The sequence below is a fragment of the Equus przewalskii genome, chromosome 6 (genome assembly GCF_037783145.1).
Source record: "Equus przewalskii isolate Varuska chromosome 6, EquPr2, whole genome shotgun sequence".
In the NCBI taxonomy this organism is placed as follows: Eukaryota; Metazoa; Chordata; class Mammalia; order Perissodactyla; family Equidae; genus Equus; species Equus przewalskii.
Window position 1 is genome coordinate 17,693,950 of NC_091836.1, and position 221,688 is coordinate 17,915,637.

The 221,688-nt window shown below is 36.4% G+C and overlaps 3 protein-coding genes across 9 annotated transcripts; 2 read left to right on the top strand and 1 right to left on the bottom strand.

The window, feature by feature from the left end:
- Positions 1-11,956: 11,956 nt before the first annotated feature.
- ACAT1 (acetyl-CoA acetyltransferase 1) lies at positions 11,957-34,479 on the top strand. The gene is made up of 12 exons (XM_070624830.1): positions 11,957-12,350; positions 22,687-22,734; positions 23,237-23,354; positions 23,636-23,731; positions 23,966-24,066; positions 27,775-27,918; positions 28,357-28,507; positions 29,423-29,518; positions 30,879-30,992; positions 31,880-31,944; positions 33,566-33,723; positions 34,153-34,479. Exons 1-12 carry the CDS (start codon positions 12,279-12,281, stop codon positions 34,271-34,273), a joined length of 1,284 nt encoding a protein of 427 aa, XP_070480931.1. The 5' UTR covers positions 11,957-12,278; the 3' UTR covers positions 34,274-34,479.
- Positions 34,480-48,648: 14,169 nt separating this feature from the next.
- Positions 48,649-100,587, bottom strand: NPAT (nuclear protein, coactivator of histone transcription). The gene is made up of 18 exons (XM_008535503.2): positions 100,318-100,587; positions 77,335-77,453; positions 73,359-73,419; positions 71,775-71,847; positions 70,805-70,845; positions 70,100-70,324; positions 68,654-68,735; positions 67,582-67,669; positions 66,950-67,041; positions 66,782-66,869; positions 62,516-62,612; positions 61,284-61,412; positions 57,154-58,827; positions 55,590-55,705; positions 55,406-55,514; positions 52,726-52,786; positions 51,473-52,628; positions 48,649-50,283 (listed from the first exon to the last, which is right to left on the bottom strand). The coding sequence occupies exons 1-18, from the start codon at positions 100,352-100,354 to the stop codon at positions 50,206-50,208; spliced, it is 4,326 nt and encodes a 1,441-aa protein (XP_008533725.2). The 5' UTR covers positions 100,355-100,587; the 3' UTR covers positions 48,649-50,205.
- Positions 100,588-100,714: 127 nt separating this feature from the next.
- ATM (ATM serine/threonine kinase) lies at positions 100,715-216,527 on the top strand. Of its 7 annotated transcripts, none has more exons than XM_070624831.1 (64): positions 100,715-100,891; positions 101,290-101,469; positions 104,372-104,473; positions 104,554-104,666; positions 106,092-106,237; positions 109,652-109,816; positions 119,432-119,597; positions 120,266-120,504; positions 122,112-122,275; positions 123,634-123,803; positions 125,115-125,486; positions 125,988-126,182; positions 126,996-127,091; positions 128,218-128,443; positions 130,032-130,157; positions 130,993-131,118; positions 132,085-132,174; positions 133,235-133,406; positions 134,190-134,389; positions 136,622-136,704; positions 136,795-136,950; positions 137,760-137,835; positions 137,967-138,097; positions 139,627-139,747; positions 141,359-141,532; positions 142,626-142,795; positions 143,957-144,203; positions 147,030-147,145; positions 148,113-148,239; positions 148,715-148,914; positions 154,497-154,671; positions 155,234-155,398; positions 156,193-156,325; positions 158,124-158,219; positions 160,774-160,945; positions 163,740-163,881; positions 164,932-165,108; positions 166,815-166,992; positions 169,749-169,836; positions 171,843-171,998; positions 175,228-175,336; positions 177,312-177,400; positions 177,500-177,602; positions 178,186-178,334; positions 179,731-179,835; positions 181,092-181,211; positions 184,374-184,608; positions 185,023-185,190; positions 185,980-186,093; positions 186,801-187,018; positions 187,385-187,596; positions 189,084-189,193; positions 189,530-189,688; positions 190,120-190,258; positions 191,244-191,326; positions 192,709-192,849; positions 193,625-193,741; positions 199,978-200,127; positions 202,516-202,681; positions 204,067-204,153; positions 207,060-207,174; positions 208,392-208,455; positions 212,763-212,899; positions 213,009-216,527. In XM_070624831.1, the coding sequence occupies exons 3-64, from the start codon at positions 104,402-104,404 to the stop codon at positions 213,190-213,192; spliced, it is 9,195 nt and encodes a 3,064-aa protein (XP_070480932.1). In that variant the 5' UTR covers positions 100,715-100,891; positions 101,290-101,469; positions 104,372-104,401; the 3' UTR covers positions 213,193-216,527. The 7 variants fall into 7 exon arrangements, 6 of the variants coding, with proteins under 6 accessions (XP_070480932.1, XP_070480934.1, XP_008533723.2 ...); XM_070624833.1 differs by having other exon boundaries at positions 175,249-175,336; XM_008535501.2 differs by having other exon boundaries at positions 175,249-175,336; positions 187,385-187,592; positions 189,080-189,193.
- Positions 216,528-221,688: the final 5,161 nt, after the last annotated feature.

Below are 221,688 nucleotides of genomic sequence, written 5' to 3' on the forward strand. Positions count from 1 at the left end.
ATGTACATATATATTTATATATTTTAAAAATAAACATTTTTTAAATGTTCAGAAGGCAACACTTGTTCCTTTCAGTCAATCCAAAGTAGCAACTTATTAGTTGCTGGCAACTGAATACCCAGAGTAGTGGAGATTGTAGGACTTGAGGATGTGAACAACTTAAAAGAGAAAAACTTATTCCCCATTGGGAAAGAATGGCTCACATGGACTTTTATTCATTATGGTGCACGTTTCAAATTTTCTTGCAAATTATTTTATATCTATCTTGATATTAAGTAATATTTCAAACATATGATATTGAAGGTAGTAGGGAGTGGCGTGCTGGAGCGTTGAAAGGCGCACAGTGTTCCTGCCGAGTGCTTTCAGGAGCACTTCACGGAATCAGCCCCTGTCTCGAGAGGCTTTGTGAGCTGCCTGTGGAAAGCCAGTTTAGAACACTGGGCGTTGTGCTGTTTATGGTCAAATGCCTGTTCTGAAACTCATAGGAAATTGGAATTTTGTTTCTGATTTAAATTCTTACACTTGAGCTCTAAGGTAGCATATGTCAATTACTAGACGAAGCATATTGTGAAGAATTAAACTAAATTGGTGCTCACTGTCCAATTAGATGACTACGAACAATGGATAAATTCAAAATTAAAAAGATAATTTTGTAGTAATTGGGGCCCTTACGTTTAACAAATAGTTTGGTATGGGCATATTTGCTTATCCATACAGGAATGCCAAAGGAGGAGACAGTGGAAGGGAAAATTACAGGCCATTTTTTAAAGTTTAAGAGTTTTTTGTTGTTTTAAACCATAATTGTTCTCAGAAATTTTTTGGAATTTCTAATCTTTTTGGTCATTTAAGAATGAGAGCCATGATGTTTTCATTTATAAAGGCAAATTTAATGCAAAAGTGGGTAACTCTAAATCCATAGCAAAGTTTTCTATTAAATTTTATAAATTTTTTGATAGCTAATTCTGTCCTAATTATATTTTGGGGAATAGAACAGCAAATACTGTAGACTTACAGTTTTCGTCATTTTTTCCGTTATGTATACAAAAGTTTAACTGCTTTTTGGTGTTCATGAAAACCATTTAGTTGACAAGGTGCCTATACCATTGTTGAATTTTCTTTGAATATGTTTTGACAATAGATGTGCTAATTTTAAAAAAAGAATTTGAAAAAAAACTTACCAGCAGTTTGCTAAAGGTAGAGAATCACAGTATCCTTTATCAGGTCCCTTTCCTCTAATGTGCACTTAAAATTAGTGCTATCTGAGCGGAGATGAAACCTGACGTAGTTAAGGGGAAAAAAAACTTTTTTTTTTTCATGAGTAATAGGGCAATAGGATGCTTCAGAGGTTAATTTAAGCTTTGAATATCTCCTAATTTAACGATGGAGCCATCTGGAAAATGTTAACCTTTGTTGCTATGTCATTGCCAGAGTAAGTAAACATGAAACAGAATTTACTAAATAAAAATATAAACAATTTTAATGCTTATAATGAGATATATATTAGAACATTTACTGTTCCAATTATTTAATGAAAATCTTGAAATAAATTCTGAAGTCTTCCAATTTTTACATTTATTGGAGGGGTCCCTGCATTCTGTCAGCCTGTTTAAGTCTCTCTTATTTTGTGCATAAGTGTTAAAATTTCCAAAAATGAAATGTTAGGTTTCTTATTTTTACTTTTTATTAAATTTAATACAAAGTATGACCGGAGTAGTTAAAAAGTATTTTGCATTATTTGCGGTAGGATGTCGTTAGCCCTGCTCAAAGGGCAAATTTTAAAAATTCAATTTGGGTGAAAGATTTGCTAGTTTTCCAGAAAGATTTGCTATCTTAAACTCAAGCTGGTTTTTCTATTTTCATGTAAATGACTGGGATGCTATCTTATAAACTCTTCCAAGGTCATGTTTGTGAAATAAACATTACATGAGAGCTTTCCTGTCATCTACACTATATCTGTCGTCTGGAGTGTTGAACAAATTTGAGTTCCTCAGTTGTAATCTATCCTCGTATGATATATACGATTTTGAATGTGTGCCACTACATACTGAGATGATAATGCTGTACAGTTTTAAATGGTAGCAGTTTCTGTATGCAGTAGGCTGAAATATTTTGATGAACTGCTTAATTTTTGGATTTTATTTTTTAAGTTGTATAATTTATTTTCTTGCAAAATAAAAATGTAATATAAAAGCTTTCACCTATCCAGAAAATATTGATGTTCTACCGTAGTTTCTGAGAGTTTAATTAAAATTTTTACAGTAAGTATATTTATATATTTTATGGTGAAATAGTAAATCTGAGCCAGCCTTAGGGATCAGAAATATGAAAAGTAACCTACTTATTTCTTTTAGATTTCAAATTCTAGTTCAAAATGAAAGCCATCAGGAACGTTAACTTTTCCACTGACTGATAGCATGTAACTTTTATGCCTGGAAGAGGTCAAAAGTTTCCAGATCTGAAAGTGATTAATGCATTCATTCACGAGTTTACATAAGCTATGTCATAACCAAAATTTAAATTTTATATCAAAGTAAAAAATATAAAAAATTATTTCATGTTCTATGTATATTTGAAAATTTGTGAAATATTTCAATTTCAAAGCTAAAGATAGTTTAGTAATAAGGTTATGAAGGTGGAGTGTGTCTTAGTTCTGGATGCTATAACAAAATACTATAGACTGAGTGACTCATAAACAACAGAAATGTATTTCTCACAGTTCTGGAGGCTGGCAGTTCAAGATCAGGGTGTCAGCATGGTTGGTTCTGGTGAGGAACCCCTCCCACGTCACAGATGCTGACTTCTCATTGTATCCTCACATAGCCGGAAGATGGGAGAGCTCAGTGGGTCTCTTTTATAAGGGCACTAATCCCATTCATGAAGGCTCCACCCTCAGGACCTGATCACCTCCCAAAACAAAGGCCCCGCCTCCTGATATCACAAGGAGATTAGGTTTCAACATAGGACTTTTGGAGAGACACAGACATTCAGTCTACAGCACTTCATAATGATGCTATTCTCAGCCATGGACTTGAACTGGGATTGGGGCAGGGTCGGGGGCTGGAGGGGAGTTGGAAATGAAGGCAGAGAAGAGTATGGTCCCAATATAGGATTCACCGGAACCTAGGGACGTTTACCAGTAAGCTTGTTTCTGTGCCCCTTACTTGCACAGGCCCCTTCCAAGGCCCTGGGAGGGGCCCTAGGAATTTCGTATTTGTAATTTATATTGTTTTTCTCAAAGGGAATACCCAAATGTTGAAAGTTGGATCCAGTCCTGCTAAAACAATGCAAAAAGAAACCTGTCTGGCAAGTAGTAGGCACTCAGATGTGGATAGAATGAGAGCATGTGTGGTTGAGAACCGAGTAGAGTTCAGTATTTGAAGTTTGTTTTTTGTTTTTTGCTGAGGAAGGCTGGCCCTGGGCTAACATCCATGCCGATCTTCCTCTACTTTATATGAGGGATGCCTGCCACAGCATGGCTTGACAAGCAGTGTGTATGTCCACACCCGGGATCCGAACTGCCAAACTCTGGGCCGCCAAAGCAGAATGTGCAAACTCAACCGCTGCACCACTGGGCCAGCCCCAGTATTTGAAGTTTTAAGTGGGGAGGCTTTATTTTCTAATTGCTTATTCTAGGCTATAAAATCAAACTTCTGTTTTGACCAATGGACAATCTGGAGTAGGGAGCTTAGACTGTTGAGGAGACTTTTATGAGCATCTGATAAAGACAAATATATAAAGATATGAACAATTCTGTGTATAAATTTTAAGTGTTCAACACCCAAGATTAAAAATCTTTGATAGTGAGATCCTAGAGTGAGTGTAGAGAGTAGATAGCAGCTTGCTCTCTGAATTGGTAATGATCCAAACTTAGATCTACTCTAGGTTTTGGCTGTTTAAAGAATGACTGGAGGGGCCAGCCTTGTGGCCTAGTGGTTAAGTTCGGCCTACTCTGCTTCAGTGCCCCAGGTTCAGTTTCCGGGTGCGGACCTACCCTACTCGTCAGTGACTATGCTGTGGTGGTGGCCCCACATAGAAAATAGAGAAAGATTGGCACAGATCTCAGCTCAGGGCAAATCTTCCTCAGCCAAAAAAAAAAAAGGAAAAAGAAAAAGAAGGATTGGAGACTTCCCTGGATGTTACTGAGTTTTCCTATTTTCATTCAATGATAAATTCAGTATTACCTTTATTATATTGTGGTTACTAAGGCAGACTGCTACTACTTAGATGTTTCTTCAACAGTGGTTGATAGTTCAAGGTTAGTAGTGGGAACCAGGAAGGCAAAGAGGCCAGAGGAAAGAGCCAACTTTGCAATGAGCCAGCTTTGAAGATTAATACTCCTTGTTAAGAGACCATAATTTCGTGCCTCTAAGAAAGAGTGGGGCTTGGAAACACCTTTACAAGGTCCTTGTCCTGTGTCTGCTAAATGTGTCATTTCTTTTCCCCTCCTCTCCCTTACCCCCTCCATTCTCAGCAGATGATCTTGCTTTGAGAAAATAAGGCCTTCAGGTGTGAAGTTTCAACTTGCCTTCCCTCCACCTCTAAACTTTAACTGCACATCTTCATCTGCCTGCCTGTCTCGACGGAAGAGATCCCGCCCCTCTTACTCAAGGCCGACTGTTTCACCTGTACACTGAATCCCTTCTGCCTCTTTGGTTTTGCTCCAAAAATACCTACACTTCCTATAGCTTCCAAACATCCTTCTTTTGGTAATTTCCTCTTTACCCTACAACAGGGGTTCTCAAAGTTTAGTCCACAGACCAGCAGCGTTGTCATCACTTGAGAACTTGTTGGAAATGCAAGTTCTTGAGCTCCACCTCAGACCGACTGATTCAGAAACCTTTCAGGTAGGGCCCAGCAATCTGAATTTTAATAAGCTTTCCAGATGATGCAGACTCCACTAAAGTTTGAGAACCACTGGCTTGGAAACACATTCAAGTACCCACCATCCTTAAAAAACAATGCGTCCCCCTACCTTAGTCATGCTGTGACCTTATTCTTCCATTCTCTTGAAAGAATAGTCCGCAGTCTGACCGTCTCTATTCCTTCCACTGGTACTTGTTCGCTTATGTCCCCACCGGTTGTCTTGCCAAGGCCATCAGTGAGCTCCCTGTTGCTTAATCAGAAGTTCATTTTCAATCTTCCTCTTGATCTTACAGGATGTGCACCCTGAGCACTCCTAGTTACTGAACTTGTTTCATCACTTGGCTTCAAAGATCCCATTGTCTCCTGTCCTCCCACTGACCTCTCCCAGCTCTCTCAGTCTCATTCTCTGGCTCTTCCTCTGCCTGCATGCCCCAGACTTCATCTCCAATCTCCGCTCTTGCTGTGAGCTACATGCTCTCCCTGGGTGATTTCGCCCACTTCCCTGGCTGCCACCACTATCTGCGTGTTGATGCTCCAGACCGTCTCCAGCCTAGGCTTTCCATTCCAAGACTAACGTGTATTTCCAGCTATTTCTTGAGCATCTCATCATCTGTCACAAACTTGCTCCACTTAATAGCTACCTCAGTCTCCCAGGTTAGCAACCTTGATGTACTTCTCTATTGCTGGCCTCGCCACAGCACATCATTGATTCTTCTTCTGTATTATCTCTAGCATCTGACCTCTGTTTACCTTTACTTCTACTGTGTTCATTGGATGAATAAGAACACTTCATAGCCTGCTTACACCCTCTGAGGTAGGTAAGGACTAGCTGCCGAGTTGCCTCTTGGCCCAGAGTGCTCAGTTAGATGATGTTTGCTCTAAATCTGTGGCATTTGTGGACCACTGGCCTATCCCCAATATTTCCTCTTAGAAGTTATACCTCAATGCCAGAGGCCTAAGATACCAAAAGATGTGAATTGGATCATTCCCTTTAGCCTATGGCTGAGGGATCACTGCAAATCTAAAGCATAAAAGCAGAGGCAGGATTTTCATCACTTAAAAATTTCCGGGGCTGGCCCCGTGGCCAATTGGTTAAGTTCGTGCTCTTCTTTGGCGGCCCAGGGTTTCACCAGTTCTCATCCTGGGTGCGGACATGGCATTGCTCATCAGGCCGTGTTGAGGTGGCATCCTACGTGCCACAACTAGAAGGACCCACAACTAAAGATACACAACTATGTATCAGGAGCTCTGGGGAGAAAAAGGAAAAATAAAATCTTAAAAAAAAAATTTCTCACGTTTCTAGTGCAGTCCCTTGCTCTATTAGGGGCCCACTCTTGGTAAAATTGAATCGATAGTCTTGGGAACCACCGTTGACCAGACCACATCATCCTCTAAAGGTGGAGGAACCTGTGACAAGCCCAAAAGTCATTCTGGGGACGAGTCGGGCTTCTGTCTTACACTCATTAAGAACTTCCTAAAATATCTTCTTTTGTATCTTTTTGTTCTAGATCCCAAGATAAATCATATAAAAGTTATTTTTAGGAACTCTCTGCTAGTCTTATGCATCTTCCCATTGTCATCATTTTCTTACTGAGATACTTGGGGTCAAATGACGAAACTAAAACAATTTAGTAATGAGCTTAATGCCCTTCATTCAAAGGAAAACAATCCATGGATTGGTGAGTACAGCGCCTCACAAGCTGCAGAGCACCCTTCCTGAGCGAATCCGGGTGAGAGTGAGTTTTGTAGAGTGTTAGTAGCGACGCGGAAACAGGGCATGACTGCCTGGGAGGTGGGGGAGTTCCTTATGAGGCTTGCAGGTCAATCAGGGAATAAGGAAAGAGTATTTGGCTTAAGCTGATTGGCTGGGGTTATTCAGGACAGGGAAATTATTACAAATCCTTGGGAGGAGGGGATTGGCTGGCTTGATGCAGTGCGTTTCTGGTCCAGTGGAGCTCTTACGGGGACACCAAGGTTCTTTACGTTTCGGTTTGTCGACATGGCACTGTGGCCAGGAGCGGCTTCATCTTGGACCTACAAGTTTATTTCAACAACGGGGTACAAACATTTCCATATGTGTGCTAGAGAAGCTCTTGATGCCTCATACTTTGTACTTGCCAGGATTTCAAGGAAAGAGATATTTTATGGGGCATATAAATAGAAAACATAAGGAAATGGCGTATGTAATTTGACCCAGGATGAGTATATTAGTTTCCTACATCTGCCATAACAAAGCACCACAAAGTGAGTGGCTCAAAACAACAGAAATTTCTTATTTCACAGTTCTAGAGGCCAGACGTGTGAAATGCAGGTGTTGGCAGGGTTGGTTTCTTCTGTAGGTCGAAGGGAGAATCTGTTTCACGCTTCTCTCCTAGCGTCTGGTGGTCGCCGGGACTCCTTGATGTTGCTTCTCTTGAAGATGCATCACTCCAGTCTCTGCCTCCGTCTCCCCGTGGCCTTTTCCCTTGTGCCTTCTGTCTCTGTTTGTCCTTGTTTTTATAAGGACACCAGTCACTGAATTTAGGGCCCATCCCAATCCAGTGTGACCTCATCCTAACTTGATTCCAACTGCAAAATCCCTATTTCCAAATAAAGTCACATTCACAGGTACCAGGGGTCAGCACCTTTTGGGGACACTATTCAACCTAGTACAATGAGTCATTCCAATAGACTAACTATGAGAGAAATTACTCGCTATACAAGAACTTAATTAGAAATGAATAACAAACATCCTGTTGCATTAGGAATCTAATATCCACATTTTTTTCTAAATTTCTCTTAAATTTTTTTATCTTCCAATTTGTTCCCTGCTGTGAAAATATTGTTCTAATATTCCTAAGACTAACTTCTACTTCTAGAAAACCACTCTGCGGCTTATGACCGTAGTTAGGGACATCTACAGAGAGGAAGCGGCCAAAAAGTTTCTTTTATAAGACTGGAAGTGTCCTTTGCAAGACATAAGCCTCCACTTACACTTGTGCCACTAGATGGGGTTATTGGCTTGGTCTCTAACAAATGTCGGTAACTTAAAATCTAAGAGGAGCTACATTTCAAAAGATGTAGCTCTTTGCTAATAACTCTATGTCCAGATGCTATGTTACCTACTGTGGCAGGAATGATGACCCAAAGCTGCAAATTCAGATCTGCAAAAAAAAGAAAAAAAGTTTTTAATTCTGTCTTACTGGACTTTTTTTTTTTATTTTTTTGGTGTGGAAGATTGGCCCTGAGCTTACATCTGTTGCCAATCTTCCTCTTTTTTATTTCTCTCCCCAAAGCCCCGGTGCATGGTTGTATATCTTAGTTGTAAGTCATCCTAGCTCTTCCATGTGGGATGGTGCCACAGCATGGCCAGATGAGCAGTGCGTAGGTCCACACCCAAGATCTGAACTGGGAAAGCTGGGGCCATGGAAGCAGAGCAGGCAAACTTAGCCACTCAGCTGTGGGGCTGGCCCCTGGACTTAATTTTTTATTTTTATTTTTTGCTTTCTCTCCCCAAATGCCCGCAGTACATAGTTGTATATTTTAGATGTAGGTCCTTCTAGTTGTGGCATGTGGGGACACCACCTCAACATGGCGTGATGAGCGGTGCCATGTCTGTGCCCAGGATCCGAACCGGTGAAACCATGGGCCACTGAAGTGGAGCATGAGAACTTAACCACTCAGCTATGGGGTGGGTCCCTGGACTTAATTTTTTTACCCCAACACTCCATTTCTATCTCATGGAAGAAATTTTAATCTAGTCATTTTCACCTGAATTCAGTCAAATTCAGTCGTCTTTTCATAAATCTTAGGTTTAGGGCCATCACTTTCAGGCTTGTTCCCTTCGCCCTTTCTGTCCTGGGCATTCATGTGGTCCTGGTGTGCCTTATGCCCAGGCAGGCATGGCTGTGCCTGCACATTGACTTGTAGCTGAGGCCCCATTTCCTGCGAGAGGAGCCTCTTGAGGATCCCCAGCTCCTGCTCAGCTGACTTCTGTTCTCTTCCCCGCTGCAAGAGGAAGAGCACCCATTTAGCTGTTCGGATGGCTTTTTGGGTCATGGGGACTGTCTGTGAGGCTACTTTAGGCCCCTGATGTGCACGCTCCGTAAGCAGCCACCTCAAGCTTCCATTTGACCACTAGTGCTAATGTGAGCGACTTTTTGGACAAGCTGGCCTGTCAGGGAACTCAGGTCTACTCTCCTAACACTGAATTTATCCTGTGTGTGTGTAGGCGGATAGTTCTACTGTCACACTCCCCTGTGGCCAGGCCGAAGGAGGAGACAGGGATCAGGGCATTGTCTCCGGGACACTCATCAGTGCTAATCCCGCGGCGTCCTCTCCAGCTCTAGCCTTTCTCCCCCGAGTTCCACTCCAGTGTTGGGTGACGGGAGGAAAATGGGTTTCCAAATCTTTCCTGTCTTTCTCTTGAACTGTGACTTTAGAATAAAAAATTTAGCATCCTTTTGTTTGTTGTGGTTCTGCTTCCCCTCAGAGTGATTATGGCTTCACATGCTGGGTGTGAACGGAGGATCGGCACAGATTTAGAAAGAAGTGGGGGTGGAGGGTGCAGCATGTCACAGCATAATCTAGTTCTCACTCACCTTTCTTTTCTTTTTGTGAGGAAGATTGTCGCTGAGCTAACATCTGTGCCAATCTTCCTCTATTTTATGTGGGACCCCGCCACAGGGTGGCTTGATGAGCAGTGCTCGGTCCATGCCTGGGATCTGGGCCTGCAAACCCGGGGCTGCAGAAGTGGAGTGGGCAAAATTAACCACTACACCACCAGGCCAGCCCCTCTCCCACCTTTCTTTTTACAATTCTCGCTCCATCTACTTTGAAGTGTCCTCTTCCTCCACTTAATTGCAGGTCTTCCACAAGTATTTCTCTATAAAGTCTCTTTTTTCGTAATCTCCCCTCACTCAATACCTTCCACATTTCCCTCTCTGTTCTAATTCTCAATTCTGTGCTTGAATCCTGAACTGGTTCCCAATTAAATATTTTTGGACAAATGTGCATCAGGATCAGAATTAGTTTTTATTTACTTAGGCGTCTAAACTGCCCCAGTTTTAGACCCCTCAGTGCTCCAATTATTCTGGATACAGTGGATTTCCCTGTTTTCTATTAAAAAATCTTGAATTTTCAAATTCCTAGATTCTTAACTGAAATTATTACCATTTTTGCCTGCTGTTCATATTTGCAAGGAAGCTGCTCTTATTTATTTGAAGTTTAGTTTTGAAGAGTAGCTGTCTGCTGTCACTCATGACTGGATTTGATACCCTTCTCCTCAGCTGCCCCAAGGCCTCTTTGCACTGCTCTAGAAGCTGTCCTGTCCAACCCAGTGGCAATATTTCCTGGCAGTGCTGTTGCTGGCAGAACTTTCCAGTCAGAGATGACCCTTGTGCTTCTGATGCAAGACTCTCCTGAGCAAAACCAGTGTGGAGGTTGAGCCTGGACCTGGCAAGCAGACCGCCTGGGTTCAAAGTGTGGCTGTCGCTAACTACCAGCTCCGTGACCTTGGACAAATTACGTACCTTCTGAGTTTCCTCACCTATAAAACATGGATCAGAATACTCCCTAATTCATTAGGTTTTTGTGAGGATTAAATGAGTTAAACTGTGAAAGAACTGCTTTATACTAATAACTACGTAAGTGTCTATTATTATAACCAGTCATCTTTTACTGTTTGAGCCCCTCGTCTAGTCATCAGCTTTGACTTCTCACAGCTGGTAATCTCTAGTTATTAGGCCAGACCAGCTGTTTCATTTTTTTATTTCTTTAAAAATTCAACTTTTTCAGTTAAAGATGGAATATATCTTGTACATTTCACACACACACACACACACACACACACACACACACAGCTTAAGCACTGATACCCATGGTAATGATTTCCTTCCCACGGCTATTGAATAATAGTTATGAAAAGGTTTGTGCTTGGCCTAGGTTAGGGTCAGCAAGAGAGAAGGCATGAGTGGGATGTTCAAAGGAAGGAGGCAGGACTTGGTGACCCAGTGAATACAGAGGATCTGGTCGGTGAAGGAATCAACGCTACTTTTAAGGGACCAACCTGGGGTGACTGGGAAATTGAAGATAGGGGTGCTGTATTTATCTATTGCTACATAAAAAAAAATTACTCCAAAACATAGTGACTTAAAACAACAAGAGCCATTTATTTTCTCTCATTGTTTCTGTGGATCTCAGCTGGAAAGGTTGAAGGCTCCGGACTCGAAGCGTGTGAGTGCCTCATTTATATTTCTCCCTGGACCTAGCTCAGGCAGTCACATAGCCTCACTTCTGCCACCCTCCAATGGTGGGGGAGTCAGTATTCCCCACCCAGATTCAAGGAGAAGGAACTCAGACTCCACCTCCGGTGAGAGGAGGGAGCATCAGTCACATTGAAAGAAGAGTTTGTGGGGGGGGGGGGGGGTTAACTATAAGGCGTTACCATCTTTGACCAATACAATCTCCCACAGCTGCCAACAAAACATAATTAAGGGTGGGGATTTTACTTTAGAAAACACATGGGTTTGGCTTGGAAGAAGTTGACTTGACTGTTCACTTTGTACGTTGTCACTCCTATCTTCTATATGACAATCAATGTAAAAGAAAATCGTGTTACAAAGTCACAAAGATTTACTGTCTCCGGCTGAAGACCCAAAGTTAAGTTATGGGTTCCCCAAATGTGAGAATAATCATAGCTAACATTTACATCGTTCTCTGGGAAAAGGTACAGGAGAGCAACGCACTATCACGATATAAGTTCAGACCCCAGCCCTCCCACTTTCTGTGCAAACATAGACAAAAAGTTAACTTTGTCCTTGCTGTCTCATTACTTAACGCGTGGATAACAAGAGCACCTAATTCATGGAGTCTTTGTGAAGGTTAAGATAATCCTCATTTTGTTCAGTTAAAGTCTGCTTTAATCTGTATTTTTTTCCTCTTCTCGTCCTGCTACTGAAAAACGATTGCACAATTATCATAAATTAAAAGCTAATCGAATTGCTTAAAAATATCTGCATGAATTTCCTTTGTACTTTGCCGGTATCAGTGAGAAAGGCAGGCTCAGTGAACCGAACAGGCCCAGGTTACACAGACACCACTGGCCTCCGCGCTCAGAAGCGGCGGAAACGGGAACCAGCGGCGCATCACGCGCTCGATGACTCGAGCGCCAGCGTCCCGGGCCCCGCGCCTCTTCTGACAAATTCGCCGGGCCGGCGGCTCCCGGGTTCCAGCGCCAGGCCCCGCCCCTCCCCGGGCTGGCGGCCAATAGGCGCGGCCGTCGCCGTCCGTGGCGGCTATTGGAGGAGGCGGAGGCGGGGCCGGGGCGGTGCCGCTCCAGGCCGCGGGGCTAGCTGGCCGCTCCGAGCCGGGACTCGCTGCGCGCGCCCGCCCCGGCCGCCTCCGCCCTTGAAGTCCCCGGTCGGCGCCTGGCGACCATGGCCCTGCTGGCGGCCCTTCTGCGCGGCGGCGCCCGCGGCCGCAGCCCCCTGCTTCGGAGGCTGGCTCAGGTGAGAGGGGCTGGGACCCGGGACTCGGCGGCGCGTTCCTCCCCCGGAGCTTCCCGCCCCGGCCCGGTGGCCGGAGGCCTCGGGAAGCCCCCGCGGCTCCCGGCGCAGGAAGGCCACGCGCGCGGAGCTGGCGCGCAGACCCCCGCGGCTGCCCCGCACCAGCCCGACCCCGGGAGCTCTGCTGTCATCGCAGTGATGACTTAACTGGTGTGTTACACGGGACGCAGCTTCTGGCAGGCTGCAAGGCCCGGGATTGGTCCTTGCCGTCCCCGACGGGTGTGGAAGGCCCATAAAACTGCTTCTGAGCTTTCCTTTAGAGCTATGTGTGTGTCACTATGACGGTTTGTTTTCATGCGATGGGTAACCACTGGGCTTACGCTATGTGATAATAAAAAGATGCTCCTTCTCCGGAGCAACCTCAGACTTACCAGGGAAAGTAAATGGTTCCTCATAATACAAGAAATAAATTATACTTGATAGATGAGAAAATTTACATACTGAGGCATCCAGAGGCGTGTTTTTCCTCCGGCTGTTGTGTTTAGGGAACACAGGAGCGACAGCCTTGAAAGAAAGAATTTATTTTCCATCCATCGAAGGAAGGGAGCTTGCACCGCACGGTTAGGGTCTGGCAAACCCTAGGGAGTAGGTAGGGAACTTGGTTAGTGAAGTGTGAGTTTCCCAGTTTGGTGGGGGTCATAAACTTTGAAATCCAGTCATTTTTAAGAGTTTGGATTTGACTCAAGCCAGTGGAGACCGTTGATATTTTTCTTGTTGTCATAATCAGAGGTTAGGGAGGGTTGAAGTGGGGAGAAAACTATTGTCTGTCTGGTTGTGCAGTAATTTGAGCTGGTGTGCTGGCACGTGACAGGGAGCAGCATTACGCAGGAGCTTGTGAAAGAATCAGTGTAGAATTTGACAAATTTGGAGTGGGAGTGGGGAGTCAAGGGAGAAGAGTCTAAAATCCTGGGTGACTGAGATAATAGGAAGTCAGGAGGAGTAGGTTTCCAGGAAAGTTGAGTTCTTAATCAGCATGTTTGTTAGTTTCATGGAGTGACTTTGGAAATCACAAAAATGTAATTAAGTTAACCTGGGTTTCAACCAACGTTAACTAGGTGAATTAGGTGAACTAGGTATTCTAGTAAATTAAAAAAAATGCACCACCTTCTTAATTTATAGTTTAAGAGCTTCTAATCAAACACCAGTGTTGCTGCTGAGAAAAATGAAGCTGTGGGTCATATAGCACATGATTTGTGGTGGTCATTTTATTGAACTCTAGGAGTCAGTTGTATTGGTTGTTACTTGAATTAAGTGGTCATTTACTGAACTGTGGAAATCTGTTTAACAGGCTTTTCAGTATTCAGTGCCATTTTGTGGAGTAGAACTTGACCTCTCACCCTTTCCACTGGCTCTTTCCTCTTTGCCTTCAGATACACACAGGTCACCCTTATGGTCGGCAAACCTTTACGGACTTTACCAGAACTTGTTGCCTTTGCAACTCTAATCACTTTTTCTTTCTTTCTTTTTTTTTTTTTTGAGGAAGATTAGCCCTGAGCTAACTACTGCCAATCATTCTCTTTTTGCTGAGGAAGACTGGCCCTGAGCTAACATCCATGCCCATCTTCCTCTACTTTACACGTGGGACACCTACCACAGCATGGCTTTTGCCAAGCGGTGCCGCATCCGCACCCGGGATCCGAACCGGTGAATCCCGGGCCGCCGAGAAGCGGAACGTGCGAACTTAATTGCTGCGCCACCGGGCCAGCCCTAGTGATTTTTTTCTCTATTTTCTTCCTCTTGACCTTTGTACTGTGTTTGACACTACTGACCATTCCTTCCTTGAAACTCCTGTTTTGCTGTCTTGAACCAAAATTGTTTCTTGTAATACTGAAACTTTAAAAAAATTTGCTGCGTTGTGCCAGTCCTGAGACTCTTTGCTCCCAGATTCCTTTCTCTCCTCTCCCCTGCTCTGTCCGTGTTGCTGTGAGGCTGACCCTTGACCTTTGCCGGCAGTCTTTGGAGTTCCTTGGTTTGTGACACGTCACTCCAGTCCCCCATCCGCACGTGGCAGTCTCCCTGTGTCTTCACTTCATCCTTCCTCTGTGCGTGTCTTGTCTGTGTTCAAATTTTCCCTTTTTATAAGGACAGCAGTCATATGGGATCAGGGTCCCCCAATGACCTTATTTTAACTTGATAACGTCTGTAAAGACCACATTTACAGCTAAAGTTACATTCTGAGGCACTGGGGGTTTGGACTTCTTTTTTGGGGTGACATGATTCAACCCATAACAGAAGGAGTGCTCAACAATGTAAAAATTTAATATAACAAGGTGGTTATGTAAGATTTTAACAAAGGAATTATATAAATGAAATACATAAAAATGAAAGTGTTGATTGAAATTAACACAACTAATTCTTGGAGAGCTTTCTGAAGGCCTGAAGAAGTACGGATTTGGGATATCTCAGTTTTCTATAAGGGAATTTGGCTTTCCTTTTACAATAATATGCGTAAACACAAGGTATTTTGAGTGCTAATTGCTAAGCCCTCTCTGTACTAAGAAGTTGAAAAGTTTAAAAATGACTCAGTCGATTTTCCAAAAAAAATTTCCTCAATAATGGCTCAATTTCTAATTCATCTGATTGATTTTTACGGTTATTTTGGCATATAGATGTTTCCCACGTGTTTTTTTGTCTCCTAAGGTTTCACCTGTATCTACAATGCAGTAATGTAAAGTTGAAAAGCTGTTGAGACGTTTCACCAGTGAAGGATTTCATAAGTAAATCATTAATTCCTGAAAAATATACAGTCCTTTGGAAAGAGCAGTTACCTCAGCTTCCTAAATTTTATTACTATTTTTAATAAAATAATGTGTATAATAAAATATGTAATATGTAAAAGATACAGTATGTGTAACATGTATATATGTATAACATGTAAAATATATGTATGTATGATAGAATCAGACTGCTTGGATTTGAAATCCAAGCTTTGTCCCTTACTGGCTGTGTGACTCTGGGCAGGTTGCTTGACGTGCCTATGCTTTAGTTTCCTTACCTGTAAAATAAGAAAAATAGTCCGCACTGACTGGTTCTCTCTCTAACATATGTTCCAGATCCATCTGTACCCACGCTTCTTGTCACCACCTGCCACCAGCCACATGAGTCTTGCCTGGGCTCCTTCCTGTCTTCCCTTGCCCTATTACAGTCAGTTCTCTACCCTGTGGCGAGTGGTCTTTTTATAATGGAAAAGTCTTCAGTGGCTTCTCATTGCACGGCCCAGAATCCAGACTCCTTCTCATGGCCTCTTTGGTCCCTGCGTCTCTAGCCCCCACTCACATGGTGGTCTCCTGAGTTGTGGCTCCCGTCACGCTGCTCCACTTAGCGTGTGCCGAGTCTGTTCCTCATTCAAGGCCCGTGTGCTGGTTCCTCCCTGTGCCTCCAGTGCTCTTTCCCTAGGTCTTCGCAAGGCTGACTCTGATATTCATTTCTCAGCTCCACTGACATCTCCAGAGAGCCCTTTTTTTTTTTGACCATTCCATGTAAAATAGGGCTTCACTCTTTAGCTCATTATCTCATTTTTCTGGCTTCATAATGAGTTTACTGCACCTGAAATGTTTTTCAGAATTGCTAGTAAGCATCAGACTTTGTTCAAATATTTATTTAGTATCTCCTGCCATCACTGGGGTAGAAAATAAATAAAATCACTCTCTTCTTGGAATTCACAGTCTAGTGGGAAGACAATCAGGCCACTGAGGGTTAGGGTTACAAAATGATGTATTCTGAGAACAGTTAGAGTGTGAACAGGGTGCCGTGGCGGCTGAGATGGGAGTGCCTCCCTCTGCCTGGCATGGTCAGGTGAAGTTTCCAGAGGTGGCAGTGCAGCTGAGCTGTCCCTGAAAGATGATTGTGCTATGCAGATGAAACTTAACTGGGCTGTGTTCATTCAGCACATATTTACTACACACTCTATTTAGTATCCTGACCCTACTCTAATTTTCTCCTTTCTTCCCAAGATAATTTATGAGCCGTAGGCGCTGTGCCACGTGACAGGGCTGTGGCAGTGAATGGGAGACAGTCCTGCTCTCAGGGAGCAGCTTGCATTAGGTTGAGAGGGGTAATAGAGGTGTGAACCCCATATTTACACAGTGTGAGAGGTGCTTTGAAGGAAATAAACATGTTGAAATAAAAGAGAGGCCACCTTTAAATAGAGTAGTTAGGGAGAACCACTGTGGGGATGTGCCATTTGAGCTGAGACCTGAAGAATAAAAATGAACCAGCCGTGGAGAGCTGGGGAAAGACTGTTACTGCAGAGGCACACTGCAAAGATCTGGAGGCCGGAACGGGTTCGGAACAAAGAGGAAGCTGGTGTGGATGGCACAGAGCAAGCATGACATGAGTTTGGAAAGAAAATCGGGGGCCAGACCACGCAGGGCCTTGTGGGGTAAGGGGAGGAGTTTGGAGATCATTCTAAGAGCAGCGGGAAGCCATCAGAGGATTTTAGTCAGGGGAGTGACGTGACCTGACTTATGTTTCTAAAACTGGGCAGACTGTAGAAGGGAATTCACGGGAAGCAGGAAATGAGGTAGAAGCTGTTAGAGTAGCAGGAGATGGGGCCAGGACTAGGTGGACTGTGGAGATGAAGCAAAGTGGGAGAATTTAGGTCCATTTTGCACACAATATTGACAGTATCTGTGAAGGAGTATCTGGGTTTTGGGGAAGGGTGAAGGGTGAGTCCTAAGCTTTTGGCCTGAGCACCCAGGTACATTGCGATGTGATGTCCTGAGGTGGGCAATACTGGGAAGAAGGTAGTTTCCCAGGGTTGGGAATTGAGAGCCATGATCTGGACATTAAATTGAAGCTATGAAGTTGGCACTTGGACATGAGTCTGGAGCTCAATCGAGAGGTCAAAGCAGGAGATAGAAATTTGGAAATCATCAAGACATAAATGCTGCTGAAAGCCATGGGACTAGATAGGATTAAGGAGACAGTGAAGTTGGAGAATTAAAAGGGACCTGGGATAAAGCCCTGGGACATTCCCGCACTTAGAGGTTGGGAAGAGGAGGATGAGACAGCAACGGTGACCAAGAAAAGTGACCAGCAAGGCAGGAGTGGAACTGCACGATTGTGTTAAAGTGGGAGCCAAGAAAAGGGAGGGTTTGCATTGTGGTTTACACGTGCTACCTCCTTTCATTCTTACAACAGCTTGTGGAGGGTATTTGAGAAAAACAGGCAAAGAGAGTCTAAATAGCTTGTTCAAGAATATTCAGCTGGTTAAGTGAAATAAGATGGAGAAAGACAGTTATCATATGACTTCACTCACATGTGGAAGATAAACACGTAGATGCGGAGAACAGATTGGTGGTTACCAGAGGGGAAGGGGTAGGGGGGAGGGTGAAATGGGTAAAGGGGCGCATATATATAGTGACGGATGGAAATGAAACTTTTGTGGTGAACACGATGCAGTCTATACAGAAGTCGAAATATGTACACCAGAAATTTACATAGTTATAAACCAATGTGACCTCAAAAAAAAAAAATGTTCAGTTAGTGAGCCCACTATGCCTATTTCTCACAGAAGAAAAGTGAGTCCACGTTGTTGAGAGGTTGAGATGATTATAGTGAAGTGTTTATTGGGTTTTGCTACACAAACATTGTTGACCTTGCTCAGAGCCAGCAACAGTATAGATAAAAGCCAGATTGGAGGGAGTTGAACAGTAAACCGGAGGAGAGGACAAAGAAACAAAAATTGTAGGTAACTTGTTGGAGAATTTCTGTTATAAAAGGGAGCTAAGAAATGAGGTGAAAGCTCAGTGGGAATGTGGATTAAGAGAAATTTGTTGTTGTTTTTTTTTGCTGGCCCTGGGCGAACATCTGTACCCATCTTCCTCTATTTTTTATGTGGGATGCCTGCCACAGCATGGCTTCATAAGTGGTATGTCCACACCCGGGATCCGAACTGGCAAACCCCCAGCCGCCAAAGCTGAGTGCACACACTTAACTGCTACGCCACTGGGCCAGCCCTGCGAAATTTGTTTTTTAAAAATTTTTTTATTGTGGTCTAAATAGTTTATAACATTGTGAAATTTCACTTGTACATTAATATTTGTGAAACACCATATAAATGAGCCCCTGCGCCCCTTGTGCCCTCCCCCCCAATAACCAATAAGTTGTTCTCTCTGTAAGTTTGTTTATAGGGAAATTTGTTTCTGTTTTTCAGGTGGGAGGAACCAGAACCTGTTTGTATGCTTACATAGTGATCCAGGAGTAAAGGGGATGAATGATGTACAGGAGAGGGAAGGGATAACTAAGTTGTGGCATCTTTGAACAGGCAACTAAAGATGGGATCCAGGGCAAAGTGGAGAGACCAGGGGGCCTTCAATGAAACAGAACCAGAAACTCTAAAGAAGAGTAGAAGTGGCTTAACAGAGGCCCTTTGATTACAAGGAACAATATTCCCATTTCAAACTAGCTAAGTAGAGAGGGGCATTTTTGAAGATATACAGTAGACGAGCTCTTGGACATCCAAGGATAGGAAATAAAGTACAGCTGGCCTTGCGGGGACCCTAACTAGAAAATCACTAACCAAGGTGGTATGTGCCAGTCTCAGTCTCTCAATAACCAGTGTGGTGGTTAGACTGGCCCTTGTGGTTCTTATTATGATTGCAAGATGCTCTTCAACAGTAACCATCAGGAAACTTTGAGAAAATAAAGGTTTATTACAGGACCTGGAAATTACCCAGCACACCTAGGGCCACACAGCAAGGTCACCGGTAGAAAGAGAGTGCACACATGGGCCTGGGGTTCAGCTTTTATTGGGGTCGAGGATGGGGGCCTAGGATTTTATGGACTAACTCTTTGTGATTTTAAAACATAAGAATGGGAATTTAAAGCAAAGGAGGAAAAAAACAAGCGACCCCAAGGGTCAGTTATCAAAATCAACCAAGATCTCTAAAATAAAGGATCCTCCGTGGAGGGAGGGGGCCTGGCTCTTTATCTAGTCATGTGGCTGGCAGTGTTTATTTGAGGTGCCCTCTTGAAGTGGATGCCTCAGCAATTAAAGCTTAAGTCAGGTGATTGCATTACAAAAAAGAAAGAATAAAACATGTCAGGGTTTACACTACACAAGGAATCACTGTCTCTTACAGTGTGCCATGGTCTTTTTCCTCCTTTCTCTGAGTGTATATGTTCCGTTCCTTTGCTTCTCTGCTTACTCATGGCTTTTCTCTTTGCTGTCACCTCTGTTTTTACATGGTATTGGCTGGCCATTGTGCTCACTAGCTCCAGCCCCTTGTGACCTTTCAGTTCAAGTGCCCATCATCATCCAGTTGACCCAGTCTCCCAGGGTGCCATCTTGGGTCAGGTCCATTCCAGTCTTGGTCCCATCAGCCCTGCCAGTGGGAGGAGGATGGGAGTCTCCGTGTCGGTACTTAGGGCTGTCCATTCCAGACCCTTTTGAGAAAGGAGTGTAGTTGGAGAGGCAATGACTAGCATGTTTACTACAAGTAGGAACTTTTAATTCAAAGGTGGATCACAGGTAATATGCTAGGATCCTTCATGATAAGTAGGTTACAATAAGCAGCAGCCCAAATTATATGATGCGTTAAGGGTACACTTGTTCTTGCACAGCTGATACTGAGGAGCACATCCATTAAGCAGATGCACTTGGACCTTGCCTCCTGAGCATAGACGCGTGTGCTGGCCTGGGCCAGGAGCTTATGTTGTCACTTGAGTGGATGTGTGAAGCTCAGGAGAGTGAAAATACAAACCTTACTGATTTAGTGACACAGCTTTCAGAGGTACATGTATAGCTAGAGATGGCAGATAGATTTCATTTCAAGGTCTGCACAAACAGGCTAATGTGATAGCAACGGGTAACATGTTGGTGATCTCAGTTGGGTTTACAGTTGGTATATTCGATAGATGAATTCAAAGAGTTCGTGGGGCTCTTGCTTGAAGCATCTCAGTGGAACCCGATATTTGAAGACCATTGTGCATCACCAAGTAGTCTTTCTCCTCTGAACCCTGGGGATGGCTTGCCTATTACGCCTCTCTTGTAGTTCTTACCAAATTCTGTTTTAGGAACCAGTATAGGTAATTTTAACATCTCTCCCTTCTAAGATTATTATTGCTGTTTGAGTATAGGGACGATATTTTACAGATCTCAAATTCCCCATATTGCCTTCTATAATGTAAGTGATCTTAGCCTGTTTACTGAGCAAGTGAAGGATCAAATAGTCTTATGTATATTAGTCATCTCTCCCTCACAAAGACCACAAAGGCATCTCTTCTCAGAATCGGGGCTGCATTGAATATTGTCATGATGACATTTTTGAGTTAAATCAGGACTAAATTAGATTACCTTAGAGTTAAATTCTGTTCTTCCACTGCCTAGGAAAACATTCTCTCTTTAAGCTGCCATTGGCATGTATCTATTCTCATCCAAACACTTTATAAAAATTAATTTAGGGGGCATATCTGGTGGTTATTGTGGTTATCTCTGCTCATAACCAGTCTTTGTCAAATTTCTTGTTGTCTGTGCTGTATCGTAAGTAGAAAGCTTTAGTTGGTTATCTGCATGGAGTCAGGACAAAGCTTGTTTAATGGCATTTGTTCCTAAGAACAGTGTGGAAAGAATTGAGATGTAGGGGCATGATATTTACTCTTTCTTTTTTTATTTTAAAAGAATTTATCTGGTAAAACTGGACAGCCACATGCAAAAGATTGAAAATTGACCATTCTTTTTCACCACACACTAAAATAAACTCAAAATGGATCAAAGACCTAAAGATTAGGCCTGAAACAATAAGTCTTCTGGAAGAGAATATAGGCAGTACACTCTTTGACATCAGTTTCAAAAGAATCTTTTCGGACACTATAACTCCTCAGCTGAGGGAAACAATAGAAAGAATAAACAAATGGGACTTCATCAGACTAAAGAGCTTCTTCAAGGCAAGGGAAAACAGGATTGAAACAAAAAAACAGCTCACTAATTGGGAAAAAATATTTACAAGCCACTTATCCGACAAAGGGTTAATCTCCATAATATACAAAGAACTCACACAGCATAACAACAAAAAAACAACCCAATCAAAAAATGGGCAGAGGACATGAACAGACATTTCTCAAAAGAAGATATGAATATGGCCAATAGACACATGAAAAGATGTTCATCATCGCTAATCATCAGGGAAATGCAAATCAAAACTACACTAAGATATCACCTTACACCCGTTAGAATGGCAAAAACATCCAAAACCAAGAGCGACAAATGTTGGAGAGGTTGTGGAGAAAAAGGAACCCTCATACACTGTTGGTGGGAATGCAAACTGGTATAGCCACTATGGAAAACAGTATGGAGATTTCTCAAAGAGTTAAGAATAGAAATACCTTATGACTCAGCCATCCCATTACTGGGTATGTATCCTAAGAACCTGAAATCAGAAATCCCAAGAGTCCCTTGCACCCCTATGTTCATCGCAGCATTATTTACAATAGCCAAGACGTGGAACCAACCTACATGCCCAGAAACTGATGATTGGATGAAGAAGATATGGTATATATACACAATGGAATACTACTCAGCCATAAAAAAAGACAAAATTGGCCCATTCACAGCAACGTGGATGGACCTCGAGGGTATTATGTTAAGCGAAATAAGCCAGTCAGAGAAAGACGAACTCTATATGACTCCACTCATAGGTGGAAGTTAGTATATTGACAAGGAGATCTGATCGGTGGTTACCAGGGAAAAGGGGGGGTGGGGAGAGGGCACAAAGGGGGAAGTGGTGTACCCACAACATGACTAACAAAAATGTACAACTGAAATCTCACAAGGTTGTAATCTATCATAACATTAATAAAAAAAAAAAAAAGAAAAAAGAATTTATCTGGTAATGTAGACCATATTTGTATGAGGTGTGTTTGCCTCACATCAGAAACATTTGTTAGAAGTGAGTGGGTGGAGAAGTAGCAAGTTTTACTTAAATTTTTTTAAGCAATGAGGATATTTTCTTCTGGTACCTTAAAAATACTTAATTTAGAACTTCGATTTAACTTGAAACTACACTTTAGAAAGCTTATACTTTAAAAAGGCTTAGAAATTTTAAGATGATAAACTCAGAAGTTAAAACATATATTTCCGATGAACAGTTAATCAGAAAAGTATATTAGAAAGTAGTAATTTTTTTCTGATTATAACAGTGATATATGCTAACTGTGGACAATTTGGAAATCAAAGTATAAAGAAGTAGAGTGAAATCACCATAAATCCATCACTGAGAAGTATAAGATGATGTAGATTGATATTTTTTACATCATAACATAAATATTTATATTACAGGACATAAGATATGTGGAGCGAGGTTATGTATCAAAACCCACTTTGAATGTAAGTATAAATTTACATCATCCTTTGAAATTTCAAGAATTTAAAGGAAATGTAGTCAGTAAAAAATGCATATTCTTATAATTTGCATATATGTAAGGGTCAACTTGGGATGATGGAATAGTTAGGAATAGCTAATTATTGAAATATTAAGTTAAACTCCCAAGTTACCATAAAAAATGTTAATCTAGTGCTCTGCGTAATTTCTGCTTCTTCCCCATTGTCTACTGTGAAACCACCTTCTCTGTAAAAGTGGGAAGGATCTACGCCTGTTTTAGAGTTGGTTTGTCTTAGGTTTTCTGTTAGGTCCTAAATCATAAAGCACCAACATTGAACTGATTAGTTTCACTCCTGTTCAAATCTTGAAATTAATTTAATCTTTGATGAGTAATCATTCATAAAAATGTGTGTTTCTTAGATATCTATGAATTATGTTTATTTAATGAAAGATGATTTGGGTAAAATATTTAAATATAATAATCTTTACCATCTTCTGTCCTGCCAGGAAGTGGTCATAGTAGGTGCTATAAGAACACCTATTGGATCCTTTCTAGGCAGCCTTTCCTCCCTGCCAGCTACTAAACTGGGTTCCATTGCCATTCAGGGAGCCATCGAAAAGGCAGGTCAGTAGTTGCTTTGCTTTCTGTGTAGAGGGAACAGCCATTCAATGGAACAAATATTTATTTTGCACTTACTGTGTACATAACACCTAGAAAGGACTTAATGCCTACGTTTCTGAGTTCCCTCAGAAAGAAGTCCTTGTACTATAGAGTTAGGAATGAAAGTCAAAACTGACAAGAAAAAGAAACTATTCCTGCTGTATAAAGTCATGGACCCTATTAGGTAATCACTAATTATTAAATGGAATAAAATATGGAAACGTATTTTTGATGTTTTAAAAAAGGGATTCCAAAAGAAGAAGTGAAAGAAGCCTACATGGGTAACGTTCTCCAAGGAGGCGAAGGACAGGCCCCTACAAAGCAAGCGGTATTGGGTGCAGGTACTAGGATCACATTTTTGCTTTTATACTTAAAATGTTTGACGTGGCAAAATGGGGGTCATTTCAGCTTAAATAAAATGTTAAACGCATAACATAATTTACCATTCATAGACTTAGACTGGCAGGAGTGTTACAGACGGCAGATCAGCATGCCCTTTTACTTTTAATTCTATGGTTGTGTTTGAAGAGCATCTTTGTTTTTCAGAAGTATGACTTATTTATTATTGGTTTTAGGCTTGCCTGTTTCTACTCCATGCACCACTATAAACAAAGTTTGTGCCTCAGGAATGAAAGCCATCATGATGGCCTCTCAGAATCTTATGTGTGGACATCAGGTAAGAAGCACCTCCTTTTCCACTTTGTGACTAAAATAATATGCAGTGACAATAAAAACTGGAGCACATTCGTGCTGTAAGAGAGACTCTTACAAGTCTGGGTGCTGTGTTGTTTCAGACACGCAGGAGGGTCTGGATTTGCTAATTCCATTTGAAGTAGAGGTCAAGATGATAGGCCAAGTGTCGTATTACAAAGTAGTTTTCAGCCAAGATGTTTTAGTCTTCAATGACCCTCTACGTCTTTCTCTGAGATTCTGGGTGATATAAAACAGCAGAAATTCTGTATTTGCTTGAATAAGAAAGGTTTTCATCATAAATAAGAATAAGGTGCTGACCCTGGGAATCAACTCATTGCCTGAGCCTAGAATTGACTAGTTTGTGGTTCCTACATGCTCCAGTTCAGCTGGGAAGTTGTGCAGCTTTCCATTGGCCTTGCTGATTTAGATCTTGTCTTTACTTGAGATGAAGCAAGAGATAGGCTGCCCAGCAAATATGTGCTGTGGTGTTAGGAGACTAGACCTAGGCTAGACTCATAGAACTTAAGAGTTTATTAGAGCCAAGCCCTTTTTTTCAGTTGAGGAAAGTGAGGTTGAGATGACCACGAACACAAAGTTACAGGGTCTTTATTCTTATCTTGTGCTTTCCAGCCTAAAAGGGCATCACACACCAGGGTAAAAATCAGTTGTGAGGTGTTTGCAAATTATTTCTTTTTTCTTTCTTTTTATTTTATTGTTTTATTTCTTCTTTTTTTGCTGGGAAAGATTCGCCCTGAGCTAACATCTGTTGCCAGTCTTCCTCTCTTTTTTTTTCCTCCCCAAAGCCCCAGCACATAGTTCTATTTTGTAGTTGTAAGGCCTTCTAGTTCTTTTATGTGAGCTGCTGCCACAGCATGGCTACTGACAGATGAGTGGTGTAGTTTGCACCCAGAAACCAAACCCAGCCCACCAAAGTGGAGCATGCCAAACGTAACCACTAAGCCATCAGGACTAGCTCGCCAGTTATTTCTTACATATACAAAAACCACAATTATTTGTACCTTGCTGTTACTCTCTTGCTGTTTCCAATTATAAGGCAAGCCAAAGAGAAAAAAAGGACAGAGTGATATCTGAGCTAATATATCAGACACTTTATTATAAAAGTTATATATATACATGCTAAAAACTGGTATGGAAAAGTATAAAATGAAAAATAAGTCTGTCTTCTTGCATCCCTCTGAGTCTCTGACTTTTTCACCACTTTCTTGTGTGTTCTGCCACTTAAGAGCAGAGAAACTCTGGGAAAGTTACTTAAATTCTGTGCCCCACTCAATGTCTTGAGATATTTCTATATCAGCACATAAGACAGTATTTTACTGAACTGAACAACTATAATATATTTTATGGTCCTCATTGAATGGACTTTTATAGATTGTCTCTGTGGAGTTCTTTACTATTTTAAATAGTGCTGCACTGAGTACCCCTGTACATATACCTTTGGGTACTTATATAAACAGTGGAATCTAACAGAGGTTGGATTGGTGGTTACCAGAGGGGAAGGGGGAGGAAGGAGGGCAAAGGGGTGATTAGGCACATGTGTGTGGTGATGGATTTTAATTAGTCTTTGGGTGGTGAACATGATGTAATCTACACAGGAATCGAGATATAATGATGGACACCTGAAATTTATATAATACTAGAAACCAGTGTTACTGCAATAAAAAAAAAAGTTGAATCTACTGCACTGAAGCAGTACAGTGTAGTGGTTATGAACACAAAGTTTGGAGCGAGACTAATTTCAAATCCCAGCTCTTCCCCTCATTAGCTGAGCGCCTACTATGTGACATTTACTGGAGATTGGTGAACAAAACATTAAAAAATCTCATCATGTGTAAGTCTGTCTACTGGAAAAATTCATAAGAGGAGAATTTGTGAGTCAGAAGATTTTAAAATTTTGATATTTTCAAATGTTTTCCATAAAAGTTGCACCAGTTACATACTTTCCAAAGGTTTTAGGAGCTCGTTTGCCTTCATACAAGGTAACACCAACATTGGGTGTTACCAAACACTTGTCAAACCAGTGGGTGAAAAATGGTCATGAGATTGTTTAGATGTTTCAAAACTGTTTTAGTGACAAGGAAAGTTTTGTCTTAGTTGATTTTTTGTGGTTCTCTAGCAAATGCTATTTGCACTACAGTGAAATGCTTTCAGTTGGTATTATTTGATTCATTTGTGCATGTATACAATTATTTGACCTACAGGAATACTAAGATTGCCTTATTTTGAATGATTAATTATGATTTTGGAAAAGGGTCAATTTTATATTAATAGGATGATTGGAACGTTATTTTCTGTCACTTATTGCCATCATCCCTAGAAAATATTCAGTATTTCAGGATAACTGAAAGAAACTTACATTAGAACTAATTGAAAATCATATTACAAAATGGGTAAAATGTTTGTTTCTTTGGGGTAGGACGTGTTTGTCTTTATTCCTGATTAAAGGGTGTGAGAAAATAACGTTGGCTTTAATTTTGTTTACACTAATGTTTTATATTAAACCGTTTGTTTTAAATTACGCCTTATAATGCAAATGAATTTTTGTTGATTTATAATAACAGGTTAGTTGATTAATATTTATTAAACTTCTAAATATGTCAGGTACTGACATAAAAATACATAGGACAGGGTTTCTGGCCTCAGAGGAGCTTAGTTTAGTGAGGAGATTCAACATGTAAATATAGCTACAATACAGTATAATAGTACTATAAAAGCGTTACACGGTAATTGGGGAACACAGAAGAGACATTGTTCTAAGGAGGGATAGAACTAGGTGGTCAGGAAGGACTGGCTGAGTCTTGATTAGTTTGAAAGGAAATGGAGGCGTTTTACATGTTGGTGGCTGGGTCAAAAGTGCAGAGGTACGAATGAGATGGTGTTTTTGAAAACCGTTAAACAGTTCTGTATGAGCTAAGGTGTAGGTCCAGGCATGAGACTAGAAAGGTAGAGAAGGCAGATCGTAAATGGCCTTATGTACTATGCTGAGCAGTCCTTTAAGGAGTGGAATGATCAGATTTATATTCTAGCCAAAATGACTCAGGTGAGTGTAGATGATGCCTGGGTGGAAGAAAGGCTGCATGTGAGATGATCAAGTAGAAGAACATTACAGCTGTCTGGGAAGAGTTGATGAGGAGGATCTCAATCAAAGAAGCAGAAGGATTATTTCTGTGAACTGAGATTACTTTTAATCTTTTAAAAGACATTGTTAGCAGTGCGAGTGAAAAGCAAGGTTAGATCCTGCATTACTTCTATCCTATCCAGTCATATCTAATGTAGAAAATTAGTTTCCAGTGAAAGTAATATGTAGTGCTTTTATGATATTTGTGTGCAATATCCCCTCTTCCACTGAGGATATTTGATGTAAAAGAAAAAAAACTCAGTTCCACAATAAAATACAAAAGTGGCAAAAGTTAAAAAAAAATTTCAGAAGATGGTCTTACGTGAAAGATTCCTACCATTTTTATTAATGTCCAATTCTAATCTTAATTATCATTATAGATTTTAAACCATTTCCTCTCACCAGCGTCAAGACACTGCTTTATATATATTCACTGTGTAATAAATGTTCAGTAAAGTCCATGTAGAATACTTGTTTGTTGTAGCTGCGTAAAGGGTATAATGGGTTTGCAACTACTATTTGAACTGACACTGGGTTTTTTGTGTTGCTGAGCAGGATGTAATGGTGGCAGGTGGAATGGAGAGCATGTCCAACGTTCCCTACATAATGAACAGAGGAGCAACACCATATGGTGGGGTAAAGCTCGAAGATTTAATTGTAAAAGATGGGCTAACTGATGTCTACAATAAAATTCACATGGTAATTATTGCTTTTTAATGGAGAAATGCTGTATACTATACAATATTGCTTGATTTTTTAAAATATATTTTAGTAACTGAAGGATGGGCTTTATAAATGTTGATTTTAATCATTCATTTTAGGAAAATATTTTTTCTATGTTCATTGTATCAGCTTGGCTCAATTCTTGAATAAATTGCCCCACACTGGAATAGGGCATTTTCTAACTTCTAATGTTGGATTCCATAATCATTTAAATATTTGCCTTTGAAATAGCAACTTCTGTGCTAATTCAAGCATTTGAAGATGAGACGTGGGTGTAAAGTTACTTAGTACAGAAAGAAGTGTATTTTAAGAAACTAAATTTAACTGCTAACTACTATTTTATGTTATGCAAAGTTAATAGATATTTTATAAGTTATACAAAGTTAGTTTTTAAAAAATCCCAACTTTTATCAGGGCAACTGTGCCGAGAATACTGCCAAGAAACTGAATATTGCACGAGATGAACAGGATACTTTTGCTATTAACTCCTACACCAGAAGTAAAGCAGCGTGGGAAGCCGGAAAATTTGCAAATGAAGTTATTCCTGTCACAGTTGCAGTAAAAGGTAGAGGGATAATGTAGACTTTACCTGTTGCCGAATTTTTTAAGTTTTAAATTAGTACATGTTTATCTTTGTTCATTTCAACTGAGGACACCGACACTTCCGCTTACGGTTGATGAAGGGAAATCTTGCCAGTTGAGAGATAATATAATTCAATTCGATTTAATATCAGATTTCAACTCAGTTGCAAATTCCACTAAGCATATTATTTTTGAGAAATGTATTTATTAAAACTCTAATGTAAGTGACAGATGTCACATTAGCTTAAGTGAAAAAGGGGATTTATCAGAAGACTACTGGGGGTACTTCCCAGAACTGAAGGATGTATGGCAGCAACTAGTCAGCTCTGGGACCTTCCGGGATTGGAACTGGCTGTTCAGTTAGGACATGCTCTCTTGGCTTCTCTGTGCTGCATGCTTCTGTGCTGTATTCTTTCAGGTTCCTGAGTTGCTGCCTCCATCTCTAGAGTCACATCTACAGGGCTCTCAAAGAGGAGACTTCTCACCAACTCCAGCAGAATAATGCACAGGAAAGACTCATTAACTTGGTTTAGGTTATATTTCTGTTATAGAAAAGATTACTGTGCTTAGAATGATGGAATACTAGAGCTTATCCAGCCTAGGTCAGACATCTCCCCTTGGGGTGAGAAGAAGTCTGTAATCATAGGCGGCAGAGAGAGACGAGAATGGGATATGGCTGGATAGAAGATTTAAATTGTGTTAAGCTACTTAAACTCTTCAAGACACTAAAGGAGATTATAGATGGTAGATTCTAGAGCAGAATTTACTGAGGGTGGTTTAAGGTATGCAGGCATATAAAGAGAGGCACAGACTACCAGGCACCTTGTGCAACAGTTTATTACTGAATGACTAATTGTTGTCTTGACTGGTAACATTACTTAAAAGCTTTTTGTTTTAGGTAAACCAGATGTAGTGGTGAAAGAAGATGAAGAATATAAACGTGTTGATTTTAGCAAAGTTCCAAAGTTGAAGGCAGTATTCCAGAAAGAAAATGGTTAGTATTAAAAAATGAAGCATAAGAAAAAACGCAGTCAAAATATGTATCTAGTCTTGGAATTGTCTATTTTTAAAAAGTAATTCTAGAAAGCATCTACATGTTATTTGACATTTTCAGTACATCAGTCTCAAGTGAAATTAACAAAACAAATGATATTTATCCAAAGTATATTTAAAATTGCTTAACAGTTAATACCTTCAATATATGAATCCTAGGGAAGAGATTGTAGAATGACTACAGAATTCAGTTTTTCATATGCAGTTCATCTTGAAAGTTTATTGTGGTGTGAAAGCCAAGTTTACATATTCTGTTAAATATCTGTAAGCCTCTTGAGGACTCAGATGACAGCTGTGTTGTTCACTATTGTATCTAGTACCTGGCATGTGGTAGGTCCTTAATAAATAATCATTGAATGTTAGTATAAACAGGATCCCAGTGTTCTAAAGTAATGGTTTTGAAATCCTTTGAGAAATGCTCAGTTTTGCTTTTAAAATTAGCTGTATTCAGTTGTGATGATAATCTGAAACTATTTTTTTCCCCCGTTCCTGATTTTTTATTTTTGCGGTAACATTGGTTTATAACATATACATTTTAGGTGTACATCATTATATTTTGATTCCTGTGTAGATTACATCATGTTCACCACACAAAGACTAATTACAATCCATCACCACTCACATGTGCCTAATCACCCCTTTTTCTGCTCTTGCCTTCCCCCTTCCCTGATTGAATTTCTCACTACCAACTACAGAAATGGGTCTTTCTTTTTTTTAAAGCATCATATAAAAATTTATATTGCAAAAGTATATCTTTATAATTTTAGCAGCAGTCTATTATAGGGTCTTCATTGATATTTTTAAAACACAGCTTGATATATAATTTACATACCATAAAATTCTCCTGTTTAAAATGTACAGTTCAGTGATTTTTAGTATTCATTGACATTTAACTTCAAGTGATTGTAGAGAAGAAGTATCTGATTTTGACACTGATTTGAAAAATATATAATGAGTGTCTGCTCTAATGTGGATAAGCAAAGAGACTCTGGGGAGAAAAATAATGAATTGGTCCTTATGTTTGAAGAATTGTAAACCAGCATTTTCCCAGTGCCATCATGCAGGTGTTTCTGAGCTAGCTTTGAATAAACTGTTACCAAAAACTAACACAAGAAGGCATTCTTACATTAATTGTTATAGTTAGCTATGTATGTTTCCTGAGTAGGAATTATCTCCACCCATATTTGTAATTTTTCATGCATCTAGCCACCCAGGCAGTACTCTGTAGGAATCTGTCAAATTGACCCACGTGAATTCAATGTGAAAAAATGTTTTGACTTCATGCTCATTGATGCTTTTAGGCACAGTAACAGCTGCCAACGCCAGCACACTGAATGACGGAGCGGCTGCTGTGGTTCTGATGACCGCAGATGCGGCCAGGAGGCTCAACGTTAAACCACTGGCAAGAATAGCAGGTGGCAATGTTCTGAACTTGTTTATTCCTAAACCCCAATCAGCTCTTCCTGAAATTAAGTTTCCTTGTTGGTAATACATAATATTGAAGTTGGCTATTTCTAGCTATAGGTTGTACTTTGTGACAGAATTTATTCCATGTTTTAATTGAGATAGAAGCTCCTTTAATATTTTGGTCATAATTGTATGTAAGAGTAAGCTTTAAAAATCTTGTCCTCGGGCCGGCCTGGTGGCACAGCGGAGAATTCAAGGTCTGTGTTTTAAAAACCCTGGCACTGTGGGGAAGGTAGAATAAAAAGGACATTGGATTAGGAGTCTAGAAATGTAAAATATAGATGTTTTTGCATTTATTATTAAATATGTGGCCTTGACATACCCTCAGTCTCCTTAAATTTATATTTTTAGCTGTAAAATCTGCCTTCCCTTCTTCAAAAGGAGTTGAACAGATATTATTGTTACTTTATAAAAATCTTGTAACTTCATTTTTAGTTTAGATCATGGTTTAACCTTAGCACTATTGATATTTTGCAACAAATAATCTGGTTGTGGGGGCTGTTCTGTGCATTGTAGGATGTTTATCAGCATCCTTGGCCTCTACCCACTAGATACCACAATAAGTTGCATTCTACCTATTGTGACAACCAAAAATATCACTGGATAATGCTAATGTCCCTGGAGGCAAATTCCCTCTAACTTCCTACATGTGAAAAATCAATTCGATGATTGGTATCATTTTGTAACATGTAGAATCTTAAAAAAGAAACAAATACCATTACATATAGGGGTTAGGAAACTTGTATTTTTGGATGTTATATATAACAGTTGTTAGATATAGCTTTGGGTGCTTGTAAAAATTTTAACAACCTATTTATTATTATTTTTTATAAAGCATTTGCTGATGCTGCTGTAGAACCTATTGATTTTCCAATTGCACCTGCATATGCTGTACCTAAGGTGAGAACAATGTGAGGATTTGCCATTATGCCAACTTCTGGTTTGCTTAAACCAAGGTTGCAGGTTTAGTTGTTAAATGTTATTCATAAAGCACAGAGATAGCTTGGTTTCAAATCTTCTCACTTCTTTTGAAAACAATTAGAGCAACAAGGTTGACAAACCAAAAAAATAAACGAGCAGCTGATAAACCCACATCTTCAATGGAACAGATTAAAAACTACATAATTGAATTTCTTTCAAGTATGATGCTAAACTCAGACGCCTAGTATGGTAACCACAAAGTGGGAGGCTGGTGCTGCAGAGAAAAAAAGGGAATGCTGAGGGTCCTGGTTCTAGAATTCAAAGCAAATATTCACTACTAGAAGGGGAGGTTTCAATCCTGAAAGAGAACTGCTAGGAGCAGGTCTTAGAGTAAAACTACAAAGAGAACCTACATACTCCAAATTGTCAGTCTAAGTCTCTGTGGGAAGTTGCTAAGGGGTCACAGGAAAAGAGACAGTGTGAGGAGGTGTAGGGGTTGAGGAATCTCAGAAGGCGCCAGCAAATGTTCCTTTTCAGGAGAGGGCCTCACCCTGAGAGTGAACTTCTGAGAGCAGCATCCAGGTTAAAAAAGAGTAGAAATCAGTGGGGAATAAGGATAGAGAAGGATCAGAAACAATGGGGAGTGAGGATCTGTCCAGAGGTGGCAGATCTCAGCAAGCGACAGAATTATACAACTTCTGAAAGTGAATGCATCTCATTGGAAAGCAGGAGAGACAAACAGTTCTGGATTCTGAAGCCAGAAGCTAGATCCTGACCCCAGCTAGAAGCTGAGAGTTAGAGAAGTGGCTACACTCAGGTACCATGTTTTGTCTTGTGCTGTTGGAACAGAGGAAGCTGTGTGAGCTGTACAGCTTAGAAAGCTACCTGAGCCTGCTGGAGAAGGCGAGGAATAGTTTCATGTTAATTTTATCATTGCGCATGACAAAAATATTTCTAAAGAAAAAGGGCACTAGCAATATTGTATAAAGATAATAGCAAAGGGTAACTAGTCCCTTAACACCTTCCTGCATAGCTGAGGAACTACTAAAACAAGAGATCATACAATAAAAGACTTCAAGTAAATAATTTACAATGAAGATACAATAAGCTCTGAATATCTGTGCCCGAAATAACTCCACAGCAAGTTTCATAAAGCAGAAACTATAGAGGATGCAATGAAAAACAGAAACATACTAACAGTAGTAATATTCCTCTTTCATTTGCCAGATCAAGAATCTAAGCATCATAGAATCTGTAAAGTAGATCTTTAGAATATACATCAATTATGTACCTGCAAATCAAGAGTACATGTTCTTTTCAGGTATCTGTGGAATGTTCAAGAAAATCAAGTTCTCTCTCTCTCTCCAAAATAGAAATAAAATAATGCAAACAAGATTCTTTGATTATAGTGCAATAAGATGAGAAATTAAAAGCAGAAAATAAAAGAGCCCTTCCTCCTGGAAGCTAAGAAACTCCATATGAAAATATTTGTTGCATCAGAGGCAAATACAAACCAAAATTGCAGAATTTCAATAAAACAATGATAATAAGTTTTGAGTGTTAATTATCTAAACATAACCTATATTTAAAATTTTTTTAGGTTCTCAAAGATGCAGGATTGAAAAAAGAAGATATTACAATGTGGGAAGTAAATGAAGCCTTTAGTGTGGTCGTACTAGCAAACATTAAAATGCTAGAGCTTGATCCCCAAAAAGTGAATATTAATGGAGGAGCCGTTTCTCTGGGACATCCAATTGGGTAGGTAAAATCATAAAGAAAAACATCTATCTAGGTTAATGGCTGCCTTTGTATTTCTGTCTAAACTTAAACTGCTTCATGATAATTCCTATTAGTCTTGGTTTAACCGTTTTCCTTCCCACCTGTCCTTGGTAAGGCAAACCCCATTTCTGATAGAATCTAACACTGAATACAAAGATCTGTCACATTTGTTGCTTGAAAACTAGTTTTATGTTGAAGAAGATAAATTAAGATTAAAATCTATGCTTGGGCTTTTTATAAAGCTGTCACCATTCTTAAACAAGTCTCCCAAGTTAAAGAAAAGTAGTCAAATTCAGCTATAACTAATTGCTAATAAGCTTTTCAAGAAGTTAATTTGGAATAGAAACATTTTTAGTTAGTCATAATTCTATAATTCATTAAAGAACCAAAATGCTTTCTTAATCCTAGGATGTCTGGAGCCAGGCTTGTCGTTCATCTGACTCATGCCTTGAAGCAAGGAGAATACGGTCTTGCCAGTATTTGCAATGGAGGAGGAGGTGCTTCTGCCATCCTGATCCAGAAGCTGTAGACAACCTCTGTTGTCTTAAGGCAACAACCCTACGTGGCCAGAAAGACCCGTTGTAATGGGTGTGACTGACTACCCTGGCTCAGCTTGGACTCAAAATCTGTTTCATTTATTTTATTATTTTCTATTTTAACTTTTTTTTAATATGATAAAAAGATCAAATCCCAACACCTTTTGAAATTAAATGTAAATTTTTCTTCTGCTTTAAATTTTTTATAATCTCTAGAAGTTCAACACGTTTTCATGTTATAAAGCTATACTATTTGAAATACCAGTGTGCAATATTAGTGACATAAGTAGCTAGAAGTTTCCATTTTAGAGAACAAATCATAATCTATATTTGTGAGGACTGTTTGTTAAAGATCAAGTGAATGTCACCTATAGCTAACTCAGATTTAGTAGACTCTTCAAAGCGAGAGCAAGCTATTTTGGGCAAACTAGCAGTGCCTCATACCGTTAGTCAAGTAGCCACAATGTGTGAAGTGTTGCTAGAAACAGGAGAAACTCATGTGCTCAGGTCCAGAGTGGGTGCACTTTCTCATAACCTCAGCATTCAGGATTTGGTTGGGGTGAGGTCAAACAAAATCCTGGTGTTTAGGCTCTAGGTTCCTACAGCAGCATAGAGTGAGAAAGAAGGTGGAAACTGCTCAACTGAATGGATTTATAAAGGGAAGAGATGGTCACTTTCAATATGCCACAATGCTTGTTCTTAGCAGGATAAAATGCAGCACAAGTACCTCGAACTGCATTTCATCTGGGGGAAAAAACCACTGCAGGCAGGGGGACTTATGCGCACCAACCTCAGCTGCAGCTCCGAGAAGGGAAAGCTGCTACTCGAGTTGAGCTTGACAGTAGTGGGGGAGAGGGGGCAGAAAAGATCATTGTATACACGGACCTCTTGGCAAATAATTCATTGTGAATCCTTATCTTTGAAGGAACAAAAAGGCAGTTTGTGGCAAAAAAGAAATATTGTTTAAAAGAATACTTTCAGAAATACCTGTGTGGTAATCACAGCTAACTTTTGTGGCTCACTGTGTGCTTTCTGTCCTAGAGGCTTTATTTATATTAACTCCTTTAATCCTCACAAAAACCCAAGAGGGTAGGTAGGTACTATTATTATCCCTGCTCTACAGATAGGGAAATTGAGGCATGGAGTGGCTAAATAAATTCCAAGGTCAAATGCCTGGTGAGTAGCTGCAATGGGTTCTAATCCCAGCAGTCTCACCTTAGAGCCCAAGTTCTTAACTCGCTATGCTCGGCTTCTCGGGACTCTCAGTAAGCATCTGTCCTAACTATAACAGGAACTCAGCAAAATACACGAAAAAAAAGAAACCCAAAATATATTAGAATACTTTGTTGAAGAGAAGCAGAATTAACACTGCACCCAAAAGTCAGTGATCTGAAAAACATCTGAAAAGCTCTGACAATTCTGGGAAATAATGAAGAGAGGAAAACAAAAAAGGATACAGAACCAACAAGTAAATGGTATTTCTTAAAAAGAAATAAATTCAAATAGTTCTCTGAAGCAATAATTACAATATAATAGAAAAACTCAGGTTTTTAAATACTAAGTGGGCAGATTTTGAACCTTATTTCATTAGCAAAATTAACAGAATCATACTAAGATATTCTGGAGAAAACAGTAAAGAAGAAAATTCTTCAAACATTTAGAGAGAAAAATGGGTAGTTTAAGTCCTTACTTCTAATCAGAAGACAAGTGACCACCATCTACATATTTGTAATGGAATAAAGTGATAGATAACTAGAAGGAGTGTCTAGGCATGCAAGAGCTTAGAAAGTACAGCACTCTGATGTTTTCCCCCCAAAATGACAAAGGTTTATACCAGCACATGGAAAGAAGAATCAAAATCAGGAATTCAGGAACACGAAAGTTTAAAATTTTTTAAATGATTAAGAACTAGCTGGGGAGCAAGGGAAGGTACTGGTAAAATAGGGGTAAAAATATATATATGCTAAATAAAGGCAAATGCCAGTAGAATGTAAAAGTGAGTTCTACATCTTAAATTATTATAGAACATAAAAGCTGAAAACCCAATTATAGAAGTAAGAAGACAGGGTTGGCATATATCATAAAATGATTAGAAGTCAAGGCAGAAAGTGTTAAAAAAATAGGACAAGAACTATCCTGTACAGGCATACCTTGGAGATACTGCAGGTTTGATTCCAGACCACTGCAGTAAAGTAAGTCACACAAATTTTTGGGTTTCCCAGTGCATTTAAAAGTTATCTTTATACTGTAGTCTAGTAAGTGTGCAATAGCATATGTCTAAAAACGCAATGTATCTATCTTGATTAAAAAATACTTTATTGCCAAAAAATGCTAACCGTTTTCTGAGCCCTCAGTCAGTCATTAATCTTTTTGTTGGTGGAGGGTCTTGTAAAAAACACAGTATCTGCACAGCACAATAATAATGAGGCATCCCCACATAAAGAAAAGATTATTTAAAATGAAGTTATGGAAAACCCAAAAATAAGTAAAGGGGCACAGAAGAAGTGGTTTTTATGGAGGATGATGAGAGTTTAGCAGACATCTAGGAGCTGACTGTGATCCTCCCTGGAGACTGGGGAAGCCAGCAGAACTACCTCTGCCCCCTCACGTGAACCCACTACAAATCACAGCTATCTCCCTAGAAGGAGCTTGTACACATGCCTGGTGCCCCAGCTTTTGCAGCTGCGTCCCAAGCAAGAGGCCCCTAGATCACCTGGCTGTGACAGCCAACAAGGTTTGCACTCATGGGTCCCTTTAGCAAAGCAGTTATTAATGGGTGCAGGAGTCCTTCCTGCTCCTGCCTGTGGCTATACAGCTGCGCCCAGTGCAGAGGGAGCAGGCAAAAACGCCCATCTCCCGGTGTTTCCCTGGAAGAGCCCTAACTATATACTTTCCCAGCTGCTGTCTGATGCCACAACTTTGAATCAGCCTGCATCTAGGTGCTGACTGTGATCCTCCCCTTCAGGACAATGACAGGTCTTGGCATACCTTCTACTGGGAGCCACAAATAACAACGGCGGCAGCATGGACATCACAGAAGTCTAAGAGACAACAAAGAGCTCTGGCTAGGCTGAGTGATAAGTTCCATTTCCTATGCAAGATTACTCTGTCAAGACTGGGAGAGGTGGTTGTTTTACCTAATGTGCAGAAAGCAACAGAGAGAGTCAAGGAAAATGAAGAAACAGCGATATGTTTCTAACAAAAGAAGATAAATCTCCAGAAATAGACCTTAATGAAACAGAGATAAGTGATTTACCTGATAAAGACTTGAAAATAATGCTAATAAAGATGTTCACCGAAACTAGGACAATGTATAAACAAAGTGAGAATTTCAAAAATGAGAAAAAATATAAAAGTACCAATTGGAAATCATGGAGCTGAAGAATACAACTGAACTGAAAAAAATCAATCAAGGGGTTCAACAGCAGACTAGATCATGCGGAAGAAAGAATCAACAAGCTCAAAGACAGGGCAGTGAAGTTCATCAATCAGAGGAGCAAAAAGAAAAAAAGAATAAAAAAGAGTAAAGATGGCTTAAGGGACTTATGTGACACCATCAAGCAGACCAATATTTGCATTATAGAGGTCCCAGATGGAGAAGAGACAGACAAAGGAGAAGAAAGCTTATTCAAAGAAATAATGACTAAAAACTTAGCCAACTTGGGGAAAGAAAAAGACATCCAGATCCAGGAAGCCTAGAAAGTTTCAAAAAACATGAATCTAAAGAACCCCAAATCAAAACATATTATAATTAAATTGTCAGAAGTTAAAGACAAGGAGAGAATCTTAAAAGCAGCAAGAGGAAAACAATTGGGAGAAGATAAAAAACTCATACAACTCAACAAAAACCCCACAAACAACCCAATTAAAAAAATGGGCAAAAGATCCAAACAGACATTTTTCCAAAGATATACAGAGAGCCAAAGGCACATGAAAAGATGTTCAAAAGCACTAATTATTAGGGAAATGCAAATCAAAACTACAATGAAATATTACCTCACGCCTGTCAGATGGCTATTATTAACAAGACAAGAAATAAATGTTAGAGAGGATGTGGAAAAAAGAGACCGCTCATACATTGCTGGTTGGAATGGAAACTGGTGCAGCCACCATGGAAAACAGTATGGAGATTCCTCAAAAAATTAAGAAAAGAACTACCACCTGATCCAGCTATTCCACTGCTGGGTATTCATCGAAAGAACATGAAAACACGAATGTGTAAAGATACATGCACCCCTATGTTCACTGCAGCATTACTGACAATAGCCAAGACATGGAAACAACCTAAGTGCCCATTGGACGAATGGATAAAAAAAGATGTGGTAAATATACACAATGGAATACTACTCAGCCATAAAAAAGGATGAAATCTTGTCATTAGTGACACCATGGATGGACCTTGAGGGTATTATGCTAAGCAAAATAAGTCAGGGAGAAAGTCAAACACTGTACAATCTCACTCATAAATAGAGGATAGAAATAACAACAACAACAACAAACAGAGACACAGAGATTAGATTGGTGGTTACCAGAGGAGAAGTGGGGAGTGAGGAGGGCGAAAGGGGTGAGTGGGCACATGCACATGATGATGAATAGTAATTAGACTTTTGGTGGTGAACACGATGTAATCTACACAGAAATTGAATGTACACCTGAAATTCATGTAATGTTATAAACTAATGTTACCTCAACAAAAGAAACAAAAAACCCCCCAAAACCTTCCAAACTCTCAATAAAATGAGTATAGAAAGTACATAAATATAATAAAGGCCATATATGACAAACCCACAGCCAACATCACACTTAATGGTAAAAAACCGAAAACCATCCCTTTGAGAACAGGAACAAGACAGGGGTGCTCACTCTTGCCACTCCTATTCAACACAGTATTGCAGGTTTTGGCCAAAGCAATTAGGCAGGAGAAATAATAGGTATCCAAATGGGAAAGGAAGAAGTAAAACTCTTGCTGTTTACAGATGACATGATTCTATATATATTAAAACACTAAAGAATCTACCATAAAACTATTAGAAATAACAACTATAGCAAAGTTGCAGGCTACAAAATCAACTTACAAAAATCAGTTGCATTCCTAGGGGCCAGTCCCATGGCATAGTGGTTAAGTATAGTGCCCTCTGCTTTGGTGGCCCGGGTTCATGCGTTTGTATCCTGGATGTGGACCTACACAACTTGTCAGCCATGCTGTGGTGGCAACCCACATATACAGTGGAGGTAGATTGGCACAAATGTTAGCTCAGGGCTGATATTCCTCAGCAAAAAAATAAAAAATCAAGGGGCTGACCTGGTGGCATAGTGGCCCTGGGTTTGCGGGTTAGGATCCTGGCATGGACCTGTACACTGATTGTTGGGCTGTGCTGTGGCAGCGTCCCACATACAAAAACATGGAGAAAGACTGGCACAGATGTTGGCTTGGTGACAATCTTCCTCACCAAAAAAGAAAAAAAAATCAGTTGCATTTCTACACAATAATAACAACTAGGAGAAACAGAAGTCAAGAATATACTCCCATTTACAATTGCAACAAAAAGCATAAAAAATCTAGGAATAAATTTAACCAAAGAGGTGAAAGAGCTATATAATGAAAACTATAAGACATTGTTGAAAGAAACTGAAGAAGACATAAGGAAATGGAAAGTGAAATAAGTCAGAGAAAGAGAAATTCTGTATGATCTCACTTGTATGTGGAATCTAAAAAGACTGAACTCACAGAAACAGAGAGCCAACTGGTAGTTGCTGGGGGCTAGGGAGTAGAGGAATGGGCAATAGCAGTCAAAGGATACAAACTTCTAGTTATAAGATGAATAAGTTCTGAGGATCTAATGTACATACAGCATGGTGACTATAGTTAATAATAGTATCACAGTGTATACTTTTAAGTTGCTAATAGAGTAGATCTTAAATGTTCTCAATACACATACCACAGATAACTATGTGGAGTAATGGATGTGTTAACTAAGCTTATTGTGGCAATCATTTTGTAATATATACATATATGAAATCATCAAGTTGTACCCTTTAAACTGACACAATTTTGCATGTTAAATTCATTTTAATAAAGTTGGAGAAAAAAGATTCTATGGGATATTGATTCTAAAAAAAAGACAAATAAAAATGGAAATATAACATACTAATAAAACTTATTGGATGCAGCAAGAGCAGTTCTTACAGGGAAATTCATGGCGATAAATGCCTACATTAAGAATCAAGAAAGATCTCAAATAACATAACTCTACACCTCAAGTAACAAGAAAAAGAAAATAAGACCAAAGTTAGCAGAAGGAAGGAAATAACAAAGATCAGAGCAGAAATAAATGAAACAGAAACTAAAAACACAAAAGAAAAGATAAATAAAACTAAGAAGTGATTAAACACAAAAAAACAAAATAGTCAAACTTTTAGGCAGACTTACCAAGAAAAAAAGACAAGACTCAAATAAAATTATAAATGAAAGGAGACATTACAACTAATACCACAAAATACAAAGGATCATGAGACTATGCTAACCAAGTACACACCAACAAACTTGACAAGCTAGAAGAAATAGGTAAATTCCTAGAATCATACAACCTACCAAGACTGAATCATGAAAAAATAGAAAATCTGAATAGGCCAATTACTAGTAAGTAGATTGAATCAGTAATAAAAAATTTTCCAAAAAAGGAAAGTCCAGGATCAGACAGGTTCACTGGTGAATTATACCAAACATTTAAAGAATTCATCCCAATCCTGCTCAAACTCTTCCCAAAAAAAGAGAAGAGGAGGGAACACTTCCAAACTCATTTTATGTGGACAGCATTATCCTGATACCAAAACCAGAGAGGGACAGTAAAAGAAAAGAAAATTACATGGCAATATCTCTGATAAACATAGATGCAAAAATCCTGAACAACATATTAGGAAACAAAATTCTGAAGCACATCAAAAGGATCATATACCATGATCAAGTGGGATTTATTCCAGGGTTGCAAGGATGGTTCAATATCCACAAATCAATGTGATACACCAATTAAGAAAATGAAGGATAAAAACCATATGATCATCTCAATAGATGCAGAAAAAGTATTTGACAAAATTCAACATCCATTTATGATAAAAACTAGCAACATACCGGGTGTAGAAAGAATGTACCTCAACATAATAAAGGCTATATATGACAAATCCACAGCTTATGTCATCTTCAACAGTAAAAAGCTGAAAGGCTTTCCTTTACAATTAGGAACAAGACAAGAAGGCTGACTCTCGCCAATTTTATTCAACATAGTATGGAAGTTCTAGCCAGAGCAATTAGGCAAGGAAAAGAAATAGAAGGAATCCAAATTGAAAAAGAAGAGGTAGATGATATGCTATTATATACAGAACACCCTAAAGACTTTACCATAAAACTGGTAGAACTAATAAATGAATTTAGCAAAGTTGTGGGATACAAAATCAACATACAAAAATCAGTTGCATTTCTATACACCAAGAACAAACTATCAGAAAGAGAAATTAAGAAAATAATCCCATTTCAATTGCATCAAAAAGAAGAAAATGCCCAGGAATAAATTTAACCAGGGAGTAGAAAGATCCTTACACTGAAAATCGTAAGACATCAATGAAAGAAATTGAAGACAACATTGATAAATGGAAAGACTTTCCATGTTCATGAAATGGAAGAATTAATATTGTTAAATGATCTATACTACCCAAAGCCATCTACGGATTCAATGCAATCTCTATCAAAATTCCAATGGCATTTTTCACAGAAATAAAACAAGCAATCCTACTATTTGTATAGAACCACAAAAGACTCTAAATAGCCAAAGCAATCTTGAGAAAGAAGAACAAAGCTGCAGGAATCACAATTCCTGATTTCAAACTATATTACAATGCTATAGTAATCAAAACACTATGGTATTTGCATAAAAACAGACATATAGATCAATGCAACAGAGGGCCTAGAAATAAACCCATGCATGTATGGTCAATTAATTTATGATAAAGTATTTCAAGAATATACAATGGGGAAAGGACAGTCTCTTCAATAAATGGTGCTGGGAAAACTGGACAGCCATACGCAAAAGAAAGAAGCTGGACCCCTATCTTATACCATACAGAAAGTCAACGCAAAATGAATTAAAGACTGAAATTTAAGACCTGAAGCCATAAAACTCCTAGAAGAATACACAGGGTGTAACTTCTTTGACATGGACCTTGGCAATGAATGTTTGGATTTGACACCAAAAGCAAAAGCAACAAAAGCAAAAATAAACAAGTGGCAATACATCAAACTAAACAGCTTCTGTGTAGCCAAGGGAAAACATCAAGAAAATGAAAAGGCAACCTACGGAATGGGAGAAAATATTTGCAAACCATGTATCTGGATAAGGGGTTAATATCCAAAATATATAGAGAACTCACCCAACTCAACAGCAAAAAGCCACAAACAATCCAATTTAAAAATGGGCAGAGGACCTCAATAGACATTTTTTCCATGGAAGACATACAAATGACCAGCAGGTACATGAAAAGGTGCTCAACAGGAGTAGTCATCAGGGAAATGCAAACTGCAAATCAAAACCACAATGAGATATCATCTCACCACTGGTTAGAATGGCTGTCATCAAAAAAACAAAAGATAAGTGTTGTCAAGGATGTGGAAAAAAGAGAATCCTTGTGCACTGTTGGTGGAAATGTAAACTGGTGCAGCAACTGTGGAAAACAGTATGGAGATTCCTCAAAAAATTAAAAATAGAAACAAAAATAATCCAGGAATACCACTTTTAGATACATATCCAAAGGAAATGAAAACAAGATACTAAAAAGGTATCTACACTGCTACGTTCATTGCAGCACTATTCACAACAGCCAAGATACGGAAACATCTAAGTGGTGGTCAATGAACAAATGGATAAAGGAGATGTGGTAAATACGTACAATGGAACATTACTAAGCCATGACAAAGAAGGAAATCCCGTCATTTGTGACAACATGGATAGATTTTGAGGGAATTATGTTAAGTGAAACAACCAGACAAAGACAAATACTAGATGGTATCACTTATATATGGAATCTAAAAAAAAGTCAAACTCAGAAACAGAGTGGTAATGTGGTTGCTAAGGACGGGGGCATGGAGGAAATAGGGACAGGTTGGTAAAAGGGTACAAAATTTCAGCTATAAGATGAATAAAGTCTGAGGGTCTAATGTATAACATGGTGACTATAGTTGATAATATGTATTACATAATTGAAATTTGCTAAGAGCAGAATTCAAATCTTGTCACACACACACAAAAAAGATAAATATCTATAAAGATGATGGATTGTGTTAATTAACTAGGCAGAAAGAATCCTTTCACAATGGATACACAGATCAAATCATCACAATGTACACTTTAAATATCTTACACTTTTATTTGTCAATCATACCTCAATAAAGCTGAAAAAAAATAAAGTTATGACAGTTACAGACTATATACTGAGTAATAATACCAAAAACAACTGAAGCAAAACTATGGCCAAGATAATTAATGGGAAATTAAATGTTTATGACAAAAGTGCTAAAAAGCGAAGTTAGGATTTGATAGTGTAAGATGGAATAAATATCAAACTTTGTACTTTTATTAACAGAATACTTGTTAAGCACCTATGCAACAATTATAGAAATTTTAGCTTATCCTTTGATCACAATAAAAACAAATTCTTAAGTGAAAAAAGCATGCTATCTTATTCTAAGTAATTAAGATATAAAAATAACTAAACAAGAAAATGAAAATACTTACCCGATCTTCCAAATTTTAATGTCTAAAGATGAAAGCAGCACTAAATTCATAGCCTTAATTAAATGTTTTCATGATTTTAAAAGGAACAATCAGATAACTGTTCAATTTAAGTAGTTAAGCATGAAAAAAGAACTGTGAGAAAAATAGGAAACATAAAGAATCAGAAATTAGTGAATCAGAAAAGAATTGTTAAATATAAGAGGTGATTTTGTTAGAAAAAAATTAGTCACAGCTAATTTAAAGAGAACACAAGCAAAAATTACAGAGGCAAAATATGATATTTAATTCAGAAAAAAGCTCAAAAGCCTGACAAGACAAACCAGCCTAGAAGAAATTTGGGTGAAAAAAACTGAATTGCTTCTGCAAAAGCCTCCAGGCCTAAATGATTCCTTGGTGATTTAGTTTCAAGGAACAGTTATTTCTCATTCTAAATAAACTGTGCAGAAAATAAAAATAAAAAACAGGAGCTAGAATAGCAGCTTGCTGTTAAAAGTGCTTATTATGTTCCAGACATTGACTTAATGCTTTACATATATTGTCTTAGCTAAACGTCATATAAATCTTAAAACAGGTACCACTTATTATTCCAATATTCAGATAAACTAGGAGACGGAAAGTTTCAAATTCATTTAAAAAATTGGCATAAACTTGAAACCAATCTCATTAGAAGTAAACATCTAAATAAAATGTTCACAAATCAAATTTAGTTATATTTAAAGAATCACTAAGATTGCAAAGTATACAATATTAGGATTATTAATATAAAAACAAATTCATGGATTTAATAAAAATATTTTAGTTGATGTCAGACCAACATTTAATTAAGCTCAGCAGATACAGATGTAAATTCTTAAAACACTACAAACAAAAGCCAACATTATACTTAACATTCCCATTAAAATGAGAAATAAGACAAGGAAGCCTACTTTGATCATTATTAGTTGTACTGGAAGTGCTAACCAGTGTATTAAGAAGAAATAAAATTGGGAAAATAATTATTTAGAGATGATATATCCTTAGTGCTTAAAAAATAAGCAACAGGAAAGCCATCAGCTTTAATAGAGTTCACTCAGTAAGGGGCTCAAATATAAAATAAAACACAAAATAAATATATTTCCTATAGTAATTAAGATGGTGTGTTACTGGCACATCTTTAAAAAACAGACTAATGGGAATAGATGGAGTCTAGAAGCAAATCCTCACTGTACATGTTACAATGGTAACAGTGCAATGTATTTCGGAAAGGACATTCTTTCTCAATAAATGGTGCTGGGTTAACTGAATATCCATATGGAAAATCAATCCCAGATGGATGATCCATCAAAATACAAAAGGTTGAACAATAAAACTTTTAGAAGAAAAACATGGTAAAATATTTAGACATCTGATGTCCCTCTGAAAAAGGACCTGTATCTAGAATACAGAAAGAACACCTACATATCAGTATGAAAAAGGCAGACAATCCAATACAAAAATGGGCAAAAGACACGAACAGATACACCACAAAAGGAGATAATCCAAATGGCACTAAGCATTTGAAGTGGTGTTAAATTTTATCAGGAAAAGCCAAATTAAAACCACGTGATACCAATATACACCAGCAAAATGGCTAAAATGAAAATACTAAGCATTGACAATGATGTAGAACAACTGGGACTCTCCTTACACTGTTGACAGTAGTATGATTTGGTACAACCACTCTGGAAAAATCAAAAATCTGAATAAGGTTGGATATATGCAACCCCATGACCCAACAACCCCACTCCTAAGTATATCTCCAACTGAAAAGTGTAATACATTCACCAAAAAACATGTAGAAGAATATTCACAGTAGTTCTATTCATAACAGCCCTAAATTGGAAATAATCTAACTGTTCATCAACTATAAAATGGATTAATTATGGCATAATACAATATGGATAAACACAATGAAAACACACATAGCATTGAGGATGGCAAATGAATTATATACAACATGAGTGGATCTTGTAACGTTGAGTAGAAGAAGTTACAAAAGACTATATACTGCCTAAATCCATTTATACAAAGTTAAAAAAAAAAAAAAAGCTGCTGCAACTATGGTGCTAGAAGTCAGGATAATAATTACCCTTGGGGCTAGCAGTTACTAGAAGTATGAGGGGATTCTAGATTACTGGTAATGTGCCAGTCTTGATCTTGGTGATGAAGTAGATGTGTGTACTGTTAGAAAAGTCATTTAACTGCAAAAACTTAATAGTTTTACAGCTTTTCTGTTATGCTTCCATAAAAATTTTACATTAACTAAAAAAGCAATAACCAGTTAAAACAATGAAATGAAGAGTTCCCTAAAAATAGCAATAAACAACAAAATACCCAGTTTAGCAAGAAATTTATGAGGATAGGGATAACTACAAAACTACTGATACATACCATATTACCATTACCTTTTGCTTCTTTCAGTATCAGTTAACTTATAGCGTTAATGTACTTCAAATGAATATTCCAATAGAATTTTAACTTGAAATAATACAAGTGATTCTCAACTTAATCAAGAAGCATAAAAGGGGTGAATACTTGAAAAACTATGAACAGTTATAATGGACACAAAACTATAATGATTTAATCAGCAGCACAAAATAATCTACACACTATAGTATATAACATACATATATGTGTACAAATTTAACACAGGTCTAAAACCTTTGATCTTAACAGCTTTATGGTTATAGCTGGGTTTCAAAATTCAGAATATTCAGAATTTTTAAAAAGTAACACAATATATATATCTACTCCAGTTGAATCTGAAACAGCACACTTGATTAAGCACATTACTACTTTTCCAGCAAAATATGAGATAAAAAACTCATGTTGTAGCCTCATGTCAAATCAGGTCAAGTTTTGCCATGAAATGAGTTCTGATGCTAAACTTAGGGGAAAAAATTAGCTGTTAGAACTTTTTTGGATTTTAGAATTGTGAATAAAAGGTTGTGAATAAGTATAGAATAAGACATTACAAGTAAATGCATGGGGGGAGAGAAACCTTAACTTTAACCAATTATACTGAGGCATGTGGTTAAATATTTAGGGAAAAAAATGTACCTTGATCTTTACTTTACACCAGGTACCAAAACAAATTATATATGGATTAAGAGCTAACTCCAAATTTTAACAAATCAAGAAATAAAAGCCTGGAAGCCGCTGATGACATAGTTGAATATATCTCTAGTAAAAGATAAGCATATACTATGGAAGAAATGACAATTTGTTGGAAGGAATGTAAACTGAAGTAATTTTCTGGAAGAATTGGCAAAATGTATTGCGATCCTTAAAAAAATGTACACTAGGGGCTGGCCCTGTGGCTGAGTGGTTAAATTCACACTCTGCTTTGGCGGCCTAGGGTATTGCCAGTTTGGATCCTGGGCGCAGACATGGCACCGTTCATCAAGCCATGCTGAGGTGGCATCCCACACAGCACAACCAGAAGGACCTACAACTAGAATATACAACTATGTACTGGGGGGCTTTGGGGAGAAGAAGAAGAAAAAATGTACACTAACCTTTTGATTTGGCAATTCCGCTCTCTAGAATGTCTCCTAAGGAAATGATTGTTAACACAGACCAATATATATTCACAAATATTTTCACTGCTTTATATAATAGCTAAAAACAGAAAAACGCTTGATATTATTTAAAGTGAAAAAAGCATTAGGAAGTTATATTTAAAGTTCAACTATGTAGAAAAAATAATTTAGGAAAAAAGACTAGAAAAGTATGCTAAAATGTTAACCAGTATTTACATTAAAAAAAAGTCTACTAGAAGAGGAAGTATAATAATAAAGTCAAAACTTGACATATAATTTCAAGAAATTGGGCCTGAGGCTGAAAGACGGTAGCTTGGAAATGAGGAATGCAGAGTATAAATTAACACGCTTTTGAAATTACTCCTTATCAAAGCTTAAATCTCGGTCTCCCTAATGGTCACGACACCTAGCTAGCTTTTGGCTAAGTGCTGATGGGTGCTCTTGTTACGTACATTTTCAACACAGTAAAGGGTTCTAACAATATCCATGGCTAAAATAATCAAATATTTTCATTATAAGACTTCTCGGATTTGGCATACACTGACTACATTAACCACTAAGTAATGTACAAGATAAAGAGCAGATCCTTACATGTGGTTATGAAAGCAGCCCCGAGTTGTCTGTGGTATATTTTAACTCTGAGATGCAGTCACTGGGCATCTGACTGTTAAAATACGTTACCAGGTACAGTACTACAATTAGGTCCAGCACATTTAGACTTTTAAAGTAAAATGTGGATTATGGTTTTGCTTCTAAATACAAATGAAAGCTCTAATAACGAGTTGTCCTGGGACTATATCTAGGGGCTCCTGGCTAGTGAACTAAGAATCCTGGAGAGGGTGAACTTATTTTGTTTGTACATAAATTCTTAGTACTTAGCACTTATAAATACATATTAATTGAATGAGAAGACAATCTGTAATTTTCAGCATTATGTGAATTTCCGAAAAAGCAAGAATTGATTTGCAAAGGAATTTGATCAAAGCATCTAAACGAGAATGATTGCCAATATGAAGGAATTCAAACTTGTGAAGTTAATGAAAATATTTATTCAAACCTAACTGTAATACAGTATCAACTTTTGAGTTAAATAAACATTAACTGTACGATAATTAGTTCCTTAGGAATAGAGCACTGCCACATCATAAAAATTTCTTACAACACAAATTTCTGCAGTAACGTTCAACAATTAAGACGTGATTTCTACACTGAGAAATGTTGTGTAAGAGTAGGATGGATTTAGTTTTTTAAAGGCCCAGTAAAAAAAAAACAAAGAAAGGTCGAGGAAGATGACTCTTTAACAATATATACACCTGTAGGAAAAAACCTTAACATACTGATATTTAACCAAACAGAAAGCACTTAAGAGTACAAGTAAATACTTTAATATCTAGGCACAATTGGTCAGGTACTGATTATAATTTCTGTTCTCATTTAAAGGTTTAAACCAATTCTTCAACTTGACTGATGTAAGTGAGTCTAATACAAAGAAGGCACCTCTTTCATTCTCCTTAAGGACTTTTTGAGAGTAACTCTTCATAACACTTTAAGGGGCACAGAGACAATGCACTGTATCTAAGTATAGATATAGTTATTTAACACAGCCCATTTTAGGAGAAACTAAATTAAAATATAAAACTATGATTTCTCTTTTTACATCTTATGATGGACATGGCTTTCTAAAAGGACACCAGAAGATAATCCTCCACACAAGCCTGAACATAGAATACAAGATTTAAATTAAATGTGCACTGGTCACTACTGTGGAAGAGGTTCTAGGAATTAGTGCAATTCTTTAAATCCCCAGTATTTAGGGAAAAAGTATATACATACCAAGAAATCTCTACTACATAACCAAACTTTTTATGGCTCAATAGTCTAAACACTTAAAGTTCTGTAAAAGATGTTGAAAGTTATAAACAAAAGATCAGAACACTCAGATGATTTATAAAATTCTCTCTAAAACAAAGAGATCAGAATGACCAGAGGCAGTTAAAGTGTAAAACTTCAGGAATATAATCTTTACTGCAATTATAAGAAGGGATGGTAAAGTATTCACTCTAGAAAAAATCCAAATTGTCACTTTACTATCATTTCAGGTGGTTATCACTTAGTGGCTATGTCTTTGAATATCTTGTTGGATAGTTACTGGAGGCAGTTTACAAGGAAAAGTATCACTTTCTTCCCAAAAGCAAAAAACTATTCCAGATGAATAAGCCTCAGCATCAAGGATCATAAGAAGTCAAAAAACACAGTGTAAGAACATTAGGTTGATTTAACCTCTATTTCAACAAGATTTACACAATATTTACAATATGCAATTGTCAAAGCTATACAGTTTTGCAGATTGGCTTTACTTACATTTCTGCAAATTTTTTTTTCCAAAATAAAAATATACCAGGTAAATCTATTTACAAACTAGGAAGCTGCTTCAGAAACAGCATGATTTAGATATAAAGTGAAATTTCAGTACAGTAAAAGTGCAGGTCATGCTTTCAGATTTTGTCAACATCTCATTCCCTACACTCACAGTTTAAGGGATACGAGTTTTAAACAGCTGCTGTTCTTATATGTTCAGAATGTTTACTCATCATAATGCAATGATAACAAAAATTTATCCACATCCATTCCAGCTGGAAATGAACTGGGGAGCTTCTTTTTCTGTCAAAAACAAAAAAAGAAAGAAAAAGAAGAAAGAAAAAACAAACCTAAGTTAACATATTGAACTCAAACAAGGCCAAAAAACTTTAAGTCACTTAGAACCTTATATCGGGTTCTTCCATATACTACTAAAATTTTTGCCACAAGTTTTTAGTTCATTACAATTTTAGTTATAGAGAGAAGCAGAGACAAGTTTTATAAATCCAAGGTTAATAAAATATACTTCAATGGTATTTCAACATTAGTTTAGGGCAAAAGACATGATACAAATCCAGAGTGTATGAATGCTGAATGAGAAAAGATAGAATACGCTTTCTATACGGTGGTCTTTATTGCCAAAACCATGAACCTTACATAGCTTTACTAAGATTTTAAGAGTAACAGGTACTTTTCAAGTTCCAAACACTTAATCTAGACCAGGCACTATAAAAACACTACGTTTAGTCCTCACGGCCATTAGGTAAGATGTGTGGTAACCTCACATCAAACGATGCAGCTGAACCACTGAGTAGGAGATGCAGGATTCAAACCCAGGCTTGCATGGCAGCGAAGCCAAGATTCTTTCCCTGATGCCATACTCCCTTTATGACCTTTTAAACCCTTTCTTTCTACTCAATCCACGTACTAAATGGCTAAACAGATTCAGGAAAAATGGGTTTCATTTATCAATGCTATCCCTGCACTGCCTTTCTACAGATAATCATGGTTAAAGAAAGAACAGGTAAATTTATGTTTACACTGCTCCAACAGAGGAACATCTGTAAGAGCCTATGGAAGAAATGGCAGGACATGTGAAAAAACCCAAAGATACAGGGGTTTTAAAGTAGTTTTTTACTTGATAATTCCACACACAATAGTGGCTTCCCAGTCTTCTGTGCCTTATGTCATCGTCCCCCTCAAACAAACTTGGGTCCTACCATGACAGAAACAAAAACCTTTTCTCAGGAAAGATGTTTATAAATAAATGCCTTAGTAATTCTTTTGAAAATGCTGTGTTTCACCCAGACAATTTCTGAGTACCTCACTGGCAGAGAGATACTGCTACAGAACGTATTTTGTCAATCAAAACTCAAACCTGTTTGACCAGAATGTTGTTAGGTAGCTCTGGCAAAAAAATCCTGAGATCTCTAATCTGAGCACTGAAGGAAGGGAAAAGGTGTGGTTTTGAGACTAAGACTTTCAAACTTGCCTTAATTTTCTTCTTTTTCATTGGTATTGATGAATTTGCAAGACTTTTATTAGAAGTACGGGAGTTTCGCTCACGCTCATCTAATTCCTCAATTTTCCGTTTTTTTGTGGTGCTCCTTGAAGATGCTCTAAATTGCTGTGTATTGTCTTTTAGAGGAGTTGCTGTAGTAGTCCTAGAGATGGCAGCTCTGGAGAGAATCATTAATGTATGGGCAGCCATGTTTACACTGTTTTCACTTCCTGTTTCACTGGCAGGGCTGCAGGCAGGCAAGTCTGGAGTGACAGGAGGGACCATTACTTTGGGTGTGCTACCGTCTTCACCAAAACGTCTACTAGAGGGGACTTTGATACCATCTGTAGGCTCCTCTTTGTGTTTTTCTGCTGCCCCTGAGCCAGATATCCGGGGTACAGGTAAATCAGTACTTTCAGTGAGCCTATTTACTGGGCTGTGCAACTGACCATCCTGTAACATTTCTGTGGAATGTTTGGTTAGTGGGTTAACCAAAGAACTGGTAGATCTGGTTTGTTCTTGTTTTAGATCCTTCACAGCTGTACCTACTGAAATGACATTTTTACTGTTTGAGGATGTGCCTTGTTTTTTGGTTAGTTCTTGGAGCGAAGTTACAGTTTTCTCATTCCGTAAACTGCCATTTTGCTGCCCATTAGTTAGTTTTGAAGTTTCTAGACTTTTCTGCCTTTCCACATCGCTGCATAATTCATTTTCCTTATTAGCTGTTGCTTTATGGAAAGATTCAAGTACAATTTCTGTTGGTGAAATTTTCTTTTCTGACTGAGTTTCTTTTATGGTGGTATGTCGGCCAATGGCAGTTTCTGATTTAGCTAAAATCTTAGGCACAGGTTTCTCTCTTTCTCTTTTGAGAGCATTATTAGAAGGGGGTTTTAAGGTGGAGGACACAATGGGGGAGTCAAGATTAAGAAATGAAATATCATTCTTTTCCTTGTTTTGAGACACCATCTTATGGTTTGTCCCCTGTGTATTTGCCACAGGAGAAGCAGTGCTATCAAAACAGAGCACACGCCTGTGGCTTTCAAACGGTTTGCTAATTGGAACTAGACTCTCTACTGAGAAGGGAACTGTGATTTCCTCCAATTTTTTTCCAAGATCTGTGGCCATATTCTTGTCAGAAACTTCAGTTCTACAAAAAAAAAAAATTTTTTTTAGCAATATAAAGAAACTTTGGTTTTAATCCGAGCATTCAAATAATCTATGATAGAAACTACTTTTATGCTCACCTTTGTGCATGACATCCAACTAAATGACTTGATGAATCCACCAAATTATTTACCTGCTTTCCTAGAATTATAAATGAATTAATTAGAAAAGGAAAACATCCTAGAAAGAGTATATTCCTCTGAAAGAAAATGGAACAGACCACAGTGTCACACATCATGAGAAAAATTTTTAAATTATAGCTAATATACAAACAAAATACTTTCACATACTGAGTTTAAAAAGCAGCTTTGTAATATACACAAGACAGTCACTCATTCATTTTACAGAGGAAATACAGATATGAAACAAATGACTTGCTTCAACTTTAGTCAAATATTATGAATCCAGTCTTTGGATCTACAAATTACAATGATCAGTATGGCACTTAAAAGTACTACTTCGATCCAGAAAGTTACTTAAAGAAAGCAATATAATATGCCTGTTTTAAAATTTTGCCCATTTAACTGTCATAATTGCAAGCCTATGTCACTCATAATGCATGCTCTGGAGTTTTAATAGCCATACTTTAATTTCCATGAACTTCTGAGTTTATGTGGGAGATCAGCAAGATATGAAGATAGAAATCACAGCAAAGATGAGATCATGAAGGACCTTGTGTATTATGCAAAAGGTTTCATAGAGAATCCTTAAGAGTTTTAAATAGGAAAGAAGCATGGTAGATTTATGTTTTAGGAAGTGACTCTGGCAGTAGCGTAGATGATAGACTAGAGAAGAAAGAAAACTGGAAACAGGCATTCTAGTTAGTTGGCTATAAATATTCCAGGTAAGAGATGACGAAGATCTTAGAGACAGTAATGGGCATTTACACGGATATGAAGGGTAAAGGACGAATCAGTGGTGACATTAACCAAGGGGGAAAAAGAAGGCAGAGCAGGTCTTTGAGGAAGAAGAGGTGAGACTTACATATATAGAGTTGGAAGGTCCTGAGTTACATAAAGTTAGAAAGAGAGGTGCGTATTAGTTTAGTGGTGGTTCTAGAAGCCACCAATAGTATCAACAGTTAGAAGGAAGTAAAGTAAGGTAAGGATGGGAAACATCCAATGTATATGGCAATATTAGGAGGCCACTGGTGATGTCAGTTTAAACAGATTTAGTGGAAACATGAGAAAAGACAATAATAATGTGCATGAAGAAGGAATGGGAGATAAGAGGGGTTGGAGATAAAGGGTTGGCAGGTGACACAAACCTAAGGAACTTTACAGACAGAGAGGGAAGGAGCCATAAAGAAAAGTTGAAGACCTATAGAAGATAGAATCTAGAGCACAGGTAGACTGCATTAGCCTTAGAAAGCATGAGATGATTATTCCTCTAAGAAAGAAAGAAAAAGGTTAGAATGATTTTAGAAGTAGAACAGGTACATACTAAATGGGAATGATATGAAAAAATGGAGTGTCCTATTAATAAGCTGGGAGAGAAAAATCATTGGCCTAGAGTGAGAAGGATAGGGACTAGACAGATTTGAGAAGAGCTGTGAAAGTCTGGAATAGTTTGAAGGGGGGATGGGAGAGAAAGAAGATAGGTAGACATTTAAAATGATTGCTAAATGGTAGTGAGTGTGAGAAATTTTTAAGTAGTATCAAATGGCACCACTTCTAAAGCGATGCTAAGAAGCCCAGGTATAAAGGCAGAGATGGTTGGTTGGACAGATCCAGGGCTGGAAGGTAGCAAGTGGGTATGGTAGAAGAATGCAGATATGAAGTTGCTTAAGAGTACCTGGACAAGTGGCTGATGTGGTAGATTGTGGGGTCTAGCTTGGATAGGGAAGGAAGTGAATCCAGAAAGAAACTTAAAGTTCAGATGAAAAGATGAGGACTCAATTAATAGGAGTTCTTATTGGTTGAAGAGAGATTCAATGGATATATGGAAATGAGAGTATTTTGATAGAGGTTATTGGCCTTTAAAAATTTTATAGGTCTAATAAGAAGAGGTGAACAATTAAAGTTGAAGCTATAGAGAAGTTGGCTGAAAGTGAAGATTAAAGACTTAGAAGTGGAAGGGGTCAAAGAATTCTAAGGGTTAGGGTGTTAGGTAGGTTAACAACATGGGCATTCTGTTACTCAGGAAGATGGAAAAGTTAGAGGTAGAGAAGTCTGAGAACTAGGTGTAACATTCATTAAGGCCCTGAATGAAAATCTGGTGTTACTTTGTACATGTTTTTTGTTGAACAGAAATCTTTAATTTTGAGTAGTCAGCACTATTAAATTTTTCCATTTATAAATTATGCATTTTTCATTTTTTAAAAGTAATTCTTTTATCCCACTGTCACTAAGATATTATCTTACATTTTCTTTTATTGTTTAATTGTTTTGCTTTTCACCTTTAGGTCTCTAATCCTCCTGTAGTTCACCTTTGTATACGGTATGAGGAAGGGATCTAACTTTCTCCTATATAATATATATAATAGCCAATAAATTCCACTTATTAAATAATCCATCCTATCCCCTCTGACTTCTGATGCTACCGCTACCACATACAAGTTCCTATAAATACATGGTCACTTCCTAAACTCTATTTTGTTCCATTTGTCTTTTTGTTTTAAATACTGCAAAAAACTTTCAGCAAAGGTTAGACAATCACCTGTTAGGAATGGTATAGGTATTCAAAAAGAAAATACTGGTGTTGCTGCAAACAAATGAATACACAGACATAAAGGTGACATTTGCAAACTTTAAAATGTACCTGTACCAGGCTTGTTTCTTAGGCCCTGAGTCTTCTGAGATTTTGGAGGGATGGGGAATTGAGGGATACTTCTATTGCATACAGGTGCTGCCAAAGGCATATGAAGGACCTAGAAGAGAAGAAGCTATTAATTACACTATGTTTGAAAAGTGTCACCGCGCCATTTTGAGTTCACAAATCTTACCTGCCGAGGAGGAGCAGAAAAGGTATTTCCGTTCTGTCCAACCACAGATACAGGGATCATTCCCACCATTCCTTGCAGTACAGGTTGGACTGGAGAAGCTATTATGATGGCAGATCCTAAAAAAACCAATTCACAATAAAATAAGATTTTCACTCATAAACACAAGACACCAAAGTAATTATTAATTTGAAATAAATTCTATAAAAGTATAATCCCTTTTCCTTTTAAGTAACTCTCCTTTAAAAAAATTAATTTAGAAATAACAGCAAGGTTAGTAGTCTTATCACATTTACTCAAGGTAAATGTCATGAATGAGCGTAAGACTCTATAGCCAGGAGACCATACTGTAGTTATATCTTGATTCTTCTAGAAAGAATAGTGAAACTGATCAGAAAACTGGCGGTGAAAGTTTCGAGTCTGAATCTTACGGGTCCCAAATGAATGTTAACAGCCCAAGGTTTGCTCACAACCCCAACCTGTTAGCTTAATGGTATTGGTCAAAAAGGGTCCAGAAAAGTGAGCAGTTAGTCAAAACTACGAGGGAAAATTATAATGCTCTTATGGTCCTTGGAAGTCAACAATATAGTCTCTGGGTATCATAATTTAGCCTTGCCCTGGAAATGAATCTTTTCCTAATACACTCACTAACTGCGCCTGTCAAGTTGATCACCTCACTTCCACGAACACCTACTTTGGTCACTCAAATACCTCCCTAAACTTGTGCTGCTTAGACTTCCTTCCTTCTATTCCAAATACTACCTTATTTCTCTAAGTTTCAGCTCAAGTCCCACATTCTCTACCAATTCTGACTCTTTCTTTATCTTAAATAGCACTTGGAACAGATCCATCAGGCTTAATAATTAATATTTAATTGATGATATTTAATCAGATTTTATTGCATGCCTATAATGTAAAACAAGAGAGTAAAGGAGCTTGGGAACCAATATATAAGAAAATGTGGATAAATGTGCCATAAGTTCTATCTTCAAGGAAGATACAATCAAGAATGACTAATATGACAGGCATGTCAATCACTAACTACATACAAAATGGCATGCAATAAATGCCACAAGTGGCCCTATAACCAAAGAATTCTAAAGACACAGATCAATTCTGGAAGGTGGAAGACAGAAATTACAAAGGGTTTCAAGTTGTGTCTTAAAAGTCTCTCCAAATAGATAAAAAAATTCCTTGAAAACTAAGACTATAATAGCTATTTTTAAAAAAATTTCCCACAACATTGGGTTTTAGTAGGTATACAACTTTTTGATGAATTAGTCTTTCTTTTCTCTCTTTTTTGTATCTTAGCACATGGACTGGGAAGTAACTGTGGAAAGAAAAAAGTAAAAAATTAAACCACTGAATTCCAGAGCATACAAAAAGGTTTAAAAAAAGGTTTGACTGAATTAATTAGCTAGAGTAAAGAGGAGGCATCATCACAAATTTCAGAATCTTTTCTCATACTATCTATCCATGGTTTATTACCTCCTAGCCAACAGCTGCACACTTAAGAGAAATTAGATCCCATTCCAGAGAAATTAACTTCAACTGTTCGTGAAGTTACCTTGTGAAAAGTTGGGTGACACAGCCTGGTTGACAGCAAATACACTGTTTGACCTTGGTGGTGTCTGTAACTGAGGTGGTGGAGGTTGAGCAGTCATAGGTGCAGAATTTCCAGGCAACACCACAACATTAGACTGACTTACAGTTGTTCCTAAGGCTGCTGGATCAGTCATGCAGGTAGCTATCAGAATGTTATTTGAATTGCCAAAAGTTGTGCTTGTAGTTGGCATCAGCTGTATGTATCCTCCATCCTTGGAAACACATGGTGTAACACTGGCTGAAAAAGCAATGCTGTCTTCATTCTGAGTATTGTTTACTGCCGAGTCTTCAGGTTTGAGTGCTAAAAGGCTCTGTTCCATTGATGCTGAATCTCCTATTCCTTCAGCAGATGTGATAGTACCTGCAGTTTCTTCTGAAGACAGGCATTTAACTAACTCTGCATTTTTGGCAGGTGATTTAGCAGGAGAAGACAAAATTATAGTTGGCAAGTTTTCTCCACTGATACTAGAAACAGCACTGTTAAGTTCAGTATCTGAGGAAACAAATGGATCATCACTGATGATAATTTTCAGAGAGACGATATTTGATGCATCTATCTCTGCTGAGTTGTCACTAGCAGGTTTATCACTAGTATTTTGGGACTCAGCGTGAGAATCTCCCATTGAACACAGGGATTCCGAGGGAAGAGAATGCCTCCCTTCTATAGGATTACCTTCTGGAGGCATCAATGCTACTTCCCCACAGTTATCATTTTCACCTAAAGAGAGAAAAATACTATCTCCATGTTCTTTTATAGAAGATGAAGGCTCTTGTGAATCCAAAGCAATTTTCTCAGACTTGGAGGGCTGAGTTTCATGTTCCACATGATTTAACTCAACAGATGATGAATCATTAGATGGTTGTTTCATTGAAGATACTGAACCTCCAAGACGAATTTCTACTTGTTCAGATACATTTAAACCTGAACTTTCAACAGATACAGGTAATATTTTACTTTGAAGGGAAGAATTATCTTGGCAATCTGAAAGTTGTTGTGATGCAACTGCTAATACATTATTAATTTCAATTTTACTCTGGTGAATTTCTCTAGAATCTGGTGACTTGGAATCATGGAAACTAGTTTTAAGTCTTCCTATATTATTAGAACTTTCACAAAATTGACTTTTTTTAGATGGATTTCCAGTTAATGGAATATTTGGGGATAAAAGTTGAGAATTTTTACCAGAGAGAATTAAGTTTTCATTGTTAGTTTCACCACCAAGGGAAACAAATGACGTTATTGGTATATCAGACTGATCAGGCTGTAACTGAGATTCACTCGGCACACCGGGAGGCAAAGAATTCTTTTCAACTTCCATAGCCATTTGAGTTTCAGTGGACATCTGATTGGTGTATAATTCAGCACAATGCTGATTACATTCAGCATCAGAATTTACTCTTTGGTTAAAGTCATTCAAGTTAGGCACAGACTCAAAGGTAATATCGAGGTTACACTTCTGTTCAGGAGGTACACCAACTGTTTTAAAGGCCTTTTTCTGCATGCTAGAGCCTATATGGGAAAAAGGTTCCTGGGCTTCCTGTCTGAGCTCATCAGGGTTGCTACCATTCTTCAAAGGATTTGATGTGTCTTCACTTTGATAGGATGTGCAAAATGAGGGTTGGCCAGATTGATCACCTGCAAAATATAAGGATGGTAGGAAGATATGGTGAGTATGTACAGCTTCTGAAATAGTCATCTTTCTGTAAAACCTATTTTCCCAAGCAAGTAACTAATCTTTGACATATCAGTAAGTGGAAGTCTGATAAACTATATTTCCCATTTTCTAAGCATCAAAAACTTTATGGGCACTTTTATTACTGATGCCTTTTTAAACAAGTGCCAAATTGTTTTTCAGGCTTCTTGGAAAACAGATGACGGAAGGAAGGAAAAAATATATAGGTTTAAGAACACCTAATATTTACCAGTATATAAAAAACTGGCACCAAACATTCTGTTTCTTTTTTTCAGAACAGTTGACTTTTCTTAACTTTTACTGTTTCTATTCACTTTACTTCAACTGATATATTCTTAAAGGCGAAAGAGGGCCAAGTACATTTTGCATGATTAACATTTGATGTTACTGTGCCCTGTTTAACATTCAACACACATTTACAGAAGGTCAACCATATGATTGGTACCGGCATACAAAGATTTGGGCCAGCGCCATGGCATAAGTGGTTAAGTTTGGTATGCTCCGCTGCAGTCGCCTGGGTTTGTGGGTTTGGATCCTGGGCACTGACCTACACTACTCAGCCATGCTGTGGCAGCAACCCACATAAAGTGGAGGACGACTGGCACAGATGTTAGTTCCGTGGGATGAGGAAGGTTAGGGATAACCTTCCTCAGCAAGAACAACAACAACAACAAAATAAAGATGAATGACCCAGTCTCTGCCATTGGAGAGATCAGTCTAGTAAGGGAAGCAGACATAGAACAGAAAGTCATAATAAAACATGATAAAAATTGTAATAGTATAGGAACAAAAGGCATTTCTTTCTGCCTAGGGGATGTGAGAAAGTGTCATAAAAGAGGTATTATATGAGGAGATCTTAAAAAATGTCTAGGAGCTGGTATAAGAAGAAAAGGGAGTTTCAGAAAATGACACAGCACTGGTAGACTATATGTCATGTAGCATTCACAGTTTAGGACAGAAAACATTAACAATTAACAACATGAAAAATATAGGAAAAACTTAGAAAAATGTGTATCGACCAACACATAATTCTGTTAACGTGACACTGGTAAAATATTATTGGGTATAGAGCACATTCAAATCTTACTGTGGGGAGATAGTGGAAATTTCATCCAGGCCACACAAATTCAGGGTGTAGTCAGTTTCAATGAAACTGAAAGACTTTGAGAAAATAGGATTTCAAGTTTCATTTTGTGCAGGATGAAGCTTAACTGAAGTGCAATCTTCCACACATAATATATAGTAAGACACATCCCACTATAATTCAGCCTAAGAAATGGAGGGTTGAGCTTTGGTGTAGGCAGAGAACTCAAAGTAGGAACATAGTCTGAGATATTCCAAAACTATTCTTAGGAAGACATGATGTGAAACTTGGAAGCCATCAGGTTTTTGGGGGGGCCTTGTGGGGGTAATGGCATTTAAAAACAGATAAGCACAAAAGATTATTTGGGCATAGTTTGCTGTAGACAGAAATGGACAGAGGTTGTATTAAAGAGGCATAAAGTTCAGCAAGAAGTGTGAGACACCAGGATAATGGGAGAGAAGCCAGAATACTGGTTATCTCTGAGGAAGAGGGATGGAGGGAACAGTGACTTGGAAGGGATATGAACAGAGGTTTCTGTGTTGCTGGCGGTGTTCTATCTTTTGACTTGAGAGATAGTTGGTTATGTGGGTTTTTGCTTGACTGTAATTCAATGAGCTATACACATTTTTACTGTGCACTTTGTACGTGTGTCATATTTCACAAAAACATAATTTAAAAAAATGTGGCAAATACTTATAAGATCTAAGATGGACCTATTCACTGCCTTCCCTCATTCAATACGTAATTACTGTGGACCAATTACGTGCCATACTGGTACTCTATGAGAGGCAGAAATGTAAAGAACTGGCTTAGTAGACACATAGGAACATGACCTCAAACCTCATGAAATCCATAATTCCAGACTATCACTATTTAATTATTTAATTATCACTTATTTAATTTCCTCTAAATAAGTGAGCTGTGGATGCTGAGTAGTCAGCCAAACTCGACTGCTAAGCTGAATGATCAATACCACATACCAACCTTACATATTAGGGATTCAAATTTGTGCCTCAGAAAAATCATGTTAAATATTACAGACTTTTGTCAAATGGGTCAACACTATTAATACCAAATTGTGCATTTTAAGAATCTACTGCATCAAGGAAGAACGAGTATTAAAAACTCACCTTTTAAAGCAGTAAAGGCTTGGGAGTAATTTTTTTTTTTAATGAAGAGAGAAAACTGGAAATACAAAAATGACCTACGTGATAATTTGAACCGCTTCCAAATTAAACAATATTTTCTGCCTTAGAAACTTTGAGACTGATACTAGGATTTGGATTAATGATATCAACAAAATCAAATTCTTACCAGATTCTTCTGTTTCAAAAGAACCTTTAACTGCTAGATTAGTTTCATCTGCTAAGACTACATTGGGATTGGTATCCATATGCTGACTGGAAATGCCTTGTGACATATTTTTATTATTCTTTGTTTTACCTGTTAAAAAGGGAATAGGGAAACAATTAGTTAAATGACCAAAATAAAAATAAGCATCAATTAATACAGCTTGACAGTTGTCAAGCAAATGTTAAACTTTGGTGTTCTTTTTTTTCCTCCCCAAATCCCCCTAGTACATAGTTATATATTTAGTTGTGGGTCCTTCTAGTTGTGGCATGTGGGATGCCGCCTCAGCATGGCCTAATGAGCGGCGCCATGTCCATTACCAGGGTCCGAACGGGCGAAACCCTGGGCCGCCACAGCAGAGTGTGCGAACTTAACCACTCTGCCACGGGGCCAGTCTCCTAAACTTTGGTTTTAATTATGGTCTTTCGGATGTTTTTAACATGTTCCCTTACATATCATTGACAAACATGGTTTTTTCATCAGACTGGTAGTTCTTAAACTTTAGCCTATATCAGAATCACTTGGAGGGTCCAAGAATTTGCATTTTTAACATGTTCTCAGATAATGTTGGTACTGCTGGTTTGGAGACTATACTGTGAGAACTACTGCAGTAGGCCATAAGATTGAGGGCAATAGCCAATTTTTTGTATTCCTTTTGTATTATCCAGTTGTGTTTAGTATGTGTGTACAACTGTAGTGACTGGCCAAAATGCCCACAGAAACAAAACACAAAATTGTTCTCCATTTTTACAGCTAAAATTTCTTTAAGGAAAAAAAAAAACAGACAGACAAAAACAATAAAAAACCCTTTCATATCCATATAATGTTTGCTTTTTTTTACTTTAAAGATTTTATTTTTTCCTTTTTCTCCCCAAAGCACCCCAGCACATAGCTGTATACTCTTCACTGTGGGTCCCTCTAGTTGTGGCATGTGGGATGCCACCTCAGTGTGGCTTGATGAGCAGTGCCATGTCCGCGCCAAGGACTCGAACCAACGAAACACTGGGCCTCCTGCAGCGGAGCGCGCGAACTTAACCACTTGGCCATGGGGCCAGCCCCCCATATAATGTTTGCTTTAATGAAAACAGGAACTTTTATCAAGAGCTCTGTAGAATGTTGCTTCACCCTGGTTAAGTTGCCAGAGAAATTGTAGAAACTTTTCTCTTCTAATTACCTAGAAGAAATGGTCTACTTACCATAGTCAAAGAGATCAAAGAGTGCCTGAAATGCTGGATCTGATTCTGTCTGTTCCAATATATCCTGTATAGCTTCTTCAGACATGTGGATTTCACTCTGCAAAAAGAAAGAGTGATCCTAATTGAATTAATATGGTTCAAGACCACCAAAATAATTAGAGAACATCTTATATTTTTGACTTTTTATGCAGAAGTATTCCCCTCCAAGAAAACCTCTTCTAACACTATGCTCCTTTAAAGCAAATTAAAACAGACTAAGAAAATACAAAGTGCTCCCTAATTCTACTTCCTAGAGTTAATTACTTTGGTGAATACATTCCCAAACATTAAAATAAAATGAACATAGGAACTGTATGTATGTATATAAATACAAAATAAAACCATGCTGTTTTTTGTACTTGACATACAGCACTGTATAAGTTTTCCAGTATAATGACGTGACCTATATACATTGTGAAATGATTACCAGAGTAAGTGTAGTTAACATTATCTCATATAGACACAAAAAAAGGAAAAGAAAAAAATGTTTTCTTCCTCGTGAGAACTTAGAATCTACTCTTCACTTTCAAATATACCATACAGCAGTGTTAACTATGTTTGTTGTTTTCCACATTACATCCCCAGTATATATTTATCCTATAACTGGAAGTTTGTACCTTTTGACCCCCTTCATCCAATTCTCTCACTACCACCCACCTCTGGTAACCACAGATCTGATCTCTTTTTCTTTGAGTTTGGTTTCATAATGTTCCTTAATTGGCTTTCTTCACATTAGTTTATGGTACACTGCTTTCTAGATCCTCCAATAGAAATCTATCTCACCCCTTTTATCTGTCTACTTTGGTCTCTTCACATTAAATGCTTTCTTCAAATGTTGGACAACCCTTGCTTATCTGCTCATATTTAAAAGTAGCATGCCAAAAGCTACCTGCGAACTCTGCGCAAATGGAGAGAGCTTGTCAACTAAAACCTAAGCTGTAGAATAATCCTACAGAACCATCTGTAGTTTTAGTTTTTTTTCTTTTCAGTGAGTTAGATTTCCTGCTGGGAGAGTTTATGACTGACAACAGTGTTTCTGGAGGGCAGTGTGGAATGGGGAGAAGATACTGGAGTTTAACTACTTCCTAAATTTTGCACCTAATCATCCTGTTTGTAGCCCTATCTTTACACTTACTTTCAGAAGTACTGGTGCCCAGCCTCTTGGGATTTCTGTGTTGTAAAGTAGCTTTTACCTGAGCTTTACCTTTACTGGCAGTACTACTGCTAAGGCAGGTACTACTTGTCCATTTCAACTTCCCAATTTTTTTCTGTCCTGTCCTCTTCTCTTTTTTGACCTTGTGGGGTTATGCTTTTTGAAAATTCCCTATACTGTCTTTTTAGTAGTAGGGTACAAAACTAAATGTTTAATCCACTATCTTTCTAAAAGAAAGGAGCCTCTTTGTAACAGATATTTTTCTTTGCATAAATATGCCACAATTTAACCAATTCCCACCATTGGATGTCTGAATTTTTTCTAGTTTTCAGTTATAGTAAATAATAATACAATGAAAATCTTTATCCAGGCATCCAGGATTGTGTAACCACCACCCCAATCAAAATCAAACTGTAGGACATTTCCATCACCCAAGAAATTCATACACAAACACACACACACACACACCATTCTCCTTTCTAGAGAATTCCTCCTCCTGGGAAATCACTTCCCTTACCCTCATTCAGGCAACAACTTCTGATTTCTAGCAGCATAAATTAGTGTTGCCTGTTTTAGATCTTTATGTTAATAGAATTATACAATATGCATTCTTTTGTGCCTCACTTTTTTTTAAATTGAGTTCATAATAGTTTACATCAATGTGAGACTTCAGTTGTACATTATTTCTTAACTGTCACCACATAAGTGCTCCCCTTCAACCCCTGTGCCCACTCCCTACCCCCTTCCTCTGGTAACCACTGAACTGTTTTCTTTGTCCCTGGGTTTGTTTATATTTCACGAGTGAAATCATCTGGTGTTTGTCTTTCTCAGTCTGTGTGCCTCACTTCTCTGAGCAACATACTTGTATCTATGTTGCTATGTATATTAGTAGGTCATCCTTTTTTATTGTTCAGTAGTATTCTATTTTACGACTATGTCAAAATTTGTTTATTCCTTTTTGTTGATGGACATTTGGTTTGTTTTCAGTGCTCGTCTACTATGAATAAAGCTGCTATGAACATTCTTATGTAAGTGTTTTTGTACACATATGTGAACATATTTATTTCTTTTAGGTAAAAACCTAGTAACTGCTAGGTTATAAGGTAGGTGTATACATAACTTTGTAATAAACTGTCAGTTTTTGAAATTGGCCTTACTATTTCACATCCTCCAGTAGCAATTTTTCAGAGTTCTAGCTATTTCACATCCTCACCAACATTAACTGTTGTCAGATTTTTTTAATTTTAGCCATTCTATTGAATGTGAAATGGCATCTCGTATTCTTAACTTTCATTTCCCAAATAACAAATAATGTTGAGTATTGTTTCATGGGCTTATTGGCCATTCCTATATCTTCTTTTGACTGTTCCATTGATTTCACCCATTTTTTTAAATGGGTGATTTATCTTTTTATTACTGATTTGCAGGAGCTCTTTATATACTCTGGATACAAATTCTTTGCCAGATATATGTATTATGAATATTTTCTCCAAGTTGGTGTTTTGCCTTTTAGTTTTCTTTAATGATGATTTTAATAAGCAGACATTTTAAAATATAAGGAATCCTATTTCTTTTTAAAATTACAGTTAGTGATTTGTATATCCTAAGAAATCTTGCCTACCCCAAGGTTACAAAGATCTGCAAATATATTAAAAACTCCTACCTTACCTATGTGTATTACTGGCTAGTCACTCAGTGAAGCTGATGCAAATACTACTCAGTCAGGCATTATGTCTTGCTGTTCTTTTAAAAAGTTATTTAAATCAGAATTTTTAATGTTCCCCAATATTATGAACAACCAAGGGCAGAAGGTTGTGTCTTCACTTTCTTATAATCTTCACAGTATCTAACAGATTGTCTTGGTTAGGATAAGTACCTGATATGTTTGTGAAGAAAATACAAGCAAGCAGTTGGAGACTATAAAAATTTAGAACAGGGGATAGGTATTTGTTAAACATTAATATAGGAGAGGCATTTTAAAGAAGGACTAGTAGATAATTTAAAGGTTGCCTGAAAAACCTTGTCATATTTTGTTAAACTTACTGAATTTCACTATGGGAAAACATATCAAATATTTTTTTTAAAAAGTATTCTGAAGGCATACTTTTTAAAGGGGGAAAAATCAGTAGTTTTACCCAGAATTCATCATCTGAAAGAAAACCTGTTGTAATGAATTCATTATAATGTGGGCATGGCAACAAAAACGATTACATTGTTTGAGAACCCAGGTGAAAGAATGTGTGACAGTCACAATCTCAGCTGCTTTTCAAAAAGCATATTTGCACATGGACTAATCTTAAAACACACATTGTTAAATTTTTCCTTTACCAGCTCACCCTCTTTCATCTTCACTATCCCTGAATAGCAACAGTGACTATAAATCCTATCTTTCTTCTCTTAGCAGTAAATCTCACACACTTATTCATTCGGTTAGTAACTTCTTAAAAGTGTCCTGTTCATTTTCTTTTGTTGAATATCACTTGGATTCATTATATATCTTTAACATATTATTTCATTGTTTCTTTACGTTTTTATACAGTTTGTAGCAGTGTAGAAGAAATGTAATTTATTATATACACACTGTACAGTATTGTTGCTTACTGCACACAAATATACGCATGAATGAATCTTCAAGTATTAAATACTTAGAAATCCGTAACTGATTGTTGCAAGGACATAGGAAAGTGTTTTACTGACATCTGGAAGAGTTGGTTAGAGTTATTAGATGGGTTAGGAATGTCATTACTTTTACCATTTAACCAATGCAATTTTAATATATGTAAATCAAACCATCATGCTGTACGCTTTAAAGTATACAGTGATATATGTCAATCTCTTCTCAGTAAAACTGGAAAAAACTAAAGTAATTTTGACTGATTATTTGAAAATTCAGTATCTAACACATTTTCAGGAACAGATTACATTTGGATATTGAAAGAATTCTACATCTTAAATTATTATTTTAAATCTTTTATACATCTAATCTGTCGGCAGTAGTTTTGAAATAAAACCAAAATGCCATCAGTTTTAACTATGAGTACATGCACTACTCATATACCCACCCTTACCCATACCTGAAGTCCCAGGAGTTCATCAATTGAAGTCTCTGGTTCAGTAGGGTTGCTATCTGTTTGCTTAGGTACTTGAGCAATATTGTTGTCACTGTAACACAGAAAAAAATTTTTCTAGCACAGTTCTCATTAGGCAGAAACAATTAGGCATTTTAAACACACATAGCTTACCTAGTCAAAAATTTATTAATGTTTTCTGCAAGCTTTTCTTGAAGAGATTTGTTGCTTAAAATTTTTTCCCGTGCATTTTCAATAACCATTTGCTGGAAAAGAAAGTCAATATTAGTAAAAGGATAAGATAGAGTATTATTAAAAAAGAACCAATTAATGGAAGCTGGACAGTTTTAATAAATCTAGGTGGAAACTCAGAAGTTACGGTAGCTCCTTCTACATGAACACCTGAAAACTACACTTTACAATTTATAAGTGTTTTCAAAGACCCTTCACCAACTTTTTCTTCACTGATTACAGAATACAGTTCCAAACTCTTTGGCTTTTCATACAAGGTTTTTAATATGGACTCCAGTAAAGTGTCCTATTATATTGTATAATCCAACAAAAACAGTGTATTATTTAGTTTCCTAAATATACCTAAACATGGACATCTGCACATGTTATCTATTCTGAATGGACTGTCTCCTACTGTTAAACATTTTTGCTATTCTCTATATCCTAAGGCAATTCCATTGCACAGTCTTACAGAAATACTCACACATATATAATATAGACACACATTTGTGAATATATCAATGTTTTAGAACTCATGAATATCTCAACTTGCAAAGTTTGGGAAGGTCACTTACTTTTTCTACTGCAAATGCATTTGGATCCTGGAAATTCCGTATTGTTGAATGAGGCCCAGACAAAGTGATACTTTTCCTTTGAGATTCACTGAAACACATTTTAAAAGCTTGTCTTTTAACTAGTATGAATAACAGATTCAATGATAATTACATATACAGACATAAATCTTAAGATCATGGTAGAAAAGATATTTTCCCTATTTGTGGTAGGAACAAAGGGCAGCAGAGTAGGAAAGCATTATTAGATTTGAATTAAGAAGAAACAAATTTGAGGTTACCACTTTTGGCCTATGTGGTCTGTAGCGAAGTAAGCTTTGGTCCTGACTCATTTCATAATGGGATAAGACCAACTGCATTATTCAGTTTCTAAAAGAACTGAATGAAATAAAGTATATGTAAAGACATTACAAAAATGTCAAGTTTCCTATAAATGCTATAAATTGTTATAGTTGTTTTTCTATTTTATGTGGCTAAGTGAGAAAGCTTGCCATAAAGGAGGCTGAGGTCAGCCTTGAATGAGAAACAACCAACAGTAAAAATTCCAACAAAAATACTCATGGTGTGGCAGTTGTAAAATCAGGAAAAACATTTTAAACTGATCTCTCGCTTTTCTGAAATATCCTTTGAACAAAGACACATGGGATAAGTAAGGACAAAAAGAACTTTTCTCAGAGACTATCCCTGAAAAGATTTCTATCAATTGATTTAGGACTTTAAATATGTGTTTGTAGACCTTAACATATGCCAGTATTATTTATATTCATTTAAAAAACAGTTATTGCAAAAAATCTGAGATAACATCAACTTTAAGATATACCATTCTGCACCCAAACAGAAAAAACACATTTCCAATGAAATGGTGATTTGCCATTGATTACAAGATGCAACCTGATTTTAGAGAAGTTAGAATGTGGGAGAAAAAATGTGTTTTGGAATGGATATAATGTAACAGTAAATAGTCCCCAGACCTTAATCCAATCTTGCTATTTTATTCACAATGTAAATATCCTGGTGTAATTCTCTCTTTTTTCCTAAAAGTTACTATAAACTCGTTCCTTTAAAAAGCATTTACCTTTTGCGTCTACCAGGAGACATTAAACTGGCTTGAGTTTTCTTTTCCTGAGGACCAGGAATGATACTTAAAGCCTCTGCAGCTGTATTTCAAGAAAACAAACCAGTAAGTCAAGGAAATTGAATAGTTCTCTAAACTTAATGGAATAAGTCGCATTATGAAATGATTATTATTTTGTATTAAATTCAGTTAGCATACACTGGGTGCCTACTATGTGAAAGGCAGTATGGAAGACACTAAGATGAATAAAATACAGTCCCTGTGACTTAAAGTTTTACAATAAAATATAAAGTACAGTATAATCTCAACAAAAAGTAACATGGCAGAATGGAAGAATGGTAAGAAGTATAAACTAAGTGTACACTATAGTGTATATAAACTAAGTGTTTTTACCCAGAGGTGTAAAAGAAGTTGGAGAAAAGATAGAAACAAGTGAGAATGTAACAGAAGGCAATAAATTTCAGCTGCACAGAAGAGAAAGAAGACAGGCTAGGAACTGAGAGAGCTGGCGTCTCAATTCTAATCCCAACTCTGTTATTAACTAGCTTTCTGCCCCTTAATATCACGTGTTTCCATAGTTTCAAGTAACAAGCAAGATGTACCAGATGATCTCTAAGTTTATCCTAGCTCTAAGATTCAGCCAGGAACATGAAGGATTTTCAACATGCAGAAAAAGAAGTGAACTGTCATATGAGGAATTTAAAAATGTGGACTAAGAACAGTTTAGTGGATACCAGGGGAAAGGTGGGGTGGGGGATGGGCACAAAGGGTGAAGTGGTGCACCTACAACATGAATGACAAACATTAATGTACAAATGAAATTTCACAAGATTGTAACCTATCATTAACTCAAAAAAAAAAAAAAGTGAACTGGAAAATATTCCTTATTCCAAGAAGACTGACTAGCACGAACAAAGACAAAGAGGTGGTGAAATACAATGTGTATTTCTTTTAAAACCAAATACTGAGGCCAGCCTGGTGGCGTAATGGTTAAGTTTGCATGCTCTGCTTTGGCAGCCCGGAGTTCGTGGGTTTGGATCCTGGGCCAGATCTCCACAGGACTCATCAAGCCATGCTGTGGTAGCATCCAACATACCAAAAATAGAGGAATATTGGCACAGATGGTAGCTCAGGGCCAACCTTCCCCACCAAAAAGAAAAAAAAAAATCAAATACAACAAGGTCTTTCTACTAATGTAGAAAATTGAGAATTAGAAGTGTTCAAGGCTGGACTTCAGTTAGAATAGAAATGAGAAGAATCCTAGATTAAAATATCTCACAGATTTAATAATATGTTTATTTCATGGTAAATTTACCTAAAGTCTTTTCCATTTCTAGCCTCTCATTTTTTTCTTACTATAATTTTATGAGTATAAAGATATTAGTATATCACCTTGTGTATACAATTTGATTAAAAACAAAATTTAAGAGCAAAATTTAAACTTACTGGTCACAGAGTCTTGTGACTGTGAATGGTTGACCACTACAAAATTTGACCTCAAAGGAGTTGAAATTTGGCCAGTTGGCCGCGTAACTTGTGTAGCTGTCAAAGGAGAAGTAGTAAATTGTCCCGAAAGATACGGTAACGTCAGCAACTCTGAACTGACGGGAGCTGCTTGAGATGCAAGTCTTCTCTGCCGTTTGATTTCTGCAATTCCACTTCTTGTTCGGGCTGAAAAACATGAGCATTTAAAAACTTAACTCAATGTCAGAGTAGTTCAGGAATTTTAAGAAGTCTGCATGATACATGGCCTGCTATTTAACATGCTAGACCTACATACTGAAAAACAGCCCTTGAAAATATCAACTAAGTTTATGCAATAATTTCATAGGAAACAAGCTATAACGATTATGCTCAAATCTTCTAATTCATATTGTAACACCTCCACAAGTTAGGAAACAAACTTATGGAATGAGAACTAAAAGACGGGAACACATGAGAGCCAAAGAGATAAACAGGGAGTACTTAAAATGCATATTTTTACAACAAATAAAAATGTTGTTTCCTAAAATAACTGTACTTAGAAAAGCAGTAGTATAAACAAAATATATACTTAGACACATGTATTATTAATTAAAATGTTCATCTGACAGTTGGTTTGAGTTTGAGTTAACTCTGAACATTATTTATAGTTTAAAGTTGAACACCAACCTCTCTGATTGGCAGCAAACCCTGGGGAACTTTGCATGCTCCTAACAAATAAAACAAAGAAGTCAGACATTAAAAAACTTCTGTTGCTAAGATATACTCTGCTTTAGTTATAGTCAGTCCTGAAGTAAATTATGAGTTAAAAGGCATCACATCTCTCTCAGACAAAAAAGACAAGCACATTTTTTGGGGAGTAACCAAATCTTATTTGCTTTAGGAAAAAAAATACTGGCATGTAAGCACACACACACATAATTTTAATCAAGTTTCTATCCAATGCAATATGCATTACAGAGCCTTGATATCCCACTGAGAATACAATTTGACTTGACTCTAGGAACTTAATATATTTCAGAATGGTATATACAGTCATGTGTTGCTTAACCATGGGGACACACGTTGAGAAATACATCAGGCGATTTGCTCCTTGTACAAACACCATAGAGTGTACTGAAGAGGAACAAAATTTGCCACCCCAGAATGTGTCTCTTTAACATGAGGATTATTTTAGGCTGATTTTGTTTTGTTTTGCTTTGTTTTTTTGAGGAAGATTAGCATTCACTGTCAATCCTCCTCTTTTTTTTTGAGGAAGATTAGCCCTGAGCTAACTGCTGCCAATCCTCCCTCTTTTTGCTGAGGGAGACTGGTCCTCAGCTAACATCCATGCCCATCTTCCTCTACTTTATACGTGGGATGCCTACCACAGCATGGCTGCCAAGCGGTGCATAGGTCCGCACCCGGGATCCGGACCCGCGAACCCCAGGCCACCGAAGCGGAATGTGCAAACTTAACCGCTGCGCCACCAGGCTGGCCCCAGGCTGATTGCTTTTAAGAAACAAAAGACTTAAAATTTTTCTCGAGTGTTATATAATGCACTGTGTGGATCATAAGAAGATTTAAACCTGAAGTGATTCTTACATGTGTCTGCATTACAAAATTATGCATATTCTGATAAACTTATGTTTTTTATTACCTGATCTGAGAAAGCGTATGGTCTAACTTCTTCCACAGCGATGACATAATTGCTGGGACATCATTTGATGTTTCTAAATCATAAGAGGAAAAGTTTCTTAATAAACCCAGTTGGAGAAAATTCATTTAATTTGGATAGAAAATCAGTAAGGAAAAGAAACATTTCTCTCAGCTGTTGACATTATGTTGGGAACACAGAAATGTCTGTTTTGTAAAATGACCTACAAAGCTATGAGGTTGCTTCCTTTTCTCAAGTCACTGAGTTATCAGATGTAATATGAATGGAAATGGACATTTGTGAAATCTCTGAAGCTTTTTTAGATCACTTCTTTGAATTAAAAACAGACAGACTATTTTAAATATTTGTTCTATGTGACATCATGTGACATTTGGAAGTAAATTAAAATAATTTGATTTATAACAAATAATTATCGTAAAGATTATGCAAACTCCATTGAGGTTGGAAATTAGTTTTCTACATCCCATGTAGTCACACCCAAATCACTGTGACTGCTCAGGAACCTCTTAAAAAGGGTTCACCAGTTACTACACTTACAACTACAGGTAAAATTCCCAAGGACTAATTAGTCTCTTTAAGGATGTACTCTAAAGCCATAATGATGGGAAATTCATAAGATATTTAAAATCTTTACCAAATACTTATTAAAAACTCAAACCAGAGAAAGCTACTCAACATAAAAGTGGGATACAAACCTCTGTGCTGAAATTGTTGTATATTGTTTAATGTCATTTACACTCTAAGATACTTTGGGAAAGGAAAACTGGCAGAAAGATCAAGTAACCTTCTTGAAGAGTTAGAAATGAAATTCAGGCCCTGAACTTCCAGGAATTACTTTCTACAGTTTCTAGTTTTGTGCTCTTGGAAAAGTTATCTGGCTTCTCTAATCCTCAGTTTTCTGATACTTAAAAATGGATCTAAACAATCAACACCTCTCACTGGATTATTTTAAAGACTGAGATAAAACATGAAAGCACCTAGCATAATGCTGCATACAAAGAGTACTCAATAAATGATAAGTTTATTTCTATTTTTTAATGTTATCATTTTATGCTAATTGATTCTTTACTGCTAATCTTCTGTTAATGGTGAAATAATCAATATTAGGGAATAAAATAAACAATTCTAACTTTCCCCTAGAACGTTAATTTTAAAAAGTATTATTTAGTATTCTGATAAATATAAGCCAGAATTTTATGACTGGCTCCTGTGTCCAGATTTAGACTACAAAGAACTTAAAATTAAAATATTAGTTTGAAATTTTATTAACACATAGCAAGGCCTGTTAACCAGGGTAGATACCCAGAGTTAGGATTTGTATATCTTTAAAAAAAATTATTTTGTTATATATGCTAATATTCAGATTTTCAATTATTTATCTCAGAATATAAACACAAACTATTTAATTAGACATTTCCCAATAAAACTTATCTCATCAAAACTGAAACAAGTTTTCTTATGGTTTTTAAGAGGCATTAATATCCTTTAAAAATTATTTTTAATTAAAATAATTAGATAAATCCTGTATAAAACTAACAGAAAAAATTCCCAAACCTAAATTCTTACCTTTTGCTTTCATAGCTACATATTCATTCAAAATTGTTGTCAAGTTATTTCCAAATAAAGACTGAAAAGAAAAAGATCAAGGATTACCAACACTGTATTATACTACAATAATTTCCCAGCATGAAACATTTCACCACATAAAAAAGTTAACAGAAGATCTGGATTGCAGAGTAGCTGATGAAGAAAGGGTAAAGAGCAGGTCATCAAAAACCTAACAGTTACCCAAGTTAGGGGTGGCATCAAATCTTCTAAGGTAAAGAACCCTGTCTGTTTGAATAAGACATTGTGACTATGTTTCTTTAGTTAAGACAGTTCAAAGGCAGAAAAGCAGTTTTCAGCTGGGAGGTAGGATCCAGTCATACAACTATTTAAAAACAATAAGGACCCACTCCTAATCTGTCCTTTCTATCCTGAAAGCCGTGTGAACCTGTTAAGAATAAAGCAAAAAAACTTAGTGTTAAGACATACCCTTCCTAAGGGTCAGTACCTTTGTATTTTCACTTCTATCATCTCATAACCTCATGCCCCCTACCCTATTTCTACTACTACTCAAAGGCAGGCTTTTATTACATCAAATTTGAGTCATACAACATAAAAGGGAAGATCAAGGATTTTTATAGCAGATAGTTCTAGTGTCAAGTTCAACGTTAATACATGTGTAACAGAACACCTAAATTCCCTAAGGCTTACTTTCATACATAAAAAAAGGAACATATTAATTCTTAATTCATAGAATCTTTTGTTGTGAAGAGTGAGATTACGTGTAACCTGTCTGGGACAATGTCTAACAGATAGTAGGTGATTAGTTCCCTTTCTCCTCCTGAAGTTTCACAGTAGATTCCTAATTTGTTCTTCTGTCTTAATTGAAGCCTGAAAAATTAGGGAATTTGCTTAATACTAATGTGGTCATATTTCTAGTAGCTAAGCAAATAATTAATTGCTGAATGACTGCTACAGGAGGGACCTTTGACCTTGGTCTTCTCAGCCTCCAGAACTGTAAGAAGCAAAGATCTGGGTGCTAGGTGTGCTGTAGCTACTGGGGTATTACTGTAGCTAGGCCCTCAGAGCAGACAGAGCCATACAAACACAGACACGCTAATCTACATATACAAACATATCTATATTCTGTATATATTTGGACATATATTAAAATAAACAAGACTTACACTGGTATCTCTAATTCAACACCACAGTTTTCATTCTTATGCTTATTTGTATCATTTTTTCTCATAGAGAAACCTGGCTCCCAATATCTATAATGTATTTATTTACTCGTTTAGAACTGCTCATTTAGAATTCAGAAGACTTTATTTAAAACTTATTCATGTTATCTGAATCAATAGTGTGTTGCCTTTTATTGCTTAGCAGTACTCCATTGAATGAACATACCACAACTTGTTTATTCATTCACTTACTGAAAGACATCTTGATTGTTTACAGTTTTTGACCATCACTGATAAACATTAGTGTGCAGATTTTTGTGTGAACATAGGTTTTTCAGTTCACTTGGGTAACATACATCTGAGTGTACGAGTGCTGGGTTAGATGGGGAGTGTATGTTTAACTTTACCAACAACTGCCAATTTGTTTTTCAAAGCAGCTATAAAGTTCCTGCTGCTCTGCATCCTTGCCATCAAGGATCTGAGTTTTTAAATTGCTTTTTACTTTAGCCATTCTAATAGGTATATATTGGTATATTGTCAGGGTATTAATTTGCATTTTCCTAATGACTAACTGTGTGCAGCACTTTTTTTCACATGCTTATTGCTATCCGTATATTTTCTTTGGGGAAGGGTCTTCTGATCTCTTGTCCATTAAAAAAAAATTCAGTTTTTTTTTGAATTTTAAAAGTTTTCAAAAATATATTCTTGATACAAATCCTTTATTAGATATGTGAATTACAAACATTTTCTCCCAGCTTGACATTCTTCTAATTGTTGTCCTTGTAAAGCAAAAATTTTTAATTTTTATAAAGTTGAATTTATCAATTTTTCCTTGCCCCCCCCACCCCCCGGGAAAGATGCACCCTGAGCTAACATCTGTCGCAAATCTTTCTCTTTTTCTTTTTCCTCCCCAAACCCGAGTGCATAGTTATATATTCTACTTGTAAGTCCTTCTAGTTCTTCTATGTGAGCTGCCACCACAGCAGGGTGACTGACAGATGAGTGGCATGGCTCCATGACCAGGAATCAAACCCGGGTCACCAAAGCAGTGAGAGCAACAATCTGTAACCACTAGACCATTAGGGCTGCCCAGTTTTTCCTTTTATAGTCAGTGTTTTTGGTATCATATCTAAAAACTCATTGCCAAAACCAAGGTTACACAAGTTTTCTCCTTTGTTTTCTTCTAAAAGTCTTATAGTTCTACATTTTATATTTTAGTCTATTATCCATTTTGGTTAATTTTTGTATAAGGTATGCACAGAGGTTCTTCTACTGTATCTGAATATCTGTTCTATCACCATTTGTTGGTAAGATTATCCTTCCTCCACTGAATTACCTTTAGTACTTTTGTCAAAAATCAGTTTGTTGGTCTATATTTGGGCTCTCTTTTCTGTTTTACTGATCTGAGTGCCTAACTGTCCCCTAATGCCACTCAATCTTGATTACTATAGCTTGTCAGTAAGTCTTAAAAGCAAGTAATGTGAGTCCTCCAACTAATCCTTTTTAAGAATTGTTTGGGCTATTCTAGTTCCTTTGCTTTTCCATATAAAATTTAGAATTTAGCTTGTTGCTGTCTACAAAAATGCTTGTGGGGATTTAGATTGTAATGAATCTATAGATCAAAACGGGAAGACTTGACATCTTAATACTGAGTTTCTCAATGCATGAACACAGTATATCTCTTTTATTCAATTCTTTCACACAGATTTTAGCATACAGATTCTATACATACTTTGTTAGATTTATTACCTAAGTATTTTATGTTTGTTTGGTGCTATTGAAAATAGTATTTAAAAAAAATTTCAATTTCCAATGGTTCATTGTCAGTATAAAGAAATACAATAGACATTTGTATACTTTGTATCTTTTGATCTTTCTAAACTCTCAAAGTTTTATAAATTTTTTAAAGTTTCCTCCACAGATGATCTTGTTGTCTGTGATAGCTGAAATGACTCTAAGGAGCAATGTTAAAAGTAAAATGACAAAATACCATTTCAAATAATGTAGTTCCAGAATATACACCAAATAATGCTCTGTTGGTCTAGTGATATTTAAAAAAGAGGTGAGAACAAGATATTAAAACATCTGTTTTATATTTGTTTGAAGTAAGCAAATACAGGAAATATAGGAAAATAGATATAGGAAAGGTAGGGCTGCTATACAATACCACAGACCAGGTGGCTTAAATAGCAGACATTTATATCTCATTGTTCTGGAGGCTGGGAAGTCCAAGATGAAAGTGCTAGCCAATTTGGTTCCTCAAGAGGGCCAACTTTCTGGTTGGAAGACATCCCCCTTCTTGCTGTGTGCTGACATAATCTTTCCTTGTGTGTGCCCATGGAGAAAGATTTCTCTCTCTCTTCCACTTTTTATAAAGGCACTAATTCCATCAGGAAGGTCCCAACCTCGACCTAATCTAAACCTAATTATTTTCCAAAGGCCCCATCTCTAAATATTATCACACTGGGGATTAAGGTTTCAACATATGAATTTTGAGGGGACACAAATGTCCAGTCCATAACAGCCAGTAAACAACTAAGCCCCAACACGAGCAATAGTAAAACTAATTAGAAATGAGGGTGTCATTTTGAAACAGATTCTCAGAGGCAAAACTGTAATTCACTTACCAGCTCTGCATTAGTGTGTGAAAAGAAGAGCTGGCCTCCTTTGGGTTTTCCCAGTCATGCATGAATACAAACTACCAAATTTCTGCCAATTTTGACTTTGCTAATGAGCTGATTTTAAGATTGTATTTATAGTCTCTTATGTTGGTCAATGATGAATTATTTCCCTTATGGAACAAAATCACTCACCAATAAGCAGGCTGGGATAAAACCTTCATCTGTACAGTGTTCTGCATATTCTTTTAAATTTGAACTTTCCAAAATAAAAGTCTGGCAGGTAGAAGTGAGGTTTTCCTGTTGTAAGTAACCTAAGTGAAAAATTAAAGTTTAGGTAATTTCATATAACAAATGGAACCTCAGGTTGAACACGCTGGGATTTGTAGTCTTGCTCAGAAAGACTAGTTTGTGCTGCAGTACAAAGTAGAATTAATATAACAGATGGCTGTTTGATGGGAAAAACTCTAGCTAATATACTATAAAGTCACAGTAATCAAAACAGTATGACACCAGCAGAAAAACAAACAGATCAATGGAACAGAATCAAGGGCCCAGAAATAATCCCAAGCATATATGATCAACTAATATTCGACAAGGGAGCCAAGAAGGCTCAATTGAGAAAAGATAGTCTCTTCAATAAACGGTGTTAGGAAAAGTGGATATTCACATGTATAAGAATGAAACTAGACCCCTATCTTATACTACTCACAAAAATTAACTTGAAATTGACTAAAGATTTAATTAAACGTAAGAGCTGAAACCTTGAAACTCCTAGAAGAAAACATAAGAAAAAAGCTCCTTGTCATGGGTCTTGGCAATAATCTTTTGGATGTGACACCTAAAGCACAAGCAGCAAAGGCAAGAATAAATAAAGGGGACTACATCCAACTAAAAAGTTTCTGCACAGCAAAAGAAACAATTAACAAAGTGAAAACACAACCCACGGAGTAGGAAAAAATATTTGCAAACCATATATCTGATAAGGAGTTAGTATCCAAAATATATTAAAAAAACCTCAAACGACTCAAGAGCAAAAAACCAAATACTCCAATTTAAAAAATGGGCAAAAGACCTGCGTAGACATTTCTCCAAAGATCTATGAAAGGCTGAAAGGCATATGAAAAGATGTTCAACATCACTAGTCGTTAGGGAAATGCAAATCAAAACAACAATGAGATATCACCTCACACTGTTAGAATGGCCATAATCAAAAACACAAGAGATAATAAATACTGGTGAGGATGTGGAGAAAAGAGAGCCCTTGTGCACTGTTGGTGGGACTGTAAACTGGTACAGCCACAAATATGGAAACAGTATGGAGGATCCTCAAAAAATTAAAAACAGAACTACCACATGATCCAGCAAATCTGCTTCCGGGAATATATCTGAAGGATACAGAAACACTAACTTGAAAAGATATCTGCACTCCCATGTTCAATGCAGCATTATTTACAATAGCCAAGACTTGGAAACAACCTAAATACCCATCAATGAATGAGTAGATAAAGAAGTTGTATTCCACACACACAGATGCAATGGAGTATTATTCAGCCATAAAAGAAAAGAGGAAATTCTGCCATCTGCGACAACACGGATGGACTTCAAGGGCAGTATGCTAAAGTAAAGTAAGTTAGACAAAGACAACTACTGTATGATCACACTTCAATGTGAAATATTAAAAACAAAACAAAACCAAAAAACCCAACCAAACACTTAGAAAAACAGAGAACAGATTTGTAGTTACCTGGGGTAGGGGTGGAGGGATGGGGAATTGGAGAAAGGCGGTCAAAAGGTACAAACTTCAAGTTACAAGGTAAATTAAGTACTAGGGATGTAATGTACAGCATGATGACTAGAGTTAACTTGCTGTATGATATACATGAAAACTGAGAGTAAATCCTAAGCATTCTCATCACAAGGAAAAAAATTTTTCTCTTTTTTTGCTTTCTCTTTTTATTCTATCCATGTGAGACGACAAGTGCTAAACTTACTTCGCTAATCATTTTACAACATATCTAAGTCAAACTACTATGCTGTACACCTTAATCTTATACAGTGATGTATGTCAATTATATCTCAATAAAACTGAGGGGAAAACCCCCACAAAACTCTAGCTAAGGGGCCAGCCCCATGGCCGACTGGTTAAGTTCACATGCTCCATTTTGGCAGCCCAGGGTTTCACCGGTTCGAATCCTGGGCACAGACATGGCACCGCTCATGAGGCCATGCTGAGGAGGCATCCCACATGCCACAACTAGAAGGATCCACAACTAAAAATACACAACAATGTACTGGGGGACTTCGCAGAGAAAAAGCAAAAATAAAATCTTAAAAAAAAAAAAACCCAAAAAACTCTAGCTAAACTAGAAAAATAAGGTGTTTGATAAAGTGCAATTACTACACAATAAGGCTTACAAGAGAATCAATGAAGTCATAATAAATAACGGGGGAACCAATAAAAAAAAAATGATAGATGTTCTTCTACTCCATAACCTCTACATTAACCAGGTCAGTACATGGTATAAATTAATTACTGGTTTATCAAAAAACTACATTCTCCCAGCGTTGCTATTTATTTGTATACTTCACTCATTTGTTTAATGGCTTAAGAAAAAAATGAACAAAAGATCTACTTTGCAAGAAAGATAAGAAAGGCACTCTCAGTTTTAATTTACGCCCTTTGGGAATCAAAATATTAACTATTTCAACAAGAACTTTCTTTCTTTCTTTTTCTTTTAAAGATTTTATTTTTCCTTTTTCTCCCCAAAGCCCCCTGGTACATAGTTGTGGGTCCTTCTAGTTGTGGCACGTGGGACGCCGCCTCAGCATGGCCTGACGAGTGGTGCCATGTCCCTGCCTAGGATCTGAATCGGCGAAACCCTGGGCTGCCGAAGCACAGCACACGAACGTAACCACTCAGCCACAGGGCCGGCCCCTCAACAAGAACTTTGACATTCATACCTAACTGACATTTATGGAACAATATTACGTACCAGTGTTTGGCACTTACACACATGAATGCTTTATTTGTCCTGACTGGCAGCCAATCCCTGTCCTTTTATTTCTTAGGATTACTGAGGTTTAACTAAACCAACCACTAAAAACCATAGTATAGTACAAAAAGAACACTGGAAAGATATGAGGAGAGACCACGTTCTTATTCTATTCTGCTAAAATAAGCATTGTGACTTTGGGGGAAAAAAGCACTTAAATTCTTCAAGAGTAAGATGCTTCATCTATAAGGCATCACACTTGCCTTGACTTGTGGATCAAATCTGGTTAAATTATTTCCTTGTGTAAGGCCCTTCAATTGCTTCCCATAGCTCAGTTTAAACTTCTAAATTCTGAGCAGCTTCAGCAGGAATGGCAGAGTGAGGACCTCCAAAATCCTTTCTTCCATAAAAGCAGTGTGAACACTGGCACAAATTATTAAAATCAGCTTTTACAGAACTCTGAAAATAATCAAAATCTTATGAAAATCTAGGAGCATTTATTTATGAAAGGTGGCCGAATGTCAGTAAGAACAGTGAACATTGTAGTATTTTAACTTGTTCTATTCTCATGCTCATCTCCCTAGTGGAGTGGTACACTTGAAAATGAACAGCCTGTGATCACAGCGAAAACCAGCAGCCTGGCAGCTGGAATTTCTGCAAAGTCTCATTCCCAGAAGTTGTCATTATTTGACCTGTGTGACAATTCCCTGTAAAACCCCAGTTGCATGGCTTGTCTCTGAACTGAATCAGAGCTCACCCAGGGCAAACAACCTTCTCCTTGGTGTTTCACTAAACAATCAGCAAGAATTGCTTAGTGCTACAGCTGACTGTGACAGAGAGAACAGTCTGGATAAACAATAGGCTAAACAAAAACCATAAAAAGGAAAAAAGCTGAGGAATGAGAAGCTCATAGGGGGCTTTGAAAAGTTCCAACATATTCCTTGGATACCAGAAGGCTGCATGTAAGTGTAAGGCAGTGTGCATACTCAGGAAAGACCTAACAAATCCTAAGCTGTCACTTCCGGCAGACAGCAGGTTCTGAGCGAGCAGGAAGAGAAGGTTAAGGCAGAGTTGTCAACTGCTTAGCTGAATGCTTCAGCATGCCCAACCTATGCACAGCCCCTTGACAAACAATGGGAGATTTACTGACTCCAAGCATTTAACGAAATCAATCTCCAATTATAGGGTATAAAGTCAAAGAATACAGACTTTATATAATTAGTTTGAGGAACTAAGTAAATAAACAGCAATGCTAAAACAACAAAGAGCAATGAAAAACACAAAGCAGGAGAATCTGACTACAAGAGTTGTCACATTATTTAGAGTGTCCAATTTTCAACAAAAAATTGAGACATGCAGAGAAACAAGAAATATGGCTCATATATAGGGGTGGTGATAGGGGGGAGCAGTCAACAGCAACTGTCCTGAAGGAAGCCACGATACTAGACTTAAGACTTTAAATCACGTATTTTAAATAAGTCCAGAGAACTAAAGAAAACTATGGCTAAACATCTAAAGGAAATTATGAGAAGAATGTCTTATCAAAAAGAAATAGAGAGAAATTCTAAGAAAAAACCAAGCAGAAATTCTTCAGTTAAAAAGTATAACAACTGAAACAAAAAATGCAAAAATAAATAGCAGATTTGAGGAGGCAGATGAAAGAATCAGTGAACTTGAACATACATCAAATGAGATTATCCAGTATGAGGAAGAGAAAAAATAGAATGAATGAAATGTGAACAGAGTTTCAGTGACCTGTGGGACACCATTGATTGTGCCAATATAAGCATAAGGGGATTCCCAGAAGGAAAGGAGAGACAGAAAAGGGCAGAAACATATTTGAAGAAGTAACGTCCAAGAACATCCAAAATTGTAGGAAACACATTAATATGCTTATCTTGGAAGTCAACAAGCTCCAAGTAGGATAAACTCAAAGAGATCCATACCTAGACACATCATAATCAAACTGTGAAAAGACAAAGAGAGAATTTTGAAAGCAGAAAGAGAGCAATGGCTCATCATATACAAGAGATCCTCAATAAGATAACAGCTGATTTCTCATTAGAAACCATGGAGGCCAGAGACAGTGAGATGATATATTTCAAGTGCTGATAGAAGAAAAGGTCAATAACGAATTCTTTACCTAGAAAAACTCCTTCAAAATGAAGAAATTCAGATATTTTCAGATTTAAAAAAATAGACCATTTGTTGCTAGCAGACTTGCGCTATAAGAATCATTAAAGAGAGTCCTTCAGGCTGTAATTTAAGAATACTAGACAGTAAATCAAATCCACATTAAAAGAAAATGAACACTAGTAAAGGTAACTACATAGGTAAATGTGAAACAACATAAATGATTTTTTGCTTGTTACTCTTTTTTTCTCCTCTCTTCTTTAAAAGACGACTGCATACAGCAATAATTATAAATCTGTGTTGAGGGGCATACAACGTATAAAGATGTAATTTATGACCTTAACAGCAAAGAGGGAAAAGAGAATGATGTTATGTAAGACTGAAGTTTTTATATACTATTAAAATTAAGCTGGCATTAATTTAAACAAGATTTTTTTAAGTTAACTGGAATCTCTAAGGAATGATGGAGAAAATAACTCAAATATAACAAATATAAAGGAAACAGCAACTAAAATGCCAAACTGCAAATATTTAACACAAAAAAGGGCAATACTAGAGGAATAGCAGAACAAAGAAAACATAAGATATATAGACTGCAAATAACTAAATGGTAGAAAGAATCCATACCTTACCAGTAATTATGTTAAATGGTAATTAATTAAACACTCAACTAAAAGATAGAGACTCACAGAATGGATAAAAAATATGATCTAACTATATGCTCTCAACAACAGACATACTTAAGACTCCAAGACTAATAGGTTGAAAATAAAAGAATGCAAAAGATATACTATCTAGACACTAACATAATGAAAGCTGGAAAGGCTACATCAATATCAAAGCAGACATTAAGATAAATACTGTTACTAGAGACAAAGATAATGATAAAAGGTTTAATCACTCAGATAACTATCACAAGCATATATGCACGTAAAAACAGAGTCCCCTAAAACATGGAGCAGAAACTAACAGAAGTGGAGAGAAAAATAGACAGTTCAACAATAAAAGTTACAGACTTCAGGATCCCACTTCCAATAATAATAGACAACTAGAGAGAAGATGAACAAAGAAATAGAAGATTTGAAAACTATAAATCACTTAGACCTAACAGACATCTATAGTACACTCTACCCAATAGCAGAATAGGCTTTCTTCACAAGTGCACATGAACTTTCTCCAGGATAAACCAAATATTAGGACATAAAACAAGTCTCATTAAATTAAGAAACACAAATCCTACAAAGTATGCTCTCTGACCACAATGGAATGAAATTAGAAATCAACAACAACAGCAACTGAAGGAAATTCACAAATATGTGGAAACTAGACAACATTCTCCTAAATAATCCAAGAGCCAAAGAATAAATCAAAAGGAAAGTAGAAAATACTTGGAAACAAAAGAAAACAAAAACACAACATACCAAAACTTATACGATGCAGTGAAAGCAGTGCTTAGTGGTACAGTTATAGCTATACATACCTGTATTGAAAAGATGAAAGATCTCAAATCAATAACCTATCTTTCCACTTTAAGAAAGCAGAAAAAGAGCAAAATAAACCCAAAAGAAGCAGAAGGAAGGAAATCATATAGAATAGACAAAAAATGAAACAGAGAGTAAAAAAAAATAGAGAAAAATCAAGGGAACCAAACGTTGTTTCTCTGAAAAGATCAACAAAATTGACAAATCTTTAGCTAGACTGATCAAGAAAACAAAAGAGAGAAGATTCCAATTACTAAAATCAGACAATGAAAGAGGGGACATTGCTATCAACCTTATAGAAATAAATCAGATTGTAAAGGAATACTATGAATAGTTGTATGCCAACAACTTAGAAAGCCTAGGTGAAATGGATAATTCCTAGAAAGACACAAACTAAGTAAACTAACTCAAGGAGAAATAGAAAATCTGAATAGACCTGAAACAAGTAAAGAGACTGAATTGTAATCAAGAAACTTTTCATAAAGAGAAGTCTAGGATCAAATGGTCTCATTGGTGAGTGTACAAAACACTAAAAGAAGAATTAACACTAATCTTCCACAAACTCTATTTTACAAATAATGCAGACTTACCATTTCATTCTCTGAGGTCAGTAAAACCGGTTATTAAAACCAAAGACATCACAAGAAAACTACACACTAATATGCCTTATGAAAAAGTAGACACAACAATTCTCAACAAAATACTAGCAAATTAAATCTAGTAACATTTAAAGATGATTATACACCATGACCAAGTGAGACTGTGCCATAAATCCAAGGTTGGTTCAACTAAACAAAAATAAATGTAATACACTACATTAAGAGGATAAAGGACAAAAACTACATTATCATCTCAATAGACGCAGAAAAGCACTTGACAAAGTTCGTCTTTGCAAGATTAAAAAAAAAGGAATAGAAAGGAATCTCTTAATCCTGATAAAGTTATCCATGAAAATCCCACAGCTAACAACATACTCAATGGTGAAAGACTCAAAGCTTTCCCCATAAGATCAGAGATAAGAAAAAGATGCCTGCACTTGCTACTTCCATGCAACATTGTACTGAAAGTTCTAGCCTGGGAAAATAGAAAAGAAACTAAATAAAAAGCATCCAGTTTGGGAAAGAAGGAGTCAAATATCATTTTTTTTCTTTTGAGGAAGATTAGTCCTGAGGTAACATCTTCCAATCCTCCCCTTTTTTGCCGACGAAGACTGGCCCTGAGGTAACATCTATGCCCATCTTCCTCCACTTTAAATGTGGGATGCCTACCACAGCATGGCTTCACAAGCAGTGCCATGTCTGCACCCGGGATTCGAACCGGCGAACCCTGGGCTGTCGAAGCAGAACATGCGCACTTAAGTGCTGTGTCACTGGGCCTGCCCCAGGAGTCAAATATCTTTAATTGCAGATGACATCATGTCCCATATAGAAAATTTTAAGGAATCCATGCACACACAGAGAAAAACTATTAAAGACAATAAATAGTTTCAGGATACAAGATGAATATACAAAAATCAATTGTATTTCTATATACTTGCAGTGAACAATCCAAAAATGATATTAAGAAAATTCCATTTACAATAGCATCAACAAGTACGAAATACTCAGGAGTAAGTTTAACAAAGTCTAAGACTACTAAAAACTATAAAAGATCACTGAAAAATATTAAAGAAAAAATTAAAAAGGAAACATATCCCTGGTTTAGTGATCAGAAGAGTTAATAGTGTTAAGATGTCAATACTCTCAAAGTTGATCTACACATTCAACACAATCCCTACGAAAATTCCAGCTGCCTCGTTTGCATAAATTAACAAACTGATTCTAAAATTCATAAAGAAATACAAGGAACCCAAAACAACCAAAACAATTTTGAAAAGAAAGCTGGAGGACTCAGACTTATCAATTTCAAAACATACTACAAAGCTATAGTAGTCAAGGTTATGTGGTACTGGCATAAGAATAGACATACAGATCAACGAAACATAATTAACAGTCCAGACATTTACATTAACTGATTTTTGAAGACTGCCAAGTCATGTCAATGGAGGAGAACATACTTTTCAACAGCTAGTGCTGTGACAGACAACTGGATAACCACACATAGAAGAATGAAGTTGGCCCATTCCCTCACACCAAAATACAAACATTAACTGAAAATGAATCAAAGACCTAAATGTAAGATCTAAAACTACAGAACTCGTAGAAGACAAAATAGGTGTAAATCTTTGTTTTTAACCTTGGATCAAGCAATGGTTCCTTACATATAACATTTAAAGAACAATCAACCCAAAGAAAAAACAGATACATTGAACTACATCAAAATTGCAATTTCTGGACTTCCAAGGATACCAGCAGTAAAGTGAAAAGACAATTGACAAAATGGAAGAAAATATTTGCAAATCATATTATCTGATAAGAGACTAGAACCCAGAATATATACAGAACTCTTTAAGACAATAACAAGACAAATATACAATTAAAAAATGGACAAAAGGTTTGAATAGACTTCTGTGCAAAAGATATACAAATTGTTAATAAGCACATAAACAGAGGCTCAACTTCAATAGTCATTAGGAAAATGTAAAACCAAAACCACAATGAAACAGGAGTGATGTCAGCATCATGGCAGACTGAGCTCTACCCTTAGAATCTCCCTGCTAAGAGACAACAAAAAGGACATTCATTTACCAACAAAAGTCATTCACACAACCCACAAGATGTCTGAGAGACCCACGCAGCCATACATCTGAAGGTAGAGGTGCTGGACCCCCTGGAGGAAGTGGAAAGAGTTAAGGGGACCTCCTCTCCCTCCCCCAACAGCAGCAACCCTGGGCTCCAGACTGCATGGCTCTGAGAGGAGAGGGGGTAAGGACAGCCCTCCAAGGGGAACACCTTTGCTCTCCAACCTCCCTAACAGCCCATGGGAAAGTCCCACACAGAAGTGAGTAAGCTATTCCACAGGTGTCTTCATCAAGCTAGCACCCCAGGAGAGCAGATAGCAAAGGCAGAGCGAGAACACCCCCAGGATCACGCAAACAAAAGAAAGCACCCCTCCTCCTGCCTGGTGCTCCCACTCAGCCAGTCAGCCAGAGCCCTAGTACAGGTAGGAAAGCAGCAGCTGTGAGCTAGCAAGCTGCAGATCACAGTGGGCTCAGAATACACAGCTCCTGACTCTCACCCAGTGGTGGCAGGTGGAAGCTGTGACCAGATACTATCACTATGTAGAGGCAGAAATCTAAGCTGCAAAACACTATGAAAAAATGTATTAAATCTCCAGACCAGAAGGAAAATGACAAGCACCAGAAATCAATCCTGAAGGCACAGAAATTTATAATCTAAATGACAGAGAATTCAAAATAGCTATAATAAAAAAACTGAACGAGTTACAAGAAAATATAGATAGACAGTTCAATAAATCAGGAATGTCTTCACAAAAGAAAGTGAAACTATAAAGAAGAACCAATCAGAAATGCTGGAGAAGAAAAAGCACAATGGGTGAGATAATGAAAAATCTGGACTCCCCGAATAACAGAGCTGATATTATGGAGGAGAGAATCAGCAGTCTGGAGAACAGAAATATAGAAATGCTTCAGATGGATGGAGATAGAGAACTAAGATAAAAAGAAATGAAGAAATTCTCCAAGAAATAGCTGACTCAATTAGGAAATGCAACATAAGGATTATAGGTATTCCAGAGGGAGAAGAGAAGGAGAATGGAGCAGAAAGGTCAGGCAAAGAAATAATAGCTGAGAACTTCCCAAACCTGGGAAAGAGCTGGAAATACAAGTGAAAAAAGCCAATATGTCTCCTAACTATATCAATGTAAAAAGACCTTCTCCAAGGCATATAGTAGCAAAGCTGGCAAAAATAAAAGACAAAGAAAAAGTATTAAAGGCAGCAAGGCAGAAAAAAATAACTTACAAAGGAACCCCTATCCGGCTTTCAGCAGATTTCTCAGCAGAAACCTCACAGGCTAGGAGAGAGTGGAATGATATGTTCAAAATTCCGAAAGAGAAAAACTTTCAGCCAAGACTATCCCATCCAGTGAAAATATCTTTCAGATATGATGGAGAAATAAAAACTTTCCCAGATAAACAAAAGCTAAGGGCTTTTTATGGCCACAAGAACCACCCACAAGAAATCCTCAAGAAGGGCTTCACATCTACAAAAAGAAAAGGGGGAAACAAAGCCTTGAGCAAGGAGATAAACAGGTAGACAAAATCAGAATATTGCAGTTCTCTATCTGAACACATTCGCAAACAATTAAAACATTAAAGATAAAGGAAAGTATCAAATATAACTATAATCACTTCATTTTAACCACAAACTCACAACACAAAATGGAATGAGCTGTGATAACATTAACTTGGATGGGGAAGAGGATGGAACCTGCTTAGACCAAGGAGATAAAAGGCCATCAGAAAATGGACTATCTCATATACGAGATCTTTTATACAAACCTCATGGATACCACTAAAGAAAAATTAGAACAGAGACGCAAATGATAAAGAGAAAACCATTACAGAGAATCACCCAACTGAACTGGCAGTTGGAAATAGACAGTACGAGAAACAAGGGAAATACAGAATAATCAGAAAACAAGAGATAAAATGGCAGTAGTAAGCCCTCATATATCAAAAGTCACTCTAAATGTAAATGGATTTAATTCTCCAATCAAAAGACACGGAGTGGCAGGACAGATTAAAAAACAATACCCAATGATATGCTGCCTCCAGGAAACATATCTCAGCTCCAAAGATAAACACAGGCTCAGAGGGAAGGGATGGAAGACGATACTTTAAGCTAATGACAAACAAAAGAAATGAGGTTTTGCCATACTTAGAGCAGACGAGGTAGACTTCAAGATAAAACAGGTAATGAGAGACAAAGAGGGGCAGTATATAATGATAAAAGGGACACTCCACCAAGAAAACATAACATTTACAAAAATACATGCACCCAACACAGAAGCACCAAAATACAAAAAGCAACTATTAAACCTAAAAGGAGACAGTGACAACACCACAATAATAGTAGGGGACCTTAACACCCCACTTACATCAATGGATAGACTATCCAGACCGAAAATCAACAAGGAAATAGTGGACTGAAATGAAAAACTAGACCAGATGAACTTAATAGATATATATAGAATACTCCATCCCCAAACAGCAGAATACACATTCTTCTCAAGTGCACATGGAACATTCTCAAGGATAGACCATATGTTGGGAAACAAGGCAAGCTTCAATAAATTAACAACACTGAAATCCTATCAAGCACCTTTCCTGACCATAATGCTATGAAACTGGAAATCAACAACAAGAAAAAAGCTGGGAAAGGGACAAAGATGTGGAGACTAAATAATACACCATTGAACAACCAAGGAATCATTGAAGAAATTAAAGGAAAAATAAAAAAATATCTGGAGACAGGGGCCGGTCTGGTGGTGCACCAGTTAAGTTTGCAAACTCTGCTTCAGGGGCCTGGGGTTCACTGGTTTGGATCCTGGGTGTGGACCCATGCACTGCTGATCAAGCCATGCTGTGGCAGGCACCCACATATAAAGTAGAGGAAGATGGGCATGGATGTTAGCTCAGGGCCAATCTTCCTCAGCAAAAAAAGAGGAGGACTGGCAGCAGATGTTAGCTCCGGGCTGATCTTCCTCAAAAAAAAAAATCTGGAGACAAATGAAAATGAAAATACACTTTACCAAATAATATGGGATGCAGCAAAAGCAGTCCTAAGAGGGAAATTGATAGCAATACAGGCCCACCTTCATAAACAAGAAAAATCTGAACTTAAACTTAAAATCAGTCTTAAACTACATCTAACAGAATTAGAAAAAGAACAACAAAGCCCAAAGTCAGCAGATGGAGGGAAATAATAAAAATTAGAGCAGAAATAAATGAAATTGAAACAAACAAACAAAAAACAGTAGAAAATATCAATTAAACTAAGAGCTGGTTCTTTGAGAAGATGAACAAAATTGACAAACCCTTAGCCAGACTAAGAAAAAAAAGAGAGAAGGCTTAAATAAGTAAAATTAGAAATGAAAGAAGAGAAATTACAATGGATACCACAGAAATACAAAGGATTATAAGAGAATACCATGAAAAACTATATGCCAACAAATTGGACAATCTAGAAAAAATGGAAAATTCTTAGACTCATACAACCTCCCAAAACTGAATCAAGAACAAATAAAGAATCCGAATAGACCAATCACAAGTAAAGAGACTGAAACAGTAATCAAAAGCCTCCCCAAAAATAAAAGTCCAGGACCAGATGGCTTCTCTGGAGAATTCTATCAAACATTCAAAGAAGATTTAATACCCATCCATCTCAAACTATTCCAAAAAATTGAGGAAGATGGAACACTTCTTAACACATTCTACAAGGCCAACATCATCCTGATACCAAAGCCAGACAAGGACAACACAAAGAAAGGAAATTACAGGCCAACATAGCTGATGAACATAGAAGCAAAAATCCTCAACAAAATATCTGCAAACTGAATCCAGTAATACATTAAAAAGATCATACACCATGATCAAGTGGGATTTATACCAGGGATACACGGATGGTTCAACATGCACAAATCAATCAATGTGATACACCACATTAACAAAATGAGGAACAAAAACCACAGGATCATCTCAACAGATGCAGAGAAAGCATATGACAAGATCCAACAGCCATTTATGAAAAGAACTCTCAATAAAATGGGTATAGAAGGAAAGTACCTCAACATAATAAAGGCAGTATAAGATAAACCCATAGCCAACATCATAATCAATGGGGAAAAACTGAAAGCCATCTCTCTGAGAACAGGAACAAGACAAGGGTGCCCCCTCTCATCTCTCTTATTCAACATAGTACTAGAGATTTTGATCAGAGCAATTAGGCAAGAAAAAGAAAGAAAAGGTATCTAAATAGGCAATGAAGAATTGAAACTCTCACTGTTTGCAGATGACATGATTCTGTATACAGAAACACTAAAGAATCCGTTGGAAAACTATTAGAAATAATCAATGACTACAGCAAAGTTGTAGGGTGCAAAATCAACTTAGAACAATCAGTTGCATTACTATACTCTAATAATGAACTAACAGAAAGACAATTCAATAGTACAATCCTATTTACAATCGCAACAAAAAGAATAAAATATCCAGGAATAAATTTAACCAAGGAGGTGAAAGACCTATAAGATGAAAACTATAAGACATTATTGAAAGAAATCAATGATGACATAAAGAAATGGAAAGATATTCCATGCACATGAATTGGAAGAAAAAACAGTTAAAATGTCCATACTACCTCAAGCAATCTACAGATTCAGTGATCCAATCAGAATCTCAACAACATTCTTCACAGAAATAGAACAAAGAATCCTAAAATTCATATAGGGCAACCAAAGACCCAGAATAGCTAAAGCAATTCTCCGAAAAAAGAACAAAGCTGGAGGCTTCGAATCCCTAACTTCAAAATATACTACAAAGCTATGGTAATCAAAACAGCATGGTACTGGCACAAAAACAGGCCCACAGGTCAATGGAACAGAATTGAAAGCCCAGAAACAAAACCACAAATCTATGGACAGCTAGTCTTCAACAAAGGAGCTAAGAACATACAAAAGAGAAAGGAAAGTCTCTTTAATAAACGGTGCTGGAAAAACCGGACAGCCACATGTAAAAGAATGAAAGTAGACCATTATCTTTGGCAATACACAAAAGTTTTAACTCAAAATGGATGAAAGACTCAAATGTAAGACCTGAAACCATAAAACTCCTAGAAAAAAATGTAGGCAATATGCTCTTTGACATCTGTCTTAGAAGGATCTTTTTGAATACCATGTCTACTCAGACAAGGGAAACATAAAAAATAAACAAGTGGGACTTCATCAGACTAAAGAGCTGCTGCAAGGCAAAGGGAACCAGGATCAAAATGAAAAGACAACCCACCAACTGGGAGAAAATATTTGCAAATTATATATCCAACAAGGGGTTAACCTCCATAATATATAAAAAAACTCACACAAATGAACAACAAAAAAGCAAACCTGATCAAAAAATGGGCAGAGGATATGAACAGACATTTTCCCAAAGAAGATACACAGATGTCCAACAGGTACATGAAAAGATGTTCAACATCACTAATCATCAGAGAAATGCAAATCAAAACTACACTACGATAGCACCTTACACCTGTTAGAATGGCTGTAATCACCTAGTCAAAAAATAACACATGGATGAGAGGATGTGGAGAAAAGGGAACCCTCATACACTGCTGGTGGGAATGCAAACTGGTGCAGCCATCATGGAAAACAGTATAGAGATTTCTCAAAAAATTAAAAATAGAAATACCACATGACCCAGCTATCCTACTACTGGGTATTTATCCAAAGAACTTGAAATCAACAATTCAAAGAGATTTATGCACCCCATGTTCATTGAGCACTATTCACAAGAGCCAAGAAGTGGAAGCAACCCGAGTGTCCATTAACTGATGATTAGATAAAGAAGATGTGTTTGTATGGGGGGGTGGTGTGTGTGTGTGTGTGTGTATGGAATACTACTCAGCCATAAAAAAAGGACAAAATTGTCCCATTTGAAACAACATGGAGGGACCTTGAGGGTACTTTGTTAAGCAAAATAAGCCAGGCAGAGAAAGACAAACACTGTATGATTTCACTCATATGTGGAAAATAAACAAACACATGGACAAAGAGAGCAGTTTAGTAGTTACTAGGGGGAAGTGGGTTGGGGGGCACACAAGGAGTGAAGGGGTGCATTTATATGGTGACTGACAAATAGTAATGTACAACTGAAATTTCACAATGTTATAAACTATGACCTCAATAAAAAAAAAAAACCCACAATGACATATACTAATTCATACCCACCAGGATAGTTAGAATTAAAATACAGTAGTAAGTATTGGCATAGATATGGAGAAACTGGAAAAAGTCATATACAGGTGGTTGGAACACAAAATGGTGCAACCACTTTGGAAAACCACCTGTCCAGTTCTCAAAAATATTAAACAGAATTACCATAGGACCAAGCAATTCCACTTCTAGGTATATATCTAAGAGAACTGAAATCCTATGTCCAAACAAAACTTGTATATAAATGTTCACAGCAGCATTTTTTATAATAGCCAAAAAGAGGAAACACGCCAAAGTTCATCAATGAATAGACAAACAAAATGTGGTATATCCACACAATGGAACATTATTCTGCTATAAAAAGGAATTAACTACCTATATTTCTTACGACATGGATAAATCTTGAAAACATTATGTTAAATTCAAGAAGTCAGACACAAAAGACCACATACGGTCTAATCCCATTTACAGGAAATGACCAGAATAGGCAAATCCATATAGACAGAAAGTAGATTAGTGATTGCCAGAGGACGGAAAAAGGGAGAAATCTGAAGTGACTGTTAATAGCTATGGGGTTCTTTTTTAGGGTGATGGAAATGTTCTGGAACTAAGGTAGTGGTGATGGTTGCACAACATTGTGGATATACTAAAAACTACACTTTGTGGTATGTGAATTGTATCTCAATGAAAAAACAGAATCCTAAATTCTTAACACAGCATTTGAAGCTCCATTTGTTTTGCATCCTAATTTTCTCTTTAGCCTTATGTCTTGTCATTCTGTCTCTCTGAGCCAAACTGGACTTTCAATTCCATAAACATACGAATGCTCTTATTTCAAGGCCATTGTATACTCTAGTCCCTTTGCTTGGGCAGCTTATCTTTTCTTAGCCAAGCCAATTCCAACTCATTCTTCAGATCTAGTGTAACCATCACTTCCTCAGAGAATCTTTCTTTGAATCCTCTCACTATATACCTACTCCTATTACTAGACAGTAGATCCCCTTATACGTGCCTTTGCAGTATACTTATCTCAATGCTGGTATAATAGTCAATAAGCATTTTAACTAAGGTAATTATTTCTAAGGTCTCTTTGAATTCTAAAATTGTAAGGTTCTACACTTTTCACCTGAAACTGTATCTTTAAGCAATCAGGCCCTACAAGTCAAAAAAACTAATTAGAGGGCCTAAAAAGTCATTATATACGAAGGTTATAAGAAGGAAAGAGCAAGGAAATTGTCATCCCATTTTAGCGAATGCTCTAGCTGGTATATGAGAACCAACTCACTTCTTTCTACTTATAGCTGATGATTCAGTTTTCCAACCTCTTGCTAACTAATGCTAGAGGGAAAAACGAGCAAACAAATAAAAATACAAATAAAAAACCATTGTCCTTTGGGGTATGGTAAAGCATTCAGAAACTAGAAGAAACCTTTTATCTAAGATACTACTTCAACATCCTCACAATTAAAGATATGGAAAAACCTCAGATGTGAAATTAGATGCATCAAACACAGATTGCTTTTTCCTTCTTTTTAAATTTTTCACAAATAAACAACTGAATATAAACCCCTATATAACTATAGCCAGCTGAAAAGAAATCATTTTTTGACGATTGGCTTTCTGACAATTACATTATTTGGAATAAGTTGGATGCTACTGGGATTTCACGAATATAGAAATTTAAAACATGTATGAACCACTAGAGTCACCCTAGAATCAGGGCAGTTTGAGCTTTTTCTTTATATGCTTCAAGATTTAAACAGAAGACACCAAATAAACAGTTTCTTTTCATGGTGGAGAGTTTCAAAAGTACTAATTACACCACATGTACTCATAACCACTTGGAACTTCTAACAGGTGGTGGTAGGAAATCTAATTCCTTAAAGTAGCTTTGCTTTTCTGTAGATCAAGCATTCTCAAAAAGAACGACACAGCCCCAATGGGGTGAAAATCAGTACTGAGGAGTGAGGCAAATGAAGAAAATACTCTTTTTATGCGTAAATCATATAGATACAATAGGTCTATATGATTTAGATACAACATATAAACAGTATATTTGTGACATTAAAATTTCATGTAGGAGGGGCAATTAGGAAAAATAGTCTAGAAATACTCCTTAAGGGTGTGATAATGAAATAAAAGTTGAGAAACACTGCCCTAGAGAGAATATAGTGATATATAGTTAACCTTTCCCAGAAAAATATGGTCATCTGTGCTAGCGTATCCTGGGAAAGGAATCATTACAGATCAGATCATTTAGGGCTTCTCATAAGATCTTATATTTTTGCACAGCATATACTTCAGAAAAGGCTTTGTTAAAAACCTAGATTACTTCTATAACAAGTGTTTAAAAGTTGTACTAGATCTTAAAATAGCAATATCTGAGACATATATCTTCTGCTGTTAAAAAACATGCCCAACTTTGGGCAATCTAGAGCTCCAACTTTAAATTAGACGATGCATTCTGCTTTACTTTCATCCTAGAAGTTCCAAAATAATGTGGTAAAGTAATAGTTGATGACTTTCATATTCATTTATTATTATATATATAACTAACCAGTTATTTGCCTACAAAAAGCTCATTTATGTCAACAAGTACCTGATTATAACGAATTCTCATTCAGAATAGGGAAATTTTAGATACAAACTATTCTAAACCTAAAATGTTACAATGAAAATACAAACTAGGGACCAATTATCTCTTATCACAATAATAACAAATAATACTCTTCAATCAACATTAGTTATTTTCTTTTTTATTCCTACAAACAACTTTTGCTAATAATAACTATATATTTTTTGTAAACTTACTAACAAAGGTCAAATAGGTAAGAAAGTATGCCTGAGTTTCTTTTTTTCTTAATATAATACTGTCTTTTGCCTGCTTTTCAGTGGAGGTAGTAATGAGTAACAAATAGACTGAAGGAAAAACATAAAATGAAAAAGACAAGAAAGATAAAATCCTTTATCTAGAGTACTCAAATTTTGGAAATTGGGATGCCAAGAGTTTGCCCTCTCTTCTTCCTATTTATAGAGACGGAAAGATAAAGAGAATGGAGCCTGATGAAGAAAGCAAGAGACAGCAAATCCCCCTACCTAAAAATATCTCCCTCACATATTCTAATAATTCCCCAGAAATATCAGTGGTTTAATGACCTTAAAAAAATGTAAATAATTCTTGGGAAGACTTAACTTAAGGTGCCTTATACTACTAGCTCCAAAAATAACCAAGTCTCTGTCTATAAAGAAGTTATGATTTACTAGGACAGAGAAGATACATATGCAAATAACTATAATACAAAGCAAAGGTGGTAAGACAATACAACTTACTTCACAAGAGGATAGGGGCTGGAGAAAGTATTACCAGACTTGGGGAAAACTACGTATGTTTCAAGGAAGACCTGACTCTTAAGGGATGATTGGGGAATCCCAACAAAACTGATGGAAAGCATATATGGTGAGCATGTTTGGGGAACACGCCCAGTTTGGATGAGAAGAGTTGGAGATACAACTGAAAAGACAGAATGGGTAAGGACCATAAACAACAGTAAATGTCAGCAATAACATTATATTATTATGAATAAAAAGAGAATAAGAATAAACAGAATCTGAATAAATGAACAGCAGGGAACAAGAGAATCTGAACAAATGATATATTATTCAGTAGAGAAAGGGGAATGTCATGATCACAGTTGTACTTTCGTAACTATTTAATAAATATCCATAATATCTTAGTGATATAAAGGTGAATAGGACTAGGGGCTCTTGATATTTCAGGGGTGTGCCAGTCCTGGTTCTGTTTGTCTTCAAATCTATTCTTCCTCTTTCCCCTGCTCTGCACTATATGACAGGAAACCTGACCCCAAGCAAGCAACGTTTCACGTCAGCTGGCTTCTGGCTGGGTTCAAACAGTGGGAAGAACTGGTGGGAGTTTGGAGGGCAGGTGGAAGAACCCAGGTTTTTTCCTCCTGTTCCCTCTCTGCCTTGGTAGAATCTCTTCTATGACTACTGCTCCTTCACCAGAGAAGTCTACCTTCTATCTTCCACACAGTGAGCCCAGCCTCTGGGTTGCTTCATCTCTCACTGTCCTCCTGATTATCATAGTGGCTTCCCGCTATTGCTATCCTATGAGTTGGCTCACGTAAGCTGCTTGTCTTCTTAGCTTTTCTCTCACCAGTGTAACTAATTCGCTCATTAAACCCCTCCATGTTAAATACGCAGATTGGTTTCAACTTTCCTGAATGGACACTGACTCACACAGAAAGGAACAAACTTATTTAGGAATCTAAAGAAACTTCGGACCCTTCGCCAGCACATAATTGCCTCACCTGCACACAAACCTTTATAGATAGTTTTGGGAGGCCCCAGAACTCTTGAAGCCTGTCCATTAATCCCAGATTAAGAATATCGAATAGGGGCCGGCCCCGTGGCCGAGTTCACGTGCTCCACTTCGGGGGCCCGCAGTTCCGCCGGTGCGGACGTGGCACCACTCATCGGGCCATGCTGGGGCAGTGTCCCACATGCCACAACTGGAAGGACCCACAACTAAAAATATACAAGTATGTACTGGGGGGTTTTGGGAAGAAAAAGGAAAAAAATAAAATCTTTTAAAAAAAATTAAAATTAAAAAAAAGAATACTGAATAGGATACAAAGGTGAACAAGTTTCAGTTTGAGAAGAACAAGTTCTAGAGATGAATGATGGTGATGGTTACAGAATAATGTGAATGTACTTAATGCTAAAGAAGTCAATACTTAAAATTTAACCATTTTAGTCATTTTTATGTCTATTTCACCAAAAAAAAGTAAGTAAACACGCAGCTACAATAAAACATAGTAACAGTATAAGAGAAGTAACATACAATGCTATGGAAGCATTTAAGGAGAAAGTACTAACTATACCTGCTCGGACAGGTTTCAGAGATTACGTCTGAACCTTGAATACAATTGTACTAAGAAGACAGGGAGAAAAACATTGCAGGCAGAGAGAACAGAATACATAAGCATATTTGGAGAAACTGCAAGTAGTCTGGTATACCTGGAGCACAAAGCAGATGTTGAGAAGTTGAGATGGGGCAGGAGAGGCAGGGAGCATGAGTTCCACAGAGCGTCCTGTATGACATACTGATAAAACCCAAACTGGTGGCTCAGAGGCAATAAACAACACTTTGATATATTCTGGCCTGTACAATATCTAAAGAAATTCCAGCAAGGCAATGGCTGGATGTAGCTGAGCAGCAAAGGTTGTTTAAATGGAGTAGCGAGGTGCAAGTCAGTGCAGTATGTCGAAGAATGAAAGGTAGGCGAGGAAGTGGAGCAACTAAGTAGAATTCATTGTTTTTGAATAAATTTGACTTGTGAAAGGGTGACACAGAGCCTTAGACAGAATGTGAGGTGGGATCTAGGAGAGTATTTTGGCGTGTGCGTGTGTAAGTTAAAAAATATAATTACGTGAACTCTAACTTCTCTATTCTCAGCAACCAGCACAGTGTCTGGAACATATTAAGCACCTAAAGATTTGCTGAAAGAATGTTATGAGGAAATGGGGGCAACAACAAGAGAGGGGCTGAAGATGAGGAGGAGGTACTGATAAGAGAAGAATCATGAGCAAATAACAAAACTGTTAATATTTTAAGCCACTAAGTTTCTCTATGTGCTGAGTGAACTTCAAGATACATAACGCTCAACGAAAAACGTAAGAGGGTTGAGTATGGGAAATGTGTTTTTTGAATTATATATTCTTTTGCACAACTTGAAATTTTTGGTAAGTGCAGAATTGTTTCAACTTTTAGAATAGAAGGTGCAGTGTGAATGCTTTAGGCAGATTTTTGTTTAACAGTAAATAAGATAAACTGCAAGGCTATATGAGAGGCCATGATAAAAGTACAAAAGAGAAGTAATGGAAGGCATATTGCTAGGATTGGTGGCCATGACAAATGGAATGTAAAAATGAAAAAGAAGAATTTTAGGCTAAGAAACAATGGAGTTTTTACCAGTTACAAAAAGTAGGAAGTCAAGCAGAGCAGCTGGTTTGTGGAGAATAAATTCACAAGTTGGTGTGAATTATTCCAGTTAGGAAATCATACTGCTTTCTTAAGACCAGTGGTTCTTAACTGGGGGTGATTCTGCCCTCCAGGGAACATAGTGGCAATATCTGGAGACATTTTCACTGTTACAACTGAGCAGGGGTGCAGTAAGGAGTGGGGTCCTGCTGCTATCTATTCATAGAGGCCAGAGATGCTGCTAAACATCCCACAATGCACAAGACAGCTCCCCATATTAAATAATTATTTGGATTAAAATGTCAGTAGTGCTGAGGGTGAGAAACCTTGTTGAAGACTATGGTTATTGAAACTCAACTAGATTACCAAACTGCCAAAACCCAAAAATTCTTAAGCAAACAATATGCATGGAGCAAAAAATAAAGTATGTCAATGCTATGGTGAACACTGTGAAAGTCTTCTTTGGATTGGTTTCAATACAAGCCTAACAAATATAGAAATTACAAGATAGCCAGTTATTTCTCACAGATGCAGATGTAGGTTAACTGTTGATATTCAGTTCTGATAAAGTGGGTAAAAGATTAACCAAACAACATCATATTAGTTTAAACTTAAGTCATTAGTTTCTCCAAAAACGGATAGTGGAACCGTTACTCTAATGTATCCTGCAAAATGTGCTTATCAACAGCCCACGCACAACATGATTTTTTGGGGATGGGGCTGAGTACTTAAAAAAGAAAAGAGACAAATGGTTTTTTCTAACAATAAAAAAATGTTAGTAACGGCTGTACATACTACAGGAAGCTTCATCACAGATGTTTACCCATTTACTTTCTGGGACATCACATATGATGTCTGTAAATGTCCCTAAATCACCGGCTCAGGTTTTGAGTTTTACGTGGCTTTCGTTCCCAGCAGTACAATCCTCTCTATTCTTTCAGGGGACAAACAACAAAACCCGTTTCCCACACAGACAATACATCCTGACAACCGGCCCGTGAGACCAACCCGCCTCAAATGGAGGAAAAACTAGGACTAGAAAAATGTTCAACTGGAAGGCACTTCCCCTGTGAAATTTCTTGCTAGTCAAAACAGTAAGAATGGCTCCTGTTTTAAAATATGCAAATGGCATTTCAAACCTCTACACGGGACGACTTATTCCGGGGGGGCAGAAGGGGAGGGAGATGGAGAGGAAAGAGCACCTCCACTCGTCCCAAATTCGTGGTTCTAAGGGTGAGTTATGAGAAGGGCGTTGGGAAGGTCTTTCTACAAAGCTGGGTGGCTGCGGAAGTCCTTATTTTTCCTAATTTGGTCCCAGCTGTGACAAGGGAAAGTGCGCCCAAGGTGGAAGAACACGCAGTCGGTTCGTCACGTAGACTACCCTCCTCCAGGGGTCCCAATTAAGTGTGCAGGCCCGACTTTCCCTCCGAATCCGGGCCTCAGGTGTTCCCTCCCCTCGCCACGCAGCCTCGGAGGAGACAGTGTCCCCCCCCACAAACACACAAAGAAGCTTAAACTGCCCGAGCCCCCAGCTGAAGAATAATCACCGCCAACCTGAACTTGTGGGCGGGGAGGCAAAATCCCAAAGCTTCCCCCCCAGGGAAAACCTTTGGCCCCAAAGGTCCCTTCGTCCTGCTTAGCCTGGCCCAGTATCTCTCCCTCCCGCGTCCGCGCTTACCCAATACCAGCCGAGCTACGTCCGAAGGTAGTAACATGATCGAAGCCGCAGAAAGAACCGCAGGAAGAGACAAGACTCAGGTAAAAGCCAACACAGCGACAACCCCTGCGCCGCATCTCCCGGTTCCAGTGGCTGCACTGAACCCGCGGCAAAATGTCCCGCCTCTTTCGCTCCACGCCAACCAATCACTTCCGCGCGAGAAAGAAAGGCGCCGAAATGAAACCCGCCTCCATTCTCCTTGGAACTGTCGTCATTTCCGTCCTCACATTTGGAGGGGTGGGGCTGGAGGGGGCGGGGAGGTGGGGCGCATGCGCAGGAGCAGGAGCCAAAGGACGAGCCGCAAACGCAAGGTCGCACGCCATTGGTGGGTAAGGCGCAGGCGCGTTTCCCCAGAGGAGCGGAATGTTTTGGGGGCGTGTTTAGAGTGGAGGGCGTGCGCTGCTTGGCGCGCATGAGCAGACAGTGCCTTTCCTCTTCCTCCCGAGATGGACGCTGCGCCGTCACGCCAGGTTTGAACCGGAAGCCGCAATAGCGCATGGACGCCCGGCTGAGGCTGCTGTGGCCGCGGAGCAAGGCGAGTGGAGCGGGGATTTAGGCTTCTGCCACCGCTGCCTGCAGAGATTGCGCTCTGGCAGTCCGAGGCCAGCGGTAGGGGCGCGGAAGCAACGCAGTGGCGTCGGCGTGGGGGAATTCAGTCGTGTCCCAGCTCTTCTGTCCTAGCCCCCGGCCCCCCCTCCTCACGCGCTCCTCCAGAGCGGCCCTTGACTCCTTTCCAAACCTCATCTTTCCAGGCGCCCTGTCCTCATCGCCCTCTCCCGCCGTCTCTGCGAGCCCCTAGCGGACTTAGCCGTGAACTTCCTTCTTCATGTCCTGAATTGGATCCTCCTACGCGCCTACTTCCCTGTCACTTTAGGGTCCAGATTTAACTAGATAAATTGACTAATCATCCTTTTTTCTCTCTCTCATAATTAGTAGTTTTAATCAGCGAGCATTTGTTGAGGCTTAAACTCCAGACGCGTGGCATGGGCTCTGGAAACACACTGCGGGAGTTCGAATCCTGACTGTCGGCTGTGTGACCTCGCTGTACTGTCTTCCTTGTGATAGCCTTGCCTGTGGTCAACGCTCAAGAACGTTCGCTGCTGTTTTCACCAGGTACAGATAAGTAAAAAGACTATTACAATTCAGGGTGATAGTACGATAGAAGAGTGCTGTGATGGTAGAGAAGTGAATGAAGTTCTGTGGAAACTCAGCCTGGGAGAATCAATTCACCTTGTGGTGAGACCTCGCAGTGTTAAATTTCCCCGGAGGATGGTAGGAGGGAAAATGCATGTAAAGGCACAAAGTGTAGATGGTTCCTGAAGCCCAAGAGTGAGGTTTGGCATTGAATAAAATAGATTTGGATATTTTCAGCGTGTAAAAGTCATAGGAATGGAGGAGATCACACTGGGAGAACATAGGGTGAGAAGTAAAGCGACAAGGATTCTCTTTCAGGTGTGGGTGGAAGAAAAACCATCAAAAGAGACTTATGAAACAGGAAGGAAGAGAATAATGATAATTGCTAACGTTTATTGAGCATTTGCTGTGTTCCAGGCACTGTCAGACATGTACATGCATCCTTAGATAACTGTTTGACGTGGTTTCTGTTGTTGTTTTTCATTTTATCATTGAAAAAACTGGGATTTAGAAAGATTAGCTAACTTGCCCAAAGTTATACAGCTTGTAAGTCGCAGGACCAGGATTTGAAGGAGCACAGTCTGACTACAGAGTCCACACTAGAAAAGAATGGCATGCCAAGGGCAAAATTGTATCCAGGAAGGTGGGATGTAGGCATCCTGGTCAAATCCTACAAAGGGATTGACTTGGTTGAAGTCCAAAAAGGAACATTGAATTTGTCAATTGAGAGGCTGTTACTTAGGAAATAGGTATCAAATCAGTTGCATCTTGGGTGTGGAACCTTGTTAGTTCTGGATTAATATATTAATTAAATTCAGCTTTATCTGGTGACACGCTTACTCTAGCTGACTACTCTCTAGTTCTTTGGTCATCTTTCAGTTCCTCCAATAAACCATGCACTTTTCCATCTTAGGACCCTTTGGCTATGCTATTCTTCTTCCTTAAATTGTTAGTTCTCTAGCTCTGTCTGTGATTGGCACCAGTTCATTCAGATCTTGGCTTTATTGCAGCCTCCTCTGTGACGTGTTCTCTGAAAGTTTATCAAAAATGATCCTCTCCGTTGTTATTGTCTATTTGTTTCCTTTGAGTCATATCACAATTTGGAATTACGCATTGATTTATCAGAGTATTTGTTTATTGTCACTCTCCCTCACTAGTTATCACTCCACAAGGTTAGGATTTATGCCTATTTAGTATATTATTATCTATTTACTTTATGTGTTTAGCTATCCTTAACATAGTACCTCAAACACAGTAGTTGCCCAGTAAATATTGTTGCATGTATCAGTGAATGAACATCTCTTGTTTATGTAGATAATTCTGAACTGTTTTGTTTTCTTGAAAATAATCAATCTTTGAAGGAGACAAAAGGAAGTGCAGGAAAGCCACAGCTTAAAGAAAAAAAAAGTTTGCCTCTTCATGCAAGTATCAGATGTTCAGTAAACATGCATTTTTTTCACTTTACAAATAACGTCTTATAGTATATTTAGGAATAAAGGTGCCTACTTTGATGGTTCTTTGGATGTTGTTAAGATATTTTCATTGGTTAGAATCCCAATTTTATTTTCCTTATTGAGTCAATCAAGATGGCTTTAAATTAAAATTAAGCAAGAAAGGGGAAGAGTCCTAGATAAACCCATAAGGAGTGGAAAAATAACAATGATAGTCCTTGTCCTCAAGAAGGACTATCAAGTGAAAAAGACTATCAAATAAATAATAACCTGTAATCTACAGCAGAGTAAGTAAAGGAGGTTGTACAAGGGATAGAGGGATCAGAATAACCAATGAAGACAAATGGAGAAAAGAATTAGAGCTATCTGCCAATGAAATAGGTAGTCTTATTAGGTAGTTTGCTCTCACTGAGAGTTTAAAGAGAGGGCAATAATTTTGTAGGAGGGATTTCTTCCTTTGTACTGAGATTTGACATGGTCTCTCAATTCCTCCCAATTTTAAGATTCTGTAAGATTAAACAGGGGCAGAGAAACATACTTGATCTTGAAAGATTGAGTAGAATTTATATGAATGGATGTGAAAAGGACTTTTCCCCACCTTTTTTGCTCTTGAGATCTGTATACATGTAGATATAATCAACATACATATGTACATTTTTTCTTTGTTTATAAACTAATAAAAATAAAGCTGCTTTGTAAAAATGCTCAGAAATACTAAACCGAAATGTTTTTTTTGTAAGATTTTTTGTTTAAAGGAAGGTTTGATTATATAAGAAAACCTAAATGGAGGAGGCATACTGCAATGGCATTAAGATATAGTAAGATATAGTTGACATTTGACATTTGCAAGGGATATCGCTATAGCATGTAATTTCCCTTTAAAACAGGAATATTATTTTCCTCCTGTTTTTATGTATTAAATGAGAACCATAAAGCCAATTGAGATGTAAGTGCTAGGCAAGGCTTACTATCTCTGATAACCTCCTACATATCAATTCCAAAGCATAAGCAATTTAAGCTTTTGGCTCAGTAAACTGATGAGTCACTACATTTAAGAAAGGGTGCTTTTACGTGTAGTTCAGTGGGTCAGTGTTAAATCCTTAAGTGCTGTTTTCCTTATTCTTTGCCTGGCTGTCCCCTGTTCATCTTTTATGTTTCAATTTAAACGTCATGTTTCATAGAAGAGGTATCAGAGCAATGAAGTAAATTATGCGTTTCATATTTTTATCTTGGTACTGCCCATAAAACACACATTTTTGTTTTAAAGCTTTGTTTTGATGTATTCTAGGAAAATCTCATTTAAATAAGGAAATGTTAAGAAAAATCATTGTACCTTTGATCACAATATGCCTATAGTTATACAGTTAGATCTAACAATGTATTAATACCAGTCTGAAATAATTTTGTGTATATATATATTTTTTTTACAGACAGTGATATGTTTTCTAAAATTCTGAACCATGAGTCTAGCACTTAATGATCTGCTTATTTGCTGCCATCAACTAGGACATGATAGAGCTACAGAACGAAGGGTAATAAATTACTTAAATTTAATCGTTCTTTGAAACAAGTATATGATTGGTAACTGATTATTATGTTCTTTAATTTTCAGAAAGAAGTTGAGAAATTTAAGCGCCTGATTCGCGATCCTGAAACTGTTAAACAGTTAGATCAGCATTTAGATAACAAACAAGGAAAATATTTGAATTGGGATGCTGTTTTTAGGTATTCCATTCTAATTTTTTTTACTGTCTTTATTTTCCTCTTTCATTTGTGTTTCTGTTGTGATAGTATTTTTTTGTGTATGTAAGTCTTGTTTATCTTTGCTCCCTGTATACCATTGTGCCTTGCATTTGAAGTTGGTCCTTAATATTTACCTGAAGGATAATTTTTAAAGGATGTTCATATAGAAAAACTTAACATTTTTAAATCATTTCTTCAGTAAAATGTCTTAGGTATCTCACTCAAGGTTAGAGAGAATTCCTAGGGCTGGCCCCGTGGCACCACTCATCAGGTCATGTTGAGGCGGTGTCCCATATAGCACAACCAGAGGTACTCACAGCTAGAACATACAACTATATACTGGGAGGCTTTGGGGAGAAGAAGGAAAAAAAAAAGATTGGCAACAAATGTTAGTGCAGGTGCCAATCTTTAAAAAAAAAAAAAAAGAATTCTTTTCATATCAATTAGTTCATAAGACTTTATTTCAAATTGGAGAACAAAATTGTTATAGTAAGTGCTTTATTATTACTTTGACATCTTTAAATATTGCTCTAAGTAACTCCCATATGTTAAATTATAACAAAAAAGTAAAAGGAATTTTAGAATAATTCCATATTAATGCAGTTAAAAAAAACAAAACTTAGGCATTAGAAAGACACAATTGATTCCTGGACTGGAGTGGCAAACAGAGTTGATGCATTTTAGATGTAAAACAAGAAAGAGAATATTTTAAATTAATATTAATGTGGAATACTGAGAAACTTGGAGCAACATTTTGCAGTCAAGAGGAAGAATGTGTATTTACTTGTTCTTAAGTGTTTAGAACAGAAAATGTATTTTATTTTTTAGCTCTTATTTGGTACTATTGACTGTTACAGATTGCAATGTGGATAACATGAAAAATGCACGCTTCTTTTCCTATGGTTAGTTTATTTCAGATACCACAAATATAGTTATTAACTAAAGATGAATACTACTTTGCATAAGCTGATCAGGTAAACCAACTATGTAACTGGCATTTACAACTAATCATGGGTATCTTTGAGGCAGGCTTCATTTAAAGGTTAGAAACATTACCAACTACCTAGGAAAGAGGTGGGTCATGTATAGAATAACAGAAAGAGGTGAGAGAGATTTGAGAGCCCTTAATAGCATTGCAAGCTTTTAATAATAAAATGAAAGAGTAGATAGTAAAGTAATAGAAAATCATGGAGGTTACAGATTAAGAGCTTTGCAGACCAGAATTCTAATTGGTGTTGTGGGGCTAAGGCCATGAAAGAGAGATTTAATTGTTTCATTTAACTGGTGCATTAAAGCAATGTGGGCTTAAAAGATGCTTTTTTATGATGGCATGAAGAGTTTTTTGAAACTATTATAATAATTTAAGCATTTAATGAGTTTCTGAAATTCCATTTTGTTGTTTTGAAGATTTTTACAGAAATATATTCAGAAAGAAATAGAACATCTGAGAACAGCAAAACCAAATGTATCAGCCTCAACACAAGCCGGCAGGCAGAAAAAGATGCAAGAAATCAGTAGTTTGGTCAAATACTTCATCAAATGTGCAAATAAAAGTAAGTGCTGTTATTTATTGTAAATAATTGGCTTGATAGGTTATTGTTGCATGAGTTTGGTCTGAATATGGTGAGATAAGAGTTGAGTGCTAACTAATTTCTAGTACATATAAGTTTTCATACTATAGGTTTAAATATTTGGAGGAATGTATGTGAGCATGGAATGATAGAATCTCAGAGTTGAAAGGATTAAAAATTATTTCAACTGCCCATTCTTCTTGGATTCCCTCTATATGTCCCTAGTACTTAGGTATCCTTAATGATTGAACATACCTTTTGGGGCCAGCCTGGTGGCTCAGTAGTTAAGTTCGCATGTTCCACTTCGACGGCCTGGGGTTGCCAGTTTGGATCCCAGGTGCAGACTACACACTGCTTGTCAAGCCATGCTTTGACAGGCATCCTACATATAAAGTAGAGGAAGATGGGCACATGGATGTTACCTCAGGGCCAGTTCTTCAGCAAAAAGAGGAGGATTGGCAGCAAATGGTAGCTCAGGGCTAATCTTCCTCAAAAAAAAAAAAAGATTAAACATACCGTTTGAGGCTTTCTTTTCTATCTTTGGATAATTTAATAGCAGTGAAAACCTGTCTCCTTTTGTTACTGTCTCTGCCTTCTGAGGTAATACAGAAAAATCCTAATCCATTTTTTTAGTATGATATCCTTTGAGATATTTGAAGTTAACCATGATATTTCCTCTGAGTCCTCTCCTCTGAGCTAAACAGACCTACTTCCTTCAGCTCATATGACCTAGTTTTTGGGTCACTATCTTCTGAATATTCTTGGTTTTGATTATATCTCTCTTAAAATGTGGGACTCATACTTAAAATTCTGATCGGTAGAAAGTGGAGTAGGAGTTGAATATCTTTTATTCTTTACTTTTACTAATTCATTCTAAGATCCCATGAGCTTTCTTGGCAGTCAAAATTCACACTCTTAACTAACACTGTGCTTACTATTGGTTTAAAAAAAATACCAACTTCTTTTTTGCTCCTGATGAGCCACATGTCTCCCATTCTGAACTTGTACAGTTGATATTTTGACGAATTGATGTTTTTGAACCAAAACACAGGATGCTAGTAGGCTTGCGGAAGGATGTGGGCATCATACAGTGCTGAAAAACTAGAAACAGATATATTTGTTTAGGGACTTTTGAGCTCAGACTTTGTTTACTCTTCACAATTAAGGATGTGGCTTTGTAATATCAAATTTAAGAATCAGAAAAACCCAATGTTGGTAAACATTGTTAAGTTGAAGGCCATAGGTTGTTAGTGAATGATATATCAGAATGGTGGTATGAGATTTGAGTCTAAAAAACAGTAGTTTAGCGAAAACTTAGTTTTCCAGCTCCTCTGGATGCTAGTGTATGTGGGTAACTACAAGCTCTTGTCAGGGAGTCCAGCATAGACAAAGGAAAGCTACACGGAAATATTCTGCCCCTGCTTTTCCCCTGTGTGATAGCCCTGCATCCATTAAAATTTGTATTCTTGGCTACTAACATTGGATTCTGAATAGCTGTTAATATGTACTTACAGAGTTTGTGAGTGAGTGAGGGAAAGATACCAAGCCCGTTTGTAGCGCACCAGAAAAGTTTTCAGCTTGTATTCTTACTTTACAATGAAGAAACCTTCAATTCCAAAATTAACAATGGAGATTAACAATGGAGATTTGAAAATGTATGAAAGTGTCAATATGTAGATTTACATGAATGAGTGGGTGAAATTATCAACGTAACATCATTTAAATGGTTGAAAAGTGATGTTTTTTATTTGACTTTATTTTCTTTCAAGTTTGATTTAGTACCTTAAACATCTTTAATCTTAGAGCAAAACTAGGGTGCTACTATCCTGTCATCTCACTTCTTCAGTTGTTTTCCAAAGGTTGGAGGGTTGGTGGGAATTTAAACATGTGTCCAGACTTTGCCAGACTTGCTTAGCATTGCTATCCAAGGTATGATGAAAGAAACAGATTAGAAAAAACGAGGCAGCTGGGAAGGAACCAGTTAGTAAATATTGCTCATTCCCTTGTGTAGGCATTTGTCTGCTGCTGTGCAAAGCATAGGCAGAGCTTAGGGAATAAAAAACCCAGCTGTGAAAAATGTTAAGTTCCATGAGGTTCCTTAAAGTCTCTGCAGCCAACTTAGTTGTCCCTTTGAGGCAAATGTTTTAGAAAAGAATATCAGCATAATTCTTAAAACACTTCTCAAGTTTGGCAGAGGAAGGAAATATATTGAAATTAAGGACAGAGGGAAATATGATTTCATGCTGATATTAATTTTTGTGATTATTCAACAAATGTTTATTAAGCCTCAACTATTAGGACAGTTACTGGGCTATATGTTGGGATATAGAAACTAAATAATTCCTTTTTTTAAGGGTACAATAGTATAATAGATTTTATAGATAAGAAAATGTTATAAGGACTGGAAGAGATGCACAGGGGTTACCACAGAGTATTAGGGTTGTGGATTTCATCACTGGCCAGATACCTTGAACTATGATATAAGCCATAAGTAAAAATGATTTTCTAGTTATATTAGTGTATATTTATTTTCCATAGTCTGATATTTCTGAATATATGATAACTGGTCTCATAAGAAAATCCTAACCCAGAACACGTTCAGATAAGCATAATGACTTACGCCTTGCTTATAGCTTGTAATGAAAAATCTTATGTGCAATTTTGACTGTTTATACTGACATATGATAAAATTTCAGCTATGACGTTGAATGATTTGATGAAAATAAAAAATAATTTTTAAGTATACTTTTGTTACCTTCAAGAATATATCCATTAATACTAAATTTTCAGGACCTCTAGTAAATAAATAAAACCATAAAAATTACAGCCTTACATATTTATATATGCTATTATAGGTCTTGGAAGTAATTTTGCTTTTCAGAGTAAATATCCTTTTTATAATCTTATGTTATTTTAATAAATTTATTCTTTATAAAAAGTACCAAGAAACTTTGGACCATTTTAGGTCTAATGCTGGAAACTAAATTATTAAGGATAGAATGAATGAATGTTTCTGCTGTATATTCCTACAGGGATTGGCAAACTTTTCTTATAAGGGGACCAGACAGTAAATATTTTCGACTTTTCAGGCTGTATTCTTGTAGTCTCCCTTCTCAATAGCTCTGCTCTTTTAGCATGAAAGTAGCCATAGTGAATATGTAAATGAATGGACATGGCTGTGGTCCGATAAAACTTTATTTCCAAAAACAGACGGCTGGCTGAATTTTGCCCATGGGCCTTACTTGCTAATTCCTGCTCTATGAGAAGGAGGTTAGTTAATAGTGATTTCTCAAATGGAATTATTTATGTAGTTGACCTTCCAATAATCTTTAATTTATTTTTCTTAAGACTTATATGTTTTTTTTAAATTTATTTGTTTATTTCATTTTTAAATAGGAGCACCCAAGCTAAAATGTCAAGAACTCTTGAATTATATCATGGATACTATGAAAGATTCATCTAATGGTGCCATTTCTGGAGCTGACTGTAGCAACATACTGCTCAAGGACATTCTTTCAGTGAGAAAATATTGGTGTGAAATATCTCAGCAACAGTGGCTAGGTGTGTTTTGAAATTTGTTTTTTTGTGAATTTTCCTTGTGAAATGAAATTTCACCAAAAGAGCAGTCAGAGTCTATCTATATCCCCAGATGACCTCACAGTTTAACACTACGTTAGTAAAATTAAATACTTACAGAATCTGACCCTTAGTTTTCATTTATTATGTACTTCTTAAATTATTGTCAATAGTGATATATTAGGTGCCTGCTATCAGAACTGGATTTACAGAATTGAAAGATGCCATACCTGTCTTCAAAGACTTGACAGTCCAGTGGCAGACAAAACCAAGTAAAGCAAAAATTATAATGCAATATGATATAGATATGTTTGAGTGCATTGAGTTCACAGGTCAGTGATGCCTAAACTCAACCATGATTAAAGCAGAAAGAAGAAAGCAGAGAGAGGTCTCATAAATGCGAAAGCGAGAGTTTCAAGTTGGAAGGGTATGACATTTTAAGTGTTGTAGAAATAAGATACAAAAGTATTCATTGGCTTAGGCAACTAGCAGGTCACTGGTAAGGTAATGGAAACCAAAAGTGTTAGCATAGGATATATAGGACCCAGTGACTTAACAAGGTAAGTAGTGGGTGCCAGGGAGAAATCTAGTGTTGTTGACAGTTTGTATGTGAAAGGTACTGAGAGACCACAAAGGAAGGAAGTTATCGTCAGAGACTGAAACATTTGAATTTATTGATTTCAAGGTGGAGCATTTCTGGGTCTGAGTGAGTTTAATGGGAGAAAATGGGATTTGGCTTTAACGAGGTGATTTTAAGCCAGATGTAAAGGTCTTCTAATAGAACCACCTCTGAAAATTTACAAACTCAGTATTGTTCGTTGAAAAGTATTTCAAGATAAATTGTGCTAACTATATTGAAAGACATTTATCTATATTCTTTACTGTCAGTTTATCATTTCAAAATGAGATATATGTGGACCATAAAACTGTGACCTAATGAGAGCCCTGCATTACACTCTACTGTTCCTACATAAATAAAGGCCTTCTCAGTTGTTGCATTAATTTCTTAGGCGTCATCTGGGGCCCTTGCTGCTGCTCTGAACATCAGGGAGGCTGTGTTCCAAACATGGCACTCAACAAGCTGAGTGGCAGCTTTTGGAGGATAGACCAGTGATGTTTGGGATGCTTCAACACATCTCTCACCAAAATGGTCCATCCTAAATATTTAGAATATTTGCACATTTTACATTATTACTTGTAACCATGGGTCTCACTGAAAAAAAGGCAGTTCTTCCTCTAGTCTCTACCGTGATTCCATCATCTGGCATGATCTCTGAAATCCTCTTTCTATTTTTAAGCAAATTGCTATCACTTCTAATAATCAGCCTTTTTGTTGAATTTTCTAGTTAGCTCCATTCTCTGAAACTTGCTTCTCTAATGGGGACTTTGTTCAAGAAGTGGAGTTTATGTTCAAAATAGACATTTGGGGGACTGGTCCTGTAGCCGAGTGGTTAAAGTTCTGTGTGCTTGACTTCAGCAGCCTGGGGTTCATGGATTTGGATCCCAGGTGTGGACCTACTTCACCATCAGCCATGCTGTGGAGGCATCCCACATACAAAGTAGAGGAAGATTGGCACAGACGTTAGCTCAGGACAAATCTTCCTCACACACAAAAAAAGAAAAATATATATATATTTGGTAGAGGTGGTGATTGAAGCCATGGTTATGGATGAGATTGTCCACAGAGAGAATTTAGAGTGAGATGAGAAGATGGCCTAAGACTGAGCCTACATTTCCATATAAATTTTGGAGTCAGCTTGTTGATTTCTACAAAAAATCCTGCTGGGATTTTTTTTTTGAGGAAGATTAGCCCTGAGCTAACTACTGCCAGTCCTCCTCTTTTTGCTGAGGAAGACTGGCCTTGAGCTAACATCCATGCCCATCTTCCTCTACGTTATACGTGGGACGCCTACCACAGCATCACTTTTGCCAAGCGATGCCATGTCTGCACCCAAGATCCAAACCAGCAAACCCCATGCTGCCGAGAAGCGGAATGTGCAAACTTAATTGCTCTGCCACTGGGCAGGCCCCCCTGCTGGGATTTTGATAGCAATTGCATTGAATTTATTGAACAATTTAGGAAGAACAGACAGTTTAGCAATGTAGAGTCATAGAATCTGTGAACTTTTCTTCGTTTATTTAGATCTTTTTTGATTTAAAGAAATCACTGTTTTATAATTATCAGCATACAGGATTTGAATATTTTTTGTTAGATTTATACTGCAGTAGTTTGTAAATTGCACTGTTTTTTAAATTTTGATTTCCATACTGTTAAATGCTATTATTACAGAAGTACACTTGATTTTTGTATATTGGTCTTGTATCCTGGGACCTTGCTAGGAGCTTTTTTGTAGATTCTGTGGGAGTTTCTGTTTAGATAATCATGTCATCTGCAAGTAGTAGAGAGATTTTTTTCCTTCATTTCCGAGCCATGTGGCTTTTATTTCTTTTTTCTGCCTTATTATATTGGCTGGGACCTCCAGTATGATTTTTTTTAATAGTAAAATGTTCGTGATATAAAATTTACCATTTTAACCATTTTTAATTGTAGTTTAGTGGCGTCAAGTATATTCGTATTGTTGTAGACCCATCACCATCCATTTCCAGAACTTTTTTCATGGTGCCCAAACTGAAACTTTGTATCCATTAAACAAGAACTTTCCTTTCCTCCCTTCCCCAGCCCTCAACAATCATTCTACTTACTGTCTCTATGAATTTAACTACTCTAGCTACCTCCTATAAGTGAAATCATACAATATTTGTCTTTCAGTGCCTGGCTTATTTCACTTAGCATAATGTCTTCAAGGTTCATCTGTGTTGTATGATATGCCAGAATTTCCTTCCTTTTTAAGACTGAATAATGCTCTGTTGTATGGTATATACCACATTTTGTTTACCCACTAACCTGTCTTTGGACACTTGGGTTGCTTCCACCTTTTGGCTATTATGAGTAATGCTGCTATGAACATGGGTGTGCAAATAGCTGAGTCTTTGCTTTCAATTCTTTTGGATGTATATCCAGAAGTGGAATTGCTGCATCATATGGCAATTCTATGTTTAATTTATTGAGGAACTGCCATACTGTTTTCCACAAGGGCTGTACCATTTTACATATCCACCAGTAGTGCTCAAGTGTTTCAGTTTCTCCACACCCTCACTAACACTTGTTCTTCTTTTTCTTCCTTTTTTTGATAATAGTCATCCTAATGTGAATGTGTGTGAAGTGATATCTCATTGTAGTTTTGATTAGCATCTCTCTAATGACTAGTGATGTTGAACCTTTTGTGTGCTTATTGGCCATTTGTTTGTCATCTGTGGAGAAATATCTGTTCGTCTTTTACCTAGTTTTTAATCAGATTCTTTTTTTGTTGTTGAATTGTTGGAGTTCTTTATATATTCTGGATATTAATCCCTTATCAGATGTGTGGTTTGCAGATATTTTCTCCCCTTCCATGGGTTGCCCTTAACTCTGATGATGGTATTCTTTGATGCACTAAAGTTTTTAATTTCATGAGTACAGTTTATCTTTTTCTTTTGTTATCTGTGCTTTTGGAGTCATTTCCAAGAAATTGTTGCTAAATCCAATGTCATGAAACTTTCCCCTTATATTTTCTTCTAAGAGATTTGTAGTTTTTCCTCCAGTATGATTTTTGAATAGGAGTAGTGAGAGCAGACATCCTTCTCCTGTTCTTGGTTTTGGGGGAAGCATTCAGTATTTGGCCATTAAGCATGATATTAGCTATTAATACAGGTTGAGGATGTTCCCTCCTATTCCTAGTTGCTCATAGTTTTTATTATGAATGGATGTTGAATTTTGTTAAATTTTTTTCTGCATCTATTGAGATAATCATTTGTTTTTTTCTCTTTATTGATATGGTGAGTTACATTGATGGAATTTTCACAGGTCTAGATAACCTTATATTCCTGGGATGTACCCCACTAGGGCATAATGTATTATCCTTTTTATATATTATTGGATTGAATTTGGTCGTGGTGGATGTTATTGGAAGATTAACTATGAATTCAGTTTCTTTAATAGAATTTCTTTTTCAGTGACCTTTTGTGGTTTGTTTCTTTCAAGAATTTGTACATTTCATCTAAGTTATTGAATGTATGAGCATAAAGTTGTTCTTAAACATTATTGCCTTATTATCCTTTTAATATGTGTAGGCTCTGTAATGATATTGCCTCTTTCATTACTGATTTTTGGTCTTATCGTTATTAGTTCTTTCTGTTGTTTTGGGTTAATTTGTTTTCTAGTTTCTTAAGGTAGAAGCTTAGATGATTGATTTGAGAGCTTCTTTCCTAATATGTGCATTTACTGTAAGTTTTTCTCTACTGCTTTAGTTACATCTCAGAAATTTTGACAGTGTTGTATTTTCATTTTTCTTTGGTTCAAAATATATTCTAGGTTTTCTTGAGAGTGCCTCTTTGACCCCTAGGTTATTTGGAAGTTGTTTAATTTCCAGTTGTTTTGGGGATTTTCCTGTTTTGTTTTGTTTTCTTCCTTTTATGGTTTCTAGTCTTAAGTACATTATGGCCAGAGAAGACACTTTTTATAATCTAAATTATTTGTAATTGTATAATTGTTATGATTTCTTTTATGACACAAGTTAAGATCTAACTTGGTGAGAGTTCCATATGTTTTTGAAAAGAATGTGTATCTGCTGCTGTTGGGTGAATTATTCTATAAATGGCAGTTAGAGTCAGTTGGTTGATGGTGTTCAGTTCTATAACAGACTGGTGTGGAAGCATGAGTGACAAGTGAGGAAATCTATTAGCAAATACAGTGCTCCCTCAGTACCCAGAGGTGATTGGTTCCAGGACTTGATGCTCAAATCCCTTATATAAAATGGCATAGTATTTGCGCATAACTTATGCACATCCTCCTGTATACTTTAAGTCATCTCTAGATTACTTTTAATACCTAATACAATGTAAACGCTATGTAAATAGTTGTTACACTGTGTTGTTTAGGGAACAATGACAAGAGGAAAAAGTCTGTACATGTTCAGTATAGATGCAACCATCGTAGGCCTTTCGGATCCACAGTTGGTTGAATTCGTTTGTGGAACCCACAGATGTGGAGGGCCGACTGTGCAGACAACACTTTCAAAAGATTTGATTGCAAGGAGAAGGAAAAGAGGGGTCCTGTTAAAGATGAGAGTGACTGGAGTATATATAAATGTAATCAAAGGAATTCAGAGGAGAGAGAGTGGTTGAGTATGCAGGAAAATTGATATGTGTGTTTCCTGAGAAGAAATGAATCCAAAGCAAGAGCCCTAGGATTGTCCAAAGGAAGATAGTTTTTCTAATAAGATAGGAAGGAAGAAAAGTTAAAATCCTTTAGTGGCTTTCCTGTAGAACTAATATGAAGTATGAACTCCTCTTCCAGGCCTTGGAAGAACTGCATAGTTTTACTTCTTACCTTAACTAAATGCCCTCTCTCATCCTTCTAATTTCTGTGCTTTAGCCACAGTGGCCAATGTTCAGATTCTCTACCTAGTGGTTTCCAAACTTTTTTTTTAAATAGACTTTATTTTTTTAGACCAGTTCTAGATTCACAGCAAAATTCAGCAGAAAGTACAGAGTTCCCATATACTCTCGCACGTATACACCCCCCCCCCCGTTAGGAACATCCTGCACCAGAGTGGTACATTTGTTTCAGTGAGCCTACATTGACACCTCATATTAGTCAAAGTTTGTAGTTTACTTTAGGGTCTCTCTTGGTGGTTTACATTCTGTAGGTTTTGACAAATGTATCAGGACATGTATCCACCATTATGGTATCATCCAGAATAGTTTCGCTGCTCTGACAATCCTCTGTGCTCTGCCTGTTTATCCTTACCTCCCCTCTGATCCCTAGCAACCACTGATCTTTTTACTGTCTTGTTAATTTTGCCTTTTCCAGAATATATAGTTGGAATCATATAGTATGTGGTCTTTTCGGATTGGCGCCTTTCACTTAGTAATATGCATTTAAAGTTTCTCTATGTCTTTTCATGCCTTGATAGCTCATTTCTTTTTAGCACTGAGTAATGTTTCATTGTCTGTTTGTACCCCAGTTTAATTATTCATTCACTTACTGAAGGACATCTTGATTGCTTCCAAGTTTTGGCAATTAGAAATAAAGCTGCTATAAACATCCATGATAAGTTTTTAACTCATTTGAGTAAATACCAAGGAGCATGATTGCTAGATCATATGGTAAAAGTATGTTTAGTTTTGTGAGAAACTGCCAAACTGTCTTTCAAAGTGGTCCTTAGTAATTTCTATATTTTTATATGTATTTAATTTTAATTTAAAAAATAAGAGTTCTAATATTTCCTCTGACACTGCTGTGAATCATCTCATGCACTCCTATTTAGAGAGTGCAAGCTCTTTCATGCCCCATGGCATTTGTCCTCTTGTCAGAGACTACCCTTTGTGTGGCTGGTTTCTTCTCATCCTGCAGGTCTCAGCTTAAATGTCACTGCCATTTTCTGATTGCCCATTCTAACTTTGTTCTTCTCTTTTTGTTTTCTACCATAGTACTCTGTTTCCTTCATAGTACTTTTATGAAAATAAACAACACACTTCTAAATAAATCACGGGTCGAAGGAAAAGTCTCAAAGGAAATCAAAGCATACTTAGAACTAGATGAAAATGAAAATTATAACATATCAAAATTTGTAGAATTCAGCTAAAGTTATGTTGAGAGGGTAATTTATAGCAATAAATGCCTACATTAGAAGAGAGGAAAGATCTCAAATCAGTTATCTTAGCTTCCATCTCAAGAAACTAGAGAAAGAAAAACAAATCCAAAAACTTCAAAGTGAGCAGAAGAGCAGGAATCAGGGGCCGGCCCCGTGGCCAAGTGGTTAAGTTCATGTGGTCTGCTTTGGCGGCCCAGGGTTTCACCAGTTCAAGTCCTGGGCGTGGACATGGCACTGCTCATCAGGCCATGCTGGGATGGCATCCCACATACCACAACTGGAAGGACCCACAACTAAATATATACAACTATGTACTGGGGGGCTTTGGGGAGAAAAAGGAAAAATGAAAAAAAAAAAGAAGGAGAGCAGGAATCCGTGAAATTGAAAACAGAAAAATAATAGAGAAAAATTAATGAAACAAAAGACGGATTCTTTGAAAACATCAATAAAATCTAGAACCTCTAGCAAGAGTGACTAAGATAAAAAGAGAAAACACAAATTATTTATATTAGGAATGAAATGGGATATAATTGCAAATCTTGCAGCTATTAAAAGAATAATAAGGGAATACTGTGAACAACTCTATGCACATAAATTTGACTACTGAATTTAAGTGGACCAATTCCTTAAAAACCACACTATCAAAACTCACCCAAGGGACTGGCCCTGTGGCCAAGTGGTTAAGTTCGTGCGCTCCGCTTCGGCAGCCCAGGGTTTTGCCAGTTTGGATCCTGGATGTGGACATGGCACCACTCATCAGGCCATGCTGAGGCAGCGTCCCAAATAGCAGAACCAGAACGACCTACAACTAGAATATACAACTATGTACTGGGGGGCTTTGGGGAGAAGAAGAAGAAGGAAAAAAACGATAAAAACTCACCCAATATGAAATAGATAATCTGAATAGTTCAATGACTGTTAAATTGAATCCATAATTTAAAACACTTCAGAAAGAATTTGGGAACAAGGTGTCTCCTCTTACCACTCCTATTCAATTTTGTACTGGGGCTTCTAGCCAGGACTGTTGGACAAGAAAAGAAAATAAAAGGCAGACAGGTTATAAAGGAAGAAATAAAACTGTTGCTATTTGCAGATGGTGTGATTGTCTATGTATAAAGTCTCAAGGAATCTACATTCAATGATGTTATTTGAGGTTTTATTTCACTAGCTCCGTGATATTAAAAAGAAACTCCTTTTTAATAGCATGTTGTTTTACCATCTGCTCTATTCAGCTTTTGTTGTTGAATTCATGGAGGAAGTGAATTCATCTGCAGGCATGCACTGCAGCCTTTTTTGAAGAAGTTGGACTCTACTCTTTTGAGACTTTTGTTGAATGTCTCATATGAGCTTTTTTACTTCTCACTAGGGAAGCATATGTGTGATTCTGTGAGAATTGCGATCGTTTCCTCCAACTGACGTAAAAGCCCTGAAGCTTGAGCTTTGATCGTTGCATTGCCGGCTTTTCTTTTTCACCTCTCCTCCTACCAAGTAGTAAGAGGGAAATGACAAACATAAGCCTTCCTATTTTCTTTTTTTTTCCCCCTTCTTCTCCCCAAAACCCCCCAGTACATAGTTGTATATTCTAGTTGTACGTCCCTCTGGTTGTGCTGTGTGAGACTCTGCCTCAGTGTGGCCTGATGAGCGGTGCCCGGGATCCCACCCAGCCCCAGGCCCCCGAAGCAGAGCGCACGAACCCAACCTCTTGGCCACCAGGCAGGCCCTGGCTTCCTGTTTTCTTATCTCCAAATTTATGTGTATTAACTCACATTTCACCATTATTTAGGTGTTATATGTAGTGAATAAACTTTGGGAAGCACTAGTGTAGAGTTCTATAAAGTGTCAGATATGATAGGAATCATTTGAAAAGTGATTTTACTTATTGTTTATATTTATATTGTATTTATATTGTCCCTGTTCTTTTGTATTTAATATCTCTGATTTTAAACTGTTTCTGCAGAATCATGTGACCTATGCAGTTGGAAAGGAAGATGCCCATAGGTGTTATTCCTACTCACTTTACTAAGGACTTTCTAATTATCTCCCTGTGGAAAGAAAATCTTGCATATACAACTTTACTTTTCATTGTGTTGGGAGATGATTCTCAATGCATCTCACGTTTCTGTACGTCTTATGAGAGAGACACTGACTGCTTTTTTCCAGACTATTTTTTTAAGTATGTTTGTATAGTGAGCCTTGGAGGATAGAGATGATGATTTCCTCCAGGGCAGAGGACAGGTTGGCTTACAGCCCACTTATTATAAAAAGCTTAGGATTTCTCTCATGTCATATAGCTCAGTGTTTGCCCATGTGCCACCTGTCCCTCTTTATGTTGCCTTTGAGACTGAAGAATGTATGCAAAAGTGAAGATACTCTGGCTAGTGTCATTGCTGTGAGAAAAAAAACTGTCGTTTTTCTCTGATCAGGAATCTCACATTTTCTGCCAGCATTCATGAAACTGGTATTCTAATTTGTTAGGTTATGAGTAGAGTAAAATCTCAGACTCTTCCCAGTTCTTGACACATTCTACACACATTATTAATCAAACAGTGTTAAAGCAAAACAAAAACTGTGGAGTGTGCACTGTATCAAGTGCTTTGTTAGGCTTAGATGAGGGAATTGGTAGGATTAGAGAAGTTAAGTAGTTTATCTGAGATCTGGCTCTTAAACCGGTGTTTACATACTCTGCTGCCTGTAATTGTTCCTGTCTTGAAGGCAGTTTATGTAAAGTAAAAATAATATTGATGGAATACTTTTACTATATTAAATATAAATTACTATAATTTTTAATCTTTTTGTCTATGTGGGATTATTGAAATTTAAATTGAATTGTGACATTTAAATTAAATACTTTGATAGTTTTCTTTTTAAAAACATAACTAATATGTTTTTTGTTTGTTTTTTTAAGAATTGCTCTCTGTGTACTTCAGGCTGTATCTTAAACCTTCACAAGACATTAATAGGGTTTTAGTGGCTAGAATAATTCAAGCTGTGACTAAAGGATGCTGTTCGCAAACTGATGGATTAAATTCTAAATTTTTGGAATATTTTTCCAAGGCTATTCAGCATGCAAGGTAATCTAATCTCTTTTTGTTTTGTTTTGTATCAAAAAGCCATTTGGTCTTCTTGTAACACTATGTTTTAGATTCAGTAAACTAAAAATACTATCAATTTTTTAAAAAGTGTGGGCCCATTATAGTAAAAGTAGTGGATTCCTGAAGTGTTAGTCAGGTCCAGCTCTTCCTAAATATCCAATATGCAGGACATGAAATGATGTTCTTAAGCGGAAATCTGTCTTAACTTTTCTAATGAAAGGAAAAGCTAAATGGCCTCTAAGTCATTTCATTTTCCCCATTTTGAGGCTAGATATAATGTACTAAGAATAAACTAAAATAGGAATATATTTTAGAAATATCAATACCTTACATTTGTGTGGCCTTACCCAATTTATAATGTGAAACATTTCATAAGTGGTAGGTATTACAAATCAGTTTTGTAATAATTTTAGACCATGTTTCAGCAGCAGGGAGAGCTAACGGTAGTGATCTCTTAGCACCAAATAAGAACTGGTTTTTTTGTTGCTATGTATTACTGCTGTGATTTTTTTTTTTCCTGAAACTAAGGCTGTTATTATTTGAAAATTAGATTTTTTTTTCCTTTCAGCATGCAACTTCATAACTGTCTTCAGGTTGTGCATGTTCCCCTGTTATACCAAGTTAATTGTGTTTGTTTTCTGTCACAGACAAGAAAAGAGTTCTGCAGGTCTAAGTCATATCTTAGCAGCATTTATTCTCTTCCTCAAGACTTTGGCTGTTAACTTTCGAATTCAAGTGTGTGAATTAGGAGATGAAATTCTTCCTACCTTGCTTTATGTTTGGACTCAACATAGACTTAATGATTCCTTAAAAGAAGTAATGATTGAATTATTTCAACTGCAAATTTATATCCATCATCCAAAGGGAGCAAAAACCCAAGAAAAAGGTATAAAGAAAGTTTTTGCTGTTTTGAATTTGCTTCTTCATTGAAACATAGAGGCTTAAGTATGGAATCTGTATTTTGTAGGAAGTTATGACCTTTCTCTGGATTGCTGTGCTTGGTAATGGTATTAGTCATGAGGATATTTTTTACACATCTTTTTAGAATTTGAAGCTGTGGTTGCAAATCATAGCATACCTTATCATTGTTTAGTACAATGCTAGGTATTCTGAGGAGTATTAACAAATATGAGACACTGTTCCCTCCAGGATCTGATTATGCTACAATAATTAGGTGCTAAGAGGTGTGACACAGACCGTAAGAATAAAAGAATTCAGAGAAGGCAGGACCTTGTTTATCCACACATTGCTTTTATTAGAAAATAAAATAGATAAATGTGGACTGAAAACAGCCAGTCAGATTAGTCACTTTCCAATGAAGTTACATACATATTACCGTAAACCTCATAGTACTCCAGGCCCCTGTTTGCTGGGAAAGCCAGAAATGAATGACTTATCCTCCCTTGATGCCTTTACATTTGCCTTTCCGTGAGAGAGTATTGCTTGGATGGTGTAGCTCCATTCAGTAGATAGGAACTTTATTGGGTGGGACTGGAACTGAATGAGTTCCCTGATGGTCAGGCTGCATTTGCCTTTGGGCTTGTGCTAGCCCTTGGACCAATTCATTATGGCCGGTTTAATGATCTCATTAGGAAATCATGCTGCATTGAGTAATAGCAGGTAAAATGGAGGAAAACTGTTGTAGCCACTTTGAACAAAAGTTGTTGTGTGTGTTTCGTGGGCTCTTCTAGTGTGTATAATTAGATGTATTTGTAACCCATGAAACCACTGTAAGTCAAAGAGTGGTAGCTTTTCTTAGGTTTTCATCTTTCACATAGCTCTCTCCAGGATGAAAATCAGGCATATTAGGGGATGGAATGACATGTTTAGGGTTAAGTTACTGCGTATTCAGGATGAATTGAAAATTGGCGGGATGGTGAGGCTGCCAGAAACATGGTGTAGTTTTAGGCTACATTAATAGATTTTGTGGTTCTTTGTGGGGAGTAATAGCCCATTGTTTTCCATACTGGTCAGATTACAGTTGGTGTATTATGTTCACCAGATTTTGTAGAGTCAGCATTTAAAGAGGGACATAAATTGACTGGAATGTGTCTAGGGAAAGAAGACCAAGATGATGAGAAGTCTGGATAATATGTCATTTGTACACTTGTTGAAGGACCTGGTAATGTTTTTCTCTTAAACAAAGACATACAGAGAACTTGGTCCTTATATAAAAGAGGGAACATATTAATTGTATTTGTTTCAGAGGAGAAAAGTAATTGGGGGAAGTTTGATTGAGATTTTGAGTTGATTAGAGAAAGATCAGAATATGGAAGAATTTTAGAACAAATACAGTTATCTTTGTGTGAAATGGACACCGTTACGAAGCAGAGCTTGTTAATGATATTGTCAGGGGAGGCATTAGTACTGAATAGAAGGTTGGATCAAATGTCTTCTAATGTTGTTTCTGCCTTAAAGCTGAATAGTTTTGTGGGAGTTGGCAGTGAAAATGAAGTGTATATATAAATTATATTTTAATTTTTTGAATTACAGGTGCTTATGAATCAAGGAAATGGAAAAGTATCTTATACAACTTATATGATCTGCTAGTTAATGAGATAAGTCGTATAGGAAGCAGAGGGAAATATTCTTCAGGATCTCGTAATATTGCTGTCAAGGAAAACCTGATTGAATTGATGGCAGATATTTGTCACCAGGTATGGTAGGTCTTGTCACATTTTGAAATTTCCAGTTAATTTTCCTTTTACTGGGCTTTTTAAATGTGTTTTCTGATTAAAAGCCTGTAAACTTACTCTGTATCAGTAACTTTTCCTTTCAAAACACCATAAATATTTGGAATTGCCTTTCTGACTTAAAAGATAACTCTTTTGCACATATAAACTTAGTGAAAACTAACAATGAACTTTTCCATTCTTTTTTTTTTTTTTGAGGAAAATTAGGCCTGAGCTAACTACTGCCAGTCCTCCTCTTTTTTGCTGAGGAAGCCTGGCCCTGAGCTAACATCAGTGCTCATCTTACTCTGTTTTATGTGTGAGATGCCTTCCACAGCATGGTGTGCCAAGCGGTGCAATGCTTGCACCCAGGATCTGAACTGGCGAACCCCAGGCTGCCGAGAAGCGCAACGTGTGAACTTAACCGCTGTGCCACCGGGCTGTCCCCTGAACTTTTTCCATTCTTAAAAGATTGTCTGTAGGAATTAAGATTGCCCTAACCTTAATGCTGTTTTGTCTCCTGAGTCAGAAATAACATAGGATAAAAAGTCTCTGTTTTAAAGTGTACAATTCAGTGGTTTCAGTATTTTCACTATGTTGTGTTACCATCACCACTATCTAATTCCAGAACATTTTCATCACCCCAAAAACAAACTTCGTACGTATTAGCAGTCAGTCTCAATTCCCTGCTTCTTCTAGTACACAGTAGTCAACCACTAATCTACTTTCTGTCTCCCTAGATTTGCCTATTTTGGACATTTCATGTAAATGGAATCATACAATATGTGGTCTTTTGTGTCTGGCTTCTTTCACTTAGCATAATGTTTTCAAGGTTTGTCCATGTTGTACCATGAATCAGTATTTCATTCCTTTTTTTTTGCTGAATGATATTCAATTGTATGGATATATTAGATTTTGTTTATCCATTCATCAGTTGATGGCTTAATGTTTCTTAGGTAAAACTTTTTTCCAAGAGATTTGGTTAACGTCTTGGGTAATTTTATTTGCCAAATACTTTCTTAATGCTAAATTTATGATTTAATCCCTTTGAAAATAGAAGGTTTTGCTTTATTTTTATATTTATTGGTGCTTTTGGTAATGTTCTAAGGAAATACAACTGATGCCCTACTTGGTAATATCTACTTTCTAGAGAGCCATTATAGTCATACAAAATGTATGTTTATTACTATATTATCATATTTACATATATTTCTATAATTTATTACTCTTGCTTTATGACTTCCCTGTATCTTCATTTGAGGAAGAACATTTTTTACCTAACAAACTATTAGAAAACAATAGCAATGTAAAAAAAAAAAGATTTTCCTTTTTTAATTTTACAGGTTTTCAGTGAAGATACCAAATCTTTGGAGATTTCTCAGTCTTATGCCACCACACAAAGAGAATGTAATGATTCCAGTGTATCTTGCAAAAAGAGGAAAATAGAATTAGGCTGGGAAGTAATAAACGATCGTCTTCAGAAGTCACAGAATGATTTTGATCTTGTGCCTTGGTAAAATGTTACTTTTTTCTCTTTTAGTGGCATTTTAGTCTCATTTAGTTTTTCTCACAAGACCTTCAGTAGGATCCGTGATCTCATTGGCCTGGCCAGAACTAGGTCATTTGTCCACTCCCAAATCGGTGATTGCCAGGACATGTTGAGATCAACCGCCATGGCTCATCTGCTGGGGCTGGGGACAGGGCCACCTTTGCTAAGCATATTCCATAGCAAGAAAGAGGGGAGAATGGCTGCCTGGTAGGCAATCAGTATTGTGTGCCTAATGGAATTCACTGAGTTGTACATTTCGACAGAAAGAGATTTGAACATGCATAGCACTTTCTAAAAGAAATAGATTAGGAAGAAATTAAAGATAAAATGCGGAAATCACAATAATTTAGACCTTACGCCATAATAAAAGGGATTTTTTCTTATTTGCTATGTTCTTTAGTATCATACAGCATTCATGATTATTTAAATAAATAAATTGTGGAATTCTGTGGAATCACAAAATATTAGATCTGGTAGGAATCTTTAGAATTCACCCAGTTCAGCCTGTTTGCTTTAATAAAAAGAAAATTGAAACTGAGAAAGGTTAAGCAGCTTGCCTAAGGACAGTTAGAAATTTCTAGATTACAGTCAAACTTTTCTGATCAGTGCTCTTTTGAGTTTTAGCATGTCGTTGTAATGTTTAAATATAAGTGAGTTGGGGAGAAAATGTATTGATTTAGATACCTATTGCTTAAGCTCATGTTTATTTTATATAGTTGAGGGTGCCTATTTCAGATGCTCTGATTTGTCCTTATAGTCAAGAGTTATTTGCTATTGAACACCTGTTGTGTGCCAAGCATTAGGAATAAAGAGATGAATAAGATTAAGTTCCTTTTCTTGAGTAGCACACGTTCTAGGAACTCACACAAATATTTATTGAATTAATTGAATTAATGACAGGGAAAAACAGTTTTTGGGGCCTTTTTTTGGTTTGTTTTCCTGTTTTAAAGGAATGTTACTGGTGGCTGAAGAGCGGGAATGGATGCAGTAACTCAGAAGTAGAGTATTTGTAACTTAGTTATTCTTCAAAGTTTTGATAGCAGGTAAATATGATAGCTTACCCAGCTAGCCAAAAAGTTGTCAATCAGTCTGCCGCTTTAGGAGGTAAGGTCTAATAAATATTAATAGCAAGTTTATTTTGAGAGTAGTATGGAAAATGATGATGATGATACTTCAGTTAGAATATTCTGAGTACCATGTCTATGTATTTATTTCCTTTTAGTTTGTTGATAGAATTGAATAATTTTCAAATTAATTACACTTTTTTTCTTTTAGGTTACAGATTGCAACCCAGTTAATATCAAAATATCCTGCAAGTTTACCTAATTGTGAGCTGTCACCATTACTGATGATACTATGCCAGCTTCTGCCTCAACAGCGACGTGGGGAGCGCACACCATATGTGTTACGATGCCTTATGGAAGTTGCGTTATGTCAAGGCAAGAAATCAAACCTAGAAAGCTCACAAAAGTCAGATTTATTGAAACTCTGGAATAAAATTTGGTGTATTACCTTTCGTGGTATAAGTTCTGAACAAATACAAGCTGAAAACTTTGGTTTACTTGGAGCCATAATTCAAGGCAGTTTAATTGAGGTTGATAGAGAATTCTGGAAGTTATTTACTGGGTCAGCCTGCAAACCTTCATTGTAAGTTGATTATGCACTGTATTGGATTTTGCAATATGTGTATATATATTATTTTTCCTGATTTTTATAGTTTGTAACTTCAGTTGAAGATATATTAAATTCTATTTCAGATGCTTTTGTTGTTTGTCTAGGAAGTCTTAAATAAATAAATGTAAATTTAGTTTCAAACGTTGAGAGATTACTAAGCCCAATATTAAAGAATTAAGTGTAAATTTCTTTTATCTGTAATTGACAATTAATTAGTTTGCTCAATATTCATAAACCTTATTTTTTTTAGTAGTACCATGTACTCTTGTGATTAAGAGCTCTTAAGAATCTTCTCAAATGTAATCAGACTTTTTACGGTTTTTGTGTTCATTTCATCACCAGAAGTTTTCTGTACGTCTGCCATGTGCCACACACTGTGGTAAGCATTGGTGGCACAGCAGTAAATAAGATAGACAATATCTCTGTCCATCAAAGAGCTTGCTTTTAACAACATTGTCCTTTGTTTTGTTATAGTCCTGCAGTATGCTGTTTGACTTTGGCCCTGACCATTTGTGTAGTTCCAGAAACAGTAAAAACAGGAATGGAACAGAATATATGTGAAGTAAATAGAAGTTCTTCTTTAAAAGAATTGATAATGAAATGGCTCTTATTCTATCAGTTAGAGGATGACTTTGAAGACAGTACAGAGCTGCCTCCAATTCTTCACAGGTAATTTGAGTTCATTAGCATTCTACTGTTTTTGGTTTGGTTTTGTTTTGTAAGGTACCCTCCATTATTTGATACTAAATGGCTTTATTTTACACTGATAATGCAGGATTTTCCAGAACTAGCCCTAAATATTAAACGGTCCCTTTGTTTTTACAGTGTTCTGTGTCTTTGTGCCTGCACCTCAGTCTGGGTCTTTTTACTTCATTTTCACCTGTCTGTCTAGACAGTGAGAATAAGAGGGATATGCACAAGGAGTATGAGTATAATTCTTTGAGCATTTATGTGTTCCTTTGTGATATTTTATAAATAGGTCCATCTGAACATATATCTGACTCAAGAGTATTCTGGAATCATAATAAGAGTATCTTCTAGATGGAATATGTTAAATTAGTGGAGGGAAGAAAATGAGAGAAAGACAAAATGGGACTTAAGCACTAGGGTGGGGAGCAGCTTGCCCACTTAACCATTGCCTTTCCATAGTCGGTAGTTGGAAATGAGTGCCTGGAGGAGAGACTTCTGGATGCTAGTGCATTTGCTTTAATTTTGTAATCTTTTTTTGGTTTCAGAAATGATCTTTAAAAACTGAACATGATTCTGCTTCTAGGAAGTGTTGAAAACGATAGTAACATAAAATGTATGCTCCTTAAATACTCCTTTTAGATGTTAAGAAATTCAGTACAGATGAAAGCAATTTTAATTTTGGATCCAAATTTTAGAGGTCAAGATTTATAGCCAAACATGGATGTTTAAATTTAAAGAATGCTTTAAATGACTTTTGATCTTCCAAGTGAAGATTTTTATTTTCCTTTATAGTAATTTTCCTCATCTTGCACTGGAGAAGATTCTTGTGAGTCTCACTATGAAAAACTGTCAAGCTGCAATGAGTTTTTTCCAAAGTGTGCCAGAATGGTATGTTATCTAATAGAGTTATGTGTTATTTTAAGATATAGCTTTAATTACAAAGATAATTTTAGCAGAGTAGTAGCTACATCTTAAAACTTTTGAACTAAGTTGATCAACTTAAAAAAATCACAACTATTAGCCAGGGAAAAGTTTCTTTTAATTCAATGATTGTAATCTGTGTTCTATAATTTTAGATCTATTTTGCTGTTTTTTAATGCTGTTTAGTATAATGTGACATTTGCCAATGGAAGAAATAGAATGGTTATGATAGGAAATTAAGAACATAAAAATTGGGCTGGCTCGGTGGTGCAGCGGTTAAGTGCCCACGTTCTGCTTCAGTGGCCCAGGGTTCGCCGGTTCGGATCCTGGGAGCAGACATGGCACTGCTTGGCATGCCATGCTGTGGTAGGCGTTCCACATACAAAGTAGAGGAAGATGGGCATGGATGTTAGCTCAGGGCCAGTCTTCCTCAGGGAAAAGAAGAGGATTGGCAGCAATTAGCTCAGGGCTAATCTTCCTCAAAAAAAAAAAAGAACATAAAAATTGTGTAAAGTGAGTTCTTTAAAGATGTGACTTATTTTTGCATGTCAAGTAAAATCTATTTGTTTGCTTTAAAACAAACAAGGATAGGGAAAACAAAAATAAATGTAAAGACTTCATTTTTGTTGATTGACTCAAGAAGCTTATGTTTATCACTGACTGAAAATGACTGATTAGCGTGAAGATTCCTAATATCCCTCAAGAAGGCATAAGATGAAAAAAATTCTACATTTTGGAGAAATCAAAGATGAAAAAAGAGAAATGTTTTCAGATAATGTTATTCTTAGTGTTTATATCCAGTGTTATTCATATTTTCTCTTTGATAGTTTCTGAATTTGCCTTTGAGATTATAAGTTGTATTTCTTTTGTCCATCTGTTACTAAAATTTGCTGCTGAATAATGAAATTTGATACAAGTAGGTATCAAAGTCCAGAAAAAAGCAACATTTAAAAGAGTAATCCATTAATGCTATAAAGCAGTCTTTGAATAATATAGACACTAAATTAATGTTTTCGTTTGTAATGTATTGCTGCTATATGGAGCTAAAGTATTTGGTCATTTGGTTATAATTTAAGATCTTACTTTCTTGAAGTGAAAAACACCAAAAAGATCAAGATGAGCCTTCATTCTCAGAAGTTGAAGACCTATTTCTTCAGACAACTTTTGACAAGATGGATTTTTTAACCATTGGGAAAGAACATGCTACAGAAAAGCACCAACCCAGTATAGGCTTTTCTGTCCACCAAAACCTCAAGGAATCACTGAATCGCTGTCTTTTGGGATTATCAGAACAACTTCTAAATAACTACTCATCTGAGGTGAGATTTTAAAAAAGAACTGAAGCCTATATTTGATTCAACTTTGGTGGACTGTTAGGAAGGAGAAACAGAGGCAGGAAAGACACTTAGGATGGTGAGAGGTTTGATTTTAAAAGCAAAGTGACCGAACATGGCTACAAATAGGGAGAATGTAACATGAAAAAGGGAAACTAAAGAATATTTCGTGTGTTTCCTTTGTACCAGGAATTCTGGTAGACATTAAAGAAGTATAATTCTTTGGGTAGGTTAGTGGGAAATAGTAATGGTTTTGAGCATAGGGATTATATGATGAAAAAGAACCTCTCAATACAGAGGAGGGAGATGTTACAATAATAGAAAAGAACATAATTTAAACTGATCTAATAGATTTTGGGGACACTTGAAGAGGGAGGAGTGATTAATAAGTGTAATACATGAACTAGCAGTCACCCATATTTTAGAGATCATTTAGTAATTTCTCATAAGTCATTTCTTTTGTCCTCTTAAAAATCACAAATTCTCTTTGTGTGTGCTATTCTCTTGCGGAAACTCCCATTTCTTTCTATGTAAAATGTTTTTCTATCTATTTCTCTGTGTTTAAATCATCCCTATGTTAAAAACCTTGATAAAAGGTAATCTCAGCCATAAGAATTCAACTTTTAATTTTCATAGTATTTAGTATTTCTATTTTAAAATGACACTTAGCATCTTCTTTGTACCATAGATATTTGTATATATTTTTTATATACAAATGCTCCTTTATGCTGTAAGTTCCTTAAAGGGCACGTATATTTTTATTAATCTTTGTATCTTCCACGATGCCTTGCTATATGGTAAATGATAAAATATTTGTTGAATAAAATAAAACCTATAAGCTACTCAAAGGAGTGAATTCAGTAGCCAGGGATGATGACTTGAAGAGTCACAGAAGGGACAGTGTATCTGTTCATCTGTCTTTTCCTCAATTACTGATATTCTTCTAGATCACAATTGTGACCACTTTCATTACAAATTAACACGGTCTTCCATGTTTTCTCCTAAAGTACTATTTCCTGCAACATAGGAGCGAAAAACCTGAAAATCTTATTTTTCTTTGTAACCGTTAAAAATTCTTACGTAATTCTATAAAACTGGCTAAGTGGTATTTATTTGCTGCAAAAATACTTTGTGCTAGTCTGTGCAGTCTAAAAAGCTGAATAATTCAAGATTCTTGTTCTTCAGAAGCTCAAAATGTCATTTTAATGTCTCTTTATATGAATCTAATTTCTACTCATGTTCTAAGAGTTAGAGACATTTATTTGCCTATCTTTTCTTTCCTCTCTACCTCAAATATTTGAGGGCCTGTGTGAGCAGTACACTGTGCCATTTTAGGAGGAGATACCTTGCTTGGCCGTTAAGAGATACTTTTGCTATTTTTCCTGAGAATCCTAGTTATCACAACTCTGCAGGGCTCTCTTAGATGTTTTTAGAGATAATCAGAATTACGCCGCTATTAATTAACTAAACTTTTGTTTCTTAATCTGAACATCAAATTTGTACTTACAAAAGATAATCGTAGTCAAAATTATTTATGAAAAGATATGTATTTTTATTTGTGTTTTACTTTAAGACTACAAATTCAGAAACGCTTGTCCGGTGTTCAAGTCTTTTGGTGGGTGTTCTTGGCTGCTATCGTTATGTGGGTGTAATAGCTGAAGAGGAAGCATATAAATCAGAATTATTCCAGAAAGCCAAGGTAGGAGAATGTATACTAATAAAGGTTTGGGTAAATTTGAATGAAATTTATTCCTGGAAAAATTGGTATATTTGTTTGGAAAAACATAACTTTTATGTAGGTTAACTCTTTCTCTTGCTTTTTTATGCAGTTTGAGAGGAAATGATACTATCTGTCCTTCCTTAAGATTCAAAATTATTTTAAGCCAACTATAAATATAGTAATTGAAGTATATTACATTAAAATTTAGTCTCATTAACAAAAATACTGATTTTTATTTGTACTTTTAAGTTTTTTCTGTGATCAGTTATCCTAAAGAATCCTTGACTGAGTGTCAATCAAGTAGGCTCTAAGAGTGAAACTTATTTTCATTTCTGGGTGCTATTCTGTGAGTGGTGTGATTTTTAAGGAGAACAGGATATAAGATGTGTCATTTAAAATTGTTCATAATTTTTAATTATACTATATAACCAAGTAAAATTTCTAAAAACACTTAATTTTACTTCTTTTTTTAATTTAATTTAATTTTTTCTTTTAAGATTTTTAAAAAAATTTTTTCCTTTTTCTCCCCAAAGCCCCCCCGCCCCGATACATAGTTATGTATTTTTAGTTGTGGGTCCCTCTAGTTGTGGCATGTGGGATGCCGCCTCCACATGGCTTGATGAGGAGTGCCATGTCCGCGCCCAGGGTTCAAACTGGCAAAACCCTGGGCCGCCTGAAGTGGAGCACACGAACTTAACCACTCGGCCCCAGGACTTGCCCCCTAATTTTACCTCTTAAGTAAAACTTTAAAAAGCAATCATTGAACTATAATTTTAACTAGAATTTGGATTTTCCCTTCTTTTATTCTTAATAGTCTCTAATGCAGTGTGCAGGAGAAAGTATCACTCTGTTTAAAAATAAGACAAATGAAGAATCTAGAATTGTTTCACTGAGAAATATGATGCATCTATGTACAAGTTGCTTGTGTAACTGTACCAAGGTAAGATGTTCTTCTTACTTGGCAGTGTAGCTTATCCAGGAGGTTGATAACTGGTTGGTGTTGTTATTGTTTTTTTGGTCCATTTATAAGTTTATACACTGATTTAAAATTGCAAGTAAAGGTAGTATCTAGAGGAGTAAAGCAATAGGTAATCTTGAGTTGCTCATGAAACTAATTTCACCATTTCAGGAGGGTTTCTGAGATTATTTTACCACTTTTATGTACAACTACATAGGTGACTTTTATTGCCAGCTTATTTTCCTTCATTTAATAAAATTTTTTGACTCCTAGCCATGTGATATGCATATCACTATACCAGGACTAGTGAGCACTACAAAGATAAACAACTCCAGCACCTACATTATGCTCTCTTTTGCCCAGGTAGTCTTGTATATTATTTGGTAGAAAGAGTGCTACTGTGTGTAATCTTTGTTTTGATTTGGAGGCAGGCCTGAGGGGTAGTTGAGCCAGGCCAGATTGTTGATAGTAATTGGAAAAAACATTTTTGAAACCTAATATTAAGTACATGGCCATATATCAAGATTATCAGCGTATGTTTTTGGTTTTGAAGTGTGTGTTCTGCTGTAAGTGGGAAAGGAGAGAAGTGGAAAAATAAACTCTAACTTACAATTATTGCTTGCTTATGTTTAGGGTCAGTGGCTGGTATTTTACTTTAATGTTTATGCATAGTGAAAGATATGTGCTATAGTTATTATTAATCTAAGAGAATAGGTTAGTGTTTTTGAAGCAATTTATATCTTGGCCCTAATAGTAAACTTTCTATCTATGCTTCTTAGTAAACTTTTTAATGAATAATAATAATAATAAATAGTAAACTTTTTATCTATGCTTCTTATGACAGTGTAAAAGAAAATGTACACTTCATTCATGATAGAGAAAGTATCTACCAAGAATAATTGTTTTTATTTCTTTGTTTGCTTGGTTTTTTGTTTGTCTTAATAATAGCACAGTCCAAATAAGATTGCATCTGGCTTTTTCCTACGATTGTTAACATCAAAGCTAATGAATGATATTGCTGATATTTGTAGAAGTTTAGTAAGTATGCTGCTTATTTTACTACTGTATTTCATTGATTCTAAGATGATTTTTTTTTCACTGAAATCTTTTAAATACATCTCACAATACATGGCATCTTATATATTTTAAATGTGGAAATTAAAGTTATTTGGTTTTAGGGGAGAATATATTTGATTGCTTCTTAATATCAGTCCCTTGCATAGTGCTTGGCTTTTAGTTTTTCAATAAATAATAATAGACAGTGATAGGGAACTAATCATCCACGTGCATACCTCTTTCTGTGTAACACTGTACCAGAATTCAAAATAATTTTCTATCCTTAAAAATAAAAACAAAAACCTTGCCAGACAACATATTCTTATCGTGGTATTTTTTTTCCATGCAAGTGGGCTTATGCTACAAATACTCTTGTCTGGAACAGAGCCTAGCACATGTGGTAGACACTCAAATGTGTATTGAATGAGAAAATAATCTGTAACTTGATTATTTTCACTTAATAATAAATCTTGGTCATTTTTCCATGTTGCTTCTTACTGCTCTTCTTTACTTTTTTTGGCAGTAGCATAGTATCTCATTATATAGGAATAGTATATATATGTATTTTTAGCCCATCTGATCTTAATTAACATTTTAAGTGGTTTCTAGTTTTTTTCATTAGAAAGAGTTCTGTGGTAATGATTCTCATACTTGTGTCTACTTTTATTTGTGCCTATGAAGGATGTAGAATAAATTCTAGCAATGGAATTGCTTCTTCAGAAGGAATATGAATTTTATTTTTTGGTGAATATTGTCACTTTCCTCCAAAACAGTTGTGCCAATTTATACTTTTCCCTACACCCTCATCAATTTGGGGTGTTGTAAAGCTTCTTAATGTAAGAAATTATTTTGAAAATTTGCATATTATTCTGTTGCATAGGCATATTAAAGTTTATCCATTTTCCTATTGTTAGACATTTAATAGAAATAATACTGCAGTGTTCAGGCATACACATCTTGAATTGTTTGATTAGGTGAATTTTAATTACAACATGCTTCTGAAAGAAGCCAACTTGAACATCTTTCTCTCTCTTCTTTGAAGGCATCTTTTACCAAAAAGCCATTTGACTATGGAGAAGTAGAATCAATGCGAGATGATACTGATAAAAATCTGATGGAGACGGAGGATCAGTCCTCCATGAATCTATTTGATGATTGCCCTACTGTTAGTGTTGGTGATGCAAATGAATCTGGAGAGAACCAAAGTACTGTCGGTAAATACGTATTTACTGATTAGGATTTCTTTTATCTCTTCATGTTGACTTGGTATTACAAATGGCCTCATAGATACCAATTTTATGCCCATTTCATTTTCCCTCAGTGTAGTCTGTTAGGATTGTTCCCCTGTGTACACTATAGATTTCTCTGATTTTTAATTGAATTTATTAGTTTCCTGTTTTATTCTTCATGGGAGGAATTAAAATAATTACTAAAGAAGTAGAACCATATGTTAGATTATTTTGAAAATAGAAAGCAGGAGAGTGAAAAAGCACCCATAATCCCATCACTTTTAACCTTTTTCTGTTATTTCCCTATAGACCCTTTCAGAATTGTAATCAGCATCAACATTCAGATGACTTTTTATACCTTGTCTGTTTTAACATTATTTGTAAGTTTTTTTCATGTAGCTACTTGCATTAGAAATCCTACCTTTTAATGGCTTTGTAGTGTTCCAGTTAACATGTATACTATAATCTACTTGACTATTTTTTATTGTCATAAACTTAGATTTCTTTCTATTTCCCTATAATTAGTAGTACTACAGTGAATGTCTATATAGATTTTTCCATAGATTATTTTCTGATGACAGAATCCTAGTGTAACCTTTTATGAAGAATTTTGAATCTTTTAGTGTGTAATCAATTTCACCATAATTTTACTTTCTATATACTTTTATCTCTTTTTTTTTGGTAGAGGGGAGGATATTTGAGTTAATGTTCAATGTATCTGGTTGTTTTGCCCCTCTCTTAGTCTTAATAAGTCCTTTTTATTTGTAGGTGCCATAAATCCTTTAGCTGAAGAACATCTGTCAAAGCAAGATCTACTTTTTTTAGACATGCTCAAGTTCTTGTGTATGTGTGTAACTAGTGCTCAGACCAATACTGTGTCATTTAGAGCAGCTGATATTCGGAGGAAATTGTTGATGTTACTTGATTCTAGCATGCTAGACCCTGCTAAATCTCTCCACCTACACATGGTGAGTTAAGTGAAATGAAAAAGCTCTTCAATTCTGTCTCATGTTGCTGGCTAAATGTAATGGACTGACATAGAAGAATCGCATAGTACCTTTGTACCTTTGAAAACGTGAAATTGCTTCTTGAGAAATGAATCTGAGACTAGTTGTAAAATACACTTTTTCTTTTACTGTGCTATAAAAAAATTTAGGTGGATACTGAAACATTAAAACTTGGATAGACTTTGGATAGATTTGTTCTCTTTAGATTTAATTAATTATTATAAATTATTTTAAACTAGGCCACAAATTCTGAATGTAAAAATAATACTTACATAATATTATAGTTGAAGTCTGAATCTTGACTTGACCTTAGTTTGCATGCTTTTAAATTTTGTGGATGTAATTTCAAAGTGCCAGCAAAGTTACAGTACTACAAAGAACTTCCATATTCCCTTCACAAGCTTCTGCAGTTCACATTTTGCCATGTTTGCCTTATTCTCTCTCTCCACACGCACACACATAGACATCTTTTTTTCTGAACCATTTTGAGATTAAATTGCAGACATGAGACCCCTTATTCTTCAGTGTGTATTTCCTAAAAACAATGATATTCTCCTATATACCCACAGTATTATCATCAATGTTATCATCATTGCATTTAGTTATCAGGTCTCTTCAGTCTCTTTCAATCTGGAACAGTTCCTTCGTCTTATCTTTTATGACCTTCCTGTTTTTCATTAGTACAGCCACTTGCTCTATAGAATCCCTCACTTTGGGTTTATCGTGTTTCCTCATGATTAGATTTAGACTTAGACTTTGGTGAGAATATTATAGAAGTAATCCCCCTCTTGCCCTACCCCAATCTATCTATCCATCTTCTTATAGGTATCTCCAATTCCACTCCAACATCACAGGGTTTATTTGTTTTTTCTCTGTTTGTATTTGTGGCTCCATTTTCCAGCAGTAAGAAACCTGGCTTCTCATTTAGCCTCAATGCATTTACTTGTTTACTCAATATTTTTATATGTAACTAACCTCCCAACTATGTGGGCCATCTCCTTAGTCCCAGCACTGCCGAACACACAGGGAGAGCCCCTGGCCCAGCCAGTATGCTAGGTGAGTCCGTGGTCATGTCCCTAGTGCCAACAAACTGGCAAACAAGCCAGGTGATACCCTAATTAGAACCTGTTATAAACATGCAGATTGAGTCCCTGGTAAGATCCCTGGTCATATTCTAGCCGTGGTGAACATGCTGGTCGAGGCCCTAGCCCTGGCAAACATACTTGATTGAGCTCTGTTTGAGCCCTTGGTTTCAACCCTGACAAAAACTCTAGTCGAGGCTCCAGCACCCACCCATGAGGAGGACTGTATACTTTCTTGAGACTTTGATGTTTAAAGTTACTTCAAGACACTCGGTAACATCACACATGACTCTCATGGCAAATATTTAAAATGGTCCAATTTAATGTTCTTTTAAAATATTTGAGAAGGAGTGAGAAATATTTTTCTATATACAGAAGATAGGGAAAAAAGTCTTCTGATTTCCTACTACAGGTGGAAAATTATTGGGTAGCTCTCAGAAACTGGCTTCCTAGTTATAACCTCCATTATAACTGATAGTTACTGCACAGCCCTTTGTATCCATAGTACCATAGAGAGCCTTACGAGGTTGCCTCGTAGGAAGAGAGGTCAGGGTATTTGACTTCTTTCCTGCCCATGATTATCTCTGCTTTCCAAAATTCATTAATAGAATAGTTTTTGACCATTAAACTTTTATCCCCAAGCATAATTTTGAGAGAGTAGGAACATACTCCATATGTCCTGTATTAGTTTTATATTAATAAAACTGTATTAGTTTTAGATTCTTGCTCAGGCTTTTAACCCCAACAGTGTTAATTAACAATTATCATTTATTGAATTCCTACAATAAGTGCTGGACCTTTACATTTGTTCCCTCTAATCCTCACATGAATCCAACCAGATATGTGGTTTATAACCATTTTATAGGTGAGGGTACAAAGGCTCAGATGACAATGAAGGTTTTTTAATCATACAACTAATAGGTTGTAGTGCTGGGATTTGAATCCAGCTCTGTTTGACTTCAAACCTCTTTTTTGCTGTACTGCATCTTTTAGACATTCACTGTTGTGTGTGTGCCTGGGCATCTATATATGAATTTATGGTTACATATATGCTTATTTAAGTAAATGATCTAGGAAAAAACCCCTGATTTTGTTTTCCCTACTATCTTAGTATCTAGTGCTTTTAAAGGAGCTGCCCGGAGAAGAATATTCCTTGCCAATGGAAGATGTTGTTGAACTTCTGAAACCACTATCGTAAGAAATTAAAACCATATGTTATGTTCACTTTAAATTAGTATAATTGATACATTCTGTTATAATGAAGTTAAACTTTTTCCACTCCAGCAATGTGTGTTCTTTTTATCGCCGTGACCAAGATGTTTGTAAGACAGTTTTAAACCATGTTCTTCATGTAGTGATGAACCTACGTCAAGGCAATATGGATGCTGAGAACACAAAGGATGCTCAAGAACAGTTTCTAAGAGTGATTGAAGTATTTTGGTAGGAACAGACTATTTTTTGAACTTCTGATTTTTCTTTTGCTACCTCTGGATACAAATGCAAATGTTGCATTTCTTTGTTAGTGATTTCTTCTAATTCTCGAATGTAATTATTTATACATCTTTTAACAATAGTAGAATGTAATTAGTGTTTCCCTCCTTAATTACTTGAAGAACTACATTGTTTATTGCTTAAGGCTTGGCTTTCTAAAGTGTGTTGAGTGTATTTCTGTCTAAATTTTGAATCACATAAGAAGTTTGACTTATAGGTGAATAAGGCAAAGTGCAACGAGCCTAAAATTGAATTGTTCATGTTCCTAAAGTGAACAAATTGGTCTTAGCATCATCTGGTTATTTCATGCCCTATATTCACAGTCTGAGTAACACCATGGTACTTACAGAGGAGCATATATATGTAACTTAGAACCTTCATATCATTTGATTGTAAGGACTTCTGAATCAGTATAGAATGTGGTTTTAAAATCTTTGATAGAACAAGAAAAACTTAAGATTTTTTGTCCTTTTAAAGCAAGTTTACTCTAATGTGATTAGCTGAAGTATGATAGCCTCCACATGAGGCATAATCCTATAAAATAAATAATGTACATTAAAATGAGCTCCTTTTCAAACTAATTTCTTTTAGCTGCACTTTTTAGAAAGGTGAGATATTGATGTATGCCACATAATGAGAATTAAATTTAGCAAGGAAATAAATTTTAGAAGCAACCTAGAATAACCCTAATGTCTTGTGATTATTTTGACTGTGCTTTTATTGGAATAATTATTTGACATCGGAACACTTTATTTCAGGCGCTTAACAAAGGAGGGGAAATACGCATTCTCTGTAAGAATGGCACTGGTAAAATGCCTTAAAACCTTGCTTGAGGTGAGTTATTCCACATTAAGCATTAGTAAGGTCTCCACTGAAATTTTTTAAGCAGGCCTTGTTTCTGTTTGTTAATGGGTGATTTTTCTCTTAATATTTCATATTTAGCCTCAGTTACTTTTTTCCCATAGGCCGATCCTTATTCAAAATGGGCTATTCTTAAGGTAAAGGGAAACAACTTTCCTGTAAATGAAATATTTCCACAATTTCTTGCTGATGATCATCACCAAGTTCGCATGTTGGCTGCAGAGTCAATCAACAGGTAATGGGTCAAGTATTTGTGAAGTGTCTGGAACACTGCAGATAGCGGTGCCGTGTCTCGTGCAATCATAAGTCAGTAATGGTATTGAAAATAGCGAATGCTTACTGAGCATATGCTCTATGCCCGGCATTTATGTTTTCTCTTAATTCTGACAACTCTATCACTTAGATACTATTATTTTCTCCAATTTTTAAATGAAAACTTTGTGGCTTGGAGAGGTAAAATTACTTGTTCCGTGCCATATAGCTAGTAAGTGGTTGAGTTGAAGGACGTGTGTCTGTTTCAACTTATGGGAGATATAGAATGTTTGGGTATTACTGTGATTTTATATGAATATGTTAAACGAAAATTAGCACATTTTACATTGTGCTGATTACAATGATTTTTACTTAAGTGAACACACAATTAGGCATTGGACTGATTCTGTCATAGGAATCTGTCTTGTGTTTGAGTACCTGAAGAAGCAAATATTCATTTCTTAAGGACTGCATGTTTATGAGGTTATTAAATTGATTTTAAAACTCTAAATTGCAACCTACTTATGCCTTCGCCACCTCTCACTCCCTGTAAATAAAGGACCTCTCTGCTTTATTTCTCTATAGCATTTATCACTATTGAAATATTGTATTTTAATACATTTACCTAGGATATAAGCTAGGATATAAATTCTGTAAATCAGAATTTGTGTCTTAACTCCTTAGGTTTGAGCCTTTTTTCACTAAGACCATAGTGCATTGTAAGGATTGCTAATGAACGTGTGCTTTACTTCAGGTCCTTACAAGATAGCAGATATATACTGAAGTTAAAGATCTGGGGTTTTTGAGGACCCTAAGTTGAATGTAATAAAGCAGTGTAGTGGTGGCATTGAAAAATCTCTTAAGATTCAAAAATGTATAAATTCAAGAATGGCATGAACATTGTATTTGTTATTGTTTTTGGTTGTTTATTTGTTAGATATCTAATACTGGGCTATTTTAAGAGAGGTTAGAGAAACTGGAGGAATCAGAATAACACGGAAAAATGTTCAAGTTTTGATTACTAAAAAAGCACAAAGGAAAAAGTGATTAAATTGTTGTCTTTAAATATGATAGGATATAATGCAAAAGGCACTGATCAGCTCTTCGCCATCACATAAAAAAAATTAAATGGGACATCAACACATTAAGCTATCCACTTTCAGGGTGATTGATAATAGAACAGGTTGACATAGGAGTCTGTGGCTTCTTCTAATTGGTGTTTGACCAGAGGACAGTTTTTCTTTTCTGGCTAGTTTGAGTTCAGGGCTATTCAGGTTTGGGCAATAAGCTAAAAGATCTGTTGAGACCTTTTCAGTTTTAGGAGAAAAAAGGAGTATGTGTAAAGACCCTAATATTAAGCAGTTGATCTGAACCTCTTTAAATGGAAGACCTAGTATGTTAGTAGGTCTCATAGAGTGATTTATTTTTGTCCTGTGCTATGCTTTGGAAAGTAAAGTTTAAGGTAAAAAATTATTTCGCTGTTTGCTTTTATTTAATTTTTTTTTCTTAAAGATTATTCCAGGATATGGAACAAGGAAGTTCTTCCAGGTTATTGAAAGCACTTCCTTTGAAGCTTCAGCAAACAGCTTTTGAAAATGCATACTTGAAAGCTCAAGAAGGAATGAGACAAGTGGTAATTTTACTAATGCCTATTTGCTATTATTGCATGCTTTCTTTATTTATATACTTTACTAAGGTTGGCCTGAGACAGTTGTATCCTATCATTTACAATATAAAGCTAGACTAAAACATCTGTATGAATTGATTGAAATTGCCTTATTTATGGTCAGAATTGGTCAAATAATGGCAATTTCTTTTGGTTCAACTCACATGTAGAATTTTTGTGGGAAAAAAATTTACTGAGTTTTTATGGGACTATAAATGGCTTTTTTTAATTAAAAAACTTTTTTTTTAAAGATTTGACTAAAAGCTAATTCAGGGAATAGTGGTAATAGGAAGAAATGGATTAAGGAAAATGTTCTAACAGGGAAGATCAAATCATCTTGGTGTTCGTTACTGAACCTTGTGATTTGCATATTTCTCTAGAGAATTTTTTTCTTAAAATGGCAAAAATTGTCTTAGTATTTGAATTTATTTTTTCAATTATTTGTGCCTTGATTGTTTATAACAAGTACATGAGGTGGTTAATCAAATCACTTTGTAATCCGTGATAGCACAAAATTGAAAAGGACAGTTGCATGAAAGAATGTGAATTTAGAAAAGGATTTTAATAGATTGGAAAGGTGAGTGCAAATAATAAAAAATTTAGTAGAGATAATATACATTTTAAAATCAGTTCGTCGTGTGCAAAGGGAAAATACTGACCTGACAGCAGTTCACTTGGAAAAAGACCTAAGAAGTTTTACATTTTGAGAACACAGTATGAATCAGCATTGTAGTAGTTATCAAGAAACCAAATTCTGTCTTAGATGTCATTAATAGAAGAATACTGTCAGAACAAGTTGATAAAAAGAACTTGGGTCTTCTATACATTTTAGAGGAAGCTAGCATGTTGGGTTTGGTTCCAAGTAAAAGTAGATTTTTAACTAGGATGTTAGAGTCTGTAGATCTATTTCTTAAAAGGATTAAGTGAAGGAGTTGACTTAGTGGGAACCTCATAGCTATTTTCAATATGTCAATGATTACCATTTAGTAACAGAATTAGGTCCTGACATTTTCTTGTACAAAAAAATAGAACTAGGATCAGTGAGTAGCAGAGTTTTCTAAATGTGAAGAGAAATTTCTGTCAAGTATAGCTAGTCAAAAAATGTATGCATCTCTTGGGATATTATAATGATTGTTAAACTAAAAGCACTTATTCTAATTAGTTGCATGATTTTATTGGGCTTTTTGTATAATATATATGACAATATTTTTAAAAGTATAAAGAACTATCAGGGTATCATAATGATAAAATAAGCATCTCAGGAGGTATACATGGTAGTTGAAGAGAAGCTTTTAATCTCTCTCACCTTCTTAGTTTCTTTTTTTATTAAAGTGCTTTCTACTTCACTGAAATGTTTGGCAATTCTTTCCATAAGATCTTGTCAAAAGCGGTCTTTCCTACTCTAGAAACTTTGATATTTTCTGAAAGTCTCTACTGTCAGCTCCATCACTGTAGGATTTAAAACTGTTCACTGGCTGCTTAGGTGTTGTCACTGTGTACTTTGATTTTAGCCTGCTTGGTTTATTTGTAATGTTTAAATATTTACATTACATTATTGTTTTTAAAATTATTTTGAAGTCCCAGAGAGCTGAGAACCCTGAACTTTTGGATGATATTTATAATAGAAAAGCTGTTTTACTGATGATGATAGCTGTGGTTTTATGCTGTAGCCCTGTCTGTGAAAAACAGGCTTTGTTTGCCCTATGCAAGTCTGTGAAAGACGATGGATTAGAACCTCACCTTGTTAAAAAGGTACGTGTAGATGAATATTTTTTATTATAATCTTCCTTGGGTAACTTAAACATTTTAAAAAGTTTAAGCTAGATTTTTAAAGTGGCACTTATTAGGGATTTGGAGACAGTTTTATTTTTTAAGTTTAGAATATTGGAAAGCAGTAACTCTTTAAATAACTTGTACGCGGTGTCATTTTTTACATTCAGTTTAAGAGCATTTCACAAGGCATTTATTGAACTAACAAGGGTGAATGACCTGTTAGCTTACAGACCAGACTCTCTGGAATAGCATTTATTGAGGGAAACACATGGAGAAAAGAGCAGTAGCAAGCATTTTGCCTGGTGGCTTCTGGGACGGGACATTGGGATCTAGCAGGTCCAGAAGTCAAATTTCAGAGCTGTGATATTTTTAAGTTGCATGGTTAGGAAAGGAGGACTAGGGTCTAGCCTTGCAATTACATCAGCACAGTGCTGTAGAATGTTCGCTTCTGCTCTATTCCACCACCTCAGCATTCATCATTTGGAAATTTCCAAGCCTTTCCATTGTAGATTTTTACATGATGAACCAGTGATAGATCAGTGGTCTGATAAACCGTTTATCATTCTACCAGCATGGTTTCCATGGAGCTTTACAGTAGAAAGCTAACCTATGGGTAATCAGTCTTAGACAAGTTAACCTTTTACCTCTCAGTATTAAAATAAAAAGTTCCTTTTTTTTTAAGTAGATTATTACACTACCTAATTATTAGTGTAAGTTGAATATAGCATTTAGGTTTTTCTCATTTGAATTTAGGGCTGAGAATTTTATTTTACGTTAGACCTTCCTTTGAAATAAAATCAGATGTTGAAAATTATAACATATTTTTCTGGTTTTATTCATTTAAGGGTTTCCTCTGTTCCAGGCACTGTGATAATTGTAGTAAATACATTTTTTTCAATTAGTCTTGCTGAAGTAGGTACTTTCATTATCCCCATCTCATAGATTAGTAAATCAAGGTATAGAAAAGTTAAATGAATGAGTCCAAGTCATACTGTAAATATGTATTAAGGATTTAAATGATTTATTATTTTGTTGTTTTCTTAAAGCATTGATTTCTTTTTGACTTTTACAGGTTTTAGAGAAAGTTTCTGAAACTTTTGGATATAGAAATTTAGAAGACTTCATGGCTTCTCATTTGGATTATCTAATTTTGGAATGGCTAAATCTTCGAGATAATGAATACAGTTTATCTTCTTTTCCTTTTATCTTATTAAACTACGCAAATGTTGAGGATTTCTATAGGTAGGTTTACATATGGCACAGGTGAAATATATTTAATTTAAAATTAGGTAATAATGTTTGGCAGTCCCACCCCCCCCACCCCCCCCCCCACACACACACAGGTGGGAGGCTGTATAGTATGAGAGGCAGGAAGGCTTGTTTTGATGAAAGTATATTGAATCTGGTCCTACCTGTGCCAATAACTAGCCATGTGAATTTAGGTAAGCCATGTAAATACCCTCAGGGCTTGTTTTTTTTTTGTTTTTGTTTTTTGGTGAGGAAGATTGGCTCTGAGGTAATATCTGTTGACCATTTTCCTGTTTTTGCTTGAGGAAGATTGTCACTGAGCTAACAGCTATGCCAGCCTCCCTCTGTTTTGTGAGACACCACCACAGCATGGCTTGATGAGTGGTATGTAGGTCTGCGCATGGGATCCGAACCTGCAGACCCTGGGCCACTGAAGCAGAGCATGCGAACTTAACCATTACACCACTGGGCTGGCCCCTGGGTCTTGGTTTTTTAATCTGTAAAGTAAGGAAGTTACACAAGGAGATGTTAAGATCCCTTTCAGCTTTAATGTTTGACAAAGATAAAACTAGTGGGTGATTATTTTTGCTTTGTTTTTCTTTTCTGTTGCTTGACTATAGCCATTTAGTTACTATTTCTATTAGATTTAAAGTTTAATGTAAAAGTATTACTTTTGCTAACTCTAACTCTGGAGAAGAAAATTTTGAAAATAGGTTTAGAACAACTAAAGAATAATGTTTAGGAATCAGGATGATGGGAAGGTAGTTCATAATTGTTTAGTGGTCCTTATTCATTCATTTCAGCAGTAACAATATTTACATTTCTTTGAATTCATAAATTGCTTGACATTTTCATTTTATACTAATTTTGCATAAAGTGATTATGCAGAAGAAATAAATATAAATTCAATTCCCATGGTTTTCTGATCACAGAATTAGACTGGTATATTCTGTTATCTCTAATTTTTTAGTGTGACTATTTAGAATTTACTTAACTTCATTTCTCCATTTATAAAATTGTGTAAAGTGCTCAGTGATCTAGATGAAGTTATACTCTAATGCTTATTAAAGCATTTTATTATTTTAAGAACTATATTATAAAATTTTACTTTGAAAAATTATGTTTAATGTATTGTTTAAATTTTTATACTTTTAGATCTTGTTACAAAGTTTTGATTCCACATCTGGTGATTAGAAGTGATTTTGATGAGGTGAAGTCCATTGCTAATCAGATTCAAGAGGATTGGAAAAGTCTTCTAACAGACTGCTTTCCAAAGATTCTTGTAAATATTCTGCCTTACTTTGCCTATGAGGATACTGGAGACAGTGGGATGGCACAGCAAAGAGAGACTGCTACCAAAGTCTATGATATGCTTAAAGATGAAAATGTATTAGGAAAACAGGTATTGCTTCAGCTGTTACCTACTTTTTATTCCTTAATTGATCTGAGATGTAACTTTAAAATTTTAAAGCTATTCGTTATTTATGCAGTTAAATTTAGTATATGGTAATCACTATTTAGCATAGACAATCCATGAATTTTTTTTTGTTGTTATACAGTGTTCTCGCCTTTTGATTGACTTTTTTTTTTTTTAAAGATTTTATTTTTTCCTTTTTCTCCCCAAAGCCCCCCAGTACATAGTTGTATATTTCTCGTTGTGGGTTCTTCTAGTTGTGCTATGTGGGACGCTGCCTCAGCGTGGTCTGACGAGCAGTGCCATGTCCGCGCCCAGGATTCGAACCAACGAAACACTGGGCCGCCCGCAGCGGAGCGCGCGAACTTAACCACTCGGCCACGGGGCCAGCCCCAACCTTTTGATTCACTTTTAAATGAAATGTTTAAAATCAGAAATTTTAAAAAAACCCCTCAACTTTGGAATAATTTTATTGCTTTTTCCTTTTTAAAATTTATTTTAATTGGCAGTAAAACATGAATGCAAGCTGGTTGTTAAATTCAAACGATACTCAACAATGTATAGAAAATCTTCCTTACTTTCCTCTTCAATCTCATCAAGCCCTTCACTTTTCAAGGAAAAGTACAATCCCAAGTTCCCATACCCTGCTTTCTTTTTTCCATGACACTGATTACCTTCTAACATATGATATAATTGACTTATGAATTATGTTCATTGTCTTTTATCAGTCTTCTCCACTATAAGTACTGTGAGAGTAGGATTTTTTTCTCTTTTCTTTTTGCTGATGTATCCCAGCCACCTAGTATATATTGATTACTCATTATTTGATAAAAGATGGAGCCAAGTAAAAATGGATCTAACGCCTGTTTGTTTTATAGTAATTTATATATATTCAAAATTATTTGAAGCGACTTATATTAAAACACATATATATAAACTTTTTAAGGTCAGAGAGGGTTGGTCACTCCAATTTTTAAAAATTTTTTTAAATGTAAGTAGGGGATGACTAACCAAGCTTGGTTAACAGTAGAATTACAATTGGATAAACTTCAAGAGACTCTTTTTTTGTTGCCCAGTCATCTATATTGAACCAAGAAATGGAACAGCAAGTCTCTAGTTGCTTAGATAGACCATTGCCAGTCAGTGCTTGTTGTAGGTCTTCCGTCTGGAGGCAAATGGTGAACAGAGGAGCTCCTTTCCCAGAAGGCAGTTGGAATGGAATGTTGGCACTCTAAAGGCTGTGGAATTTATGAGAGAGACACTGCCTCTACCCTCCCACCCAAACTCCCAGCTTAGACTTCTGAGCAAGCCTTGTCTTACTGTTCTTTTTTTCTGTATTCAAACCAAAAGATAACAATTTTCAGAGTCAAAGTAAGTCTAGATGGGAAAAGTGATTACATTAAATCCTCATTAAAACACCAGTCTCCAGAATCGAAAGAGGCTAAAATTAAATAATGATTTCTTAGTTTGTTGGTTAAAGACATAAATTAATTTCTTATTAGTTTCTATTTCATTCAGCATTAAGTTGTCATTATAAGTTAATTTTTTTCCTCTAATATGTGCTTTCTCTGAATCAATCTTCTAAAGTTTTTTTTCTATTGATAAGTGTTAGTACAACTTTTATCAGTCTTTGAGTCTTCTAAAACTGTCAGTTGCTGAATGCCTAAAATATTTACAATTATAAGATTGTTTAGCTATACCTAGACATCTGAACAGTTTATATGTACCTTAGCTAAACTTTACAGATCTGGTTATTAGAGAATCATGTGAAACTAGCGAAGATAGTCATCATCTTATGTGCAAGGAAATTCATTAATTTTTCCTCTGATATTAATCAAGTTTGACTAATTTGTCCTTTATCTCAGATATACTTTGAAATGAGGCTGGATTTTTTAAAAGGCTGAAACCTTGGAGATAATGACTTGGATAACTGATGTGTAAGCCTGAGGGAAAGGCTAGGATCTTTCCATTACGTTTCTTTCTTGTCACATTCCAAAATACTTTCATTGTTAGAAAGTGTTTCCAAACCTCCCTCTGCATTAAGTAAATCAGCCATTTGCCTTTTAGTTTAGAGCCCTGTAATTTCTTATTTGGAGAGCTAATAAATCCACCTTTAAAACTTCATGGTTCTCATTCATGTGGTTGCGATATAATGTAGCAGATGCATTCCTTATATTTAGAGAATTTATGTCCTTTGTGAGGCTACCTGTAGCAGGAAGTGGATTGATGAGGAGTCTGCTCCTGTTGGGGAGGATGTTAGTTTACTGTAAATGACAGGAGATGTGGGCTTCAGCTAGCTTAGCTATTTGGGATATCAGCCAAGTAGAAATCTGGGGGGAAATCATTCAGGGAGCAAAGATGATTATTGCTAGTCAGTGGAAATTCTTACTAGTAAAGTTTTATAAGTCAAATAGAGTTGCCAAATAAGTCAAGAGTAAAATGCAGATTGAGGAGCAATATATATCAGTGGGGGACTGGGTTGGCAGGGAATTTATTAGTTTGAGGAATTTCATGCTAGACCTGAAGCCTTAGTCAATTAAAATTATTCTTTAAAATTAAACTAAAGAGTCGGATTAAGGGAGTCTTATTTAGTCTGATTTCCCGACCTCCCTCTCAGTCTGCAGGTTGTCTGCATAGCAGGAAAAAAGTGAAGTGAGCTGTATGTCTTGCAGGTCTTAGATCTTTGGTCATCTATTTCCTTCTATAGTCACTGAATAATTTTGGAAATGAGGCAGTAACATTAGCCCCTGGAGCTGTCTTAAAGATCACAAACATAAAAAGTTAAATATATATTGCAATTTTGTACCTTTGCAGATTGATCATTTATTCAGGAGTAATTTACCAGAGATTGTGGTGGAGTTATTGATGACCTTACATGAACCAGCAACTTCTGGTGCCAGCCAAAGCACTGACCTCTGTGACTTTTCAGGGTATGGGTATTTTATACTTACAGCATTAGCTACATTTCAGAAGTTCTTTGGCAGATTTATTGGTTGACCTTCAAATGTCTATTTCAGTTTTAGGCATGTACTCTGCTTTTAAATTGTTTCTTTAAAAATAGCTACCTTGGAATTGAAGAAATTATCTATCTGCTTCTACTGTAGCCTCTCCATAGTAATTACTCTTTCTAGCTGACCACCTTGTTTGCAAATCCAATGACCTTTCTCTTCTCAATCTTTCTGTAGTATTTGAGTATTGTGCTATTTGTTGTCTCTTGCAATTTTCTTCTTCTTGACACATTATTCCTTGTTCTCTTCTCTTTACCTGTGACTTGCGTTTCTAAATCACGTTTTCTTTATCATGCTCGTTAGCTATCAGAATCTTACTGTACTAGAATTTAATTTGGATATGAAACCCACTTAGTTGTATATGAATGTTAGTTGTTTTCCCAGTTTAATTGTAAACTACCTGAAAGCACTTTTTACTATTTTTATCTGCCCTACAATGCTAGGCATATAAAATAATAATAATAGCTACCAAAGTACTTTTACATTACCATTTCATTTGATGTGAATAGGTTTGATTGCTATGTCTTAAAATATTATTGCATTCACAGTACTAGCATAGAGCTGTAATTCTGACCTGAAGTGAAGTGATACTGAGGCTCATTTGTGGAATTGCCATTAACTTCATAAAAGATTTCTTAAGCACATCATTTAAAATTGATTAAGTCATAGAGGGTAAAGATATTTAAATATTCTGATTGATCCATATGGACTGATATGTCATTTGTGATTTTATTAGAAGTCTAGTTTTTTAGTAGAAAAATAATTTTAAAATTTGGGATTATTGTAATCTAAATTTTCCTTTTGGAAGTTCACTAGTCTATCAACAAAATCTTTTTTCTTGATAAATTTGTTCTGAAAATGATGACTGCATTTTTCCTATAACTCTTAGGGATTTGGATCCTGCTCCTAATCCACCTCATTTTCCGTCACATGTGATTAAAGCAACATTTGCCTATATCAGCAGTTGCCATAAAACCAAGCTTAAAAGCATTGTAGAAATTCTTTCCAAAAGCCCTGTAAGTACACATTATTGGTATAATAACTGGAGAATTCCTTCTTTTTCAGCTAGAAAATCTGTGTAAGTACATCTTAAAGAGAAAAAAGTAAACAAATGGAAAATTCATCTGAATAAATTAAGAAGAAGCACTCATTTATCAGTTGATATCTTGGTATTTTACTTGTCAGTGTTAATTGAAATATGTTACTATGAGGTCTGAATTTTGTGATACCGTAGTCAAATATTGGCTCAGGGAATATATATATATTTGAAGAATATGCTATTTAGTTATAGTTTACTCTCTGAAAACTAAATAAATTGATAATAGTTTTTTAAGTTTAAGATAGTAATTTTCTTAATGTAATATTTGCATTCGATATCAAACCCAAAACTAAATTCTGTATTTTAGTTATTTTGACTGTAAAATGTGTATGTATTATAACTGAGTATATGTGATTAGACAAGTTTTTACTAAATGTATATCTATTTTCTAGGATTCCTATCAGAAAATTCTTCTAGCCATATGTGTGCAAGCAGCTGAGACAAATAATATTTATAAAAAGCACAGAATTCTTAAAATATATCACCTGTTTGTTAGCTTATTACTGAAAGATATAAAAAGTGGCTTAGGAGGAGCTTGGGCCTTTGTTCTTCGAGATGTTATTTATACTTTGATTCACTATATCAACAAAAGGTAAATATTGTATTTAGAGCAATATATAAGTAGTTTTTCTACCCTATCTTAATTGGAAATGTATATGCTTCTAAGAGCTGGAAGCCAGAGTATTGTTTTCTGAATTTTGCTTTTTGATATATGTGATATCTACCTATTATTTTTTGAAAATTGCGTTACTACTTCTCCAGCTCTAGAAATTTTAAGTACTTCAGCATTTAATGTCTTCAACATTTTAAAATAAATATTCTAATTTTAGGTGGCCTGAAATATATAAATTACTATATTAGTTTTGTTCACCAATTCCAGTGTGGGGGAAGGGAACTGTTCCCCACATACATCCAGGAAATTCTCTAGACACTAGCTGGTGTCCTACAATTCAACTCAATTCTGACACAGTCTACCCAGAGGTGATGTAGATCCCACAGGTGAAAGACTCACTCTTAGAAGACTGCCCCCCAACTTCGAATACCAGTCACAAGCCCGGGTTATCACCTGTACTTCCGACAACTGGAGATTGATCCCCTTTCTTGGGTTTGAGTAATTTGCTAGAACGGCTCACAGAACTCGAGAAACCCATTTGTTCACTAGATTACTGCTTTATTATAAAAGGGTATAACTCAAGAACAGCTAGATGGGGGTTGGCCCTGTGGCCGAGTGGTTAAGTTCTTGCACTCCGCTTCGGCGGCCCAGGGTTTTGCCGATTTGGATTCTGGGTGTGGACATGGCACCGATCATCAGGCCATGCTGAGGCAGTGTCCCACATGCCACAACTAGAACGACCCACAAGTGAAATATACAACTATGTACTGGGGGGACTTGGGGAGAAAAGGCAGAAAAAAGAAAAGAATATTGGCAACAGTTGTTAGCTCAGGTGCCAATCTTTAAAAAAAAAGAAAAAAAGAACAGCTAGATGGAAGATTTGAACATAGCATATGGCAAGGTATGGGGAAGGGGCACAGAACTTCCATGCCCTCTCCAGGTGCTCCACTCTCCCCACATTTGCACATGTTCACCAACCCGGAAGCTCCAGGAATCCTGTCCTTTTGGTTTTCATAGAGGCCTCATTACATAGGCATGATTGGTGAAATCACTGGCCATTGGTGATTGATTCAACCTCCCAACCCTCTCCCTTTCCCAGAGGTCCAAGAGGTTGCAACTCTCTAATCACAGGGTTGGTTCTCCTGGCAACCAGACCCCATTTGTAGGTGCTTTCCCAGAGTCACTACATTAACATAACAAAAGACACCTTGATTTCTCTCATCTAAGGGAATTCCAAGAGTTTTAGGAGCTCTGTGCCAGAAATGGGAGATGAAGACTAAATATGTTTCTTGTTATAAATCACAGTATCACAGTTACTATAGATTTTGGGTTGTATATTCAATCTAGCATCTCTGTTCTTCTCCATTGATTCTAGTGATATTTCTATTATTTCTTTTCTTATTACTTGATAACATTATTATCAAATAAATATAAGTTCTTCAAAGAACATGAATATTTTCGTTTTGTCTTCTGATATTTTTCTTTTTGGCTTTAATATAATTTTTATTTTTATTTAAATTATGTATAGTCATTCAGTCTTTCATTCATTAATCTTTTTTTTATTATGGTAAAATATATAACGTGAAATTTATCATTTTAACCATTTTCAATGCCCAATTCAGTGACATTAATTACATTCACAGTGTTGTGCAGCCATAACCCCTGTCTACTTTTAAAACTTTTTCATTACCTCAAACAGTACCTTTGTATGTATTAAGTAATAACTTCACATTCCCCCTTCCCACCAGCCCCTGATAACCTCTAATCTACTTCTTGTCTCTATAACTTTGCCTATTCCACATATTTTATGTAAGTAGAATCATAAAATATTTGTCCTTTTCTATCTGGCTATTTCACTTAGAGTAATGTCTGCAAGTTTCATCCAGCACGTGTCAGAGCTTCCTTCCTTTTTATGGCTAATGTTCATTCCATTGTATATACATATACCACATTTCGTGTATCCATTCCTCTGTTGATGAACACTTGAGTTGTTTCCACCTTTTGGCTCTTGTGGATAATACTGCAATGCACGTTGCTGTACGGGTATCTGAGTGTCCATTTTCAGTTCTTTTGGGTATATACACTGAAGAGTGACATTGGTGGGTCATATAATAATTCTATATTTAGCTCTTTGAGGAACCTCCAGACCGTTTTCCACAGCAGCTGCACTATTTTACCTTCCACCTGCAATTCACAAGAGTCCCAATTTCTCCACATTCTTACCTACACTTCTTACTTTCCTTTTTTTTTTTTATAGCCATCGTAGTGGGTGTAAAGTGGTATCACACTGTGGTTTTGATTTTGCATTTCCCTAATGACTAATGATGTTGGACATCTTTTCATGTGCTTATTGACCATTTGTGTATCTTCTTTGGAGAAATGTCTGTTCAGGTCCTTTGCCAATTTTTTTTTTATTGGGTTCTTTTTGTTGTTGACCTGTAGGAGTTTTTTTTTATATTCTGGATATTGAATTCTTAATGTAAGAGTTGCAAATATATTCTGGATATCGAACTTTCAATTATAATTTGCAAATAATTTCTCCTATCCTGTAAATTTTCTTTTCACTTTGCTAGTAATGTCTTTTGATACACAAAAATTTTAATTTTGATGAAGTCTGATTTATCTGTTTGTTTCTTTTGTTCCTCATACTTTTGGTGTAATATTTAAGAATCCATTGACCAAATCCAAGGTCATGAAGATTTACCCCTATGTTTTATTCTAAGAGTTTTATGGCTTTACTCTTATATTTAGATCATTATCCATTTTAATTTTTATATGTGTTATGAGGTAGGGTTCAACTTCATTCTTTTGCATGTAGAAGTCTAGTTGTTCTAGCACCATTTGTTAAAGATATTATTCTTTCCTCTTTGAATGTACTTGGCACCCTTGTCGAAAATCAGTTAGCCATTGATGTATGGGTTTATTTCTGAATTCTCAATTCTATTCCATTGGTCTATCCTAATGCCAGTTACCATGCTGTGTAGATTACTGTAGTTTTATAGTAAGTTTTGAAATTAGGAAGTGTGAGTCCTCCAATTTTGTTGTTCTTTTTCAAGATCATTTTGACTATTTGGGGCCCCTTGCCATTCCGTATGAATTTGATGACCAACTTTTCCATTTATGCAAAAAGGCTATTGGAATTTTTGATTGAGATTGCATTGAATATGTGATAATTTAGATAGTAGTGACATCTCAGCAATTTGTTTTCCAGTCCATGAATACAGGCTGTCTTTCCATTCATTTGGACTTCTTTAATTTCTTTCATCCATGCTTTATAGTTTTCAGTGTACAAGTCTTTTATGTCCTTGGTTAAATTTATTCCTAGGTATTTAATTCGTTTAGATGCTATTGTAGATGAGATTACTTTCTTAATTTCTCTTTCAGATTGTCATTGCTGGAGTATAGAAACACAGTTGATTTTTGTGTGTTGATCTTATGACCTGCAGCTTTGCTAAATTTGTTTGTTACCACTAGCAGATTTCTTGTGGATTCTTTGGGAGTTTCTATATATATATAATTATGTCATCCATGAATGTAGTTTTACTTCTTCCTTTCTGATTTGGATGCCTTTTATTTCTTTTTCTTGTCTAATTGCTCTAACTAAAAGTTGAGTACAGTGTTGAATAGCAGAAGTAAAAGTGGATATCCTTGTCTTACTCCTGATCTTAGTAGGAAAGCTTTCAGTCTTTCAATATTGATTATGTTGTTAGCTGTGGATTTTTCATAAATTACCTTTATTATGTTTAGGAAGTTCCTGTCTATTCATAGTTTTCTGAGCATTTTTATCATGAAAAGTGTGGATTTTGTCAAATACCTTTTCTGTGCCTTTTGAGGTGATCCTGTAGTATTTTCCCTCATTCTATTAATGTGGTGTGTTACATGGATTGATTTTCTTATATTGACCTACTCTTGCATTCCTGGGATAAATCTTACTTGCTCATGGTGTATAACCTTTTAATATGCTGTTAGATTTGGTTTACTAGTATTTTGTTGAGGAGTTTTGTGTCTGTAGTCATAAGGGGTATTGGATATTATAATTTTTCTTTGGTGTCTTTATCTGGATTCGGTATCAGAAATGCTGGCCTCATCGAATGACTTAGGAAGTGTTCCCTCCTATTCTGTTTTTTGGAAGAGTTTGAGAAAAATTGGTGTTAATTATTCTTAAGTGTTTTGTAGTAGTCTTTTTTTTTTTTGAAGATTGGCCCTAAGCTATCCGTTGCCAATCTTCCTTTTTTTTTTTCTCTTCCCAAAGCCCCAATATGTAATTGTATATCATAGTTGTAAGTCCTTCTAGTTCTTCTATGTGAGATGCTGCCACAGCATGGCTTGATGAGCAATGTGTAGGTCTGCGCCCAGGATCTGAACTGGCGAACTCTAGGCTGCCAAACCCTGGGCTGCCAAAGCAGAGCACGTGAACTTAACCACTATGCCACCAGGCCAGCCCCTAATAGTCCATTTTTTTCATAAGTTTACTCAACTGTTTTTGCAGACAGTATATTCCTTACCATGTGTGGTCATTGAAGACTGTTCCTTAACTTGTGTTCAGGTAGCAATTTGACACAGATTTCCTTGAATGCAGGAGCCAGAGAGAGAGAGAGAGAGAGAGAGAGAGAGAGGGAATCTTTCCTAGTCTTTGCAGATCGGCTCTGTGAAGGACTCTCCAGTGCTTAGCCAGGCTTTCACTGAGCTTAGGGATCAGCCCAAAGTGAAAACTTACAGTTTTCTCAGGTATTTTTTGAGCAGGCATCCTACCCTGGGCATGAGCACAGCTTTCTAAAGTCCCCAAATACGTGGGTGATATTGAATGTTCTGATTTCCCCAGGAAACTCTCTTTCTCCCCAACGTTTCATTTTAGGCTTTAAGCAGTCTGTTGTGTGTCTCAACAATAATCTTGTGCCCCAGGCAGCTGTGGGTTGTTGATCAGTCATACAGTGTTTCCTGGCAATGCTCACAGCTTTTTCAGCCTGGGGGAGATCCAATTAGGCAAAACAAGCTGAGCACCTTATATCAGTCCTTCAGGTAGCTCCCAGACAGGTGTAGAACAAACATACACAGTAATTTGTGAATAAGGTGTGCTGTGCTCCCTCTGGATCCAGGGAGCAGGATCCCACATTGGGAATGGGGACTGCAGTTTTCATGACTACTGCCAAGCTGGGAATGGGGACTGCAGTTTTCATGACTACTGCCAAGCTGGGGATTGGGTGGGGCTAGTGCAAGTAAAATTACCACAAAGCTTTTCTACAATTTTTAAGTTGCCTTTTTCTTGATTCAGCATTTGTTTGATTGCTGTAAATCTTTGACTGTTTTACAGAGTTATAACAAAGTTCTGACAGTTCCGCTTGTTTTTCAACGTTTCTGTCAGGAGGGAAGCTTGGAGCTGCCTAGTCTGTCATTTGCTGATGTCACTTTTCTTTTTGTCTTTTAAACCACTAAGAAATTAGATATGAAAGCGACTTTTATGTCAAGCCATGTCAGAATTAGAGCTGCTGAATAAAAATGACTTTTGAATGAGCTTATATCAAAGGAGTTTCCTAAAACTTACTGTTTTTTTCCTCTGGTAGGCCTTCTCGTTTCAGGGATGTGTCATTACGCAGCTTCTCTCTTTGCTGTGACCTGTTAAGCCAGGTTTGCCACACAGCAGTAACTTACTGTAAGGATGCTTTAGAAAGTCACCTCCATGTTATTGTTGGTACACTCATACCCCTTGTGGACGATCAGATGGAGGTTCAGAAGCAGGTAATTTCCCAAATTATCTTCAAAATGGTATTTGAAATATATTGATAAAGTATTCTTGGAAGGAGCTGAGTGTTTTATGTTTACTTGGTGTAATTAGTAATTTTAGTGAAAATATTCATTGAAAACTGGTTGGAAAAACATTCTCAACAAATTAATCTTTGTAATCATTTAATAACAGAGCACCTAGTAATTTTGATCTAATAAATAACATAATAGTTTCTCTCTCTTACTTACGCTGAAGTGTAGAGGTAGTCAAAACGAGGGATGGCAGTTGACACCACCATGATGGGGTGTGAGATATTGCTTATATAAAATGTTTCAGTAATACTGGCACTTTTTATACCTCAGTGCCCATCCTGTAGCAGCACCTTACATATTTTTTGAATTATTTGAAAGCACAGAAACAGTAATAGCTAGGTACCTTAGAAGTAATTAGAACATTTTATCTGAACTAGGTTAGTAGAGTTTTTATCATTTATTACAGTGCATTTGGTTGTTTTACTTTAAAATATAATTAAACCATTTCTCCCCTTTTGATTTTTTCTTTTTAAATTGTGTTTAGGTATTGGACTTGTTGAAATACTTAGTGATAGATAACAAGGATAATGAAAACCTCTATATGACAATTAAACTTTTAGATCCTTTTCCTGACCATGTTGTCTTTAAGGATTTGCGTATTACTCAGCAGAAAATCAAATACAGTGGAGGACCTTTTTCACTCTTGGAGGTAATCATTATTCCACTATCTTACTATTTTGTATTAGGATAGACAGTAGTGCTTTTTGAAAAGGTCTAATGCTCTAAAAATAAAAATTTGGATCTTTTTTTAAAATTGTGATTTAAAAAAACATGAGATTTACTCTCTCAACAAATAAAAAAGTGAATGTTAATGTATCCTCTTGCATTGCAGCAAAAGTATGAGTATCAAAATTTCTTGGTAGGAAGCTAAATTTAAATATTGAAGAAATGTGATATAAAATTGCTTAGTTTTCATATGTAAAAGATCCAGTAATATCTCAGAATTACACTGTGATCCGTTGAGGGACAATTTAATGTTTGAATTAGAGATGATGTTTAACTTTTCAAAGAGTTTTTCAAGTTTTAATCCTTTCTAACCTTTATAAACTTTGAAATTATGTTCAGGTAATATTTTCCTTTATAAATCCTGTAATTTTAAAATCATAGTCTACATTTAACTGTATATCAACATGAAAATAAATATATTAAGATGTAAAACTAGAGTTACAGTACTAAATAAATAGTAATTTAAGCTTTTCCCTTTAATTGAACAAACTATAGCAATCTTAAAATCTGTGTTATGAGAGAATCTATTAGAATTTAAACAATTAAAACATAGGATTTGAAATGGAAGAATTTATTTCTGCCTTGTTTGGTAGTAATAGTGATATGAGTCAGTATCTGTAAAAGGCACTTTTTAATGTTTCTTTTAAGTTTTATCTCACAGACTTAACCAAAATATATCAAAAACAAGTTACATTTTTAACTAATTTTCTCTTTTAGGAAATTAACCATTTTCTCTCAGTAAGTAAGTATGATGCACTTCCGCTGACAAGGCTTGAAGGATTGAAGGATCTTCGGAGACAGCTGGAACAACATAAAGATCAGATGATGGATCTTATGAGAGCGTCCCAGGGTACTAATTTTAATGACGTGGGTTATTTGTACCTATTTCTTTTTGAAAGAATGTTTTATAAATTCTTGCTCTTGGTTTAATTGCCACAGACTTAGTTTAGACTCTTATTTCTCATCTAACCATAAAAGACTTCCTAAATGGTCTCTCCCTCACCTTGAACTTCTTTTTCATCCATGCTCTACACCTCTGCCAGAATGATTTCTCTAAACCCAAACATGATTGTGTTATTCTACTGCTTAAAAAATGTTAAAACTTCCTACTGCCTAAAAGAAAGATTTTAATTCCTTAAAGCCAGGCATACCAGATAATCTGTTTCTGCCTACTGCTCTAACTTATTTAAATAAAAGAAATGTGTCTCGTGTTAAGCCTCTTAGCCATGTATATGCATATGTATATGTGTATTGTGTATGTATATGTGTGTGTGTATGTGTTTGCTTTTAAAGATTGGCAACTGAGCTAACAACTATTGCCAATCTTCCTTTTTTTTCTGCTTTTTCTCCACAAATCCCCCCAGTATATAGTTGCATATTTTTTTTTAGTTATGGGTCCTTGTAGTTGTGGCATGTGGGACGCTGCCTCAACATGTCCTGATGAACAGTACCATGTCTGTGCCCAGGATCTGAACCGGTGAAACCCCAGGCTGCTGAAGCAGAGTGCGAAAACTTAACCACTTGGCCACAGGACTGGCCCCAGTGTGTGTGTTTTTTATATACAGATACATGTATATGCATATGTGTTTCTAGCTTTTTTTTTACTTAAGAAAATGTGCACTTTTTTGGCTTGAGGAAGATTAGCCCTAAGCTAACATCTGTGCCGATATTCCTCTATTTTGTGTGTGGGATGCCTCCACAGCATGACTGATGAGTGGAGTAGGTCCGCACCTGGGATCCGAACCTGTGATCCCGGGCCACTCAAGCAGAGCGCACGGAACTTTAACCCCTGGGCCACAGGGCCAGCCCCAAAACATCTATTTTTATGTTAATGTGATTTGAGTTTAGGTTACTATAGTATTGCATTTGGGGGAAACTTTTTCTCCTTATGTTTTGATTATCATCTTGTGCCCATTAGTTTCATATTTCTGTTGTTTTATTTTTATTTTCAGTGCTTTTTAAAACTAATTTTGGTTTTGACTGGCTGAGCTCAGAGATTCTACTGCATTTGTTCTGAGATGTGTGTTTGTATGTATAAAGTAGGAACTCCTCTATCTCTTGTTCTTATGTCTGTGTATTTTATTGGTCTAGATCTGCCTTGTCTGGTACAGCCACTAGCTGTATGTTGCTATGTAAATTTAAATGTGTTAAACTTTAAAATTCACTTTCTTTGTTATACTAGCACATGTCAAGTTCTCAGTAGTAACATGTGGCTAGTGACTTTCATTAGACAGCACAGATTATAGAACATTTGCGTCATTGCAGAAAGTTCTATTGGACAGTGCTGGTCTAAACTAAGTGCTAGAGGTTGAAAATCTAACCATGCTCCCAAGGTCCCTTCCAGCTTACTGTTGAATGAGTCTTGTGTTTCTGTTTGTGGTTTTGCTGAGGTATTGACTTCTGTGAACAACTTGTTAAAACATTTTTCTCTCTGTCTGCCAAAAGTTGCTGATCACTTCTTGGTGGTTCTCTTTCTTAAGGAAGTTCAAATACATTCACTTCATATTTTTTGAGCTACTCATGATTTAAAACCTTTTTAAAAAACTTTAGAAAAGTTTTCTAATCAGATAATTTAACATATAAGCATATCATAAAGAAAAGTGTTGTCTCCATGATGGTTTAGCTAACTTTTTCAAAATTGCTCCTAGATAACCCACAAGGTGGCATAATGGTGAAGTTGGTTGTCGGCTTGTTGCAGTTATCCAAGATGGCAATAAACCACACTGGCGAAAGGGAAGTTTTAGGTAAACTATTTGGCTGAATGAATGTGAGTTTTTATGTTTGAGTGGTCATCTTTGTAGTATTTTCAAAATCAGTAAAGGTTTGTCATTTGAGATAGTGAGTAAATGTGAGATGCTAGCTAAGTTGTATTTCTATTTAGTTCTAGTATCCCAAAGTAGCCCTCCTTTCATAGACATTCATTTAAGTGAAAAGTTAGTGATTTACACATATGCATAACTTAATTTGAAAATGCCTTGTAAATATTTAGGAAAGTCAGAAATACTTATTTGTAGCATTAAGTTGCAGATAAATTGACTTCTGGTACCTTTTATAAATATATTTTAAGCGATTCCTACTTAAGATCTTTATCATGTAACAAAAATAAGAATTGAGGACTTGGTGGGCTAGATTAAACTCAAATGTTAAAACCACATTGAGGGGCCAGCCCGGTGGTGCAGCGATTAAGTGCGCACGTTCCGCTTCGGCGGCCCAGGGTTCGCTGGTTTGGATCCCGGGTGCGGACATGGCACCGCTTGGCACACCATGCTGTGGTAGGCGTCCCACATATAAACTAGAGGAAGATGGGCATGGATGTTAGCTCAGGGCCAGTCTTCCTCAGAAAAAGAGGAGGATTGGCAGATGTTAGCTCAGGGCTAATCTTCCTCAAAAAAACAAAAAAAACCCACATTGAAGTCCTTTCCTATCACCATTTGGGGGATAACCTAACGTAAATAGATTTGTTAACCACAGGGTGGAAGAATCATATTGTTAAAGTCAGCTTGAAGTTGTCATGACAGCATTGCTTCAAATAAGAAAAACGGGAGGAATAAGAATAGCTTCACAGATTCTACTATCTTTCAGTGGACTGTTTGTTAACTTCTCACTGGGAGCCTAGTATCCAGGGTACTTCTTTTCTTGTAAATTCTTTATTGAAATATATCTTGCATACAGAAAAGTATACAGAGCATAAGAATATAACCTGAAGAATTTTCACAAACAGAGTACACCTGTGCATCTAGCACCCAGACCAAGAAGCAAAACCTTACCAGCACCCCAGAAGTTTCCCTTGACCAAGAAGTATACCCCTTTGTCCACTGCTTCTGGGGGCAAAACTGATATGTTGCAGGAGCCCTTAAGTGGCTTTCCTGTGTAGCATAAAATTTTAGTGGTGTGTACCCACTGCTAATACCATACTTAATGGTGAAAGAAAGCTTTCTTCCTCAGATCAGGAATGAGACAAGGTTGCCCACTATCACCACTGCTCTTTAACATTATACTGGAAGTTCTAGCCAGAGTAATAGAACAAGAAACATAAATATAAAGCATCCAGAATGGAAAGGAGGAAGCAAAACTATCTCTAGTCACAGATGACGCTACTCTATATAGAAAATTCTAGAGAATCTACAAGAAAGCTATTATAGAGCTAATAAATGCATTCAGCAGAGTTGCAGGATACAAGATCAACACATAAAATTCAGTTGTTTCTATACACCAGCAATGAACAATCTGAAAAGGAAATTCCATTCTAATCACAATAACATTTAAGAGAATTAAATACCTGGGGAGAAATTTAATCAAGGAGGTGAAGGACTTGTACAGTCAGCCCTCCATATCCATGGGTTCTGCATGTGCAGATTCAACCAACCACAGATCAAAAGGCCTGCGATGGTTGCGTCTATACTAAACATGTACAGACTTTTTTTTCTTGTCATTATTTCCTAAACAATATAGTATAACAACTATTTACATAGCATTTAGATTATATTAGGTATTATAAGTAATCTAGAGATGATTTAAAGTATACGAGAGGGTGTGTGCAGGTTATATGCAAATACTGTGCCATTGTATATACATGAGCATCCATGGATTTTGGTGTCCCCAGGGTTGGTGGGAGGAGTCCTGGAACCAATCCCCTGCGGATACCAAGGGATGAGTGTACACATTCTGTTTGTTAAAAGTGAGTCACTTAAAAAAAAAAAAAAGTCACTAAGTACAGCCCACACTCAAGGAGAAGGGAAATTAGAATTAGGCTCCACCTTTTGGAAGAAGGACTACCAAAGAATTTGTGAACGTATTTTAATAAATTACACCATGAATGGGAAAGAGGATGAGGGAGTCCTCTGGCATGCTGAAAACATTTAGTCTTCATCTGGGTGGTGATAACACAGGTGGAAAGAAAATGTCCATGTGTGTGTGATTTTTCACTGGTGTGTGTAAGATGTGTGGACTTTATGTAATTATATCTCAAAAATTATTAACAGTTTAGAAGTCTGTTGATACTCCTATACAGTGGCTATGTTTAGACTTTCATCCTTAATATCTACATTCTTAATATCTACATTCTGTTACTAGTTAATCTATCTCCTGAATATGATTTTATAGGGGAAAATGTCTGTTGCCTACATGGATGATATGTAAAGGAAATGATACAGTAATTTGCAGCTTCTTCAGTCTATTCAGAATCTTTGAGAACCTGAAGAATGACAAAACAGCATTATATTTTTGAAATTAGAAGTTTTCTGTTTTAGGTATGCTCTTTTAGCTGTAACTCTACTGAAATGGAATTTCTCTATGTAGAGGCTGTTGGAAGCTGCTTGGGAGAACTGGGTCCTATAGATTTCTCTACCATAGCTGTACAGCATAGTAAAGATACATCTTATACCAAGGCCCTCGAGTTATTTGAAGATAAAGAACTTCAGTGGACCTTCATAATGTTGACCTACCTGAATAATACACTGGTAGAAGATTGGTGAGTATTTAATGATACTTTCTATCAGATAGCACGCACTTAGTCTGACTTTCAAGGAGAATGATACTTCACATAAATTAACATTTACAGTAACTACAGCTTTCACCTTTAAGTTGCCATACTTTTCTTAAATCTCAAGTACTTTAATGAAAACTGTTGTATTTTTATTAATTCACATAATCACTGAAACCTGGCTGTGTTCCTGGCACTTGATTCAATGATGAAAATGCTAGACAAGGGCTGTGTTAAATTCTAGTGAGAGTAGACTAGGCTAAGAAAATGACCAGGTGGTTCTACACAGAACAGTAAGATAGGGGAATGTGAAGGGGGTGTTTTGGGCACTTGTCAGAATCAGAGGTGCCACTCTCCTCTCAGCTAGACCATTTTGGTCCTTTTAAAATAAGTCATAGAGGGGCCGGCCTGGTGGCGCAGTGGTTAAGTTCACCCATTAACTCGAGTTTGCCGGTTCAGATTCCGGGTGTGGACATGGCACTGCTTGGCACACCATGCTGTGGTAGGCGTCCCATGTATAAAGTAGGGGAAGATGGGCACAGATATTAGCTCAGGGCCAGGCTTCCTCAGTAAAAAGAGGAAGACTGGCAGTAGTTAGCTCAGGGCTAATCTTCCTTGAAAAAGAAAAAAAGAAAGTCAGTCATAGAGGAGAAATTTCATAACTCCAAAAGTCTTAAGCTAATCAGACAGGGATTTCTTTTGCCCACCTATTCTCTATGCAAAACAAAGTCATAACAGATATCATGATTTCGGGTTTCTGGTTATGAGATTACTTTTGCTTCCCCCCCCCCGCCCCCAATTTATCTATCTGTCCATTTATTTTTGGTATATTTGAGCACTCATCACCACCATTTTGGGAGAGTGGGTTCAAAGGATTTTTGCCCACAGCTAGGTATCTTTTAAGGTAAACAGGTGTTTTGTGTCTGTTTTCCTGCAAACCCCTCCTCTCTTCTCTTGGGGAATAAATGATTGGTAATAATGTCTACCTGCTATGTTTTCATTGTTGATTTAATGGACATGTATCTTTCTTTTGTTGTTATTGTTACAATGAAAAGGCTGTCATGGTTTATTTCCCAACAATTTATTATAAAAATTTTCAAACATAGAGTAAAGTTGGAAGAATTTTACAGTAAACACCCATATACTCACCACCTAGATTCTACCATTAATATTTTACTACTATCCTTGCTTTATCACATCTAGCCGTCCTTTCCATCTCATTTTTTTAATGTATTTCAAAGTATATCTGGCACAGTTTTTGAAGAGATTTTCCACAGAAAACTTGCAAACATTAAATGTTTCATTTGTTACACAGTAATTTTGCAATTGGTTTTTCTGAAAAAGGTACACAGAGATATTAGTGTGGCCTAAACTTAAGAACGATAGGAAACAGGTACAATTTTTTCCCCTATTGTTATTGCAAGAGGAAAAAAATCCTTGCATGTTTACGAGGCCTCAGGTCTACAAAGGGGCTGTTGACCAAGGAATTCCTGAAATAGGTGGTCATGGAAGGCTGAGGAAGTATCACATGGCTGATCTGAGTGATCAGGATCAGCTGTAAGATGGTTAAGGATAATGCATTCGAGACAGAGATTAGCTAGAATGGAAATAAGCTGGTGTTTTCGAGGAAAAGAAAGAAGCCTGGTTTGAAGGAAGATGGTATGAAATGAAATTAGGAAGGTAGGACTAATTCTGATTAAGAAATTTGGGTTTTATTTGAAATATATACGGAAGCCATGGAGCTTTAAGCAAAGTAGTGTCATGATGCAGCTTACATTTTTACTCTGGCTTTTATATGCCAAGTGGATTGTGATGGGCAAAAGTGGAAACAGGAAGCACAATTGTGAAACTGTTACAGTAATCCAGAGGAGAAATCATGGTGACTTGGATTGGTGTGGCAGTAATGGAAGTGAGATGAAACATAGGTGGAACCAGGGTATTGTTTTACCGTAGAACCAAGACTTGCTGATGAATTGGATATGGAGAAGTAAGGGAAAGAGAGAGGAATAAAGGATGAATCCAGGGTTGAAGTTTATGCCCCTGTGTCTTAAATCGAGAAACCTAAAAGGAATTAAGCATTTGCTTGATAGCTCATCACCATTTACAGTGTCAGGCATTGTGGTATTTTTGGTAAGCTGTCATATTTTCAGTACTCTTGTTTTGCAGCTTTCCTTTTCCTGATTTTTTGCCAAAGAAAAAGACCTTCAATATTTTATTAAAGATTTTAGATGCCTTCTTAACGATTCTCAACTAGGTTCTTGTCAGAATGAGTGCATACTTACTGTTTATTTAAAATTATTGTTCTAGACAATAATTTTATCATTTGGCAGGAAATGCTGTTCTGCCTTACCCCAAATTATTTGTCTCTCTCAGAGACGATACTATCAAAATATTATTTTCTCAGATGAATTTGTATTCTGTTATCTCATTACTGATTTTTGTTCGTCATTGTTACTTCCAAGTATTTCTTTTATGAATACTTTTAATTTATAGTAGTCATAATAAAAGCTTTATTTTTCCGAATGAAGGGAACTGCTCTTGCAGTGATTAGTAATTCCAGTTTACTGAAGGAATATTAAAAATCCTTTGAAAATTTTGGGTTTGATGTTATAGAATTTTATAGGTATAAAATTTCCTAGTAAATATAAACATTTTCTATTAAATAGATTTCTTTCCTAATATAAATTTTAGATTTTAATTTTTTCATTGGATGTTGCTTAACTTTCATCAGGATTAACAGTTGATAGATTTTATAGGCATTTGAATTATATGTGTTTTTCAGTGTCAAAGTGCGATCAGCTGCTGTTACCTGTTTGAAAAACATTTTAGCCACAAAGACTGGACATAGTTTCTGGGAGATTTATAAGAAGACAACTGACCCCATGCTGATCTATCTACACCCTTTTAGAACATCAAGAAAAAAGGTCTCTCAAATAATAAATGTTTATTGAATACCCACAATATCTAGAACAGTTCTCTTTGCTGTGGATTATATATATCAAATTGTTTAAATAGTATTATGCCAACATTTAACCTTTCTTAGAAATAATTCTAACTGTACTTCTTGAATCCAAAGAGTTTATATTTTTAATTATGGCAGTGTGGAAAAGCTGAGGTAGATAGCCTGAAGAAATGATGGTTGATTTGGCCGATAGGAGTTCTTAATGACAGGCCTTTTTTATTAGGTGTAGAAAAACCCTTACCTCAATCTCATGAAAGCCATTGACCCTGGGTGTGGTTTATAGGTATTGTGATCAAAAAGCAAGTGTTTATTTCCATAGCAAGTTAAAGTATCAACAACCCCCTAGTGAAATATAAGACTTCAATATGACCTATAGATTTATCCGTTTTTCCATGTTGATATCATAGCAAGGTTCCACTGAAAGTACTCTATGAAGGATATTTAGGAACTCTTGCTTCTCCTTTAGCATAAGCATTGCTGTTTAATGTTTTCTTTTCATAAAGCAACTGAGAAATACGCAGTTGAGTTTTCACCAATGTAATTTCAGGGCATATACCCATCATTGAAGTTGTGCTTTTAATGTATCATAAATATAATTTTGGTATTAGTGAAGTTACTGGTAATATAAACTTAATAAAACTAGTATTATAACCTGTAAAACGCTATAGTTTTCAAGTTTTAAAATTTTGTTTCATCTTGAAATCAATTCTGGGTGGTAGAATTGGACTGGGTTTGTAGATGAGGCAGAGAGTTTGTGATTCATGTAATATACCACTAGTGGGCTGAGAGGAGCGCTCAGGCTTCCTCCTGTCTAGACCAGTAATTTGTTACCATACCACTCTGGTATAGACATAAATGTATTTTAATTTTAAAAGGTAACCTTTGCCTCCCGATTTAGTTTTATCTAGTCTTATTTGGAAACAGATATGTTTACAGCTCGGTATATGTTTTGCATAGGAAAAGAAAAATGTATTTCTAATTACTTTATTTACATTCTTTGATCACTTTCTAGTTTTTAGAAGTACCCAGAATTGACAAAGAAAACCCTTTAGAAGGCCTGGATGATACAAGCCTGTGGATTCCTCAAAGTAAAAATCATGACATTTGGATAAAGACACTGACTTGTGCTGTTTTGGATAGTGGAGGCACAAAAAGTGAAATTCTTCAGTTATTGAAGCCAATGTGTGAAGTAAGAAGATTAATTAGTCTGACTTAATTCCTTTCTGCCTTTGCTTTTTTCATTTGATCTTTCTCTTAATAGTTTTATTTGCTTGTCCCATTCCGTTTGGCTTCTGTGTACATGTTTATGGCCTATATATCTAAAAAGGGTGCTGATACTGCACGTCTTTTTCATGCAACATCAGTTATACTCGGCTGTTGGGAATCCATCATACAGGTCATCTTTATTTAGCCATAACGGGATACAGTAGGTTTCAGATGTGGGGTAGCTACATACTGGATGAGTTCTAAGGGATGCCTTGAATAATTTGTTACTAATAATAGTTAGAATACTGATGATTGTAAATTATTTATGTTAACTGAATGCTTTAAAACTGTTTTTGTTTACTTCTTCTAATGAGGTCATTGTCATTTACTTTCCCTGATATGCTTTCTTGAGTGAGAAAGAGAGGGAGGGTAGCAGTTAGCATTGCTTTTTCATTTTTGAAGTTACAGTACTATTTATTTCAATAGAGAGTGAAGGTACCTACCAAATCAAACAAAAAGTTCATATGCTTTTATCAAATACGTCATCCAAAACAGCACAACGCATGATGCTCTAAGACTTTAAAAGCTAACGCAGTTTATAGTGCTGTCAAGCATGATTCAGTGGAAACGTGAAAACAAAATATCTCACTAGGTCAAACATCTACCAATATCAAATAACTGGTCAACAAGTGAGTATTTTGTAAAGTGTCCTCACTGAAAAATTAGAAAGCAGCCCTGTTTCTATGGAAAAAGTATTGATAGCGAATAAATCATCACACTGTCTGCAATACTACATTGTGCTTGTACCAGGTTAGCAGAGTGGTACCCTGGGCACACACATGGCTCATTTCTCATTAGTGAACAAACCTAAGATTTTTGTAAAGTTCTCACTTTGGGCCAGAAGGTAAAATATTCCAAATATGCGTATGTATACCTCCCAGTACCTAGTTCCTTAAATTCTCTATTTCCAAGAGCTTTTGGTTTGTCTTTAGTTTAAAAAGAGAAAAGGGTGCAATTGGTAATCTACAATCTATCTTATGTGTGTGTTATGTGATGAATATATGAAGACGGTATCTTGGCAAAAATAAGGTTGACTACTGTTTTAATGTACCACTGTTAAAGCACTTTTCTACACTTTGGAGTATACCACAAATAAGTACCCAAATTTTATACCCAGAAATTGGAGTTTATTAAAAAAATATTTTCACATAACTGTTATAGTGTTTAATGTGACAGTGAAGAGTATTGCTCTTCACTGAGTGTAGAAAGTGCAAAAATCAAATTTTCAGCTTTTCCTTTAAACTTTGATCCCAGTTTTCCCTTATATCAAACTAAAAAACTGTTAGTTATTATTAACACTTTTCAACTATGAAATTTTATTTAGAGTAGTGACATCATCATTTCATTTATAAACAGTATCCTATTTCATTATATGCAAATAGCCTAGACTGGAAATAAACAATAGTGTAATTAACACATATGTTTGATACAGATATTCTAGGTTAGTTTGATTTTTTTTTAACACTACGTGGCAGCCATGTTTTTTGTTTGTTTTTTTAGCAGTACATTGGGTTCATGACAGATTCATCCATCATTTATTTTAAAGTTTACTATATCAGTAACAGAATGAAAAACTTAAGTACAATATATTAATTCAAACTGTTGACTAGATCTGTTTGTATATTCTAGGTGAAAACTGACTTTTGTCAGACTGTGCTTCCATACTTGATTCATGATATTTTACTCCAAGATACAAATGAATCATGGAGAAATCTGCTTTCTACACACATTCAGGGATTTTTTACTAACTGTTTCAGACATTCTTCACAAACAAGTCGATCCACGACCCCTGCAAATTTGGATTCAGGTATTCCATTAACTTTCTAGCATGTATATTGTTAACTTCTGAGTTCTCGAGAAAGATAAATTTGTTTGAATCACTTCAAGGAGCTTTATAGGCTTAATTCCGTAACCTCTAAACACCTATTTACTCATCTATAGAATGGAGGTAAGTGTTGTAGCAAGTTTTCAATGAGATAATGTATGTAAAGCACCTAATGTATTATGCACAAGTTCTCCCTCAGTAAATTTTGACTATTAATAGTGAAGCAACTCATTGACTAATTGAGCATTCGGTATATGTCAACCACTATTCTTGGCACTGGCAAAATGGATGTGAACAAGATACACCTTACATTCTAGCAATGGAAAAAGCAGACAAATAAATACAGCCAAATATTATTATAAGGTACTGTGTTGGAGATAGGATGGAAGTTTCATAGTAGAGCTCTGACCCACTCTTTTTTGTTTTTTTTTTTTTGGTGAGGAAGATTGGCCCTGAGCTAACATCTTTGCCAGTCTTCCTCTATCTTATGTGGGATGCCACCACAGTGTGGCTTGATGAGCAGTGCTGGGTTTGCATCCAGGATCCGAACCTGCAAACCCCAGGCCACCGAAGCAGAGTGCGAAAACTTAACCTCTAGGCTACCAGGCTGGCCCCCTGGTTAACAGCAGCCTTTTTAATTACAAAATATATTTATTGTGGAAAATATAGAAGAATTAGCATAAATTTAAAAATTAAATTACCCATAACCCTATGATCTAGAATAACTGCAGTTAACATTTGGTGTATATCTTTCCAGTTTTTTAAAACAAAAACTGGGTTATACTTTATTTACTCTTATAACCCTCTTTTCTTCTGTGCTTTAAGAAGTATTTCCCCTGTCAAGAGCTTATAGCAGGAGAAATTCCACCAGGAATTGGGGGCACATAATATATATATGCATAGTTGAGGGCTCATTTGGATTAATTTTTCAAATCTAGATTTAAAAAAGAAAAACATGTACAGATCTGTAATTTTAACTTATTGTCTTTAATATATATTATTCATGTATTTTATGTGAAATCATGAAATTAAGTACAAATTGACTTACTGTACTTTGACTGTTAAATTTCTAAGAAAAGTATTGGTTTAATGTGATATTTTGCCACAACTATAAATTGCTCTTTTTAACTTTAACTGTGGTTCCAAGCATCTTGGCATAGGTCGTGATACTCGATTCTCCCAATTGTTTCTTTTACTTTTACTACTACAACCTTTATTTGACATGACTGTGATGTCATTTAGATTTCACTTTGCTCTGTTTTATGTGGTTCTTTTCTATTGGCTAACAACAATCACACATCTACTATTTGAAATAATATAATTGTAGACATGGATATGGATGGCCATCCTGTGGTCCTACTAGATTATAAGTTGGTCATGCAAATACTCCAGAATATACTTAAATGAATTTTCTTTAGAACATTGAAATGAAATTTCTAAAATAAAAATTCTCATAGAGACTTTGCAGACTATTTAGACTGTATTTCCTGTTCTTAATTTGGGAAATATAAGTATAAATGATTCACAGTTACCAGTAAGCATTTAAGCTTTAAATATTATGTAATTTAAAGTAGTTTAAAAACAATTTTATTACCTACCAAGTTTAATATAGTCACTGCGTATGATAAGCTGACAATTTGTGTTCACGAACATACGAAGACTTTTTTCACGTTTATCATTTGTATATACTTATTTATGCTACAACCATTCAAAGGTAAAAGCAGCCAGTTCTAAATTATGTCTGTGTAATGCCAATATTTTTATTGCCTTAAGTGAAAATGTAAACTTCACATGTAAAATTCTGTTATTGAAAGGAAAGTAAGTATAGATTTCTATCAAATTCGATGGTTTCTCTTTTCTGATGTCTGTAACTCTCACTGCCTTCACTTGAATGTCCCATGTGCATCTCAAACTCAGCTGTCCAAAGGTAAACTTATCTTCATCCCCTTCCCTTGGCCTGCTTCTCTTATGCGTGCCTCTTCACTGAATGGCATTCAATAGCCCAAGCCAGAAACTTCTTTCTCATGTCTCATCCAATTATCAAATCTTGCCAATTCTCTGTTATAAATAACAATCCGTCTATTTCTTTCTGTCCCTAGCATGCATCCTTACTGCTTTCCAGCTCTGTGGTTCGATACAATTGAAATTCTTTCAGTAAATTCTCCAAGTTCTTTCTTGTTCCAGCCATCTCAGATAGTGCTCCTATTGCCTAGAGCACTATCCTTTCCTTTTCTCCTGACAGTTACTCTGCTTTCAGATGGCACTTTTTCTGTGAAACTTTTCTCATTCAGATTAGGTTCCTTTCCATATGCCTCTACAGTTTTCTAAACTTTCACTGTCATAGCACTTAGCACGCTGTGTTAAGAGTCTGTCGGGCCGGTCAGTGAGTTCTGTGTGGTCAGAAAGAGTCTGTCTTATTCATGGTTGTATACTGAGCACCTAGCACATAAAAGATCCCAGATAAATATTTATTGAGGCAATGAATTAGTCCCATTCAGAAATAAAACATAAGTTACAATTAAATTCTCAGCTTTATTAAGCATAATTTCTTTTAAAGGAGAAGGAAAAGTCATTGATTTCCATTTATCAGTTCATATTTATTAAGAGTCAATTTTGTGCTAGATACTGCCAACCAGAACCTTATATTGTAGAGGGAGACAGACATACAAACAGAAGGAAGAAAGTGCTTAAGCAAGTCTACCTGAGACTGAGAGGAGATATCTTTGTTTGTTTGTCAGAGTCAGAGCACATTTTCCGAGGCTGTTTGGATAAAAAATCACAAAGAACAATGCTTGCTATTGTGGACTACATGAGGAGACAAAAGAGGTAATACAATGAATATTGCTTCTTGAGTTTGGGGATTTAGAAGTGTAACTTTTTACTGCTGGCTGAATTTTAACATGATTATTTTAGGTGAGGCTGCTGCAAGGTACTATATTTAATTTGTGTGATGCTTGTATCTCCTTGTAATAATCCATATTCAAGGTGGCGCTTTGGTTAAATCCGTATCAGGAACTCTGAATTCTAGTCCCAACTGTACTAGTTACAGAGTTATCTTTGCTAAATCATGCAACCTTTTGGGGCTTTAGTTTATTTCATCTACAAAGTGATTGGAAAGGAGTAAGTGATTTTCCAGGCTGCTTTTAGTTGCATTACCCCTCTTTTAACTTTTCTGTTTACTTTTAGCTCATAGAAGAAATTAGAGTTATGGAAAAGTCTCCTTTACGTTATAAGATATGTTTCTTTACTATGTACCATGGTTCTCAAAATCTGTGATTCTATTTAGTAATACTGCGCTGTGGCTGTGCTAGTTTTCTTGATCCTGGTCAATTGTTTTACAGTGTGGTGTCTTTGCTCCTATTATTTCTCATGAGATTTTTGATAGTGAGTGCAGGTATTGCTAGAGTGGGTGATCTGACTGATCTGTACTGCTCCAGAGTTGACCAGAACTTTGAAGAGATAATGTAGTAGGCCTATAACTTGAGTATATAGGAACTGATATCTCATGAGTGTGTATGGTGATGGTGGCAGTGCTTGGTAAAGAATGAGAGGGAAAGGTGGGAAAAAAGTGCAAAACTGTTTAACCCAAATACATTTACATCTTAAATATTAATTCTTCTGTAACCCCTCATACTATTCTGCCCACTCTTAGAAAAAAAAGTGTTAGGCCTTTCAGTGTCTTTGTTTCTGGTTAGAAAGTTACTGAGTCACCTCATCATTTTGTACCAGATCCTCTTCTGAGAAAGCCTGTAAGAAGCTTTACCTATAGCTGGAAGCACCTTTTTTCTTGGTATTTGGAAGCAGTTTCACCTTTGAATCATTCATTTCAGGCTTGTCATAGGGGTAGAATGTTGTTGAGATTGGCAGGCCTTAAGGAAGGTAAAAATTCTTAATATTCAGTTTTCATTCAGAACAAGACCTTAAAGAAGATTCCTTGAGAAAATATGAATAGAACATGGAACAAAGGGTAGGACCTGAGTTCAAGTCTAAGTCTGGTACTCAGAAGCTTTGTGATCTCTGAATCAAGGTTCTCTGAACTTCAGGTTCCTCAGAATAGCTACAATTAAATATTGGCTATGTGCTGGGCACTTTATTCATCAGCTTAATAAGCATTATTTAATCATTGCAACTACCGTCTAAGGAATATGTTGTATCCAGGTTTTATAGAGGAAGAAACTGAGGCTTAAGAAGTTAAGTTGCTGAAAATCATACAGCTTGTAGTAGGTGATCCAGCTGTATTTGAGCCTAGCTGTGTCCTACTCTAAAACTGGTGCTCTTAACCTTGTCACATCTCTTTGACATTAGTTTTGAGAAAGATAATATCTATGGTCCCTTCCAGTTCTGACCTTCTATTACCACAGTGGAAGACTTTTACCAAATAACCTAGGCAATAAACTAAGGAGAAAATGAACTGCAATAGGAAAGACATGTAAATAGTGTTTAGAGAAAACAAAGTTCTCATTAAATTGACTATTTAAAACGATTTTTGTATGTTATTAGCAATTCTGGCCAGCCTATTCTTAGCCTTTGGTCCATGGATCCCTTGGTGGAAAACAGGTATGAACCCCAAATTTGTATGGGATGATGGTCCATAGCTTTCGTCAGATTCTATAAGGGATGTGTGATCCAAAAAGAGTGACAAATAAGGCTGTTCAGTCATGTTATCTAAGAAATTTAATAGCTATATATTGAGGAAATATCGTTTTTGGTTATTTGACTTTAACTTTCTTTTTAAGTATCACTTGCTACCATTGTATTCTATCTCAACATACTTTCCTTTTGATATTGAAGTTAAAGGAATGGACATGACTTCATTTAAAATTTTTCTTTAGACCTTCCTCAGGAACAGTTTTTGATGATGCCTTCTGGCTGGAGTTGAATTATCTTGAAGTTGCCAAGGTAGCTCAGTCTTGTGCTGCTCACTTTACAGCATTGCTCTATGCCGAAATCTACGCAGACAAGAAAAGCATGGAGGATCAAGAGAAAAGGTAATGAATGGAGAAGTTGTGGGTTTTAAAATTGATGTTGACGTTGTTTCAATTAAGGTGTTTATTAAAGATTTGTTTTCTCCCATTCCCCCATTTAAAAGACATTTTAGATAGAAATTTTCTAGCTTTTAAATACAGTGAACTAATAGTGAATTTTTTTAAAAGAAATAATTCTGCTCTGAAGTAAATAGAGATGTTTATTACTTAAGAATGGTAAAAATTATACAGATAGCAAGCTCTTGGAAGACAGAGACCATACTTCTTTTCCTCTGTATTCTCCATAGCAGCTCGCATTGGGAACTTAATAAAGGGTTCAATAAATATTTTTCAAATGGTTGAGTGATTCCCTGATTTCAGTTAAATTAGATTTACCACGAACCCCTCAGCTTATTCAACATCCATTCTACTTGTTGACTATAGAGTAATATAACTGATTTCTCTCTGTGACTAAATCACTTTCATTACTTTGCTGTCTACTTGTGTTTCTACTACTTTAATTTACTTTTCCTTTGAGTTAGAACTCTCATAAGAATCTGATAAGGATAGTTGTAGATCATAGCAAAGAACAAAAACCAGCCAAGAAAGTTGAAGGGTGAAAAATACACACTTTATCACCCCAACTGCCCTCCTCAAATCTTTATTCATTTGAAATAGCCTGGTGTTTATTTTTATAGTTAGCCTCACTTTCTCACCACAAAATTACTCATATTACAAAATTGAAATGGTGAAGATGTATTATGTTGAGAGATTTCTCATTCTTGCAGCTTATAATTTCTACTTTGGATTGTTATTAAGTTGGAAACAGTGTGGTGTTTAGACTGTGGAAAACCAGGATCCAGAATTCAGATCATAGTCCAAAAATAATTAACTTGGTAGACTTGGACTGATTTCTTAACTCTCTGGGTTGGTATTTAATTTCTACTTTTCAGTTGAAAACAGTTAAAAATCTACAACATGTAAATCATGTGTATAATATGCCAGTGATACGTTCATGATCACTGTAGACTTGTATGAAGACAAGTATGTTGCCCTTTAAGTATGTAAATGAGTAAGAAATTGATTGTTGCCTATTCTTAGAGTCAAAAATTTGAGTCAGGGCTTGCGTACTTGGTAGTAGTAATTATAATCTGAAAGTGCTTCGTTATCTTCGTTCCATGGATTGGAACGAAGTGGTATTTTTTAATAATTAGGAGTGAATAACTGAGTTCTTCTATGACTGTAAATTAAAGCACCTTTAATTTGAGGATAGGTGATGATATGGAATGTGGAAAAGTTTTGCAGAATTGCTTATTTAACAAAAAGGAGTGTCTAGATTTTATTTTGGTTAACTGTAGGGAAAAGTCCTTGACAAATAGGGCTTGCTGTTTGCTCTACAGTCTGATTTTGATTTTTTTTCCCAAGTACCTTATGGGAAAGAGAGGGTAAACAGAGAGATAAGGTGTATAGAGGGTAGAGAATGCTAGTTTTCTTTGACTTTGTAAATCTAAAGTGATCAGGAAAAGTATAATTGAAAGCAAAATACAGATTAACAGTTTACAAACACTGTTAAGTCAGAAAAATTAATTGCTCTCTTCAGTTCTCTATCCGATTTATTTAATAGCAAAATTCCTCAAACTAGGTATTCAGGAATATATTTAAAGTTTTGTTTTATGTGTTAACTTGCTTGTGAGAAAGTATGAGATTTCAAAGTTAGTGTCCATATTTTTTTAGAAGGAAGTCAAAACTCCTTCAAACAGGATTAGACAACGGGTGGTAGTTCACAGTCTGTCATTTTAGTATTCCTGATACCTAAGGCATTGCCTGACAGAAGTCCTGGCAACTAGGTTTTTTGCCTGAATGAATTACAGCCTTAGACTTACAAAGAAATAACCTCTAATACTATCTTTACTACTTTCCAAATTTCTCCTCTAAAAACTAACCTTTTTTCTGTATGACTTGCCAATAAGGAAAATATATATAATATCTACATATGAAGATTATAAAGCAAAATAGAATGTTGTCAGTATCATTATGTCAATCAATGGTCTCATCTATCCCGTCTTTCTGTGCTCCCTCCAAGAGGTGAATGTTATGTTGTGTTTTGAGTTTATCATTCCTTTGCATGACATTTTTATCATATGGGTATGAACCCATAAATAAAGTTTAGTTTCTGTTATTTTTGAGCTTTATAAGAAATTATATGTGTACTTTTCTACAACTTGTTTCTTCACTCAATATTTTTGTAAGATTTACCTATGTTGTTTGTTGCTGCGGTATATTAATTTGTTATTGCCACATAATGTAGCAGTGGCAGACTATACCATGATTCATTTATTACCCTTTCCCCTGTTAATGATATATATCTTAGTGTCGAATTACTGAGTCGCAGGGTATGCAATTTTCAACCTTATACCATAGTGCCAAATTGTTTTTTAAAGTGGTTATACAATTTGCATACTTCTCAGAAATGTAGTTCATGAGGAAGTGGATCAGTAGGAAGCCTTATGTTTGAAGAAGGGAGCCAAAGCACAACTATTTCTAGTTGGAGTGAAAAAAGGAAAGAAGAAACTGGAAAAGTTTATAGGTAAACAGTAGAGGCACTATCACTTAGGATAGTTTTATTTTATACATTGGATTATTATTGCCATAGATACTGTAATAGCTGGCCTGATTTTAGTATTAAAATTATACTGAATTTCGTAATATCATATAGGACTGAATATCATAAGGCCTTGGCATAGACAAATCTCAGTTCTAATCTTGACTGTCACTTATTAGTTTTATAATCTTGGGTATAGGTGGCTGCTCCTGATCCTTTTCCTTCTCAACACTTAATATTATCAGACTTCTTAATTTTTGCCAATTTATCAGACATTAAGTAATGTCTCAGTGTTGTCTTAATTTGTGTGCCTATAATTATTAATGAGATTGAACTTCAGGTAAAACCACTGACAGAACTTTTACTAACTGAATAAGGGGACATCTGCTCTATTTTTAAACAGGCTTGTCTCTAAATCAGCATACTTTGGCATATAGCCTTCCCATATATAAAATATTGTCATTAAAATGTAATTCTCATTCAAATCATTAAAATTCACAAATTTCTTTTCCATTCTAGGCCTAAATGGTATTATGTTTTAAAGTATAAATAGTTTATTATGTTTTATTTGTGACCTTTGTTGGTTTTTTTCTGGCAAAGTCTATAGTATATACATTAACAAGCTTCAAAATAGTGTATTCTCATTAAAAGAAGTACTCTTGTGACAAACAGAAGTCTTACATTTGAAGAAGGGAGCCAAAGTACAACTATTTCTAGTTTGAGTGAAAAAAGTAAAGAAGAAACTGGAATAAGTTTACAGGTAAATATTATAGACTCGATTATTTGTGATAATATTTATTTTATACTTTGGATTATTATTTTGTTATAGAAACTATATATGTGTCATTTGGTTTTCAAACTGAAGTGACTTTTTGAACTGAGCATCATATATATACATTCATGGTTTGAAGCTTAGGCCTTAGGGTAAAGAAACATGAGTTCTGATCCTGACTCTTCTAAATTGTATAGTCTTCTGCAGGTTACTTAACCTTTCCAACTGTGAGTTCCTTTACCTGAAAGACAGAAGTAAAACCACCTATTTCATAGGGTGAATTTATACCATATATTTTCTGCCACAATTCCCTGTTCCCTTTCTTTATCACACCTATAATTTATAATTATGTATTTATTTGTTTACTTGTTTATTGTTATGTCACATCTCAGAGCAGATTGCTTCTTCTATAAATTTCTTGATATCTACTCTTAAATTGGCCCACAGTACTGTCTGGTATTCTTACTGAATTTGTTTGGTCAACTCATTCCTCTAAAATGACCATTTCAACTTCTCCTCCACACTTAAACCTCTGATCTTATCTGCTTTTGCTTTCAGCTTGCCTCCTACTTCCTGGAGAAAACAGGGGACAAATAGGAAGTCCTACCACAACCCACTATCAAACAGAAATCTCCCTGCATCTCCTCCCGTTGTAACCTTTCCTTTTGTTAAAGGAAACAAACAGTTTCTCCTCCTATCCAAGACCAATCCTTCTTCCTATGTTTTGTTTTTCATCAGCTTTTTCTCAGAAAATTTATTTTTTATTGTGCTGTGGTCCCTCTTAACATATCCAGACATTTTCAAACTTCTATTAAAAACATTCCCTTTCACACTAACACACAATCATTTCCTTCTTCCCTGTGTTCTCTTTTAAGTGTTGTCACCCTTTTTTTCTCTCTTCTTTTCACAGCGATACTTTATGAGAGAGTTGTCTATGTTTGCCATCTTCATTTCTGCTTCTTCCACTCTCTCCACTGAAGTAGCACTTGCTAATGTCATCCATAAACTTCCTGTTACTAAGTCTGGTGGTCACCTTTCATTCAACATCTTCCTTAACGTTTCATTAACACTTAACACCGTCAGGCATGCCTTGCTTAAAATGTGTTCTGTCTACATTATCCTGATTTTTCTCCTTCCTTTTTTTACTGCTTTATAGTCTCAAACTCTTTTACTGAGTTTTTGAAGTATTTTCTGTGTACCAGGCACTGTGCTGGGCTTAGTTACTGAATGTTCCAATACTGAGGGCTTGATTTTATGTTTATGAATAGAAACAGTTTAATTAGAATTATGCCAGTATCAGTGAATTTGTGTTTCGAAAATATTGTCCAGAGCAAGCACCATTAAGGCAGTTAAACTGCTTGATCACTTTTCTGTGCAATACGGTTTCTAACTTTTTCAGTTTTCTATTTTTGTTTTTATTTTACTGAGATGATTTTACACGTAATCTATTTTTAACTGTGTAAATTTTACAACAGATTTGAGTCATCAAACCACTTCTTTATCCATATCATGTTTTACCGATTATAACATAATGCAATTTTGAATTTTCTTTCAAAGAAAAACTCATGACCTTTATTTTTACCAAATTCAGTTTTCAAGTGTCAGACTTTGCAGAAAGTCATTTTCCCCTGTACAGTTTTAGCTGTTGACAGGATTATTTGTTTTTGTTTTTATGATTATTTTTGCATGTGTTAAAAGCCCGTAGGTAGGGATTTATTTCTCATGTAATTCATGAAATTGTGAGCAATTCTCAGGTCATCCACAATCATTCTGTTGACTGGGATTGGTTTGTTGTGTTGCTGATCGAAATCTTTAGTGTATACTTCAGTATCATTATATTTTATTTTTATAATGTAACATTTAGAATTGGGAGTTACATCTTGGTAATGATGTAACTTCTGATATGCTAAATTCATAAAGTGATACTTTTCCTCTACAATTTTTGTTGTTTCCATGTTTTTAGGATCTGCTGTTAGAGATCTACAGAAGTATAGGAGAGCCAGACAGTCTGTATGGCTGTGGGGGAGGAAAAATGTTACAACCCCTTACTAGGTAAACTGCATTTTTCTAGATAATGATATAATAATTCTGTTTGTGAAGGAGTTACATGCATGTAAAACTCAAAGGTATTTTGAAAACTTTTAATTATAGACTACGAACATACGAACATGAAGCAATGTGGGGAAAAGCCCTAGTAACATACGACCTTGAGACAGCAATCTCCTCATCAACCCGCCAGGCAGGGATAATTCAGGTATGTTGTTTTCCTACTTCAGTAAAGTGCTATTAGTGTAGTGCTGAGAATATTTCAGTATGTTTATGGAATATTTCTACAGCCACATAAACTCCTGAGATAAGACTGAAAGTTGTCTGTTTTTCAGGCATTGGGCTAAAAACTCAGAGGGATCCACAGGTAAATGAGACAGGACAGTGACCTAAAAGATAGTGTAGATTTGTTGATCGTGATCTTGTTAGCTAACAGTAGAAGACATTTCTTGACTGTGTACAGTGTGCCACATAGTGAATTAAGTTCTTCACATGGAAAAATCTCATGTAAACTATTTCTCATAGTTTGCATTAGAGCTGGTCACAAAAGCTGTCATATCTGTTACTGGCTAATATTCCTTAGCCATTCTTCCATCAAATATTAAAGTCCTTTGAGCTCTATCTTTGTGTTGTGGGGGGAACATGCTAAACAATATTTGGGATTTTAAGCAATTTATTGTGAACTACTAAAGTTTTTTAAAGTTACTGTTCATGTTTGGTTGCTATTTTTTGTTTCTCTAGTTTTCTATCTTTGATTACTTACTTAGTTTTTTTTTTAAACTCCTGTTCAGGCCTTGCAGAATTTGGGACTCTGCCACATTCTTTCTGTCTATTTAAAAGGATTAGATCATGAAAATAAAGAGTGGTGTGCTGAACTACAAGAACTTCATTACCAAGCAGCATGGAGGAATATGCAATGGGACCACTGCATTTGTGTCAAGTAAAAAGAACTCTGACATTTTTTATTGCCATTTCTCTAGTTATAAACAAACTGTTTTTATCTTGCTCTACGAATGTAACAGGAGTTGTGTTTTTTATGTTTTGTAAACTCTGCAGGCTGTAGATATGCCTAAATGCTTGAATAAGATAGCAAGAGCAGTTAGTGTACCTAGGCTCGAATTTCACTCTTTTCTTCGATTAGGGCAGTTCCACTGCCACCCCCAAGATGTATTTGAAAATATAAGTATAAAAAGTATTTTCTCATGAGAATCTTCTCACTTATTGTTTCTAGGTCCAAAGAAAAATGTAGGCATTTCCCTGCTGCAAACTTTTAGTCAGATAGCACTCTTATTGACTGGATGGTACATAAAAGACTACCTATCTTTATTTATGAGATACTTTTTTTGATTAAAAAAATACTGCTAAATTGGTAACACAGGAAGATAATGTTTATAACCTATATGTAAGGTTACCATATTTTCTGAATGAAAAGCCAAACACTTAATCTAATGAAAGATTTCGTGTTTACATAAAAAATCTTTTGATGATGTAAACACCTAAAAATTAAATCATATTAATTGTGTGTTTAATCACCTTCATAGAAAAAGAATTTTCATTAATTGGAGTGTCTTTCAAATTTCAAACTATTAGATTGCTATAAAATTAGAGATATGCTTTCATATTTTTAAAATCTTTTACTCTAAGAGCTTTGTTCCTGCTTGCCTCTACAAATCCTCATGTACGATTCTTCTCTTTGCCTACCATGTTTTAGCCACATAGGCTTTGTCCATGTTTTTCCATCAGGCCTGTTCCTACCCAAAGGCCTTAAATGCATCTTCTTTTTGCCCCTGTTACCATGTGTGTGGCTTCTTGTCATTCAGAGTCTAGTTTAATAATGTCACATCTCAGAGACTCCATTCCTGACCAGCCATTCTAAAGTAGCCACCCAGTCATTCTATTTTCTTACCCTATTTTAATTCTCTACATATCCCTTGTCACCATCTGACATTTTTCTTATTTATTGTCCCTCTTCTCCAAACCAGAACATAAACTGCATGAGAACAGGGGCCTGATCTGACTTGTCCACTAATGGATTCCCTGCATCTAGAACCTGGTGCCTGGCATGTAGTAGGCGTTCATTGAATAAATGAGACTATAGCAATTTTAGAACTGGGCAAAATATCTGAGAAATTTACTTTTTTCTACCTGAAGAATTTGACCCACAAAATTCTTTGTATTTTTTTACGGGAATATCTAGAAATGCATTTTTTTAAGTGTAGAAATCTTAAGTTTAGTTTTAAAATTTTGTCTTTTGATGAAATTATTTATACATGCATATTTTAGGATTATTTGTTTTAAATATATTTTTTCTTTCTTTTTTTTCAATTATCTCACAGCAAAGGAGCAGAAGGAGCCAGTTACCACAAGTCGTTGTACAATGCTCTGCAGTCTCTAAGAGACAGAGAATTCTCCACGTTTTATGAAAGTCTCAAATATGCCAGGTATTATAAAAAGAAAGAATTATCATATTTTAACATTTAATGTCATGGCTTCTTTTCTGAAAACTTGATGAATAATTTCAACGTGAGGATTTGCGCTGGTGCAGGGGTAAGGTCTTGGTGGCTGTGATCGGTTGTTTCCATGACATTCCACGTCACTCCTCTCAAAAAAAATTCCCTGTGTAAGCAAGAGTTCATACAATCAATGTTGAAACACAAACAGTGCAAAGGGGAGGCAATATCCAGTGATTAGCAATTTCATAGCTTTTGCACATCTGAGAAATGAGTACTCAGGTGAGTTTTATCTTCTGCAAGCATGTTTTTGTAAGAATTGTGAGTGTGCCTATCTTTAAAATTTTATTGTGTACCTTGAAAATGTATTCTTCATGATTTAAATGTTTAATATTAGAGAATTCTTTAATGTACATATGTCACATATATATATAGTACTAATGTTACCTTTTTATTTTTTGTTTTAGATGCAGGAGCATGCTCATGTTAGTTACTTATGTAAATTGTTACATTGTTTTTTCTTATGTAATACTTTTTTATTTATTTCTGTAGTTCAAATATATTCTTTCCTTTTAAAAAATTCCCTTTGGGAATTCTTTCCACCAAACCCTCAAGAAAGTCTTGTCAATTCCCACTCCTCTCTTCTCTTCCTGGACCAGCGTACTGAGAGTTTTAATCTTGTCTCCTCTAATAGGTGTATGACACTCACGTCTCATAGCATTAGTGCTCTTTTTATAAAGTGGTGACTACTTACAGGCTTGTTATGAGGCACAAATGAGAGAATGCACAAGAAAGTACTTAGCTATAACAGGCTAAACAAATGTAACATATTGTTTTTTGTTTAACAGCAGTTAGTGACCTAATTAAATTCTGTATTTTATTACTGAAATAATGTTTGCTGCCGTTTAAGTGCTTATTATGTACTAGCTACTTTGTTAGGCTCTTTCCACATGTATTCTCTAGTCTTCAAAATAATTTTGGAAGTGAAAAGACTTAGGTGCAGAGAAATCCAATAATGTGCCCAAAGTTATACAGCCATAGGTGGCAGTACTGGGATTTAGCTCTAGGTCTGTATGATTCCACGATTTACTTTGTTTTCACTGCATTATGCTGGCGCTTGTGAATATTAGTATTATTAGATCAACATCAAAGCCTATGATGAGAACTCTTTAACAACAAATTTGAACTTTTATCCTCCTGAAAACCTCTTCTTAGTTTTCAAAGTGTCTTGTCTTTTCTGCCACTAGAGTGAAAGAAGTGGAAGAATTGTGTAAAGGTAGCCTTGAGTCTGTGTATTCACTCTACCCCACACTTAGCAGATTGCAGACCATTGGAGAGCTCGAAAACATTGGGGAGCTTTTCTCAAGGTATGTTGTTCATGTGACTTTGTAATCCTCAAATGCAGCTTTTCTCTTACCAATAGTGACTTTAAAAAATAAAAATAGAGACCAGCAGTAGGTTTGTTTCTTTCCTGTTATCAAGGTATAAGTTGATTAGCCTAGTGAACTGTGCTCTTATTAAAATAAACATTTGCAAAAATATTCATTGTAGGGGCCAGGCTGGTGGCAAAGTGGTTAAGTTTGCACGTTCCACTTCGGCAGCCTGGCATTTGCTGGTTCTGATCCCAGGTGCAGACCTACGCACCACTTATCAAGCCATGCTCTATCAGGCATCCCACATATAAAATAGAGGAAGATGGGCAGGGATGTTAGCTCAGGGCCAATCTTCCTCAGCAAAAAGAGGAGGATTGGTGGCAGATCTTAGCTCAGGGCTAATCTTCCTTAAAAAAAAAATTTCATTGTAAAAATTCAGGTTTATAGAATTAGGTTTATTGTACTGTCCTCTTTATAGCTTTTTCCTTGTTCTACCCCAGATAAAATTGTTTCTTCATGTTTTTGCTGTAGCACACTATACTCCACTCTGTTTTCGCACTGCCTTGGCATTGGTGTCATTTTATGTATAGTCTGTCATGCTATACTGGAAGCTCCCTAAATGTGGGGCCCATCGTTTTGTTTATGATTGTGTCCCCAAGTGCTTTTTCCTGGTGACTGATTCTTAGTCAACATTCAGTGGTCTTTATTCAGTGACCGTCAGTGAATTTGGAGTAGCTGTTGAGGGAAGATTACCTCTTATAATGGTGAGAAGAAGGTGATCCAGAAATATTGGAAAATGACATAAAACAGTTATTCAGGATACCATGGATCTAAGTTCAGACTTTGTGACCCTGAGAAAGTCACTTGACTCTTTGGGCCTCACTTTCCTCATTTCTAAAATGGGGGATTTATATTTGATGGTCTCTGGGCCCTTTTTAGCCTCGTCATTTTGAGTCATTATCATCATTATAAGAGGATGGAAAGAGGGTATAAGTTACCAAGATCATGTACCTTTATGCTAAAATAAACTTGGAATATGTTTTGTAAGTAGAAAAGAGAAGGAAATTTTAGAGTCAGAAAATAATAGGGTTTTTTCAAAATTGCATAGCAGAAGGCCAAGTCATTGATGTGGCTCTTCTTAACTAGAGAATAAAGGAACAAAACTGTTTTCTGCTTTCATTGATAAGTATATTGGTGGTTCTTACTGCCAGAAATCTAGGAACTTTTCCTCTGAATGAAAGATGTCTCCAACTAAAGAAAGGATAGAATTCCTTAAGAAACTCCTTAAGAGTAATACTGGCTCTTCCTCTGGTAGGGAATTATAAGGAAGAGAGACAGAGGGAAAGTTTGATGAGCTGGTGAACTAATACTTAGGACAACAGTTTTAAGTGTGGTGTACAGATTCCTAGGGGTCCCCAAGATCCATTGAGGGGGTCCATGAAATCAAAACTATCTAACTTATAGCAAGATGTTATTTGCTTTTTTTGGTCTCATTCTCTCATAAGGTACAGTACAGTTTTCATGAGGTATCAGAGAAAAATATCCACAATTATCTGAAAAGACCATTAACATCATCTTCCCTTGCCACCTACATATCTGTATGAGGGCAGATTTTCTTTCTGTGCTTCAACCAGAACATCATATCACAACAAACCAAGTGCAGAGGCAAAGATGAGCATTCAACTTTCTCTATTAAGCCAGAAACTAAAGAGATTTGCAGAAATGCAACACAGTGCCAGTCTTCTCAATGTTTTGTTTGGAAAGTACAGTTATTTTTCATAAAAATGTTATTTACAATATAGTTGATTCATTGTTACTTTTTAAAATTTTTTTTTGCTGAGGAAGATTCACTCAGAGTTAACGTCTGTGGCAGTCTTCCTCTATTTTGTATGTAAGTTGCCACCACAGCATGGCTGCCAACAAGTGGTGTAGGTTGGCGCATGGGATCTGAACCTGGGCTGCGGAGATGGAGCATGGTGAACTTAACCACTAGGCCACAGGGCTGGCCCCATTATTATTGTTATTTTTAAATAAATTAATGCATAGTAGGTTTTTCTCAGTTTTGGTTTCTAATATGGTAAATATCAATAGTTATAACCCAATAACTGAAAGCTCTTTGGGGTCTCAATAATTTGTAATATTGTAAAGAGGTTCTTGAGATTAAAAAGCTACCCTAGGATCATTTTGAGAGGAATTAAAGTTTTGGTTCCTATGAATTTGTGTTAATGCTTCCTTGTTTATCAAGCAACTAAGCAAGCTTTCATTTCCTGTCATCGCCTTGTCATCTTCCTAGTCTCCCTGCTTCATCCTGATTTCTCTCAGTACAGTAGTCCTGAAGGATTGGACAGTATTGCTTAGTTTGAACATCTAAGAAGCATACTGTTGTTATAAACTAATTGTACAGTATGCATTTTCTCTTCCTTTAATAAATAGCATTGGTAAATGAAACCTTTGCCAAATGCCAGCATTTCCTTCACTGGATTGTGATTTCTTTAACAGCTGTAATCATGCAGAGTCATCTCCTGTGCCTGGCAGGCACAGTAAGTAATTAATGAGTTTACTTCATCTCCTTGCTGACATGTCCACTTTTACCAAAAGGAGCACTGAAGCAGGACTAGAAGTGTAGGCATTCTGTATGACAGGCCTGATGAATGTGTTCTCATGTCAGAAGAATATATATTTAGAAGTGCTGCTTTTTGTGAGATCGAAGAATATTTTTAAGAAAATCTTTCAAAATGTTTATTTTCTGTGGCCCCTCTGCTGACCCTCAGAGGTCTGACCATTTTGTAGTTTTCTAAACTTTGGTCATTATTTCAGATTATTTATAAGTTGTAATCTTGTTACTCCAAAAACTCCCTTGTACAGTCATGTGCCGTAACAATGTTTCAGTCAACAACGGACCGTGTGTGCAATGGTGGTCCCATAAGATTGGTACCATAGAGCCTAGGTGCGTAGTAGGCTATACCATCTAGGTGTGTGTAAGTGCACTCTCTGATGTTCGCACAGTGACAAAATCGCATAATAATGCATTTCTCAGAACATATCCCCATTGTTCAGTGACAGATAACTGTATTATATCTTAAGTTTAGAACCTGCAGAATACCAGTTTTTTAAAATTTCTCTTCCTTACATGAATTCTGTGATTTTTGCTTTTAGATCAGTCACAGATAGGCAACCCTCTGAAGTCTACATTAAGTGGCGAAAGCACTCCCAGCTTCTCAAAGACAGTGATTTTAGTTTTCAGGAGCCTATCATGGCTCTACGCACAGTCATTTTGGAGATCTTGATGGAAAAGGAAATGGAGAGCTCCCAAAGACAGTGTTTCAAGGACATTCTCACCAAGCATCTTGTAGAACTCTCCACACTAGCCCGAACTTTCAAGAACACTCAGGTAGTAGGATTTAAAACTATCTCACCTCCTGACCTTTCCTTTTATTTCCCAGAAAATAGAAAGCGTGAGTAAAAAAGAAATGTCATTGAGAGACAAAGATCGCTATTAAAATATTATATATCCTAATTGTTTAAGATTTCCATTTTGGAATTTGACCTGAGTTTAGCCTCAGACAAGGTACTTAGCTTCTCTAAGCCTCAACTTCCTGGTCATGAAATGAGAAGATAACTTACTATCTTGATAACAATTCAATGATTTTATACACTCTGTATGTATGAAAAACAGTCAGACGTGGGGGCTGGGGAAGGCAGTCCTGACAAATAATGAAGTCCTCAATGGATGGTAGTTACTGCTTTCAGTGGTAGTAGTAGTAATAGTACAAGTATTTATTCCCATATACCATTTTCATTTCAGCTCCCTGAAAGGGCAATATTTCAAATTAAACAGTATAATTCAGCTAGTTGTGGAGTCTCTGAGTGGCAGCTGGAGGAAGCGCAAGTATTCTGGGCAAAAGAGGAGCAGAGCCTTGCCCTGAGTATTCTCAAGCAAATGATCAAGAAGTTGGATGCCAGTTGTACAGAGGTTGACTTTTTTTTTTTAATTGGCTGAATTAGTATTTTACTGTTATAAATAATAAATCTACAATTTTATTAAACCCTTGAAATTACTGATGGATGAACAAGAAATTATAAAAAGCAGCCTGGAAAATTAATATTTGTAAAAGATGTTTGCAAAGTATTTATTTTTCCTATTTACAACAATTCAATCAGTCTGTCTTTTGGTTGATTTATTTAATTTGTCTGAATGTTTAAAGTTTTGGTCACAATGATGTCCTTCTCACATACACCTGCTTAGTGAATATCACCTTACTGTCATTTTGGTATTGGGCACTGGTATGACATCCTCCATTGTTAGAGATTTCATCGTTATACCAGAGCACCGGAAGTTGGTATGCTATGATGTTTAAATATTGCTTAACAATATGGGCCTTGGAGTAGGGCTGGCCAGAGTTACATATCTTCTTTGTATCTCAGTTTTAATTTTCTACTTTGCAAATTAAGGATAATAATGGTACTCATTTCATAGAGTTCTTGTGAGGATTAAATGAGTTCATATACATAAAGCCATTAGAAAGTGCCTGGCATATACAAGTACTCAATAATTGGGAGTTGGCTCCAATAATAGTAATAATAATAAACAGTAGAGGATAATTGTTTCATAAACTTACATACTTGGAATTATTAAAATAGTTGTATGGTGAAAGCAGATGAGGGAAAACATTTTTAACCTACTTTTGTCCCCCATATGGAAGATATTTTTGTGCAGTCATGGTAATAAATTACATTTTAAGGTTTTGCTTTTTGTATACAGAATGATCCCAACCTAAAACTTATGTACACAGAATGTCTGAGGATTTGTGGCAACTGGTTAGCAGAAACTTGCTTAGAAAATCCTGCAGTCATCATGCAGACCTATCTGGAAAAGGTAAGATTTTCTAGCAACCCTTGAGAGAGTTGTTTAGCGTGAATACATTTGATCTTTTTATCAAGGACAAATATATTTCAAAAGGAAATAAAAGTATGATTTCAATTTTCCGTATATGCTACTGTTGAAGCTCTGTGTAGTCTTTAGCACAGAATGAAACAGAATGTTAGAAAAGAAGGAGCATGTTTTGAAAGACAGCCCAAATATGTCTCTTTTCTACACCTCACCGCCAGCTCCTCTGTCAACAAGTCGTTTCTCCATTTATTTATCTACAAAAATAGCTGATTAAGGAAGTGCAAGTCAGCCTTTGCAATTCATTTGTAGCCCAACCACCCTATCTAAGTAGGGCTAAGATTCAGTCTTCAGCCCCTTTTCACCTTCCTGTTTCTCCCTCTTATTCCTGAAGTTTAACTAATTTTGGAAATAGTTACCTCACTAAATAAGTGTGACATGAAAAGCATAATATGATTGCCTTTAAATTTTGTAGAGTCCTTTGTTTTTGCACAGTTCTTTACAAATATTAGCTCTTTGGGTTATTTCTGTACTGTCAAAGTTGTTTTGAAAAGTCAAGAAAATACTGCATATAATTTAGCTTACACATGTGTATAAAGTTGAACTTTACTGTGGGTGTTTCTTTGATCTGAGTGATTATTTAGATGCATTTAGTATCTGTAAATACAATATAAATGGACTGTGTTTTTTTGAAGGCAGTAGAAGTTGCTGGAAATTGTGATGGAGAAAGCAATGATGAGCTCAGAAATGGAAAAATGAAGGCCTTTCTCTCTTTAGCACGGTTCTCAGATACTCAGTACCAAAGAATTGAAAACTACATGAAATCATCAGAATTTGAAAACAAGCAAGCTCTCCTGAAAAGGGCCAAAGAGGAAGTGGGCCTTCTTAGGGAACATAAAATTCAGACCAACAGGTAACTAGGTGTCTACAAGTGACAAGTGGCAAGATATACACAGTCACTGTGTATCTGTATATACAAAACCAGAGCGTGAACTCATTGTAGAGTATGTGAATGTTAGCTTTTTGTTTTGTTTTTTTTGTTTATTTGTTGGTATCATAGTTGAAAAGAGAGAGGTATTAATATTAAATACAGAATAGTTACCTATTTGATGTAATTAAACCCTTTATTCCAAGTTTTTTCCCTTTATAATCCTTGGAATTTTGCTTTTTCTCCTGGGATAGATACCTGATTTTTCATTGACGTTGTATATCATGTATGATTTTGCAGTTCTATAAAATTTGATGATTTTTGTGTTTTACTTTAATTATCCCATGCAAGATACACAATAAAGGTTCAGCGAGAGCTGGAGCTGGATGAATGTGCGCTCCGTGCACTGAAGGAGGATCGTAAACGTTTCTTATGTAAAGCAGTTGAAAACTACATCAGTTGCTTATTAAGTGGAGAAGGGCATGATATGTGGATATTCCGTCTTTGTTCCCTCTGGCTTGAAAATTCTGGAGTATCTGAAGTCAATGGCATGATGAAGGCAAGTCTTCTTTTTCAACCCACTATTCTAGCCTGTGCTTTAAAAGCTTAGACATGAGCCCCTCAGTGTCGTGGATGTTGTATACTTCTTTGTGTCCCTAGCGCTTGGTTCAGTTACACATAGGTACCTGATTAGCTCTAATGATGCAGGTTTATGTAGAGGTGAGAGAATTTAGATCAGTCTTTTCCTATATCCGTGCAGTTATCACAGGAAAGTACTCAGAATGCTAGATTGGGGGATTTGGAAAGCAATTAAAGAAATGTGATCACAGGTGAGTTTTTCCCCCCTGCTTTATGCTTTTCTGGGATTTTTATAGTGAATTGCTTTTGTAAATGGAAAAAAAAATTTTAAGAAAACATATGGCAGCAAGACAATACTCCCCCTTATCCACAGTGAATACGTTCCAAGCCCCCCATTGGATGCCTGAAACCACAATAGTGCCGAACCCTATAGATACTATGTTTTTTCCTATACATACATACCTATAATAAAGTTTAATTTGTAAATTAGGCATAGTAAGAGATTAACAACAATAACTTCTCTTTGGCATATCCAAATTGCCAGCATCACTACTCTTGCACTTTGGGGCCATTATTAAGTAAAATAAGGGTTATTTGAACACAAGCACAGAGATACCACCACAATAGTGAATCTGATAACCAAGATGGCTACAGAGTGACTAAGGGGCAGGTAGTGTGTACAGCGTGGATACCCTGGACAAAGAAATGATTCACGTCCCGGGCAGGGTGGAGTGTGATGGTGCAAGCTTTCATCACTCTGCTCAGAACAGCATGCAATTTAAAACTTAGGACTTGTTTATTTCTGGAATTTTCCATTTAGTATTTTCAGATCTCATTTGACTGCAGGTAAATGAAACCACAGAAAATGCAACGGACATAAGGGGGGACTACTGTATTTCATAAGTTTTAATTTAAAAATCTTAGATTTTACTGATGACTCCTAATCTTAATGTTATGTTTACAAGATATGTATTAGCTGTCAGTTTGAAGCTTAAAAGTAAAATGGTTCTTCTGAATGAAAAGGATTATAAGGCTCATAATAGATATAACCAGTCTCTGCTACTAGTGCACATTAAATCCTGTTACTTTTAGCATATAGGGAAAAATAGTTATTCCATTTTATTACACACTGACTTCTCAGGAGTCAAGATCACGATAGTCCTCAGATCCATGTTTGTCGTCCTTGGGTTCACTGGAATATAAGCAGGTGTTCCAAGTATTCCAGTTTTGAATACAATTTAATTTAGAATCAAATAGTATGACTTACTGATGAAGCAATCTAGAATACTCATCAGAAAGACTTTCAGGTAAGATAGATTATAAGGAAAAAAATGTAGTTAAGGAAGTTTTAACAACCACTAGATGGTTGTGCTAGTAGAAGAACATTATCTTAGAATAATTTATTTGCTTAGATATGAGACTATTTGAAATGCATTGTTTCTTAATTTTGTTTCTTTTTAATAATAGAGAGATGGAATAAAGATTCCATCGTATAAATTTTTGCCTCTTATGTACCAATTGGCTGCTAGAATGGGGACCAAGATGATGGGAGGCCTAGGATTTCATGAAGTCCTCAATAACGTAAGTAAACCTGAAAAACAAACACTGCTACTGCTTTTTGTTTATATTATGTACTACATAAAGTATAAACTACTGTTCCACTCCAAAAATGGAAATACAAAAAGATTTTAGTTATATTTATTGGGCCATATAAGGGCAGGAATAAAGATTTCCTTTGTTCTCCTCTCACTCTCTCATTCTCCATGTCCCTCTGTCTCTCACACACATCCACACACTCTACCCACTGCAGTATCTAGTACGGTAACGCATATCTTAATGTTAAGCAAAATGAAAGATTGTGGATTTTCTATGTTTTGTTTGTTTGCATAAAGCTAATAGGTCTTCATTTTCTGACAGCTCATCTCTAGAATTTCAATGGATCACCCCCATCATACTTTGTTTATTATACTTGCATTAGCAAATGCAAACAAAGATGAATTTTTGACCAAACCAGAGGCAGCAAGAAGGAGTAGAATAACTAAAAGTGCACCTAAACAAAGCTCTCAGCTTGATGAGGTATTTGGATTAAACATACATACCTTTTTAAATTGTGGTATTTATTTTTCCCAGAATATTCTTTTCTTAAGTCTCAGGGATTCTAAGTAAGTTTGTAAATTTGTAAATCCTTTGTTATGGTGCCACCTAAAATTGGCTCAGAATTCCTGAATTTCTTAAAGCATTGGCGATACCAATAATATTTCACTTTTTTTCCTCACAGCAGTGAGCAAAGAAAAAATAGATTTTGAAAGGCACCCGAGTCATTTCTCTTGAGATTATTATACCTTTGATGTATTTCATTCATAAGGTGACTGTTGTGTTTGTATCTGAGAGATTATAGTCCTTCCATTGTCTAGATATGTGTATAAATTCTTTTTCCTTTGTTTTTATAACTGAAAAGTTTCTGTTGGGTATTTCCTTATGTGATATTGTTTGTTTTTTAATAACAGGATCGAACTGAGGCTGCAAACAAAATAATACATACTATCAGGAGTAGAAGACCTCAGATGATCAGAAGTGTTGAGGCGCTTTGTGATGCTTATATTATATTAGCAAACTTAGATGCCACTCATTGGAGGACTCAGAGACGTATGTGTTTGAAAGAATGAGTGTTGCTTTCTTGCTATGTTCTTCTCTGTAGGGGTCTATTAATTATAGAGCCTAATATGTAAATGTGTTTAAAATCACAAATACGGTAATTGCAAATATGAAGGTCCTGATGGTTACAGTTAATACATGATTCAAAACTTAATTTTTATCTCATAGCTTTACCACACTCCTGTCATTTTTTTCACTTAATATCTTTTAGCGGAATTGATTAATAGGTGACTGCACTGAATTAATTATTTGATTGCTCTGAGTAATCTGGTACAAATTTGTTGCAGAGAATTGCATAGAGGCCAAGTTCATTAAAATAACTGAATAACTGAGAATTTTCAAAGTTGACGTTTTTTAAAATGATATTGGTTATTCACTGTACCCTAGGACTTAGAAATGAAAAGGCCTTATCATTTCCTCCGTAAGTGTTAGAATGCCTCGCATGTAATCCATCGTTCTTCTTATGTCTCTTCAAATAATTATAAGCTGCTGTAATACTTGGTTATGTGCGTACACTTATGAGTATCTCTCTCCTCATTCTTTAGTAATCAGAATTGTCTTCACATTTAAATTGTTACTTTTATATAAGAATGAGACTTCTTCTAGTGTTCCTTTAAGCAAAAAAAAATATATTGTGAGGTCCTTTAGTTACATTTAATAGTAATATCTATGTGCTGTGCAAACTGTTACATAGTTATCTTAAGATGCTCAGCCTGGCCCCTCACGTGGAATCCGGTCTAATTACCAATGCCAAGTAACCTGCAAATTTGTTTGTAAGCCATGTTATCCATTGCTATGCTCTGAGCCCGAGTTACATTGTGTCCCAAGCTCTTGGATCTTCATTTCTAAATCAGGGCCTAAACCACAGATTCACCACAGGTTGGAGTCTATGGCATCTGCTGAATTCTCCTGCTTTACCTTGAGTGTTGTTCCCCAGTTTGCAGTGGTCACTAAAGCCTCTTTATTTTATATACAGAAGGCATAAATATTCCAGCAGACCAGCCAATTACTAAACTTCAGAACTTAGAAGATGTTGTTGTCCCTACTATGGAAATTAAGGTAATTTGCCATTAACTGTTTTGATTTTTTATTAAACTAAATTCCTCTTTATTAGGTTAAACCATTTGAAATAACCTTTTTTTAATAGGTCAAAATTTGGTTAAATATTGGCAGTTTCATTTGTTTCATCCTGTAGTTTTCTTCTTTGATTCTCTGCCCAAGCCTTAAAATCCTTAAAGCCCTCTCCTGTTTTCTTTTCTTTTGCCTTCAGTTTTACACCCCGCATCTGTCTTATGAAGCAAGTCTGGAGAACAGACTGGTGGTTACCAGAGAGGGGAGAGGTTGTGGGGGAGCAGGCAAAATGAGTGAAGGGAATTAAGGGATACAAACTTCCAGTTATAAAATTAGTGTCCTGGGGGTGTAATGTACAGCATAGGGAATATGGACAATAATAATATAACTTTACATGGTGACAGATGGTAACTAGACTGATTGTGGTGATCATTTCATAATGTATATAAATGTCGAATGACTATGATGTACACCTGAAACTAATAGGATATTGTATGTCAGTTATACTTCAACTGAAAAAAAAAGGTCTATAGTCTGTTATCTTCATTGGCCAGAAGAAGGAGAGAGCCCATGTGCTTATGCCAAGATTAATTTTTAACTTGGCAGGAAAGTTCCTAATTGCTTTATATTAGTTTTAAAAATTCTGTATGCATTAGAATGTATTGACTGATTTTACAGTATTAAATTGACTGTAATATAAGCATGATACTTTTAGCTATGTCATAAAGATCTTTTATTGCCAAAAGTACCATTTGGGCAAGGATATATGTAATAATAATAAAGTTTATAGTTTAGAAATGATCATTTTAACTACATTGTAAATCTCTCCTTTGAGTTTACAGTTTAGTGCTTAGAATCCCTAGTTATTTGATCTGAAATGTAGTTGCATCATGTGGATTAACTCATATCTTTCCAGCCATACCAGCAAAGTTCTTTAGCTATTTCCTAGAAATGCCAGATTTAGCAGTTACAAAACAGAAAACTCTCCACCTTTTCTAAAATTTACCTAATCATGTTCTTGTGAGGAGTTTATTTCTCAGATGACTTAACATATACAATTCCATGGTAAGACCTGAATCCTGGTTTTTCAATAGTTTTTCAGTGGTATTATTTCAGTGGTATTGGTACTTTGCATGCCCTGCTTTAATTAAGAGATATTTAGGAAGGTGAATTGTGTTTATGTCACTTTTTTAAACCTTCCCAATGTCAAATCTTCTTTCGTTTAAACAGAAAGTAAAGTTATAGCTCCACTTCTTAACCAACAGTACATTGTCATTCATTCCTCTGTTTAATATTAAAATTGTTATTTACACTTTATTTAAATGCAAATAGTGTATCTGACCTATTATCATATTGATACTTTTTCTTAGGTGGACCCCACAGGAGAATATGAAAATCTGGTGACTATACAATCATTTAAAGCAGAATTTCGTTTAGCAGGAGGTCTCAATTTACCAAAAATAATAGATTGTTTGGGCTCTGATGGCAAAGAAAGGAGACAGCTTGTCAAGGTGAGACTTCCCTTCTCTGGTGTGGTTCTTAGTGGGTCAATGAAAGCAAGTCAAAGAAAAACTATAGTTGATATTTTCTTCCTGCTTTATTTGGGTCTTTGTTTTTATTCTGAATAATTACAAGTGAGGAAAACTTATAGAGTAGAAATAATTATTTTCTAGAAGCAGAATGCTTTTCCTCATTTTTCTGTATCTTTGAAAAACCATCATTACAAAAATTGAAAGAAGTAAAAGAATAATTTTAACGTACAGACATGATGAGGCTAGTAATCAGCTTGCTTGTCATAGAAAAAACTATTTTGTTAGTTGTTGCATATTTTCTCAAATAGTTCAAGTTGGAGGCCCTTGCTCCAGTATCCTGAGTTTGGCACTCTGCTAAGTGCTGTTAAATGGACCAGAAAGGGATCAGCATTCCCGTTGTAGTCTGCTCAAAAGCTCTTTGGGCCTCGCTGGGTTTGGTGGAGAGAGAGTAGTGCTGCACCACCCAGGGATTTTGCAGTGGCCCTCAGGTAGAGGAGTTCCAGTTAACCTAATTACAAAATCAGCTAGGAGAGACTTCTTGTTTCTAAATTGTTCTGCCTACATGGTGTTATAGCTTATTCTAAATGAAAGAATAGCATTGGGTCTTGATTACTTTAAGCGACTGTTAGGAGGAGCACAGATGCTCGGATTGATTTCTGAGTGCCCTTTCCCTGTTTTCAGATGATTCTTCGTGTGATTGTATAATAAAGAAAATGACCTGTGCTTAGTTATTTGTGTTTTGATTATTCTGAAGGGCCGTGATGACCTGAGACAAGATGCTGTCATGCAGCAGGTTTTCCAGATGTGCAATACATTACTGCAGAGAAACACTGAAACCAGGAAGAGGAAATTGACCATCTGCACATATAAGGTGACTAGTTTTTACTTCTGCTGCTTCACCAGGAACATAGAAAAGATGCTGTTCTTCAGACCAGGGGTCTGCAAATGTTTTCTGTCAAGGACCAGGTAGTAAACATCTGAGACTTTGTGGGCCACATAAGGTTTCTGTCACATATTCTTTATTTTTTCTTTACAGCTCTTTAAACTGAAAAACCATTCTTAGCTCACAGGCTGTATATAAACTGTTTGGGGCTGGGTTTGGTCCAAACACCATAGATTGCCAGTCTCTCCTTTAGCCAAATTGTTTTTTATTTTCTTTTTTTAAAAGTACCCATTAGGGGCTGGCCCCGTGGCCGAGTGGTTAAGTTAGCACGCTCTGCTGCAGGCGGCCCAGTGTTTCATTGGTTCGAATCCTGGGCACGGACATGGCACTGCTCATCAAACCACGCTGAGGCAGCGTCCCACATGCCACAACTAGAAGGACACACAACGAAGAATATACAACTATGTACTAGGGGGCTTTGGGGAGAAAAAGGAAAAAAATAAAATCTTGAAAAAAAAAGTTAAAAAGTGCTCATTAATGTTAACTGCAGTTAGGTGTTTCTTGTAATCAAAAAAGTATTTTTTCTTATCTTTGAGCATGTGCCCTATTTCTGGTATAAAAGTACTTTTAAGAAGAAAAGTAGTGTTAAGAAGGAAGTTTTGATTCAGTGAAGAATTTAGCACATAAAATAGGCTTTTAAAAATGTTAATTTGTTGGTTTTTGACTACAGAATGCATTTGCATGTTTCAAAAATCCAACAATAGGAAAAGGTATAAAAAGAGAAGCCTTCTCTCACCTTGTCCCTCTCAGCCTCATCCCCCCACCCCTATGAGTGCCGTTTTCATTTGTTTCGAGTGTTACGCAAATGGAATATATTTTCCTATTTCTCCCCTTTCTTAGAGAAAAGAAAACATATGTATCTTTTTTTAACTCAACAATATTTTATAGAGATCTTTCATTTTTTAATAGGGGCTTTGTATGTTTGTACATAGTTATACAAATTCTTACTGTGTAAAATGGGCATTTGGGTTTATAGTCTTTTGCTATTGCCAACAATGTGTTGCAATGGACGACCTTGGACATACATGTGCAGGTGAATTTGTGGGATAGATTTCCAGAAGTTGGATTGATGTGTCAGAGGATATATGTACCTATAATTAGGTCGATATTGTCAGATTAGTCTTAATGGAGGGATGTACCAGTTTGCATTTCCTCCAGCAGTTTGCCTGAGAAGACAATTCTGAAGTTACATTATTCTGTTAATCATCTTTGGCTGTTAAATTGAATGCTCATTTGGCATGTTTACGTTTTTAAAAATAACAATAGGAGCCGGCTCCATGGCCGAGTGGTTGAGGTTGCGCGCTCCGCTGCGGCGGCCCAGGGTTCAGATCCTGGGCGCGGACGTGGCACCGCTCGTCAGGCCCACGTTGAGGTGGCATCCCATATCCCACAACTAGAAGGACCTGCAACTAAGATATGTACCGGGGTGTGGGGGGGTTGGGAAATAAAGCAGGAAAAATAAAAAAAGGAAGATTGGCAACAGTTGTTAGCCCAGGTGCCAATCTTTAAAAAATAAATAAATAAATAAAATACAATAAACCTTCATTTTGAAGGGCCTGCTTCCTGTAGGAGTGTTCTTTTTGGTTTCATTCCTGTATCTCACGTTTGCCCTTTATTCTTCTATCACTGTTGTAACAAGGCTTATTTGTTTATTCATTGTTCCTTTTTCTATGAAGATGTAAATAAGAAAGTGTATGGATAATTTATTGTGTAGTAGAGAAGCAATCCTTCAGTCTCTTAGGGTAGTCCAAATCTGTTTCTTATACCCACAAAATGGTACCTACCCACAAGTGTTTCTTTTCTCTAGCAAGCTAACTCTCTTTAACTTGGCAGTATCCTAACTATCAACTAAAACTAGTTTAAAAATATAATTGAAAAAAGTCCTTTTCACAGAAATAAAAAGCATATAAGTTGAATAAACTGCCCAAGAGTAATGTTAACAAGAAACAGGAAAAAAATTACAAAAATAATAAGAAAGAGTAAAGAAAAACTAGGATAAGATGGAGGTACCATGTCTTAAACAGGAAGACAATGGAAAATGTCAGCTCATTTCAAATTAATGCATAGATAATGAAATTCCAATCAAATTTTTTGTAACTCGGAAAATGATTTAAAAGTTTATCTTGAAAAATATATTGGTGAGAATGACTAAAATGTCTTTGAATAAAAGAAATAGATGAGAGTGGACTTTATCTAGTCATACCAAATCAAATGGTAAAGCTTTAGTAATGAAGATGGTGTGGTTTGTGGCATAAGAATAGATTCATGAGACAGAATAAGTAGCCTTAAAACAGATGTTTATGAATACATTTATTGTAAGAAATTAGTATATAGCTATGACTTTTTAAAAATTCCCGAATAAGCCTAAAAATGCTATTATCTCTGGGTAATAGCTGCTTTATTATATATCTCAAGTTCTTCACAATGAGCATTTTTTATTATAAAAATAATTGTTAAACTAAAAATCCCAAATAGGGGAATGGGAAAAAAGAAATTAGATCTCCCTCCAAAATTCTGATTGAGTCAGGCTATTATAATTGAAAACAGAATTAATTTTGAGCTTTTTAACTGCCTTCAGAAACAGAAATATAAAACTCATTAGTTGGGCAGAATGGGGATCGGGAAAGCATATTATTTATTAAGAAAAGCACACTTCTTAGCCTTCAAGTGTGTGAGAAATTTGTCACATGGAACTTCATAGGCTATTAACTAATATAATTGATGCTTCCCAGTTGCAGTTTAAAAAAACCTAGTTAGGGGCCGGCCCAATGGCACAGCAGTTAAGTTCACACGTTCCGCTTCAGCGGCCCAAGGTTCACGGGTTCGGATCCCAGGTGTGGACATGGCACCGCTTGGCAAGCCATGCTATGGTAGGTGTCCCACATATAAAGTAGAGGAAGATGGGAACGGATGTGAGCTCAGGAGCAGTCTTCCTCAGAAAAAAGAGGAGGATTGGCAGCAGATGTTAGCTCAGGGCTAATCTTCCTCAAAAAAAGTTTTAAAAAACTAGTCAGTCTTCAATGACAAAAGATAAAGATCTGTGAAATCTGTTCTTTAGAGGGACTTCTTTGATATGGTTTAGATCAGTGCTACTCAAACTGCACAGTCATCATAATCACTTGGAGGGTTTGTTAAAACACAGATTGCTGAGCCCCATTCTCATAATTTCTAATTCTAGGATAGGGCCTGAGAATATACATTTCTAGCAAGATACCAAGTGATGCTGATGCTTCCGTGGTTCAGGGACCACACTTTGGGACCTACCAGTCTAGTTACTTTGCTGTATTGATGTAGCTCAATTGTAGGACAAAGTTGACGAGCTGTTAGCTGTCTCCTATCTGGCAAATACTTTAATAATTGTTAAGAAATTCTTAGAGGGCAGCTATTCTATAATGTGAACGAAAGGAAATTTTTATGCTCTAAGTGCCAGGCTTTTAGATAGCAAAGCTGATGACTGAAGAATTGAGTTATAATGGGTTATAAAAAGTATGGGCTATAGGAGCAACTCCTGATTTTCTCAGAAAGCAGCTAAGGTTTCCTAGCAGATACACAGTTGAGCCTCCAAAGTTCATTGCTATGAAGCATGAAAGAGAGAAATCCTCGATCTAGAATATTTTGAAGGCAGAAATTACTAAACTTCCATCTCTACCTTAGGACTTGAATTTTAATTTCTAATTTTTGTGCAGAACAATTTTATCAATTAAATAATTGAGTTATTTAATGCTATACATCTAAATATTAAAGTATGACCTCTAAACATGAGAGTTTAGGTTTAACTTTATTGCTTAGAATTACAATACTGGGCCAATAGATTTATGTTATTTTGAGATTATTCCAAGAATGTGAAAGTTGTGTCATCAATATGTTGAGCTAGTTGTTCTTGACTTTAGTTAAGGTTCCTAGAGGTATTAACTGTATGTAGGGAAGCAGTCTACCTAGTCCAGGTTTTCTGTGGAGTCATTCCCAATGCTGGCATTCAGGCTTCCTGTGATCATTGTGTCAACAAGAGGTTTCATTGAGTACCTGGAACTAGCTCTTGGTACCCAAATCTCAAGTGTCAATATGCAACCTCAAAAGGAGAGACCTGCATATTGAGGCATGCCAGAAATCTCTTGTCAGAATCAGAGGGAGATGAAGGAAGACAAAGTTCTTACTGTATATGCTGGCACTCAGACATAGCACTCTGACAACCAGAATCAGTGTGCCTGGCCTAATTTTTCTCTACTAAAACTACATCTTTCCAAAGTAAATTGAACAGCAAGCCTAAAGTCTTAGATGTGAGAGGACTCATTTTTTAAAATGCAAGTCTCTTATAAACAATATTTAAGTGCTGAAAGAAGCTTTCTGCTTAACTCTTCATCATGCCTTATGCCAATAAATAATTTTTCTTCTTTGTGATCTATGTTTCAGAGCATCCTCCTCAGGGTTCTGGGAGAGAAGCCATGATGTCCTAAGGCATTCACTTTGCATAATGAATTGATTGCATTTCTCTGTATCTGGGATGGTAGTAGCTATGTACCTTGGGAGAATTTAGAAAATAGTCATCACTCATTGTTGTGATACCCACACAAAATACCCAGATACCAGCTGAAATAGGCTATTCCAGAGAATCGTAGAACCAGAGAAAATACTGCCATTTACCTTTTGAAACTTAAATTCAACTGTTTTTCCATTAGCCAACATCACAGTTAAACTCTGGAATGAAATAGAAAAAAAAGTCAACCTGTTCTTTCTAGATCAGTTTCTTAAAAAATGACAAGAGTTTGATTTTTTCCCCATAACTAGATATTGATAGAATGTAATCAGTGGAAAAGGGACCTCAGGTGGAATGTACTAGGAGGCAAGAATGTTAATGTGATCAAACATTATAGGAGGAAGGCGTTTAGAGGTACTTAGGCAGGAAGGGAAATCAGTAGGAAGGGCTGTGAGATCCATTCATTCATTTGTTCAATAAATGTTTATTTACACTTCTAGCATTGTGTTAGATACTCTGCTAAGTGCTGGGGATATAAAAGGAATAAAACATAGCCCTAGGTCTATAAATTGGTACAACCACTTTGGATAGTTATTTGACAATATCTGGTTAACTAAATTGAAGATGGACATCTCCTAAGCTATTCAATTCCTAGGTATATACCCTAGAGAAACTGAAATATGTTCACCAGTTGACTCGTTTATTGCAGCAGTGTTTCAGGAAAATCTGGAAACAATGTAAATGTTAATCAGTATGCAGATTGGTTAATTGTGGTATATTTATACAGTAAGAAGTTGTTAAAACAAGTAACTTAGAGTTAAATGTACTAACACAGCTAAAGGTAAAACAGTGTTGAGTGAGAAAAAAGCAAATTGCAGAAGCATACATATAGTATAATACTCTTAATTTAAAGCTTACAACTATTTGTGTATGTATAGCTTTGAAATAAAAATATGTAAATTCTTTTTGTACCAAAAAATACATAAACAATGATAAGTTCGCAGTCATCTCCATGGAAGGAGGGGCGTGGAATCAGTGAGGGGTACAAGGGGAGCTTTGTCTTTCCCAGCAGATATGAGAAAATCTTAGATTTGTTAAAGCTGTTTACTCAGTAAAAGGCTGTTTGTTTATATCATTTTCTACATTTTATGTATGTTTATAATGTCATAATTTTTTATCTTCCCAGTACAATTGCTCATAATATGTTTAGGAAAACATTTCCTCTTGGTGAAGCTAACAAGACTATAAAGCAAGAATGCATATACTTTCAGTTATTAAGGTATACTAAAATTGAGACTACATTCAATAATTTCCAAGGTGAAATATTTCAGATTTGTTTGATAGTAAAAGTATGAGGAAAACATTTCATGCCTCTACTGCATGGACCAAGCTAACTATGGCCCAGTCACAGACATTGAAGAGTGTCATTAACAGGACTGATCTCTCAGGGAATCATGGAGATTGAGAGTTGGGCAGGTTCTCAGAAGTTTAAGCAGCAGGCTAGAAAATCATATTCTTTGAGCTTAAGTTTATTTTTAGTTGCTTTCCTCCAAGGAGCTTTGTCTCCCCTGGACAGAGAACTAGTAATACAACTTGACAAAATGCTTCACCCTGACTCTGATAGTTGAATGATCATCACATGCTCTTTAATACCCTCCAGAGTTAAAATGTATTTAATCTGTAACTTCAGGTGGTTCCCCTCTCTCAGCGAAGTGGTGTTCTTGAGTGGTGCACAGGAACGGTCCCTATTGGTGAATTTCTTGTTAACAACGAGAATGGTGCCCATAAAAGATACAGGCCAGAGGATTTCAGTGCCCTTCAATGCCAAAAGAAAATGATGGTGAGTGACCCTCTAAGGTATAAGTTATTGCAAGATTATTTAATATCTTATTAAAGCTGGCAGTTATCAAATATTACAGACACAAAGTTTTGATTTCATCAGGTGACTGTTAATGATACTAAATAAAAGAAAGTAAGCTGATCAGAATGAAAGTGTATATGTGAGTGAAAAGGGAAGGTTTTTAAACTACGTAAAGTGTCAACCCTTGTCCGATGAGAAATTTATCATCATTCATTGTATGCTAATGTGCTTCCAGTTTAGGGTAAGCTAATTCTTAACAAAACAAAACACTAAATAAAACAAAAAAACAGATTATGAAATACTTTTTATATGAAACTAATATAGAGACCTTCTAAGACACTCGCCACATCACACTGACCATCTGGTCTGCCAGTCAGCAGCGTTTATTGAATGCCTTCTCCACACCAGGTACTATGCTGAGACTTCACAAATATTATGACTGTCATCATTGTACTTATCCCATTTTAAGATGAGGAGAAGTTCAGAGAATTTAACTTGCCCAAGGTCAATAAGCTAATAAATGCTGGAGCAGGGATTTGAACTTTGTCCAACTCTAAAATCCATTTATTCGTCCTTTTATTGTGCTTTCTTATTATATGTTTTTTAAAATGTGTGGTAAAGTGCTATAAAGCATTGTGATGGAAAGCTGTTCAGGGTACGGAGGGTCCAGTGTAGGCACAGAGGAGGAAGTGGTTAGTTCTACCCGGGACAGGGAGGAGTGGAGAGAATCAGATTCAGGAAAAGCTTCATAGAGGAGATGATGTTTGAGCTGAGTTTTTCCAAGCAGAGGGAGCCTACAAGCAAAAAGAGGAGGCATGAACAGGTAGTTAAAGACAGCATAGGGGCGGGCCCCCGTGGCCGAGTGGTTAAGTTGATGCGCCCTGCTTCGGCAGCCCAGGGTTTCATTGGTTCAGATCCTGGGCACGGACATGGCACCGCTCACCAAGCCACACTGAGGCAGCGTCCCACATGCCACAACTAGAAGGACCCACAACTAAAAATAGACAACTAGGGGCTGGCCCCGTGGCCGAGTGGTTAAGTTCGTGTGCTCCACTGCAGGCGGCCCAGTGTTTCGTTGGTTCCAAGCCTGGGCGCAGACATGGCACTGCTCATCAAACCACGCTGAGGCAGCATCCCACATGCCACAACTAGAAGGACCCACAACGAAGAATATACAACTATGTACTGGGGGGCTTTGGGGAGAAAAAAGGAAAAAATAAAATCTTTAAAAATATACAACTACATACCAGGGGGCTTTGAGGGGAAAAAGGAAAAAATAAAATCTTAAAAAAAGACTAAGACTAAGCATAGGCTTAGTCTTTGAGGGGGAATAGATAGAGGAGATCGGAGCAGTAGTCATTAGTAAAAAATTGAGGGTTGCTTTATGAAATAATAAGAAATTTGGCAAGAGGGAGCCCTTGAGGATGGTACTATCAGATTTGCATTTTAGAAAGATAAGTCTGACAGCACTGTGGGTTATATTTTTGAGAAAGCCGACTAGAGGCATGAGACAGGTCTGAATCAAGACTAATAACAGTAGGAATGGAGCATAGTGGGTACATTTGAGACATATTAAGGAGGCAGAAGTGATAGGATTTGGTTGCTGATTAGCAGTGGAGTTGGGGAGAAAGAGTAATCAGTGGTGCCCAGTTTTCTGGTCGGGATGATAGGGTGGATGGTGAGGCTATTTACTTTGTCAAAAAACAGAGGAAGTGGTGAGGTTTGCCAAAGACGAGAAGGTGGATCAGTTCAGATTTGGAAGTAATTCAGGTGAAGATGTTGAGCGGGCAGTTGGAGAAGCACATCATGCTGGAACTTGATAAAGATACCTGGGCCAAAGACACAGATTTAGGAGTCATTAACACACACATGAGAGTTGAGCCCATTGAAGTAGATAAGCTTTGCTTCAGGAAAGTATTATATAGTGAGAAGATGTTAGAGGACAGAGCAGAGATGTGTCAGCTGCTTTGTCATCGATCAGTGTTTCTTCCATTTTTTCTCCTTCTCTCTGTTTCATATCACGTTGTGATACCACTTAAGACTATCTGGAGCCACCTTTATCATTTTTGCATTTACTTCCACATAGATTACAGAATCATTCAAATTAGATGAATTAAAACAAATGAACAGTCACTGTTGGTGTGCCTCCTTCCCCTCAGATTAAAATGAAAACCCTAAAGAAATTATAACTTATTAATTGCTTCCTTGACCGGACTGTTAGGTTCTTGTGGGCAGAGATAATATCTTGTTTATCTTTTTATTGTCTCTATATCTATCATACTATTTTCCATATAGAAGCTCTTAGTAGATGTTATGTAAATAAGTTGAACACGATATTAAAATAATTTTATGTTTGATCTGTTAAAGGATGTGCAAAAGAAGTCTTTTGAAGAGAAGTATGCAACCTTCATGGATATTTGCCAAAATTTTCAACCAGTTTTCCGTTACTTCTGCATGGAAAAATTCTTGGACCCAGCTGTTTGGTTTGAGAAACGATTGGCTTATACTCGCAGTGTGGCTACTTCTTCTATTGGTAATTTCCGTATACATTTTAGTAGATTCAGCACCTCCTACATTCTGAGTTACGGGGGATGATGCTGGTGATGGTGCTTGTCAACCAGACCATCTTCATCATTAGATCATTGTGTTTCTTGTTTATCCTGTTTCTTAGCTTCTAATTGTAGCTCTTCTTACCTCTTGCAGGAGAGAATTCTCCTGTCCCAAGGATAGACTGGTTATTCTTTGTTTAATGGTGAATCTGGCTTATTTTCTCTCCCTTCAATTTATTATTTTCTGAGGTTTCTTTGGAAAGTAATAAAACCTGTGATAATTCCATTTAAGTTATTTCCTTTAATTATTGTTGTTCTTTTACACAGAACCTCTATACCATAATATTATCACCCAATAATTGATTCTGTTTAATATTTTGTTTTTGGAATAGAAATCATGGTATGTATTTAAATATTCAGCGTACAACGTATATTTTGACTTTGTTTTTTTAATTTCTAAGAGATTAGAAAAGCTAGATAGGGCAATTAACAAAATCCTAGAGTATGAGAACTAACAGGAATATCAGAGATCTTTTAATGTATTGGTTTTTAACTAAGGACCATTCCCTCCATCACTTAGGTACCATACCCTAGGAAGGCAGGGTATGTATGTTTTGAAAAAATTGTAGGTAATTATGAAACCCTTTTCTTCTCCATATTGAAATCAATAATCTGACTCTGTCTGATTCAGTAATCTAGATTCAATCTCAATCTGATTTAGTTAAAAACAAGAAAATAGGCCCAATTAATGACAGAGCTAGCCAGGCACCCAGGCATCCTGACTCCCTATTCAGTATTTTTTCTATAACACGACATAGTGCCTTTCATTAGGCTAAAAGCATTTTAAGACATGTCATCATCTGTCTTAAAAATAGAAATGTAGTTTTTCCTGGATATATACCTGATGAAATGAATTAATGATTAATTTCTGTTAAATATAATTCATCAAGCAAAAGAAAGTTTCATTGAAGAACGAAGAATTTTCCCAAAGTCTTCTTGATTTAAAAGTATATTTAATAAATATTTGAGTGCATATAATGCTCTGCCTTGGCCCTGGTAAATAATGAGTCTCAACTTTAACCACACTAATTTTTGAAGTACTAATATTTTTAAATGTATGCTTATTAGTAAAGGGGAAGCATTTTTAGCAAATCATCTAGGATTTGTAAAATGCAGTATAAATGAAAATAGCTGGCAAGATTTGACTGAAACTCAAAATGGCCAGTTATGTACATAATTTCCTTTAAGTAGGCTAAAAAGCCTAAGCTACTTAAAAATTATGTAGAATAAGTGGTATTAGTTGAAATTGTGGCTAAATGTGTTATAGAAATAGATGATATCAGTGATTTCAGGTCGTTTTTTTCCTCAGTTGGTTACATACTTGGACTTGGTGATAGACATGTACAGAATATCTTGATAAACGAGCAGTCAGCAGAACTTGTACATATAGATTTAGGTAAGTAATAAAAGATATGTATGTATCTTTATTCTGTTTAATAAATATTTGGTAGGGCTGGCCCTGTTGCCGAGTGGTTGGGTGTGTGTGCTCCGCTTTGGCAGCCCAGGGTTTCGCCGGTTTGGATCCTGGTCATGGACATGGCACTGCTCATCAAGCCATGCTGAGGTAGTGTCCCACATGCCACAACTAGAAGCACCCACAACTAAAAATATACAACTATGTACCAGGGGGCTTTGGGGAGAAAAAGGAAAAATAAAATCTTTAAAAAATAATAATAAATATTTGGTCACCAAGAAATGTTGTTTGCCTACCAGGATATTATAAGTATGAGGGAGACAGATAAAGCAGTAAGTATTGTTTTAAAAAAAGCATGAACACCGTGATGTTGGAGGGAGTAGCTAACTCTGCCTAAGATAATGAATGAGACTTACTAGGTGACATTTAAGCCAAGTCTTAAAGAAAGAAAGGAAGGATAATCTAGACAGAAGATAGAGCAGATATGAAAGGAGGAATAATGAAGATGTAGCATGTTATAGGAATGGTGAGACATTAAATGTGGCTGGAGTGAAGTTTGTATGTAGTTAAGTAGCTTGAGAGGTAGATTGGTACTAGACTATAAAAAGCCAGGCTAGGAAGTTTCAACTTTAATCTGTTAAATAATGGGAAACAAATGAAGATATATTTAAGTAGGACGTGATCATATTTGATTATTGGAAATATGATTTGGGGAGGAGTGTTGACAGCAGGAAGACAAGTTAGGGGTTATTATAATAGTTTAGACAAGAGAGGATGAAGATTTGGACTACAGTTGTAGAGACCAGGAGATAGGATTTGGGGGACATTTTTGTGTAACCTGTACCAGTGATATTCGATGTGCAAACAGTGGGAGAGGCGACTCCAGGATGACTGAAATTCCTAGCTAAGGAACACAGCTGGTTGTATAAAGAATAAAAAAGCAATAAGTTTAGTTTTACGCATTGTTTTGAGGTAGTAATGGTATTTCCAGGTGGAATAGACAGTTTAATATATAGGAGAGCAAAGAAGTTGAGTAAAATGACAGAGATGTAAAACTTTCAGCAAATAAATTTCAGTTGAAGTCATCGGACTGGAGAAGGTTCTCATCTTATACATCATCCTTGATAAAGAGGACTAAGGATGGCATCTAAGAAGTGCCAGCACTGAAAAGGCTGATCAGAAAAACAATTGAGAAATAACCAACAAGTCACGGAACTAGGAGGTAGGGATACCTTAGAATATAAGGGAGGCAAAGTTTTCATGAAGGAAGGTGGCCAAGTGTGGAACCTAGTCTTCTAACTGCCAGTTAGCAGTAACAAGGCAGCGACTCCCAAAGCCAGCAGAAAGAGAAGTTTACATAAGATCCAGATCTCATAACATAATGTCCAAAAGGTCCAGATTTCGATTAAAAATCATTTGTCAACCAGGAAAATCTCTATTTGAATGAAAAACGACAATCAAAAGATGTCAACACTGAGATGACCAACATGTTAGAATTATCTGATAAAGATTTTAAAGGAGCCATCATAAAAATGCTTCAAGGAGAAATTACAAATATACTTGAAACAAATGAAAATATAGTAAGTCTTAGCACAGAAATAATCTCAGCATAGAAATAGAAGATATAAAAGAGAACCACATGAAAATCTTAGAAAAATACAGTAATTAAAATTTAAAAACTCAGTCAGTAGACTCAATGGCAGAATGAGGGGACAGAAGAAAGAATCAGTGATACATGAAGACAGAATAGGAGAAATTACCAAATCTGAACAACAGAGGAAAAAATCATGAGAAAATCTTGAGCAACTAGGGCCAGAGAGTGCTTAGACTTGACACCAAAAGTGCGGTCCATAAGAACTCTCAAAACTCAACAGTGGGGCGAAAAAAATACAGAAACACTCCAGTTATTAAATGGACAAAAGGCATGAACAAACATTTCACTGAAGAAGATAAATGGGTAGCAAATAAACACACAAAAAGATGTTCACCTGTACTACAATGTTTATAACAGCTTTATTCGTAATAGCTCCAAACTGGAAACAGTCCAGATGTCCTTTAAATGGACAAATGCTTAAACAAACTGGTACATCCATACCATGGAATACTACTCAGCAATAAAAGGGAACAAAATATTGATGTACACAATTTGAACAGTTCTCCAGAGAATATGTTGAGTGAAAAAAGTTAATGCCAAAGGTTACATATTGTTTGAGTCTATTTATATAACATGGTTGACAAAATTATAAAAGTGGAGAACAGATGAGTGATTGCTGCAAGGATGGAGGGCAGGGGTAGGCCATGGGCGAGAAGTAGGTGTGGCTGTAAAGGGGCAGCATGAGAGATCCGTGTGATGGGAATATTCTGTATCTTGACTGTATCAATGTCAGTATTCTGGTTGTGATATTGTACTATAGTTTTGCAAGATGGTACCATCAGGGGAAGATAAATAAAAGGTATTTGGAAACATCTTTGTGTGTTATATCTTAGAACTGCATGTGAATCTATAATTATCTCAAAAAGTGTCATCTAATAAAAAATTTTTAAATATATATAACTGTAATATATGTATATTTAAATAAATATAAATTGGTATATATACATTCTGCATTTTAAATTCTACCTGTAACTATTTCATTTAAAAAAATCAGCCTTTAATCTAGATTTCTCTAATTACATCAAGAAGTAGTTATGTTCTTTTAATTTGTCTCCCAGACAGTGGTGGAGGTGAGGAAAGCAGGCAGAGCAGAAACAGAATAAACTGCTGTGTGTCCTAGTACTGACAGAATATAGGTGACATTACTTGGTGCCTCTGCGAAGTTCAAGTGCCAGTTGGGAAGAGAGTGAGTGAGCTGTGGAACCTCCTAACCTTGCTGTATTTTTTACTTTAGGAGTTGCTTTTGAACAGGGTAAAATCCTTCCTACTCCTGAAACAGTTCCTTTTCGACTCACCAGAGATATTGTGGATGGGATGGGCATTACTGGTGTTGAAGGTGTCTTCAGAAGGTAAGTGATGTAAGGTAGAGCAGATGATTTTTGGTGTCAAAATTATTTGGATTATTGATTTCCATAGCTCATAAAATTCATTTCTAGAATATATCCCAGTGCTTTACCAGTACTAAGGAAAAGACCCTGGGTGAAAACAGTAATTAATAGTTTCCTCTCCCTGCAGACCACCTGGGACCTCACCCCATATAACATGCATACTGTCCCTCCTCACCTCCTCTGGAAGCAGCCTGCATGTACCTTTAATGCCTCTGCCCAGCAGTAAACTCTTTGTTTACTGATCAGAACTCCTATGGGCGCTCATTGTTGGACATGGACCCATAAACTATCCTAAAGGAGCTTATGGTCTAGGACCAGTGCCTGTTAAAAGAACCTTGCAGTTCCCTGTAGTTTTCTCAGCATAGGTCTATGTACTCAACTTGTAATGAGGCAGATTCTAGTCAAAGTAAATTAATAATTATCGCAATAATCAACCAAAAGAAATATTTCATGGTAGTAGTGTGTTCTTCTTACAAATGCTAAACTTTTATTCATATATATATTTGTATTCATTTCAGAAATATCTATTGAAAACCTACTCTGCCAAATACTGTGCTCTTTGAGAGATTAATTTGGGAATTAACAAGAATAGTCTCAGCATACTACACATGAATATATATATAGTAGTTCCCCCTTAACCGCGAGGGGTATGTTCCAAGACCCCTAGTGGATGCCTGAAATGGCAGATAGTGCTGAAAACCTGTATATACTATGTTTTTTCCTATACATACATACCTATGATAAAGTTTAATTTATAAATTAGGCACAGCAAGAAATTAATGGCACTTTGGGGCTATTATTAAGTAAAACAGGGGTTACTTGAACACAAGCACTGTGATACCGGGACAGTCGATTGGATAACCAAGATGGCTACTAAGTGACTAATGGGTGGGTAGGCTACATAGAATGGATATGCTGGACAAAGGGGTGATGCATGTCTCAGGCAGGATGGAGCAGGACAGTATGAGATTTCATCAGGCTACTCAGAACAAAGTGCAATTTAAAACTTAAAAATTGTTTATTTCTTGAATTTTCCATTTAATATTTTTGGACCACAGTTGACTGTGGGTAACTGAAACTATGGAAAGCAAAACCACAGATAAAGGGGGACAACTGTGGATAAAGGTATATTAAAACGTTGGTGTGTAACAAAATCCACGTTTATAATGTGTTTGTAGATGCTGTGAGAAAACCATGGAGGTTATGAGAAACTCTCAGGAAACCCTGTTAACCATTGTAGAGGTAAAGTATATTATAAGGAAATCTTTATTTCTTTACCTGATAGACGATGTACCTTGCTAGGAAGTCACTGACTGGAGGATCAGTGCCTTGTTAGAATGTGGGGGGATGATGCTGGGCAGCAGCAGGAGGAGGTTGCGCACATCAGCAAACAGTGGTTAGATGTGCCTCCAGTTCCTTCACATTTCTTGGAATGTTACAGCGTCAGAAGTAATCTGTACTATTTAACACAGAAATCAGCACTTTGACATGTTAGCTATCTCAGATGGTATTAATTGTTTTCAGAATAATTTCCATTGGAGTTTTAAGAGAAATCAATAAATTATATCTTTTTCCCCTGCCCAGGTTCAGAACCATTTAGTCAGACAGATGGAAATCACATGTCAGCGCTGTTAGTGGAGGAACATGGCTGAGGAGTGAGAGCCAAACTGGCTTGCTGCTGGTGCTCCCTCGGTGCCTCTCTGCTGTCTGAACCTTGGGACAACCCACCAAGAGGGGGTTTGGGCCTGCAGAACATACACACTTAATCAGGATCACTGCCTCATGTTGAGCAGGGCAGAAAGGGAAGGAAGTCAAGCAAATTTCTGGTGCTTCTGACGTTATCTGACATCAGACAAGAGTTGTATACCTAAGGCAATCATTCACCACCGTGGTAAAGCATGTGTGGGGCAGGAGATCAGGGTGTGTCCCCCACAGGGAAACAGGGGAGGTAGAGTACAGGCATGCCTCCCTTATGTTCTCCAGCTTTTTGTTCTTTTTTTCTTTTGAGGAAGATTAGCCCTGAACTAACTGCTGCCAATCCTTCTCTTTTTTCTGAGCAAGACTGGCCCTGAGCTCACATCTGTGCCCCTCTTCCCCTACTTTATATGTGGGACGCCTAGTGGGATGTCTACCACAGCATGGCTTGCCAAGCGGTGCCCTGTCTGCACCTGGGATCCGAACTGGCGAACCCCAGGCCGCCGAAGCAGAACGTGTGCACTTAACTGCTGCGCCACTGGCCCAGCCCAGCTTTTTGTTCTTTAACCGGGGGGTGCTGGATCTGGCTGCACTTTAGTACCACCTGTACTGCTTTTAAAAGTGCTGACCAGATTCAACCCAAACTTCTATGGATGTGGCAAGAACATTTGTTACCTTTTAAAATCTCTTCTGTGCAGCCAGGATTGAGAACATTCTTAATTCACTGGCATTAACTATGATCAAGAGGAGTGAGGCTATATCCCGTCAGGGTAGAGGGTGAAATTAACAGTCAGTCATGGTGGCCCTGTGTCCACCTTTCTATGAACCTAAGGCCTCTTTATAGATCTCCTTTGGGCTGCAGGTGGCAATACAGATTTTTGCTACAAAGAGACTGCTGAATGGGTGACAGTAGTATATAAAATTCAATCCAAGGCCATACTGTTCCCCAGGTTGAAAATGTATTCCCTTTTCTTTTTCCCATTTCAAATTATGTTCATCCATGTTGTCATTTATTAGAGTTTGCCATTGCTTCTGCAGTAAGAGTAAATGATAACATGGACACCTCACTAATGTAGAAATTAAAGTGTAAAATCAAATTATCTTGCCTTTTTCCATTTAAGACAAAAAAGTCCAAACTTTTCAAATTAATTTAACATCCAAAGAAGTTTAACATATTCCCCAGTATTTTACTCTGCTCAGTCTTAGAAGGATTTTTTGTGCCTGGGTAGATGCGGGGGTTCCTTCAGTAGTTGTATCCTGAGATAACACTTGCTGGAAGAGGGCAGTTCCTTTAAAAAGTGGTAGGAGATAAAGTGAGAGAAGTAACAGTGGCCAGATCACCTAGGGATTCCTACACCATTGTAAGGACTTGAAACTTTACTGAGGGAGATGGAAGCTATTGGGTTTTGAGCCTGAGAAGTGATTTGCATCATCACCTACAATAATTGTGTCACTTAGAAGCTCACCTTTTAATGCTGTGTGCATTTCACGCTGATCTCCCTAATCCTCCCTTTTCAGTCTATCCACATTTCCTGAAATCACTTGGTGTGGTTGTCCCAAACTTCCAGAGTCGTTTCCCGCTTTTCTTACTGTGGACTTTGTGTCTTCAGCTTTAGGAGGGTGCTTCTCAGTAGCATCCTGGATCCCAATCCCCTGGAATATCATTCCAGTCTCCTCTCTTCTGTTCATCACTTTCCTCTGTTAGATTTCACTGAGCCACAGTTACTGTTTCTGATCTAATAATGAAAAACATCTCGCTTCCAAAGTCTCTCTCTGTGAGCACTTTGACTTGGGTGCGTTTCCCTTTCCCTCTCAGTATGTTTGTCTCTCCTGGCCTTCAAGATCTCGTTTTCTTCTTCATAACAGACCATCCTATCCTCTAAGATTTTATCCAATCTACTAAGGAAGTCTCTCCCTTTAATTCAAGTGTTCTTAGGAAAGGGCAGTTTTGTCCCCTAGAGGATAGTTGGCAATGTCTGGAGGCGTTTCTGGATGCCGTAATTGGGGCAGGGGGACGTATTAGTGAGGGTACTGTTGACATCTAGTGGGTAGAAGCCAGGGGTGCCGCAAAACATCCTCTGCACAGGACAGCCCCCACGACAAAGAAGTATCCAGCCCCAAAATGTCAATAGTGCCGAGATTGAGAAACTGCTCTAGCTTAATCAGTCTGTATTCCTTTATTGTTTTCATTCAACCAATTCTGTTCTGAGAGTAAAACTAAAGTATATTTTTTTAATTACTCCAGTTCCTCCTTGATTCCAAAATTTGCAAATACGATTCCTTACACAGACCCTTGGATTTGAAATAATTTAATTGTGTTGTTTCTCTACTTCAACCCGAGAAGACCATGTATGTCTCTGTATAATAGAGGCCTCCATTCCTTTTCCTTAGTTGATTAATAAAACATACCTCCCTTTGTGGGTGAACCTGGTTTGGAACTCTGAAATGTAAAGCCATGTCAGTGCCCAACTTGAAGTCACATAGGAACCCTTGAACTTAGAGCAAACTACATATATTCAAAGTCAGTCCCCCCACAGTTAACAGCCCTGGGAAATGCTCAAAACAGTATGAACAGATGACCAGATTTTTTACTCTTGATCTGGTACATGTCCTGGAATTAAACATGTAATGCTAACGGCATTTTATAGTCCCAGCCTGCAGACCTACTGAGAAATACAACAAAGGCAACAGCAAATGTTCCTACTTTTTAATGCTGGAATAGCCTGCAGAATCACTCATCCCTGCAGTTGAGTCTTCACTTACTATTCACTTACTATGAAGACCTTTATGTTAAGCATTTGGTAAGGCCTATTAAAAAAAAAAATCTGGGCTGGCCTGGTGGCATAGTGGTTAAGTTCACATGCTCCACTTCAGCGGCCCAGAGTTTGCTGGTTCAGATCCCAGGGGCAGGCCTGCACACTCCTCATCAAGCCATGCTGTGGCAGTGTCCCACATACAAAATAGAGGAGGATTGGCCTGGATGTTAGCTCAGGGACAATCTTCCTCAAGCAAAAAGAAGAAGATTAGCAAAAGATGTTAACTCAGGGCCAATCTTCCTCACCAAAAAAAAAAAAAATAATAATAATAATAAAGCTTCTAAACACCAGGGGCAGTTAGTTTGTTCTGAATTTCCAAGGTCAAAAATCCATTATGACCTCACTTAACTAAATTTAAGACCTAAAGCCACTTGCTCTAGCCATTCGAGTTATTTTGGTATTCATATTCTACTCCATATATACTTCTCAGGATGCCAACCATAGCACTAGCCTTGGTTTTAAAGAGCTTTCAATAAATTACACCCTTTTTTTCTTCTTCGCCCAAATTTGGATCTAATTGAGAGAAAGAGCCTTAGGAATAAAGATGGAGATCTAATTGTCAGGGTAATTACTGGTAAAACTGATGGAGAACATGGCTTAGTGTGAGGTCCAAATAGGCTTGCTAGTGCTGTCCAAATCCTACAACCTAATCTGTCCCTTGGGGCAGCCCACCTGAGGGAGGATTGGGGCCTGCAAAGCAAATTTCTATACCTAGGACCAGAAAGGTCAAGAGGAGAGAGAGAAAGAAAGAAAGTGACGAGTGTTTATCTCCTTTTAATAGATTAGTTTCACCCAGTCAGGAAACATAGGTCAAGGGATGTCCCACCCCCAACCGGGGAGGAAGGGTGAACTCAGAACGTGATAAGAAGCCCAGAGCATTATGCTAGTAGCGTTTCCTCCACAAGAAACATGAAGCGTGCCCCTCCCCCCAGTCAACCACGATGTGACTGGCCTCTCATTTTTACAATACTAGTTCTACTTTTTCTAAATACCTCATCAGAGTCTGCATTGTTCTTCTCATACGTATGTTCTCTCTAGGTCCTCCTGTATGATCCTCTCTTTGACTGGACCATGAATCCTTTGAAAGCTTTGTATTTACAGCAGAGGCCAGAAGATGAAACTGAGCTCCACTCCACCCCACATGCAGATGACCAAGAATGCAAACGAAATCTCAGGTAAGCAGTATTTTAGGAAAGATTTATTGTCAATAGTTCAGATTTTCTTATTCCTGAGACCCTTTAAACTGTTCGGCCTCATTAAAACCTTTGGTTTTTTTGCCACTAGTGATGTTGACCAGAGTTTCAACAAAGTAGCTGAACGGGTCTTGATGAGACTGCAAGAGAAGCTGAAAGGAGTGGAGGAAGGAACCGTGCTCAGTGTGGGTGGACAGGTGAATCTGCTCATACAACAGGCCATGGACCCCAAAAATCTCAGCCGTCTTTTCCCAGGATGGAAAGCTTGGGTGTGATATTCAGCATAAGAATTACCCTTGAATTCAACCTTTCAAAATTATATTTTGGCCTTCATTTTTAACCCACCCACATACTTTTAATAGGTATTAATATTTAGCTAAGTGAACTACTTTCTGTGTTTTAAAAAAATGTTTAATACTTGCTTCAGTCACCTAAAGATGCTTTGATAGTCTCAAGGAAAATAATTGTTGGGGCCGGCCCCGTGGTGTAGTGGTTAAGGTCGGCGCACTCCACTTCAGTGGCCCAAGTTTACAGGTTTGGATCCCAGGTGCGGACCTACACCACTTACCACCCATGCTGTGGCGGCAACCCACATATAAAATGGAGGAAGACTGGCACAGATGTTAGCTCAGGGCTAATCTTCCTCAGCAAAAAAATTAAAAAATAATAATTGTCATTCATGCTGTATTTCTAGACTAAACATTTATTTTTTCTTCTCAAGTACATACTTGTATTTTTTTCAGTAGAATCACTGATTTATGCTTTAGCTGGAAATGGAAGCAGCAGGAATGCAGGAACATCACTGAGAATTTTTCCTTTAGTATGAACTAGAACAAATAAATATACTGCTAGTTTTGAGGTGGCTTTTAATTGAAATTTGTTTCCAAGATATTATAGTATATAAATGATAAATTACTTGATATTAACGTATAAAAGGAAGAAAAAAACTTTAAAATTGTAGCTATCTATGTATCATGGTAAAGCTACATTAAAAATAAGAAGCAATGTTGAAAACAAATTAGTATTTAAGAAATTTGTTTGGATTTTCAAAATCTCCTAGTGTTACTGAATAATTATGGAGAACAAATTTGAAAGACACAGTTACTATGGTTACTGTTATTTAAAAATGTATATTGCACCCTCTCATTCTGTTGTTTTCTTCATCTTTTAAGCCCTTCTGTGTTTTCCATTACTTTATCTTTGTGTGGTGCCTTCATATGTGTCTTCTAGTTTTCTCTTGTCAGCTGTATATAATCTCCTTTTTAAACTATTCATTGGGTTTCTTCTTTCAAAAATTGTTTTTTATTATGTCATGAATCATTTCAAACGTCCCTATTTTATGGTAGGGTAACATCTCTAATAGCTTTGTTAAATCAAGTTCCTGTTGTTTGTATTTGTTGCTTCTTTTACTTAGTAGACTACTTATGTATGTACTCTGGCAATCCTGAATGACCTGGGTTAAGAATAATTCCTTCCAGAAAAGTTTTGTGTCTGCTTATGTCATATTCCCAGGACGATCACTGACAGAAGACCACTCTTACTTTAATTTCTTGGCTTCAGGGTTTCCAGACCTCAAGAGTAGTATAAATTACTGAGAGAAGACTCCCAGGCCCAGACAAACACTCGTCCTCATCATCCCCCTGTGCGAGGGGGCAGAGGGTTTTGTTGACTCCCCTTTCACTGAGGGTGTGATCCTCCATGTGTCCCAGCTTATGGTGGGCATGAGGGGAAGTGTGTTTAATTCCTGCCCACTCCCTTTGCAAGTCCAAGGTTTCATCAGTCCCCAAGATAATAAAGCTGAAACCTATACATTAGTGAGATTGTGCCAGGACAGCCAGAATATCAGCTCACACATTTACTCTGGTTTTCAGTTCCCTGCCTTTTTGGCCCTAAGGATTTCCCCTTACTTTCTTACAAGTTCTGCTATGCATTTAAAAGAATGTTTCTTATATCTTATCCAGTATTTCTTTGTGTTTTGTTGGAAGGGAAGGAGTTAGGTATTGAGTTTGATATGTAGCTAGAAATGGAACACTTTTCTGTCCCCATACTGTCATCAGGCAAACAAGTAAAATTACTGACTTGATATTGGTGAATATAACCCCTCCTCCATCCTTAGGAAAATGTTCATTTTAGCTGCAGAAATTAAGAAATGGGTGGTTGAACCTTCTTCTTTTTTTACCTAGGTGGTTATGTTAACAGTTTTTTCTTATGAAGGGGTTGGCATTTCTATCTGTTGCCCGTGGCAAGCATGCACTCCTATCTGACCTCTGCACCTCCCCCTACTCCAGACACAATCTTCAGAACTTTTTGTACAGAAATTTCTTGCTTTGGTTTCTGGAGAACTATTCTTAAAATGACTTTGCATTTCTAATTACAAACTTCTCTTGGTGTATCTTTCTTATAAACTGCCTAAATATTTGCTATATATTAGTAGTTTTATTATTGGAGTGAATCAAGAGAATGTAATAAACTTAGAATGTCTTGATTTATGAAAGCCTTGAAATCTTCATGGATGAATAAGAAATTATAAGCTAGATGATAGTATAAGTAAATGAATTTTACTTATATTATTATACTTATATATTAAAAATGAATTTGAATTAGTACAAGCTAATTCTTGCTACCTGATTTTCCAAAGAGCTCTGGATCACATCATTGATCCAGTCTTCAGTCTTGAATGGTGTGCGTAAAGGCTCCTGTCCTATTCAAATATTCTTATTAATGGCTTTGAAAAATTTACCAAATTTGCAGATAGCAAGCCTAGGAGGAATAGCTAATTCACAGGTGATAGAATTAAGAGTTTAAAAGATTTTTTGACAAACTGGAATACTATCTGGAAATGACTAGGATAGAAATTTGCCAAGAACAATTGAGTGGTTAGGTTTTTAAAATATTAATCAAAGAATATCTGTTGTGTGCTGAGTACCTGACATACATTATAGGCAGCATCTCTTGCAGGATTAGTGATAGCCCAGTTTACAGCTGGAGAAATTAAAGTTTGGAGAAATAAGGTAACTTGTCCAAAGCCAGAATATAGTAAATCGAAGGTACAAGTTTAATATGGAGAGTTTCTAACTTGAAAAGCTTTCGAGTGAAAAGAATCTAGACTTCACCAGTCAGTTGCTCACAAAGTCAGTGGAAACCAAGTAGAAAAGCTGCTAGAAAAGCTAATAAATTATAGACTGTTTGAACAGTTGTGTCCAGATTGAGGGAGATAATAGCCCTCCCACCATTCTCCATGCAGATCATACCACCCCAAAGTAGCTCTTTAATCAGTAGGTACAAAAATCCATTATCATTATAGTATATGCTTAAAATATTTTTATGCACTTAGAAATGCTAAAAATTTAGATATAGCCTAAAGCAAATAAAACTTTGGCTTTTTAAAGATTAAAGTAGGCTAGTCTTTTTTTAAAAAAAAGTAGAAAACTAGTATGCTGGCTTGAAATATAGAGTTATGTGTCATTTCAAGTATTTTAATTGCACCTTAGTGAAATTACATATTTTATGTAGATTTATTTGAGTACTATTGAATGTATTTCTTTATTACAATATTACTGGAATCCTTTACACTGTTACCTGCTTAGGAATAAATAATTCTAAAAGAAAATGTATACTAAGACTCATTCATTTTATTCAAATATTGAGTGTTCTTTGTGCAGGCCTGGTGCTGGTTCCTAGGGAGACAACAGTGAGTAAGGCAGGCGTAGTCGGCCCCTGTAGAGCTCATAGTCTGGGGCACGGGCAGCTTATAATGCGGTGTGAACTGGGAAGCCTGCTACACAGAACCAGCCTGGGATGCTGCGTCTCAGTCTAAATAGTCTGGTAGTTTTTCTTAATTATCCCATGACAAAAAGGCAAATGAATGTTCTTTGCTTGGGCCTAGAGAGTGATCTAGTTGACATTCGTAAAGTCTAAAAGATGCATACTAGGATATGACAAATACAAAGATCCTGATATCCTAAATGTGAAGTTTCCACTCCACATATTTATCATTTTTTTAAATAGATAAATTCCTTTTCAGAGTCTCAGGCTCTTTTGTCTATTTTCTGAAAAAATGAATTTTGCATAAATACAGTAGCATTAAAGTTTTCACAAAGATTAGATTCAGAATTTGGTGAGTAAGGTGAAAATCTCATATAATGAAAATCATTCCCTAGGAAATCCCTTACTTTGCCCATAAAGTACAGCATGCATAATTTGTTTTTAATGTACAGCAATATGTAAAAATGTATACTTTCTACACTAATGTACAGTGTATGATTCTAGAGCAGTGGTTCTCAATCAGGGGAGATTTTGCTTCCCCAATTCCCGCTCCCACAGAGGACATTTGGTAATGTCTAAAGACGTTTTTGTTGTCACTGACATGGGGTGAGAAGCATGAAACACTGACACACAATGTTGAAGGTTAAGGTCAGTATTTCCAAACTGAGACAGAAACATGTAGGAGAGAAACGGTCATGATTTTGCTTGCAGCTCTTGCCTTGCTATAATTGTGTGTTCATAGCTGGTCTATTGCTAATTTGTGAATGACTTTTTTAAAATTATGGTAAAATACACATAAAATTTACCATCTTAACCATGTTTAAGTGTACAGTTTGGGAGTGTCAAGTACATTCATGTTGTGCAATCAGTCTCCAGCCCTCTTTTTAGCTTGCACAACTGAAATTCTGTACTCCTCTCCAACTCCCCAGTCTCCTCTCCACCCAGCCCTTGGCAACCACCATTCTATTTTCTGTCTCTATGAATTTGACTATTCTAGCTACCTCCTATGAGTGGAATCATACAGTATTTGTCTTTTTGTGACTGGCTTATTCAACTAGCATAATATCCTTAAAATTCATCCATATTGTTTTATGTCAGAATTTCCTTCCTTTTTTAAGACTGAATAATATTCCATTGTATGTATATACATTTTGTTTTCCCATTCATCTGTCAATGGACACTTGGCTTGCTTCCCCCTTTTGGCTATTATGAATAATCTGCTATGAACATAAGTGTACAAAGATCTCTTCAGGACCCTGGTTTTAATTGCTGATAAATTAAAAAAAGGTAGAATTGCAGGATGATAAGGCAATTCTATTTTTAATTTTTTGAGGAACCACCATACTGTTTTCCATAGCGGCTACACCATTTTACATTCCCACCAACAGTGCACAAGGGTTCCAATTTCTTAACATTCTCACCAACACCTGGTGTTTTGTTTTTTGTTTTTAATAGTAACTATCCTAATGGGTGTGGGTGAATCATTCTTGAAAGTAAAAGCATTATATACTTTATACAAATTTTATAAGGGTACTGCAAGAAATACTGAGTTTTAGAAGCAAAATATGTCCGTCAATTGACAATTTTGAAACCTGATTCTGTGTAGTGTTGGTAACCTTCCTGGCAGATCTTAATATTAGCTTGAAAATTATCTCAAAATGTTCCCTAGTGTTTGAATATTCACTATAGACTTAGAATTCTTTGTAAATAGTACCTAACTTAATATTTCTTTTTTCTTAAACAACTTTTTTAGATATCCGTGATTGTAAGAGTTGGAACTATTTTAAGAGAGAAAAGGGTAATCAGCTGGTTGCAGATTTGTTTTAAATCATTGCAGTGTAAAACAAGATGGAGAAGTGGTTTTTCATAGGCATCTCAAACATACTCATGTCATGAAAAGGACAAAAACTGAAAATAATCCTGATGAGTCAATGCCTTCTACTTCTAAGGAAGAAATCATACCAATGCTACACAAACTTCCCAATATTAGAAGAGCCCATTTTATGAAGCCGGCATTACCCTTCTATCAAAAATTTCAAGAATTACAAGAAAACTGAAGATCAATATCCTTCATGAACATAGATGCAGAAGTCCTTAGAAATATTAACTATATCAACTCCATCAATATAAAAAACAGATAATACATCATGAGCAAATGGCATTATTTCAGGAATACCAGGTTGGCTTAATATTTGAAAATCAATCAATAGTAATAAACTAACAAAAACCATAGGATCGTGTCAATAGATGCAGAGAAAGCATGTGACAAAATTCAGCATTCATGATAAACACTCATCAAACTAGGAATAAAGGAAACATTCTCAACTTGATAAAGGACATCTCTGAAAAACTTATAGCTCACATCATACTTAATGGTGAAAGACAATGTTTTCCCCTTAAGATCAGGGACAAGGCAAAGATGCCACTCTTACCAGTTCTATTCAACATAGTACTGGAGTTTCCAGCCATGCAATAAGGCAGAGAGAAAGAAAGAAAAGACGTCAACAGTTTGAAAATGAAGGCATTATCTTCATTTACAGATGACATGATCATCTATCTAGAAAATCCTAAAGATTCTATATATTAAAAAGTCTAACACTAATAACTGAGTTTAACAAGGTCACATGATAAAGGTCAACATACAAAGCATCACAGTGTTTCTATATACAGGTGTTTAAAGTGTCTGCACTGGGCCCAAGATGGAGTTGCTTATGCTAAGCCCTGTGTCAGCAAACTGAAACTTTTTGTCTGCTCACCTCTCCCAGAAAAGGTAGGTCTAAGCCAATCATTCAGCACTCGCCTGCTCAGTACAAATTACCTAACCCAGCTCCAAGACTGCCCTTGCTTCCATCTAAGGACAGCATCCCTGCTTTTTTAAGCAATTAACAAATGCCCAGTATAACTTCCCTGTTCCTGCTCACTTTGGTCTATGAAACCCTCTTGCTTTGTACGACTCCTGGAAGCTCCTTTCTATTTTCTAGACTGGATGCTTCCCAATTTATGAATTGCTAAATAAAAACCACTTAGATCAGGAAATTGTCTGTGAAATTCTCTTCTATCACTAGCAGTGAACAATTTGAAATTTAAAAACAAGCATCAGAAAACATAAGACAGGCATAATTTTAATAAAATATGTTAAATACCTGTACACTGAAATTTACAAAACATTACTCAGTAACAAAAGACCTAAATATACAGAGAGATGTACCACGGTCATGGATTGGGAACCTCAATATTGTTAAGATAGTAATTCTCCGCAAAATTAATATATAGAATCAGTGTAATTCTGTCAACATCCCAGACATTTTTTTTCTTTTAAAACTTGACAATCTGATTGTAAAATCTGTATGGAAATGCAAAGGAACTAGAATCAGCCAAAACAATTTTGAAAAGGAAAAACAAGGTTGGAAGACTTCACTAAAGCCATAGTAACAAATTCAAGGTAGTCTTGCCATAAAGATAAGACACACAGATCAATAGAGCAGGGTAAAGAATGCAGAAATAGATCCACGTATATAACTAATTGATTTTCAACAAAGGCACTAACGTAATTTAACGGGGAAAGGGTAGTAGTCTTTCAAAAACTGGTGAATATCCATATGCAAGAAAATGAATCTTAAACCTTCTTTCTCACTATAAACAATAATTAACTTGAAATGGATGATATACCTAAATGTGAGAGCTAAAATTATGAAATTTGCATGTCTCCTTTGTGACCATGGTTTAAGCAAAGATTTCTTAGATAAGACACTAAAAGCATGAATCATAAAAGAAAAAATGGTAACTTGGACTTCATTAAAATTAAAACCTTTTTCTCCTCAAAATACATTGTTAAGAAAATAAAAACACCAGCCACAATCTGGCAAAATAGTGTCCGATAAAGCATTTATTTTTAGAATATATATAAAAATCTTTTAACAGAATAAGAAAATAACCTAATTAAAAATGGGCAAAAAGATTTGAACAGATAATTCATCAATGAAGATATCCAAATGTCTAATAAGCACATTAAAGATCCTCAACATGGTAAGTCATTTGGGAAATGCAAACTAATCACACTGAGATACCATTCCCTATACATACAATGGAATAGCTAAAATTGAAACATCTGACAAGTGACAAAAACCAAGTGGTGCAGCTGCAACTGATTCATTGCTGGTGGAAATGCAAAACAGTACAGCCACTTTAGAAAAACAGTTTCTTATAAAATAGTTAAACACATAGTTATTGTTTGCTCCAGCAATTCCACTCTCAGGTATTTCGCAAGAGAAATGAAGACATATGTCCCCATAAAGACTTGTACATGAATGTTCCTAACAGCTTTATTCGTAATGATCCCAAACTGGAAACAACCAAATGTCCATCAACTGGTGAATGGGTAAACAAACTGTGGCATAACCATACAATGGAACACTAATCATTAAAAAAGGAATGAACTACTAATACAAGCAAGAAGGATGAATCTCAAAAAAGCATTATGCTAAATGAAAGAAGCTAGATCAAAAAAGACTACATATAGTATAAGTCCTTTTATACGACATTCTAGAAAAGACAGAACTGTAGAAGCTAAAAGGAGATCAGTGGTTTTCAGGGGCTTGGGGTGAGTGAATGGATTGACTGCAGCCAAAGATGCACAACTTGGGAGTGATGGAAATGCTTTATATGTTGATTGTGGTGAAAAGTACACAACTATATACATTTGTCAAAACTGATTGAACACTCAAAATGGGTGAATTTGTATATAAATTATACATCAATAAATCTAATATTTTCTTAAATATACACTAGGTCTTCTGACTGCTGATTTCTTTTTTTTTTTTTTTTGCCAAGGAAGATTCACCCTGAGCTAACATATGTTGCCAATATTCCTCTTTTTGTACATGAGCCACCGCCACAGCATGGCTACTGACAGACGGGTGGTGTAGGTCCATGCCCAGGAACTGAACCTGGGCTGCTGAAGTGGAGCACACCGAAATTAACCACTAGGCCACTGGGGCTGGCCCACA

Coding starts and splice junctions, on each gene's coding strand:
- ACAT1 (XM_070624830.1), top strand. CDS start 12,279: ATGGCCCTGCTGGCGGCCCTTCTGCGCGGCGGCGCCCGCGGCCGCAGC. Junction 27,919..28,356: donor TCTACAATAAAATTCACATG/GTAATTATTGCT, acceptor AACTTTTATCAG/GGCAACTGTGCCGAGAATAC. Junction 31,945..33,565: donor CTGCATATGCTGTACCTAAG/GTGAGAACAATG, acceptor AAATTTTTTTAG/GTTCTCAAAGATGCAGGATT.
- NPAT (XM_008535503.2), bottom strand. CDS start 100,354: ATGTTACTACCTTCGGACGTAGCTCGGCTGGTATTGG. Junction 68,736..70,099: donor GTCACAAGACTCTGTGACCA/GTAAGTTTAAAT, acceptor CTTGAAATACAG/CTGCAGAGGCTTTAAGTATC. Junction 50,284..51,472: donor TGAAAAAGAAGAAAATTAAG/GCAAGTTTGAAA, acceptor TGTTTTTGACAG/AAAAAGAAGCTCCCCAGTTC.
- ATM (XM_070624831.1), top strand. CDS start 104,402: ATGAGTCTAGCACTTAATGATCTGCTTATTTGCTGCCATCAACTAGGA. Junction 131,119..132,084: donor GCTTGTGTAACTGTACCAAG/GTAAGATGTTCT, acceptor TCTTAATAATAG/CACAGTCCAAATAAGATTGC. Junction 189,689..190,119: donor AAAGCTCTCAGCTTGATGAG/GTATTTGGATTA, acceptor TTTTAATAACAG/GATCGAACTGAGGCTGCAAA.